The following is a 243930-nucleotide window of genomic DNA, read 5'->3' on the forward strand; positions in this document are numbered from 1 at the left end:
AAGGCAGCAAAATAAAAGATCCTTCCATTTGTTATCCGGACCCATCCTCCCTACAAAGTGACTACGAAAGGATCATATCGCATTTTTCTCCTGTATATTTAACACTTTTCAAATGCTCTTCATGCGCAGACTCCGTGGGAAGTGCTAGCACGATGGAAGGAAGCGATCTGCAATCGCTAAGAAATCGCTCTCCGCCCATGAAGAAACTTGCAAATAAACACACAATCAGGTGAACAGGACGCCGGAGGACACAATATGCTCAGATGGTACAAACGGGTTATTGGGAGTTTAAAAAATGGGAGAGGAGGGAGGTCAAGCAAGACACCAGGTACAGAGCTCCAAAGAGAAAATCTGGTCGGCCACGGTGCTCCGCTTCCGGGCGGGAATGACTCTCGAAGTCCTAAGCTCAGAAATCAGGCCCAGTGAAAGGAGATGATGCTGTTCTGCACCATCGAGCTAACGACAACGGCGCCAAGGTGCTCCTGCGTTCCGCCAGTGCCCAGCAGGTGGCGCCTGGCTCCTTCCCTGCGCTCTGCATCCCGCACTGCGGCCAGGCCCCGGCCAGGCCCCGCCTGTCATCAGCACATCCGTGCGACTTCCTCCATTTTTATCCTGTTATCACGCCCGTTCCTAATGTTTTCCATAAAAATGTTTTAAATATCTCCCTTCCCTGGCCATTGAATTGTTATGTTGAAGAGGTCTTGATAAAATGAATAATGTCTTGATTAAATATCTAGAATGCAGTTTATCCTCGGAAAAGGTTCTATCTTCTGATATATTAAGCCATGGCCCAAAAAGGAAAATTCTATTCCTCAAGCTAAGATGTGTAGCCCGTCTTTCCCTGCGGTCTACTTTTTTTTCCTAGCTTCATGACTTATGAAAAAGAATAGACAAGAATCCTTTCCCTTTTTTTCCTAAGGTAGCAGATATGACATAGATGTTACTGTCTCCTGGTCCCCTGCTCTTGTCTACCTCCTATCTGTGTCTTTCGAGAACCTCCGTGAGCCCAAGCCGAGTGGGAAGGACCATGCAGCACGATGACCAGCATGGACAACGGGATCTTCAGGGCACTGTCAAAACGCAGAGAAGCTGCTTCTTAACTCTGTGGCGAACGCTGTGTGGAGGCAGCAGGCACTGTAAAGCCCTTTGAGAGTCAATAACACTCGAGCTGTCAATACAGTTCAATAGCCAAGAAATCAGCCACTCGGACTTATGCCCCCAAGTGTTTCCTTCAACAAGTCCCATCGATGCTCCCTCTGGTCTCCTTAACGGCACTTAAAGTTTCTAACTTCCTCCATCCCTCTGCCACCACTGTCTTTCTCTAGAACACAAAACCAGTCTCCAAGACGGTCTTCCTCATTGCATGATCATTCCCCTCAAATCTTTGACTTACTCTTGTTTTTTTTTACTTTGCTAAAATTCAGGACCTACCTAAAATTTCCCAATGGCTGCCGAATGTTCTGCCAATCAAGTGTAAACCCTTCAACATGGCTCAACTTATTCCTTCGAAGCCATGTGTCCTGGACTCTAGGTTTGAATTCTGCCATCTACCAGCTGGGGCTTTGGGGCAACTAAATTTCTCCAAACCTCAGAGTCCTCGTTTTTTAAATAGGGATATCTTTTCATATGATTACAGTGAAGACCAAATGAGATAAATTCTCCAATGTTCTTAGAATACTATCTGGCACATAGTAATCGATAAATATTAGCTATAATTATTATCTCTCAAACTTCATCTTTCCTACTATTTCTGTGCTTGTGTCTGATAAATCTCTTTGTTGTTCCTCTAAGTGACCGTATTTTCTCACCTTTATGTCTTTCACCTGCTTCTTCCTCTACCTGCATCTCCCTTCTACGCTTCCGCCAAACTTCCTTACACTGACTTATCTCTCAGGTCTAATTGTGGATCTCATTTCCTGCCTCAAATTCCCCAGTGCTGAGGCGATGCCTTTATTGGTTTCCATCAGTCTCTTGCACAACTTATCCAAGCACTAATCACTGTGTTCTCCTTCATCGGATTATAAATTCCTCATTGTCTCCCCAAGACCCACCACTGCCACTGGCTAATACGGGCATAGCATGAGCTTTTGAGAACAAATAATCTAATTTTCAAGGGCATATATGATTTAATTTGATCTGACCAAGAGCCATATCATTATTATAAGCTCTCGAATAGTCAAGCTTTATGAACCGTGATTTTTGAAATATGTATTTCTTTAATGTTAAGATCTGTGTCTCATTCACTTTTACCTCTCATAACTAGCAACTAGAGCAGTACCCTCTATGTACAGAATAAATATTCAATATGCATTGTGTAAATAAAACAAAATATCTTTTAATTACACAATTACAAGATGCTTTCTGTGTGAATGAAGCATGGAAAAGTAAGTCTGGGACCAAATTTATTTTTCCATAAATAAATGCCACTGGGTTTTATGTCTTTAATACTGATGGTTTATATTATTTTTAGAGTGAACATTTAAAAAAAAAAAACTATGGACACAGCATTATTCAAAGAGAAATTTTGAAAAGAGGAAAATCTCGAGGATTAATGTCCTTAATATTCATTTCTGACAGCCTATGTTCAAGTTCAGGTTATCTGGTCAACATTTGGGTCTGACTCGTAGTTTCCAAATCATGGTGTGTCGTGTTCTAAATCATCTCTCCAGGAGAGCGTTGGAGATCGCTTTCCACAGGTTTTCTCAATTAAAGATGCATCTAGTTTTTACCCACATCACCCACATCTGCTCATAAAAAAATGAATAATGGAACACACATGTGCTGACTTGCGATTCATTTCAGCCTTTTGCAGGTGCAAATGCAAGTTTTAAGGTGCAAAGTGGAGCCACAAACGTCGTGGGCTTGTCCAGCTGAAATTCTAGCCTCTAATCACATCTAAATAACTCCTCAGGTGATGCAATCACAAGATTTTGCTCACAAAAAGAGTGTAATAAATATTGCAGATCGAACTGGTATTTAGCAACAGATGAGGCCACATTATTTAGAGAAAATGAAATCCAGCTCATTTTCACCAACCTGGTATTTGACAAAGCATTCTTTTCATATATTAACAAAAAATTCACCGTACATTTTGAAGCAACTTTGACCAAATGAAACAGGAAATAAAATACTTCTATTTGTATATATAATTGATTTAGAGATTTACATTGACAGATAACCCAAATCTATTGTAATTATCTCACGTCCCTGCAGCTGGGAGAAACTTCTAGCAGACACTAAGTCAATACTCGGGTACAAGAAGTAAGAGGGGCCCACTGGCATGGCTAAGCCTAAGCGGCAGGAAATCCCCAAATCGTTTCTTTTCAGCTCAGATATGCATTCAGGAGACTTTTTTTTTTTTCCCCCAGCAGACATCCATTCCTAATTTAATTTTCCTTAGGTTAAATTCTGTGAATTACACACCTTACTAATGATTAACTCATCACACAACTTTCATTAGACAATGTACACGAGAGCGTGTCTCTTGCCAGTTAAGGTCATGTAGGTAACAGAGCTGTTTGAAGATGGGGTGTTTTCTGAGGGGACAAATATCCGCACAGTCACCCCACGCGGCCAGATTTCCATGAAGTTTATTAAACACAGTATGCTCTGTGTCTTCCGATGACCACCCGGGCTCCCATCATTATTTTGCTGGAGTAGACAATACTTTCCCCTCCCCATTCTGGGAGGAAAGAAAGGACTGCATTCTCCTTGTTTCTTTAGGAACTAGAGGAACCCAAGTTATAAAGCTCATGCACGCGCACACACACACACACACACACACTCACACACACTTGGTTTCATTGTGACATTGTAAATATAAAATCGTATCATAATTATGGAAATCTATTATTTTCTAAACAGATATGAATATATCATTCTCCAAGGGAGCAAAATAGAAAAGAAAAATTTTCCAAGGAACCTTGTTTTGATGAATCTAGCGTTAGTGAAAGAGATAAAAAGCCAGGGAAAGAGAAAAGGAAATTCCTTTTGACTTCATGCTTAAATATATTCATCTTCTCAACCCCAAGGTGGAAAAAAATGAAAATTAAGTTCTGCCTTTAAACTCTGCTCCTGTCATAGCACCCATCACACCGACCGGCCCTCCTTGCTCTGTTTGTCCGAATCCTGCCATTCTCGCGCAGCAGTCCCTGGCCGCTTCATCTGGAAGCAATCTGTCCTCCTCAACGTCCACAGGACCGCTTCTCCATTCCACTCACTTAGCACTTATTATTTACTGTGACTGGTAGACGTGTCGCGTTTGTAGAAATGTCGCTGCCATGGTGGAGACTATTCTTTTAATCCTTTTGTATAGAAAATAAATTTACATCTTTAGGAGGAAAACAGGTCTATGTGTTTTTACTGTTCTTCATGGATCTGAAACCTGGTTCGTTAGGTCACACACTGCAGCATCATAGCAAAAGGCAGCATGTACGTGATGCTTACGATATGCCAGAGAGCGTTCGGAGAGCCTTAGAAATATTAAAAGTTCTAAATACACATACTAATAGCCCTAAATACACGTAAGTTCTAAATACACATAATAATAGAGGTTTTATGTGTGCGTGTGTATTTTTTGTGTGCATTTTATTTCATATACGCACGTACATGTATGTGTTTGACTATGTATGTGGACGTATATATATGTTTTGCTCTTATAAACACATATTGGAGAATTAAAGTAAAACAATATTTATTCAGGCATTTATCGCAAATCCAACAATAAATTATTAACAAGTATAAATTTGTCATTGAATTGATGCTCTTTTTTCACTTTATAATAGACAAAGGTTCAAGCTGCTAAACAGTAAGGAAAACAGTATAGCTCAGTATTTTCCATCTTTGAGGAAGAGATGGAAATTTTAGTGGAAAATAATCCATATATTTGAGTAACACAAAATTAGATTTTATGTTACCGAATTTTGGGCCCTCTTCTTTTCATCCAGCAGATAAAATATGTTGGTTTTATTTTTCTTGGGAAAACAAATATGAATAAAAACAAAAATACTCAACAATTATCTAAAAGTCCTAGATTCACCATCGACTTGCTACAAATAATTAACCTTTCTGTCCCTCGATGTCTTCATCTAACAATGAGGGGCGCCGATTTAATAGAATTATTTCCGTTTCAAATTTCAAAATCCACACATGATTTTGTCCTTATAGAAGACAGTCTATTTAAATGAATTTTAAGAACCATGTCTGCTGCCAGTGTCTACCATTATGTAATTTGATTTTAATGTAATCCAGGCAATACTTTCCATTTTCAGAAGCTGATAAAGATGAAAGTGATTAAAATAAAATTATAGGAACGTTATATCTATACCTACAGTATCCTTTTACAGGTTTGAATTCTTCCTGAATTGGCATGATTATAAGCATGCTGGAGATGATGGAAATCATTTCAAGCAGACGAGCAGAAAAAGGTCATTCGAAGTTCTCGCGTCTGTGCTGGGTGCATTCTGGAAAAAAACCACGATCATCTGCATCGCGGATACAACTACCTTTTCCCAGGTGTCTTTTCAACATCTAACACTCAGTGTACTGCTTGCTACGCGATCCAGTCAAATACAATCGCATTTATATCACTGATAATCCATGCTTCTGAATTACATCTAACATTTCTTAGAAGACTGAATTTAAAAGACATTTGTTTAAAAAAAAAAAAACATGTTATGAAACAAATATATGAAAAGAAAATATCTCCCCGCCTATATAAAAGTCAGGGAGTTTTCAAACTCCTTTTTTACATTTCTTGTTAAAATAACAGTGACCTATGAAAAAGAAACTTTTTTAATGTGTCAGATTTTCTATGTTGTGTTACTTTACTAATAATCTGACATTATAGATCATTTCCAATGAAACAGACAACCCGGAGTGAGGGTCTAAGCTAGATGAACGCTAAGAATAATATGTAAGCTTTATTAGTAATATATATACAGATATAATATATAAACACACATATATTCTCAGTGTTCATGTACCCAGTTGTCTGGCAGGCTGGTCCTACCAAGGATTTATTTTAAAGAGACCGTTAATAATCCTCAGAAATACGGTGATTTGGACACTAAGAGCTAACCCGCACAAACCTCCGAAATGAATGCATCCAGGCTAACGAGGGACAAAGCCCATCTCTTAGCTACCCAGGCACTGTACTCAATAGAGAAGGAACTTTCCTTAAAAGGGAAAGCTAGCTAAGGGACAAAACTGATCCAAGACAGAGACTCAAAGTACAGTTCGCAGATTGCCCAACCTCAAGAGTCTCAGGGATCTTAGAGGAGAGAAAATGTGGAAATTTTCAAATGCAAGTTCTGATAAGAAAGTAGGAGTAGAGAACTATTTTTTTTCCACGAATGTCAGTAACAGATGTTGTGTTTACTGTGACTACAGGAATTGAAAAAGGAAGAATGACAGTTATTATGTAAAGCGGAGAACACTATGTAGGCAGCTAATGCAGGGGTCTTTGGGAGAGCAGAGAAGTACTTCTCACCAAAGCTGGTTGTTGGGAGAAGAGAGATACTACAAACGAGAGGTAGAAGGTACCAGGTCACAGGGCCCCAAAGCCCAAAGAAACGAGCAGGAATGTTGGGTGCTGTACTAGAAACTATTTCTGTGATGCTTTGAACCCGCCCAAAAGATTATGACAACTGAAGAAACAGAAAAACGTGTAAAAATCTCTATATTCCATAGGTTGAGGAAGTCACTTGCTCATATAATTTACTCATCTTGAAACTGTGTTTTTGTTTTACATTCAGGAAGGGTGGGAATCCATTATATAGCATTTTCAGTTTTTCCTAATCAAAAGCCATTTTGTATTATTTCTAGTTCCTAATATTCGAGCCCTCCCAGTTGTTATCGACTGTTATTGTTAGTTATGTTTAAGTACACTCATGTTTTCTCGCTTGAGCTGGGTTACAGGTATCCTTGGAGAGAAAAGGAACACATCTTCACGAATTTCCCCCCGTCCTCGTGTGTAACAGAAATGCAGGTTGCAGGTGTGGAGGAGCACGCAAGGCGGGGCATCCACCTGAACGCACACATTTCCTGTGTCCTGTGTCCCCGGGAGAGATACAACCGCTGAGATGGCCGCCATTAATCTTGAGTTAAGATATATTATGGTGTCAAATTAGATTCTGAATTTTGATTCTCTAAAAAATTAGAAAATGTTAGAGTTATCACCTCAACAGGTATGTATATATATATATATATGTACACACACACACACACACACACACACACACACACACACACACACACACATATATATTATGAGGCATATTTCCTTCTCTTAGTTTTCTTATTGGCCATCTGCTGATTATGTGTCTTGCAAAGTTATTCAGATACAAGTTTATTGCTATGATCAGATCAAACAAATCTTTTTTTTTTTAATCGGCATTATTTTTTTCTTGCCGCGACAGAGGAGATGAATTGTGAGCAGGAGAGAGTCTTACATAGAGAAAACTAGGAAGGAATTGAAACTGTTGATACCTAAGGAGGCAGAACCAAAACTGTACCAACCCCTCAAGCTTCTCTGTAGGAAAGGTTGAACAAACTTGGCCGTCCTTTGCTCGTATTATTTATTTTTTATTGCAATTCAGTAAGTAAACTGGAATGCAAGTAACAATTTCCTACCCTTTGGTGCCATCAAGAGGCCAGAATGATAAAGCACTGACAAAAGTAGATCCCCAGGGTCACCCACGGTTTTGATATTTTCTTTTCGTCCAAAATGCAATTATCCAGAGAATGAAAGTTTATTTCAGAATGAAATACAATTACCTTTACTATAATTGAAACCCTCCAACCAACAAATCATAGCTCCTATATCTACGTAGGTAGTTTATTGAGTGGAATAACATGTACCTTAAGTTTTTAAGCGACTGTGAAATTACAGTATGGTGAATTTGGAGTCAATAAAATATTCATGTCTTGAGGTCACATAGCCAGGACCTGAAGCTTTTAGAGTATTTTAAACCAATCACAGCAATATCCTAGCTTTATTTATTCATTTTTTCACTCTATGGTGTCATAGCGGAGCAGCATGTCAGATAGTATAACGAAGTACCTGGGAGGTGTCAACACACGTTATATCTCAAGAAGAGAATACGCTATTTTAGGAATGGGAGATATAACAATAGAAAGAATATGACAAAGCAATGCACCAGCAAGAAGAGCTAATGAATATATAAGGACTTCATAGTGAGACGAAATCAAAGTACAAATCGCTATCAGGTTATTCAGTACTTGAAATCGTCGTCACAAAGCACATCTAAAAAAGTTACGAAAATGTTCTATTAAAAGTCTCAACCACACATATCTTGTTCTGCTATTTATGCTGTGTCTGTATTATTATCCCTGGGCTCATATGACACCCATTCTCAGCCTGTTTTACAAGTCCTTTCATCTGCTTTCCCAGTCCATTTAAGTTTTTTGTCTGAATTCTTAAAGTTTTCTCATGTGATGAAAATACGGTGTCGAAATATGGTTTCGAATGATGCTGCCTCAATCTGATTTCTTCTCATAGCTCCGCAGACTTCCGCCCACTCCCCTCTCATTTCGCCTTCGCGGCGGGTATAAACCTCGAAGAGCCCCAAACATTCCATCCGTAAGGTGTGGGATGACAAGTCTCACCATCCTCGGGTCGTGGGTACTTCGGCTTTTCTTATTTACTGGAAAAGCCACAGACGGGGCTAAAACAAAACTGCCGAACTGGTTCGAACAGCCTTTGCCCTTCGCGTGCTCTTTTCCCTCCCTGCTTAGACCCAGCAGTATCTTCACGGTTTCAGAGTGACGGAAACTAGAAGTACCATCACTGACTTCGGTTGCAATAAAGGCGGCTGAATTGCTTTCTTTTCTCTCTCTCGTCTTCAAGACAGATTATTTTTTTAATGTTGAATTTAACATGAGAACTTTCCATTCCTTAGCACCTTTCGAACATGCAACACAGCAGTCACCCGTCGTCACCACGCTGTGTGCAACATGCCATGACTTACTTCGTAGCCGGAAGCGTGTACCTTTTGGGCCTCTAACCCCTTCGCTCACCCCACAGCCCACCCTGCATGTCTGGCAACCACCGATCTGGTCTGCGTGTCTGTGACTCCGGGCACACAGATGTAGAGACAGGCCTTACACGCGTGGGAACACTCATGACTCAGCCTCGTGCAAAGTCAGTGGCATCTCCCTTTGCGACCTGGCCGCTGAATCTTTCAGTAGAATCACAGTACAAAACCGAACTTGGCTTTGGGCGTGTGGCCCTATTTGATCCCAGGGACGAAGTGTAGTTAAACCTCTCTCCATTGCAATAGCCACAAAGGACCCCCTCCCTGGCGGGAGTCATCAGCAAAGACATGGTTTTGGTCTTAATGAAATTCTCCAAAGCCCCAGTCTGAGGGTCATTGTCATCAGAGTGAAAATGGAGCACTCGGATCACCTAGAACCTCCTTCAGGCAGGACGAGACGACTCTATGTCACGTGCTGTACAATGTCCAAATATTTAAATGCCACCTCATGATAATTCTACTCATCTCACAGGCGGAGATGGTTTCTTTCCATCCCAACATCATCGTCTCTTACTTTTACCTCATTTTGTAGTTTTGGGGAAGAGAAACAAATTTAGGAGAGAACCGAGCGTATGCGTATTCGATTCAACTGGGATCTAAGACAAAGGTTCAGTTACATACACAGAAAGTGTTGAACTCATGAAATGAGTTCCATGGCTTATGGAACGAAACGGTAAAGGAACTCAGAGACCGTCAACAGCAGGGGCCAGTACGAATCCCCAGGTGAAGACAAAAGTGGAGACAGTGTCAGGGAACCCCAGGGAAGGGGGAACCACATCGCTCTATCTGGGAGGAGCTAGAGCCAGGTAGGCCCCAGACAGAAAAGCACACCTGAGGCCAACGACTCTCCCTGCGTCAACCTACCAGGACCCCTGCATACGGGAGCCTGAGTCACGTGGCCTGCCGGAATCAGCCTCCCGGACACGTGGACAAGACAGTGAAACTGGGAAGAATGGGTCTGGGTCAAACGCCCGGGACTGGCACAGAACACTGGGTGGGTAGAAAAAAGGGTTGCTGGGTATTTGTTGGAAGGAAAAGAGGAAAATCTAAAAGGCTATAAATGCCTAGTTTATACCTCCTTAGTTCACATATTTCTCTTTTGTGTTCGGTATTATTGTTTTAAAACAATCCATAATTGTTTTTTTTTCAAAACCAAATATCTTCTTTATCAGGAAAAATGGCACACAAATATTTTTATTTCTTTGACACCTTGCAATTAAGAATCGTGTATAATTTAACATTAATTTCTCTTTTTAAAAGATAAACTATTCTTTCTCTCTGCTTAAAATGGAGTTACTGCAAAAATAATTTTCAATTGAATTAGTTTTCCATTTTATTCCCTGCTGCTAGTAATAAAAACACATCTCCCAGCTGTGATGAAAGCATAATTTCTAGTGGTTCACAGCAAAGAGAGTTCATTTTTTGATAAAGTGGAGACAGTCAAATGCAAAATCACGACTCATGTGAATGCCACTTGAAACCAAATTACTGAAGGACTTTTTGTTCCACTAAGAATCATACTAAAATTGTAAAGATTTTTTAAATTACCAAATTCAGCAAATTTTTAGCCTAAGAAAACAGATTCATATTATTACTTTGCATAATGCATGTAAAGCATGTATAACAGACACACAAAAAACATGTAACCTAAAGATAGCCCATTCCAATTTCCTATTCTCCTTTTTTTTTTCCCCACGGCATTTTGCGTAATACCTATAAAGTTTAATCTAAGGACTTAATGATTTTGGTAGTAATCTGTCACAAAATACAAGTTAAAAAAATAGTAAGCCGACCCACCGTAGTGTAAATTCATTAAATGAAAAGCATAACCAATGCGTGTGCTGTCATTTTCACAGTGATGAGTGAAGTACTGGTTTCCCATACACGTGAACAATCTGTAACGTGGCGCTCTGCAGTAGTCGTGCTCCAGTGTGCTGCTCGTGTGACATGCTTCCCCTTTCTACGCCCGTATGGTACCTAACCCCACCTGTGGATAACTGAGGGAGTGCATCATGCTCTATTCTGACACTGCATGGTAGGGAACATTTTACACTAAAATAGGCAGCTTACATGCTCCGACCTCAGTCGGTGGCAGTTAGGGGTCTTTCCGCCTCCCTTCTTTAAGCCACCATCTTCTCCTTGTTCAGGATGTCCCAGTCCTTCACTGTTACCTGACTTCCCAACCGCCTCTATCTCCACTGTTATGAGCTTGGCAGAAATGTCATCTCGAATAACCCATTGACTCCCTGTTGCCTTAGCAAACAAAGCTTCATCGCATTCATATGGCATAAGAAGCCTGTCATGAGGTGGCCCCGTCAGCCTCCCCGCCCACTGCTCTCCTTCCGCATTCCAACTGCGACATCATCAACTTGCTTACAACCCTCAGAACGTGCCATGTCAACACTGTGAATGTGTTTTTTCCTACCTAGGATGCCCTTCTCCCTACTAATCCTTCTAGATAACTTATCATTCTTTGGCACCCATTCAAACTTCCTTTACCCCTGAAAAGTCTTCCCTGCACAGTGCCGGCGTCGCTCCTCAGACTCCTAGACAGTGTGATGGTCGCTCGTGTCCATCCAAGACTTTCCAGCGGGCAGCGCGAAGGCACCGCCCATCACCTGTCATTGGGTCTTCACTCGACAGGTGCTCACGAATTAACTACGATATGTTACCGTAAATACATTTTAATTGAAGCAGATTTAACATCTACTAAATGCATTTAAAACGGTTTTTGATAAGTCCGATTGTGAAAAATTTACAAAAATAAAAAAATCATCTTATCAGTAATTTAGAAAGGAAATGGAATCATACATTTTCAGGAGTAAATACCTATGCCAAATACAAACTGACACCTTTGATGTTATGGATTTGTATGCTGCTCTTCTGGATAAAACATGAAGCAAGCCCTTTTTAAAAGACCAGTAAATAGGTGAAGAAACCCTACCCGACCTTTATTTGAAACCCTGTTAATACTGAGCTGGTAAGACTCGGAGACACATGATTCCCTCCAGATCAAGGAATCCTCATTGCTGTGATGGATCCTCATCTGCTGTCGTGGAACATTTCCTGTAGTAGCCGGCTCAAGCCTTTGCAGGTCAGTTCCAATTGTAAAGGACATTTCCTCCTTATACACACCCAAATTCTTCCCCAGAAAGTCTCCCACGTGTTTTGCTCCAGTTGCCACATGGAAGTCAATAATTTTCATCCGATTCTTATTTCCAGAAAAGGGTCCTTATCCCCTTAATTGTTTGCTAGGCTCATTTGGGGGCTGATCCTTTTCTAGACAGAGGCAGTTTACACATCACTGTTATTTGGAAATGATTAGTTCATAACTTTTGGACACTTCATAATCTGAGCCCTGGTGGCACTCTCTCCCACACCCCAAATCCCACTGAGATAAGCCACAGAGTATATGGTGAGCGAACGATCATCAAAGGACATGTGATGATAGATTACATCGACATGCTAGAAAACTACACGGAGGAAATTCTGCTAGACACAATGTCCAAGGGACACAAAGTGAATGTTGGTTTTGATTCATTTTGCTTTGTGCTTTGTCGAGGAATTGCAATGCATCCATCATCTCGACTTCATGTAAATCTCAGAACGTCGTCACTCACAGGAACTCACTCACATGACCCAAGTTAGGCCAATGAGACTGACTCTCCCAAGAAAATAAACTATAAGTGATTATATGCTTTTAGGGGGAGGTGACTAATGGCAAGACTTTAAAAAGAGAACTAAATGTCCTTCAATTGATGAATCAATAAACAAAATATGGTATATCCAGAAAATGGAATATTATTCAGCCATAAAAATAAGGTAAGAAATACTGCTAAATGCTATAACATGGGTGAGTCTTGAAAACATTATCGTAAATGAAAGAAGCCAGACATAGAGGGCCACATATTGTATGATTCCATTTATATTAGGTATACAGAAGAGGCAAAACTATAAGGCTAGAGGGCGGGTTAGGGGTTGGTGGAAGCAGGTAGAAAGAGGCAATATGGGTCCGGGCTTCCTTTCAGGACGAGGTTCTGAAACTGAGCAGTGCTGATGGTTGCAAAACATTGTGAACGCCACAGGGTATGTTCTCTAAAATGGTTAAAATGACAGATTTTGTGTTACATATATTTTACCACAATGAAACAATTATCCAGAAAATAAGATAACAATTTATTGCTGGTTCTGACATCCCAAACTTTGGTTTCTATCCTTCCTAAGACTTGGTTATTTGACTTTCCTTCATTTTTATGAGTTACTTAGTAATTTTTTATTACCTTTCTGCCTATGTTTTACTTTCAATCATTTTTTCTACTTTTAAACAGAAAACCACCTGATTCTCAAGTATGTTCTTAAAAGTATGAATGGTATTTCTTCATGCATATTTAATTTAAAAAATTTTTAAATACATGGAAATCTAAATATCAAATTCGATGAGCAACACCATGGCATATTAAATATCTTATTAAGGAACATAATAATATCTCCCTTCCCACATGTTCATCCTAAAATGTGACCTTGTCATTTCTCTCCTTGAGCGCTGTGTCCACGTCCCCTAACCATGAGTCCCGGTGGCTCTTTGTGACTATCTCCATGACAGAGAACAGTAGAAGTGACTCTATACGGCTTCTGAGGTTAGATCGTAAAAGTGTCATGCATTTCTACCTGTGCTTTGAGAACACTTGCTCTTGCGACTCAGTCACCATCTTACCAAGGAGCCCAAGTAGTTACTTGCAGAGACTCACAGAGCCCCAGCTGGGGTCTCAGCTGGCAGCCAGCACCAACCCCCAGGCACAGGAGTGAATGAGCCTTACAAAGAGTCCAGCCTCCAGCCATCGAGTCGCTCTCGAGCTTGGAGCCGTCCCAGCTGAGGCTCCAGTCACCATGAGACAGAGATAAGGCATCTCCACCCAGCCCTTTCCCAATTTCTGAAGCACGATTCCATAAACAATATAAAATGGATGCTGCCCACTAGCTGCACTAGGAGAAGAAATTGAAGAAAAAAATAAGGAATGAGACCTGAAGGAGTCCTAGTAAGCTAAGATTTAACAAAGGTGGGTAATAGACACTCAAATATTCTTCGAACTATTTTTTACAGTTGAGTCTCTGATCTTTAAAAATTTATAATTAACTATATATAACTATTTATAATTAACTATAATCAACTATACTTTTTTATAATAATATAAATTTATAATAAATATAGGAAAAAAGCATGCATATCCTAGAAGCTGCTGTCAATATATACAAATATTTAAATTATGACAAAGTAGTCATCGTGAATTAATAAGTAAAAACATAATTATAAACAAAATGATTGGGCAAAAGCAGGGGACTAGTTACATGGGGAAATCAACTTAATCCTCCCTTTATTCCATGTGCTAAATTAAACTAGAGATGAAACTATACCGTCAAATGCAAAATCTAATGAACATTTTTAAAAGGAATAGGAAAGTAGGCAATGATAAACTAGGCTCAGGAGAGAAGTTTTCCTAATACTAAAATCACTAAAAATCACATAATATGTCGGTAATTATTTTTCTTCATGGTCAAAAATGTCAAAAAATTAAGAAATACAAAACGATTGTTTTTCCTTCAGAACTTACAGAGAAAATTAAAACCATCAAGTGCGATGAACCTTAGACATGGCCCTCCACCTTCTATGTGCCCACATAGCTACATGATCTCACTTTTCCTCATCCTATTATCCACTTTAAAACTCTACGTATGACTTTACATCCGTACCCTTTCATCCAGAGTTTGCTCTATCAATTCTCAATTATTTGTATCAAATTCACTGTCTAATAATTTCATTCTTGCTGTGCTCCCACTTTCACTAACATGCATATTAAACTCTATTTTCCTTTAAAATAATTGTCATTGTGTCTATTAGTAGCAATCATCCCATCATTCCTTTTCTCTTTCCATTGAAATATTTTGATAGCATTCCACAAATTCCATGTCTACCTCACTTCCCACTCGCCATTTCTATCTCTGAAAGTTTTGTTTAGAGACAATGTAAGGTAGTGGTCAGAAAAGAGTGCCCTCTAGCCAAATCCTGAATTAGTCTCTTAGTTGCTATATAACCTTAAACTTCCTATGCATCAGAATCTGTATTTATAAAATTGGGAGACAATAATATTTCTATTATCGGACTGCTATTATCACAATAATTGCCAAATAGCAATTGTATCTTTTAACGACATTCATAACTGAGTTCGACCCATCGTCGTTTCTTAAAATTCTACTCCCACACTATTTTAGCTAACTCTAATTTATTCATTCATTTATTCATCTCTTCAACTTTATCCACACCCTATGATGAGTCCTTGCTAGATGCTAAAAAACATCAGTGATTCAAGTAGCATTGCCTCGTCTCGTAAAGACTTCAAGACGATTGAAGAGACATAGATTAACTCATTAATCGAAGAAAAAAAAAAAACTGTAAACTTAGAAATGTTTTCCCTAAATTTAGATACAGAGTCCAGACCTTCCTTCGAAGTCACTGCCCACTGAAACCCTCCATTCAACTGTCTACTGATGGAATATGTCCAAAGCTAAGTTCCTGACCTTGACCCTCGCAGCCTGTTCTTCCTGTAGCTTTTCCCATCTCATATGATGGCGGTTCCAACCTTCGTGGCTCTAACCCCCCAACCCCCCACTTTGAAGCCATCTGGTCTTTATTTTATAGTCCACACCCAATCCTTCAAAATATTCTGAATCCAATCACTTCTCACCATTACTAAGACCCTCCTCCTTCAAGTCACCAGTATTCTTGTTTGGGTTACTGGAAAAGGCTTTGAATTAGTCTCCCTGTTTGTGCTCTCCTCCCCCAAACCCACCTGCTGTTTTTTTTTTTTTTTCAGCACAGCAGTCAGAGAGATCGTCTTGAAACATAAACCAAATAATGTGACTCTATTGTTCCAAACAGTCCAATGGCTCCCATCTTATTTACAATAAAAAGGTCGGTCTTTAAATGGCCTGTGAAACCCAGTGTGACCTGGCTCCTGATTAATTCTCTACCATTCTATTCTCCTCTATATTTCTAGGCATCCTCCTCCCACTCTGGCCACTCATAACATATACGCCCACTAGAGGACAGTAAGACACTTGGGCTAAGCGTGATTTTTCTTATCTTTCCCTGTCCTCCATGAAAAGAAGTCTGCTCTACTTAATTTATAAATCTAAACTACCAGCGTTTTATTGAAATATTCTATGGAAAAGAAATTATCCACAATTCTCAATCTTGGCTTCATCTAACCCTTTCCGGCTATAATATAATCCTATGCTTTTTTGGCCATTTTAAAGAAGCAGGCAGTTATAACCATCCACACACAGACACACATACCGCACTACCTGTTTTCAATATTTTTGAGATAAATATTTAGTACATAAGATGGAGATGATTACATAAAACACAATTTGTTTATATTTAAGAGGATATCAGCATCGATCTACCTATTTTAGGAAAGTAAATCTCACAAGAATGAAAAGATGAATCAGAAAAAGGAGAGACTGAAAATAACAATAATTAATGTTTACTGAAGATTTACTATATCTTGAAAACTCTTCTAATATTTTCATATATCGTATTCTTCAATGCTCATAGGATTCTATGGGGAAGGAGATATAGTGATCACTCCATTTCACAGACAGGGAAACTTAGAGACTCAGTCATACAGCTAAAAAAAAAAAAAAAAAAAAGAAAAGCAACTAGAATTCAAAGCCAAAGCCTCTGAGTGCATCCCTGTTTTCGCCCACGACATCATGCTGAAGCGGGAAGAACACCCTAAAGGCTTCCGACGTTGCATGAAGTGGGAAGAAAACACTACACTGTGACAGTGGCCATGGATGTAGAAGAGCGTAATGTGAATTAGAAGGACGTTGAAGAAAGCAAGTGGAGAGCACTCTCTCAGGGGTCACAAACGAGACCTGAGATTCAAGCCGCGTTAACTCTGAGAACTTCAGCCCAAACTGCTGAATGGACATGTCTGTCATTCATCGAGATAATGAATTCAGTAAGAGCAGGTTTGGAAAGTGGAGGTCAACAGGTTCTGATTTGGGCCTGTAATATGTGGATTCCTGCAAAAGCATACTGATTTAGCAAGTATTTCCTGAGTGCCTACTACACACCTTACATCGTTCTAGGCTCCTGAGGTATATCGACCAGCAAAAACAAAGTCCCCTGTCCCCCTGTGGCTTCTATTTTCATGGAGAGAGGTTGACAATAAAAAGCATTCACGGTAAATAATATTTTAGTTGTTACAAGGTGACGAAGTTCTCTAAAGATAAAAAAACAAAGAGTAAGTTGAGAATGATGGGAGTTGGCAGGTATTAAATAGCATTATCAATTTAAAAAGTTAGATGACACATATCCAGACAACGCTTTATGCCAATGCCATCTATAAAAATATAATGTTACATACGTAACTTTAAATTATCTAGCAGCCACGTTCAAAAAATAAAATTAAGCAAGCGATACTGATTTTAATAAATTTTTATTCAACTCTGTATATTTAAAATATCATTTCAACATGTACTCAATATTTAAAAAGAGATATTTAACTTCTTTTTTCATATTAAGTCTTCGAAATCCAATATGTATTTGACTTTTTAAAGGTTTCTCAACTCTTAAACAATAAACACATTCAGTATTCCCAACTTCTGTATATATTCTGTCCACTTCTATAATAATTTTCCAAGGGATTTCTAACATCTCTATTAATATGGGCCATTAATCCCAACAGTCAAGGAGCCATCTCAGCAAACAATTAAAACCAACTCTCAACATTCTTAACCAAAATACTGAATCTCGAGTGAGTGGTGAGTAGCTCCGTATCAGTGGACTCTCCCCAACCAGACTTGTGTTGTACATTCACGCAGTAAGACCCGTTCCTCTACGTGTCCCCTGTCCTCTGCTCAGAGATCCTCGAATTCCATTGTCGTGTTACCATTTTCCTCAAACGGAATTTCTCAGCTCTCATGTTCTTGGTCCTAACGAAGGGCGGAGGTGGGTTTTGAGAAGAACAGTGTCATCTTGTGAGGCACTTGCCTCTGGTAACATTTTTGTGTGTGTCTTCATGTGCTGGGAGACCATTGTCCTCAGGCAAGGACAAAGGGGCTGTTTCTGGTGGATGAGAGTCCCAACTGGCTGTCAGAGTAACAGTCTTTCCTTACAGGGGCCCTGGCGTTGACGTAGAAGCCTGTAGCGCTATCCATTTAATCTTCTTTGTGGCTTTTCTAGTCTCACACAAGACTCTGGGACTGATTTTCAGTGTGACAAGGGACTCCAGTTGAAGGAAATGAGAGCCATTTTTAGTGCTGTCAGAGGGCCCCTCTGGCTTTTACAGTATGCTTTAAATGGGCAATTAATTGGTCATATTGACCATTTGAGGGGAGGAAGAGGCTGGGTCTTCAACGCCATGTAAAAGAACCAACCCATTTCACAATCTTAACATCATCATTCCCCCACATCTATTGCATACAGTAGTTACCTTTCTTCTAGTATATTATCTTCCACCTCTACCTTATCACGGTTAGATATAAGTAATTAGTAATTGCGATGGTAATTTATCTTTCATCTCCTAATGCTGTCTTAGCCAAGTTACTCAAAAATAGAACCTGAGCTTTTATAATACAATAGAAAAAACAAAAAAACAAAAACCTCAGTTAAGAAATGGGCGAAGGACCTAATACCCGATAGGCATTTTTACAAAGAAATCATACAGATAGCCAAGAGCTATGGGAAAAGGTGCTCAACGCCAGTAATCATCGGGAAAAAAAAGCAAGTCAAAAATGAGATATTACCTCACACATGTTAGAACGGCCATTACAAAAAAGATAAAGAGATAACAAGCGTTGGTGGGGCTGCGGAGGAAAGGGAGCCTTCGTCAGTGGTGGGAATGTCAATTGGTATCGCTGCTACGGGAAAGGGTGTGGAAGTTTCTCAAAAAACTAAAAATAGAAATACAGTTGACCCTTGAACAACAGGGTTCGAACTGCGCTGGTCCCCTATATGTGGATTTTTTTTTTCAGTAAATACTTGTACTCTCTTTGGTGGCCACTAGAAGTCTGTGAAAATGGATGGACCCAATCCCCTGCAGATACCGAGGGACAACTTAAGTTTTGGGAGAATCAAAAGTTATATGCAGTTCCAACAAGGGCAGCACCCGAATACCGCATTAAGTAAGGGTCAAGTGTACCGTAAGATCCAGCAATCGCTCTGCTGCGTATAAATTAAAAGGAAATAAAATCAATACCTCAAAGAAATATCTGCATTCCCATGTTCCTTGCAGCATTATGCATGACAGCCAAGATATGGAAGCAATCTAAGTGTCTGTCAACAGATGAATGGATCAAGAAATTGTGCTGTATACATACGATGGAATGTAATTCAGTCTTAAGAAAAGAGAGCCTGCCATTTACAACAAGACAGACCTGAAGGACATTATGCTAAGTGAAATACGCCTGACACAGAAAAACCAAAAGCTGCATGAACTCTGTTACATGTGGAACCGAAACATGTCACATATAGAAGTAGAGAGCTGAGCAATGGTTCCCAGGGGCTGGAGGGGAGAGCAATGGGCAGATACTGGTCAATGGGGACAAAGTGGGATGCGTTAAGTCCAGGGGGCTAAGTACGGCATAATGAATATAGTTAATAATGCTATTTTGCATACCAGAAATTTGCTAAGAGTAAGTTTCATGTGCTTCCACCATAAAAAAAAGGCGGGGGGTGGGGGAAGTAACCATTTGAGGAGAGGGACATATTAATTAGTTTGATTGTAGTAATTATTTAAGTACGCATATGTATACCAGCCCATCATGTTGTAGAACTTAAATGTATACAATTTTTATTACAAACAAACAGCGGAGCCTGAGGACAAGCGTGAGTGCTAAGCCTGTGGCCCCAGCAGTCCACAGGTGGTCTGCTCAGCCGCCGCCTCTGCATCCCCTTAGACCCTGGTAGGCTCTGGTACCCTAACATGATGCACCGGATGTCTGGCGGGGAAAGGATGTGGGTGTTTTAAAAAGCTCTTCGGACGACTGCTCGTTTTCACTAAAGTTTGAGGGATAGTGATGTATTGGGTGATGTGCTTTCAGAGCAGTGAGCGTGAGCGAAAAATGAGGCCAGGAGGGAGGTGAGGCCGCAGGAGCCCCCAGACGAAGATCGGCCAGTTGGTTGCTTAGTCTGATGTACCCCAGATGAGAAGTACCCCCAGATGAGAAATACCCCCAGATCAGCTTCACAGAAATCACGGTCCACCGAAGGGAGGAAAACCTCTGTCCTATCTCCTCTGTTCCTGGGTCAGTGCTGGCCCTATGGCTTATTGTGTCACCCGCACATCAGACACCTTTCTGTGACCCCGGGAAAAGAGGACCCCGTGCCCAGCGCTGTGGCGTTTCATCCCAGTGAGAAAGTGGACAGAAGGGAACAATGTGTGACCTGCAATGTTTCAGAAGATATCCAAACGCATTTCCTCACTGATTGTGGGTGTTTTTTGTTTGTTTGTTTGTTTGTTTTTTGAAGGATTTAAGAATTTTATAAAATGAAATAAAAAGGCGCTATTTGGTAAATCACGAACCCGAACGAGCGTGTCGGCCACTGGCTCCTGTCCCTGCCCCGCGTCCACGCACATACGCCAGCGAGTCCTGCCCTCCGCTCCCACCTGCACGTTTTTATCTGGAGTTGGAAAGAAAACGACTCCTCTTTAAGTTTTCAGCTTTCATTGTTAACGGTTGTCTACACTGCCATCGAAACGCCGGCCAGAGCTCGTGGAGAAGAGAGTCCGCAAATCCACTTCGAGCTCTCTGTTTTTGACGGGGAGCGTGAAAAACAAAGGAGCCGAGACGGCAGCACAGCGCCCTCATCACCCATATCGTACCTGTCATCGGTTCTTACTTCAAAGGCGCTCTTACTGGCCCCTCCCCCCGCTCGGCCACCTGCCACACAGTCGCCCTAACCATCTCCCACCTGGCTCAGTGCAAATCCATCTCCGCCTCCCCTCTCAGCTCTCGCTCCCACTTTCCTGCAGACAAATTTTACATTGCTATTTCCTACATTTAAAAAAAAAAAAAAAATCCAGTTTCCTTACCTTAGTTTCAAAAACTTGCCATCGGTTGTCCCCGTTTTACCTCCTCCTATCCATTTAATAAATCGTCCTCCCTGGTCAATAAGCCAGCCAACTCTTCACGTTTTTCTCTAAAACACAGGTTCTTAATACATTCATAGCCTCATTCCTGAGGTCAAAGTGTGCTATCTGGGCCTGCTGTAGCATTGTAGTTGAGAAACCAGACGTTTAAAAGAGTTAAAAATAAACAGAGGAATCTAAAGAGAGGCTAAGAGAGAAATTCGGCCATACACAGCTACAGCAGAGTCGTTAGCAGCTGCCAGTCCTACGGAACCAGCTTCGCAGGCACTAACGTTCAGCGGTTGTTTGTAAACCTGGAGAGGGCAGTCATCGTCTGGAATCTGCTCGTTCCCGCTGGAACAAATACAGTTTTCCTTTGAAAGTGACAAATACTACCTTGGGCCATCTGGTATCTGGACAGCATCAATTTCAAATGCTAATCAAGCTCCATTCGGCCTGGGCCATTAATATATATGGGCTTGTTGCCCAAAAGTTATAGTTTCAGGAATCAAATGAAAATGAGACTCTTCCAGTATTACGAGTGGGCCACGTTTTGAAAATATGCTACTAAAAGTTATTCAAATAAAATGCTTTAATGGCAAGCATATGGTTTTATTTACTATTACTCTTTCATCCCTAAGTAATTATATTCAATATTCATTTTGAAATTGGTCTGGAGCCATTACAAAGAGGTCTAAGTATTTGGCAGCACAAAGCTGCACAATTTATCAATATTTGGTGAAGCAGAAACAGCATTTATAAAGATGAGATGGTCTCTGCATATGAAATTTTAAGTAACGGGTATCACTTACACATGAAGTATAAGGTGAAAATAGGGATCTGAAGGGTACTTTAGGAATACAGCAGGAGCGTGGTCTTCCATGCAACCCTCTGTCCCTTACTTACAAGGTCCTAAATAACTTCAGTTGTTCCTATGTAAGAATACAACAAGAATAGATCATGAGGATTACTACAAAAGTTTAGATGACGGACCTGCAAGAAATATTACAGATTATCTGGCCTCCCAGTTTTGTAGATTATGAAACTGAGGTTCAGAAAATTTAAGTGGCTGAATTGCCCGGTTGCGGGTATGGGGACCCCGAGTGGGTGGCTTGCCCTTCCCACCAACCGTGCCACCTCGAGGTTCCTCTTCAGATAAAATGTCACTGGTTAGCATACTGCTAATATTCACTAAGTAGCGACAATTGACTAGGTACGAGACCAAAGACATATACCAAGAAAAACATACACAAAGCTTGGTACACCCAGTAAACAGGAAATAAAAGCATGAGATAGAAGAGAGACCATCATTTTAGCATTTATCAAGAAGCAGCTTGAGTGGCGGCAAAAGGTGCCGTTGCTGCTTGCAGCTTAAGTCAGCTATGCTCCAGGCATACGCTCGGAAAGTCAGACACGGCTTTCCAAACCAGTATCGTAATCTGTTTATAATTGGCAGGGCTGAGTTTAATATTGGCAATACTCTAAAATTTTCACACACAAACATGAACAAATTACGTGTTTTGCTTGTTAGAATATCAATAATTATATAAACCTTTATCTGAAATTAAAATATAATTCTGTTTCGGATTTGAAACATCAGAGCCCACTGGCACTATTTTCTGAAGAATAAATGTGAGCATAATTCGTCCAAAGAGAATTCACAGTCTGATTCCTGACTTAACTACAAAACGCAGGCTACAACGAATAAAATAACTTTGCTTCAAATTGCTAGAGAAGGAATTTAAACTTGATGGAATATGTTTGAAACCACGTTTCAATAAAAGAAAAGTAAAATCCTCTCATTTACGTCACTGATATCAATACGTTACACTGATGCCTATTTGCTTCCCAATCCAAAATCTAATAAAGTTAGTTCTCAGGCTGAAACATTCCATCCACTACAAGGAAAGGAAAATTATAGGTTAGTGATGTAAAACAAACAATCAATGTCAATATGAGGACAATACATTCCTCTCTATTTAGAATAAATACGTAAAATATATATCAAACGTCTATTTTCACTAATAAAATGATCATTGAAATCTTGGTGATTTCCACAGTAAGATGTCTAAAAAAAGATGTCTATAGTCTTTTAATTCGTGCCAGTTAAAATTGCTTAAAGTGAAAAATAAAAGAAACACTTCTTTTTCTTAAGAAAACTAAAAGACAGCATTGACCCTGTAGCATAATCTATGAATGACTGGTGCCGAATACAGTATAACGAATGCCAAACTGAGATCAGATGGCAAGAACGTTTGCGAATCCGCAGAATTCACTCAGAGGGCACACTTATCTGAAACTTGAAGGCACAGACCTTGACAGCGCTACCTGTAATTACTTTAACCACCATTTGAGCAGAAAAGCCCATAAGAGATGGGAAATACAGAGGTGCCTCTGCTTGCTTACTGTTTAAGCCTGCTATACAGAGCTGAAAACCTCTGGATATTACTTGGAACTCGGGTGTAAATAACGCGGATAGACTTGAAACAGTGAGCTCGAGTAAGGTGGGAGGCCATACAAAAAGGAAGACGAAACTTCGAGATATGCTAGCGTTGCCAAAAGAATGAAAACTAGAAATCTAGAAGAAAGAATTGTTCAGGAACTCAGCTTGGCAGTAGTTTATTCATATCTATTGAATATAAATAAATTGCAAATCATCTCATAAAAAAATTATAAAGGAGACCTCCTGCTTGTCTCAACTCAAAAGTGAACGTAGAACAAAAAGCATAGACATGTCCGCTTCAGGCAAAAGACGACAAGGCACCTTAGCCGCCTCTGCCACGGCCAAAGCATACTCCTTCATTCTCCCCAGTGTTCTATTCTCGCATCAAATGAATTAAATATAAGAACCACAAATGATATTGTAATTGTAGTAAAAGCGAAGTAAACAGACTCTCGTAAATTTGGCTTCTTAGAACTCTGAGATTTACATGGAGTATATCGTCGGGGATGTCTCTCTGAAACACTAAGAATGGGACAAAATGGCATAATGTGTCTTCTTATAAATTCTCAATGGCTGCACTGAAGAAAGAAACATAAGATCATCTATGGAGAATTATTGCCAAACACATATAACATGAATCCAATAATGAAGGAAATAACAGAAAAATAGATATCGAGGGACATTTTGCAAAACAACTGACCTATACTCTATAAAAATGTAAGTGTCTTAAAGATTAACTAAAACAACAACAAAAATTTGAGAAAACTTCTAGAATATCAGAGACTAAATTGACAAAACTCCTTGATTAGTTTTCAGCATAAAATTCTGGTATATTTTTTGTTACATGTATCCTTAAGAATTTCTTAATTATCGTGCCATTTCAAATGAGGCTGCATTTTTAATATCCAGTCTCACATTGTTTATACGTTGATCTTATATGCTGGAACTGTGCCAAAAACACTTTTCAATTTTCAGCGTAAGTACTCTACACAATAATATGCAGAAACGCAGAATGATTACGGCGTGTGCATCGTGGCAGCATGAAAGCGGTGTCTTGACAATACACTCATTGTCAGAAAATGAGAAAAAAGTTTCCGAAACCATTTGTTAACAAAACAGAAACAGAACAGACTTTCATACGATCACTGAATAAACGACAGACTAGATCATGTGCAGGTAGAACGCAAAAGCTTGGTTTCTAACTCGTGATAGTTCATTAACAGTTAAGAAACTTAAACCAGTCAGTTTCTATATTGATTAGATATTATTAAGCACTCTTATCCAAATCAAAATCAATAAGGGGGGGCCCTCCTCAATAATATCCAGCCTTCTGTCAATCAAAGTCCAACTCTTGCAAGCTTAGAGAGAGAGGAAGCTCAGAAGCTCAGACAGTAAAATCTCAGATAACAAATCTCAGGAGGTTTTAAGTAGTAATATCGAGAAACAAAATCAGGGAGAAAGGAGGAGTTGGAGGTGGACAGAAAGACAGAGAGACAGGCAGAGCTCTATACTGACTAATTGATTTTGGGGGGTCTTGGGGCAAGGGCAGGCTCAGAGGTCCGAATATATTGAGCCCGAAGTAATAATGGCCTGAATAATATACACAACATTTTCCCTGATCATCTCTTACCACATAATTTCACAAGATCATCATCCATAAGAAGGGAAGAATCTATTTTCCAATCACTTCTGTGGAAGAAAAATACATACCCCTCCACCCCCTGCCAATCCTCAGTCCTTAACTGTGGCTTTGCTAAATGAAATAGCATTCAGCATGGTTTCCACTTGGGCATTTGACAGTGTACAGACAAGAGGAGAATATAGTTCTAGAATTTTCCCAGGCAAACTGGATAGCAGTCAACTAACTAGTCATTTTTTGAGTTAATTAAAATAAATAACACTTACTAAAAAATCATTTGGAGTTGGTTAGGACTACAGAACAATAAGAAGGGATGAATAATTTTCTGTTTTTAGGGACATCGCAAATTCTTCATAGACTGATGTATTTTATGGTTCTTCCCATTTATAATAAAGTCAATGTTTTGTGTTCTATGTGAATTTTGAAGTGGTTTGCAAGCTTCCGTATTTTTTTGGAATAGAACTCCAATCAAGTCTATTCGAAAGTTGAAAATGGAGGAAACAAAAATGAAATAACAAAATATGCAATATGGGTTTCCAGACTAAAATTCACATACTCTTTTTAAAATTATAAATCGCACACAATGTACCTGGAAAAAATATCTGTTTAGCAAGGTACATACTATCGTTATTATATATTAGAAAACTAAATGATTATAAATATGATGATGATCAATTTTAAACTGAATGATTTGCATCAGACATCCTAACAGCAAGAAGACATACTTAATTAAAAATCTATATAATTTTTCAAAAAAGGGCAATGCTTTCATCTTTAAAGTCAATGAAAAAACAGAACATAAATGCTCATTGAGTTTAGCGCTTGCGCGTACTTGTAGCAGTAGAGTGGATCTCAATAAGTAATTTCACCAAATCCCTCCCTTCCAGACTCATCAAACATCCCTGTAATGAGGCTAGGGTTGCCTTCCAAATCGAAATATTATCCCTTGACACCACTAGGTTGGATGGCTCTACCTGCTGTCCCCACTTTAAGCACGGGTAGTCCTAGAATCCAAAGGTCTTACCAGATAGGTACTCTCGACATCCTCCTCAAACAACGGTAAGTCAGCTACATTGCTATTTAAAATCATTTCTTCTAATTCCATGCTTTTGGGGGATAGATTAACAGGAGTCTATTTCATTTAACATATAACTTCTTAAAGGCAGCTTTTCAGGAACGTTGGCCCTTTCTTCCTGAGAAAATACCATTGTCTGTACCTATTTTGAATCCAAAAAAGCATGTGTCTCTATTTAATCGTTAAGTCATATTTTCTTCCTTCAGGACTCACCTTGAGTATCACTTTCTACATTAAATTTTATCTTCCCCTTTTAACCTTTATGCATAATTCTGTTTTATGAACTCATAATACTTATTTTTCCTCATATTGCTACATAATCATACAAATTTCTTTAGAGAAAAAAATATTCAACTTTTCTATATTCACTAGAGCTAATAGAGGTATAGTAAGCATATAGCAGGGATTAAGTATTTATTGAATTAAATTAAGAGAAATCATTTCTTAAAAAAAAAAATGCTATTGGAAGTCCTCCATACATGCTGGAATAATCACAACTCCGATTTTGTGATACATCGTGACACATTTCCTCCGCCCTTATTGTCGCCCTGCCCTGCACCCACGAATCAACCCCATCTATTTTGTAAAGCTTTTCTCATCTTTCCAGGCTCCCCTGGAATACTTAATAACCAGCTCAAGAAGTGAAACGGAAAGGCTGTCTGGAGTATTGGAATAAGCAAAGACTTTGAGTTAGCTAGGCTGGGGTTCAAGTTTCGGTTGTACTATTTCAGAAATAAGTGATTTTGGATAATTCACACTCAGACTCGGTTACTTGTGAAAGGAGGGTATAAATAATAACTGCATCGCCATCTCTATCTCAGCATGACTTTGTTTTGAGTGTTTACTACACACTAATACTTCTGGTACGTTTACATATATAATCTCATCTAATTCTCAGAATAACCATATTACATAGATGCTGGTATTATCCTAATTTTATATATTAGAAATCTGAAGACAAAGAGAATAAATTATTTTGTAGATTTGACATAAGTATTAAGTAAATATGTAAAATACTCAATAAACAGTAAAATTCCATCCCCCTCATATTTGCAATAGGTTATCAAGGAAATCCATCCAGAAAAGTATCTTTATAACTAAGGAAGAAAGAGCTGTCGTGACTGTCATCCTTTGCCTGCGAAATCAAAATATTATCCCCAGAAATACTCATTTGTCTTTTCTTAAAGATTTCATTAATGAACTTCTCACATCGTATTGTTAGTTTTAAGCCAACGGATAAAACGACAGTAAGAGGGATGTGAGTTTTTCTTCCATTTTCCCACTTTAAAGCCGAATAGTGTCATTCCTTAGCAGTTTAACTTGCTGTCTACTGTAGCTCTTCCTAATGGCAATCGCCTTTAGAAACAATCGATATCAACATGGCAATATCTCTGCTTTATGTGAAGTCTTAAATGTCTCCACACCGATTCGAAAGCAAAATGCCCTTAGGACCGCCAATATGAAAAGAAGAGATAGGAAGAGACGTTTGCTCTTAAAAATGGTTTTTTTCTAAAACATTCTTAAATTCAGGGCAATCCTTACATGGCTACGTAGTCGATCACCTCAGTTTCTTCCCTTCAAATTTACAATCGGTCCTTAAATATTCAGATAAGCATCTTCAGCATGGTAGTTAGGACATAGGCTTCATAAACTAAATTAGAACTTCTTAATCCTGGTCGCACACAGAACCTCTAAGTACCTTGCAAAAAACAATCATGTACACGCCTTACTCTTGATCGACTGAATGAAAATATCTGGGTAGGAATTATAATTATTATTTTTTAATTAAAATATCTGAATGGGAGTCTGGACATAAGCATTTTATAAAAACTTTCTAAGTTGAGCTTTCTGTGTAATGATGAACGTAAATAAATGTTCAGTCAGTGGCACCCACTTGCATAGACATCCGTGACAAAGCACTTGTTGGCTCATGCACACCCGAAACCCTGGCTTAAATATCAGACAATCTGAGGCATGTATATATGCAAAAACGGTTACCAAGGTTAGTTAACACCTTTGTCCCCTCACATTACTGCCATTGTGTGTGTGTAGGGGGGGGTAACATTTAGGATCCACTGTCTTGACAACTTTCAAGTATGTCATACATATTCAAGTATGTAATGGTACTGTTAATTATAGTCACCATGCTGTAATTAGAGTCCCCAAGTCTACTCATCTAACAGCTGAAATTGTGCGCCCTTTAAGCAACACCTCCCCATTTCCCTCACCCTCAGCCCCTGGCAACCACTATTCTACTCTCTATTTCTGATTTTGGCTTTTTCAGATTCTGCATATAAGTGAGATCATACAGTATTTATACTTCTCTGTCTAACTTATTTCATTTTGCATAATACTCTCAAGCTTGCCCATGTTGCTTGCAAAAGACGGGATTTCTTTTTTACGGCTGAGTAATATTCCTGTGTGTGCGTGCACGTGTGTGCTGCATGTGCGTGTGTCACATTCTCTTTATCCATTCACCACTGACGGACACAGGTAGTTTCCACGTCTTGGCCCCAGTGAACAACGCTGCAGTGAACTCGGGGTGCAGACATCTCTTCCAGATGGTGTTTTGAGTACCTTCAGATACACCGCCAGAAGCGGGACTGATGGATTGTAGGGCGGGAATCGGCAGGGTGCCAGCACAGCCGGCCTTGGGGTCCCCAGCAAAGCGTGTCCTCACTTCAGCCCCCTTCCACAGGGGTCGGGGTCCTTCCTCTAGCTGCTGGGGTCTGGGAGGTGGGTCACGGCCCCAGCGTGTGAATCGACCTCGGAGCATCCTTCCCCATCTCTGTGCTTCGCCCGGGGCTGGAACCCTCGGCACTGCGAGGGTTTGTTCCCGCGCAGATGGTGACTCAGGTCCTTGGGGCGGTGAGCAGGAGAAGCTCCTGCGCGGCCAGTCTTCAGCCCACACTTTCTCAACAGTCCTGGTCTGCAAGCTGGGAACCGTGGGGGCAGCTGGGTGACAAACTGCTCGCCACCACCCGACCAAACTGGCTCCAGCCCTCCCCCCGGAAACGCAGATGGTCCAGAGAGAGGTCTGCTGCGCCGGGTCCAGTGCGCTTGCGGGTTCTTACAGGACACCAAGGGCACCGCCGGTCACTCTGCGATCCTCGCCTTCTTCTTCCTTTTCCTCCACGCTTACACCACTACTTTCTCTCTGGCCCCCATTGTTCCTTTAATGCATTCCTTTAATTCCTGTTCCTTTCATGCGGTCCAGACACGCCTTTTCTGTGTTCTCAGAATATGCAGTAACAGCTCAAATTCCAGCCACCAAGACAACAGCAAACCTTCAAGGGACAAAGAGAAAATGCCGCTGGCGTCTTGTTTACTGAGTGGCGGCTGTAAATCCACTCCGCAGGGGGTTCGCTCTACACACCTATTGTGTATAACATTGAGTTTTGAGGTCACTAAACACTGTGATTCACCACAGATAATCTGGACAGGGCGTAAACTTTTTGTTTTTTTGGTGGTTTTTTTGTTTGTTTGTTTTTGTTTTTTTGCCTGTTCAGTCGATTTTCTTTACTTACATTATATTTTCAGCACCATTGCTAACCAACCACTGCTTCAGAGGACACTCACTATAGCACGTCGTTGAGCCTTGGCCTCGGAATTTCGTGTAACTGCCAAAACCAGCGGCAGGGCTGTGACATAAGATTTGGTGGTATGCATGGAACTTATCGAAAATTACTGGTGGTGCCTCATTTCATCCCTACGACCTGAATAGAACAAGTCAAATACATTAGGCCCATTAAATCAAGGGCAGTGACAGGTTATTGTGGTATCTTCCTAGATTATCTTCTAGTTTTAAGAGTAGGTCCTTAGGAAATAACTCAGCCACCTATCTAGAAATTTAACGTGCCTTATTGTGGTCATTAAGGGTTATATGAGGTGGAGGAGACAGGATGGACTTTGCTATGGAGAGCTAGAAGCAGAGGCTAGAAATGTGCCTTATTCTTATTGATTCGAAAATTATGGAACCACCACTGTGCGTTAGATATGAGTGGAGAACATGATAGTGAAATTTGTGCAAACCACACGGCATGATTATGTGGATCAGGAACTAATAAAACACAAACTCAGTAGGGTAAACCTGGGAAGGAGATCCACACTGCAGGCAATGGGAAGTTGTGTTGGGACTTGCTAAGTCTGCCGTTATTTTTAGAAAAATGAATAATTTAAAGCTCTGTTAATGGAGGCAACTTGATCTTCAGTCTGGATGCATTGTCGAAGACGTGAATTACCCTTTAGAAGAAAGTGTTTATAAGTGGAAAAAAAAACAACCAAAGTTTCTAGGGTCCTGATAATATTCTGTGACGTTTTGCTGAGCTGTGCTTTATAACTGCTGTGCATATGTATGACACATGGGGTGTGTTTGTACATATATGCATACATTAATTCAATTTTAAATGTTTTTTTAGAACGTGACAAGAATTTTGAAACGATATCTTGTTTTTTTTTTAAATCAAGCTTGTCTCTTTCCCGTTAAGTTTTGGCGTATTCATTCCAACTCCGTACTACTTTTAGTCCCTTTTCAATTTGTGGTTTTTTGTTGTTGTTGTTGTTGTTTAGTTTACACAATTCTAAGTGGACAATAACTTGGTTTAGCGGGTTTACTGACTTGAAAAATCAATTAAATGTGCAGTAGTAAATCTGTCCAGACAGAATAAGTTCATAAACCTTCACAGCCTCTCTGCCCCATGAGGCAGCCTCAACGCGGATCAGAGATAAGAACCACTTATATCTGAAAGCTGTAAAAACGTTTTTACTGGCCCTGAATAGCTCAAGGTCCTCTACTCCTTCCAACATAAGTGAGGGTAAAAACCCAAGAGTCAGACAAATTCACGGGAATCGAACATTCCAACACATTTTAGAAATTCCAGACCTTTCATTTCATAAGTAAACAGTAACCAAGAAATTAAGTGACTTATTTAGTTCTACTAAATAGTGACGGAAATAGAATCAGATCTCAAATCTCTCGATTTCCAAGCCAGCACATTTTACTCCTCTGGGCTTCCTCTCCACAAAATCTTCTTCTACAATCAGTTAATCAATCGATCAATCAGTGTGTGTGTGTGTGTTTCTTAATCCGTATTTCTATTTTCCATGCATTCGCAACAGATTCCTCTTCGATAATAAAAAGCTTCACTGGCCATGGAATTATCTTATTTATCGCCCTTCAAATAACTCCTCTAAACTTGCTTCAGAGCCATTTCTGCTTTAGAATGTGTGTATCTCTGACTACTAAATAGTTGTCTTATTCATTTATTTGACATTATCGAGAACCTACTTACACAGCATTCTACAACCTGTGCTTGGTATTCAGACATGGAGGAGATATTTGCCCTTGCAGTACTTTATGTCAAGTGAGGGATACAGATAGATACTAAAATAATTAACATAAAAATAAAGAGATGTGATCAAGAGTCTGACTCCATTTTTGATGTTTGATTGCTAACAGCTTTCAAGGCTTACCACTTCCTCTTTCTTTATGCCCCACATCTGGACAAACAGATAAGAAAGCCCTGGCGGTTCCTCCTTTCTTTGGTGCCAGTGGGAAGTGTGTGTGTGTGTGTGTGTGTGTGTGTGTGTGTGTGAGAGAGAGAGACTGTATAGAGGCTTTATATTAGATATATATGAAAAAATATCAACAAGAAAAATGGATTTTATTTTTAACCACCACTCAGTTATTCCAGAATATTAATGAGCACTTTCTATGTGCTGGGACAGCACTAGGTGTGGACAATTACACAGTAAACAAGACAGGCGTGGCCCAACCAACCTCCATTCCCCCCCCCAACGCCCACAGGTTCCTGCGTGTAGAAATGAGAAAACGCGTAGTTTTCTTAGAGGGTGGCTCGCTCCCTTGGGAGTCACACTTTATACCCTGCCTGAGGGCCCTGAGGAAACAAGCCTAGTTACAGGTCTGGAAGCAAATAAGGTGGCAGGAGTGGGTCCCGAGAAAGCCCTCCTGGTCTTGCGTGGGGACCGCCTCAGGGGAGGCCACCACTGTTTTTCATGCGTGCACACCTGAGCGCCTCAGACCGAGATGGAGCGCCCCTGCCACTGGGGCAGGGAGACCCCTGCCACCGGCAAAGAAGACTTATAATTTAGGGCTCAGTGTCCCCGGCTGCGGCAGGGCCTTCCCGCACATCCCCGAGGCAACGTAAAGAATCCCATTTCTTCTCCTGATCAGTGTCCTCACTTGGACACTGACACCCTAGGAGGCCGAGAGTTCAAGTGCGTCGCAATTCTGCAATGGCCGGCTGAAGGCCTGCACTTGACTTTCAGCGATCTCAGGCCTGGCTTTCAGAGATCTCAGGGTCTCCTTCAGGGCAAGCTCTTAGGTCAATGCCTGTGCCACGAGCTGGGCAGCAACACCTGAGCTCACGCTTTCATTTCACCGCTTTGTCCAGGGGCACCAGGAGCAGCCACCAACCTCGTCACATTTCTCTGTTGTCCAAAATGTTCGAAGTTACCATGAGTCGCTTGGCGCCCGGCCAAGCGCTGATGAAGGGACACCAAGGCAGACGTTCTGCACATCTCTGCCAACAGCCGGAGCCGCGGCCGGTCAGCGCGCTCTTTCCTCCCGAGGTGGAATCGCCCGCATCGCTAAACGCAATCGATTAGAGCTGGAAAACTCCAGAAACTCCAGGACCGATTCGGGTTATCCGTCCTTGAAATGACTGTGTTCCTCCAGAAGCGCTGCTGTTACCAAAATCTGTGTTAGTCGGGGTTCTCTGGGGAACAGAACCAAAAAGACACCGATCGATATAAAGTCGGTTTGTACTGGATGGCTGCGTTTTCAGCCCCGCGCCTGGTCGTTCAGGCTCCTGGGTTGTCGCTGTGGCACCAGCACCGCCTGGGCTGCCAAGGGCAGGGTCAAGGGCTTCGGCCGGGTGGGAGCAGCATTCTGATCCTCCCCTGACTCTCGCAGCCCTGCTCCATCCTTCTCTGCTATGCCAGCCCTTCCGGTGACTTTGTCATTGACCTCCCGCATCAAATCCTCCTCTGCGTGAGCACCTGGAGCTGCTTCCAGTTTCCCCACTGGACTCCGATATAGCCGACTCCAATGGTGACTTCGCCCTTAGCTGGAGCGAGGTGACAATGGCAGTTCCAGGCATCAATCCAGATATGTCGATGTTCACAGGAAGAAAAAAAAAATGTCTCTTCCCCCAGGACCCTCTTAGCAGCCCCAGCTGGGAAGCTGACACGCGGGGCATGACGGGAAGGGCTTAAGCCCTGTTGGTAAGTTAGGCCGCATGTCACAGACCCAAAATAATATTGTCTCTAAAGATAGACCTTTTTTTTTTTTTCTTTAATCTCTAACAAGCGTTTAGATGTAGACATCTCGAGACTAGTACCGTGGTTCTGCTGTTGTAGCTGTAGCAGACACCGTTTTTACCCCACCATGCCTGGGAGACGCATGGGGCCTCTGGGTGAAGAGAAGAGGCCTGTGTCTAAAGAAGTGGGGTGTCTAGCACAGTGATTGGCAGTTTGGAGAAAATCTAGACAAGGGTGCTGACATGGAAGCCACAGTTAGTAAGTGATTCGAGGAGGGAGAGATTGACCGTGTCAGATGCTCCTAACCAGGTGGAAAATGCGTTCTGAGAACTGACCGTTGGGTTTTATGACGAGGTGACCAGGAGTGACAGCGATGGGACATGCTTCTCATAAAAGTAGGTCCCTAGGCTCCCTGTTTTTCAGAGAATGTCAATCGATCCCATGGAAACTTTCTACACTCCTTAAAAATAGAAAAGAGAGTCCATGCTTTTTAGCATAACGGGGATGATATGGAACCAGCAGAACTAACAAGATTAATGAAAAATAGGTCGGTCCTCAAACCTAACGACATTTACGCAAAATAGAATTTCAAAAGTTCCACATGTTTAAAATAAAATCATTGTTTCTAGGATTTTTTTTTAATAAACATTTGCCAATAATGGGAAAGAGCATCGATTTCTAATTCTTAGAATTATAAAATTATTGCTATAATCTAGTTAAATGTCACAGGACCCCAATCGATACTTAGAAAACAGGAATTTTAGTAATAAGCAATGTTAACGACTTTATGAAGAAAGTCAATGAGGAATCATAGCCCCAAATCTAATATTTCTCGAAGTATCTCAACAGTATTGTGATATTCACAATCAATTTTTTCACTTCAATTAAAAATAGCTATCATCACTCAGTATTTGGCAAAGCAGAGGAAATATGTTACTACAGGTGACCTAATCAAAGAACTGTACATAGGATTTCTTATTGACACTATATACATATATCACTTTGCATGACAGTTATATAATTCCATGTATTATAAAAAATTACAGCAGATTTTGATCAGGACTTTTAAACGAGCATGACTTAGGCAGTTAGTAGAGCTGCCCGACTCCATGGAAATAACTCACTTGGATTCTCTACTATCTTTTTTTTTATAAAGGACAGACCAGATTTCCCAAGCGGAATTCTTAAAGTCGTCAGATACGTGAGTGTCATTATAATTAGCTTCATTTACCACCACAAAACGGGCTTCTTCACAGGCTATCTCACTCTCCCTGCTAGATCGTTAGCTAGGTTCTAAATGGAAGACATACTCTAGATATTTCGATGTAGGGCATCTCTTCTTTCAAACCTCAGAAAGAGGTGTGTCTCGGCTTCTCTATGGGAAGCTCCGGCGCCTTCCCCTCTTTTGAAAGATCAAGGATCCAGCATCCCCTATTCTTTGTCCATCAGCGCTGAGTCTTCTTAACCCCTTTGCAGCCCAAAGGATAAACTGCCTCATTCGAGACCATTCAAAAATTGTACATTATGAAGTAAATACGAACAGTTATTCTTTGATGATAAAAAGGAACAGCCGTGGCTGTCAGTTTCTAAATAGTATGCAGTTTTGATCCCTTTCTGCATCAAAATGCCTTCTTAAGATTTAGGGTTCGGCGAAAGGCAATAAACAAAAATGTTTTGGTGACTCATCTGACATCTTTCCTAAAAGGTCAATATTCATGGTAGTGAGTAGAAGGTATATATCTGTGCTAGGCAATCAAAATTAAAAATATTCAGACGTATTTTAAATTGCCTTATTAATATTAAACAATTAATCTTAAAACTCATCTTTAAGTTAAAGTGTACTTTATCACTTTAGAATGCGGAAAATTAAGGAAATGTGCCTATTCGCAGAGACGATGTATTATAATACAAATTAATGCTAACTTGTCCCTTTCATAAGTGCCCAATGAAGTACTTACGTGCATTTTTTTTTTCCAATAACTCTGAATATCAATACTTTTAACACCCTTTATAAATAAAGCCACTGAGGCCTAGAGAGATGAATGACTTGCCTAAGGTACAAAACTCGTAAGAAATAGATTTGGACTCAACCCAGATCTCTGATTCTGATTTCTTGCATCAGGCACACTGCAAAAGATCAGAGGCAGAATTTGACTCGAGAAGCCCTGATTCCAGTTTTAGTGAGACTTCTTCATCATGGCTTCAAGTCCAAGGAAAAAAAACCTGATCTGTACTGCCACTGATAGTAATACGACTTAAGAAGAATGTTCTGGAAGGAAAGGATACTAGTCAAATTTACTTTTAAAGCCTAATTCTTTTTTGGGTGGGGACGGGGCTTTGTTTCCTAATTTTCCTATGCTAGGATAGGAGGGAAAACAAAGTCTAATCTAACAATACCAACCACGTGTGTGTGTGTGTGTGTGTGTGCGTGTGTGCACGCGCACGCATGTGTCTGAATGCATTTGTATTTGTGAATATAAAAATACAACGTATGAGAGAGGCAAGGTCGGTTCTATACAGCAAGTAGTAAATACAGAGGAGGCCAACGGTCTTCATTACAATTAACTGTCACTTTCCTTTTGCTATGAACGAAGCTGAGTATATTTAAAATTCGCAGCATTTTAATCGAGCCGCCACCTCGCTCCTGCCTAGTCGTGTCCTGTCTCGTCTCATCTATTTCCAGTTCCTTCGGTTACTTATTTTTCCTTTATTTACATTTTAGATTTCAGACACTTTACCACACTGATCGTTTTCTTCAACGTAACAACTCATTTGTCGAATGTGGTATATTAAACCTGAAAGGAGTCGTTTACTGTTATCCGTAAAAAATTTAAACATAAAATTTCCAATCAACCCATAATTCTTCACCAGACTAATATAACTCACGTACACCATTTGATAAGTAAAATGAAAAATCCCCAACTATTTCATTCTGAAAGAGGGATCGCAGCGTGTGCTTCTCTATAATATGCAGGCAAAGTGGATTTTCTTTCTGTTCATCTGTAATATTGCCTTATTACATGGCACAGGGGATGGTCCATTGACGCTGCCTAACAATGATTAATGAACGTGTCATCCCGCTATGGACTAAGAAGCCAGACATTTGAAAGGATTCTTTGTTCCCAATAGACATACGTAATACACATTTTTATTCTCTATTCTCTGAGTACCTCTTCACTTTTATTATCCATCATGGATACTTAACTGCATTCACCAAACTGCATCATAAATATAAAAGTAGACTACTTCACTCTACGTTTTATGAAAATATTATACCAATATTTGAACACTTAGTGTGGGCAAATCATCTCAGCCAGTAAAAGTGTAGAGGTTCAGAGCATGGAGTTGAGAGTGTGTGCACCTAGATTTTAGCACATCACTTAATCTCTCTGAGGCTTCATGTTTGTACATGTAATATCAGAATAATTACAATACTGAACTCACATGGCATATGGTAGAAAGCATTTAGGTATTACACACAAAGAGCTTATTTTACTGCCTGGCAGTAAGTATTCATTCATTCATTGTTAACATGATAATGATGACGATGATAACGAACTTGCCAGATGGTACCCCTATTAGACCTGCAAGAACAGGCGAATAGGCCACAAGGTCTTGTCTGTGCATGTTTGCTCTCTAAGGCCGGCTGCCTTTGCCTTCTCGCCCCCAGCGCCCACTTCCTGTCTGTTGAGACGCCCAAGACGACTCGGGTCTTGTCTTCTATGAAGCTTTTCTGAACTACTCCTTTAGAACGATCTTCAACTATATAGCTTGCATTTGTATCGTGGACAAATTTCTGCAGTGAAGTTTATAGCGCTTCATTGCAATTTTTGTCTCTACATCAGATAGCAACCATTTTGAGGAAAGAAACTGGGTCTTATTCCCACAGCCTAAAACAGTGCCGAGCACATAGTAAGTGCTCCGTAGTCGCCGTTGCGGGGTTGTTTGATGAATGAAGTCGTGAATAAAAGAGGGAATGACTGTTATAAGATACCCTGCTTTCTAGAAGCCAAGTCATAAACGCTTAGTTAAGCACGCCGAAGCTGTATTTTCTAGAACGTTACAGAAAACGCTTAAAGAAAGGTCAGCCTCACTGATGTGTACGCGGTCTTAAGCACAGACTGTCTCGTAACTTGTATAACTCCATACATAGCAAGTAAAGATTAACCAATGACAGGCTTTCCTTTTTTATATATTTATATAATCTTAAACTAATTTAAGAAGAGCCATCTCTTTCTTCTTGGCTAACTCATAAGTATTCAGGGTTTCGATACTAAAATAAAACTGAGACTAGCTTTCTTTCATAATTCTGTCTTCTCATATTTAAAAAGAACGTCACATTGTTAGCTTCTTTGACCATCATCCTCTTCCAGGTTTAAAGTGTGGTTCTTACCGTAACCCCAAGTTTTGAAACTAATGGAAAACAGTTCAACATCTAACGATTTCAACCTCTGGTCAGTCTCAACATTTCTCTGAAAAGAATTCCCGTTGACCACAATGCCAATGCCTCTACTTTCAGTCTTTTTTTCCTACTGAAAATAAGAAAAAATTCATGGTGACAGTTCCAAAATTATCCATGAGGGGGCAACCATGCTTCGTACGCACAATGAGGGGGAAATGAGCAGTAATCAGTTACACTGGAGGTTAAAAATGGCAATGCAGTCGATAGCGAGATTTGGCCCATAGTAGATAGAAAAGAGTACTGCAGATGAGATTTTTTTTTTTATTTTTGCCTTTTATTCTTATTTTCAATGCTGAGGAAGTACCTCTGAAAGATGGAGACAGGTGTAACAGTCAGACAAATGTCTCTTTAGAGATCAGCAGAGGACTTGAAATCATACTGCAAGCTCTGTTACTATTAGTCTAACAAACTTAAAAAGTAGTTCTGTAAAATGCACTTCTGAAAGACTCTCAAATAATGCCTACCTCAGCTCAGACGATGTCGCTGACTCAAGGGCCATGAAATTGCAGACGGAAGGTCAACTGACAGCACCATGGAGAAGCCCCGTGTAACAGGGTGTCCTCCGAGGGTTCTAGTGGGGTTCGCTCCCAACATATCATGATGAGTCGGGATTTCTAGCTCTTGGGATCCAACCCACTGTCCAAACCCAGGGTGGACTTGGGGAAGTCCCCACTCCCAGTCATGCTGGCCGTGCCAAGTGCCGACCCTAGTGAAAAAGAGCCGTGGGCCAGCTGGGCGGTGGTGCTGCACGGCTGGCGAAAACCTTGCTCAGAGGTCTCATTTGAATTCAATTCTCTTTCCCTTCATTCCAGCCAACAATGTCATGACTTCACCTTCACATCTCCAGCTCCTCTTCCTCTCTCTGAATTCTCAGCTGCTTCTTAGTTCACTGAGAAGCCAGGTGGGATCAAAAGAGAATCTGCACAGGTTCCAAAACCCAAGTCTGACCACCTAGGCGGGTCGTCTGAAACCACGAGCTCTGCCTTCCTCCTCCGGTGGAAGAATCTCGTGTCCTCTGATCTAAGGCCAAACCCCTCCCCGGCCAACCACACCACCTCTCCCCTCTCCCCGCATCTCCAGTCATTTGTCCTCTACTACACAGTCCCATCGGCATACAGAGATGTCACGACTCCCATCGGAAAGGACGGAAAATCCTTTCTTCGTTCCCATATCCCATTCCAATGACCGTCCCATTGGTCCGACCCTCTTTATTTGACCGAAACTACTCAGAACAGAGCTCTACGTAATGTTCTCACTCTTTTTCTCCCACGTACCTACTTTCGTCCTCTCCGCTACGCAGACAACATCCTTCTCAAACGTATTAGTTATCTCTGTGTTGCCAAACCCTACGCTAAATTATCGGTTCTCATCCTACTCAGTTGATAGTAGCGTGGGGCTCATAATCACTCCCTTTCCTTTTTAACTGTTTTCCGCCTGGCTTCTAGGACGAGGCTTCTTACCTCCCCACTCACTTCTTTCCATGTTCGGATCCTCTAGATAGTGGCGTGTCCCACAGCTCACCCCTCCAGCGTCATCTGCTCTCCGCCTACGCTTACTTCCAACGTGACTTCATCTCATCTAAAGACCATAAATACCATGATGACCCATAAGTTGTCTTCTGCCGCCATGACACCTCTCTCTCCCGAATTTTGTGTATCTAGTTGTCTACTTCACATCTCCACCAAGACTGAAAAGCACCACAAACGGGATCCTAAAACCAACTCTTAATCACCTGAAGCTCTCTCTTGCCCACTGCCTGAAAGGCCCTAAATGATTTTTCACTCACCTACCTTTCCAATCTCACCTTCTGAGAATTTCTGCCTTTGATCATTTCACTACAAACGAAGCCCCCTGGAACACATCAAGTAGAAGCCCAGCTACCCAAATATGCCAGAGCTCCTTCTCAACGTAGTCACATGGCTCGCTCCCACGTGTCTTCCACATATCTACTCAGACGCCCCTCAGCCACCCCATGTGACTGCCCCGCCGTGCATGCTTACGTGGCGCCTTCAAGGCCCTCTCCACCAACTGCGTGCTGAATTTGTGTCATCTCCTTCCGTGAAACAAGAGCCAGGAAGAAGAGATTTATTTGTTCGCTCTGTATCTCCAGTGCCTAGAACGGTCAGTCCACACACATCTACTGACTGAATATCAACCAAGCACAGATCATTGAAACCTACTTTTTAATCAAATTTTAATGTCTTTTTTTATTAGCCTAAATTCGATTTGAAGAACTGAATATTCCTTTTTAATTAAAAAATGAAGAATTATAAAGACATAATTCTTTATAAATACTATTCGATAATCTATTCATGGCAACGGAAGTTTTCGCCCAAGTGGACTTTTCCACAGAAAGGATTTATTGGTATCGTCAGATTCTTTAAAAGACTTGAGGTTAAGAGGATAAAGAGCATTGCCTAAGCGGATCGTTTTACTTTATGACTTCATGACGATGATTATTTAAAAAGGGTCGGCCTGAGAATTACTTATACCGTACTATTAAATGTATCACATGCCATTTACTAAGCATTTCACTGAAGCAAATATACATTTCACGAGTCAGTATGGCGTTCCAATTACAGACTAGCACCTGTGTTACATAGACCCGGTTCTATACGTCAGCTCCTTCCAGGAAAAGCAAGGTGAGCTCTGAGCGATGCTGACGGAAAGTTTCTATTCTGCGTAATCACTTCCTCCTCTTTTATTCTCCTGTTTCTGTTATATCTGCTGATACTATTCACTGTCTCATACCAGTCTTCATATGAATGAGTGTTTTCTTGTACTATTGCATCAGTAATCTCATATTAATGCAGAAAATTCATAGTCGATCTCTAATTACTCGAATGCAACTCTATTTCTATTACTATTCTAGAGCTTTGCTCTCCCTGAATTACATCTGTACATGTTCTACATGATATGCTTTCTGACCTCGCCGAAGAGAGTAGATGTTTGTCATAAAACCGTAAGATCTCCAGAGAACATAATTCATCAACCCAAGCCCAGCACCTACTACACACACACGCACACGCACACGCACACGCACACACACACACCCCACGTGTACTATGATTACAGAAATTCTCCTCCCATCCTTCCACATAAGTCAAATTATATAAAACAATATTGATCATTGATCGTTGTGCACTACGTGCTCGAGCCCTTCCTGGTAAAATAAGTTCCCAGCTTCAGGCAGCCGAGGTGGAGGGCTGAGAGCAGGAGACCTGGCAGTCAGTGGGTGACAGATGCTGGGGCCAAATCACCCTGACAACTCCTCTCCAGAATAAATCCGAGAAGCTAATCTCTGCTAAATTGTTAATGGCTGCTAATGAGATACCCGATACTTGGTCACCCCTCCTGAGGCGGTATTTGCATTTAAATGGGCCCTTCTGGAAGGCCTCCCTGGCCCAAGGAGAGCTTCTAAGGCAGACAGCGTGGGGCAAGCAGAGCCTCTGGCTCTGGTTTCCAGTTGTCCCTTGCTGAGACTCACGACATCATTCAGCCACTTGATCTCTAATTCCAGAATATCAGAGAGGAAGCTTGCGGACCTCAAAGTCACAGTCCAAAGATTAGTTACAAAAAAAAAAAAAGGATTGTGTAATGAAAAGTTATAAAGTAAAAATATCAATCAATCACCTTCACCTCACTTCAGCTTCCCATCATTAAATTAAATCGTCTGACGTATTGGTGGATGACAAGTCACAAGAAGTTAGATTCAGACCCTGTGTGTTGACATAGGACATCTCTCGCTTTTTATCCTTCTCTTTTTGGTTCCCGTTTGCCTCCTGTCACGATATAGCAGCAGATACCACGTCTGCTAGAGACACCGAGATGGCAATTCCCGTCATTTAACAGCTTTACTTTTTGTCGTTTCCCTGGCGCCATCAACACGCCTTCTCTCCCATGAACAAAAAGCAACTGGCGAGTGTGGTCTGATGGATGAAGGAGCCTAAATTATTCCGCGAAACTGTCTGTACCTCCAGTGAGTGTGGCTTCACGGCATGGAGACTACACCAGGAAGGACACGAAGACGTGCCCTGGGACTGTCCCAAGTCACCACGCTCAACCCCCACTGCCTGGGACAAATTGAAGGAAAGCCACCTTCACTCTTAAGGACAAGCCTACGTGACAGCCACTGTTCTCATCTCAAAAGTGAGACAAAGTCGGGCTGGGAACGGAAGGGTCCAAGCCCAGGTCTGCTCAACAGCCAAAGCCCTGACCTTCTGAGCTGTCTCGGTCCTCCGATGCTCTCACCTTCCTCCTCCCTCCCCTTAGCCTTCTGCGAACCGTGACCTCTGATACCTGACACCTAGCCAATCCTTCAACTAAGTTATAAATGATGAATTATTGACCAAAAGGTTTACGTGTTCTCCCTTCCAAGGCATTTAGAACTTTAAAAGGAGATGGCAGCCTGCACAAGTGGACAAGGGGATCCTTATCAAGCATCAGCGTCCCCTCACGCCTGTGCCAGGCAATTTCCCATCATGTCATTATAACCTCCAAACGGTTGGGGACCTCGCCTCTTAACCGAGGATCTCTTCCATAATCTGGAGCAGCCTATGTAACTCTTCTTAAAATAACACTTTTAAATTCATAAACTATAATATATAGAATTTCAAAGGAAACTACCAACTTAAAAAATGCAGTTTTAGTTTTTTTAAATATTTCTAAAACCAAATTTGTGATATAGAAACATATGGAATGAAATGAACGATTGAAATGAAATGTTTAAACTCATTAAATAACAAGCCGTAAGTGTTTCTATTAACTACTATCATTAAAATAGTGATGCTGGCACAACGGGTTAAGGATTCTGATACTGCTATCCATGAGTACTGGAACTGAATGACTAAGCAGACGGTCGGTGGGCGTTAGGAGGCGCATTTCACACTGCTGGAGTAGGAATTTACAGACAAGCAAGGGGAGGAAGCCAAAGGCCCAAGTATTAATGGATTAGAGTTGGAGACATCAGTTTGCACTCGTTTATCTCAATACAGATACAGGTGGTTCATACAGAGATATTTACAGACACGTGTCTGTACGTGGGCCAGTATACATATGGATTTCTTTGCTCTCTCAGTTAAGAGAGCCTATGCGGATGAGGCCCCATCAGAATCAGCCCATCTAGAGCTCAGGTCTAGCTTCTATTAACATTTTCCAATAAAAGGGAACAGGGCTCCTTGGAGAAATGGCTGATTCTAGGACTGTGGCAAGGAATATATAATGTAGGCCTGGAGCATTTTGTAGTGCCAGAAAGTAAGGAAATGCTAACATACATACATACGTACACACACATATACACACACGCGCACACACACAAAAGGGAGCATGTCAATGGAACACAGGAGCCCACAGGAAGCGCTCCCAATGGCCAAAGCTGGAACAATTAGAAAAACAAAACAAAGTAGTATTGGATTAAAACCCAAAATATAAAATAAATGTGCACAAGTCTATGCAGATGTAAATAAATAACTGAATAGATTAATATTTAGTGAGAATAAACACATCTGTGCAGAATTCCAAGTCCGTCACCTCTGTACTCTGCCCTCAAGGAGGCAGGTAACCCCACCCCTGGGCGAGGGCTTCGCATAGTGACTTCCGTCCAAAGAGCACATAGCCAAGGGTGGAGTGGTAGCTTTCCAGTGGACAAGTCTGAGACGCTCCTTCAACCAGGTGGTCAAGATCAACATTAACAGCCATGAGTCCCACTGATAGTATGTACCTTTGATACGTTATAAAAATGAAAATGGCACTTTATCAACGTGGTCATTCTCCCAATAAACCACAACCCCAGTCTCACCATGAGAAAAGCATCAGACAGATTATAACGATGAGGACGAGAGACCTGACTAGTACCCCTCAAAACTGAGAAGCTCATCAAAAGCAAGACAAGCCTGAGGAACGATCGCAGCCCAGAGGAGCCTAAGGGGAGATGACAAGCGTAATGTGACGCGGTGTCCTAAATGGGAGCCTGGAATAGAATTAAGGACACTTGGTAAAACCCAAGAAAATCCACAAAAGCACAGACTTTGGTTAACATTAATAAATCAAAACTGGTTCATTAATTGTAACAAAGTCACCACACTAACGTAAGACGTTAGTAACAGAGAAAAGTAGGAATGGGGTACACGGGGGCTCTTATACCGCCTTAACGCTTCTGTATAAATTCTAAAACCATTCCAAAAATATAGTTTATTAAATGAAACAAAAAAGATAGTGGTGATTTCATCGGAGTAATATTTTGAAATACCTATAAAAAACCGCAGTAGAAAATTGTCTGTGACTTCTATTGGTGGCAAAGTCACAAGACTTCGACTATTGCTGTTTGTTGTCTGCATGTATACTTAAAGGAAATGCTAAAGGCTACATTTCAGTGAGAGGTTAGTGAGGCTAAAGACGAAATATTTCCACCCAGATCCCACACACCCCTTAGATACAAATTAAGACCCCGCTGAGCTATGGTGACATCAATGACCTAGTTACGAAAGTGAGGCTCAGAGAGATGAATTAGCTTGTTCTAGCTTTCAAAAAGCATACATTTAAAAAATAAAAGATAATATTTTAAAAGCATACATTTTAGGGCCAAGGATTCGTGCTGAGTTTTGTGACTCTGTTTCACTGCTCCCCCCACCCCAATTTGGGGGTAAGCAAAGGGATGGGAAGCTCATTGAGCAAAGGTGCTCCCCAGCCGGCTTGTGCAGCGATGTTCAGGTCGCTGGACAAAAATCCACACTGTGAAGCTGGCGGGGACCTGGTGACGGGCAATCCCAAAGCGACGCAAGTTGAATGAGGGAACTGCACTCACTCAGAGCCCCTGGTGTCAAGGGGCCTCTCTCTGTGGGACTGGTTCAGCCACACGAGAACACAGGCTGGCTGGAAAGAGAGCAAAGCCTTGGCTTCTCCCTCCCCCCTTTAAATCCCAAACTGATCTGGTCAGCAGAGGAGGGGGTGGAGGGAAAGGGGAGGGAGGGAGAGCGAGCAGGCCTGTTAGGAGCTGGTGCCAGCTCAAAGAGAAGAAAGAGGCTTAGATGCTTAGATGCTCGCACTGTTGCTAAGGCCCATCCTGATCAATCCTTTGGGAAAGACGGAGATAAAGCCATCAGCTAGTGTGGATTCTGCCTCCTGGTTGCCAACTGTCACAGCTGTCACCAGGGCAGCCCGCGCAAGGGCAGGGGGATTACGACAGGAAACCTCGGCGCACTGAGCGCCCCTCTAAAAGGCAACAGAGCCTCAGTTTCCCCGAGCGCCGGCTCGGGCCCCTGCGTCTCCCCTCCTTCGGGGGTTCCCCGCTCCGTGACGTAGGCGAGAGGGCGCGAGGTCCCGGCTCCCCGCCCGTGTCGGCGTGCGCGCGGGGGCGCGCTTGTGAGTGTGCCGGGGGCGCGCAGCGTGCCACGGGGGGCTCCGGATAAACGGATTCGGGCCTAAACCATTCCGGATCGGCGGAATGTTCGCCCCAAAAAACAGCCCGGTCTCAAATCCAGCGAAAGGAACAGTGCAGAGGAGGAAGCCGCCGAGGGTGGGGAACCCCGCGGGGACTGGAGCGGTCCATGCCGCCGGGGAGACGGGGGCGCACGGCCGGCACGGCGCGCTGCGGGGACTGTCGCGCTGGCTCTTCCCTCGCGGTCCGGGGCCCGGCGACGCTCCCGCCGTGAAAACGCCCGCGGGAAATGCACCTAACGCCCGGGGTCCGGGGCAGGGTCGTCGGCCGCGCGGGGCGGGCGCGCGTCCCCGCGGCCGGAGAGGCGCTGGTCCCCCCGCGCCGGCGCGGAATGCGGCGGCCCGGCCCGGCCCGGGATGACTTCATGCGCTCGCGCGCCGGAGCGGGAGGCGGCAGCTGCGGCAGCCAGGCCGGGCGGGGCGCAGGCGGCGCCACGACGCGCGGAGGCTCTGCGGCCGGCGGCCCGCGCGCGGACCCGATCCGAAGCAGGTAAGCGCCCGGCCGGCCCCGGCGCCGGCCCTGGCCCCGGCCCCGACCCCCGCGCGGTTCACAGCGGGCAGGGCGCGCGGGGAAGGCGGCCGCCCCGCTGCCCTCTGCGGCGGGAAGGGAAGGAGCGACCACCGGGTCGGGGACCCTAACCAGCCGAGTGCCCGGATCGGAGGTGCGGGGTCCCCGGTGAACAAAGGGCGCTCAGCCCCCGCAGCGACACGGCCAGGCGCCGCCGCTCGGGGCGCCGAGACGCTGCGGGGTTCCAAACGCACAATTCCATTTGAGCTGGGCCACCTCCACCTTCGGCCTCCCGTGCTCGTCCCCCGTGGGAGCTGCAGGTCCTCGGCGACAGCCCGGGGAGCCACCAGAGTCTCGTCTCCCTCAGCCTTCCCCGGCCTCTGCGCTCGGTGTCAGAATGGGTCTGGGCGCGTCTCGGTGTCACACACCTGCTCCGGGGCCGAACCTTTAGAAAGTGTCACAGCACAGAAGGGACTTCCCTTGTCCCCCGGAGTTCAGCTTGGGGCCAGCCGCACTTGTCTCTGTTTCTCCCTTCTTGACCATCTCCTCTGTCAGTCATCTCATTGATTTGGGGGGCAGGGGGGCGGGGGTGTGGGAAGATGCTGTGCCCATCCACAGGCCAACTCTTGTCAGCTCCCATCCACCACCCCTGATCCGTGACTGATTTTGTCAAGGACCCAGAGAGGGCATTGCCCTACACCGCTTTGGGTATTCTCTCTACATCCTGTCACCTGTGCCCCTCCTCCAAATACATGGCACAAAAAGTCTGCCTTTAGCCCAGTACCAACATGGTACCCGAAACTCCCTTCGCCGCCGTCCGCGCTGCCAGCAAGGTGTGTGCAGGACAGCAGCCTCTGTCCCGGTCCGGGCGAGAAGGCCGTACCTGTACACCCTGCGCCCCGTGCGCGGGCACCGTGAACGTCGGTCTCTCCAGTTGTTCTTAAAGCTCGGTTGCGAGGCCCCTAGCCCGGCAGGATCCGGGGCCAGTCCTCCCCAGAAAGCAAGCAGTGCGTCTGTCTCAGGATTCCCGAGGACCTCAAAAGAGCTCCCAGAGAGGCTTTCCCCACGGGCGCTCAGAAAGCCAGCGGGGCGGCGGGTCTAAGCCTCCAGTTCCTCGAGCATCGTCCAGTAGGTAGGTCTCTCCCCGTTTAGGAGTTCGGAGCTTGTCCTAAGGTTTCCCCGACAAAGCCCTGCTGCGGAGCCCAAGTGCCTGTTCCTGTTGCCACCTACCTAGGCATGCACATCTGAATAATCTGCTGTGCAGTGGTTAAGATGGCTGTGATGGGGACTGCAAATGTGCCACTTCGCCAACAGGGAACACTTGCAATAAGCCAGACAGTGGAGTGTCAGTGTGCCAGGATTGTATGTAAAAGATCTGTTATCTTTCAACTTGAAATTGGAGAGACAGTCTGACTCAACAGCCATGTAATTTTATTGTAGCAAATTAAAATAGGAGATCAATGAGAAAAAGACAGGGTTTACAGCTAAAACACTGACCTCTGCTTACCTTCCTTTTAAAACATTGCTTACAGACAAAAATACTGGGTCTGAAAGATCATGTTAATTCTATGTTATTATTGCTTTTCTGGTTACAAATCCTTTTTATAAAATACACTTTCGAAAGATTTGAGCTGGTTTCTTTGTTTCCATCTTCAGTGTAAGACGGGGGTGGGGGGGGCCAAATCCCACACCAAATGGCCCCCTCCAGAACGGCCCCCTGGGATCATGAACACCTCAAGGTGATTTCATTTTGAGCTCGTAGTTATTATTATGTGTTGAATGTGATTTGGGTTTGAAATATAAAATTTTCAAAATTCTAGAATTTTGACTCAGGCTCACCAACCAGAAGAGGGAACAAAGAACAAGGGAAAAAAAAAATCCCTTAATTCTATCACCTTTTCTTCTCTAATCTTAAAATATTTAACTATACAAATGATTCATCCGAATATTAAGCGATAACAAATATGAATCATTCATTAAGAAATCAGCCCAAGGCATATGAAATACAGGTTAGTGCAATCGATCTTAAGTACAATACAAATTTCTGTAATTTTAAAAGGCATCTTTATGGTGAAGGGTAGTGCATGAAAATATCCTAATGATGGCTAGAAATTGAAAGTGTCTGTTACTTGGTTTCTGAAGAAACTTAAATCTTTGGCAAGAAATGAGTCAAGATTAGGGGACCGTCAAGATTAGCTGCCTAACCTGGTATCATACCTGCTGGTAATTTCACAGGTGAGACGAATCTACTAAGTTATGGACTAGAGAAGTTATGGATTAGAGGAGCCTTTTCAGGAAGAAAGAAAACAAGTCAGAAATTTTAATTTTCCATTTCAGAGCAACTGAGGAAGATAATGAAATTTAAGGGATTTCTGAATTTGGACTTTGTTATGTTTAAACAATTTCTCTGAGGATAGTTTCTAAATTGAGGACCCTAAAAAGAAATCTGTGGATGATTCCACGACCGAAACTGCTTCATGACTTTATTTCCTTTCCTTTAAATATCTACCGGGGAAAGGAAAAATTAATTGCCTGGGGTTCAGACCCTATGGCGAAGGAATGAAGTGTAGAATGATACGAAATATTAGACGCTAAGTGAACTGCAGTTGTAGGGTTGATGTGGTAGAATCTACTGCTTTCCAGTCACGTCACATACAGAGTCTGGAGGCAGTCGGGGTTGTCAGGAACTCAGAGGGTACGAATCAAGGAGTTGATGTTCCCTCTTGTCACAAAAGGCGTTTTCTGGCGCTGCATTGCTGCCATTAGCCCCAGGCAAAATAGCCTCGTCTGGAGATTTTGAAAAATGGGAAAGAAAAAAAAAGTAGGAATAATAAGACTGAAGAAGAAATGTCGTTTTTGTTCCACCAGTGCCTCCACTGAGAATGGGCAGAAAAGTGCTGTTTTGAAAGCTGTCAGTAGCCTCTTAATTGCCAGACTTCTGTAACGTTTCTTCCTGTTCATATGCTCGTATTTTTAAGTTCTCTTTGATGTTATTTTTTGTAAGATACTTATATTTAAAGTTATTAATAAGTGGTATGTGTCAGGCACTGGGATACCTCTTTATCTGGTGTCTTACTAATCCCCTGGATCAGACTAAACCAAGTGGTCTTTATTTTTGTGCCCCATGATGTCACATCTGTGTGTCTTCAGTTGTTCCTTTCGCTCACCCTGCTGCACATGGAACCTTGCTCACGGTAGTCATGGCCTCATCCTACACCCGCCGTCCCTCCCATATCAGATTTGCTTTCTCCCTTGCTTCACATCCTCTGGCACTTTCTATCTTCATCTGTCCTTTTGTGTGAACACGCTTTGCTCTTCTAAAACAGCCTTGGAGAGCAGAGTCTGTAACTGACAATTTTTTATTGCCTGCAAATCATAGTACAGTGCCTCGCTTTGTACACACATAGTAGATATTCAGCAATTTGATCTTAGTAAAGATATTGGTTATTATTTCCCAGGGTGCATAGCTACCTACTTTCTCCACTAGCCAAGTTAGGGTCTGAATATGTGCACAAGTCCCGAGTTGTTTAAATTTCTTATATAATAATAAATGCAGTGAAAGTACATTCAAATAGTCATAGCGACAAAAGTTATTGTACGCTTGCATGCCATTAAATGGAAATTAGCTCATACATATTAAAAAAGCATCATAAGCATACCAAAAGAAAAAACTTTACAGAAGACGCTATTCCTGCCTTCAGTATGTTTGCATTCCGTTCGTAAAGAGCAGGCGGGGGAAGGCACCTTGCGTACGTGAGCACTTATCTAGTGTCAAGGGCACTCTGCCAGGGCCTTGCATCAGTGGTATCTCCTTTCAGCCTTCTGCTGTATGACAGTTAAAACATCGAGGAAACTGAGACTCAGAGTTGTCACCTAAGTGGCAGAGCTTCCTCATCCCCATGCTGTTCTTTGAAGTATAACAGTGAAGGAAAGCATTATGGAAACATAAGGTCATAGCCGTCAGAACAGTTTAAAATTGTTCTGTGATTCATCCTTCCCTGCTTCTTAACCATCTGAGTCTTAACATCCCCTTTCGTGATTCAATAAAGGTAATGCGCTCACGCCCCAAACGCACACACACAGAATTCCGCATAAAATCACAGGTGGATAAGGACCCAATAAAGCCTCCCTTGGAAAATGGTTTGAGGACATCCCCTCTGGGGTCACCTGGACAAGACGCATGTCCCTTATGAGCCCAGAGATTTCTGGCACTTGCCATGAGGCGGCCCTTCCATTGTCCTCCCTGCTTCAGGATCTAAACAGATAGCCCTTCGTGGGCACAACGTCTCCCCAGAGGACTAGGAAGCACGTGCCAGTGAAAAGAGTGAGTCAAAGAACCTCGACTCCTGGAGAAGGAATCCCAGAAGGAGCTCTCTGTTTCACATTCCAAATGATTTATTTAGGGTTTTCCAATCAAAACAATTTTTACGAAAAAGAAATAGTTCTCAGACTCAGAGTACCACCCTGCCAAATACGCAGGAGAGCAATGCCAGCAGCTGAGTGGTTTTTCTACTTTGAAACCCATTTGGTTTTCTTAGGATGGATGTGTGTCCGCCTCAAAGTTACTATTTATTTCCGGTAATATCATCTGCAGGACTATATCTGCTTTTGCCAAGTGACGGAAGGAATGGCAAGGTATGTCCACGCCTCCTAGGTTCTAAAACAAGTAGCGCATGAAAATGCATGAAAATTCAGAGCTCGTACTTGAGACCGGTCCTAGCGAGCGTGGTTCCTTCTGAGGCTAGTATTCGAAGAGGTGTGACAAGAACAACGATAAACTAGACAAAACAGAGATGGAGAGATGGAACCCTCGAGAGGACGATCTAAGCTGTCGCTTTCTTTACCTTTCCCAAAATATGACCATAACTGTACGTGTAAGGTCTGAGAATGAGTGCAGTTTTAACGTCATAATATGCCTAATATGAGGCAAATCTGTGCTCTCCTGTATAGATTTTTGTTTTCTATTGTGGTAAAATATACATAACGTAAAACCTTACCATTTTTAAGAGTACAAGTCACTGGATTAACTGACACAGCCACAAAGTGGAGCAGCTATCGCCACTATCCATTTTCTGAACCTTTTAAGCATCGCATAAATAGAAACTCTGGACCCATGAAACCCCCGCCTTCCCTCCCCTCGGCCTCTGGGAGACGCGACTCTACTTTCCGTGTCTGTGAATTTGTCTATTTTACATACCTCATATAAGTGGAATCGTACAATATTTGTCCTTCCGTGTCTGGCTTCTTTCATTTAGAATAATGTCCTCAAGGTTCATCTGTATTGTAGCATGTGACGGGATTTCATTCCTTTTTAAGGCTGAATGATATCTCATCATATATATGCCATATATAGCAATTTTTAGTTGCAAACCACTGAGGACACTGCCTTTCTGTTACATTAACGATATCTAACATAAAGCGCTACCATATCACCTCTAGTAGGTGCCTGATGTGTACTGCGAGGGAGCCAGAATTTTATTCAATCAAAACCCCTTGGTAGTCATTTATTATGTTCCAAATCGTTTTATGATTTCGAGCTACGTGGTAATGGACGTAGAGGTACATGTCTATTCTGGCGCTTCTACTTTTGATGGAAAAAGTCTTGGAGTGGTATGGAATGGTACTGTTGAGTCAGATTATACTCAAAGATTTATAATCTGAATACATACATTGACTATAAAAATGATACACTTCTTAAACGGATAGTATTTTTCTAATTTCTGTAACCATTTCTAACAATCTTAATAGTGAATGCGTGTACTCTCAGGGAATCCATGTAACATGATTTGAGCGAGGAAATATTCTCACTTTTTTCATGTTTAGTTCATGGAGGGAAAATACTACATACAAGTATTGAAAGTCTCTCAATCACCCATTGCATTATTTCAAATATATTACAGAGTACACCACAGATGTCAGTGGAGACTTCTAACTACGTAGAAAATGAGAAACATGTATAGTTTTTTTTATTTATTTATTTAAATCTCCAGCAATGAGCCATTTGTATCCAGCTTAATCTGATATTGGTCTATGTTGCTGGTTTGTTTGTTTGTTTTCTATAGTAGTTTCTCTTCTATGTATTCTTTCTAATTTATCCTGAAACAGAATAATTAAAGTCCAATGATGGAGGAGTCTTATTTAAGCTAAACTACAGAATACTGGACTATCTGAAGTGTACACAGAATGGGCAAGACTTTTAACCACGCTTCTCAGACGGAGACTGTCTCGATTTGTATTGCCCACCAGGAGAGCAGCAGAGAGCTTGTTGGGGATTGCATCATGCTTTACAGGAATCAGACATTAATATGCTAACAGGGTGAGCCACTTAAAACTGCAGGGTTGCAGGAACATAAACACACCCTGGACATTCACAACAGCATTTTAAGGTATGCTTTTTCTTTGGCCGATTGACCTATTAATAAATATTTCTCCTATTACCTACTCTGGTCTTCATTGCTGTCTGATCAAAAAGATAGACATAGAACAAATAAGTATTCTGATTTTTGCCTGAATGAGCAACAAGAAGCCCACATTTTAACAGTGCACTACAGCGGCCGTGAGCCTTAGGTTTTTGGTCATTGCAATCATAGCAGAAACACAACCCGCTTCGTCCCTTCTGTTGTACACTGCAGAATGGGACTGAGTAAACGCAGAAAAGTCAGGAATAAACCCCTAACGCCATTTTTTACACTCCCCTCCACGACCTCTCACACCCAGGTTCTCTGATCATTGAAATGCAGTGAAAAGCAACCAGGATGTGAATACCCTCGATCCATTCACAGATTCAGCCCTGCCAGAAACAGTGTTGAATCAGAGTTGAATCGGAGTTGCTGGTGACCCACTGGGGTCACTCAGAATAACTGGTCAGACTCCCCAAATCCAAATTCACATTTGTTATATATGAACAAATTCACATTTGTTATATATATAACAAATTCACATTTGTTATATATATAACAAATGTCAGAAAAGTAAAATGATATGTATGGCTTTCTAATTCTAACGTATGCTCACTTAGATAAGAATGCATTTCAGAAGGATTTACCCTGAAAAGATGGCATTAGTACTTTTTTAAACCACTGCTTACAAAAATAAGCGACAAATCATTTTTCATCCAAGTTATTCTCTCATCTCAAGGAAGTGAATTGTTTTGAGGGAAACTGACTTCATCCAGTGCGTGCTTTCCTACAGTGGACAAAGCTAAAATGAAATGGGGCAGACACCCCCAATTGCTGCGGCACACGCACATTTACTGAACTTGCCTAAGGGTCGTACAGAATGGTTTTATAACAAAGACGTAGGTACCGACTGAGAATCTCCACTGATAAAAGTGAGTTGAGACATGGGGTGACCTTGCAGAAGAGAAATGTAAGTTGCACTTCCTACTTCATCTTCACGTGAGAGACGACCCAGGACTGCAAAGATGCTCGGTACGCTTTATAAAAGTCCACATTTCTAGGGACCTTATTGGTGTCACATACTATGCTGAGCACTCGATAAATGAAAACTGTTATTTTAAAACAGTCAAATATCAAGAGCATCAAAATTTCTGCAACTCAAACGGTCAGTTTGGTATTTGCCTTTATTATAGGCATTTACAAAATATTTGTTGAACTACAAAGTGAATCAATACCATTTCGTTTTGAAAGCTGCCCTCTAATACAAAAGAACCAGTATTCTACACAAGTTCAATGTGATTATTTTTGTAGGTGTGGTGGGGATGGATGAATTAAAGACAGGCCCACCCTTTTTTTTTTTTTTTTTTTTTTTGCAGAATTGTACTCTCCTCTCTCTGAGGTTTTGGTAAAGTAGGAATTAGAAGTGATGCATATTAAAGTTTAAGAAAACAGCTAGTAAGTAGTTTAAGCCACATAGCCAAGCACAGTCCACTCACCCCGGACAGGAGAACGTATGACGGTACCCTTCCTTCTCCAACTATGACGGATTTGGACTTTTAGAAAATTCAAAATGCAAGCTACAGATTTCGATAATAAAATATTAGTCAGTGATTATCTTATCTCCACGCCTTTTTCAATCTCATTTATTGCGAAGAACACGATCACCGATTGAAAATTTTTTCTACCTGCATGCAGGTTGGAGATAATGGACCCATAACATAGGGCTTCATGACGCCACCTTTTCACCATAAAATGATGTGACACTAAACAGTCCATTGAGTAAGTGGAGGAAGGCTGACACCTTTGTCATCGTTTGCAAAAAAAAAAAAAAATCATTACCCCGTTTAGTCAAAATGAAATGTTTAAATCTCTCCTTAATAAATAAAATGGACAATGAAATAAAATGGCAGCAGAATTTTATGAAAGCAAAGGAATTGGGGTGCTCTCAAAATGTCTGGCTCTAAAATCAATGTATTTCGTTCAAATTGAAAATAATTTTATTCTTAGAGCTCTCAGGCAGCTTTTGCTCATTTTCAAGATCAGTCAAAAAGCTCTAAGCATAATCTTCAAACTGTGTCGATCACCAGACCCCCACCCTTCCCTTTCGCTCTTTAGTTTTTACTTATTTTGGGGAGTTTAGGCTACCACTTCTGTCCAAATCATTTCTCTCAGGAAGTGAATTGGCGATTTAGTTCCCACCTAAGTATGAACCCCTCCTCCACCACTGTCCAGCTCTGCGGCTTAGGGAACACCGCATAGGCTCTGCCAGTTGTTTCTTGATATTTAAAACAGGAAAATCACAGAGGTGTTGTGAAGATTAAAGATAAGCCAGAAGAGAACTTAGTGTAACGTCTGAAGCATAGTAAGGGTTAATAAATGATTTCAATTTTTATTGTTTTAATTCTCATGGGCAGTTGACAACGAGACCTCATTACCAAAATGTGTATGAACATGTTTTCCTACCTCTGTCCATGTTAGTTAAAATGAGCCTTGAGGTGACTCCAGACCTCGCGGGGTGATGTCTCAATGCTCGCAATGGCAGCAAGGCGAGAGGCCGAGGCCACCACAATGCAGAGTTGTCAGCTCTGACCTGACAGTCGCTGTGGGAATTAGACTTTGCTTCTATTTTTAACTCTGCAAGTAGTTGATTGGATGACCTGGGAAAAGTCAACAGACTATTAATTCTGCATCCTATTTTCTTTCTGAATTGTACCCTATGGCCAATCACCCTTTTCACTGACTCATGATCTGAACTGATATTAAGGTTGTGGAATAAAGGAGTTGATTTCAGAAGCAAGTGTCATATGAAATGGGAATGCTCCCTTTCTCAAAATCAACATTTGACTCCTCCCCCCCTCCCCATCTCCAATACAGGGTTGAATTTTCTGGGGAGGACAGCTTCCATTTATAAAGAGTTAGTTGTTAACATACACTCCCTCTAACAAAAGTGTTTGAAGATCCTGCTAATTATCTGCCTTATATCCAAATATGTTTTTTAATGTGTAACTATTGAAGAAGTTTCTTATGGTTAATCGATATCGCTAAGTTGTCCAAAGAGAAAATTAATCTGGAACTCCATTGTACCTCACATACAAAGAACTCCTTTGGCATATGATACCTTTCTATTTACTGAGGCTCAAAGAATATAAGGGAACATGCAAGCATTTTAATATTCAGGGTCTTGTCCATTACTAAGTGCTACTGAATAGATTTGACCAGTAGCAACATCTTTAAATAAACTGAAATAAAAAATAGATCCTCAATTCATGTGAAAACTGTAGTACCAGAAATACCTGCATTGTTAGTATCCACGTGCTTTAGCATAATTACATTTTTTATTGATCTTGAAAAGCACGCAACTTTACATTTTTTCTCATTGCATTCTGATTATCGATATGAGCCATTTGGATTTAAGGAAACAAATACAGAAGCCACCTAGAGCCCTAGTTTTAATTCACGGCTGAGAACTCTGTGGTGACCAACAACGCCAGCCAAATTTGCAGTAATTTATCTCGATCGGTAGAGTCTGTTTCTGTGGACCTAACTTTATTCCTTCAAGAAACAAGTGCAAATCATTAGTAGGAGTAAGTCTGTCCTAAATTTCCAAGCCAGTGTTGATCATTTCTGTTTCAATACTGGATTCATTGGCTGTTCTCTAAAGGCTACAGTTTTAGGGCAGAGTCTGATGCTAAGATGAGATGCCGCAAACAGCGAAAAGACCTGTTTTAAATATACAGGTATATACATGTATTATAAATACATTTTATATATTTATGTGTATTATATATTTATATTCAACCAATTATCTGTGTGAAGCTACCTACATATATGCACATATGTCTATTTTCATGAACATTTTCCTTCCATTTCAAATATTTGATTATGTAATAGTTGGATTTCATTTCAAATAAAGAGACAAATTCTTGGAGAAGCATTTGAAGAAGCTTTGTTTTCAGAGTCAAGTTTTGCAAAAAAAAAAAAACTTATTTTTTTACTTCCTGTTTATTTTTCATAAGTTCAAAATACATCTAAAATTTCAAAGTGATTATTTAATGTATGAATATGTGCTTACCTACTTCAGATTGCTACGTTATATTATATATAAATATACATAACTATATGTAAATGTAAACATATATATTGTTTCACTTTGATTTCACTGGGTGATATTTACCACGTGAGAATAGGATGTGTTTGCCTTTCAGCCTGGAACAATCTCATACCATGTGATTATATTCTATCCGTTAAGTTCTTAGGCCTTCCGTCAGCTTTCTGCTTTGAGGAATACATTTTACATTGCATAAGAATATTCTTCTATATCTGTGCTTCACGCCATAATTTTCCAGTGTCTCTCAAAATCCTAATTTAAAATGTTCTCATTTGCATAGTGTTTCAGAATAGAGACTTGTCCTTTTGTGAATCATCGGATCAATGTGTTAGGTATTTCTCGCTTTTTCTGTTTGAGAGGGAGTAGGGAAAGAAGGAAGGAAACTGTTTGCACTGTGGAACATTCCAGTCCTTTTTTTACACTTATACTTAAAAAATGCACTCTCATGGAACACTAGAAACGTGACTGGCCGTTACATAGCTCCAAATTAGGGCGTAGGCACAAACTACTATAACTTTTTCAAGAGAACCAAACTCGATCTGGCATTTATTTCAGTCTTCCTCACCACCCTGACCCAGGGAGTACACTATTAATGAGACATTTTTAAGTAGCCATTTATTAATGATGTCTATTTTTGGTTCTGATTTGCTTTAACTTAGTTTCATAAAACTTTTATATGGAGGCTGATGTTAGCACATGCCATGAGTGGGTCGTTGGGTTTCCTCTTGCTCAGTGTCTGATTAGCTCTACAATTATAAATGCTTAAATGCCAGACACTCGTTGAGAAAATATATGCACAATAGAAGCAGTGCTTTTAAAATTAATTATAGAATACATTTCTTTTAATTTTAAAGACATATCTTATAGAGGGAAGTTCAGATGCTTTATAAGTAATATAATTAAGCATGTATTAACTTATACTACCAGAAATTCCCTCTAAAACCTTCCCAGGATACAAATATTTATGACATTTCTTTACTGTTTTCATTTTATCTATGTGATATTTTATATAAACACATCCATTGTAATACTAGTGTAAGAATTTTAATTTGGTATGTAAATCTACTAACTTCTGTTGAAATTGCTACAATTAATTTGATGGTATTGGTGTTATTATTCTGGTTCCTAATAATTGCTACCTCAAATAAATGCGTTACAAAGATAAAAACATCCCTGGCTTAGGGTTTCTGCCCCGGGAATAACATACTATGATGTCTCTTGGATATCAGTAAAATGACATATTTTAGAGCATAGCCTATGAAATGACTTGCCAGTTGACAGGCAACCTCTAACAATAAAAAAGGGATTGTCCCCCATACTGAAAAAACAATGATAAATAATATTTTTAAAGCATTAATATAATTTTACGTCCATCTTCTCATTGGACCATCCTAGCCCTCTGAAGGTGGGTCCTCCTTTTGCAGAGGGTCAGGCAAGCGAAGGTCATGAAGTTGAGTCGTTTGCCTACTTCGGCAGTGCACGAAGGTATTAAGTGACAGGGCCAGAATTCAAACCCGTTTCTTATCACGGCCGACCGAATCCTTCCGCTGTGCGTGGGAACGGGACAGGTCTGAGAGGAAGGCACAGTGATGGAAACGGGCCTGGATCCCCCTCTAGTTACAAATTTGCCTGTAGATCTCACTAGAGCTTGAACCAGGAAAACCTATATTAGTTACTTTCTTCAATCCGAAAGAAACGGACGTGTTAAACAAGTTCCTAGGTTTAAAAAAAATCTATGTTGTCTGTTGTTTGGTTTTTTTTTTTCCCCCGGCCATATTCCAGTGTGTATATCGTGTGTCTATCAATCTCTTCTCCAGGGAAGCATGCACACCTTCTACCTGAAGGACTGCATTGCTTAATAAAGACACTGGCATTGCTGACAGCTTCCCTGAGTTAAATACTGTACCAGTCTACTTTGCACTGACATAATGTTGACAGGCATGGGATTATATCATTTCATTTACACACACACACACACACACACACACATACACACACACACTTTACCGAGTCTAAATTAAGAAGTAATTTTTGCTCCAAACTAGAACATTATTTGTATAATTTGCAACCTAATTGGGACACTTGGCCATATAATCTATCATTTTAAAAGGTAATAACCAAAATTCACAGAAAATTGTCTCCTATAGTTACATTGACCAATTTTAATGCATTTCTGCTAATTTTCTGTTAAGCATAAAATTATTTTAAAAAGGTCATTTGCGAGAGCTGCCTCAGTATTCATATGCTTCTGATATATCACCACTATAACCTGCTTTTTAAAATAGTCTGACACCCACTGAGTACTCTTTCACCTCCTACAAGAAAGCAAGAAAAAGAAAGCATTGATGTTTTTAATTTTAGTGAAGGTTCTTGATTTAAGAATTAGTCATTTGCTGCCATTTGAATTTCAAGTATGCTCTAAGTACTTGAGTTTCTTTCTATGTGACTTTTCTGCAGAGTTTTCACATACATCACCATTAATTTCCTCTTTCACTTGGGATTAGTAAAATCAAACCGTTGATTTTCTATTTTTAGTTCCTTTCATTTTAAATGTTCACTACCTTCTCAAAAAATATTATTGTGGTTTTGGACTGTTTGATAACAGATAATGCCAGGAAGTGATGATTCTGGTTTTCAGTTTAAAAAAGAAAGAAACTAAAGGAACAATTACTACAGCAATTTTTTCTCCAGTTAGCTAATCAGCTATTCATGGCGGTGAATGTTCGATTTTGAGACTCTGGATCCAAATACTAAACATTTTACATGTTCAGAGAAGCGAAAAATAATACATCCTGAGCTTATTCTGTGCTAAATGCTGTTTAAAACCAATGGGTCCCAGTCCCCCCAACGACCCAAAGAAGCAGGTATTACTGTTACCTATTTGACAGACGGACGAACGGAGACACAGACTGAGCACATCACCCACGGTCACATGGCCACCAAGGCACAGAGAGAGGACTTAACGTCAGGTTGTCTGTTACTCTGAGAGTCCATAATCCCAGCCCCTGTAATGAACGTGAGGGTTTTGATCCCTACTATTTGTCACATGTCCATTTACGTGCTTTGTCAAAAGAAAAGGAAGTAAGGAGAAAGAGAGGCAGGGAGGGAGAGAGGGACCACAGGAAGCGAGGTGATGGGAGAAATGTCAAATCCCGCCAGCGTGTCGGCACTGTGTACTGCAACGTACGAGGAAATTCAACTACGGGACTGTTAGAGATTTCAGTAGAATAAATACTTTTAAGTGTCCCCAAGTGAAGTCCCAGGAAATATTATCAGATGGAGACAGCGAGTAAATTTCTATTGAATTATAACTGCAATGCTACCGCAGTCTCATATTTGGAACAATAATAATTCTGGTAATTTTCACAGCAATAATTCGATCTTTTCTTAAAATTATTATCAGATATTTTTCACCCACAACACTCTCAGCTTGTTTAATTCTAGCACCTACCTTTTTTTCAAAAATGTGCACATTTTAATAAAGTTTTAAGTTGGACTTAAACCACTGAAAAATGGAAGTTTAGAGTCTGCACGGAGGAAAGCACCTCTCCCCCTCCCCCAACACACCCCACCTCAGTCCATTTCCATCTTAAGCTACTCTGCTAGAAAAGAGGAAGGACTCTGATTGGTTAGATTTCACTGATCATTCACCGAGCCACATTTTACTGTTACCTAGGGTCACTGTAGAGTTAAAGGGACACAGCAGTAGTTTCCACATTTTTTCTCGCCCTTCGCCTGATCCTATGAAAAGCAAGGAAGAGGAATGGCATCCTGCCAACCTAGATGGCAGGCTCCTCTCTCCTCCTTATCAGGCACCAGGTGGGCTTACTGCATCAAAACAGAACAGTGGCCCCTCCGTCCCATGCGGATGAGTCAAGCTCCATTTGAAGCCCGGAAAATCTTGCCTGTTCTCCCGTCAACTTCTTCCTTCGATATATTCTCAGAAAGTGGTACCATGCCTCAAATATCTCAGCTCTGAACTCAGCGTTATCAGGATGTAATTCCAAATCTCAGATGTGTTCTGTATCTTCACAGATAAATCGTACTTAGAGTTCACATTTATTCTGGATTATTCACATATGCTCATGCAGTTAGAACCTATTTCCACCTTAGGTGCTTAAAACTAAACTAAGTACAGATCATAATTAAGGTAATTTGGGAATTGTATTACGTGTTTATTATGTGCCAGCCATGTCCTGGATCCTGACTGTCAAGCGTTAACAGAATGGTTACAAACTACACTCTAATTTTCAACAAGATTGTTAAGAAAGAGTACTTGACATTCAAATTCAAACAGGAAAGGGAAGCATAGAAATCATGCACCAAAAAAAAAATCTCAGTTTCATATGCATGACTGGCATTTAGGTGAGAGAAAAAAATCTAACAGGAAGTTTTACGAGATTTGATGATGTATAGGCATTTCAGTTGAACTTTATTTTATTAAAAACAAGCAACTTTTTTTCCAACTAAGGTCAAAAAATCATTAATAGTAATCATGCAACTTTATAGTTTTTTATTTTAAAAAGATAAGGTGTTTTGACTTATGACGTGGTAATTTTAATATTTCTAGAAACTAACCTTAAGCATTTGGAAATTAAGGTTTTTCTATGATGAAAATTCTCATATTTATCCATCAGTATACGCCTCCAAAACTGCATTAAAAATTTCCAGTTTAAACTGGCATCTTGTCTGTTAATTCTAGGGTTCCCAGTTTTAGCATAAGAAACAGCAGGTGAGAGGAAACCATCATACTGAAAGCATACTCAAATCTGAACTCTGAAACTCTGATTGGTTAGTAGATATTATCACAATATAATATGCGATGGAAGAGGGTGTAGTCAAGTTATTATCAGCATCCAGTCCAGCACGAGGTTTGAGAACTTAGTAGTTTTTAAACTACCTGATCACAGATCCTATTCCAGGTACCATGCTGGTCACTGGGTAGTCAAGGATAACCAAGGCACAGTCTTGGCTCTTAAGGATTCCCCAATGCCGTTAGCCTTGGCTTTTTTACCCTTCAAGTGCTGCCCATCCCATGCAATCGAAAGTAACAGAGACTGAAGTGGCCTTTATACCACAATTAAATGTAGATTGGGCCAGACGATTTTTCAAAAGTCAAGTTTAATCATAGAAAGTGCAAGGACGTCCTTTGGAATGTTCCTTGATGAGCATCATTATCTATCCCTGAGATGTAATCATGGAAGTCAGTGAGTCATCATCGACAACAGTCCTATGGAAACCAAAATGACAGACACAGCCGAGGCGCTTCAACTTTCCCTGCCAAGAAATCACCAGTAAACACCAGTGATAGTAGGTGCAGGCCACTTACTGCCATGGGGTTGAGAAAGCAGTGAGCTGCATGTTGACCTGTCAAGCATTTTGGCATCTTGGAACAGAAAGTGGTGTTTAAATGTAAAGAGCGTTTTCTATTGAATTGCTGTTCGTCACCCTATGAGGAAATGACCTATTAAGTAATAGGACAGAGTATAGGAGAGCTGCCATGACACGAGATTCATTTCTGCTAAAGAGACCTCAAAGTAACTACGCGTTTCAATTTGTGGTTGTTTCCAATCGTTTGTAAAATACCACGGTAAAAACCCAATATAAAAATAGCTATTTGAATTTGCTTTCCAGCATAATTTCCTGGGCAGTCATATTTCATTCTCTTCTCTTTTCTCTCTCTCTCGCTCTCTCTCTCTCTCTCTCTCTCTCTCTCTCTCTCAGAGTAGTGGGTCTCAAGCTTTAGTGAGAATCAGAAGGCTCATCAAAACAATAATTTTGGGAGCCCCACCTGGGCATTCTAACAAGTTCCTAGGAAATTATTTGCTGCTGGTACACATTCGATGAACCTGCTCAAGTAAAAGGATTTGGGATGAGAGAGGTATGGAAACTCGAGGCTAGCCTGGATCTTGCTCCCTGAGCTGTCCAAGCCATTGGGGACATAACCACCGCTGCCCCAGGGAGCCCAATGAAAGTCACTGGTCCTCCTCCAAGTGGGCGGTAGCCTAGGGCAGCAGGTAGAATATGCCTACACCGCCACCCCCCCTCACTGGCAAGCCCAGGTTTACAGTTAATGAGCCATTTAAACTCTCTGCTTCAGTTTTTCTCAGATTCAAAATAGTAATGGTAATTTCTCTTCTCTGTTATTAAACACACACACACACACACACACACACATCTTGATGGTGCTTTCCCTACATGAAAAATTCTTTGGATTCATTTGTTATTCTGATGCAGTAAAGAAGAGCTATAAAAACTCAACAAAATCTCTCCCCGAACATTTCAGGCTTTTAGGCTTAACTGTTTAGCTAAATATACCAAATAACCGTGCTCTACTGCCTGGCGTGGGACACCTCCCTGGCTCTAAGAGCTGGGAAGCCGCACGGGACCAATTACTTAGAGAGACCCCGCAGGGCGCTGTCTGGTCTGCACCCTCCGCCAGCCCCCGCTCCCCACTCATCCACTGTTCTCGCTCCTTCCACAAACAGGATGCCAGTCTCCCAGCTGTGCTTTCAACACACAGCATTGTCCCATCCCAAGGCTCATGCATGTACAATTTCATCTGCTGGAATTGTTCTAGAAAAGTATTCCACATGCATACAGATGCAATGCTATAATAGAGGGCATGATTATAGGGAGGCTAAGGCTACCTTCAAGTCTGTGGTCAAACATCAGCTCATGAATGACGCCTTGCTCATCCTATACCTTTGCTCACATTATAATTTACCCATTCTCTACCCCATCTCGGATATATTTCCCTCCCTTGGTGTTCACCTGACAAACACTGTATTTTTGTATTGGTTTATTTTCTGTCCCCTTCCGAGCTAGAAGGCAAATTCCGTGAGGCCGGAGTCTTGACTTCTCATTGCAGAGCCTACAGCAATCAACTGGCACATCTGTGCCACTAAGTAAATATCTTTAGAATGAAAGGAAGAGAGGTGTTATAGCCTGACAGTTGATTGTCCTCTGAAAACGCTGGCATCTTTTGTGCTACCTGCTCAAATGGATCTTACACTGTAGTCATTCTCAGCTGTTGGTGGCTCCTTAGTCCACCGCTCGTCTTGCCTCCTCCGTTACATCATGCGATGGCCTCTGCCTCCGTCATTCATTTCTAAAACTTTTCTGTCTTTTACACTCCTCTGTTTTCTTCTATGTCTGTGAGTGAATCGTGCATGGTATTAGAAGAGGACTTTTAAATATGAGAAATCTAAGTTTTAAAGTTGAGCTTTTAATAATGCTATCGTTTGTCCAGTGCCAAACTCTGGAGAAAACTTTGGGAATATCTCCCAGAATCGTATAAGATGACACCTAGCAAGCAGAACCAGGTTACTTTGGGTAACAGCTGAAGAATATGAATTATGGGCTGAACTACAAATACTGCAGTCACAGCCACCTGCACAGATTTCATAGAAAAGGCATGGCTTGCATTTTTTTTAATGGAGGTGACTAACAAGATGCCTTTTGATATAGTTCTGATATAGTGAGGAATAAGATATAATAAGTTTGCTAAAAAGTTCTGCTAAAAAGTTGGGATAAACTAACATAACCTTAATATCGGAAATGAGACTGCCTCGTATAGGCCCAGCACGTGTTATGATACCAATCTGTCTTCACTGTCTATAATTATTATTTAATAATAAAATAATAATAATTAATATAATAATTCTATGATAATAATGGTTATTATCAATAAAAGAGCTCAGTTCACCTTGTCAAGAGAAATTTAACATATTTGTCTGATTCTTTACGAAGACTCAGTTGCGTGTTCTCCGTGTTCTAGAAACGGAAGCCTGTGGACATACTGACAGCATCAATAGAAGGAACTAACTTCTCCTTAGAAATGGCATATGGCATCTGTCTCACTGCCTCATTTATGAAGCCAAATTTCCACCCTAAGTGACAAATCTTTTCAGTGTCCAAATGTCCCATAAGGATTTATGTACCTAATCCCATTCTGTTTGAGTTGAGATCAAGAATGCCTCTAGGCTCGGTTTTCGAACCCGGGCTTGCTATAGTGCATAAGGGCCAGCTCAGCCCGCTGGCCACGCTGTGCTTCTTCCCATGTAGTGAAGGTTTCCACACAGCCAATGACACCCGGGCTCCATCTCTTTAGCAGCGAATGCAACAAAACAGATAATTTTACAATCATGCTGAAAACACGAGCAGTTTCTTGACTTCACTTGGAAAATCTGTCTCTTTGGTGGCATCATCTGGCATCACAACTCTGCTCTCTTGCACAAACAAGCAGCTTATATAGAGGGCCACATGGTTAAGGAGAAAGAGATTGTCAGTAATTCCATTTATGAAGAAAATTCTAACTAGCGTTTTTTTTTTCAGTTTGAGGTTAATTTATTTACATCTCGTTCAATATAAATAGCAATACATCCAAAGTATCATATTTCTCCTCCCAAAGACTTTTGACTTTGGTTTCCTATGTAACATTCACACACACAGACACACACACACACACACACACACACACACACACACACACACACACACACGAGTCAAGTCATCTATTACCTCAAAATAAAGGCTAAGGCTGTGTGGCAGCATCGAGAAGCACTGTAAAATAGGCCGGAATTAACAAGGTTTGGGCCAAGTTCGAAACCCAAGCATTTCAGTCCTTATCATTGAAACTGGCACCTGATTGTCCTTAGAAATAACACCTGTTCAGTTCTCAAACCAACTCCATATATACCATAAATATCTTAATTCTTCTTACTGTAAAGTAGGTGAAACTAACCTTTTAACTATCTTCTGAGGACAGTGGTCATGCTACAAATCAAATGGAAGTATCAAATTCTATTTCTGTTTTTAAGTGCGTAACCATAACATTCATCCTCGGATTCTTAAAAAAGAATTTAGTTGTTAACGACAGTGTGTGAATGGAATCTGTCTGCTTATTCATTCAGCACTTACTGAGCTGGTGCTTCATGGAAAAGGCTGTACTAGTGGATGAAAACATGTTTGAGGAGCTTACCACCTACTTAGTCATGCACCCCATCATCACTCCCACCGCCGTTTCGAATCAGAAAAAAAAGCATAGTCGAACCAATATTTGTTAGGTTTTGCACACAAATAGCCACCAGGGAGCACAGAAGACTTTTTCCATCGAAAAAGATATGCCTTCTCTATAATAAATTCATATATATCTTAATAATCTATATTTCAATTGAGGAAAAAACTAATCTAACAAAATCATTCTGTAAAATCCTTACTGTTTTGAGTTATATGAAAACTCATTGCTAATTTGAGGCTTTCTAAATTTAAACACAAGTAAGCTGAGTAATTAATAACTTTGAAATTTAAGAGAGTGACTAAGGACTAGCCAGGATGTTGCCTGCACTAATTTCAAATGAACAACCCTGCCTAGTCACTGTTTTAAAAATCACACAGACACTACAAAATTTTCCACTTATAAATATTAGTAACCCTCCTGAAAAATTTCCAGATTGACCTGAATGGACTTAAAATGTAAGAAAGGATGAGGGTCATCTAAATTTCATTTCTTTAACTTCCTAAACATATTTCATTCGATTTACTTAACTTCAGAATTTTCATTCGCATAATTTGAACCAAGAGAGAAGTCCTTTATTGGTCCGTTTTTTTCCTAAAATCCTAAACTGTTATTAAAACACCTTCATAAAATTATGGATAAATGCTTTCATAATTATCTCGTGAATATCAAGATAAAAAGTTGAAATTTCTCAAACTATTATACTAACAAAGTATGATTTCTAAAGATATATCTCAAGTTAAGAAGGAATAAACTGCACGGATATAACGTTTATTGCTCTTTATCAAAGGATAAGAACATACTATCAGAAACATGTAGTATATTAATAACTTCACGATAGAGTTGAGATGCTCCCTTCAGCAGAAAACAATCAGGGCATATGTGACTTTTTTTTTTTTTTTTTTTTACTTTGCCAATATCCCTATTGCATTTCCTATCATGATTTCGTAGTGTAACTATATTTAAAGAATGCTCTTAAGCATTTGTCAGTTAAGGAAACTCGACATAAAGGCCCAGTCTGAGCTTGCTAAGTGATGTAAAGTTAATAAAAACTTCAGCTCATTGGCATCTAGTGTGTCACATTAGAAGAAAAATTCTGGTTTTATAAATTTTATGGTGAAATAAAAGGCATCAAAATGGAGTAAATATCCTTCTCGACGTTAGAATTAAATTTTTAAATTGAGCTTAATTTCTACAGTAATCTTTAGAATATTTTATGCAAACTTTTTTGAAGATAATTTACAATTTATTACAATGACTTAGAAACTTCAGTATATTTTTAAAATTCAAGAATTTAGCTAAAACGATCAAGTTTAATGACTTTCTGAGTTAGGACCATAAAGCTGAGGGTTTAAATCTTAGTTCACTGTTTGACTACTATAAACTTTAATTATAATAGTTTAAGGTTTAAAGGAAAGGAAAAATGATAAACTCTTAACTTTGCATATTAAATGATACCTCTGAGGACGGCACCCTCGAAATATATAGAATCACTACAATATTAGATGTATCTTTACAGCTAGAAGCAAGGAAGGTTATAAAGAAAACAGGTGATGTCTTAGAGTGCCTTCCAAAACTTGTAAAGGTGAGATCACCACGAAGAGACTGTCTCTTGGCAGCGCCATCCGCTGTGCATTACTGGGTTAGATGGACACTGAGATGACATCAGTGAGTCCTTCTCTTGAACTTAGGACATTTATTTGTGATTCTTTAGTAGTGAAATAATAACTTTGTTTCTTTGATTCCATTAGCACTGAATAAGACTGCTTGAAGGAACAACCCTAATGTTTGTTTTAGATACAGTTTGGGAATGCTATTTATTAACACTTACTATACGCTAGAGATATATCCCTATATATCAGGACAGGAAATAGTAAGAGCACTGGTGCCAGTCACCCCCAATTCAATAAACTGTTTAAAGGAAGATATTCCTGAGCTGGGGAGGGGTGTCTGAAATAAGAGCAAGCGGGGTGGGGAGAAGCAAACTAACAATTCACGTTCATCTGAAATCCTGATACGATTCAAATACTCATGTCAGGCTTTTTGACCATCTTCAAAATAACATGGCTTGATACTTTTTCTTGAGAATTTGGGGTGAGAAGAAAAAAATAATCTAGTCCACAAAAGGAATGTATACATTCCTTACATTTCTATGAAATCCTTCGATGAATTCCTTTACCCCTTTTCCAGAAAAAGCAAACAGGGAAGAAGTAAGACCTGTGCTTTTCCAATGCACTGTTGGCATTCTTCCAGTTCTTCTGGAAAACACCGTTCCATCACTTATACTGCTATAGAACTGTAAGATGAAATAAAAGAACCTTCTTACACAGCCTCTTTGACAAAAGCCTATTAGACAAACGTATCCGGCTATCCTTCAAGGAGCCATATCGAAACAGGCATATTTAAAATGATTACTAGTTCAGCATCATGCCCAAACAAGACTGTGGGGTTGCTTAGCAACAGAATCTGGCATCCTTAACAGGAACATGCATGGGAACAATAGTAAAAAGTGATCGAAACCTTAGAAAAGCAAATCCTTTGAATTATATCTTTATGAAAAGACAATATGTCATGGGAGAATGAGTTTTTAATCCAAGAATCATGTCTGAGAATGGTGCACCATTATTTCATAGCTAAACATGAACCACACAGAATAGGTAAAATGATGGTATTTTTGGTCTACACAATTTAGAGCACTTAGATCATTTATAAGGTCTGGTTTGAAAATGCGTGATATTTCTATGCCTATTAATTGTCTTTAAAACTCTAGAGATGTATAAAAGAAGGCACTTACAAAAATAAATCAATATTATAAATATGTTTGATTATGTGTTCTGCTTTTATGCTATCATATAAAATTAGACAAAAATTGTATTCTTATCTTTTGAATTTGAAATATATACATATGCATTATATATCTGTGTGTATATGTATATGTGTGTGTGTATATATATATGTGTGTGTATGTGTGTGTATATATATATATATGCATTTTCTATCTAATTCCCATTTCCAGTAAAATAAAAAAAGCCTTCAAAGTTCCGTCACTGTGGGAATACTAGACTGACTAGTTTTTGACTCGTCTAACTGAACAGGTTGGTTGTTCCCTACCATACCTGGCAAGGCACTGACTCGTTTCTGTCGGTAAGCGTGGGGACCAGTCCGGTACGTGCGGGCTCTCTCGGTAAATGCGGGATCACCCTGGACGGCGAGGCAGAAAACCTCTGCTTCATCCTCACCCCTCGTCCCGTCTCTGGCTCTGTCAGTTGCTTAACCACACATTCCTCCTCTATGAAAGGAGACGTCCAGGTTTCTGTCCAGGTCTGATACTCCACGTCCACGTCCTTGGCTCTCAGAAGCATCACTCTGTTTCCTCATGGAAGAACTGGCCGTTTTAGTGAACTGGTTATTTGGCTACCATCTCTATGTTGCTGTTAGAAGTAGCGGATCTGTATACTAATACTGTTCAAGTAGACGGCAAAAAAATTTCATTACTGGCTTCTTTTTGGTTTTCTTTGAGTCTGATCATAGGTTGCAGAGCTGCCTTTAGTTCTGGAAACTGAAAACATGCAGATATAGTATGTAGCAGCACTGTATATCAAGCCGTTTTGTTTGAAAACAACTGGCTTTTTGCAGTCTTCAGAAGAGGGTTAGATGAGCACATCTGTTTTCCTCTTCTTGGGAAGTTTTAAAATATCACCGAAAGGTCATCCTTCTATAGTCAGACGAGATCAACAACAAAATCTTGAAAAACGGCCAGTCCACCAACAAAACAAACCCGAGGGACTCTGTGCAGATGTGAGGTTTAAACAGGCAGCAGAACACAAGAGTGGGGTGAAGGGAGGGGAGCAAAATACGTTGGAGACGCAGCAAAGAAAGAGTTTCAAGAGATGCCTCAACACTGAACTGCTGGGAACCAACAGCAACAACCAAACCCGGCACCACTGACTCGTAAAAGGTGCATCTGTAAAGGGGCTGGAAGCAAATCTAAAGTTATGAGTCGGAGAAGCAGAATCATGGGCCAAACCCACACTGGGTCCTATATGCCATTTTTTTAAACCAAAGGGGAATTGATGTAAATACTTTAATTACAAGGAAGTGAAAAAGTTGTTTTTAATCCGACTAGTTGATGTCAGGGCAGGTTTTTCAATATGCAGCTGAGGATGCGGTCCTACTCCTGACAGCTAAGTAGAAGAGAAGATGCTCTTTTCTTCCTCCCCAAAAAAACACCACTTCTCCTGCTAATAATTTGAAAGGAAGAGAAACCCTCTAATGGAGAACGCTTTGAGGAGAATCATCGATATTTAAATCTGAACTCTTAACATTGACATAAGAAGCAAGTTGTTTTAGAAAGAGAGCAAGCTGCAGAAATCATCAATGAGGACTTTGTACTTTTAGTTGAAATTTTTTGAAATTATCAGCAGAAATGGAGAGTTCTCTGCAATCTGCATTTTATCCATGATTCGAGGAAGTGGCCTACTGGAAGATTACCAGGATGAAAAGCCACCTGCAGGGGAATGTGGATACCACTGAGTGGAAACACGGATATAAAGCAGAGACATATTTTTGTAGCAAAGAATTTCACCAGATTCATAAGAGAGGATCTTATGATCAACACCAGAATCATATTGTAGTTATACTTAATATAAATTTTAGATCACAGAATAAATACATAAATATTTACTTAGGAGAAACAACCAATAAATGGCACATGATATATTACAGTAGTAAATGACAGGCTCTTTTCAATGACTAATTTAAAAATCTTTTTGTGGTCTTTTCAAGGAGCCTAGTTTTTGAATAAAAATTGCTTCAAATTTGAGAAACGAGGGTTTAAAATAAGACAAACCAGATTTCTACGATCCAGTTTCTGAGGCTCATAAGGTGAGCAGGCTTCGAAACGGTGCATGGCTGAGTCCCTGTGGGAGCCACATGGTCCCTGAACTGTCCGAATCATATTCTACATTCTGTAACATGCGGAGGCACAAAGCATTCGTGAGTTATGCTTTTCAAGCAAATTATTGCGCAGAAAGAGCTGTCGTCTTCAGAACTCCCCTTTCTAAATGATTAGAACAGGCCTTAGGCAAACCGTGACATTCGCTTGTTTCATCCATCTCCCCTTTCTGAGAGTCATTCCCATGAGAGTCTATTCATCACTCTCTCCTCTCTGTACCTAATGCCCTCTGCAGAAGCCTCATGTCCTCAAGTTCACGTCCCTCTTCCCCATCAGCAAAACTTGCTCTTGGATCACTCAGGCTGAGGGAAAATGACTAAGATCCCAAAGTACGAGGGGTGTCTTGGTGTCAAGGAGAAAGAAGGATTTTAGCTGAAGGGATGAGTCTTGGAGATAACGGGATAACAGTTGACTGTCGCATGTCGGGGAGTGGCAGGGAAGACGATTTCAGGAGTCAGAAGTTCTTCACATCTCCCATCACGAGACCAGCCCTGCACGCCACGTGGTTGGAGAGAGTCGTATGAAAGGCTCAAGACACCAGAAAACAAACAAAACCACTTCTTAGTTCCTAAATAGGATGTAGGTTTACTAAAGAGGACAGGAGAATTGTTTCCTGTTTCCTGAACCTGAGCCAGCTGACAAGGCAAAGGAGTTGGATGAAGTGGCTTGGTGTCGGTGACTGGCAGGGAAAGCTCAGTGTGGAACTACAGTGGGTACCAGGATGGGGTGTGTGTGCACGCGTGTGTGTGCATGCATGTGTGTGTAAACACAAGCGTGTGTGTAGAAGCCATTTCTGTCGCCTAGGAAAAGACACTTAAACCCTCCAAAGTTATTGTTGCACTAAGAAGAAACTATAAACTTCAACATCATTTTATCACTAAATCGGGTCATATCTGAGGGGCGAGTCACCTCTGAGAGAGGAGCCAGTACCAGTGAACTCCTGGGAAGGTCACCTAAGGCTACTGATTCTCTTTATGGCACTGATAGGCAAGGGGTTTGTTTTAACAGACATGAACAGGAAATAGGAGCTGTCAAGAATTCTGGCAGCAGGAACTGAAAAAAAAAAAACTAGAATATGGTAGAAATCAGAGTTTCTTTGTCTCATATACAGAGTTAAAATGAAAAAGTGAAAAAATCTAAGTATTATCTTATATTTAGCAGTTATATAAATTAAAACAAACTGACCTTACTTTCAATTACTAAAAAAAATCTGCTTTGAAATGATTCCTGAATATGAACGCATGTCATATTAAAGATCAGAAAACAGAAGAAGACTCCGTTTAATTTCCACAGGCCAGTATTAGTATTATTGATCATGATTCATGGAGAGAAAAAATTTAATTTTTTAGCATTCCATAATTTTAAATTATTTTTAACAAAAGTGGGCCTTTATTTTTCTTATCAGATGTTCTTTGCTAAGAGATGAAGAAAAAAACCAGTTACTAATTCTAAGCGAGTCAGCTCCTTGATCTCTGCCTGATGCTTACGACTATGAAAGAGGCTTTCTCTAGAGTACAGTAGCTCCTTAATCACAAGGAGGCTGGCTCTAACACATTCTACAAAGAAAAGTGTGCCAAGCCATATTCAGCAATCTTTTTTTTTTTAATTTTTAGAAGTTTGAAACAATTATTATACTTTTCATGAATTTTATATTTCTCATAAATCCTTTTTACTGTGGAATTTATGATACCATAATAGCACATTTATGAAGAAAGTATAGTAGGCTTCATATAACTTACACCGGTGACATTTAAATTCTACCACTAAATTGTTATCGTTTCATAAACTAGGAGAAAATTGCCCTGAGAAGCAGAAGAAGCTGGCAGGAACAGCTTTTCCACTCTTTGCTTTTTATTGTTTGTGATGAGCCTAATTACTCTAGTTGGCCAATTAATGGCAACACATGACAAAACTTTCCTGACTACTAATTAACTCTCAGGTCACTAGTTTTATTACTACTTAACTAAAGTTTCCACTAATTCTCTTACCCTACTCATTCTTATTTTTCTCCTCGACCTTCCTCATACTCAGAAAACACATTTTATCAACTTGAGAGGAAGCGATACTTATAATAATCAGAGGGAAAGAAAAAAGAATGAATGTCACGCCATCAGCATAACTGTTCATCAGAAGCTGTTTTGAGAGTATTAAAACAGACAAGGGATAGAAATAATAATAGTTTAGTTTTAGGAAAACTATCGTCTATGAATAAAACTCAAAACGGCACTAGAGATGATTTTCCAGGGATTTCGTATATCTGATACACACCCAGTGTGGGCTCATGGATACGAGCAACTAGTAGTAAAGGAGAATCACAGAGTTACATCTCTGGACAAATCGGGTTATTGAAATGAAGTAATAATGGCATAGTTTACCTCAATAATTCTTAGGCTTTCTTTGTTGATCATGCTAGAAGTTATATAAGATTATCTGAGTAAAAAGCATTGTGACTAAAGTTATGTGACACTTTTTTAAATTAATCATAGAATGTAAATTAGACTATGAGCTGTTTTTATAACTACCAGAGCAAATGAAAATAGCGTTTTGTACAAAAAGAAAAAGTTTTCCCGTCTACATCCCAAATCCTTGCTCTCTTCTTATCTGAAACTTACTTTTGCTTAAGATGTATTGCATACATCTTAAACCTTTGACAAATCCAGCAGAGCTATCCCTTTGAGTAAAGATCTTTGTCACTGAAATATCTTAAACTATGAACAGTAATAGCTTATGTGGTAAATATTACTAATATTGACGCTTGATTCATCAAAGAGAATATAATAGAAATGCAGATGGACAGTGGAAAAACAAGAACAATTTTTAAGTAAAAATCGCCTGGATATTTAGACCATTGGCTCAGATAGAGTATGAAGGACATGAGAACAGCTTTCATCCATTTCATGGAAGCATAGAATTTGCAGATCACTTAACATTTACTGGGCGTGTCCTCACAGTCTGGAAGTATATATGGCTCTTACATGTGTCACTTAATTTAACCACGTCCTTCTGTAATAGTGTTATCCCTGTTTGCAGATAGGAAACAAGCTCAGAACGATTAAGAATGTGACTTAATCCTAGTAAGTAGCAAAACCTAAACTGATCTAATTCCAGAGAAAGCTCTTTCTGCCACATCAGTGTGGGTCTTTAGCTTTTTGAGAATTGATAAACTCTGTGAGCTTTCTTCTAGAAAAATGCATTAAAAAGGGGCGGGGGGCGGTGATATAGAATACAAATCTCACTAAATGATTGGTGTAATTGGACATGGTTCTGCCAGTAGATCTTTATGAAATTGCTTTCCTCTGAGACGATGTGCTTTAACTTTCCTAAATTGTGCAAATCATAAAACTGCTTAGCTTTAAGTCTAAAGAAAAAGGAAAGCTTATTTAACTACACCTAGGTGCCAGTGTTGTCCTATATTCTTGACATCTGCCAGGGTTCAAGCTAAGATGTGCCCACAAACTGGCTGAAATAACGATACATCATTTCGATAGCATAAAATGAATTAACGAAAGTTCTTACAGCATCTTACATTAAAATCCCAGTGTACTTTAGACATTGCCCACAGTGAATGTGTATGATCATCTCTGCCCTCTGAAGTGGAAACACGCCCATGCTAGACATTAGTCCTATAAAAGATTAAATGCTGAAAAGAAATTCTGCATTTAAAGACAATTTGCTTTGATTTATTCAAAAAAGGCGATAACAAGAATTACTGCTTATTGAATTAAAGTTAAATCATTTCAGAGTTACTCAGTTTTTTCTTCAACATCGATATCAATAAAGGTACAGAAAAGTTACATATTGATTGAGAAATACAAGCACATAATCTCAAACAATTTACAGCCACCTAACAACCCACTGCTCCTCACAGAGCCATCACCGTACAAGGACCGAGACGCACACACATCATGTGTCACCCCTCCTCATTCGTAATGTTTTTAAACATAGGGCATGACCTTGAAGAGAAAAATAACTTATATAAGACTGCCCAATGGGTAAAGGGAAAGAGAGATAGTGTCGTTTGTTTTCCATTAATGACGCTGTGGAATTTACAGGCAGATGGTCTGGAACAGGTGTCACTATAATTTGAGGAGACTGCTCCCTTAGTAACTCAGAAAACTATTATTATTTTGGAAACGCAGCCACAGAACTTTATGGCTTCACTTGCTGTGGCCCTTCATTTTACCCTAATAGCTATCTTTGTAAATCACTGATTGGCAGTCAACAGATTTATTCTCTCTCTGCCATCCCATCACAAAAAGAGACACGCGGACACACACACACACACACGAGTTTTATGTGTGACAGTGCTTGAAAAGATAAGCTCATAGTACATATACACATTGGACAATTTCCTGAAATTCTAGGTGAAGACGGAAGGAAGTAAATTTTAAAGTAAAAGACTCAGAAAACTTGCCTCTTTTGCCCTCACTTTGTTTCTTAATGAACAAAGAACCACATTTTCTGAAGTCCTTGCTCAAATGCGAGGCCCAAGACACAACCTGTACTCTTCCCCACAATGTGTTCGCTTTGTGAGTATTCGAACGTAGGAACTGTGAATTTCCTGAAAGTCGTTACACTGTTTAGAAGACATTTGCTTGAACATTTGCTTAAGACTTTAAAAAGTTAAGATCTATACAGAGAGAGATAATTTCTCTTTCTCTTGCTGTCTCCATTTCAGTTGGCTGAGTTTCTGAAAAGGCCGCATTGCCCCAAAGGAGAGATTTCTGGTAGAAGCCTGAAGGTCTGATCCAGGAAAAACAGTCGGGTATAGCCAATGAATTAAGAACGAAGGTTTCCACTCAGGTAGGACCACTTAATCCCTTACGTTCAACCACCTTAAGTAAAGTATGCTCCTAGCTGGATATGATGTGTCTGCTTACAAAAAGACGGGCATAGAACCTGCCCTCCGAGGAAGCTGCTTGCGGTTCCCTTGGAGGCCGTGGTGTTTATCAGAGCGTACCTTGGAGGAAAATGAATACAATAACAGCATGATGCTTTTTTCCATTTTTAGCTCATTGTTGCCAAGTTCACTTAGGGAACTTGGTGCCTGTGGTTTAACCCCAGGGGGTTAGGCACGTGGAGCAGCAGATTAACCCTCCTGGTTTTTTCTTCTGAGACAAATCATTTTCATAGGGTGTCTCCATGGCCTTCTAGTCAATTATCAAAATTAAGGGCCAGGATGGCAGCTTCTAAGTGAGGAACGGCCCAGTAACGGTATGAGGGAGCTAGCTCGGTTCTGGCTGGGGCACAGCTGTCCTAGTCTTGGCACAAAGTGACTGCACATAAGAAGTTCGAAGGGAAGAGAACAGGGCTTGGGGAAGAGGAGAAGTGTTTTTATTTACCTATTATGTCAATACCCCGCTAACAATTTCACTTTGGTTAGCGATTTGAGATTAAGACTTAGGGCAAAGGGAATCACGAAGACGCCCCATTATATGGCAAGACAAAAGACACTAGTGACGTCGAGATCGGGGCCCGCCCATCTCATTGGCAGTTATATCTTCGGGGGCTAACACAGCACTTGATCCCTAATCGGTATTCAATATGAAGTCACCCGTTGGATGATTGATGGATGAACGAGTGAAAAAAGTTAATACGGTAGCAAAGGGATTTGTCCTTGCATTTCCTTGTGTGTGTCCTTCTGTATTCCGAGGACCCAGCACTGTAACTGACAAGTGGAATGTAAGCGATAAAATTTGCTATAAGAATAGATGAGTCCTATGATCCTAAGGATAATTCTAAAACACACACCCCATATTTGCCAGGGTCTATGGCAGAAGTATCCGGGAGATGAAAGCCTGGATCTCAGACTACTGATATAACTGACAGAATGTGTCTAGTTGTGATCATTTACATAGCATCCCATTACATCCGGCCATAGCACCAACATTAGATATATTATTAAATGACTAGAATACGGATATTAAATCCCTTCGATAAGCTTCTGTGTCATATTACTCACAGACAAGATTTTAGAGCATTTTTATAATTACAAAGTTAAGGGCGATTTCAGGATCACTGGCTGCTAAAGTTGTTATTTATACAGCCATAGTGCTATAGCACTATTTCTCTGTAATCTGCTGTTCTGTCCTCTGCATTCCCAAAGGGAACAAGATCTAATATTTTATTAAAGAAAGAATGTAAAATTTAGCATGATGCAGCTTCCACAAACCCCCGCTCTCTACCCGTCTCTCATTTTCTAAGTGAGGTTTTCTTCCAACGATGATTTTGTTTTGTTTTTTACTCTCTCGAACGTCTATGAATTTGATGAAGCCCTCTGTATAAAAATAAAATCAAGAGTCTTAGGGATGAAAATAAGTTCTTAGATAAATTTATAAATTTTTACCTGAATTGAAATCGGAATAAGTTGGCATGAAATTCTTAAGGGAAAACCATAAAGAATTCTCACAGTAGTAAGTCAAAAACAGCTGCCCATGTTTATGTGTAAATAGACTATGATCAAACAGGAGGGTGAAGACTACGTGTGTCCAAACAGAAACTCGTCCTTTTAAATCACATTCCACGGCAGGCCACGTAACAACAGGGCAATTCAATAAGCAAATTAAAGTAATTCTCGTTTTCCACAATTTCTTAAATCAACACTTAGAAAAATGAAAAACTTATCTTCAACTCCAAGAAACCTGGGCAGTTATTAGTTAAAGCAAATATGTTGTTCTGCTGGCCTACGCCTGCTATAAATAGCAGCAAGACTCAAGACTGCCCCTGGGCACTGAATGGGCTTTCTATATATAGCTTTTCCTTTCTCTAAAGGCTTTGAGAAGAATGCTATCTTTTGTGAAAACTTGGCCTTTATAAAGGGCACATCGAAATTAAGGTCAGCGACTTTTAGACCTTAAAAAGATTTGAAATGTCTTCCTTAATCCCGGCAGCACGAAAACTGACGGCCAATGAAATGAAATATCTTGCCCAGCATCAAATGGCAAACAAGTAATAACGACGGTGCTCAAAGCTGTCTTCTTAGTTAGTCCCTTGAACATGGCATGTAATAGACTGCGGTCACTGCTTGTTTTTATTTTCTTCAACGCCACGTTCCCTCTCTGCTCCACCCCTCCCGCTTTTTGAAAAGAGATGGATGATAAAATTATCTACGAACTTTATCTATAACTAAGTTTTTAAGTTGCGCCTTCTGTACTCATTTCGAAATACTATTTCTATGTTAAAAACATGGAAGGGCATTTCCTTCCTTGAAACTCCCCTCCCTGCTTTTATGATCTTTTACCCTTGAACCGTTGCTTTGACAGTAAGTACAGAAACACGTTCTAGCAGGGGAGACGATGCTGTAGCAACAGGGTCGGGGGCTCAGTTGACATAAAGGGAGAGGGGAAGAGAAGGAAGAGAACATAAATTTAGTTTGAAGAAACTTAATGGCAAGTTTTTTTTTTTTAATTTTAATATTAGTTTCAAACATACAGTACATTGGTTCGACATTTATGTAGTTTATAAAACGATCCCCCTAATTGCTCTTTCTCTCCCCTGCTCTCCACCCAGCCATTAAATCAATGCTGACTGCATTCCCTATGCCACGCTCCCCATCGTCATGACCGTCTCTTAATTTATATTCCAGGTTCACTTTTGTTATTTATTTTGCCACAGACTATGGAATAAACAAAGCGACAGGATTTTTCTGTTCCACCATCTTATATTAATCTCCTAAGGGTTTCTTCAAGACATTTTTAATAAATAAAAAAAAAAACAAGATTGTCCATATATTATTTTTCCTGCTCATTTGTGCTTTAATAAATTGATAAATGGCATTTAAACTCAACAGTTATGATTAATCCTGTCCCACAATTTTTCAAAGCAGAGACTGTGTGTGTGTTTGTGTGTGTGTGTGCGCGCGCACATGTACACACACATACACGCATTTGCTATCAACTAGTGTGCTGCCTTTGCAACTAATGAAATAAAGTTCTTAATAAAAAATTATTATCATCTAGACAAAAATCAGATACGATAGTGGGGCCATTGATAAATGTAAAAGTCACCCTAGGTGATTTATACACGTAGCAAGGTTGAAGGTCCCTCTTTGAATGAAGCACTTAGATGGAAGCATAGACAAGTGGCTCTAATTTCATATCCGAAACCTGTTTTATTTAGAGTTCTTTGGCAAGTGCTTGTTCTATGTGTTTTTATAGTCTTTGGTGGTGTTATGAAAATGTCAGTCTATGTGAATTCATGAAGTAATATGCACAAATGAAAGCCTAGAAGATAGGATGGCATGAGTTCTTCTGTTACTACTCAAGTAAGTATGGCTGACACAAACATTATGAGAATTAGACAAAGACATTCGTAATTCATAGCGCTGAAATAGAAAGCTTCTGGTTTCATCAGTACAGAAGCAATCCTAATTGATACAAGGCAGTGAGTTAAAAACTTTTTATTTGTTAAATATTTACGTAATACCCTGCAACATGCATATAACCCTTTTCAAAAATTTGGAGTGCGAACTAGAAAAACAGAAACTCTTCACATTCAAGTACTTTATACTGCAGTCAGTGAAAAGTCTCTATTCTGAGATCTTTTAATTTCTCAGTTCGGTATAACTTCTTCATCAGATAGGTTGTTTTTTATTTGTTAAAACCAGTATTTAGCATTTAAATAGCCTCTTGAAAGTTCCCAATAATGAAATACACTTATAATGATAATTTCCAATACTGATGATTGATATTGATAGTAAAGCGATTTTGATAACCTACGAAATGTCATAATGTTTTCCTGGTCACTTGTTTCCTGGACAAAAATGCACTTAATATTGATCTCACTTTATAAAAGTTTCTTTTATTAATACAATGATTTCACTACATTTTTAAATCCATATTTTAAGATGTTCAGTGCACTATCTCATTTTGAAACTATTTATTAATCTATCCATTATATGTTCTGTAAATCTTAATATATATTCCTTAATGGCTAGATTAATACTTTCTTAATTACTTAAATTTGTTTAATTCATACTGTTCTTCATCATTCCCTTTTTCTCTTGATTTATCCTACTGACTTCAAAAAGGTTTCAAAGTCTAAAAGTCTCATTTAAAGTGAATGTGTGGAAGATGCTTTCAATCTCATACGGTGAGGGTAGAGAAGAGTCAAACTTTGTGCTGTAACTCATTCCATCAATAAAGAGCTTCACCAGGAATTCTAACATTCAGATGTATAAGGATGAACAACCTTAATTATAATACTGAGCAAGGACATTTTCAATAGAGAAAGATATTAAATACTATATAGAAAACTAGTATTTGTAAAGCAGATAAATTGGCAATGATTATACATATATTTAAAGTGTGTTCGAACACAGTTATAGCAACTGTTTTTCTTTTTGACTGAAAAGAGGCATATTGGAGTGTTTAAGCACTATTCCTATTGGAATAGATATTTAGACACTACGTAGAAAACATTTGATTGCAAAAGAGCAGATGTGAGCATGTGTGTGAACGTGTGTGTTTTCCATTAATGCCTTTCCATTCAGACAGGAAGGCAGGCCAAATTTACTTTAAATGTGGCATTGTGAGATGTTCAATTGCATCTCCTTAGGCTTTGCTGATGTCGCTGTGCCTTTAGCTAATTCACCAGAGGACCATCTTATTGTTCATCCAAATTAGAAATCAAGAGGCGACACCTGGATTCTCTCCGTAGAGTCCCCCACCTTCATGCTCCCCACTCAGTAAGTCACCTGTCACTGGCTCTCCCACACCAGATACTCCTTTCAACGCAACCTACTCTCTTGCTCTCGGGCCTCACCCTCCGAATGAAGTCGCTTCTAGTTCCCCATTCTTAAACCTTCCTCAGTCCCAGGCCGTTATCCTTCCGGAAGCTTTGCACTTATCAAATATATTAAAATGTACCCAAATCACATATGCAATATAATTTATAGATAACTCATGATATGAGAGCTGAGTAACACTGCAGTTGATGACGTGCGCTAATAAAAGTGATGAAAACATTAAACGAGTTTTTATCTCAGTTTTGCAGATTTGCTTTCATATTTTAGAATTACTTTTTCAGGTATCAGACGATTTCGTTAAGTCCTTCTCAAACTCATAGCCCCTAGCGAGTGTGCTTCTGCTGTCACAAGGCTGAACAGCCGGGACAGTGAGATGTCTGAAGATGAGGACTGTCACCTGGATGAGTAGACCAGATATGCCATAGTTGGAATGCGAAGCATTTATACAACAAATACAGAAATCGAGGAAGAGATGGTGGTGGCGACTAATATGTGCATCAGATGGTAATATTACAAAGCCAGGTTCGGGAGAGATGGCAACTAAATATCACCCCACGAAGTAATGTCTCAGAACAGAATGCAAGCTGCGTACATATTTTAAAAGAAATATTCATGGCAAACCATTAACGGAAAATAACGTTTAGTATTCTCCAAAACATACCAAATGTTGGAAAATGCTGATAAATGGCAACTGGTTTTGTAAGTGGTTAAATCAGCTCTCAGTTTCATGACTTAATGTTTCAAAACTTTTGTTATGTCATCTTTAAAACTGAGATGAGAATACCTATTTGACAGAGTTGTTGAGAGATTTAAATTACGTAATTCACCTACTTCTTAGTGTATCTGGCAAATATGTGATATTTTTTATTCTTATTATTTATAATCCACAAGTAAACAAAAGCTGTCTTGTTATTCTTAATGGTCATCATTACTAGTTGGAACAGACCAAAAAAATATTACTGGGCTCGATTTCACCTTTCATTATAATTTTAAAAATGGCAAAGTCAATAATGAGTTATTTTGAGAAGAAATTGTCGATGCTCTAACATGCTTTCTCTAAAGCTAAATATTTATTTGAAGTAGAAAAAATAGTCTTAGTTTCATGAGAAGGAATAGATTGTAAATGTCTTTCCTCCTTGAACTCATTCAGACTCAGGAAAGGAAGCCAGAAGGCAAAGGGCTTAGAAAGCACCGTATTACATGACAATTATATGACAAAGAACAGCACAGGCCCCCGGCTCTCAACGCTTTTGTGATTTCGATGTGAATAACCCCAGGTCCCATTCTGACCTCAGTACCACCACTGACTCTGTAAGACATGGTCAAGTCCATTAACCTCTCTCTGCTTTAGTTTCTTCATCTGTAATGTGCAGGTAATATTACTTGTCTCTTGCCAACCAGTAGTACTTCTTCAGCTAATTGTCTCAGCAGGGATGTTGCAAAGTTTAGCTGATAAATGATTTGTAATCCCTGTGAAAGATTAAATAAATGATGTAAAGAGCCCTAACAAGTGAAGAACAGAACAAATCATTCCATACATTGATTTGCTACTTTTGTCACTTATATTTAATTAAAAACTTAAAAAGAGGTAGCCATCGAAAAAGTGAAAATAGGATAGATTATTAGGAATTCTAGAATGCTTTCTGTTGTTTGTTTGTTTTTTTAAATTCTCCGTTATAATTATGAATATACAGAAGAAAACGTGTATCAAAAGAAATGATTAAGTTCATCTCCTTCAATTGATTAAAAGTCTTACAAGACAGGAAAATGAACTGAGTAGAAATAAGAAAACATGCTTTCTCAGCCTACTTTAATTATTGGTAATGGTATGTATAACCTCGACAAATTTACTTAACCAGTGTGGATATTGAGTAAGATAATTAAAAACAGATCCACGAAATACTTTTTGTAGATGTAAGAACAACATACAAAATCCTGTGCCAAGCATTATGAGGGACTCAAAAAGCAAAGACCCAGATCTTAAGAAAATAGAACACAGGGAGAAATCAATATGAAATTAATTCCTGCATAGTACTGAATTAAATAAACATTGTAATAAAATTATTCATTATACTCGGATATCTGGAAGGGGTCCGTACTGCTTATGAACAGATGAAAAGATGAGGATTTCATCGTTTGGAATGAAACAGCATGTGGAAAGAAGGAGCCCACCAGAGATGCTGCAAGTGTGGGCTATGATCGAACCTTCCATGCACAGGACAGGTAGTATGGGGAAAGAGCAGTGAAGTAGCTTGGCTCAGATTCTAGAGGGATATGCAAAAAACTGAACTGTTTTGTGAGTTCCCTGCAGCCGCTGAAAATTTCTTAGCCCTTTATGTTTTATAAAGTTAATTCTGGTGATCGTGTAAAAAAGGGTAAGCTGGAGAAGGATAGGTTTAGTTAGATAAGTGAGTAGTTAGCCCACAACTGCAACAGTCAAGAAGGAGATGATGAAGGTAATGACCAGAAAAAGAACGAAAACGAAAAATATTCAAGTGACATGGAATGGGCAGAATTGAAACAATGAGGTCTATGAAATGATTGGATGTGAAGAATTAGTGAAACAGAGCGACCGAAGACAATTCTAAGATCTCCATCATAGGTGCCTGAGAAAGCAGTGGTAACGTACCCTAAAATAATGGGGAGAATGGATCGTTTTGAGGGCGAAGGTGGAGATGCAGCAAGAGATTCCATTTCGAACTTACTGAATTTGAGATTTCAAGGAAGTCAGTGGTGAAATATCCAACAGACAGTAAAAATGCTCAAGCTACTCTTCAGAAAAATATCAGTCCCCAAATTTATGGATTCGATCGTCACATACATACAGGTGGCTGTTAAGCTATTGGGGTAAATGTGATTACCGAACAGAACATAAAGAACAAAAATGAGAATAAAGAATCTTCAAGAGGTAAGTCGGAGAAAGAGCAAGAAAAAATTTAAGAAGATTATGGGGCAATCGAGGGAGAAAACTATTTCAAGAAGAGAGGAATAACAATGTGAAATGAGGTAGATAATTTGATATGATTATTGTGGAAAGCCTATTGAATTTTGTGATTCATGTATAATAGTTTTTCTTGGAGGAAACAATTCTAGTAAATTGATAAACGTGTGAGTCAAATTTCAAAGGAATTAAAAATAAAGCAATGTAGAGGAAACAGGAACAATTTTTTGTTTCCTGTTTTATAAATTTGAAAGTAAACGAAAACAAAACAGGCAAGTATATTAAAGAACATACAGCATTAAAAGATGGAATATATTTTATAACAGGGAAAATGTAAGCAATTTTATAGACATTGGAGAAGTAGAGGAAACAAGAGACTCCGGAAGCCCAAGGCAGGACTGAAGAACAGGAGTGGGAGAGAGGATGGACTCAAGAGCACCAATCAGGTGTTCGCGTCGGGCGAAAAGACTCGTGAATAAAGACATGGACAATTTTTGATGTGATGATAAAGGGGGAATCAAAGAAATTTCAGTAGGATGACCTTGCTCTTCTCCATAAAGTCAGCAGGCAAGATTTTCTGGGAAGACTAAGAAAATGAAATATAAATAAAGAAAATTCTGTCGTTAGCGATCATAAAGACATCGGCTGAAATGAGCAAAGGCATTCATGAGTAGCTTTAAGGTCACTTTTTGTTTCTTAATTAGACTGAAAATATTTCCCAAAGGAAGATACCCTGTGCTTCTGGCTTAACACTTATAGGCTTAGATTTCTCAGCGTAAAGTTTTCATTTGTTAAGCATTGTGGACAGGAAAAAACAGGATTTGAATCTTTGCTAAAGTTTCAGAGAAGAAATTGAGTAATGATGCAATTGACTAGATTATGAATGGATACAACAACATGAAAATGTGCCCGGGTCATAAAGAAGAATATATTTACACACACCTTGAATGAAGGAATAAGGGTCACACTGTCAAATCAGTGGGGGTCAGAAATAAGTTGAATATGAAGATTAAAAGGAATAATCATTTGTATGAAATATTGGAACGTTTTTGAATGAGAATTTTTATTACACAGTGAAAATCAGGGAAGAGGCGAAGAGCTACCTCCAACCAAGGTAAATTAGATATTATCTCTAATACTATTATTTAAAATCTTGTTGTGAAAACCATTAAAATAGTCTTTTTTTCTCATATTTGGCAAAATTTAGTCTAGCACTGTTTTGTGATAAAAGGTCAATGCCTTGGGTTTAGAATAAAAGGGATTTGGTTCGACCTAGTTAATATACATTGGCATATGTCTATGATACAATTCAGTATGTGAGATCGCTTTTGTAAGGTGTGCTTTTGATCGGACATTGGCCAAACTCTTGTGGAGTGCAGTGTGGGTCACTGTTCCACCAAGATGTCCTGGAGAGCATGCAGTGTCATGATCTGGTGCAGGAGTTACACTTATACCTTGACAGAGAAGTTCACGGTAACCTGTTGCTATTAACGGAGTTGTGGTTCTTGATTTCTTCTTTGCTGTCATTCACTCCCAAGTGTGGCTAGAGATACACCAATTCGAGTGAAAAGCAAACCGAAGCAGCATCAAGTTCTGGAACCCTGTCCTGAGCTCATGAGACTTAGTTTGAAGCCCTCTGATTTGTGAGATTAACAGGTTGTTTTTGAAAATAGGCTACAAGATCATCAAGAAAGGAAAGAGGAAAAGATGGTGAGAACTTAGCATGGAAACAGGTCAGCTGATACTTCCAGAGTAGTTTAGGAATTAAATATTACTTAGTTATTTTTTTTTTACAAAAGGTTTTCCTTCCATAATGTATAGTATTTATTAAATTGCTTTCTTTTATTATTTTCAAAATTTGGTCCCCAGACTCCTGCATTACTCCCAAACCATTTCAATCCATCCCTGAGACACTTACAAAAGGTTCACGAGTTCAAGATAATTTTCTTAATAACACTAATGCCGTCTGCCCTTTTCACTTATCTGACATTTGCACTCAGGGTGCACAAGCGTGGTGGGCAAACGCTGGCACCTTAAGCAATTCAGTGGCACCAAACTCTACTAGTAACCCCCATATTCTCCACCACACACTCGCAGTTCATAGTTCTTAAATGCAAGATTTACCGAAGATTGTATTTGATGAAACAGTAAAAAAAAATAATAGTTTTGTCAGATATTGACCTTTATGTACAGGTCTTTTTTATTATTATTATTATTAAAATTATTGGGTCGACATTGGTTAATAAAGTCAAATAAGTTTCAGGTGTACAGTTCAACAGTATGTCATACACGTATTGCATTGTGTGTTCGCCACCCAAAGTTACGTTTCCTTCCGTCATCAAATATTTGACTCCTCTTCCCTCTGTCTGCCTCCCCTTCCCCGCTGGTAACCACTAGGCCACTGTCTGTGTCCATGAGTCTCTGTTTGTTTGTCATGTTCATTTGTTGCTTTCAGTTTTATATCCCCCATATGAGTGAAATCATTTGGTTTTCAACTTTTTCTGTCCGACTTATTTTGCTTAGTGTGATATCTCAAGATCTATCCATGTTGTCACAAATGGCAGTATTTCATCTTTTTTCGTGGCTGAGTAATTAATATTCCATTGTAGCCAGTCATCTACCATAGGACACTTTGGTTGCTTCCATGTCCTAGCCACTGTGAATAATGCTACTATGTACATCGGGGTGCATATATCTTTGCTGATAAATGTTTTCAGGTTTTTTGGGTAAACATCCAGAAGAGAGATTGCTGGGTCATATGGTAATTCTATTCTTAGTTCTCTGAGGAACCTCCATAGTGTTTTTCATAGTGGTTGAAGTATAAGTCTTTTTAATACTCTATGTGATGAAATGGGAAGTCTCTGGAGGTGCTTCTGCCATGTACCGACTGCTTGGATCGCGAGCAGAATTAGCCACTTTTTTTTTTTCATGAATCACCAATTTTACTTGAAAGAACAACTGACAGGCAAACTGTGCATTTTCAAACTTGGCTGTTCGGCGGAGATTTTCTCGAAAGTGAACAAAGTGAGCTTGCCACTTCAAAGGAAGCAATATCTAACTGTATCTGTTGCCAATGATAAAATCTGAGCTTTCAAACAAAAATCACAGTTTTTGAAAAGTTATTATCTGCTCCTGTGAACTTGTCAATTTCCTGATTCTTAAAGGCTTTTCTGATGAGATAGGTGGCTTTACTACCAACTGTAATATTGTATAATGAAATATGATAGAATTTGGAAGTTTTGCATAACCCAGTAAACCAATATTTACCAAATGGCCAAAGCTTGATATTAAAAAATAAAAAATGTGCATGGGCAAAAGAGCCATGTAAAGTGGCAGGTATACAATAGATTTTAAAAAAACAGAGTTTGAAAAGCATACTCTTATGGTTTTAGGTTAGACGTTAAAAAATTTTTTAAATCCGCAATTCTCTCAAAGGGCTATAAAAATCCTCCTCGCTTTTCCAACTAAAGAAATCTGTGTGAGGCCAGATTTTCTTCATATACTTCAACTAAAACAACATATTGAGACAGATTGATTGCAGAAGCAGATATGAGAAACCACATGTCTTTTATTAAGCCAGACATTTGCAGAATTAAGCCAGAGAACTGCAAAATGTAAAACAATGCCATTCTTGTCACTATTGTTTTTTTTGCTTTGAAAAATATATTTCATGTCATTAAAAATATTTATGGAAACATGTAATGGTTTATCATTTATATTTTTAAGCCATTAATAAATAAATGTTTGCAGTTTTAATTTCTCATATGTAAATATTGGCAGCTATAACAGAAACAAAAGCTCACTGGCATTCTCAATAATTTTTGAGATTGTAATGAAAATCTGAGACCGAAACACTTCAGAAAAAATAATGTGTAATTTACTGAAGGGTTTTTAACACTTCTCATGGTTTAATAAACTAATGGTTGAGAAGTTATATAATCGGCACTTGTAATAATGGGACAGGAAGAATTTTCCTTCTGTTTTCAACTTAAAATAAATCATAGCATTTATATTAGAGAGAAAGAAGCCTTCCGTGCCTACTGATGGCATTCTCTCCATTCTTTCTTCCAAGTCTGTGAGTCTCATTTCATGTGTCCCCATTTACCGAAGTAAAATTAGCATGCTATCCTGTCACCATTTGGCTCATGACTCAGTGTCACTATAAAAATCATTTTAGCAGCTTCATAGGCCCGACTTCCAGGATACATCTATGTGGAACGCTTCAATTTGTTCAATCTAGGAGACGTAAGTACACACTTTTCCTAGCCTCTTGGAATCTATCTAAATTTGTAAATTCTACTAGAGTAAAACCTGCTGGTGTATTCTCTCAAATAATTTGTGTATGTGATATTTTAAAAGGTAAAGGGAGTGAAAAGGAAAAGACCAACAGGAATCCTGAATCTCAGTTTAGAAAGCCAATGTACAAATGAAGAATTTTGATGATGCCAATATACTCCTTCTCTTGTTAAAAAGTGAGAAAGTGAGACTTTTTCAAGAAGAGGGGAAAGAAAGAGCAAGCTTTTTTCTTAGTCATGGATTTTGATTGGACTTTTAGACACCAATATTTAGAGATTTATGCTTTAAAATTTAATCTACCTTTATATAATACTGTACTTAAGTAATAAAGTCTCTTTTTTTGCTCTCGAATCAGGCTTTAACTATTAGTACAACTGGCTCTTGTATAACCGGATACAAAAAAAAATAACACCATATTATCTTGTTTACATCCAGTATGACCATTTTGCCATACCTAGAAAATTCTTATTATAGCAGCATAAACAGGGAAAGTCTGATGGAAGAATCAAAGCCCACTTTGGTAACATGGTCAGGTTTTATTCTGATTAGTTTATTTTTATAAGGCCAGAGTGTGTGCTAATCTCTACTCGATTAGGCCTCTGCCTGCTGTTAATACCGGAAAGTTTTTTGTTTTGCTTTTTTCTTTTTTTTTTTACTTTTGTCATTGATTAGTGAACATCTATTAGAAATGATCATTTGGCAATAGTTTCCCTAGAATGTTTACACAAAGCTCCCAGTCATTGTACAATGGTATATTTGGTGTGGAAGATACTTTCTGTCTCTGGCAGTCGAAGCACGAAACTGAAGATCTGTATCTACATGTTTCACTGAAAGTAACATAGCCATCATGTGTGTGAAATATCTATTTTTGAGCATCTAATGGGAATTCACTAAAAGAACTATAATCATGGAGGGAGAAAAAAAAACAGTGTTCACAGCATCTATATATTTTGTTTAAAAATGTAATTGTATTCTTCGTTCATGTAGTTTTCTATGTGCCATTTGTCTACTATTGTTCCTTTTTATAGAAAAATAAGTCTATTGCCTGGAGAAAGAAAATGTAATAAAAATGAAATTCTACTTCGACATTAATAACTATTACTATAATAATTATAATGGCTAACATATCTGCATTATCTTAAAGATTTAAGATTGGTGCACATCAATCTAACAAATACACTTCATAAATGCTTAAGCAGAGGAGAAGTTTACAGCAATTCACTCGTCTCATAATCAGCGTTATCTTTCACTCAATCCAGCAGGAAGATATATATACACACGCATTTTAAAGGTGAACACAATGTGCGTTTACATCTTCCGTAACCCCGTTTCTTCTCCCATGTGCTCGTTACTTAGGAATACACTAAGTGAAAATTCAAATTAAGTTGCTGGCTTCCCTCTTATAAGTAGAATTACCACCAGTGTCTTTTAACGTTCCTAGATATACATATCATAACGGAGTGTACCTTCTTTTAATTCATACCCTCTCATGGAAAATATCACCACTTTTTTCTATAGCATTCCTGATATTTCAAATCTCCTTAAAACTATTACCAGAACAGTGAAGTAGATGGAAACCCCACATGCACATGCATTACTATGACAGTCTACATAAAAAATGATAATGGCAGAAAGCAAGGACCTTTATTGAAAAATATAATGCTTGGTACACAAAACCTACAGACCTGGGTTGGAGTCATAGTTCTGTGTATTATTTAGCATCCCTGAGACTTATTTTCTTTACCTGAAAATGAGCATATTTTTGCCTACTTCACAGCATTGCTATTAGATGAGAAATATTATCAGTTGTGCTTTTTTTTAAAGCCTATTTTTAAAAAGCCATAAAGAGACTAAGAGTGAAAGACAATCACAGTGATTGTGAAAGGAGCTTATTCTGGTAATTCCACATCCCCTTAAACTTTTGAGACACATATTTGCTAGATTGATGTTCATATCTAATTCTAAATTGTTAAAGTAACCTAGATATTAAATACCGTGTTGGTTAATGTTGGCGAAGTAGGTAAGAAAATATATTTATAACTACTAGCACTGAATTATTCTAAGGTCAAATGCTTATTCAGACTTGTAAATTACTCATAGACAGGCAACAGTAAATTTATATCTTGTAGAACACAGGATTATTGCTGAGTTTTTCCATGATTTGGAAGGAACACACTTCTGCTGCTTTAGCTTTAACTCGCTCTCAAACCTGGTATGCTGCAGAGTAATGCAGTGTCTTCCATAGCTTCGCTGCTGGCACATCTGTTCAAATCTGTTATTCCGCCAGGAACGCGTCCCCTAACGGACTCGCTCGTTGACATGGATTTAGCCCTCAGCATTCTGTTAGCTGCCATCTCCTCTCTGTCTTCTTTTCCCTCTGTCTTCAGCTGGCACTTTCAAGAGCTTTGATTTGTGCCTATAGAGGGCACTTACATTCTAAATGGCATATGGCTACCTCTCCTTCTAGACAGATGACAGCTCTTACAAGACAGGAACTGCATTTTGTTAACGCTTTAATGACATACAGTTCCTGGTAGAGTCCTTCACTCCTAGTTGGTGCTAAATAAAAATATGGTGAAGAGAACTGAACAATGATGAAGAAATATATTAATCACCCTTCATCAGTAGCCCCAGAGAACTTCTATATTTCCTAATTATACCAAATTACCAAGTCCTAAAAATCCAGAAGATTTTACAGGTGAAGAATCTGAGGACCAGAGAGTTCAAGTGATTTGTCCATCTTCATGTAATTTATTAATTGCCTGGAACAAAGGTTTACACAGTTCTAGGCTGCTTTTTTTGCTTATGAGTGACATCAAATAAAAATCAACAGGATGTAGGCAAGTGATTAGACACAGAGAGAGAAATGAGTAAAAATGCTCCAACATGGTGTTCTCTATTCGTGTGTTTTGCTGTGGTCTCATTTTGCCTTATTGAATTTGAAATGCATGTGCAAAACTGAAAGAAGAGAAATCTGAAAAATACAAAGATCAGATAGGATGCAACCAGGTTAGTAAGGTGTCATGCACGCTAAGAAAGAAACAGCTATTGTTTTGTTTTGTTTTGTTTTGTTTTGTTTTGCTTTGTTTTATCAGCACCGACGCGCCATGTGCCAAACATTGTGTTAGACTCTTTAGATACATAATCCAAATAAATTCTCATAGCTATCTTGAGAACTAAGCAGATTTATCACAATTTATAATTGAAGAACTGAGTACAGAGCAATTGGATACAGCACAGCAAGCAAATGAAAGTCTAGTTTCAAGTACAGATGAGTCTGACTCGTATAATAATAAGCTTGCTCTAGAACTTGCTGAGTGTGCTAGGAGAGAGTTTCAAGGAGAAAGCAGCTGGCTGGGTCATGCACTGTAGAGAGCTCAAACGAGGTGGACACTCACGAGAACCTTCCACATCAAGCTGTTACTTAATGTTAATACAGATCATTGTGGTGATCGGTAAGAAAGTAAACTCCATAAAACATACGATATAAAAGACAAGGAAATATAAAAATTCTAAAGGTTTGTTCAAAGAAATTGAAAATTAACATAGCCAAACCCTTCTGAGAAGTTTAATGAAGAGATCAGTCACTGCGAAGGTGAATGAAGGTTGAAGAAAGGATATTTGTTCAAATTGTTCATTTATTCTTTTTTAGTAAAAGAAGACTTGAATGTGCTTTTAAACTTAAGGGGGAAATCCAGAGGAGAAAGAAGACTCATTTATTGGGGGAAAAAATGGATGGACCAAGGTCTTGTAGGGGGAGGTGACAAAGACTCGCCAGCATACCTCTGAAAAAAAAAAAAAAAAAAGGCGTTGTATCAGAAAAGAAAGAATAGTGATTCACAGACAAATGTGTTGGAGAGAGAAAGAACTTTAAGAAAACTCGCAGCAGATGTCTTATATCTTCTCAGAAAAGGAAGATGCAAAGTCATCTCTTAAGGCTGGTAGTGTCTGGTTCTGGGGCCGGAAAGGGTTTGGATCCCTCCCACAGAGAAAAGCACAAGGAAGAGTCAGCTGGAGGTGAACAAAAGAATTTCCCAATGACGTGGAGTGTATACTAATAATAGTGTCAAAACTTTCCAGTTGAGCCAATTGGCACAATTTTGTGGCTTTTTCTGGAAACACTTGGTCACCCAGTAATGAGATCAGAGAAAGTACGCCACGGTTTCTTCCCAGGTGAGGCTTAAGAAGGTCGAGGTGACAGGAGATCACAGAGACTTCTTAATTTTAATTAGAAGCTACGTGAAATAGTGGGCAATCGATCCAGACCAGAACCAGAGAACACTAAAATGAAAAAGGTTAAGAGAATTAAAGATAGGACCAGTATGAAGAACAGACCCATTCAGAGTAGGAGGAAAGGAAGAAGAATAGGTGGTTATGGCCATAGAAAGGAATTTCCAAGTTCAAGATTTTAGAAATGAGGTAGTTTTGAACGACCGTCGTTTCTACACCTTCACGAGACGCGCCCGTGTCATCTAGCTGTCCCACTTTACTACCAGAAAACAGGAGACCGGGAGGTCAGTATTTTCCGAAAGACAATCCGTGGCAGATGCAGTGGCAGAGCCAGGACTAAACCCAGCATCTTTCGAGGAGCACTTTGAAATTTTAAATAAAATGATAATGACCATTCAATCCTATTCCCGTAAAAAGGAATGATAGACCCAGTCGAGTGAATGGAAACCAGCGTCATCCACGATATGGCCACAAGAAAGCATGCAGCATATCTACGCTTCCTACTTCAAAACTTGTATTATGCCTTTTCCTCCCTCTTCCCTGTTTCAGCTTCCTCTTAAAGAAGAGAGGACATGAAAAGTTTCTCCATATTGCATGAACAGCTCCCTGGCCAAGAGGCATTGGGAGAAGTATGAAGCCTAAAGGAATGGGCTACTGGCTGCCATGCTAAATTACACTGTAAATGGCATCACGTTATTTCAGAGTGTCCGTGATGATGTATGGATTCCACCAGTTTACCTCCCTCTCTAGTTCTTATATTTGGCAACGGTCCTTTGTTTTGATAATTGGAATGAGTTTTTAATCTTAAACCATAGCAAAATGTAATTGGAATGTTTAGGAATAGGAGGGAAATTATGTTATTTTAAAGTTCTGTTTAAACGAATTAATGCAACAGAAATTCATCGTTTCATACCTTAGTGTTCATCTCTCTTTTGACCTTTGGGGAAGGATATAAATTTAAACATAGAAAAAGAAATTAAAGATGTGCATTTGGTAAAAAATTTTAAAAATAAAATAAAATAAAGAAAAAATAAATAAAATAATTTTAAAAGTTAAAATTTTTTTTTAATTTTAGAAAATAAAAAATAATTTTAAAAAGATTTGCATTTGGCATTCTTTTGTTAATATACATGTCTCACATTTTACCCTGAAAATATTTTTCTTCATTATGTCTTTAATTAAGTATGTGTGTCGCCAAGTTTTAGGAAACGCACTTTCATTGACTCCTTTGTACATTGAAATTTTATTGCAAGGATTGAGTCCAAAAAGATTGTTATCCTTCTCAAGCATGGCTTAGCAAAGGGGCCACAAGGGAGCTTCTCTCCCAGACTGGGAGCAGCATCTGATCATTGACACTGTTTAGATGGTGTATGGTGACGATAAAAAGCACACTGGATTTTGGTCAACTTCGTTATTGCTCTTGGACTTTTGGCACACGGGGCACTGGCTTACTTCTTCCCCTAGGCTGGCCACTTCCGCCCCACCCCCCACACCTTGGTGTGCTACTGATCTCCAAGTCCTCCTCTCTGGAGTGAAGAATGACTAAAATGGTATAAAAGAAGAATTTTATAATCCAAACCAAGTGCTCACAGACTATCGCACGCAGGTCACATATGCCTATTTTTGGGCATATAGTCCGTTTGCTGTTTGTTTAACAAATTGGCTTCGACAGCTTTTGCACACCAAAACCACAGAGATGAGTAGTTGGGACACAGGCCATATGTCCCTCAAAGCCAAAAATATTTACTATCAGGCCCTTAACAAAAAAAGGTCTCTGACCCTTGATCAAGAGTCAAAGTGTGCTTGCTTTGTGGACATGTAAGCAAGACAATCATTTCACATTCATACTGTAGGCCAGGAATTTAACAAGCATCTTTGATACGTGTTTACCACTGACCAACCTATATTTACCTATTAATTTTTCTCTGTTTTTTAGTCCCTGCTATGTGGATATTTGTTAGCAATGACTGATGTGGAAACTACATATGCAGATTTTATTGCATCGGGAAGAACGGGTAGAAGAAATGCAATACATGACATCCTGGTTTCCTCTGCGAGTGGCAACAGCAATGAATTAGCCCTGAAATTAGCAGGTCTTGATATCAACAAGACAGGTGAGCTGGCACACATCTCTCTATGAACACGGGATGATCTGTACCATTTCATCGAGCAGGATTAAGGCATGAAAAAAGCACTTTCAAAAGTAATGTAACAGAATTATCAACAGTCCAAGGCAAGATAGAAGGAAGGAACTAATCTCTTAATCAATCACTCCCACTCATTTTCAATAACTTCTTCTTACAGGGTTTCCCACTCAAATGCCATACAGTATTGACAGCTGTAAAAATGACAAACAAAATATCACTAGCTGAGAATTGTGAGGGGCGTCCTTTTTAATCTCCATGTTTCAGCTTCTTTTTGGTTTACACTCAATGATGTTCCTGCCCTGTGTTTACCTTGACTTATCAACGATCATCCGTTTAGCTATGGCTCTGTGTTTGCTATATTATGCTAAGGCCTGGGAAGTGTCCCCAGAAAGTCCCTAGAAAAGTCACTGACAAAGTCTCAAGCCCCATGGGAGTCGAATTCTTCATCTTGTATGTACGCAATTACTTTCATCCTTAAATACTCGACTCTCTTGCATCTTCCCTAATCTGACTTCATGCCTCTGGTTATCAAGATCGTCTCCTAGTCATCAAGTTCTTGTTGTATCTGCACATCTTAGGCAGAGCCACCTGCACATCTTGGGAGCCTCTCCATTGTTCTAATGATGAAAGCGGCGTATGGAAACGATACATAACGCCTGGCCGTACCCTCGGAACCCCTTTAGAACAGACTCTTTTTTTTTTTATCATAGAACTACTTTCAATTTCCGTAAAGTATGGCGAGTTGTTTTGTGTACAGTTGTTAAGAGTAAAGGAGAAATCGCCTTTCAACATTTCCATCTGAAGAAGGGACCGGCCCATTTACCGCTAACCATTTGAATCACGGTAACAAGCTCTTAGCAAAGACTGTCATAATTTCATTACTGCAACACCTTCAGATATTTTGTCCACTAAGCAGTACTGGCTGCTTCGTAATGAACCAACACATGCAAACATATGAATCTTTGAATCAAGGACTGCCCACAGCTTGCACTCAGGTAGAATGACCGAATATGGAGAGAAAGCACTGTTTAATCTCAGTGTTTGCCAGGTCACTGGCTGAGATTGCTGAAGAGGACACAGTTGTGAGCGTGGTTTAGCTGGAGTCGTGCTTACATTCGCTAGGCTGTCACTGTCGTGTACCAGCGGACTGACCAGCTGCCATGTGCCCTTTCATCTTCCACTGTTGCTTTTCATCTAAACGAATTAAACCTCTGAGAAAGCAGATGAATTATCACAAAATCCTTAAAATGAGACAGTTAGGAATGAAGAGGCAAACTTGCTCTCCACTTCCAATTTCGGCCTAAAGACACTCGTGATTTCTGCAACCTGTGAAACTATATATAAGTGCCGTGGCCTGGGCATGAGATTTCCTACTTATTTATCAAAAGCACAGATGATCAGTAACCCCTGTGAAAATGCAGTTATTATTTTGTTTTTGAGTCATGCTGGCCCAAGTTCACAGAACAAGAATTAAGCAGCCCTTGAAACATTTAAACTATTTTCTTGATGGGTAATTAATTACCGAGAAAATACACTTGTTTCTATGAAGAGTTCAGATTTCTGGATTATTTCTTAAATTTCCAATGCAATATCCTGAGAGCGGGTAAATATAAGTAATGGTTTTTATTTCGCCTTTATCCTTGTTTCGTCGTCTCTTACAGAGGGTGAAGAAGATGCACAGCGAAATTCGACGGAACAAAGCGGAGAAGCTCAGGGGGAAGCAGCGAAATCCGACAGCTAACACCCCGTTCTGATCTTCATCAGCACCTGACGATGTCTCACACCTCCAGGCCTGGCTGGAACGCACTGGTCTCCAGGAGCGAGAAGGGGAAAAAGAAAATGGCTGTGTCGCATCGCAGGAGCCTGCTCACTGTCGTGTTAAAAGAGGGGGCAGAGGCTGTGGCTGCAGGCAGACTTTTCTCTACCTCTGTCATTAGCAATGGCTGAAATCATGTGGCCTGTGTTCGGATGTCATTTTTGTATGGATCTTTTCACTTGACCATATGATGAAATGCTTGTAGAGTGTAGCACTGACCTAGGTGATGATTCTTCCTGTAGCATCTGGCCCCTCACGATGTCAGAGGATTTAATTGTGTCTAATTGCAAAGGGTTGGTTGAACCCCGGAGTTTAAAGAACTCTGGCCCAAGTATTCACCCAGTAAGAGAACCATCCAGAAAGCACTGTTTTTAGCATTATGTATCTGTGTGTTCCCGCTGTGTGATTTACACTGTTTTGTATTGTACAGTATAGGCGCTCAGCACTGCCCCTTCTGATTGCTCATGAAAAACAAAATTAATGTACATTACTGTGAATTTTTATACCACTCATTTTTAAAAGGGCTGCCTTTTTTTCTTCTCCATAGTGTGGTGGTGTACACAGGATAGAACACCTTTTTTTTTTTTTTTTAACTTAATCTTTCCCCTCCATTCACTGCTGATGAATCGATTAAGCCTGAGAGATTCGTCGAGTCTCCTTTGCTTTTATTATACAGGCCTTTGAAAATATCCGTCAATGTGAATATTACCCGAATTCAGTGTGTCTGCCGTCTGCACAGACCAGAATTCAACCTACAAATTTTACTTTATTCCCAACGGGAGAACTTTTCCCAACTAATATTTTTCTTTTTAATTGTGAGCATTTGAGAGAATGGGAAAGGTGGGAAAGAGAAGCCGAGATGACACTAACAACCAGAAACGTTTTGTTCTTTCGGAATCAAATTTCCCACAATGCCGTATGCTACTATTTACATGTTGAGGGCAGCTGGTCTCCAGGGCGCTGAGAAAGATGGAGAAATGGATCTCCTTGCCATCATGTGGACACCAATCACAAAAGTGAAGCCCTCGTGTTGTGTTTTTCATGTCTTTTTTCAGCCCGATCAGATTCAAATGTTATGATACACTTTTTAATGTTTGTAAACTTTTACTAATAATTAGTGTGAACTGCATTCGGATACAGTAATGATCATCATTAGAAGCTAACAAAACCCGCAGTAATGCTGCGGGCGGCCTCAGCTGTGTTTTGGCATCGTGGTTCTTATCTGGAAAGTTTCTGTGAGCTGTGTGATAACCTTGGGTCGGTATTATGAACGCAGTTATCAGTGGTAATAAATCAGGAACCAGTACCAGGCCGACGGCTCATGAATTACTGGACAAATAGCAGACAGTGGGAAGACCTGTTACCATAAAGAGCCCACTTAACTCCTCCAGGGCTCAGGTACAGACCCATGTGAACTAGGTTAATCAGCATCTCAGCAGGTGACCGATCTGGACCTACCAGCAACCCAGGCCTCCTTGGTACTTGCATACAGGGTGAAGGTAAGTCTACCCTCATCTCCCTTCACACTACTTTTTGGATGAGCGGGATGAGGGCATGGACACTGTCTGGTCCTCAGTCACTTATAACTAGGAAAAAATGTGAATAGTGTGAGTCTCTCAAAAAATAGAAAGAGGAAAAATTAAGTCCTAGAGCGCTTCCTTCTAGCTAAACCGTTAGGGTCCAAAACATCCAGTTAAAATTCAATAGACTTACGAGTGGGGAAAGCGGTTCCCAAGGCTGTTGTAGACAATCTCTGCTAGTCCACTTAAAACGTCTCACCCATAAAATCGCCTTTTCAATCCTCGTTTACTATGCTCATAGCTTTCTTGTGAATCTAGCTTAAGTCCCCTTCGTCCTTAGAATTGTGGAATTCCAAACTGATCTCACGTGGTTTTGTGAAGTTTAGGACTAGTGCTGAGTATATGTGGAGGGTTTATATTCCTATGTGATATACTGTGATTAATGCATGTGACGTCATGCTTGTCTCCGAATATATAAATAGTGCTAAACTGCGAAGTCATAAGGAGCTTTTGAATTATTTTGACCTCTTACTGCTACTTCGTCTGCTATATTCAAACCCAGAGGCATTCCCGAGCTCAAAGATAAAAATCTACTTCCCAAAACATCTACTTTACAGATGTTGCTCAGTGCAAGTTCACAGTATCTTCCAAATTTTATTGTAGGCTCTTTTACTTGCAAGTCAATGATATACATAGAATCGAATGATTAACGAGAGAAGGAAAGCGTAGAAAACGAAGGCATCGTTTTGGTGATACCTGCTGAATGTCTATGAACTAACGGACCTTATACAAATCACTGCCCAGCACATATGTCCCCATTTAATCCTCAAACAACTCAATTAAAGTAATGTTATCCCATTTCACAGATTAGGAAATTGAGGCTCAGTGAGGTATAACTTCTCTGAGCTTAAAAAGATAATGAACGATGAAAGAAAGATTCGAACCTGTCTATCTCCAAGGAGATTTCTACAGCACATGCCATGTAACTAAAGTCAATCACAGGACGTGTACCTGGAAGGGAGCATTTAGAGATGGACAGGTTCAGCCTCCATATTTTAGAGAGAGAAGCTGAGTCCCAGCAGGAGAACTGTGCTCTGCAAGGCTACCTGCACGAGCAAGGACACAGACGCGTCTAGGTCACCGAAGGTGCACTTTCAAAAAACACAGAAGTTCAATTCGGATTTACTTTTCGTGTGATACTTCCCAAACGGTATTTTTCTGGCATGTAGTCTACAAAGTTAGCATGGTGCAGTTTTTGATGCCCCAAGCTACCCCGTTTTATTTAACAAGAAATATGACGATTTCACTTTTTCCACTCGTTTGCAAACAAGTGTGAACTTATCAAATTTACCTTTTATCAGTTGTAAGCATCCTATGCTAATGTGTTGTTAAAATAAATTCACAGAATCTTTTTTCCCCAGTAGATAACAGGCCGCCTTCAATTTCACGCACTGCCCCCAGAGCTGCACACTGTAAATGCCCTGAACGTGACCTTACCCAGACCCGGTGGAAATGCAGCTTTTTAGAAGGTGGATGATATTGCTGTTTCTCTTCAGAGAAGCAATGATGGGTAATGAAACATAACTGCCTGAGGGCAGCAGAGCTTCTGAGTGAAGCCCATAGTAAGAGGGAGGAAATGTATAGCCATCAAGCGAAATCAAGAAAGGATCTATGATCTATGATGTCTTAATGGGCCCTAAATTGTTCTCTGATTAAGAGTGGCAGTCTCTGAAGTCATTTGTGAGCTTGTATGACTTTTGTATTTAGCAATGTTGCATGCTCACATAATTGATATTAAAAGAAATACATTTTTCTGAAATGTACACAGTCTACTAAGAGTATTTATTGAACACATACTACGTACTTGGTACTCCGGACAGTTCTACGGGTAACGATGGAGAAACCCCAAGCCTCAGGCGTCCTGGGCGACATACCCAGCGTCTGGCCTCACCCTTTCCCAGCCTTTACTCCCATTACATTCCCCTCCGTTGCACCCTGGGCTTCATGTCTACCACAGCCAACTCTCGCGTCTCACACCAAAGCCCCAGTATCACTCCCATGGTTTCTAGTTGCTCGTCGTGCAGGACAGTGATCTAATACCAGAAGAAAGACAGGTGTTTATCAGGATCTCCCGAAAGTTTTTTACAACACTCCCTCCGCCACCCGTGCACACACAGATACGTTCCCACACCAACACTTGCCCTTGAAAGTACTCCCATGAGACTTCCATGTCTCTTTTTCCTTGCCCCCTCATCCCCAGAGACTTGAGAACCAGAGATCTAGAAGTACGAGGCTTCCAGACGCACCTGCCCTGTTCACTCCACCAAAAAGTTTTAAAATGACTCAAAAAAAAAAAAAAAAGTGCTCGCAGACACCCAGGGTTTTACCACATTAGGGTAACATCTTGGAGTAGAGGAGCAAAGAGAGTTGAACTTCTCTTATCTTGGGGCGGCTCTCTTTGCATCGTATTATTTTTATCAGACGCAGGCAGTGAAGTTCAAGCAGAGACTAAGGTGGGAGTCTGAGACAGTGAGCATCACACAGCACTCAGCCTGAGTCCAGGGAAGGTCTTAGGCCACAGCGGCAGAAGAGGATTGTGGATCTTTAAGTTCATCTTACTCGAGTGACCGGATAAAGCACGAGGGCTGCGGGACGACCCGCGAGCCAGCGCGACAAGCTTGCGTTACCTCTAGTGCCTCTCTCCCTCTAGCTTTTGCATCTTTCTAGTCCAGGATAAGGGGATTTGGCATCTCTCATCGTTAAGTCAAAATTAACAAAACGATTTGACTATAACCCGCCAGCTTTCTAATCGGCACCAGTCTACCTTCTGATCATTTCAAGATGGGTATTTCCTCAGCCACCCACCTCCCCGTCTGGAATTCATTGTTAATCTCTCTCCTCATTGCTCTCACGTTCCTTCCTTTCTTGTCTTCCTGCCATCTCTGCCCAGTGAAAATCAGTCAGCCCATCTCCCTTCTCGGTAACTGTCTCGGATGGGTTTATAAAGTTTACAACGATGCTTATTCATCGTTCGCAACCTCATTTCAGACTTAAGAGCTGCACAGCTCTCTTTTTTCATGTCTCTGGGGACGGAGGAAGCTTCCTGCTTCCTGTCGAACATTTATTCCTTCATCTGAGGTTTTAAAACCATTTTATTTCTGACTTTAACAGAAGGCCTGTTAACTAACCTTTCTCTCTACCAATTTTACCCTTCTCCACCAATGTGCTCAAGTTCTCAAGTTCCCCTCTTTCCTTCGCTACTGATGCTTCTCGAAATAGTAATCTATGCTCCCTGGTTTCATGCTTCTCCGCTTTATTCCTTATCCTTCTGCATTCTGACTTCCAATTAAATTTCTCATTGCAAACAACATCTTCAGTAGCTCCCAGACCATCAGTAATTGTCACTGAGGCCCCGGCCAACACGGGAATTAAACAGTGATGATGTTACAGAGGACTCAAGCTTCACCTAAAATCAAAGTCAATGGTTTTACCATTTTAATTGATATGAGAGTGACAAGTACGACTGAATAATAAAGACTTTTTAAGGAAGGAATCTACATATCCCAAGAAAAAGGTCAGTTTCGTCCTTCAAGTTCACATCTTCCATCACGTAGAGATGCGTCACATTCTCTCCATATCTGTTTGATACGTGCTCAGATCCTACAGTGCTCATGGGGGTGCCTGTCATGTATACAGGCTCTTACCTGGAGCCTGGACATCTACAGACGGGCATGGTTATCTTGAGGTGCTTTAGAGTCCTGCATTCCATTTTACCCTGGGATGACTTCCGGTGATAGCCCTAGTTCCTCTCAACAATAGCCATGTACTAGCAAAAACATTCAACTTTTTCGTACCTAGTCCCACTCCAGCTCTCTGAATTAGACCTAAACAGATATATCAATCCCAATGCCAAATATAAGGGATATTTACGTGTGTCTTATTAGCCTACCCAATGTATGACATTTAATCCTGTTCACCATGGAATATTTTTTGATGCTATTTGCCTTCCTTTTTCCCCCAGATTTTTAAAAAACTAATTAGTTCTTTTCTCTCTAGCAATTTCTCGCATTCTTTAACTAGTTCTTCCTTTTACACCTCCCCAGTAAATGCTGCGATTCCCTGGGATTCCATCCTCTCTACTCCCTCTAGTCCCGCCTGTAAGATGACCTCTCCCGCTCCGACGTCATAAACCCATGTCCACAGCCCAGAGATCGTTCCTGATCACCCGACCTGCTGGATAGACCAACATGAGTTCCCCAAAAGCATCTTAAAAGTTAACATTCCAACGCTGACTCTAGTTCATGACACATTCTTGAACCTGCTTTTCTTCATGTGCTATAGATCTCATATAACGATAGTGCTGGCTTCTCAGCAACCTTCAATCGAAATTCTTAGAGTTGTCTTAACTCTTCTCTCTCTAATTGGTTTTTCGGTCCATCGGTGCTAATTCTTAACTACTTCTGAAAATGGCCCGCTTCTTTTTGTCTGCACTTCAGCCCTTTAAAGCATCACGTATCTAATGTAATACAATGGCCCGCTCACCAGGACCCACCTCGGCTGGTCCTGAAATGTACACAGATTCTCCCGATTCTGGGGGAGAAATGTCATTCAACAAGAAAGATCATGGAAAGGGATACACTGGAACAATTTCTTCAAGTATTATTTCATTGAAGAAAGAGAAATCAGTTACCATCCACCTTGCAACCAGATGTGTCCTTCTAATGCATACGTCTGATGGTTTCACTCTAATTTAAAACATCCTACAATTTAGCCAGGCAAAATTTTTTGATGTAAGTGCTACATTTCATTTTTACATAACTTCTTGCTCTGTGTTAGCTATTTTCCTGTTCCTAAGATGTTCTTGGTCACGGCTGTTCGCAAATTCTCTCGATTCTTTCAGACTGTTCTCTCTTACCCTTTTCTTTACAGCTTTTTGAGCTGCACCCCCATTTGCAAGCCCCTCCCTAGGAAACCGGCTGCTTGATACTCCTTGCTCCCCTCACACTTGATCTTCAAACTTATCTCACTAGATCACAGTGATTTGTTGACAGGTGTGTCTTTCCAGCTAGAATATGAGCTCTTCGAGAGATGCAGCCTCCTGTATTCATTTTTGTATCTTCCTTGTCTATTAATACTCAATAAGCATTTGTAAATGAATGTCTGCCCTCCTGACGTTCACAATAGCTAAGAGACAGAGTTTACACACAAGTTGATTAGGGGAAAATGTAATTCAGAGGTAAAGTTGATGGTTGAAAACAGTAAAGGCTGCATAGTATTGCACGACAGACAATAACTTGATTTCTATCCCTTTTTTTCTAGTTTATGCAATACAGTCACTATTTTTAAATGATTCTCAAACTATATGCTGCACACACACACACAGAGACACACAAAGATCTGATAAGGCCTAACAGGGATGAGATGTCAGATAAAATCATGTAAAAATAAATAAACAAATCAAAGTAAGCAGTCTGGCTAAAAAGTGACTCTACTAAAGGTATTTCTTAGCATCCTGTCGTACAAATTCCATTCAGCCTGCTGGAATTGAGAGTGGCCATAGAAGGAAGTTGTAGTCATAGAAAAAAATGGGAACATAATACAAAGGGACCAAGAAACACAATCTTATAGACTTAAGAAAGAAAAGAGACTGATACATATGTATAAAACTTTCAAGTCTTTTTTTCCTCAATATTGTATCTTCGAAAAAAAAACACACAGAAAAATAGCAGTAATCTAAATAACACAGGAACTCTGACAGGACTAAAGAAGTATTATGTACATTTTGAGTCTCAAACTAAGAAATAATAATGGCCAAGCTAATGATGTAAGGTTACTCCTAATAGAGCACGTTCGCAAGTGGCCGCTGTGATTCATCGTACACACTCCACCTGCGTAGGACGGTGTGACTGATGACTATCCTGTTGAATTTTTAAGCTTTCTTTCATCCCACGCATTCTTTGGAATCTATAAAACAATACGCAACCATAAATTTTAAGGGCAAAAAGTTATGTAAAAATAGCTATAGCGATGGAAGGACAACTTAAACAGAACCGGCCTTCCCAGATAGCCTTAAATAAAATCCAGGAAATCGTCACATCGATTTAGGAAATATTTATTGAGTATTCAGTAAGCTTAAGTCTCTGTATTAGGTGCAGTAAAAGGTGAAATTTAAAAAAAAAAAAAAGGACCACAGAAATCTTTGACCAATAAAAACTAAAATATGCGACAGTGAACACCGTTTTTTTTTCTATCAGTATTCCCAGACTTTCTGTGTCACCACACCATCCTTTATTATGAGGAATTTTTCTTTAATTTTAGAGTTAATGAGAATTTACTTTTGACTCAGCTGCTTCTCAGGCCTTTGTAACACAAAATTGGGAGAAGAGATGTAGACACGGGTTGGAGTGATGAGAGCATTTCCTTTTCCATGAAGAATCAGTACCAGAGTTCATCTTCGTGAGGGATAAATCAGGTAAGGGTTCAAGCAGACAAAAAAAAAAAAATTTTTTTCAGGCTAACATGTTTAAGTAAATTTGCATAATAAAGTGCCAATAATTAGAGGGAGGTTTAGAAAACTTCTAAGAAAGTTTGGGAAGGATGACAACTAGGAGGTTTCAGTAGAAAAATCAAAGAAAACTGGGAAAGTGAGAAAAGAGTATTTTTACAGGTCATGAAGTTGACCTTTCATATTCTTAAAGAGAAATACATCTATATAGCAAATATTTTTCAATTATTTATGGTTTTTAGATGAGACTTTTTTGAATGTGCTCTCCACGAAGACAAGGTCACAAGAGACCATAGGGTTTACTGAAGTATACTCACTTAAATAGCGATGGTAAGTCAAGTGCATACGTACACATAATAAATATACGAAGATGACGAGCAACACTAGAAGGACATGGACCATCCCCTGCCAATTCTGGGGGAGAGATGTCATTCAACAAGAAAGATCATGGAAAAGGAGACACTGGAACCATTTCTTCAAGTATTATTTCATTGAAGAAAGAGCATTCTGCATAGAAAAAAAGGACACAAACAGAGGTAGACAGGTAGAAAAACATGGGGTTGTATATTTTTTGAACAATCCATGTTGGGTAGAGCACAGCGTGTAAGCGTTAAGTCCAAGGAGATCTGCTGGGCCAGGTGGAAGAGAGAAATCCGAGACCCTAAGCAGGAGGACCCGGAAGTAACGGAAGCTGACACAAGTCACCGAGGACGCCAGGGTGTGCCTGACAGCCCAGCAGCAGCTGGCAGAGCAGCTCCAAGGGATCAGTCACAGGGAAGAGTGCGGGATGGGTCCCAGGCACGAAGTCACAGGTGGGCACACAGGTGGGGCCCCTGCCGAGGGGCCTAACGTAAAAACGGAGGCACTCTGAAAGTGAGGGTTAAGTGTTTGAAGGCAGGCTCAGGGCTTCTAGATGAAAGGAGACACGAGGACTTACTCCAAGGTTAAGAAACCAGCAGCTGAAAAAGCCACATGTCACAGGGAAAGTGAGAAGCAGCGGACAGGAGCCCAACGAGGTGCAGAAAGGACCCGCCTGGCAGAGCAGCTGCCGCTGTCCTTTACCAGTGCCTTCTGCTCAGGCCTCGATGTCCTCGCAGTTTTTAAAGGCACCAGATGTCTCTGCTGACAACATGTGATGCAAGGATAAAAAAAGATCTTTTTATATAGCATCACAGAAAGGGGTAGAAGACTCCTTGATCTTTGCTCAGGGTGATAAAACCAGGGTCTGAGCACATATCGGATGCTTGATGAAATTATCTCCGTTTCCTACAATCGTTATGAAATGAGTATACTTATCTCCTAATAAATGACCAAGTGAAGGCTCAGTGAGCTCAAGTCACTTGTCCAAGACCATGCAATTTGCAGTTGCAAAGCCAGAACCGAAAACGACGTCCATCTTCTCTGATGACAATTCCCAAGCTCTTTCAACGACACCAGAACTGTCCAACAGGACAATAATACGAGCCAGTCATCTACTTGTATGTTTTCTAGTAGCCGCATTAAAAGAAAAATACAGTAGTAAAATAACCCTATGTATAATATTGCCATTTAATATCCAATCAATATAAAAATGTAAACATTTGGGGGGCTATCAATTCTTCAAAATCCATTATCTATTTTATATATGCTTCTCAATTCAGACTAGCTACATTTCAAGTGCTCTGGTTACTCATATTGCCCATCACGAAACTATACGTCCTGTTCTTCTTTCCAAGGATAAAGCAGAGAAACGACACACTTCTGGGGGAGGGCGACGTGTACAGAGTGTACACCCGGGTATATACTTCTTTCTCAGTGGCTCTCAACTCTGGCCGCCTGTCAGACACACCTGGAAAAGTTTTAAACGTACTATTAATGACTGGGCCCCATCTCTACAGATTTGGGTTTTATTGTAGAATGAGGGCCAGCCATCAGTATTTTTTTAACTCCACTGAAGAATAATAAATATTTAAAAGTACACATAAGTGTGGAGTTCTTTGGATTTTCATGAAATGAATATACTCAGGCAGCCAGCACGCAGATGAGGGGTCAGAACGTCCCGACACCCTAGAAGCCCCCGTCAAGTTCTCTGCCAGTCCCCAGCCCTGCGAAGGGCTGGCTGGTCAGATAGTGACTCCCCACCTGCTCATCCAAAGCAGGCCCTGGTGCTCAGCCCGGAGCGGACACCTGACACAGTAACGCTCACTGCAGCTCGCTCTCCTGCAGAGTTCTATTCTCGAATTCTTAGGACAACTTGTAGCCCCAGAAATAATAAGCCACCTGCCGATCCATCCATCTTCCAGCGAAATTCAATTCTAGCGAAACAGCGCTTGTTCTTCCTGTTGCTCATTTATCTTCCTCCGATTCAGGCGATTTAAAACACGTTTCTAAGAAAATTCAAAATTGATGTCTTCAATCGATATTCCGTCATAGATATACAGGAAAAAAATTCATCAGTTAAGACATTTCCTAACTCCAGCCAAGCTGACCAGCTTAAAACTGCATTGAATCCTTGAGCCTCAGGTTACAGGGAGCGCAGATGAGTAAACAACTTCTCTGTGTACTAAATACCCAACGACGTTTGGCCCGTCTTTGCTGGAATTATAGTTGCTTCCCAGGTTTTTCGCCCGCTCTCAGAACACTGCCTTGTACTTCCAGGCCATACGAGAACATTTTAAACGAGCATTTTCCCACAAAGACAACCCTTGCAGTTAAAAAAAGGAAAACGTGGCCATGTGTTCTCTCCCTGCATGGTTCAATCCGACGCTATCCTAGCACGCAGTCTTCCCCCTCGGCCCCGTCCTGCTCAGCCCACCTGCCTCCTTCCCCCAGCTGCCCACCTGAGCTTCTTCACCTACACTGTGTCTCTCACACTTCTCTCCTCCTACTCTGTACATATCGCTACCCTGTTCCACTTTGTCATTTTGTGATTCTGACAGCCCTCAGGAAAATCCAACCGATGGCTTTCTATCCTCCACCCTCCCGTCTCCAGCTTTCCCCATCGACCCCTCCGCCTAGGACTTTCTGCACTCTGCCTGGCTACGACCAACTTTATGTGCAAGAAAGAAAGAAGAAAAAGAGCTCCATACCACAGCTTCTAGATCAATCCAAAGTTTGCCGGAAGTGTGGAAATAACCCCTAGGTACCAAGGAGTAAGAGGGACGGGCATAAGAGGAAGTAAAGGGGAATAATGCGTAGATCACACTGGTGGCGAGATCAACCTTCGCCTCTGTCACTACAGATTTCCACTAAGTCATTTATCAGCTGTGGGGACAGCAGGTAGCGGATACCCAGTGACACCAACTGTCACCCTCACCACAAGTCAGAACTCCCACGAATGCCCCAAATGTCAGACGGACTCCTTGATTTTTCATCTGTCCATTTAGTAAAAGTCCAGGTGATTGATAGTTTTAGGAAATACTTAGGAAATGAATTTAGGACAGACTGATTTTAATAGCATGGGCTCAGAACCCAGTAGCCTTACTAACTAAATGTATGATTGTTTCCAAATTTATTTAATCACAGTTTCTTACTTAGGAATGGTGAATGGTTCTGGGTGAGAAGAATATTATGAAACGCCAAGCACTGAGAATAGTGCCTGGCACTCAGGATAAATATTTGCCAGTAATGATGCTGTGGTGGCTGTGTTCTTATATGAAATATGTATTTATAGTCTTAGATAGCTCAGAAAGCATAGTCACATGGCTCTCGCCTCTTAATCAGTAGTGCCACCCAAATGGCACAGAAGTTTCATTTATTCACTTATTGAACAAATATGAATAAGTTTCTTGTAGGTACCAGGTGCTTTGAGGATGCTAACTATAGAAAGGTTTAACCACAGGGATCATCTATGATCGTGTGAAGCCCACAAACCAATAAAACAGTTTAGTTGGCTCCTAGCAAACAAAAGTTAGAGCGTTTCCTTTAGTCCATAGTAGAAAAGCCAAATTTTGAGGAGCGAAATTCAAATGAGGAGGAGGACAGGAAGAAGGAGAGGAAGAGGAAGAAAAGGAGGGAAGGAGAGAAGGACACTACTTCAGGACTGTCTTAGAGTCAATTCAACTTCATCTAACTTTTCCTTGCAACTGTCACCTTTGCGGATTCACAATGTCAACAGACAGCAGAAAGGAACATAAGTTCTCACAAGGAACACAAAGCCATCCAGACTGGCTCTAGAGGAACCAGGAAGGCTGGTGAATGGGCTAGGGGACAGGCTCAGTCAGTCAACGACACCGACTTCTTCTGTCATGTCTTATTGGAGCTTCTGGGAGCTGTTTCTTTTCAGTCTTCTGATTCAGTGCAGACAAAATCCCATTCTCTTGATCCCCTTAGTAAAACTGAGACCAGGCAGAGTCTGGTAAACACCAAGGAGACCAAAAGGAAGAAAACCAGAATACAGGTCATTAGGTTTACTAAAGGAAGGTTTCTGCTTTTTAATCTAGTTAACTTCGGTCCAGGATCTCAAGGCCCATGAGATCTTTTACATGGAGATGAAACACCACCCAGAAATTCCCTCTTTTATCTATAGACTCTTTCTCCTACCCCAGTTTCTAGACTAAGAGGCTCCTCTTCCACCCGTTAGACACATCTGGAAAGCTGTATTTAAATAACTATCTACTCCCAGAATACAGTATTGATATTATGATTAATATAACACTCACATATTATTCCCACATACTAAAGAAGTGTTTTCTTGTTGATATATATATAAAAAAAATAATGGTCCTGAAGCCCTCATAATCTCAACCAACACATACAGGGATTATAATGCTTATCGGTCTGTTTACTTAATCAGAAAGTTGACTTTTAAAATTAGTTATACAATTTTAAAATCAAAAGCATTTTCTCCTTGTAGTTGATGGATGGTCATGGGGATGAGGAGCACGGCTCAGGGAATGCAGTCAGCAGTAATATCATGGCTGCGTAGAGAGCCAGAGGGAAGACGGAATAATCATGAGGATCATTTCATAAACCGTAGAAGTGTCTAACCAATGTACTGGATACTTGAAACTAATAAAATAAAATAAAATACCAAAAAATACCAAGCATTTTCTTCTTAACATTATGCAAATACTATATAATAGATATTCTGGTTAATCAAATACTCTAATTTTCTTTGAGTAAATATTTGTGTTAAATAAAGCACCTCTCTTGATCTGATAAGAAAACCTCGTTTAACGATAATGAAACCCATCTTTCATATATCTCCAATGAAAAACAAAAATATGCCTTCATACTTGTCTATGTTTTGATTTTTTCTATGTCTCTTTTCTCTAATCCGCATTTCTGTAAATATTGATAAATAATAAGTAATGGCTATCTGCCTCCTGGTGGCCATATGCAGTTCTAAAATAAAAAATACTCGGTGTCTCTTAAAACACTCAACAAAGAGGTTTTCACTTAGAATCTTGTTTAGAAAGCTGCTCACTCTGACAAGCAATGGTAGGTCAGCCTGGAACCAGGAAGGACAAAAGTCAGCAGTGGCAGCCAACACGAGTGCCTGCAAGGACACCACAGGACACAGCGCTTCCCCTCTCCACTCAGCTGGACTCTGAGGAGGAGAACCAGCTTGATGAAACTAAAATGTCTGCCTGGGAATTCTCACACATTTATTAAAATATCTTCCCTTAAGCCCTAAAGCCCTAAGGTACAGTGCAGTCTGCCTTTATAACCTTCGGCCAAATGGCTTATTCTTCCTATTTATTCTCCTGACCTAAAGTCTCTGTGTTGATCAGATACGGCCAAAGAAATATGTGCTTCTTTGTTCAGATCAGCACCTTTACTTAGCAACGGAATAAAACCTCTTCAAAGTATCAAACATGTCTTGACAGGAATATAGCTTACTGAAACTGTGTTAGAAATACGGGAAGCTTTGTCAAAATAATAATTTACTGAGACCATTTTTAAAACTATGATTTATCAAAATCTAGTCAGTTTTGAAGTGTTGCTTCAGTAGAAATAATAGTAAAACATGTTGTATGTCATGTCACTAATAAATATTTAACTTAAATACTTAAAAACCTTATGGAACGGAATAACTTTTAAATAGAAAGAACATGTTTCAATATACAAATTTAGCAACTAAAATTAATTTGTAAAGATCTGTAATTTTGAAATTTTTAGATGAATCAACTTGACTAATTAAGTGTTTAAATCACTTTTGATCGCAAAATATGATTTAGTTGGAAAAGCTATATGGAAAATATTTATGATTTACTCCATGTCTCACAACATTCCTTCCATTAGAGCTGGTCTGAAGAAGGAAAAGAACCGAATGGCTATTATTTAAACATAAAGAATAAGTTAAATGAACCCAAATCACCGAACATACCTGTATGTAAAAATTTTTGTTAAACTGCATCAGGATTTTCTTACTATTGTTTTGAGAATATAAAAGGATTGTATTAACATGGAAGAATGCTGTCTTAAACAATTGTAGGAACAATGAGTACATGAGAAGAAATAACACATTTGACTAGCAAAGACAAACATTCATTTACTCATGATATGAATAAACGACAGGTCATGACAGCTCCCTAACGTAAATTTAAACTTTAAACATTTACTAATAGAAAACTTTTAAACAAACCAAGTAAAAAATGGTATAGTGAACTCCCTTCTAGTCATTATCCAGATTCGACACTATCAGCTTCTGCAGAATTGGTCTCGTCTACACTTCCACAGCCCCCAACAACAACTGGATTATTTCTAGGAAGCCCTAGACATCATGTCATTTTAACTTTAAAGACTTCAGTTTGTACCTGTGAAAGACAAAGACTGTTTTATATATCATCACGGTCGCACCATCACAAGTCAAGAAAAAGAATGCTGTCCTCCCATGAAACGGGTAGTCGCCATTCCAGCCTACGACAGTGTCACAAAAGTCGCCGTCTCAGCCTATGACAGTCTCACAGAAGCCTCCGCAGCTGGGTTCATAAGCTACGCCACACGCTGTAGTCACCGATGGGTGTGGGAAATCCCTCTTCTACGCGACAGTCTTCATTATTTAAGACAGTGTTAGCTGTGCAGGGTAACTGAGCAGGTAACACAGAGTTCCCATGTGTAGCTATTATTTACACCTTATATTATCATGGTACATTCACTGGAATTTGGTTTTTAATATTGAATCTCCCTCACTTCCTTGTAATAAATCCCAGTTGGTCATGGCTTATTATTTATTAATGTGATGATAGACTCTATCTGCTAATAATATATTTCTTAAAATTTTTTGCATTGATATATATGTATCAACACACACATACATATATATAATTGAGATTGGTCTATTATTAAATCTTATTTTGGCAATGGTTTTGTTGAATTTCACGAAAGCCACGCTTATCCATGAGTTAGCGCAAACGAGTTATCTGAGGAATATACTGGGCCTCCTTCAGCCAGACCTAGGACGTGTCTCAAGTAAGAAGTAAAAAGCTTCCTCCTCGATTTCCAGAAAGAGTCCAGTGTCCAGACTTCAGTTCCAGGGTCCTGCTTGTGAAAAACTAAAAATCCTACTTCAAACTCCAAAGTATATTGGTGTTTCGCATTTCCCAAAATATAAACAAGAATTAACGGTGAGTCGACATTTGATCAAGGCCTCCTTGAAAATAAGATTTATAAGAGAGGCCGCTTCATGTCGTCATTGAAGTCCCTCCTTGTGACCTAAAAGCTTTGGCTGCGTATGAAATTAATATTCACCATGTAACACATTTGAACCACGTTACTCAACTTCCACTAAAAAATAAATATGTCTTCCCAGAGTCTGGGTTGTCTTCAAACTCTCAGCATTGCGAGGAGGTCGGTATAAGTAACCACCCACAAAGCAAGCGTTTCTGCATTTTTTGCTGAAAATGTAGTTGAAAACATTGGGCAGCTTCCCTTCCATACATCAGCCTGTTGAGCAAACTGCTCTAAACGTCGATGTGAGCTCGAGAAGAAGGCATTTTCTCAGGACATTAACTATAGTGTCTGCTCCCTGGGCAACCCCAGCCTGAGCGACAGATCAGACAAACACAAAACAACGACAAGAGCCACACAGCAAAACGGCGGGGGATACAGAACCAAACAGACCTGTTCGGAACTCCAGGGACCACGGTGACACCAAGACCCCCAACTCCAATCGCCACGCCCCTTCGTCCCTAACAGGCTTCTGGCTTCGTGGCCGTGACCAATGCTGACCGAACGCCAAGCCGACTGAATGCGAAGGCTTATGCCCCTCCTCCGTGCTCAGTGCGTTTTCATTGTGATCTGAACTACCCATCGTACCTTCATTTTCTCCATTTTTTTTCGTTGGGCCACATTTCTGCCGCGTCAGCCAACACCCATAGAACTCGTAGGTACTAGAGAGACCAAAACGCACGCATAGTCACAGACATGGACAGGTTCAAATTTGTGTAGCACTAGTGACACATATGAGGAATTTTAATCTAAGATTCATTCTATAAATTTAATCCAAGGGACAGTATTCCTTAGTCTACGTTCTGTAAGTTCAATACAAGAAATAGCATTTCCCGATCGCTCTCATCTACCACTTCTGCAAAGTTTGAGAAATTAACAGCTAACCATGAGTCCTCTTCACCTGACATACTGCACTTGGCACGCCGAGAGCAACCAAAGCAGAAGTCTCACATTGCTGGATATTATCATACACCTTCTGCCAACGTGAAATTGGACGCTGCTGTACCACTGAAATAGCCTCTGCTCCTACGTGCCAGGGTGAACTCTGGCTGATTCACATACAATGCTCTGGATTTTCAAGCCCCACACGTGTTAGCATTCCAGTGAAGAACAAGAACAGAAAGAAGTGGTTTCTCTTCAGTCGGAAGATCCACAGGCCTGAGCTGACTTGTCTTGTGTTTTGAACAAACCACTAGTGGTGCTATGTTGCCGAGGACCGAAATACTTCCTGCTATTCTTAACAGCATTTAAATTTGTCTCCTGGCTGTCCTGCAGTTGGCTTTGTCAGTTAAGCAACACACCAAATGGCTCCTTTAAGTCCCAGTTTGCCTGTTATGAGAGGCTATTTGCTTTGGGGATAGAAAGTAGCTTAATTTCAAGAATAACAGATTATTCTTTCCTAACTTTGGTTGAGAATGACCACATTTATTTCATAAAAAATAACAAAAAAAAAAATCCGATGATTGAGAATAATACAGGGTTTAGGAATGAAGTTTCTGTTACAAATCCACAGAGAACATTCCTCCTAGGAAATAAATTCTTATCTACAGTTGCTTCAAAAGATTTACTATCCTGAGAATATGGGTTAAAATAATATTAAAGGTCTGAAGTAATTATTTTGGTTTCAACTGTGGTTGAATGTACCCTGTCACATGATTCTGAAACTGTCACAGATTAAATATTTCGCAAGTTTCGTGGGCTATAAAATTTGACTATAAAGACAGTCATCCACTGAGTGCTGCTGGACAAATTATGGAGTATATTCTCCTTCTTAGCCCCTAAAATTATGCAGATAAAATTAGGCTAAAATGAAATACCAAGGACAATGTTAAGAAAATAAGTGTGGTGCAAATAGATAACTTTAAATCAGAAAGAGGGGAAAGGTCGAAATTTGGTAAAAGTCTCTGAACCTGGTCTACATGGCCACCTGGAGTGTTGAATCCAGACCACTAAAATGTATAACAAATAGCTTTTTCCCAAAGCTATCAACAACGAATGGCCTACTGAACATTCAAGTTCAATTCCTTTTGTTTGAAATACTCTCGTACATGCTCTACGGAAAGGAAGTACGTGGCGACGCCTCGCCCTGGTGTAACGGTGGCCTCAGCATCAGGCTTATATTTAGCAGCAACTGCTACCATCCTTTCTTCACTTCGGTCCCCTCGCCATGTCCCTACCACAGACTCAGGCTCTAGAACAAGGCCATCCGCAGAGGACACTTAAACACGCCACGAGAGACCGATAGTTTTGGCAACAGGAAACTAACATGATACCCAATTTATGATCTATTGCTATTCATGAAGAATTCCTATTTCGTAGTAGGTGTATCTTGCTTTGACAATCTAAAGCGTATTAGGAAAAAGACGGCCCCCACCAAAACCTTCACCCCTTCCTCCACTTTGCGCCGTTAGCACGTGCTCCTTCCTCTGTACACTGTGTACACATCCGGCTTCCAAACCTAAGTTCGTTTGACGGCAGCGATGGTAGTATCTAAGTTTATATTATTTCTGCTAGAAAAAAACCTCTTATCAACATGCTTGGCATAAATACGTGTTTTTATGTGTACTTGTATACACATAGATGACTCAATATTTACCGATCTAATTTTATCAGTAAGAGAACACCGACATTGAGAGAGATAGTTCTGTTATTTGCCTCAAATCATATTGGTAAGCAACCAAAACGATCCAAAAATCAAATCTTTCTCTTAACTGCCAAACGTAAATGCTTACCAGAAGTTATAAAGTGCCATAAATGCAACCATGGCAACTTAGAAGATACAATAGTAATAATAATTATAAGTAGACTCGTGTTCCAAACTAGTTTTTACTTCATTTTCATAACCTAAAAACTTAGTTTAGCCGTGTTTTATATCTTGATCAGAAACATGAAATTAAAGATGTGTAAAATTCAAATTTTATACATTTATAAAATAACACTAAGAAATACTTATTCATAAAAAAAACCCAGCATGAAACATCAGAAGATCCAGTCAATAATGACACGATCAACTCTGAATACATTATTAAAATAAAAATAGATAATTCTTGAATATTTTAATTATTAATAAGAAAAGTAAAATAAATATCTTCTAGTAATTATAAGTTTAGAGCAATATTATGCAGCTGTGATATACGTTTTATCTTCCAAAAGGATAATTTAAATTATTTTTTGAGAAACTCTTTTTAAGTTCTTATCTATTTCTACACTGATTTACGGACATCTTAAAATAGGATGCAGATTTAATGTAATTAACTAGCTCTGATAACTGTATCCATTTTACATATATATAATTTACATACATACTTACATCTATGCGTAGCTACACACATACTTTCTTTTTGTGTGCTTCTCTTTTTAACGCAGTTTCTCCTAGCTAATTCCTAATGAAAAACCACTAGGGGGTGACCAAGCATCATTTCTTTTTCTTACCTTGCTCTGGTTACTAATATTATTCAGCTAATATTAAAATTGTATAAATGTTTTATTATAAATTAATTCATTAATATTCCTGAAGATTTTCCAAGTTACTAGAAATGTCTGAATAAAATTGAATCCAATACAAATTAGTCTCAAAAAGTTTAAATATTTCTAAATCCTACATTTTGTTTAGTCTTAAACAAAGCATTTGATTAAGCAATGACAATCCTCTTAAAATTGGAATAAAGGTCAAATGTGAACTATCAATTGTTTACTCAAGCAAAAGCGAATTTTTTATTTCCTCTGAGATAATGTATTACATAAATTAACCACAAGTTTGAAAATAAAATATGTAATCTGAAAACAATGGGTCTTAGAAATATTTCTTAGCATTTGAAAAATTATATGTTAACATGAAGATAATAAACTATAATAAATGGTAAGTCTATTTTTAGAAAGTAATCAATTGGTTGACTACAGACAAATTATTGTTTTATTCTATTTTTCCTGCTTTATCTTGAAAAACATGAATAAAAATATATATTAATAATCACAAAGAGAAATTATAATAGTGTTCATGTAAAAAGAAATGTTTTAATAGTTTTAACTCTTAAAGGTCTGAGGCTTGGTAAGAAATTTGGAGAAAATGCAAATTAAATTATCTATTAACATTACTGAAACAATGAGCAACTATACTATAAATGTCTTTTATTTACAAAAATGGAATGAATATTTAAATCAATGACAACAGAAAGAGAAGTGGTGTAAAAAAAAAAAAAAATTAGTTGCCTATCAATTCTCCCAGCCTTTGGACCATGAAGCAGGCTATTATAAGTAAGCAAGTCAATGCCATTCTCTTAATTTCCAGACAGAATGTGCCTCTGGAGTCAAACTACTGAGCTTTGCTCTCAGGCTCTGTCATTTGCTAATTGTGTGACCTTGAGAAAACTAGCCAACCTCACTAAGCCACAGTAGGGAGAGGAAGTAGTTTCTCTCTCACGATACTGCGAAGCGAGTTAGCTGAGATACTGAGTATGGTGCACTAAGCAGTAGGCTCAGTAAATGTGGGAACATTACTACACGAGAAGCTCTGCGTCTTGTCAGTGGGTTGGACAAAACGCATCGTCATCACAGGACTCCTGGCATTGTCTCGCAGACAGATCAGTTATGTACCCTCCCCTCCTTTCTATGCACCATTCCCTCCTCTCATAGCTTTCAAAGTCTCCCTCACAGATGCCTCAGAATATCCCGTTTCAAGGATTTTAAATGTTTAATTTAATTCAACAGAAGCTTTTGGAATCATAAATAGAATTACAATGATTACACACCCATGCTTAGGGCCTGGCATTACGCTGGATCCAATAAGAGACTGAAATAAAATCTAAAAACATGGTCTCTATCCTCTAAGATAAGAATGAGCTAGAGCAGATGACGGGAGGGGAAGAGAGGGGAGGAAATTAAATTTGTGTCGTTTTAAACCACGCAGTCTGTGGTCGTTTTTTTACAGCAGCCCTAGGAAATTAATACAGAGGGACTTCCTCTGAAACCCTCACAGACCCGGAGAAGGAATACCTGGAAGACACAGCTGGCAAACGAAAAGATTTACCGAGCCCCGGGTGTACTGAGTCATGCAAAATTCTGCAGTTGGTTAGAGAAGGCCTAATCGAAGTATCGGTGACAACTGAGTTATCCGAAGTGCTTCTAGACCGTCTTTGGTTTTATTCTGATGTCCGCAGTGCTATGGAACAGACGCAACTCTGACGTAAGGGTCAAAGTGAAGGGGTTGGTCTCTTCACCTGGTCTTTCTCACGGTGCCATCACCCTCTAACAGATCCATCTGTCCTGGTCCCCACCTCTCACCTGAGCTTCCTGATGAGCCTCTCACACAATGCTCATCACACCTGTGTACTGAAAATGCAGAGTGCTGTTCCCAGTTCTCAACTACTTAATCTTAAGAAAAAATAGAAATTGGAATTTATATGAATCTAATAACAGTAAATTATCATGTGCCAGGAATCCTGTCAGGTATATTCATGTATTATTTGATTAATCTTTTTTTTTTTTTGCTTAAATGACTACTTTTTTCTTTCATTTATTGTTTTCAAGGCTGTCCACTATTGACATTGTTGTTCAATATAAAATTGGAAGTCCTAGCGCGTGCAATCAGGCAAAAGAAAGATATAAGAGGCATCCAAATAGGAAACGAAGAAGTCAAACTGTCACTATGTGCGGATGACATGATTCTCTCTGTAGAAAACGCTAAAGACTCCACGAGAACACTACTAGAAACAATAAGCAAGTACAGTAAAGTTTCTAGATACAAAATCAATGTTCGAAAATCCATAGAGTTCCTATACTCTAATATTTGATTAATCTTAACAACAACCCTCTGAAGAGCTATGACTGCCTCTACTTAGAGATGGAGAAACTGAAACCAACGGAGTTGTCAAAAGTCACCAGAGAGAGCAGACAGGATTGTGATTCTAACATGGGTATGTCCTTGTCCAGAGACTTAGCATTTAATCAAAACAGCCTTTTAAAGCAGATAATCTGCCCTACCTGAGCAGTTGGCTCAGAGTCAGGGGATTACTAATAATACTCGAGATTGCCTGTATCCTGCCCAGGGCAGCTATAAATCAGGTAATGGATAGGTAAGCCTTTAACAAGACGTTTTGGGTTGGAGCAAACCCTACCCAGAGCTATTCCTTCCATAAATGGCTACAGAATACGACTAGAGTATCAAAAAAATGTGGAAAGGGTTCTACAGTCAGTATAAAATAGTTGTTTTATGAAAGAAGAAAGTGAAGGCGGAGATGATCAATGATCTGCTTGAGGATTACATAGCCAGCTAGTGATAGAACCTGGGCTAGTATTACTGAAATTCTAAAAGAAAAAAATTGCTTTGCTGAACCTCTTGGAAAAACATTTTAAAAGGTCAAGTCTGAGCTACTTTGGAAGGAACTTTGCATTTATAAAGAAACTTAATGAAATTTTTATCAAATAATATTTAAATTACAGCGAAAAGGCATATGTACCAAGAGATCCCCAAATGTAATCACTAAGGAGAAAAATATTGAGTAGAAGTTATTCACACAGTTCTATTTCTTCTTCAGATCTAATATAACCATTTTTTAAAACGCGTTCTTAATTCCAACATTTTGTCAAATGGTCAACCAGCTAGGTCTGTTACACTGCTTGCAGAAAAAAGTTCACCTTTGACCTAATCTCTGTCTACTTCTTAGTTACTGCTATTCTAATTAATGAAGTAAATAAATCACAAACTAGCATTTTGGTTACTTTTTAAAGATTTAGGCAGTCAAACTGGTGGGAGGGGTTTTATTTGTTTGTTTGTTCAGTTGGTTTTTAGCATACAGTCCTTTAGGTTTTACCATGTGTATAGATTCATGTTGGCAGCATGACTATCATCATACGCATTCCCATTACCACAAAATTCTCCCTTGTGCCATCCCTTTAAAGTCATTTGCTTTCTCCCTCCCACCCTCACTCCCTAGAAACCACTAATCTATTCTGTCCCTGTAGGCTTGCCTTTTCTACGTCATATAAATGAAATAAAATAGAATGCAATTTTTTGAGACTAGCTTCTTCCACCCCGTATCATGCCTTTGAGACTCATACATGTTGCTAAGTGGATCAGTATTTGTCCTTTTATATTGAGTAGCATTTCAACATACTGATATATCAACGGTTTAGGCAACTGTTGAAGGGCTTTTTAGTTATTCCTAGTTTTGGGCAATTATGAATAAAACCATTATAAAATTCACATGCAGAATTTCGTGTGAACAAAAATTTTCATTTATTCAGGATAAACACTTAGGGGTGAAATTGCTAGGTCAAATCACTAAATCTATATTTAACATTAGAAGAGACTATCAAGCTGTTTTTCAGAGCAGCTGTATCCACAAAATGTGAGACCTCCAGTGGCTTGGCATCCATGCCACCCCTTGGTATTATCTGTCAGTTTGTTTTTGTTTTAGCCATTCTAAGAAATGTATAATATTGTATAATGGCATGTCATTGTGGTTTTATTTTGCATTTGCCCCATGGGCCATTCGGAAGTGCTTTTTTTTAATTTCCAACTATGGGTGTATTTTTCATGTATTTTTATTAATTTCTAATTTAGTCTCATTACGGTAAGAGAGACACTTCGATGATTTCAATTCTCTAAAATTTCTTAACATTACCCATCTTACTGAATGTTCCATCTGCCTTGAAAAGAATTTATATTTCTGCTGTTGTTGAGTGGAGAGTGTACACGTGTCAGTTAGCCCCAGCTGACTAATTCAACCGATTGTTCAATTTTTTAAACATTTTTTATACTTGTTTTGTCTACTTGTTCTATTAACTAACAAGAGCAGAAAGTTAAAATCTCCAACTCTAATTCTGAATTTCTCTATTTCTTCCTTTTTACCACGAGGTCTCTTTTGCAAATACTCAATTTTGACATGGAAGTGAAAAAGCAACCTTTTGTACATAAATGTGGAATTTCGCGTTCCAATAAAACGTTATTTACAAAACAAGCAGCTAGTCCATGCGCTGTAATTTGCCAACTCCTGCTCCAGACACCAAAGATTTAACCACTGACTAGCACTACCTCTCCCCTACACAAATCCCCTTTTTCCCCACCCAGCTTTTATAACAAATGACTAGAATCGGTAATATCTGAATTGGTACATTATTAGAAATAAGTGTACTTTTTATAGTTAGGTTTACTTTTTTTTTAATTCGAGATTTATATCAGTCTAACTGTTATTATTTTTCACTGCTTATTTTGTTACATCAACTCCTATAATTTACTGAACAAGGTAAATTTCAACCAATCAAAGACCTCTGTAAAAAATACAGCCCGCCAGAAAGAGTTACCCAGAAATGGTCACTGATTCTACGGCCTTCTAAAGTTTCCGGCAATGCTTCTTAACATCAGTACAAAGTTACATTGGAAGATAATGTCAAGCAAGCGGCCAAATAGAACGGCCGCCTTCAGAAAATGAGACACGATAAAGGGAATTGAGGGATTGAGGAATGGTAAAGATGATTTGAAGAAGAGAAATAAAAGTGAATTCATTTCTTTCCCCAGGAAAAAAAAATAGCATGAAACTATTTGACTGAATTCTTTCTTCGGTTTTTCTAACTCCTATTATTTTCATAATATGGTGTTCATATCTAATGTTATCCACCTATAGATTTGTTTATTTAGTGTCCTAGGTTTCATAAAATATATTAAACTTTACCATATCAGTCTGTCGTCCTGTGTCACCTCCTAACCTGGAAAACATGATATTAAATTTCACTCAGTTTTACATCCCACATTCCCACAAGTCCTAGATAGAAGGCACTGCTGTTTAAGAGTGAACCATTACTTTGAGACATGAAAAGTCCTGTAACGTCCTGTAAATCATTTCCTTCTTTTGAAAGTTCTACCAGGAAATATATCTGAAACAATAAATACTTATCTTTTCATTTCATAACTCTGGTAACGTGATGAATTTAAAATAGAAACGCCGATGATTAAAAAAAGTTACTGATTTATGACCTGACTCTAACATTTGTTTTTAATTTCACCTGTGTAGCACGTTTGCTAAAAAATTGTTATTTAAAACCAAGATTTAATATCTGCTTTACATCCAAATTAGAGAGGCTCATAGAAGACCCTTCACATATATCTTTAATATTTTAGTTTCTAAGCATCATGATCGAAATTTGTGATTTCGGTGTATTATTTTTAAGATTAACTTTTCACAAATCTACTATACATACATGCAGATGTCAACGGGACTGTCACTTACGGGATCAAAGAAAAGAGTTTCACTTCCACGGCAGGGTTGTTGAGACCAAGCAGCATGGGTAAAGTTGACCACTCAGCAGGACTGTGTCCTTAGAGTCAGATATGACCAAGAGAATATAAAATCTGTAAGTTGGCAAAAGTCTCCGACTTCCTACAGAAAAGTGAGTTCAATTTAAATAAACTCCCAAAGGGCAGATTGACCTTAGATATGTCAATTCTATTCTAGAGTTGTGTGAAAACTGTGACGATGCTGTGATTTTTAGCCAGACTTTACCAAAGAACTGGGCAAAGTGCTCATTATTTAGTTGGAGCATTAGAAGTAATTTTGTAATTTCTTTCTGTCGTTGTCTCTAAGGAAGAACTATAAAGTGTTTGTTATGAAGATGCTACACTGTGTGTAAACAAATAAAATTCCCACAAAATCAAAAAATGTCCCTTTCTATTTTTGCATTTCGAAGGTCTACTTGTAAAGGATAAATCATTTAAACCTCAGTTTTAATTTTGAAAGAAATTTTACTTTAAATTTATTGGCTTTATTGGTACTATTAGAATATCTTTGGAAATAAAAATAGGAAAAAGAATACATGAAACCCCTAATATTTCGCCTTCATATATGTATGTCAAATACCCCAATATACACCCAATCACGTTTACCTTTTTGCTATGTCAAAATAAAAAGTATAAACCCTATATTAATTATTTCAGCTCTGGATACAAAAATTCATCTGAAGCCAAAATCTACAAACCTCAGTGAGCAATTTAATGACAAATCTTGAAAGAAAAAGAAGCTATTGCCATATATGTTTTTGAACAGAGCCTTGAGCTAACCATTATATGGTACCAGATAGATTAATAAAAAAAAAAGTTTATCGGATATTTATAATCCCCAACCAAAAAATTTAGGTCATATCTATTTTAGTCTGTATCTTTTTTCCATACAAATTTTATCTGTTTATTTGCTAAGAAAGTCAGAGTGCTTTCATACAACAGTGAAAATACTATTTACAGTTCCAAGGGAGTCTCACAACTTTGAGGCAATGACTCTTTGTTATAGTAAACGATATTTGTTTTGGAAATGTGTATTTCTTCAGTTAATGTTGAATCCTATGTTCTGAAAATGACATTTACCCGCCAATCCTGTGATGATTAACCCTATAAGACCTCATTATCATTATTCTGTCACTTCTCGTCCGACTTATTAGTAGACATCGAAACTTTTAGTTCCTCACATCTTGCTACAGACGTTATCAGTTAAAAACAGGACGTTAACGTTTCTGAAAAGCAACACAGTCCAAGGTTTTCTTTGACAAATACATATCATGCGTTATTGAATACCTATTTAGCTTTATTTGTCATTTTGTAAAATGTATCATTATAAATTACCGAATGTATATTTTTGTTTTAGATGAACGTCTTTGCCAATTTCCCTATCTCTCCGATTAGAATTTCCATTCTTTCAATCATCCAAGCAAGTTATCATAATTTTCTTATTTGCCTTCAGTTCTCATGTTCCACTATAAAGTGATTTATAATTCAGTTTTAGAAGAAAGTTTCCTGAAGAATCAGAATACTTCCTAATATGTGATAAGGAGACCTTGTAACTCAGTTTATTTATTCTCAGTTGGGATAACTGTATCAGAAAAAAGCCATAGAGTAGTGGTTAACCCTTAATTATTACAGCCATTGTATCCTACTTTGCATAAAATTGGCAGGTAAGTATTCAACAAATATTTATTGAGTATATATTATACGTGGTTGATTTTTAATGGTAAAATTCTATTTTAATATTATATTAGATGTTGCCTCAAATATTTCTGGAAGTAGATACTTGTATAAACACAAAATGGAAAAAAAGGCATCTGACACATTGGCAAGTCCTGCGAATTCCTTCTTTCAAATATTTTTTGTAACCCTTTTGATTTCTGTAGTTATCTTAAGGGAGGACTCACTCCACCTCGGTATGTCATCTTTTGCACACAAACTTTTTGAGATGACATTTAATAGTAAGAGAAGTCACTGTAAATTACAGTGCCATACACATTGTATGACACTCTTTAATTCTCCAGTAGTATGTCTAAATATATGCCACTGTGCACTGAATTGGGCCCTCCAATTCATATGCTGAAGCTCTAACCGCCATAATGACTATATTTGTAGGTGGGGCCTTTAGGAGGTAGCAGAGGTCAAATGAGGTCATGAGGGTGGGGCTCTACTCCGATAGGCCTGGTGGCCTCCTAAGAAGAGGAAGAAAAAGAGATCCTTCTTTTTCCGCCTTGTAAGAACATGGCGAGAAGCTGGCTGTCTGCAAACCTGAGTGTCTTCACCAGACCCCAACCCTGCTGCCACCCAGGGTGATCTCAGACTTTCAGCCTCCAGGACTGTGAGAAAATTAATTTCTGTTGTGTAATCCACTCAATTTGTGTTATTTTGTTATAGCAGCTGAGCTGACCAACACAGAACTTATGTCACGGAGTAAGCTTTATGGTCATTCTACGATGGAGGTATTGAACATTAGCCCAAACAATAATAACGTGGCACTTTGTTTCACATTTTGCTACTATTTTTCATGGATAATCTATTTAAGGTACCCATTGGTGACCAGAGTAATTGGCAAGGGAAGATGTATATACAGCTGACCCTTGAACAACAGGGTTTAAACTGTGGGTTCACTTACATGCAAATTTTTTAAAATAAATATGCAGTCGGCCCTCCATGTCCATGGGTTTCACATCTGCAGAGTCAGCAAACCACGGGATCTGCATGTGGAGGGCCAACTTAAGTGACAGGAGGATTTTTGTCTGCCCAGGGTCAGCATCCCTAACTCTCACTTTGTACAAGGGTCAACTGTACTCACGTCCTGGAGAAAGATAATATCAAATAAGTAAGTCCTCACTTAAAATCGTCGGTAGGTTCTGGAAAACTGGGACTTTTAGCAAAACAATATATAATGAAACTGATTTCACCATAGGCTAATTGATATAAACAAGAGTTAATCTCCTACAGCATATCTCTGGTCACAAAATCATCACCAAACTTCTAAATAAAGACCCAAAACCCTTCTAATATTAAATGTTAAAATAAATGTGAGTGGCACATACATTTAAGAAAGAAGAATAAAAACAAGATAATTCTTTTCCAAACCTCTTATTCTAATTTAGGGGTGCAGGTGGCCTCAGCCCATCCTGGTAGCTCAGGTCACATGGCAGGAACCCACCCTGAATAGGACACGCTCATTCAGACTGGGACAACGCAGACACACCAAGGCACGAGATGACACCAGAGATCACAGAAAAAGCCCACGCAGACATGAAAACAACATGCAAACTCCACACAGGCAGGGTCCCAACTGGGAACAGATTTTTTTTTTCTCATCAACATTATATGGAAACACCCTTGAATCTACCAATTCTCTTGCCAACAGCAGCCAGACCACCATAGTGTCATTGGGTCATTTCAGTGCCTTCTGAAAGATCGCCCTGCTCACTGTCCCTACCAGTTACAAACATCTTAAATTACACTTTTTAAAAGTGTTTCAAGGCTGAAGATCTTCGCTGTCTATGAAACAAATTTTAATATCAAAGCCCAGGGCTAATGATCCTCGGTAAATACTTGTATAATTAATTTTTCATCTTCAACATGTTCTCACCATCCCCAGAACTCACCATTATCATTCCTGCCTTTTTGGCCTTAGTTCATCCCAAGACCGACCCCCTACCCAAAATACATGTCATAATCCTACACATTCTAAAAAACAAATACAAAATCCGTTTCCTACAAGAAACTTTGCCAACTCCAAACCATGTGGACATGTTTTACCTTATGTCTTTTGACCTGAAGTTGACATTCTAGCATTGTGTGCATGCGTGTGTGGCATGTACTCCAAGCATTTTTGGTATCTTAGCACCCCATCTAGACCATGAACTTCTGTAGGGCTTCCATTTTTAGTACCTAGTCTTCTCCAGTAAGCCTTCCCTGGAAACTTGGTCTCATATAAGCTCTCTATTGTGAATATTTGGTACTTATATTCTATGGCTTTCATTTGCCCCTTAATTATGCTCTCTATTTGCTACTTGTCCTGTGTTATTATTAAATTCTTCAGATATTCTCACTCAATTCACTAGATTTAAAGTTCCTTGAGGTCACCAGCTTTCATGTTTTCAATGTCGAGAGCTGAACTATGTAAAAATTTGCGTATATATAAAGAGACATAAAATTACAGCCTGAAGGGCAAAAGGTCAGAATTCAGAAGACCTGGGTTCTAGTCCTTGCATTAGCCAAGTGACCACATTAGACTATATGGGAAATGGCATGCATAGTAACACACTCATAACCGTTACGTGTTAAATTATACCTCTCCAGCTACCTAAAAGAACAGTTTGAAGACCACACCGTTCACTCATATCTGTTCAGTCATTTAGTACAGATTTATTGAACACCATTAACTAAAGTATTAAACTAAGTTTCTCAAAACCGACAATGTCCAATGAAAATGTAGAGAATTATCAAAAGCACCAAATAAAGTTGACATTCTGTAAAGTTGTTATCAACTCAAGTTCAGCTAGGCATAGGCTGGAATAACTTTTAATAATAGCACTAAGTTATGAAATTGGCACTCCTATCCATCTATAAAGTGGTCTTAGGTCAGGTTCACCAGGAACAGAGATTGAGAGGGAGATTCTCGTGGAAATGATTTGTTAGAAATGGCTCCTGAGTAAGGGAAGCAGGTTAGGACAGTAGAGAAGAAAAAGATAAGCAAGGATATAGTCTTTTATGAAGACCGGATTCAGCCCACCTTGACTCAAAGGCGAGCCCGTTGTACCCAATGACCATGGCCCTCTGCCCTGATGATGAGGGCCACAGCCTTGCAGGTAAGGCAACACTCTTCATAAGAAGGGCAATTCTTTAGAGAAGGAAGTAGCTATGGGTTACAGGCCAACATTCTCGTTAGCTAGGGCTGGATGTACCTTCCAGTAGAGGTAATTGGAGAACAGCCTCTACTCCAAGGGGTCCCTGGAATTTATAATGACGACAGCGGCACTGCAAAGCTGTGAACTGCTCTCTAAATTTTCAAAGAACGACTGACTGACATCCACTATAGTCTTTTATGGTATTAAAATTCTTTGAAAAGTGATGTTCCTTGAATTATATGTAAGTTAAGTTCTTATGAATACTAACATTTAGTATCTGGAATTGCTCTTTCTTATGAAAACAGAAACCTAATTATGTTTTGAAAACAGAGCTAAGAGACTCTGTTTTGTTGATTCTGTTAGCTGCTAAGAGAATTATTTAAATGTACATAGGCTTAAGCAACTCTGTGTTTACTGGAAACAGCAAGCAAACAGTTGTTGGATACATATGATAAGATTAGGTAGACAATATGCCAAATTTATACTTTGGGTATAAATCTATACGAAGTAAGTAAATAAAATGATATACTTTCGATGCAAAACTGAAAATAAGCAACTTTTCTACAATGATAGATTTGCAAAAATGGACATTTGTATAAACAGTTAATGGCAGATAATACTAAATACATGTTTATCCACAATGAAAATCGGAGCGTTGGTTTTTCACTCTTACCTGTTTGTTCTTAAGGCAAAACCAAGTAATTGATTATATTACTAATTAGCATGTGTTTATAGGGTGAATTCTCATGTAGCTTTTTCCATTAAAAGGTAGCTGCAGAAACGATAGCATCTAATAATTAACTATTTTAAGAAACAGAACCATAAAGCCTTTAAAATTATAAATAAGTACCAAGATATTCATTTAAATGACTTATAATAGGAGAATTTTCCTTCTTTGTCCTTAGTAGAAATACCCAGACATCGTGATCAACATTATATAATATTTTTTTGCAACACTTTACGACATTAAAAAACAAAACAAAACAAACAAACAAAAAAAACCCTCTTAAAGGTCTGGAAGGTTCTGTGATTAATAATAAGGAGAAAGGGGGAAAAGGATTCTTTATATTTTCTTTTTTTGTTTCTCTTCCCGCAGGTGGGAAAGGAACACTTGAAAACACTTGGCCTTCCTGGATGAACCTGAGGTTTACAACTTCTCAAACAGTTTTGGGTATCGGTTCCTATTTGAATTTTTAGAGTTACCCAATAACATAAAAGACACCAAGAAAGAAAGGTTTTCTTATCTTTTCCACTCTGTATGTAAATTGACTCTGTTTTCATAGGATTAGATTTGGCTACATTAATAGAAAATGTGTAAGCAAATAACCTCATAATCTAAGGTGAAGAAAACTTAATAAAAACTTAAATGCACAATTCATAAGGAAGTATATTGATAGAGTTGACAGGATTAACGCTAAGAATTTCTGTTCAATGAAAGGCATCGTGAACAAAGTTTTCAGATATTTGACAAACTGGAAATAGATTTTTAAAATAATCAAAATTAGCAAGAAGTTAACATCTAAAATATACAAGGAATTTACACATCCAAAAGAAAAAGATAAGAATCCCAATGTAAAACGTGGATAAAACTAGGCAATCCACTGACAGCCAAATCTGAATTAGTACGTGTATGAAGAGCTGCTCGACTCTTAACTCGATAGATTGTCAAAAATTAGAGTTAGCCAGCTATTCGCAGGATATCAGCACGCTCGCATACTGCTGATGGGCGTATAATACACTAGCACAGCCATCGTGGAGAGCAATCTGGGCATACTTACTGGAAATGAAAATGATCCAGTAATCCATTCTAGGGATGCATCCCAGAGAAACTTGAGTCCAGGTTCATAAGGGGACAGGAACAAAGATGTTCATTGTAGCAGCAGGTTAGACGCAGCTGGGTGCCCATCACTGTAGAAACAGGTAAATAAAATGCGGGGTATGCAAACGGTAAAATATTACTCAGTACGCAAAAGCAATAAACTAGTGTTACATACAGCAGCATGAGTGAATCTCTACATGGATATTTAAAAATTACAAACTCAATGAAGCCTATAGTACAAAGTCATGTATGTAAATTAAAGACAGATGCATATATAAAACAGTACCATATATGTTTCAAGGAACCACATATATCCAGAGATATCTACTATCTTAGAGCTTAAATGCAATACAGTGGTGCTTACTGTTAGGAGGCTGGTAAATAGAGTTAAAATGAAAGGTGAAAGGAAAGTTGAGTTAAAATGAAAGGTGAAAGGAAAAACAAAATGGAAAAAAAACAAGATGCCTTCGCATGGACAGCTAATATACGTGCTGAAGTATTAACTCAACACCCTGCACCTGAGATTAAAAATATATAAATTATATAACTGTGATGCCTGTACTTTGTAATTTAAACAGGAAAAAAATGACAACATGAACTAAAAAAATATATAAATATTCTCCTTGTTCCTTTACTCACTGTCCCAGAACATGCTCAGCTCGCATTATCTTCTTGAGGAGACTTACACCACCAGCCCCTCATCCTGGGTGCACTCTACCTACCCAACGACATCCTTCAAGGCACAATTTCAGTTTTACTTCTCTATAAAACCTTTCGAATTGTTCCCCTCACATAAAAACGTCTTCCCGAAACCAACGACTTTTGCAGTCGATCCCATAACATCTAAGTCTTAATACCAAATGGAATACATTGTTCTCTCTTGCTCTATATTGTTTTGTCCTGGGCTTTCTCTTCTAGTTGTTAACTTCCTAGGTAGCAGGGAAAACTCTTGGGAGCTTCCTGCAGTGCCTAGAACAATTCTGCAAACATAGGTAGGAGCATCTCAATAATTATTTGGATTCATAAATTTTCAGTTGAGATTTGGAAGTGTGGTGGCAAAGGATGGATAGATGGGGTCATAACCAAAGGCTGGAAAACACTTATCTTTTTGTAGCTGGGAATAAGTTTTGAAAATGGAGAATAGAGATTCCTTTTGGAATTGGAGTTCCTTTTGGAACTAGATGAGAAAGAGGTAGAATAATTTCTTTCATCTGTGAATAGAGTAGCCCTCCGATCAATGAAAGGAGATGTCGTTTGCTTTCGGTTCCTCTATTTCCCTTTCCTTGGTGTTTTCTTAGCCAAGACTATTACTAAATTTTCCCTGAACACTTTAAGAAATTTGTTTTAACTTCAATCTACAAAATAAAGCTAATAAGAACCAAATCAGAATGTGTTTCCTCAATCTAAGACACTGTTCAACAGCCCCTTCCCCCCACTTTTAAAACAAATGTGCTTCTTTTGCTTTTGACGAAAATTATCATTTTATTGATTGTTAAATATATGGATTCATCTGTATAAACTAAATTGTGGTGGGTTATTCCCCTGTGGGCTGTGTAAAAAAGAGATGCCCTACATAGCGAAGTTGATAAACTGAGTTGAATTCTCACTGAGATTCAAAATTGCGTTGAGCTGTGTTCTGCTAACAATTTGAATGAGAGCCAAAGGTTGTCTCTGAAAGGGAAATTGATCTGTAAGAACAGGAGGTTGGAGCTTTGAAAGGAGACGATATATGTAGCTTGCTCAGCCCTTTGGAAGGTGCGGAGTGTGGACTGGCTCCAGGGAATGGTGATTAAATGGAAAGTAATACAAAGTGGAAAGAATCAGGGTTATGATATAATGAGAAAAGGGTATATCTATTTCAGCTAATTGCTGGTCTTGGGATCTCGATCGAGTCAGTAAACATCTCTGAACCTTTGCTTTCTTTTTTAAGGAGGTGGGAAGATCTCTAATTCATATTCATCTATGAATATTATCATCAGCTGAAAAGATAATTTGGCAGCTAAAAATGAGGAACTGCCATAGTTTTCCAATTGGTTGTACCAGTTTAACTTCTCAGGAGCATTGAATGAGTGTTCCAGTTTTTTTACATCGTAAACAAACAAGAGCTTAAGAACACAAGAGAAGAAACTGAGTTTCATTCATTTTTGTAACTGGCTAATAATGAAAGGGGCCTGAAACATTGGAAGTGCTCAACAAATATTTGTTGAATGAATACATCGGAAAAATGGAATAGATCAGAAAGGAAGTAAAGTTGCAGGAGACCGCCAAGACCAAGAGACTCTCAGACCAGGCAGAGGAAGGAACTTAGGAAGACAGAGAAGAAAATGTCCTCTTTACCCAGCGGTCAGAACCAGGGAACAGCTGCAGGGAACAGCTAGGGTAGCTGTAGCACAAAAGTGCTGAGTGTCCAATACATGTAGAGGAGATTAGCAGGCATGGTTTAGAGAATTAAGATTCACAGTTCTAATGCCTACCCAAATACACCCTAAACAACATGCCCGAACATTTGGGTTTACATTTGAAGCAGCTAGAAAGCAAGGTAAGGAAAGGAGGTAAGAAATGCCGTGCAATCATCATGGGTAGCATCAGACAGACCAGAGTTTAAAACCAAGCTACCATTCGGTAGTAGTATAAATATTGCCCCCCACCACCCCCCCCCAAAAAATGTAGTCTCTCTGAGACAGCTAGAAAATGAAGTCTCTAATTAAATGAAAATTATAGTATTTATTTGTAGAATTGATTTTAAGATTAAATAAGTGAATATATGAAAAGGACCTAAAGCACATCTGTGTTTTTTAAAGTCGTTATCATTATTATTGTTTTGTTGTTTCTGTAGCTTTATTATCCAGCCATCTCAAACTTTGTCTTGATTTCAGTTCAGGAACCTGTAATTTGTAAATTGCCTCTCTATTTTTCGGTTTTCTTCTATGTGTGCATTTTTCCTCCTTAGTGCTGCTTAAAGTTCCCGACTCCCTTCACTTCTAACTTTGTCTTAGTAACACTGAAGAAAAAGGACCTTTCACCTATAGTCAGCGTGGCTCAATGACAGGCATGACTGTGGTCTGGCCAACTAGGGCCAGAGGAGCAGAAGAGCCAGAGCAAAAGCAGGGGAGAGGCAGGAGTCCAGACAGACATGCCTGAAGTTTCCATTCATATGACGTCATATAAAGGATGCACCACACCACATTCAAACTCAGCAGGAGAGGTGATGTTCCCCTCGAGTGGTTGGTCACTTGTTTACAATACCTTCATTAAAATGGAGACTAGGACTCTTGCTTTCTACAGGATACTGTAAGATACATACTTTTAAAATTAAGCAAAGTTAGATAAAATGTGAAAACCCGGCAACTGAACAGATTAATGAGAAAATTAGTGTAAGATTTGTTATAGAAATTATATTAATACTGATAACTTGGCGGTAGTTATACTAGAGTTAACAAACAGTATGGCTTGCGTATCATTGCTACATCAAGTTTTCAAAGCTATTTAGTCCTGGTGACACGAATTAGGCTGCTAAGCAAAGGCTTTTTCCTAGTTTTGAAGTTACCTTAGTCAACAAAAGGTCACGGCCACCAATCCAACGCCACAGGTGCCCCCAATTTGGGGTGCTGGGAGAAATTTTATTCAGACGAACTTTTGCAAATGGGGAAAAGGAAGGCTCCACGGGAAAACGCGGATTTCGCGGGAAAAACATTTCGCGGGAACCGGAAAGTGCCCTCCTGGAAATAAACCAAACAGGTAGCAACTTATGTAGAAAAAGTGCCCGCGCTAGCCCTTGATTGGTCCATTTTTATGCAAATGCGGAGTCCAAATTTGCAGTTTGATTGGTCCAAAAGCACTGATTGGCTAGACTCGCACGTCCTGATTGGTCGCTATGGAGCCATTTGGGGGAGTGAAGATGCAAAAGACCGTGTAGCTGAACAACTAGAATTGAAGACGCGGCTTTTCCCTGATGGGAAGTTTGCGAGACCTCTGTCAACGGCGCTGCTAGCTTCTGGTGACGAATCTGGGCCTAGCTAACCCAAGGAGTCCTTTTTTTGGCAGATTCTGCGACTCTGACCGAAGCAGGCCGCATTCTGTCACGTGCATGCCTCCCTTCAATTACCCTGATCAACCCTAGTTTTAACGTCACCTAACACGTGGGGAGGCCAGCAGGCTCTCTGCGTTCAAGGCTGATGGAGCAGACGGCCAGGGAAAGAGGGCAGGTGTAGACAAGCGAGGGCTGGGCTTCACTTTGGGGGACTGTTCTCAAGTGTTTGGGGCAATCTCGATTCCACAGTCCCAGGCAGGTGTGATTCCTCTGGGGGAAACGGTGGCTTAACTCGGACAGCTGCGTGACAGTAATGCCTAGGGACCAGTCTCAGGTCATGTCATGTGACCGAAGGGCGGAAAACCGGGAACGTGCTGCAGGCCTAGCGTGGGACCCGCAGCTGGCTTCGCCCTCAGAGCCGGACGGCCGAGGAGACAGGGCTGCACGGGCTGCTGCGGGACCGGCGACGGGGAGCCCGCGCGGCGCAGAGCCAGTGTGAGGGAGGCGAAGGTGTGAAGGCAGCGGGGTGGGGCGGAACAAAGGCGCGGTCAGGCCGCGGAAGGCCGCGGAGGCGGTTGGGTTTCCCCGGACGACCGCCTGAACGCCGGCGGCGGGAGGCAGGCGGGGGCGGGGGCGGGGGCGGGGCGCCAGGAGGGCCCGCCCCACCAGAGCCACGCCCCCAGCGCCGGCCAATGGGCGCCCGGGATATTAGCGGGTGGGAGGCGCGGCCGGGCCGCCGCAGCAGGCGCTGGGTGGCGGCGGGCGCTGCCCCTGGAGTCCGGCCGAGCGGGAGGCGGTGGCGCGATGGAGGGACTGGAAGGTGAGGAGGCGAATGGATGCGGGCCGGGCGGCTGGAGCGGGCCGGAGTAGTCGCGGGGCTCCGGACTCCGGCACCGCGGAGGCGAGGGAGGGTCCGGAGCCGCGGATCCCACTGTGCCTCTGGGAGTCGGGCCGGCTGGAGCCCGACGGCCCCCGACGCGGTGGGGCTGCCGATCCCCAGGTTCCCCGCCTCGCACGGTCCGCAGCAGGGGCTCGCCACCCCGCCCCTGATCCTGCCTGGCGCACGCCTGGTCTTGCCTGACTCCTCGGTGTCCTGTTAGTAATCACAGCCGCTGGCCAGCTTTTATTTTCCCTGCAAAGTGGACTCTCCGTTGATGTCCACGGCCTCCCCACCTCCACTGTTTGCTGCTGCCCTGGGGTGTGTCTCCAGCCTCGAGCCTCTGACACTTTCCTTGGCCAGTTTCCCTAGGTAACCGTTTTTGCCATTCCTACAGCATCTTGTGTCGGAAGGATGCCAAGAGCATCTTCCAAGGAAGTGTCACTGACCAGCTTTAGAGCCGGGACAATAGATTAACAGGAGGATTTAAGGGCTTATTTACGACGCCCGTGTCAGGAAGCGCCAGCATTGACTCCTTATCTTTGGGTTTATCCTTGTGCTGTTACCATGACTCCAGATTTTGCTTTGTTCCCCGTTCTTTCCCTTTTTCTCTATTCGCTTTACCCATTTCATCCTGTGTAATATAGCGGTCACCTAAAAACAACAAAGGAAAAATATATACCCCAACTAGCATCGGCAACAACAGTTTAGGATTCTTTTTCAAATTGTGGTTAATCCTTCTATGAAGAATAAGCCTGCGGAATTGAAAGATCCTCTTTTCTTGATTTAGCTCTTTTTTTCCTCCTGATTTACATAGATTCGGATGGAATTAAGAATAAGTGGAGGCACTGAGCCTCCTGGCATGACTGCATGCTAGAGAATAAATGATCTGAGGTTGTGTTATGAAGTGAAAAGCAATAGCTAGTAACTTGCAGTTACCGAAGCTCATCAAAAAGCAAAGGTAGTAATGAGCATGATAGAATTTCATGCTTTTGCTTTGAGGTGAAGTTCTCATAGCAAACACCTCGAGGATGATAATCAAGAATTATGATGATTTTCTGTTTGTAGGCAGCTGCAGTATATTATGATAAATGGAGGTCTTGTTCTTTGCTTATTTAGGCAGACCATTCAAGTTTCTATGAAATAGGAATTGTAGTGATAGTACTCCTTACTTTCGAGATACTTTTGTTTAGAAGACTCCCTGAAGCGGCTTATTTTTTTAATGAAATTTAAAACACGTGGTATTATAGCATAGTAGGTGGGACCATGGGTTCTGGAATCCTCATAAGGTAATACACGTAAAGTGCTTTAGAACATTTTCTCTGCAGATTCTTAGTTAACATTTGTAATTAAGGCAAAGAGCTTCATTTGATTTTTCACTTATGTATGCTAAGCACCTAAAACAGTGTCTGGCAAAGAACAGGTACTCAGTATTTCTCGTGAGATAAATGACTTTATCTGTAATGGGTGCCATTCTTGGCCCTGGGGACACAGCGAAAAATAAAAAAATCAAAGCCCTGCTCTCATTGAGCCTGCGTTTTAGCGAACTTTATATTTTAGCAGTGCTAAGAGGTCACTATTGAAATATTAAATGAAATATTACTAAGAATGCTTTTAAAGTATAATGAAAACCTATTATAATACTCGATTACTTTATTTCAAAACCAAATATAAATGACTGCTCATGATTTTGCATAATCTATCTGAGCACCTTTGCATTGTGTGGGTGATTAGAGCAAAGCCTTTCGTTGCTTTTTGCGTAAAGTTGCTGGCCTCTATGTATATCTAAGGGCAATAGAAGGAGTTCTGGGTTTGGGAGAGTTCTAATCTCCCATAAGACTTTCATCTGGAAAATGGAGAGATGGTAAATGCTAAGCTTACGTTACTTACATATGTACATAGCGTTGTCATTGCTTTCGTAACACCTTGGTAAATGGTTATTAACAACTGTGATGGATCATCAGGCTGCCCATTCCTCTTTGAGACCGCTACAGGTAGCAGTGCTTGGTGGTCTGTCCTCTGAGATTTGATGAGAAGTCGGCTTGCTCTTCTCCGATGTAGCCCTTGGTCTAATCGAAGACAGCCATCCTGTCCCATGAAGGTTTCTTTTTGTTTCATTTTTTCCCTAGTCTAAACACTGGAAGTTGACTGAATAATTCTTCATCTTTATCATTGTATCTAGCATTCTTTGTTTTTTGGTACCGAGTCGGATGCTAGGTGTCTTAATAACCAGTGTGTTTGGGACACCTTTGTTCGGATCCTTGCTTTGTTTCCTTTTAGCTCTGTGATTCAGGCAGTTAATCTGAACCTCAGTTTCCTCACCTTTAAAAAACAGAACTTTAAATATCAATCCGCCTGATTTATATTAAGTATTAAATGTAAGTGCCTGGTACGTAGGATGGATAAAGTCACAAGAAGTGTGTGAAGGGCTTACGAGTACTTCAGTGTAGGTGAAACAGCATTCTTGAAAGGGACTGTGGATAATCTCACTAGATAACCGTGGCAGCAGAAAGAGGAGGCTGGAAATAACATACATGTGATGAGAATTTGGACAAAGACAAAAGAGCAGGAATTAAAACGGGAGGATAGATTCAGAAGACATTTCTGAGACAGAAAGATGAGGTATGGCTGCTGGATGCCATGGGGAAAAGGAATCAAAGATAAAGCAGCTTTCCAGCTTGGACGAAGAGATAATATTAATAACTTTATCCAAGAGGAAGGCCAAGTTTGGGAGATGAGGTAATGAGTTTGGCTTTCGAGATGTTGTGTTTGTTCAGTACTTGGGGGATTTCTGGAGGAAAAGTCTCATCGGTACTTGGAAATACCTATCTGGAGTTTTTAGTTCAGTAGTCATCAGCCTACGAATGACAGCAAATGGACGCATCCACCCATGAAAGCCATATTTAACAAAATGAGGAAAGAAACTTGAGTGGAACCGACGCTGTAGGGTTAATTAAACAGCAAATTGGGAGCTTTATTAAATAGGTTTAAAAGTTGTCAAGGAAGGGCAGTGAGGGGAGAAAATAAGTATTTAGTAGTGACTTCGTGCCCCCAGAGAGCCTGTGGTGTCTGGTGTTCCTGGACGTTAAGTACTAACCAGGTCAAACCCTGCTCGGCTTGTGAGGTCTGAAAACTGGGCTCCAGAGAGGCAAAAACAGCACCGAAGTCAAGAGAGGACTTTGCGGGTGGGAGGGATCCAGGAGCAGAGCCTGATTCTGCAGAAAGGCCCAGCAGAATGGGGCTTCAAAAGAGGGCTCTGCATTTGACAATTAGTAAATTCATGGTGTTTCTTAAGGTCTCTAATGTCTGCTTTGCAAAGAAGCTTTCCCCGACCCTACCGGCTTCTCAGACGTACGAACAGCATTAAGACCATCCTGGCTCTCATTACTGTGCTGTTTTTCTAACATTGTGCTTTCTACCACCTGCCATTTTGAATACTTGTTTTTATGTATGTTTTTTCCTGTCATATGAGTAGATATTTCATAAGATTACGGTCTTTGATTTTTTTCATCACTGTTTGCCTACCTCCTAGAACAGTTCCTGTCTCCTGCTAGGTGCTCAATAAGGACGCATTTGTTGAATTAACAAATGGATCTACTTTAATTTAGTGGCTAGACCTAATAAAGTTTGCCTAAGGTTTAGCTGGGAGTGAATGCGAGGCAGAGAGGAGCCAGGCAGTGAACTCAGGTCCGTGTTTCCAAAATGCGCTGCCGAGGATGTTGGTCCCAGATACCTATGAGAGGCAGAAAGGATTCTGTTGGGGGTAATAACGGCATTCGAAATCTCTCAAGACTGAAAAAGTTCTGTTGTAAGAAAACCCATTTGTTTCATCTAGGGTTTTCCAAACATTTGACTGTGGAGCGAGGGACATGAGGGTGATTGGTGAAAGTAGAGAAAATGACTAGTCAGGTTCAGACTAGGTGGAAAAGGAAATACAGCCAGGAACGGGTTATCATGAAAATAGCGGTCACTCCAAGGTGAAGGACGTGACAGAGAGAGAGGTAGAAGGTAGAAGACTGTAGTTAGGGAGAGAGTTTGAGTATTTTCGGATCCAGAGTTGGACCCTTTCTGAGTTAACAGTGGTGGTTTTTGCCGAATTGGAGAGCAGGTGACTGACGTGGGCTGGAGGGTGAAGGTTATGTGTCGAATAGGTTAAGTGAGTGTTGAAAATGTAGGATGAGCTGAAAAAGGAAAATCTTGTAAGATATTAAAGATTATTGACATGGAAGTAATTGGCTTTTTAAAAGGATCGTAAGAAGAAAGTTGATATGACAGCTGCTGTGTGCTTCAAAAGAGATTTGATGACTTTTAAAGGTTGGATTCAGATGCGGAAATAAACATACTACACAGAGACAAGACTGTTCTTCCAAGATTTTCTTTTAAAAATGTTCTCTCCTATTTTTAAAATGTATAGATTTTAGAATGTCATAGCTATTTTAGATAATAGCATATTGTTTCACGTCACCTATATAGCAGTAGTATATAAAGATACCATTTCAACCCTCATTATTATGCAGGTTTTGGAGTTGCTAAATACAGCAACTCATAACAGAATCAATAATGTGTGCAGGATAAATTTCGAAAGAAGAGATTGGCTTCCTGAGAGATTTAGAATATTAAACTACTTTTTATACTTGGTTCTGTCCATCAGTTTGAGTGCTGCTTTCCACGGTGTTTGCTCTCTGCTATAATAATCACCCCGAGTATCATCGCTCTACTGTATTTATATAAGCCACACAATTCACTAGCTTTTGCTACTCAGAAGAGATTATCGGAGTTTGCCTGCATGCCCTGGAGGGTAATATATTTTTTTATTTCATCGGTTATGAAGCATTTTATATATAACTTCTCAATCGATCCTCTTAAATTTCAAAGTAGATGGAGCAGATATTATATCCTCATTTAACAGATGTTAAACTGAACCTACCTACATGATTAGTCATGTGTTTTCTTCTAGTTCATATAGCGAAGACTTTTCCAGCAAGGAGAGAGTCAGCATACTTTTTCCCGAAGGCCCCCACAGATTCTGAGTTTTGTATTTAGACAAGTGGAAGTAATTTCATCAACATATTATACGCACTACCTGAAAGATTCATCCCACGCTCTGCAGTTGGTCAGTTGGTTTAATCATTCTTACCCATGACCAGCTATTTTTTTTTTTTTTAATATAAGACCAGTAAGAGAGGTATCTTATCATCCATGTACGTTTTGTGCTAAGGTGGTTCTAAGGTAAATTTTATTAAATAAATATGGTATATCTATCATGGTAGTTTAGAGGTAGAAGGGGGTCGTGTAGGTCATTTAACGTCCTTATTTTATACAAGAGGACTCTGAACCTTAAAGAAGTTAAATACCTTTTCCAGGGATTCGTAGTTCTAAATAACAGAGCTGAGACTTGAACTTAGATAATATGAGACAAATTCCAGTGCCTTTTCTACTGCACTCATGTCTTTTAATGAATACCTTCAAACAAAATGCGCCTTCGTGGCTGTACAGCCTAAGCGGCTTGTCACGACCTGTTGTTGGTAGTTCCTTCCAGGGGGGTGTTGACACCAACACACATGTGTATGCCATATTTTGTAAATTATAACACGGTGCCATAAGACCAGCCAGTATAAGAGGAAATTGTAAATTTATATATCTTTTTAAATTTATTTTGGATGGAATAATTATTTCAACATTTCTTTTCTGAGATAATTGTTTTTAAGTGCTATTTCTTTAATGCTGTTACCTCTCTTTTATACTTTTTGGTGATACCGATTTTCTTTTCTTTTATAGATAATTTGAACATGTTTGATAATATGTAGGAATTAATCCCAGGAGTTGGATTTTATTATATGATAGTTTTTCTAGTTGTTCTTAGTTTTAAGTTTTTGCATTTTAAAAAATGGGAGATGCTTTGGTTCTTAGGCAAATGAAGACATAACTCATGTAGACTGTTCGCTTTATGAGAGCAGCGGATGAGTCTTTTCGCCCTCACGTCACGGTTATTTGATACATGCCTGGCAAGTAGTAGGTGCTCAGGTAGGCACTCACATTGCTCCCAGGAGTTGAACTGGTTTTCCTCAATAGTTCATTTTTATAAGATTCTGTTTTGTCATCTGTTTTACAAGGTGATACTGAAATGTACTTTTAAGCAAGTAAAATATGTGACACTTTAACATTTTGTGTTGATGAATGTTTAAATCTTCGCTTCGAATTTAAAGAAATAGATGAGAACTATAAACAAGCAAGCTTCAAAGATCATGCAGCACGTAGTTCGCTTCGACAAGATTATGAAGACATTTTTTGTCTTAACATACCTGATGGATTTCATCCAGCGACCGCCTTAGCACTCCGGGTGGTGGCATTTAGTGACCCAGGGAGATGAAGCTCCTCTCCTTAAGTCAGGCAAACCTTAGCTTTGCTTTTGTAGTGTCCACTGCTAAACTGCCACCGTAGACATTGCTTCCGTTTGAGATGACAAATAGTCACGATCTACCACTAAAATAGGGCAGTGGAAGATTAAGAGAATGAGAGAACAGAGCAGTTCCTCTGTTACTGTTTGATTGTGTTCCTACCGACGTCTGTTTTGATTCCCCTGATTAGTGTTCTGTGAACTCGCTAAATGCTTTGGGAACAAATGATATGAAGTCGTAATTATACTTTTTTCATGAGTTTATGTTACGCTTAAAAGGAAATGGTTTTCTAGTTGTCTTTCATGTGTTAAAAGAATTGTAACAATCAGTAAAATATTCAGAGAATATGGTAAAGATTTAGGTTTAAGAATCATTATTAGAAAATTATAGGTATGGGAATAAATTTAGCTTTGATATTTGGCTAGATAATAAAATGACACATTTACTCAGTTATGTAGAATCCCAAACAATGTAGTTTTTTTTTAATCGTTTCTGTAACAAAATTTGTTGCATGCAAGTACATGATAGATGTATTAATTTTTAATTGAGTAGAAGTTGCAGCTAGTTCTTACTTATTTAATGACTTGTATGGTCAGAATATATCAACTTGCCAGTCCAGTGATCTTAACATAATATATATAAAATAATGAACAATTTACATAACACAGATAGTTTGCATAGTAATTGGGTGATCTTTTCCTTCAAGCAGTATACTTCCTGTTGTCTGGTGTCAAAGAAAACAAGATTTTTTTTCTTTCCTGGTTCACCTTAGGAAGCCACCTCACTGATCACTAATGTTATTTCTTAATGCTTTGAAGATTAATAATATGCGCTATTAACCTTAAGATTTGGTTTTTAAAGTTTAGTAATTTGCAATAGTGATAGCCTGTAAGTGAAGAGAATATGACAAATCGATTTGGTTAAAATAAGAGTTAAACAGAGATTTCAAAAATATCATTTTGGTTATCCTTAAATCATGACTTCTGTATTTGGTGTGGACTTTCTCACCACTTATAATTCTAAGACTTGTGACCATTTTAATTGATAATGTTGCTTATTTCAAAATGAAACAGGACATTTTTTCATAAGAACTGACAACTAATATGTGAAACTAAGGGAAGACATAAAACTTGGAAGTATTACAATTTGAGCTATGGAATTTGTTGACTAAATTCTTTTCCGTTTTAGAAAATGGAAGTGTCCAAGTTGGAGAATTATTACCTTGCAAGATATGTGGAAGAACATTTTTTCCAGTGGCGTTAGTGAGTACCTTTTTCCTTTGCCGTTTGATGGATCAGTGATTGTTAAATACTTCTGCACAGGTCTCCTCTGTGGAATGATTTGGAGAGAGACTGGCTGATGTTCTTCGGTCAGGAGTACCCTTTCCATCCACGTCATCTTCCAGAATGGTCTTGCCCGCAGAGTTGCATCGCTCTGCCAAACCTCTCTATTAAAATGTCCTTCCCTTTGTGAGAATAATAACAGAAACAACATAAAACTCAGAAATGCATAATAACATATTTAAAGATACAGAATATGATGTCTGGGATTTACTTTAAAGTACTTCAGGAAAGTAAGCTGTGATATATGAAATATGATTTCTAAAACATTTGCAATTATTGAAGCAAGGTAATGAATAAATGAGTAAACTATTCTCAATTCCTACAAAGATCTGAAATAGTCCAAAGAAAAAATGTTTCAATTAAAAGTGCCCCTAAAATATATTATGCATTCTTAATATACTTTTAGATACTTAGTATATACACATAAAAGCACTTTTAACTGATTTTAATATCAAATAGCTAGCTATGTAGAGACTACGAAGAAAATGCCTACACACCTTAAATATTTTGTTTTACCTTCAAATATGAATATAGATTTATTACTATTGAGATGTAGAATAAAGACTATTTTCTTTTAATATGGATTTGCTGACTAGAATTCTGCCACATTGCATTTTGCATCTTACCATTTCCAGTTTGTTCTTTTAAAGTGAGGAATTAATGATCCAAAAATGTCCAGCAACTACAGATGCCTAAATAATGACAACTTTTTTCTTAATCCTTTAAAAATGTCTTGCCCACACTTAATTTAGTGATTATTTTTGGTTATCAATTCACTATTTTTTCAAGCCAATTTCAAAGCATTCAGCTGAGTTCTCACAGAAGAAAAAGGTCCTTTTTTGGTCCTCATTTATTGAGCTAATATTTAGTAAATGATGTAATCATGGTATTGCCTGCAACTATATAAACATCCATTGGGTCCAAGCACTGCATACTTTTGACCTATACAACTCAATATGAGAAGAGATGTCTACTAGAAAGTCGCCTGCTAGCCACACTCTTATTTTTTTAATACTTAACAGGTTTTATTCTAACAGCTATAATTACAGTGCTTATTTGTTGAAATGAAAACTGAAATCAGGTATGTAAAACAATTAGTTACTAATTGTTTATAGAAAATATGAGAGGCTCCATGATACAGAACCAACCAGTGTAGAGATTTCTTCTTTTCCCAGGTAAAGTTTGACAGTTCCTGCTTGTTCAGTCAGTGTTTATCAAAATATAAAAGAAACAAGTACATTTTGTGCACCGATGTCATCAGTCAACAGATTTTATTTAGCAGAGGGAGAATGATTATTTATCTGATAGGTTAACTGGAGGTCACTTAGAGCTTCCATTGTAATGTTTTTAAAACAAATACATGAATGATTGAGTTGGCAGCCATGTTAAAAAAAAAATCAAACTATAGGAGTAGATTACTAGATACCTCAAGAAAAATCCTTGGTAAAGAAAGAGAGAAAACTTAAGTTCCAGAAGAGAGAAAAGGGATGATTGTGAAGGAAGGGTACCAATCTAATCACTTTGTCCTATTTTATATTAACTTTATCTTAACTTACTCCTATTATGTTAAATTTAGTAATCCAAACTACTGCGAATATATTTTTTGTAATCCTAGCACTAATGTATCCTCCATTCACGTTCTTTTTTTAGCATCTATTTTCAGGTATTTAGTAATGAAAATACTTTTTCCCACTTAGATAGCTTTGACTTGGTTATATTATTATCCTATTCTTAGCAGTGTGAAAACTAGGAGAATATTAACTCAAAATTGAAATCTTATTTAGGTATTATTATTTATTGTTTGTTTCATCTTAAGGTTTTTAAACTGGTCTCAAATGACAATTTAAAGTTTTTAGTCTTTCCTTCTGTAGAGAAGAAAATGATACATTGCATTTCTTCATCTGAACAGAAAAAACATGGACCCATTTGCCAGAAAACTGCCACTAAAAAACGGAAGACTTTTGATTCAAGCAGACAAAGAGCTGAAGGAACTGATATTCCGACAGTAAAACCTCTTAAACCTAGGGTAATTATATAACTTTTCAACAGTATGAACCTTGTTGCTATATGTATTGAAAAGAATTACAATTCTCTGTTATACTAAGATTGAAGAACAAACAGAATTTTGTGTCATGTTTAGAAATGATCAGAAACTTATTTTAAACTTTGCAAAAGAGAGACCATACTACTGTCTCAGGCTCTAGCTATTACAAGGAGGTTTTTGTAGCATTGGAGAACCACTTACTTTGCTACAGGCTGGAAATAATTAAAAAGTCTTCACAAGTTCTTTTATGTCATTATAAATTACCTCAGATATAGTTAAGTATAAGTTAAAATCTCTTTTACCAGTAGCGTAATCCCTGTATACGTAAGTAGAGCTATTACTTATAGACATCTTGGCATAATAGATAGTGATTATCTTGACTGATCGTCAGTGTTTGTGATCTTATTATACTTTCTGGGGAAAAGTTTTATCAGTTACTCAATTGTCTACATATAGGAATTATCAGTTTATTTTGTCTTGTGACCAAAGCAATGAATCTCCTGTAATAATATCTCCTTAATACCACCTCGGATATATACTTAAATATACTTAAATTAATCTTAAGATTAATTTATATGCTTAAATTAATCTTAAGAAAAAGCAAAGTAAAAACCATTGTTTTACATTAAGTAATTTATATTCTCGCTACTTAAAGTGTGGTCCATAGAGCAGTAATATCAGCACTACTTGGGAACTTGTTAGAAACGCAGAATCTCAGGTCCCACCCAGACACATTCCATTAGAATCTGTGTTTTAGCATAGACCTTGGGTGAGTCACATGCACATTAAAGTTTGAGAAGCAGTGAGTGTATTAGATTTTGAACATGGCAGTGTAGTTCTCAGTATCTTTACCTGTATCAAGGAAATCCTACAAAATCAGCAGAGTGAGCAAGCAAACACAAACACTATTTTTGGAGAAAAGAAAAGCAGGCAGGATCCGCTGACTGCGCCATGCATGTAAGGACTGCCCAGAGCAACTGAGATCCAGGAGAAGCTACCCATAGAGGAAGTGCAGGAATTTACCGGGGGCGTGGGTGGGGGGGCACCCTGGCCCAGAATCTGGGAACTTGCCACCTTCAGGGTATGGGGTCTCCTCACCTTAATGGCGACGGGTCTTATCAGGAAGTATATGGCCGTTGTTTACTGCAGCCAAGGCAGAGACCCGGATGAGTTTCAGAGACTCAGACAGAAACGGGAATGAGCCTGGCTGGGATGGACAAACGCCAGGAGGAAGTGAGGAATAGAGAGCTGAAGAGGTCCAGCCAATGGCAGTGACAGAGGCGCTCAGAAAGCGTTAGCTGGGGGTGGAAGGGACCCCCTTTCTGAAGATGGGGGGCCACTCTAAAGGGCTGTGTCTTTTTTCAAGCAGTGAGTGTGGGAACTGAGGGCAGTGGCTGGCGGCAGCAGCCCTCCTGGACCCATATTGTAGAGAAGCAGAAGAGGCACTCCAGATCACACACACAGACCTCGTTTGCATGTGTATCTGATCAGCAGAGGACAGAGCTGCCCTGGGCCTCTCCTCCCTAAAACCCCTTGCGAATGGCTGTGCCAGGAAAACCTTAACTCACTCAGTGACAGGTGATGAAAACCGTGGGCTCAGTGGTGATACAGGGGTGCTACAAGGAAAAAGCAGAAGGGAGCAGCGAAACTAACCAGCACATGGCTAGCACGCATCATGAAGCAGATAAATGTTGCCATCACACATTTCACCATAAAACAAAAGAACGAAAGAATCGGTCATCTCGAACATGTAAATGTGTGTAATTATACTGAGTCGAGGTTTTTGCATCTATACTCATGAGAGAGGTGGAGCTATCTTTTTTTTTTTTTATGAGAGTTCTGTTATTGTCATAAGGCTAGTTGGAAAGTTGTCTTGTTTTCTGTTTTGTTTTTTTTTTAAGAGTTTTTTAAAAGATTGATGCTGTTTTTTTCCTTAAATGTCTCTAAGAATTCAACAGAAGAGGCGTCTGGTTCAGGAGTTTTCTTTGTGTATTTTTTAATAGTAGATTCATTTTTAGAAATGTGTAAGACGTGATTTTCTGTTCTGGTGTCTATTTGGTTGTGTTTGTCAAGGATATTGTTTATTTCATTTTAATTGTCAAATTAGCATTAAGTTTCTTTATAATATCTTCTTTCTCATGTTTGTAAGAACTGGATCATGTACTATTTTACGTTCTTGGTAATTTGTATTTTTTTGTGTGTGTTGCCTTCTTAGTGTTTTTAAAGAACCACCTTTTGACTTTGTTGACTCAACATATATTGTTGATTTAAAAATTAAAACAAAATAGAAATAGTCGGCTATTTCAATAATATGACAAAATAAATCTTTCATAGCCCATAAGCCAGCATCAAGTTTAGTGAAAAGGTCCTTAGAGGTAGTTCTGTTAGAGTCGAGAGCAGGATTCAGCTCCAACCCATGAAGTGAGTGTTGGCCGATAGCTGTGTAGGGATTGGAAAAATGAGGATAATACTGCTGTTGTTAGAGATGAAAACTCAAGAGAATCAACTAATATAATACTACAATTAATAAGAGAAGTCAGTGAAGTAATGACGTCTGATGTTAATACACAGAAATTACTAGGTTTCATATTTCAACAACTTGTAACAGAAAAATGAAGAAAAGACCCTTTATAAAAGAGCACCAAATATAAAATATTTAGGAATAAACCTTATAATCATAAAGGTACAGGACTTCCACAAAGAATATTTTTAAAAAGTACTGAAAGACAAACGCTTCTTCAAATGGAAATATATCTCATATTCTTGAATGAGTATACTTAGCATAATAAAGATTTAAGTTCCTTAAGTCATTTGTGACTATAATGTTTAGTTTTTCCTGTTAAAATATGGTTTCCAGTTAAAAAAAAATTAGACTAGCCGATTCTAAAGTTTCTATGGTAAAATATACATACAAGAATAACCAGAAAAGTTTGTAAAAGAAGCAGAATGAAGGAGGTTACCCTACCAGATATTAAATATTTTTATAAAGTGTCAATATTTAAAACACTGGTACAGTCACAATAATGGAACAGAAAGGAAGTTCAAAAATAAGTTCAAATACAAAAGAGAATATAATAACTTGATATCCCAGCTTAGTGGGGAAAAGCTCATAAAGAATGGGATGGCGAGGCAGCTGCAGAGCCGTGTTAAACAGAAAACGAAGTTGAATCCGTATGTGACACCGAACATCGCGATGAATTCCAAATGAGCGAGATTCACATTTTTTTTTTAATGAAGCCACTAAAGTAATAGGTGGAAACATGGAAGATTTTCATTTACTCTGGTGTGAGATTGGACTTTGCTGACTGTGACTGCAGATCTAGAGAACAATAAAGATTTATAAATTAAACTACATTTAAAAAGTAATTCTTTATATCAGAAGACCCTTACATAAGGTCAAAAGACAGACATAGTTTTTGTGGAGTATTGGGGCTAATCTCCTCTAAAGAGTGACTGGAAATTGTTTAAAGAAAAAAAAAGACCAGTATCCCAACAGATAAGTTGACCAGACATATAAGCAGTTCACAGAAAAGGCAATACGAATGATTCTTAATGTTATGAAAAGATGCTCACTTTCTTTCATTGTAAGAGAAAAGCCAGTTAAAACCATAGAGAACTGTTTTTCACCTTTCTCTTCAATTAAAAACCCAAAAGTCTGATAATATGCTTCGTTGAAGAAACTATGGGAAAACTGGGAAATATACTCTTAGTGGGAGCTTAAATGTGTGTAATACCTACAGAACTCGGTTTAGCAGTGTCTATCACAATTGCGATTGCATTTTAAAAACATATAATATAGTTGCATAAAGTTTTTTTTTGTTTTTTTTTTTTTTGTAATTGTAAATTTTGGAAGGAGACCATTTAAGGACACCTGATAAGAGAACATTTAAAGTCATATATATGGCATTTCCTCAAGTTTTATCTCAATTTATTTCAAAAAGAAGTTCTGAAACTATTTTTCTTTATTTATAGCCTGAACCACCAAAGAAACCATCTAACTGGAGAAGAAAACATGAAGAATTCATTGCCACCATAAGAGCAGCTAAAGGCCTTGATCAGGCGCTTAAAGAGGGGGGCCGGCTTCCTCCTCCTCCCCCACCTTCTTATGACCCCGGTATGTGGAGGGTTGTTGACGGAAATTTTAAGTTGTTACTAAACTTAATTCATAATAATGGAATCTGATGAAGTATAATCTTCAAAAGCTTTGCTGCAAAATAATGGTGATATTCCAGGCATTTAGACTGATTAAGACACATCAGTGTGGAACGTAGAAATGCATTATCTTTTTAGCTCAATACTTTTATTTAAACAGAAAGCATTATAATACCGTTTTTTACATCATTAGAGTAACTTTTAAGTGTTAGTATTTCAGGACTTATTTTAATCATGCTCATTGTGGGTTGAAATGTACTCAGTCGGTAAAATTCAGAGTTACGATGCCCAGATCTTTGGAATCTTCTCATCCAGAAAGGAAAAAAATAATATTGCTTCTAAAATGTACAGTTCACGTAGGCAGCTACCATATGGACTGATATACCTAAATTATGCCCTAAGCTCATGTATTATATTTTCTTTCTCAGGTAGATAAAAGTTGCTTGTCACTGTTAACAAGAGCAAGGCAGGATGCTGGCAACACCATACTTGATATTAAGACACTGAAAGATTTAAAGTAGCACAGTCGACACTTTGTCACTGGTTATTAGAGTGGCCTAAAGAGACAGTTATTTTAATGTAAAAAGTTAGCCACATTAAAATTGTGGTAGTATTCTACCTTGAGACTTATTTCTTAGTAAAGAGAAATTCCTTTAGGAAATCCAGGTATGATAATGTTTGACATTTTATTGTAGAGAAGTTGACAAACTATTTCTATAAAGAGTCAGGGAGTAAATAGCTTACGCTTTGCAAGCCAGAGTCTTTCTCTTTTGTAACTATGCAACTCTGCCTCTGCTGGAAGATATCAGCCATAGACAGTTATGTAAATGAACGGGCATTGCTGTATTCCAATAAAACTTTATTTGTGAAAACAGGCCACAGGCAGTCTGGATTTGGCCCAGGGGCCCTAGTTTGCCAACCCCTGTACTAGATTAATTAAATGGAATGCTGTGAATGTCTTGGGGATGTCCCGACTGGGTTTGGGATTCTTCTAACTCTCCCTTACTTTTCCCTATGAAGTTGAATTTTCTCTCTGTTTCGGAGGTATTTATATGTTACGTCTTATCTAACATAACTATATTTTTCATGTTTACATAAGTCAGTGAGAGTGCCAGTTCTTCAAGATAATTTGGGCTTTAGAAATTTTTTAATCTCTCAGAGTAAAACAACTTTCTTATTAGAAATTTTAGACTTAACCACTAATTAATTAGCATGACAAATATTTGAGCTTCAGATGAATATAAATTCTAAAGGACAGACTCCCTCTCTAAAAATAAACACGTTGAAATAAATTGAGATTTTTTTTTGATACTGATAAATTTTTATATTCATGTCTTCTCAGTGTCTCAGTTGAGATCTTTTACAGGGCTACAAAATGCTACAAAATTTGGTAATTTAGAGATTTAATTTAAAAAAAAATTTTAAGCACTATAACTTGAATTTTAGAATATTTTATCGAGGAAACATTTGCTCTTAAATTTGAATTAATTATGTTAATGAGGTATGTTCTTATCACTTCTTTCATCTGATAGAACCTCTACAGGAAAATAAAACTGCGTAAAGTTGATTAAACTCTTTCTGGACAGTTTTCCTCTAATTGAAGTAAAGATTTTAACATATTCTAAATTTTAAAATACATTTTTAATGTATTGAGTTAATACTGCTTAACTAGTTAACCATATAAAAATATATATATATGATGAAAACATGGCATTATAGAGGCAAAAAAGAAATAACATTTTTCCTCTACTTAATCATTTTTTGTACTTAGGATTTATCTGTTGGTCTTCTTCCCTCTCAAATTTGATTCTAAGTGGGAAGAAAATCGGAGTTTATATACTAGCAGACTTTTTTCTGAAATGTCTTTACTAAGTTTAGATCAGTCAGGTCGGGTGATTATAAGGAAATGAGGGTTTTTGCTTATCAAATGTTGTTACTTATCCTTACATGGTGAATTAACGTTCATAAAAATTTAGAATTCCTTATGTCTCATTTCAAGTATTATGTTATTAATCTGTTTCTTTTTTCTATTTTAGATTATATTCAGTGTCCGTATTGCCAGAGGAGATTTAATGAAAATGCAGCTGATAGACATATAAATTTCTGTAAAGAACAGGCAGCACGTATTAGTAATAAAGGCAAATTTTCTACTGATACCAAAGGAAAAGTGACCTCTCGGCCACAGGTGAAATGCTCAACTTACTCATTTCTACAAATAAACGAGAAAATGACTTTTCAAGTTCACTGTTTCGGTTTTATGCTTTACAGAATATTTAAGTACAGTTTTCTCACCTGCAAAAATTTATATCTTACTGTTCAGGGATTTAGTAAGCAATTTGAATGTCTAACTGAAAACTTTAATATGAAATGGACTTGAGTTAGTAGAGACTTGAAATTATACAGATTTAAAGAGGTGTTCGAGAAAAAAGTAAGAAAATAAGTTAAAAATAGGTTAAGCAGATTCAGAGGAAACCAGAGGAATTAGAAGAGTGAGAAAATGGTGATAAAATCCATGTTTGAAAGTCACATAAGTCCTGAATGTTTTCATGTCGTAGAAGAGACGAGATGCAGCTCAGTAAGGAAGGGGTCAGATTATCTAGGTCAGGGGGACAGCCGGTTACTGAGAGGCAAGTGAACATGTTTTAAACAAGAGGCATTCAGAGTGGTGTGTGGATTCAGTAGGGAAACTAACCTGGCTGGTTCCTGCTGAAGGTAACAAGCGATAGATAAGGTGGGTTCTGGACAGCTAGGAAACCTGACGATAAAATTGAGTAAAATGATAGGAGGCCTAATATATAGAGCGGGGAAATATTCCTTTTTGAAAGGAATGTTCTGCTTCTTTCTATTTGTAAGCCACAAAGTTAGTAATAATACGTTTTGTTACGTACATAAAAATCTTAGTCCCCGGTACGAAATGCTACCAGGTCCCTGCTGAGACTTGGCGTCTCGGTGGGTTACGTGCTATGGCAGCGCCCTTTGTCCATGCTGGTAATTTTGCTCGTCTTTGGCACGTAGCACAGATGTGTGCATCATCAATTCTGTTTCTTAACACAGTTTTATGGACCCTGTTTTTAGTAGACGTGTCTGATATTTTGACGAGTCTCTGTTGGGTCTTGTTTTCCATATTGTTTTTAGTTTTAATACCTTTCCTAATGTCTTTGTCGATATTTTAATGGGGGAGACTGATGCTAACAGATGTTCTTTTAAACCAGAAACACCTCTTAGGTGTTCAAAGCAGCTGTTTTTATGTGGCTCATCTCCTAAGTCTTCTAGTCATTTGTTCATGTGACAGTTATTGATGGTTTTCCCTTCGCCGAGTGCTTTTAAATTTGAGTTCTGGAATAATAGTTCCAAATTCCAAACATGCATGCTGTTTGAGTGCGTGTGTCAAGATTTTTTTTTTTTAAGGTCGCATACTGAATTTCAAAAGGTTATGATGTTTGACTTTAACGTTTGTGTTTAGCCAGCAGCTTTTTAGTAGTAGTGCATCTTAAATTTTATTATGATTATTGGTATAAAATATGATTTGATTTTTGAATATTAGGTTTAAAACCAATTTTCACATAAAATCCTAAGCAGTTTAAATAATGCAGTAAGCCAAATCTCAAGTTCACGTGTAAGTACAGGAACCACCCTACAGTTGGAACATGGACTGGACCCAAGGCGCATGAGTCTTACTTAATAGCTGTCTCTCTTCACATTGGGGAAATCTAAAAAGGCAGCTGTCGTAAAACTTGTCCAGACTGATATATACTCTTAAGAATTTTTATCAGGAAATATGGCTGGATTATGTACATGAAATATAAAAACACATGTGAGAACATGTAAAAATCATGACCTTTAGTGCTATCCCACCAAGTAAGCATCATTGGGCGTTTCTAAGTCTTTCTGTTAATCCTTGCTTGGCGTTTAAAATCTAACACTGAGGAAATACTTTCCATGAAACCGTTTCTCCCACTGTGAGCTGGGAAAAGGTGCTCCTAGTTTATTTGAGCAGTGGAACCTCTGAGCCAAATTTTAGCACACCAGTTTTGAAAGGGAGCACGTTTTGGGAAACCTCTCTAAGGTGACACATTTTAATCCACGCTTTCTCGACGTGGCTGACTCAGTAGCTAGTAAAAAGATTGCTCATTTCAGGGAATGTGAGCTTTTGAAATACTAGTTTATAACCCCTAATCAAAAACGAAGTTGATAAAATATTTTCTTTTCTTTATTTTAGTATAAGCCGCCTGCACTTAAAAAGTCAAATTCTCCTGGAACGGCGTCAGGATCATCACGGTTACCACAACCAAGTGCCATTAGCAAGACCATTGTAGGTAATGAGATCCATAAAATCACTATTCTTTCTTTTTTTCTTTCTTTCTTCCTTTTTTTTTTGTCATAGCGTTGATAAAGAAGGAAATGAAGATAGTGTTTTATTCTGTATCATTAAAATAGATTTATAATTAGCAAGGGATGGAGAGCATAAGTAATTATTTGGGGGTAAAAATAAAGTAACTTTAAGTAGCTTCTACTTTAGGTATTTTCTAGTCCTTTGTTTATTTATTTATTTATTTTTTTTGGCTTAAAGGTTTGTCCTTGGTGTGATTATTGATATAGCATCTGTTCAGAGTAGTTGACCATGTTCTTTTCTTGATTCTTTGACCAGAGTATTTTTCTCTCATTTCTGCCTATGTCTGAACTTGATAGTTGTCCTTAATAGACAAATGACTAATGGCTTGAAGAAGATGTCGACCAGCGAAGTATACCTTTATTTGTATGTAAATTGTAAGAAAGAAATATAGAAATTAGAAATGAAGGACGCTATATGTTATTCTCTGGAAATTTCATTTTTTAAAAAAATAGCTTGTTTTGATTTATTGCCACTAAGATTTATTGCCGTTAAAGCTTCATTTTCCTTGTCGGAGGCTCTGTTTTATGCGATATTCTTTTCAGAGCGTATTAACACTGATACTGTTTTTATCGCAAGGTGCGCCTTCAGGTAAAGCGTCTTCCGTTAGCGGCCCTCTGGGAAGCAAACTTCAGACCTCATCGCCCTCTCATAAGGGGGTAGCAGCCCCCCACGCAGGGTAAGTCTACGCCGAACTTAATTTATTAGCTATCTATCCATCTATATGACACTAAGGTTTTATTTTGCTTAGATAATTGGCTTTTTCATTAACCTTAATTTTTTTTCTAAGTTCATTTGCCTCTTTAACATATTGCTGATCAGAACCACAATCACTGCTATCAAGGATCTAAATTAGTTGACCATATTGAAAGACAATCTGGTGGCATTTATCAGGAGTCTTAAAAAAATCTAGATTTTTGATCGAATAATTTTACTCTAGGAATCTAGTCTAAGGAAATTATTTGAAATACGGAAGAGTTTTGCAGTAACCGTAATTTATTAAGTATTATGTATCAGGCACTGTGCTAGACATTTTACATGTATTTTTATTTAAGTCATCCCATTACCATATGATGAGAGATTCAAAAGCAAAGTAATTTGCTCAAAGCAACACAGCTGTTCAGAGTTGGAAACAGGATACAAATTGGGCTATCAGTAGCTCTAAACATTGGTCACTTTTCATGTGTTTTTATTATAATGTAAAAAATATAAAATCACCTAAATATGTCTAGCTTTGTTTGAAGAGCAGATTTTGAAAATCTACAGAAGGTTATTATGCAAGCATAAAATATTTATAAATTTTAATAGGATGATTCTGCTATACCAAGAGGAATATAGGATACAAACTCTATGTTTACTCAGATAGAAACTGGAAAAATATGTGTAAGCAAAACTGTGCTGAAATAGTAACAGTGGGTGACTTTTTTCCTTGTATTTAATACTAACTACCTTTTATCTTTCTATAGTTTTATATACATGGCTTTCAGTAAAGTAACATAATTAAGCTTTCAACAATGACTTTCCTATAGGAAAATTGTTGATGACATTAGAGACTTTAGTAGAAGGCCTCCTATTCCAGTAGAAACCCACTTTCTCTGCCATTTTGATTTCAGAAAATTAAGAATTACTACATAACCTTTAGAATGAGGGATTATGTCTATATCTTTAGAAATACTGATAAAGTTGATTTAAAAATATAGCACACATTATTTTCAGATATAGGTTATTACTTTAACTTTTATTTATGTAGGAAAGATATACGAGGGTTTATATCAAATAAATGTAATTGCTTTTTGCTTTCTAATTTGGACTATGTAGAAAATGCAGAAGCTAAAAGGAATTTAAGTATTCTAGAAAAAGAAAAAAAAATCGGCTAACAAGATCTGATTAGTTAAGTGTTTTTTCTTTTTGGTGTGCTTCCAAAAAGAAGAGACAGGCTATCCTTAAGAAAGAGAGGTTATCAGGAGAACAGGTGGTTGAAAAGTAAAAGGTTCTCATCTTCCCGAGGTAAAACCTGACTTGATTGTTTTTTTCTTCTCTACTCGGTTGACTTAAATATAGACATAACCACGTGTATTTTAACGTTACAAAGCCTTTTTACCCATATCACAGAGAATTGCCTTCCATTTTGGTTTATAGTATTTGTTTGTAGTGTTATTTATAGTTTCATTTACAGTCGATTATGAATTAAAAGCTGATATTTTCGGTATCTTTCTTATCATACTGGGAATTTTATCAGTTGGCAATATTAGGTTGTACTGACTCCCAGCATTCTTAAACAGGGCGTGTGAAGCTGGCTGGTATCATCAAAAAGAGTTTGCATCAGAGAGCTAGGCTTCTAGGACCTACTGTGCCACTGAAGAGCTGTATCACTTTGTGCATGCCTCTTTCCTGCGTCTCACTCTGACAGCATTCTGTGACTCTGCTTAGACCTTGACAACTGATCTAAGAAAATCTGATTAACATTTACATGGTCCCTAGGAGAAAATCTGTTTGTACTAACAACAAAGATTTTCTAGCACGAAATCTTACAGATTCTCCCACATCATGTTAAATCGTCAAGCATAACTGTTCAAATCCCGATTGTCCATTTGTACGTGATCCTCGCATGTTAGAGGAATGTTTCCAGCCAGTAGGAAGAGAGTGATGGCGTTTGTTTCTGGCTAACTTATGACCCTACTAGCTGGAACATTACTATATCACTGTGTTCAATAGAACCATTCACGACGGTCTGTCTAGTGGCAGACTCCATTCGTTTTTTTAGTTATCGAGGCAGCGATCTGTTTGTGTTTCCCGTGCCATAATGAAAGCCCTGTGTCTGCCTGGCTTGCAGATGTAACCAGAGAATGTGATATAAAGCCTAGCAGCAGAGACACACAGTGCATTTTTAAAAATAATTTGTTTTTTTTTTTAGTAATAATCGACGTACAATATTATATTAGTTTCTGGAGTACAAAACAGTGATTAGACATTTACGTAACTTGGGAAGTCATCACCCAGATAAATCTAGTATCCATGTTCTTACAGTATATAGTTGTTACAATATTATTGACTATATTCCCTGTGCTGTACTTTACATCCCCACGACTGCTTTGTAACTAACAGTTTGTACTTCTTACTCCCTTCGCCTTTCTCCCCCGTTCCCCAACCCCACCTCCTATCCGGCAACCATCAGTTTGTCCCCTGTATCTATGTGTTTGCTTTGCACGTTCATATATTTTGTTTTTTTAGATTCCACATATAAGTGAAATCATGTGCTTGTGTCTTTCCCTGTCTGACGAATTTTACTGAGCATGATACCCTCTAAGTCCATCCATGTCATTGCAGACGTCGGGATTTCCTTCTTTTTTTAGCTGAGTAGTATTTCATTGTATATGTGTACCATTTCTTCTTTATCCAGTCATCTATTGATGGACACTTAGATTGCTTCCATGTCTTGGCTATTGTAGATTATGCAAGGAACATATGGAAGCATATGTCTTTTTCAATTAGTGTTTTGGGTTTCTTCTGATAAATACCGAGAAGTGGGCATACCGGGTCCTTCTTTGTGTCTTGTTATAGCCTTTGTTTTAAAATCTTTTTTTTTCCTGGTGTAAGTATTGCTTCCCCTGCTTTTCTTTGTTCGCTTTCATTTTCATGAACGGTCTTCCATTCCTTTGCTTTCAGACTCTGTGTGTCTTGGGTCTGAAGTGAGTCCCTTGTATGCAGTATATGGAATGGTCTTATTTTCTTAGCCATTCCGTCTTTTGATTGGAACATTTAATCGATTTACAGTTAAAGTAATTGTTGATAAATATGTAGTCATTGCCATTTTGTTAGTCATACTTTTTATCTTTTTTTTCTTCTTAAAGAAGTCCCTTAAAATTTCTTGTAGTACTGATGTGTTGGTGGTGAACTTCTTTAGCTTTTTCTTCTCTGAGAAGTTCTTATCCTTCATTTCTGAATGATAGCTTTACTGGACGGATTAATCTTGGTTGTAGGTCCTTGCTTTTCATCATTTTGCATATTTTGTGCCAATCCCTTCTGGCCTGCAAAATTTCTATTGAGAAATCAGCTGACAGTCTTATGAGAGCTCCCTTGTAGGTAATTAATTGCTTTTCTCTTGCTGCTTATAAGATTCTCTCTGTCTTTAACCTTTGGCATTTTCATTATTATGTATCTTGGTGTGGGTCTCTTTGGATTCATCTTGATCAGGACTCTCTGCACTTCCCTGGGTTTGTATGTCTTATTTCCTTCACCAGGTTAGGGAGGTTTTCTGTCATTATTTCTTCAAAAAGGTGTTTCATTCCTTGCTCTCACTCTTTTCCTTCTGGTGTCCCTTTATGATGTGATGTCGGTTTGCTTGATGTTGTCCCAGAGGCCCCTTACACTATCTTCATTTTTTAGGGTTTTTTTTTTCTCATTGCTGTTCTGATTGGGTGTTTTCTGCTACCTTATCTTCCAAACCGCTGATTCGGCCCTCTGCTTCTCTAATCCGCTGTTGAGTCCTGCTAATGCAGTCTTTATTTCAGTGATTGTGTTCTTTTCTGCCTGGTTCTTTGTTATGTTCTCCATCTCCATTTTTATGTTTCCTGTCTCTTTGTTGAAATTCTCGCTGATATCCTTGAACATCCTTATAAGCAGTGTTTTGAACTCCGCATCTGCGTATCTCCATTTCGTTTAGTTCTTTTTCTGAAGTGTTGTTCTCTTCTTTCATTTGAGACGTTTTTCCTTGTAGCCGCATTTTGGCTGCCTCCCTGGGTTTCTGTGTATTAGGCAGGGCTGCCGTGTCTCCCGGTCTTAGCAGAGTGGCCTCATGTAGTGGGTGTCCTCTGGGGCCCAGTGGCGCAATCTCTCTGGTCACCTGAGCCACGTGCTCCAGGTGTGTCCCTTGTGTGGGTTGTGAGCACACAATAAATTTTTGACAAATAATGAGAAAAGTAATGAATTAATAAATTCAATCCCTTGTTTGTCAACCTGTTGACACATGATGGAATCATGGTTCTGGGCTGATGGAATAAATATGTGAAGTTTGTATGGAAGCTATTATTTCCATTGACACAGATGATTCAGGATAGATTAAAGGGTATAAGACATCTGGTTAGCTGAAATGTTCAAGAAATTGAGCATCCGCTGAGATTAGTAAAATGGAGTAATTTTAAAATGTGACTTGGGATTGTTTAAAGGTTACGTATACATAACCTTTGTTGTGGTCAGCTTTAATCATGCATACTAGTGGCATGTAATCTTTAGCATATTTTGGAGTCATACCGCAGAAAAATTCATCTTTGCACTTGGGAAAATTCTCATGTTTGAAAACTAACCTTTAGACATCCTGTGGTCCGACCGATTTTAACAGATTTTTTTTTTTAAGCAGAACAGAAGCTCATAAGATTCTCTCTGTCTTTAACCTTTGGCATTTTCATTACTATGTATCTTGGTGTGGCTCAGGTGACCAGAGAGATTACACCACTTAGCCCCAGAGGACACCTACTACATGAGGCCACTCTGCTAAGACCGTGAGACACAGCAGCCCTGCCTAATACACAGAAACCCAGTGGAATTTTTCCCCATATTCTAAAAGATGATTATCTTTAATCCTAGGAGATTTTAGAATTATGATGCAACACAGAGCTTTTAAATAAATATTGCCACATTTGAATTGTGTCACAAAGTTTACATAGTCATGCCTTGAAAATTGTGTTTTCTTAATGGTTAATTACCAGCTTAAGTGGATATTTCAGCTGCTAATTTTGAATAGCTGAATTATCAAATTTCAAAGCTTTTCTTCTGTTCAGTTACTAGGAAAACAGAAGTTTACTTTGGAGCAACAGAATGCATATAAGGAGCATTTCTTAATACAAAAATTGAATTTGGTTTCTCATACTTTGTATTAACAACAGTAAGAAATAAATACCTAGTTTTTAAGTACATGTCATATGAGTAGAAACAGGCTTTCATCATTAGCCAATCTTTTGGTGGATGTGAATTATGTTTCTGTGGAACATTAGATTTTTATGAACTTCTCTGTCTTTTATTATTGATCTAGAAATACCTAACACAACCTGGAAACACAGAGTTTGGCTTCTTATGTGGATAATGATGATTGACCGTTGGATTAGGGCAGATGACTTTTCCATGGAATTGTAGACTAAATTATCTGCATAAGATTGATAAGTTTAGAATCAAAAGTGGAAGTAGGAGACATTAAAGTGCCTCAGAACATGGTGATGATGGAGGTCTAGAAGGATACAGAATATCACCTGGTAAACTTTTTCCCAGCATTACTTCAGAAGTCATCTTTTAATTATATCTCTATCTACTGGGCTTGCTACAGTTTTACAAGACTGAGTGGCTTTTTTCCTAAGAGAATTCGCTCTCATGGTATCAGCAAGGACCTTCGATAAATAAATTTCACATTAGAAATAGGTTGATATTATTGCCAAATATTTCTAAAAATGTGCATTCAGCTATAAATATTTTGAAAATCCACCAAAATATTATCTCTCTAGATACACTACTCGTATCATGGAAGTCACATGCAACTGCAGATATCATTTTAAATTAAAAAATCTTGGTCAAAGTAGAAGTGTTCATCATCTGTAGAAATGTGTTACCTTGACAAAAAGTAATATGTTTTCATTAAGGAACACAAGATAATGTAGTGATATTTATCATAATCTTTTAATATATGGTAAAATAAATCATCGTTGAAATCTGCTTTTCATTTAGATTTTTCAAAATCTTAAAATACTAACATCCTCTCATAGAAGAAATTTTGATGTTTTAGAGCAGGTGATGTTTTTGAATCATGGGCTGAGGGCCAAATCCTGCTCAACACCCGTTTTTTATTGGAATGTGGCCACGCCCCGTTGCTTTGCATTGTCCTTAGCTGCCTTCGTGCTGCAATGACACAGTTGAGTATTTGTGACAGAGACACTCTATAGCCCGCAGAGCCTGAAATACTTACTGTCTGGCCCTTTACGGAGAAAGTTGGCCACTCCTTCTTTGGGAATAAGTTAATTATTGTAGGAATTAGTTATTTATAATTTGAAGATAAGGGTTTTAAGGATTCTTCATTTACTCCCAAAGATGGAACTGTTATTTTTTAAGCCATGTGGGCTCCCTAGGAACTTTGACCACAGATTAACGTTCCCTGGAACCAATGCGGTTTTTTAACTTTTATTCTTCCGACACATTTCTGTGGCTGAATGGAAAGAACAGTGAGGGCTTGAAAAAACACTTTCGTGTTGACTCCAGCCAAATCTTTCCTAGAAGGACATGCTCTTGAATGTTACATCGGTTTGAAACTCTGTCTGCTCCAAATGCCTGCTATGAGGGCGTGCTTGGTCAGCTTCAAAACATCCTCCTTCCTTTCCATTAGCAGCAGCAGGACTTTTCCTGATGAACGGATCTGTTTATTCCTGCCTTAATTTCTTTCAGACCTTGAGTGTATAACAATTGTCATTACTGAATTGGAGCCTTTAAGAGATACTGGCATTAAAGCACTCTAAAAGCGTAGATATCGATAGTTCCATAATGGGGTACTACCACAGTGAAATTATATTCCTCCAACTTTGTAAATAATTAAAAAACATGTAATGCAGTCGACTTGTCATTCTACTTCCCCAACATTTATTGATTCTCAAAGTAACCCCAGGTGTAGATGATGGATGAATTCAATATGAAAATCAGCAGACGTGCATTTTTTTCATAACTTGAAACATCTAAGGGCACTTGAGATCAAAGCAAAACACATAGTAGACGCAGGCTTCCTGGTTTCTGTATTCATTTTATTCACTTCCTTAACTGACAGTTTGCAAGACCAAGACAGAGAAGAAACGTCAACCAAAGAGCAGTCAGTTGGGTCGAAGCCTTAAATTCTTTTTGGTAAAATCACCACTTTTGCAAAGATTTCAGTTTTTTCCAAATTTCCCTTGATCTTTTTGCTGTTTTAACTTATCTTTAGTGCTACTAGAGGTTGAGGCACAGAAATAAAGTTTAATAAAAAGGAGACGTGGGAAGGTAGCATTTATGTTCACTAAAATAAATGTGAAGATGGTACATGAGAAACGATCTGCCACATCCGTGATCTAGGTTGTTTAGGAAAAGATTTAAGTATTTGAAAGTTCTTCTTTCATAAGCTAATATTTTTAAAATTTATTTAATTACCCCAAAACTGACTTTTATTACATGCTATTTAAAAATATATGTGTAGTCAAGATTTATAAATATATCAATATATACATGTAAAATCTTGACTGTATTATTGAGATTTATAAATTTAGTTTTGGTTATACTTTGATATTGGCATAGTATAAAGTAGCAAATTATAGAAGAACATAAATTTAAGTGATTTTTAGTTTACGAATGACATTTATTTCTGTTTAGCCTAAGTAACATTTGAATGCTTGTATATTTATACATAGATATCTACATATATAGATGTATAGATATAGATATACTTATACATATATGCACACATACATACATACACACACACATAGGTAGCTAGGTAGATCAATTGAGTTCAATTTATAACAGGTATATGGCACTATATATTGTCATGGGAACCTGCCTTTCAATTGGATTTTCAAAATCTGAAAATACTGGTCATCCTCTCATAGAATATATGGAATATTCTCATTAGATAATTACCTTTAGATTTTTATTAGGTTTTACATATCTCCTTTTCAAACATGAACTTTGTTGTATCATATGTAAGATTCGAGTAGTTCTTATCATATTAGAGGAATCTTTCTTAAAAATGTAGCTTAAAATTTTCAAAATTATAATTTTAGTAACTTTCTGAGGAAGAAAATAAAATATTTTATTCCTTTTTTCAAATTCACAGATTTGTTTTGTTCAAATAACAATTTGAATAATAATGTTTTGATAATGGTTAAACAATTCAAAGAAAAATCTGACTTGTTTAAATTCCAAAAAGTTGACTTTTCCAGTTATCTTTCAGAAATAAAATGAACCATAAGATTTAATCTCAAACATTTTAGAAATTGTTTAATATATATATTTAATGAAGGCATTTTTTAAACTTTAAAATGTTTTAAATAATGTGAACATCACCACCTGCAAAACATTAGTATCAACGTTTACAAAAAAATGCCTGCTCTCTACAGGATACTAAAAGAACATAAAAATGGATAAAATGTGCCCCTCCTTAAAGACCCTTATAACCTAGAGAAATGAACGGATTCTTTTTAGATTCTAAACTCCATAAGAACAAGCATCAAGCCTCTCTTATTTACCAGTATATCGCCAGAAAGTAGCACAGTGCCTGACACATAGAGATGCTCAGGATTGATACAGTCAGTGAATAAGTGGAACAAGCAAATAAGCATCCCTTAAAAAGAGTGTAGTTTTAGAGTTAACGAGCAGTGATATGTTATTCAGTAGTCATTTAAAATAGTTCTCCTAATTTCATAATTTTCCCTGCTCCCTACCATGAGTGTATATGGGTTGGTGATAGTATATATGATTCAATTATTTGCTTGATGTAAAACAAGGAAATATCTACAGACCAGCAATTCTTGTATCAACCTCTGGATGGATATCCTTTACACTTTTGGCATGGCCAGTAGCATTTTTACACGTTATTTTTCACGATGACCGTGTTTTTTTTACATAGGATCTTGTTTTACTTTTCCCTGGATAGATTTCAGAAATAGTTATTCTTTGTTAGAAAGTCAAATGGAGTAAAGATATAAATATTCATTTGATTTCTTATTTTATATTTGGAATTTTAAAGAACAGGGGAAATGATAAAATAATAAGAAAAAGGGAAAGGGTCTGTGAATTCAGGGACTGGAAACAGTGAGATTACTCGAGAACACCATAAGGACAGGCCTCCCATCTGCCTTATTTACTAGAACAATGACTTTCAGTTCACTACTAGCTTCACAAATTTTACTTGAAACAATAGTTTTAAGTGTCTTCGTTGATTCCACTGCCCTGTTCTGTATAAATGGGGCATTTGTTTGGATGTTCATCAGAACGGATAAGGCGGCCTGCATAGTGAGAATGTTCATATCTAATAGTGGACATCGCATGAACTATCTGAGGGTTCTTTTAGGCATTGCTCCTAACCCTGACAGTCAGATAATTAAGAGCTTGGGTACTTTTCTGATGAACCAGAATAATGTCTTTAAAAACATTTTATATATATATATATATATAAAGAAACAAATGGTAGCAATCTCCTTATGGGTGCCCCTTTATATATTTTAATAGTAAGATGGACAATTTAGGCCCTCCACTTCGAACTGGAAGACATATGCAAAGGTTGTATGACAGTGATACAAAATCAGACAGTGCCATCAAAAGACATGAGTTATTACCCATTTACAAGTAAGTATTTACAACTCAGTTTGGTTCATCTTTTTCAGATATTTCCTTAAAAGCTTTATGTAATAGAGCACTATAAACTTGTATATTCCTATACTTAAAAAAAAATCTTATTTTAATCATTTTTAAGCTAGGAAGTGTTAAATAATCTTCTGGGACTTAAAACACTTTGATTTTTGGTGAATGTTTCTATCGTCCTAAAGCTATTTTAGAGCATACATTCTATTCCATTAAATTTTAATTTTTAGAAGGTGGAAATATCAGTCACCTTTAATAAGTATTATTTTTGTGAAGTTTTTTTTAGAAGTAATATTTTTTAAAAGAGTAGAGGGAATATTATGCTATATTATACCAATATTGCTAGATTATCTTTTAGTTAAGTAGACGATGAATTATTTTAAACAGGCAGGAAAAAAAAATCTTAGAAGACATTTCATACAGGAATCCTCAGTCTTTCGTTAGATAGTGATACAATTCCACATAGAACAGAGAAAGCACGTGGCAGTCATTCCGGAACGCTTCCACGTGAGTCTTGAAGCTTTACTAATTTGAGCTCCAATACAAATCTAACCTCATTATAAAGTGACGAAATTTAGGGCTTAATAAGTTAAATTACTTATTAAAGTTGAAAACATGTTATTAAACGGATCACTTAGTTAACTTTTAAACCGAGGCCTACTACAACATTCTTTTACCAGGTATGAAAACTAATAATAAATTTAGCTAGATACACACTAAAATGGGAGAAGTCTCGAAGATATGACCAGCAGCATGCGTTATTGTCAAGTAGCAAATAAGAAATCCTAGAAGGAAGAATCTGAGCCCCAAGCTGGTTTTCTCTGTAGAACTGCTGCGGTCCATATGTGCCGAAGCAGGTCTCAAAGAAACACTGACCAGCCGTGAGCTAGATGAAGTGCAGTTTCAAAATCAACCTTCTGTAGCTGCTGGCACCATAGCAGGCAGGTTGCACTTCTCAGACTGGCCAGAGGCTGGGGCAGCATCCTGCAGGTACCAATAAGGGCCGTTTCCGAGCCTCTGAGAATGGTTCTTGACATTCAGATTCTGCCTCTTAGAGGATGTTACTGGAAGTGCACGGTTGCCATTTAATAATGGCAGCTATTCTTTATAATATTATTTTTTAATTTTCTAATTATTAGAATGACTTTTAATTATTGATAGGGTGAGATTGTGCATGTAGGTGCATGGGTATGTTTGTTTTATCTGTATATCTCATGTACATATTATATGAATGCGATAGGATTTCTAACAAGATTCTGTTCTAGAGCCAAAAAATGAAAAAATGCATCCTTCCTAGTCTTTTTAGGAATGTCACTGGAGGAGCTGCCATTCTTTGGCAATGATTTTTTTTTTTAGAGCTTGAATCTCTAGGAAGGCACCATAGCAGTTCTGCGCTGTCCCTGAAGGGGGCTCCATAAAAGCAGAGTGAAGTGTCCCTCACGGGTGGACTCGCAGTGACCGTTTGAGGCCGGAGTCACCCATTCCTGCCTACACCGAGGTGCTCTTTGTCGAAGTTTAGAAATAATTGAAAGGAATTATTTGATGCAGTCTCTCTTTGAGTGACAGCATTGCATACTAAATATAAGATTCGTAGTACAGGTTTTCTAAATTCAAGTTGAAGTGCTCTGGCCATGTAATAGCTTTGCAAATTACTTAACCTCTCTGAATATGCGTTTCTTCAACTTTAAAATGGGAATATCTTCTGAGATTTTTGTGAAGATTAAACAAAGCGCAGTATACATAGCATTAGACACTGTTTTTGGCAGGTAGTGGGCATTTAAAAATAGTAGGTGTTATATTACCTACACGTACTTTCAGGGTAGCTGTTTAAAATATTGAAAAACTCCAAACTTTTCTGTACAAGTAGAGAAGAAAGAATCTCAACCAAAGTTTAAGAACTTCGATCTAAAGGAATTTTCCGAAGCATTCTGCTCATTCATGTGACACAACCTTGCTTATCTCCGAAATGAGAAGAACTGAGTAAATCTGTAAAGGAGGGAACCACCACTTCACTGAGCATCCGACCCCTGGTCCAGCAGCGTGCTGGCCGTGTCACCTTCGATATCATAACCGCTCTTTGCCTCACTTGCCTCATTCGTACGGTGTAGTCGTTCTGCCTACTGCACCGGGCTAATAGGAGGGTCAAAGGAGTCTATGCGGAGGCAGTTAGAGGCAGGGCCGTACCAAATGCAGAGAGCGCCATGACGGAACGTTAACAGGCGGCAGTACAGTGTTATCAGTAGCCCTGTGTAGTAGTGATAGCATTATCGTCAGCAGCTCTGCTCAATGCTCAGAGAAATTGCGGTTCATATCTCGTAACTTCCGGTAAGATAAATGACATTTCATACATGAGAGAACCTGGGCTCGGAGAGGTCGACCGCCATCACAAAGTCGATCCGTAGCAGTTGGGATTTAATACAGATTCATGAGAATCCCAAAGCCTCCGCTTTCACCGTTATGCCTTCACACACCCTTCTAAGTTGTCTTTGATTCCAGAAGTTTCCAAAAGAGAATTTACTGATGAGCCAGCCATACCCTTCCACTACTGACAGCAGAGAGCCCCAGCTGTGTAGTTGGGGAAATTAAATCTTTATTCTACTTGCTGTTTCTTAGAACAGACTCTCATAAATTGAATATTATCCTCTAAAGTGGCTAGCTAATTTTTTTTTACTACATCTCATATGTTTATAACAGATTATTTAAGTCATAGAGGTTTAATAAACTAAAAAACTTGAAGGTTTTCGGAATGATTAACTTACAGATTTCGTGTAAAGCATACATACTTATTTTAGTTGATTTTTTTATACCATCGGGATAATGTTAGTAAATGCAAATGCTTTGGTTTACTTTAGTATTAACTGCTGTTGTTTTCAGATTCAAAATTATTTGGATTTTAATCTTTTGACTTTACCTATCTACAGCTTCTAATTCTCTTTCTAATCATGCAAATAAGCAGTTGGGAAATAAATGATTAACATTCAGTACTTTTTCATTATCACCCCTTCTCTCTTCTAGAGCTAACATCAGACCTCGAAACTCCACACCACCTAGTTTGGCACGAAATCCCGTCTCAGCTGTTCTTACAAGCAAGAGAAAAACACACGCTGAGAGCTACATGGCCAAGTACGTTTCGTTCTGATATTTTAATAAGCAATAACGAATGTATGTAGTTTTCCAAGAACTCTATACATGACTATATACCAGGCTTCTATACAAAATCTGATTTTTCTTTTGCCATCTGATTTAATCTGGTTTTAAGTTGTATGCTAAAGAAATAGTTGGTACATGAATAATATTTTTTCTATACCTTGTAGTTGTAGTTATTGTTATAAATTCTGCAGGATAGTTTGTTTAGTTCTAGCATTTGTGTCTTTTGTGTCTTCGCTTTTAACTGCAACATGGTTATTTTTACCTCGACAAGTTGAACTGTCAACCCTAATCCACTGTTCTTATAATTTTCAGCAGCATTTTAATACGTTTAAACTCCTTTAAATTCCTCCGCTGAGGTTGTGATTATCCATGTGCTTCCCTGTCTAATCTGTCACAATATTCGTCTAACTTTGACATTCACTCTGTTTTTAAGCATATAATGAAATCGTCCCAGTTACAGATATTTATTTTTTATATCTATCCCGACTTATTCTGGGAAGTTTTAAGGCAAGGTATGTAAATTCATGATGTGCAGTGAGATACAGTATTTTTTTTTTTTAATGAAAAAATAGAAGAGGAAAAATGAGAATTAAAAGATAATAGCGAAAAAAGAGTGAAGTTAGTCCACAGAGTGTTCCAGACAGTTTTAAGGCGAGGTACGTAAAGGTACTTGGCTCTCAGAAAAGTGAGGGGAGCTGCCAAGGACGGAAGTACGTCCCGGCTGTGACTCATCGCCACCGCTGGGAGGCTTGGGTGCCCATGTCTTATAGGAGAGGAGTTGACTTCTTGGACTGATGCAGAGTGGAGCGTTAGAAACCCAGCCGTCCCTCCCCTCCCCCACGACTCCTGCCCTAAGCCGAGGCTCTTGTAAAGCCCGCCGAGGGGCCATTCTGCACTACTCAGGTGACATCGTTACATTTGGCCTTGGAGTTATTTACAGGAAATACAGAGTGACAGCTGGGCAGCCTCGGCTGTTTCTCTTTCGTGGGGGCTCGCGGCAGCCCTGGCACTCGTCCTCTCTGGATGACCAGGTGACACATTGGGTGGCAGAGAACAAGCTCTCGTAGGTGGGTGTAGGGACAGTTTGATTAGAAATTCTGTGTCTCCGAGGGAGCCAGGATCTCTTATAACAGTCCCATGCCCATAGCGTCCAGGCTGTCCTGGGGGCCATGGTCAGGTCCAGTGGATTCTGTGTGCACACTGTCACCTGGAAAAACAGCTGGCGTTCCACCTTTTTATAAGATTGTCCTTAAACAGCCAGGAAGTTGTTTCAAGGTCAAAAGAGTTTTGTCAACAAATGGGTCTCAGTGAAGAGATGGATTAGGAAAAAAACCATCCCGTCAGCTAGGAAGTGGCGACCCCGTGGGAAGTCGTGTCTCAGCTGTGGCTGAGAGTGTGAGCGTGCCAGGTCATGCACAGCCATGAGCCTGCCTTCGCATGGGTGGAAGGGTCAAAGGTGCCATATCTGCGTATTCTAAGAAATTCTTCGCCGGAAAAATCACTGCGGCCGCCTCAGCGCAGTGGTTCCCTGGGAGCCACGCTGTCCGGCGTGAACCGCTCTTAACCCGCCTCCCTCGTTCTCACCGCTGATGAGCAGACACGAGCTCGCGATTCTGACCTCCGAGGCAGACGTGGAGGTTCCAAACTGCACGGAGAATCCTGAGTGAGGCAGCAGAAAACCAACGCAAGCGCCCCCCACTCCGAAGTCATCGACACTGTAGATCAGACACAGACGGGAACCGGAGGATCGATTTAAAGACATTGCCTAGGGATAAATAGAATGCCAAATAAGACGTTCGGAATTTCAGTATTTACTAAAAGAGATTCTTTTTCTTTATCTGAACTAGAAGAATATTCAGAGCGAGATCGAGCAAGCTTTTCTACTTGCTATGATGCCGTTTTCCCCAGTTCTGGGCCGAAAACAACTGATGTGACCTTCGCTCTTCCCCTCTCTTACCTCTGCAGGCCAGATGGCGACTTCGTGTCGGCACTCAATGGCGGAAACGTGAAAGGCCTTGAAGGGAGCTCTTCGGGACACTTACCAAAGTTCTGCCACGAGTGCGGGACCAAGTTCCCCGTGGACTGGGCCAAGTTCTGCTGTGAGTGCGGCGTCCGGAGAATGGTCCTGTGACGGAACCCGGGAGGGACAGCTAAGTCCACGGCGCGGTGGCCTTTGCTGCTTCTAGCTCCCGCGCCGCCGCTAGCTATTTTGTGCTAAAATTGTTCAAAACACTTTTTTCAGCCGTTTTTGGAGCATAATCCTTTGGCCATGTAACGTGCGTGTGTGTATATGTACATAGACTGTATATAGTAAACACCGACACCCACACAGTGCCGCTGCGGGGCGCGTCACTCACCTGTCAGAAGATGATCGCAAGGACATCGTTCACGTAGGTGTTTCTTCTGTGCCGTTGTTGTTAAAGCACATTAAGTAAACATCTCCAAACTCTCAAACCCCAGTGCTCAGCCCTTCATGCTTTAGGGTCAATGTTACTTTGAGCAAAAAATCAGAATAAACATTTTTGTTATTTGTGCCTGTTTTCAGACAGTGTGTATCTTAGTACATGGGATGCTCAGAATTTTGGAATGGAAGAGAATATTTTTAGTTACAATTAGTTATGTGAGGTCATTTTCATGTCTAGCTCTTCAACAACTAATTTTTTAAATATTAAAAAAAAAAAAAAACCCTAAGGTCTGTGTTACCCTTTACTTAGTGTATGATTAATTATATAATTTAAATATCTTTACTCATTATCTGAAGATGTAATTATGCAATTTCCTTTTCAGAGGCGCAGGCTGATAATACAAATGTATCCCATTCTAGTTATAATTGAATGATTTTTTTTACCTCTGTATTATTTGAAAGGATATTCTTTTTACTTCCAACTGCATCTTCGAATTTCAGTTTTTTCCTTCTTTTCTATAACCTCATGTGTAGAATAATTTTAATTTACTAGTTCATTTTTTGCAAAGCTTGAAAATATAATTATTTAATATAAGATATGAAAATTTCCTTCAAAACCTTCCATGTTTATTTCTATGTATCTGAATGTAGAATATAAAGTATTTTATTGGATTTTAAAACAAACCACCTTAGCTAATAATAATTTTGATAAATAATCATTACTGCAGGACACGGAGGTAAAAGGATTCGAATTTTAGTCCTTTGAAGTATAGTCAGATGTAGTTAAGAGTACATTAAGAGAATATCTGATTTCTCCTACTCGTATTTTCTTTTTAGTTTTTAATGTTGAAACACCATTTACGTCACAATAAAAAGCCACTGAAAATGCCTTGCTTTAATGTATACCTGACTTATTATGTACTTAAACATTCACAACAGTTTAATTATACTCTCTCTTTAGCTTTGGCTAAAACAGTTTTTAATCATTGTCACACTCAGTATAACCTAATATTTAGTATTAAATCTTGTTGCTTGTGTAGCCATTTCAGTGATTCAGTAGTGGTTTCTGTTGAATCATACCTAACAGCTTCGATCACATTATAAAGGTACGAGCAGATCTGTCATAGGCAATTTCTAGCTTCTCGTTTGTGATTCTGATCAACTGCAAGGATCAACGTAGAAATTTGTGGCTTATATTTTCTTTGAAATTCATTTATGCTTATACTTTATAATTTTATTCATTTGTTTTATTTTTTCATTTAGGCAGGGGATAGAAACTTAATGGTAATGGGAATTGTTCTTTTATTTACATTGCAGTTTCTATCCTGGCTTTTTATTAATCTTTTTTTCTGGTGGTTTTTATTCAGTCATATTGGTCAAAAGAAAAAATAGGAGTCTATCAACTAGAATAAGCTATAATAAATTTAGGAGGATAATGTACAATTAGTATTCCATTTCAATAATTTATGTTCTGTCCTAATTGTTATAAATCACATGAAGAACTTTTGTTTTACTGTTTTCTTTCACGTGTTTTTTAAGATCACGTAACTTTTTGTCTGCCCGAGGAAAGGGTGGATAAATGAGCTTAAAGAAATTGGCACGTGTTTGATTCTCACTGAATTTTATAGTAGCAAGCAAATGTTATAATGTACTACATGGAAAATGAATTCATAAAAAAATCATCCAATTCGAGAACACAGAGATTATTATAAATAGTAAGTAGGTAAAATATATTCACGAATTATGAAACATGTTATGACAATGTATTTAAATGCATTTTTTATATTACTTGCATATATTCTCACATTGATTTGTTGTGCAATAGTTCAAATTTTAAGATATTTTCCAAAATCTATGCATCATTTATTTTTATTTATTTTCACGAGTATTTGCCAGTGTGGTAGAATTTTAAAAAGATTGTAAGCATAAATTAAAATCTAAAAACTGCTTATATATTATTCTGAAAGTTAAGCTTGGAAAAAGTAAGGTTATTATGACTGCTGTTGTCTTGTTCACTCTGTTTTTTTTATTACAAATAATGTCTTCCTTTTTGAACCTATTCAATAAAGACATGAAACAAAAAAGTGCTAGTTGGTTTTCATTGATGTCTTTTAGCCAGACATAGTAGAAAAATAGGAATACACAGAAATATAAAGAAAATATTTGAAGTCAAAATACAGATTTTTTTAAATAAGAGAGATCTTTTTGACTTTTCGTGCCATCAGCTGTTCAAGAAACGATTACTTTTTTATTTGTTTTTGACCTCAAAGTATTATAAATGTTTTTTCACTAGATTCTTAAGACATAGAAACATTCTCTTCATAGCCAATAAAATGTAGCAATTGAAAACATTAGTGAATTCCAGGTTTATAAGAAACATGGATATTTCTAATTAGATAATAGACAGTTTAATGACAAAAAGTATTTTTGCTGAACAATTAATGATTTAGACCATCATGTATAAAATTTTCAACAGGAGTTATCTCGTGAGAATATGGTAAGATTAGACATGTTTAACTTTTGCTCCATGTTCCTTAGGCTAAAGGTGAATACTACCACGAGACACAGAGTCAGCAGAGCTCTCGTGTCTGTCTGCACTGCACGTACATGTATTTTATACAATAAGTGTGTTTTGAGTTCACAGCTACACAGAGTCAGCAGAGCTCTTGAGTCTATTTACACTGCAGGTACATGTATTTTATACAATAAGTGTATTTTGAGTACACAGCTACACAGTCAGCAGAGGTCTTGTGTCTATTTACCCTGCAGGTACATGTATTTTATACAATAAGTGTATTTTGAGTACACAGCTACACAGTCAGCAGAGGTCTTGTGTCTATTTACCCTGCAGGTACATGTATTTTATACAGTAAGTATATTTTGAGTACTAATAGGATGATTTTTCCAACTGACTATATTAGCTAATAGAGCAGTAGAGGATCATTAGAACAAAGTTTATGATAGCCACACTCATTTTTAGTCTCATTTAAAATTTTTCAGTTAAATATTATTGTCAGAATACTCAATTATATACCATCCAGCTTGGCTTATATGTGAATTTCTTTCTTACCACTAGGGGGTGTTTTTGGATAATATTCTCACCATCTTATTTTAAAGCCCTCTCGGAAATATAGGCATGATTTTTTTTTTTTTTTTTTTTTTTTTGGAAAACGTAATTTCAAAGATTTATAAGAGGTAGTTTTTTGTTGCTGTGATTTTAATAACCCATATGCTGATTTCTTAGGAACCTAGTCTAGCTCATTTTGGGCACCGGTGTGCTCAGAATTGATAGAAATATTGAATATTTACCTCAATAATTTGTTAGCAAAATTATATATCTCACATATTACTCATGCATATTACCAAATACTCCTGTACTATGGCTTTAGTATTTCACCTTAGTCGTACAACAGATAATCTTTAAGATAAGGATTTTTGTTTTCGATCATCCAGACTAGCTTAATATATGAGAGTGACATCTATTTAAACAGAAGTTAAGTGGTTAGATCAACTAATGTAAGATGCACAAAGCTAAAGCTTTATACTTAGCATTTAAAATATGCTTTATATGGCCTCCGTTCCGTGAAGTGCTAAGAATCCAGAGAAATAAGAGGTGATTCAGATTCTGCCCTAAAGTGGATATAATTTATTTGGAGAAGCTGATATGTAAACAGATGATTACAACATAGGACAGAAAGAAGGATTTCTTTTAATAGAACTTTATTATAAAGGAACCCACAAAATGCCGTAGAAGTGTCGAAAATGGCGCTTCTTTCTTATCACGAGCTCTACGGCTGACCGTTTTCTATTTCCTATTTGTCTTCTCCGTCTCGGTGCTTAGGAGGGAGTCTGGAAGGAGGTGAATGACGACTGCACTACCGTCCATGGGGGAACGGCAAGGGAGTCTGCGCGGTGTGGCCTGTCGGAGCTGTGAAATGTGGCCGCTTCGACTGTCTCGATGACCCAGCGACAGCGGCATCGGGTAAATTACTGTTAATCCCATTGCTCCATCTTCTCTTACAGTGCTCTCTGCACCTTCTCTGTCCTCTCTCTCTGCCCAAGAGCCTCAGTTTCTGTGCCTCTGTTGACTTTCTCGGGATGCACTGGGACTAGCGCGTTGCCAGTCGTGCTGAGCGGTGGTGAGTGTGCTCAAGGAAATGCTGATTTCATTCATCAAATCAGCAATCTTAAATTATAATAAAACTGAAAACGGCTACGGGGCGTTAAGATGAATGACCTTATCCGCTGACGGTAGAAATAGAAATGGATAATACCTTTTTCAAAAGTTGGCTATGTTTATTTTTAAAGCCTTTAAAATATTCACGCCTAATAACCCAGTGATTTTATTTATAAGATGTACTTCTTGAGGGACTGATCACAAATATGGAAAAATATCTATGCGAGCACATGTAGTAGCACTATCATGGGTCTCGTGTACCTTCTTGATTTTATGTTCAGTGAAGGATCGGATTGTGGCACAGTATTAAAAATCGTGTCTTAAAAAATCCTGTTGGATCACTAGTCATTAGGGAAATACAAATTAAAACGACAGTGAGGTATTTCTTCATGCCTGTTAATGGCCATCATCGAAAAGATGCCATAACAAGTGCTGGTGAGGATGTGGAGAGAAGGGAACCCTCGTGTACTGTTGGCGGGATTGTAAACTGGGACAGCCACTGTAGAAAACACTGCGGAGGATCCTTAAAAAATTAAAAACAGAACTCCCTTACGATCCAGCAATACCACTTCTAGGAATATATTCAAAGGAAAAAATAAAAAGCACTAATTCAAAAAGATGTTTTCACCTTCATGCTCATAGCAGCATTATTTACATCGGCCAAGACATGGAAGCAATCTAAGTGTCCACTGAAGGATAAATGGATAAAGTTGTGGTAGACATAAACAACGGAATATTACTCAGCCATGAAAAATGAGGATACATTTGTGACAACACAGATGGACCCTGAAGGCATTATGCTAAGTGAAATAAGATGGAGAAAGAGAAATACTGTATGATCTCATATGTGGAATCTAAAAAAAAAAAATCGGACCAGTCACTAGACACGAGGGTAGGAGGGGTGGGGGGTTGGGGGAAGGTGTTCTAAGGGTATAAACTTCAGTCATAAGATAAGTAAGTCCTGGGTACGTGACGTGCAACATGGCTACCGCTGACTCTGCTGTGTGATACACAGGGAAGTTGTTGTTCAGAGCAAATCCATCAAGTTCTCATCGCAAGGAGAAACTTTTTTGCCTTTTTCTTTTTATTATATGAGAAGGTGGATGTGAGCTGAACCTAATGTGGTAATCATTTCATAATATATGTAAATCAAACCATCATGTTGTATGCCTTAAACTATACAGTGACGTATGTCGATTATGTTCCAATAAATCTGGAAAAAAACCCTGTTGAGATGTGTGAAGTGAATCTGACAATGTTAATACATAGGTCGTTTATTATCAAAGGAGAAACATTATCCAAAGTAAGCAATTTGTCTGTAATACTGTATGAAAATATTTTTATATACAGATATAGTGTCAGAATTAAATATACACATTCCATTCATTAAAAGGCCAACATATATTATTCTCTTAAAAATATACTTCCCAAATTGCAAACTCATTTAGACTAGTTTTATTATACAGACATGACAGAAGAAAATCAGTACTGCGGTTTAGCATCCTTAGAACAGGTGACTTTTGTGAAATGATTCTTTATTTTCATTTTAAAATATCTGCTATGCCATTTATTGGAGGCACCACGCTATGCATTCATGGTTAATTACATCTCCTGATACCTCTCTATGGACTCCTTTATGCTGCAGCTTTAAGACGTATGATTCTTGTTCGCCTGGGTATTACCCACATCTCACTGTTAACTGTGAAACATTTCCAGCACAGAAGACAATTTCCACTCTCAATGCAGTATACTCTTGCAGAGTGAGTCATAAAATTATTTTGATAATAAAGCAATGTTAATTTTTAATCCTCGGAACCTTTATATACTTCACAGATTTTATGTCTCCTTCCGGAATTCCTTAACAGGTTTAAAAGGTGTTATTGCAACTAATACCTTACATTGTCTTATAAAACTGACACCAGCTGATACATATCCACATCCACGTGAAATAGTCCGCTGATAGTCCGGTTTCCACCGTTCATGCCCATCTTCTAGTACCACAGTATTTATTTCTCAATTGCTCTCATCCGTTTTTACCGGGATACATTCAGAAACTTCTAGGAGGCATTCCACTCCCAAAAATTGCGTGAGCACGAAGATTCTTGAAGGATACACCTAGAGTTCGCATGTTCTTATACTGTCCCTCCATAGCTTTCAATGCTCTTTAGTGCCACTCAGAATTTTATTCCAACAGGTTTTTATCTTTTCTAGTAGTATCTTTAGGAAACACATTTCATCCAGTTTTTTCTGTTCTTTTAAAGATTTTTTCTCTTCCTACAGAAATATATAAAAAAAAGTTTTAAGCTCACATTTTTATAAAAGTACACATTTTAAAATAATCAACCTTTCATTACCATCCTGTGAGTTTATACTGAAAATTGGATGTAATGGAAAAGAGAATTTTGCATGATATTTTCAAACTAGGACTTCTAACGATAGTTGATAATTGATGTATAGGAACTTGAAGGTTGTTGTGGTTTAAGATTTAAAATTCATTATAGAGCTATGTCAGGTGGCTGCCATTTTCACCACTGCAGTAGTGGACATAAAAACGCTGTTTAAACTTTTGTGAGAAAGATATTTCTAGATTACTCGATTAAGTTTTTTAACATGGAAAAAAATGTATCTTTTGTAGAAGGACTAGTTAACACTGAAAATATCCAGAGTATTTTGGCAAAGAAGGTTAATAAGGATCCACCTGACTTCACTGTGCCCCAAGGGCCACCCCAACAGTCTGGTCATCACTAGAGTGTGGAGGACACCTGCCCTAGAAGCTAGTTTTCAGTTCCTGACAAGAATCTTAAAAAGTGATACCTGTACAGCCTACAGAGTGGAAAAGATTCCGAACATGGGACAGACATATGGGGGTACAGCTCTGCATAGACTCAGTTATAGTCCTGTGAGCCCCTGGGAAGTGGGGCGAGTATGGGGTGGGGTCATTCTTCGTTCAGATAAGCAGTTATTGGCCAGGTATGGTGCTCAGTGCTTTCCATACATTGTTTCATTTTATCTGCTGAACCTTATGAAATGGATGGCTTTGCCTCTTTTCACAGACGAGGAAACGGAGCCGCAAAATGGACGAGCTGCCACGGTCACGTGTCAGGTAAGTGCAGTGACTGCGTCGTGAGCCCGTCTGTCCTATTTTTAGTTTAGTCACACATTTGGATCTCTGTTAGTTATACATTCAGTAACACTAACACATAGCTTTTACGTAATCCATTTAAAAGATCAGACAACAAATTTCAAAGGTAAATATAAAGGAGAATTTCTCTTTTTTGTTTTTCATGAGCGTCCCAGGACATATTTAAAAAAAGTGCACATTGAGGTTCATGTCACTAAGCAGATTTTAAATATATAAATGTGAAAATTTAATGACTTTTCTCTGAGACCAAGATCGAACATTCATTAAAAAGACAATTTCACCTCTGGGAGCAAAAGAATTACCTGCTTTTTTAAAACTTTCCAAATTTTCTTAGCCAGAAGCTCTCAATGTATTTATATGACTCATGTATTCATTTTAACTTCTCCGTTTCAGGCGGAATTCTTAGGTTTCCTGAGTCTCACTCGCCCTGCTTCTTGCTCTAAGAGGAGTAAGGAATTTCCACGGTCCCATGTATCTCCTGGTCAGATGACATTGTGACAGTAATGGAAACGTGAAAGAAGACCCCAGCACTCCTGTGGACCAGGTGTGTTCATTTTTACATGTCCCATCCTAATTAATATTTATATCGTTTTAACGTTTAATCAAATTTAGATAGTCTGTTTTACATTCATAAATATATTCTGTGTTGCTGTATAATTGTATACAATGATACCTAATAGTATGTGTAAACATAAATATAGAATATTCATGTACTGTTATACACGAGACATGATATATAGTATATATGGTATATATATGGATTCCCGTTTTTAATTTGCATTTCTTTACTACCTAACAAGGATGGCTTTTTTCCTCCATATGCTTCCTTTCTAGTTTATTTTCTTCTATATAGTTTATTTATGTCTTTTGCCTATTACCTAGCGATGTTTCAATTCAGTTGCTTTTTTAAAAAAATCAGTGCTCTGATATATCCCCCAGCTTCTTTTATTTAAAAACAGTGGATTTTTTTGAAAAAGCAGTTTAAAGGGATCTAATTTCTAAGGAATACCGCCTTACTCTTTTTATTAACATTATAATGAGTATTTTCAAAACCAACCATAAGAAAGAAAATTCCAAGAGAAACATTAAGGAATTAAGTTGAGTAAAAAGCTGATAAAGAAAGAATATTATACAGTTATTCTCACCAAATTCTTAGTGGGTTGGGCTTCACCCAAGGAAGGTTGTTTTTTTTCTTTTTCCTTAAAAACAAAGTTACATTTACAACATTGATTATTAATTTTTATCACTCCTTTCATTAATATAACTGTTAATTTGCATATTACTCTCAGCTCATCTGATCTGTTTAAGAATCTACTTTAGATTATTGATTGTTAGTATGGCAGAATACTAATTCCATTTAGAAATGGAATACAGGCATACCTCGTTTTATTGTGCTTCGCTTTATAAAACGCTTCAAAGATCCTGCGGGTTTTTTACAAATAAAGGTTCGTGGCGACGCTGCATTGAGCACATCTGTCAGCGCCCACAGTTCTCCAGGGTTTATTCACGTCGTATCTCCGTGTCACATTTTGGTAACTCTCTCAATATTTCAAATTTTCCATTACTGTTCTATCTTTATGGTGATATGTGACCAATGATCTTTGATGTTACTATCGTAGTTGTTTTGGGGTGCCACAACTGCACACGTACAAGACAGTGCGTGTAATTGATAAGCATGGCGCATGTCGACTGCCCCCCAGACCAGCATCCCCAGCCCTCTTCCCTTCCTCGGTCTCCCCAGTTAACTGCCCTGCAGCTGCCTCTGTGTGTTCAGTGAGGCAGAGTTGCATCTCACTTTAAGTCAAAAGCTGGAAACGACTAAGCTTGGTGATGGGACGTGTCGAAAGCCGAGACAGGCCGAAAGCTAGGCCTCTTGCGCCAAACAGGCAAATTGTGAAAGCAAAGGACAAGTTCTCGAAGGGAATTGAAAGTGCCACTCCAGTGAACACATAGTGACAAGAAAGTAAAATGGCCTCGTAGCTGACGTGGAAAGCGTTTTAGTGGTCTCAGTAGGTCAGACCAGCCCGACACTCCCTTAGCCAAAGCCTAACCCGGAGCAAGGCCCTGGCTGTCTCCCGCTCTGTGAAGGCTGAGAGGCGAGGAGGCCACAGGAGAGAAGCCAGAAGCCAACCTCCTGCTAGGGGCTGATGCGACGGGTGACTTTAAGTTGAAGCCGGTGCTCTGTTACCATTGAGAAAATCCTAGGGCCCTTAAGAATTATGCTAGATCTTCTCTGCCCATGCTCCCTAAATGGAACAGCAACACCTAGGCAATGGCGCATCTGTTAACACCGTGGTTTTCTGAGTATTTTAAGCCCACTGTTGAGACCCACTGCTCAGGAAAAAAAAGATCCCTTTTAAATTATTGCTGCTGATTTGGCAAGGCACCTGGTCACCCAGGAGCCTTGACGGAGATGGACAGTGGGATGGATGAAAGTTGTTCTCATGCCTGCGAACACAGTGTCCATTCTGCAGCCCATGGGTCAAAGAGTAACTTCAACTCGCAAGTCTTATTATTTAAGAAATTCACTTCAGAAGGCTATAGCCGCTTAGACAGTGCTTTTTCTGGACATGCTATTGCATACTCAATGGACTACAGTATAGTGTAAACATAACTTATTTGCACTAGGAAACCAAAATAGTCACGAGTCTCGCCTTATTGTGACATGCACTCTATATTTTGGTGGTCTGGAGCCCAACCCGCAGTATCTTTGAGGTATGCCTGTATCAGGGAAAATGAAGAAGCCAGAGAGTCAGTCTTCTGAATACCCCAGATCTGTAAGTCTGCACGGCGTTAATGCCCAGCACGGCGTTAATGTCTGTGAAGTATGAGAAACTAGTAGAGAAACGTACTGAAGCAGGGACAAAACTAGAATTTTAATCAATATGAAAATTAAGCCATCGTTAAATTGTTAAATCCTGACCATAAATTTTATCATGCTTTACCCATCAGAAGCCAAATGAAATAAACAACGGTAAAAGCCTGTGACACGCTTGACACATGAAGAAAATTCAGTGTGCTTCACTATCTTTAGCATCTTACCCAGTCATTTCAAGAAAAAGGTGGACCGCATCAAGTTAGTTAATTTTATAACATAATTTTATTTAATTTCGAGAATAAATTACCTGTGTTTTCGCTCTCTACAGTTAGTCGATTTTGGAACATGGTGATCCATGGGAAGCCCAACACATGAGAGGAGAAAGTGCAAATATAGAGCATGCCTATAACCCTTTCCCCGTCCTGGGCCAAGAGGTGACATCGCTAGTCTGTCCTGCAGACTTTTCACGTGAGCCCTGACTTGAGGCTTCCACTCAACACTGTGTTTCCAACGGTCACTACTAAGCAACTGCAGGTATAAGCAACATAAAACCCAGCTGCCGTTCCTGCCGGACAGGATTTCAAAACCACTGTAAATGAGGATTAAGAGCCACTCGGCTAGACTTTGAAATCTTCATGAATCTTGAGCTTGGCCTTGTAGGATGCAGAGAACAGGACAGATCATATTTATAGAAAGAGAGCAGTAAGCGAGGGGACAAACGGGGAATGCGCTTGGCAGATCCAGGACACCAAGCGGAGGCTGGCTGGCTTCGAGGAGACGGCGTGACAATTGGGGGGTGGGCACTTCTGCCCCCTTCCTTGCTGGCGCGGTCAGCGGGGCTCAGACATAGTCTGATCACTTGGCCTTCGGTGGGCAACTACTGGGATTGCAAAATGAACACACACACTGCCCTTTCTCTGTCGTAAAAATTTCTATCACTAAAAATTTCTTTAAAAAAACAAGAAACCTTTTGGCTTTGTGTGGCAGTTGGTAAAATTCATGGACAGGGTGTAATAGTAATAATAACAATATAGCATTTATCGAAACCTTTTGATACTAAGCACTTTCCATGAATTATGCCATAGATACTATATTTTTCCTCCAGTTTGTAGATGAAGAAGCTATTGTCTAGTCTCAAGATAATGCCTTCCAAACTCTGCTTTGTTATTTAATAAACACTAGCAGAGAAGCAGGGGAAAATTAGCCCTATACTTATCAAAATTATTAGAGCAAAAGAACAGAAAATTGTCAGACATAGATATGTCCAGTTTTAACATATAAAGATATTTTTTGAATACATTTGATTACCTGTTTCATTGGCTATGAGTTCTTATAAATGTAAGCATATATGGATGTATAAATTACTAATGAGTTTCAGAGATAAAGATTTACCATTCCCTACCCAACTTATCAACTTATCACACTTCTCTCTTTGAAAGTTATTATGGCAATAAAGTAGGCATTCATTTATTATCTTTCCCCTTTTATAAACTATTAATTTGCCCTAGCCAAGAGATGACTAGGTCCTTTCCAAGATGAGATTTTCCTCTCCCAGAGTTGAATAAATGTATTTCAACTTTAAATTCTCATCACATAGAATTCTATGACAATGGACATGACCGTCAAGGAATGGTAGTACCCTATCACGGGAGTAGTTTATATTTTCGTTCAAAGTAAACAGTCTTCAGCTTACCTTCCTGGTGCAGTTCAGCAGTTTCAATGTGCCCTGTGAAAGTACTGTTAAGTGGTGCTTGAATTCCTCCTGGATATTCATTTTAAGAAATTGCTTCAACTTGCGAGCAGCACTTTTTAAAAACGTAGCTTCCTATTACAGAAAAATCAGAAGGCTATGGTTTAAATAAAATATTACACGATAAGCAATCTTAAGGATCCTAAAGCGAGAACTGTGTTGCTAAAGAACACCCCACCCCCACCCCAACTTTCTGTTCCAGTTAATCACGTGACTGACAAGTAACTGGACTAAAACCGTTTAGCTCCTAGGTGACAGCCTGAAGTGCCTAGAACTTGGTTTAATGATTATCTGACTTTTTAAATTCTCTTTCTTTGTTATATATGTGTGATCTCATCACTTACGGGTCAACATGTAACAAGTTTATTTAATTTTAGACAACATAACCAAAGGAGAGGTCTCCTGGGAAGCAACAATAATAGAAGGTATGTGTGATTTTTTTCTTACTGTTATTTCGTTGGCACCTTTTGAGTTATGGGTGACTAGCTGGCAATAAGAAAGGGTCGTCTGCACCTAAAACAAGTTTTTCAGATATTTAAGAAGTTAAAAAAAATGTATGGGTATACTCTTAGATGCCATGAGGTTAATTCAGCTCTAATGAGTTTTTAAAAAGATATCGAATGCCACATAGGTTTTTCTAGAAAGAAATGACACAGAATTTTGCTGGATGTTTTGTAAATTGTATTATTACACCAACTAGAAGTGGTAGTGGTGTGAAGATTAGCAAATATTGAAAGAAAAAAATTTGAAATGCTCACAACTAAATTATGCCCATAACTCGTTTGTGTGTGTATGCAAGCGGTCGCTCTAACAAGCATTTTATAGCATAAAAAAGTCAGAAGTGAGAGATATGTGTGTCTTTGAATTCAGCAGTTCTTCTAATATTTTCTAAGTAAAAAATGAAATGCTAAAATAAAATCATAATACTTATCAAATAAGCACAGGGCTATTCGTAAAATAAAAGTATAAAAGAAGACCATAGTATAGCTTAATATATCAGCGGTCGTTGTCTAGTTAGAACTAAAAAATAATGTTAATATAATCAAATATAATATCTAACAGATAAGAAAAATATAGGCTTCTATGAAACTAAGCTCAAATGATATATAAATTCCAAATAATGGTCATTACCTTATTATCATCACATGAATGCTTTTTAAAAAAGTTAGGTTCATTATCCAGGCAATTGCTCTCATTTTCTCTCCTGTCCTATAATAAATAATAAAATTACATGATTAAACTGGGGACTTCACTAATATGTAATTATAAAAAGACAGCGTTTAATATTTAGTATTTATATGTACATTTTAAGGAAATAACCTTAGCCTGGCTGGGCTGACTAGGCATGAAGAATACTTTTCTATAGTTGAAGAATAAACAAGTATATACAAAAACCCCCACATATTTAGAGCTTCCCCCAGATTCCATAGTTTAATCTCAGAAATAATTGAGAGAATCTGGCCCGCTGGGGGAAACAAAAGTACCTATTTTATACAGATAAGATACTATACATTTTGAAATCATGAAGTTGAGATGCATTTAAGAGGTTATTTGGTCCAATTTCCTGCCACTATCAAACAGAAACAAAGGGAATTTACATTAGAATGAAGGGAAAACCTCTCTCGATAATGAGAGTAAAGCTGAAAGTCATTCTACAACATTTTTAACAAGCCAAGTTGTCTGGGGTGATTGAGGTAGAATTTTGCTAAGGACCCATGGAACTGAATGTGTGTGTATTGTAATGTAGGAGTGCAAAGGCGGATGGGTACGTTCTCATATTTCATTTCTGAGGAATGTAGTAGTAGATGGTGGGGATCACCCGAGTCGAGAATTCAGTTGACATATTAGGAAGAATTTCCTAAGGATTCTTATGCACAGGGTTGGACAAGCTCTGTCCAGCAAACTAGCATTTAATTCCATGCTATCAGAGCTTCTAGAAGGACTTCAAGCAATCTTAGTCACCAAAGAAACAGGATAAAAAGTGGAGTAATGGCAGGATTTGGTTATGGACTTCGGATCATCTTCTGCCTCTTAAAAAAGTGTGCATTACTCTTGTCGTTTGTGAAAGGGAACTGCCCAGCTCAGCCCTGACTAGCTAGTTGTCTCCCCTTGGGAGGTGTGAGAAACACTGGTAAAGTTTACAGTCCGGGGGAACAGACTTTTACCAAAAGACCGAGATCTCATCACAGGGCTGTAAAATGCTTCCTTCCTCCCCACCCCTCACCACTACATTACTAAAAGCCTCTTTACCACAGATCCTTAAACCCAAGACATCCTGTCCACATTTCAACAAAAAAATGACAAAGCCTACTAAAAGGCACAAAAGCACAATTTGAAGAGACAGCAAGTATCAGAACCAGAGTCAGATATGACAGAGATGTTGGAACTTTCAGACCAGGGATTTTTCAAAACTATGATTACTATGCTAAGGGCTTTAATGAGAAAAGTACACACCATGAAAGAAAAACGGATAATGTAAGCAGACAGGTGGGAATGCTAAGAAGAAAAAAAAAAAATCATGAAGAATTGTTACAGATAAAAAACACTGTAACAGAATGATAGGCTCTTTATCAGACTAGACATAGCTGAAGAAAGAATCTCTGAACTTGAGGGTATGACAATGCAATCTCCCGAAACTGAAAAGCCAAAAGAAAATAATACTGGGGGTGGAGGGGAAGGAATTTCTGAGAACGGTGGACACCTATGGTGTGTGTAACACGTGCATAGCGGAGTACCAGAAGGAGAAGAGAGAGAACAGAAGCAATATTCGAAGCAGTAATGACTGAGAATTTTCTCCATATTCATGCCACATACCAAACTACAGAACCAGGAAGCTCATAGAACACCAAGCAAGATAAATGCCCCAAATCCTATACTAAGCCACAACATATTAAAACTTTAGAAAATCCAAAATAAAGAAAAATTCCTGAGAAAAGCTTTGTGTGTGGGTGAGGAAATCTTATAAAAAAGCGAACAATTATATCCAACTGCTCCTGGAAACACATGCAAGCAAGAAGAAAGTGTAGTGGAACGTTTAAAGTGTTGAGAATGGAAAAACCACCAAACTAGGATTCTGTACCCTGAGAAATTATCCTTCAAAGCTTTCCTGAGATCAGGAACAAGGCAAAGACGACCCTGTCACCAATGCTTTTCAATACCATATTGGAACTAGAAGGTACGCAAATTAGAAAGGATGCAATAAAACTGTCTTTTCTATTATGAGACATGATTAACTATGTAAATAATCTAAAAGAATTGAAAAAGAAAACACTTCCTGGAACAAATAAATGATTACAGCAAAGTTGCAGTATAGAGGTTATAGACAAAAGTTAATCATTTCCCTATATACCAGCAATGAACATGTGGAATTTGAAATTAAAAACACCATTTACAGTAGCACCTCCCAAAATGAAATACTTAGGTATAAACCTAGCAAAACATGTACAAGATCTTTATGAGGAAAACTATAATACTCTGGTAAGGAAACCTAAAGAAATGAAGAGCTATCCCATGTTCATGTGTAGGAAAACTCAATATTGCCAAGATGGTAGTTCTCCCCAGTTGATCTAGAGATTTATTGCAATCTCAGTAAAAATCCCCACAAGTTATTTTGTGGATATGAACAAACCGATTTATATGGAAAGGCGAAAGATCCAGAATCACCAACTCAGTATCAAAAGACAAGGTCAAGTCAGAGGACCGACACCACTCAACTCAAGACTTACTACGGAACTGCAGAGATGCAGACTGTGATAGTGGCGAATGGAACGGAGCAGAAGCCCAGAAAGAGACCCGCATAAGTGCGGCCTGCTGATCTCTGACACAGGAACAAAGGCAACAGAATGGAGCGACGAGTCCATTCCACTGGTGATGGAACCACCGGACGTCCACATGGGAGACGTGAGTCTAGACACAGATCTTATACCCTTCCCAAAAGAAAAGAAATGACTTAGGATGGATCACAGTCGTGAATCTAAAGCAAAACAATAAAGCTCCTAGAAGGGAACACAGAAGGAAACCTAGATGACCTTGGGTATGGCAGTGACTTTTTAAATAAAATTCCAAAGGCATGATTCATGAAAGAAATAATTGATCATTTGACTTCATTAAATCAAAATCAAAACTTATATATATATATATATATATATATATATATATATATATATATTTCCCCTGATTATAGTAGCACTATCCATAGCCACATATATGGATGGGATGTATGTGTGTGTGTAATATATAACATATAATATACTGTATTATATAATATATGTGTAATTTATATTACATTAATTACAGTAGCTCTACCCATATTCATACTATATGTCATATTATTTAGCTTAAGTGCATTATATATTACACGCACATACACTCACACACCCCTACCTATCTCTTTGAAAACAAAGCTTGCAAATTAAAAATTGGTGAAAGATTGGAGGAGGCCCAGTTTTATTTCCCTTGACTGGGAATCCTGCCCCACCCTCCTTTCTTCCAGGAAGAAGCTTGCTTGAAAATTCTCCTTGGTGTGGCCCAGCGTTTGTCTGTTGTTGTTGTTGACTCAATCGACAGACTTCATTTTGTTAAATACAAAAATAGATCTCTCTTCAAGTCTAGATTTTTGCTTCAGTTTCATTTATTATTTTTTCTTCAGAATCATTTATTTTTCATAGATTAGCTCTCTGGACTTTGTTTATAGTATCGATTAGCTTCTCTTCATTGTCCATATACTCATATACACAGACTAATAGGCTTGTGTGTATGTGGGATGTGTGTGTGTGTGTGTGAGAGAGAGAGAGAGAGAGAAGTAAAAAGATAATGTGTATAGTTGTATAGTTATATGAATTCTTTGCCTCTTCTTTTTTGGAGATTTGACATGTCTGTCCGTGCAGTGATTACAACAGTAAAGCCCTCTTCTTTTTTGTACGCACATTGTTAGAATATAAGCCTTTAACTTCCTGCCTGATGGAGATGAGCTTCTGTCAAAATACCGTGTGATTTCTGAAATTCCCTAGTGACAACCACTAAGGTCGCCCCGCCTGTTCTGGAGAGGGGTCACGTCACTGAGACCAGAGCATTGTCCTGGGTGTCGGAACGTCAGGCGCTCCTCCATAAAGAACACTGTGCTTTCCTTTCCACGTCTCCCCTGTTCCTCCCCTCTTCATCATTTAACAGTCAGGTGTTTTTTGTTTTGTTTTTGTTTTTGTTTTTTTTATGGAATTTAATTCCACTCCCACCTCTGGGCTGGGCTTTGATTGGTCGAACACTTAGATGCTAAGTCAATAACAGTTATCCCATTTCCCCTGCCAGAGCAAGTGGTCAAATAACCAAAGTCTAATGCAGTCAGGGCCTTGGTGTTCCACTGGCACAAGGGTCGTGGCCCAGGTGATCCAGTCGCAGTTTAGCTAGGACCTTAGTTAATTAGTTATAGGCAAGAGGACGCTCATTTTCCTGGATTCGAAAGAAGCAAGAAACCGATCGCTACCGATAAGCCACGGCACGAATCCCAACGGCACATGGAGAATTGCAGAGTGCAAAGAATCGTAAAGAGGTGGAGCCGAAGTTCTGATGAAGCCACAGCTGCTGGGCTTTCCACCTCGGTAAGCCGACGGGCACTCCTTCGTGTGTAAGGTCACTCGATGTCCAGCTTTCCCCTGCGTTAGGAAGCACACTAACTGATTCACCTTCTTCAGCCTGGAGCATCTTCTGACCGATGCCCTGGATTCCAATTGCTCTAAAAACAAGCCCCTCTTCCGATGCAGCTACTTTTACCAGTGAGAGTCTGTGGTTGCTCCTGCCCTAACGTCTTCGCATGGTCAGGCGACGTTCACCTCAAGCATTAAAATGGCTCTGCTCCTCTCCTGACTTGAGATGTTTAGAGTAACTTATTTTTCTGGAGTTTGTCCTCCTGTTAAAGGGAGGAGTTTCTCCTCCTGATAAAAAAAAAAAAAAAAAAAAAAAAAACTCATAGGTCCCATTTAAGGAAATGTGCTCTTCCTACAATGATTGACAGTGCAAGCAGCACCTAACACAGCAATCACAGCCACCATCACACCCTATAATCCCAGATAAAGCAGATTCACGAATAGGCTGAGTAGGGAGGCCGACACTGGGCAGAGCTGGCACACAAACAGGTTTGCCCAGTTACAAAGTCCATGCTTTTTCTGCTGCGCCAAGTTTGCCATCTAAGTCATGTGAACTTGATTAAAATTTTTCAACAAAATTTAATAGAACAGTCGAGAATATAAATTCTAGTCAAAACAACAAGAACATACATTATTTTCTAAATCCTAAACCCTGTCCACATGCCACAGCTTACATTCCTTTCTGTTTGCTTATTCATTATGCGTCTACTTAACTGATCGGACGTACATACATATTCATATTTTGTGCATAAAATAGAGCAATAACTGCCTTAATAGTAGTCAAGATAAAATGTTCTAAAAGAAAGATTACTTCTGGCTGATCTTATGAGTGAAGTATAACCTGAGCTCAGTCTTAAAGGTGCTGAAATCTGAACATGGAATATTTGGGGAGAAGGGGGAGGAAGGACATTCCAAACGAGAGAGCACAGCAGAGGCCTGGCAGTGCACACGTGCGGGGCTCGTCTGGGACACGGAAGGCAGTCCAGTTTGGTCGTGGTGTGGGGAGGCCGAGGGGCAGTGCAGAGTGCTACTTAGGCTAGAAATGCAGACTGGCAGCAGACTCTGCTTGCCAAATGCCCAGATGATGTGTGAATCCTGCAGTCCAGTGGACAGTGGGTAACAACCTATGGAAAGTTGTTGGGTGGGCATACGGCATGATGTCAGCTCTGCTTCTGACAACGGTACATGCTGCGGAAGAGTTCTGCCACATTGCTGACTGCGATGCTTATCTACTTTGCCTGGACAATCAGATTAGGTGGTGGGTAGAGGTAAATTATGGAGAAATAGTGCGAGGAGGTAGATATAAATCACATGAGAAACCGAAGAATCAGAAGAAAGGCTGTCGGTAATGCACAACCAAGCCAGGTCCAGCTGCATGAAGGAACTGACTCCCATTTGGGGATATCTTATTAGGTAGACAGGCGTTCTTTAGTTTGGAATAGGCACTGTGAAAGAAATGATAAATTAATCAACTACAGACATAACCATGTTCTAAATTTTCTACCAGAAAGGAGAAAGAAAACACATACAAAACTAATGCGAGTATCTGTGCACTTAACCAGGCTGGCCCTCTTTAGTGTTTCGTATTTCTCTATTTCTGAGAATGCGTCCTCAACGGACAGGTTTTGAGAAGACAGCACGTGTTTGCGAAGACTAAGACAGCACATCCTTATCAAACCCGGTTTTCCTTCCCTTCATCACCGCCCAACTTCGCTAAGTTAACGAGGCAGGAGAGAAGAGTAGCTAAAATTTTTTGGCGTTAGCATTTATTCTTTTTTATGGCAATACGTATTTATATATGTTAATTATGCTCTGACAATCAAGAAACAGGAGACACTGAACACAGTAATTTCATAGCCAGAACATGTTTCCTGCTCAATTTTATGCTAAAATTCTAAGGCGACTATAGAGTACTATTAATTCACAACTCAGTTAGTCGAAGCTCCGAGGCTATGAACTGTGATTACGGTAGTTGCCATGCCTCCCCGTGCCCAAAGCAGCCCAGGGAAAGCAGTTCTAGTGAAATTTATCGTCGCTTTGCTTCTCTAACATACACTCATAAAATAACACGCTTTATATCACATGGCTCCCTAGTATGTAAACAGTAGCAGAAACAGCGAGTTACATTCCCGAACAATTAAGATCGCAGGTCATCCACCATAGAGAAGACTCTAGGAATAAAGCGAAGAACACCAGCCTAAAAATAACATTGAAAGTGACTATATTCTCAAACGTGGTGTTTCAAAACAATATCATGAAAGTGCCCCCCCACACACACTCTTTATGCAAAACAGACAAGAAACCCTGTGAGTGCGAGTTTCCACTTGTGAAAACACCTCTCTAGAAGTTCTTTGATGAGGCTCAATTGAAGAAGAATCAATCAACAAAAAGCATGAGAAACACTTAAACAGTGTTATGAATATGGAACAAAGGGGGATACCACCAAGGGGAAAATGAACAAATCTTGGTTGTTAAACCTACCCTTGATCTTGCGCAAAGTTCCATATTCATGGGAGGGCTTTTTCTGGAGGCGAGTATATATTTTCTATTTATGGGAGGCCTTTCCAGCTTTGCCAGCACACCCTAGATACGTTGCTTGTTTTTTTATTCATTTGTATTAATCGACGTGTGGTTATGTACACTTGGGGATAAGAAATGGTGTTCTAAAACTCTATGATTCTGCAATTAGCAGATTTCCCTAAATAACAATATTCATGTCAAATACGGACACTAAAAATTTATTCAAACCTAGCAGCATACCCAGCTGTAGCTGGAACAGTACCGCAGATGAGAGTGGCACATATATTACTCGGTGTGTGTAGGGATGTTGTTGCGAGAGTTATATAAATGTTTCAGGCATGTTCTCTGTCTATTCTAAATAGACTGTAATTCATGTAATGGAAAGAACATTGAAACAGGGATGTGGATAACTGCATCCTAATATTTCCACTAATAAATGTGAAACCGGAAATTTAGAAGGTATCGTTGCAGACATTATTTCTAACATGAAAAAATATTGTAGGAGCCGTCACTTTTTGAATGCGTACTAAGTTCCAGGCATTGCTTCATGAGCTTTACATATGTTAATTCATTTCGTCCTTAAAATAACCCCATGAAATTAGAAATAAGGAAACTAAATAAGGAAATAAGGGAACTAAAGCATGAAAAAAGTTAAGTAACTTATCCAGTGTCTCATAGCTAGCAAGTGGGAGATTCAGGCTGAATATATACACAGGGTCCATTAGGTCATGAAAAAAAGATTCATTATAGATTATTTACAGTCAGATTAGAACCATATCTGTGGTCTTCATGGGGAACAGAAACCTTTATTTCTGTGAAGTACATTTCTAACCTCAGTCTTCAACGCCAGTGATGGTCATAGAATTGATAACCTGCGTAAATAATCACCATTCATTGAGAACAACTGAAGCACACGTATTATTATTATGTGATCTACAAGGCTGACGTCTTGGTTGGTTATTGACCTTCATATGCACATGGTAACGATGCCAAATCCCGTAAAACTTAAAATATTGCCAAATCTGATTGTGACATAAAGCCGGGTCCAAAACTAATTTAAAAATCACCAACATAGTAATTCTCGCAAAATAGCTATTAAAGAGTGGGAGTATCAGAACTCCACTGTCCTGAAAGATCCAGGCACAGACTCGACACAGCCCGGCGGGCGTGAGGAAGCCAGGCCTTTAACAACGGGCACCTAGCGGAGGGGACTCCGAAGGGGCCTTCCTGCTTCACGAGGACAGGCCTTGTCATCACGCTGGGACCCTGGCCACCATCTCGTCGCCCCTGCTTTTCATAAACGCATCTGCATTTCAGAAATGCACGCGAAACGGTGCTTGCTGAGAACCCTGGACGCCGAACTCGACGGTCGTCCTGCATTGCCCTTGATTTTTGCCGCCTGCACACCCACCCGTGTTCCAGAGTCCTCTCAAAACTGTGATTCTCCCCTCGGTCACTCGAGTTCTTTGACAGAGCATTTTATTCATCTCTCCATTGGCAGATTCCAACTGGCGGACGCTTCATAAACATTTAACCGAACCATTAAGAATCAGAAGTGGAGATTTTACAGAGATCTGGAAAAACTGATTACGAACCTGCCAGCGTATGCACACTGATCATTTTGGGAGATTTTAATCACTCATCAGTCTTACGATTACTATGCGGTAATGGTACACACTACCTTACAATAATGGCAGTCGGCAATTAACAAGCGTGCCCAACGTGAATTTGTTATCAGCGGTGCTTCTATATACTCTACTTTCTAATACTGCACTATTCACCTGAACTTCTATCACTTTCAACTACAGGACCCCTAAGATTTTATTAATGAGGGAATACGAGGGACCAGGTACTAGACTGAATATATTGAAAGATTCTAGTGAGCCGAGGTGGGCTGGTCACAGGTCAAAGATAAAAATCTTCTGAAGAAAAATATCAAGGAAAGCAATGTAATCACTATAGCAGACGAAACTGTCCTGCAGAATCAGAGGGAGTGTTTATTCTGAGAGCAAGACCGTAAACACCAACATTCAAGACTTTAGATAGGTGACATCTACCTGTTTTGGAGTGGCGAGAAGTCACTATTGCCAATATGGCAAAAACATATAAGTCCTATAAGAAATTGTACAATGTGGCTCATGTATATCAACTTCTTTATGCTGTAAATTAAAAATAACGTTTAATTTTTTCATGTAAATATGGTACAGTATTTTCATCCATTCAGTCAGTCGGTGTTTCTGAGGGATCTGTTCTGCCAGGTAGTGTTCTAGATGCCGGGGATACAATGACTGATAAGAAAGTCTCTGTCCTCACAAATAAGAAAATTTCAGATAGAATAAAAGCCATAAGGAAAATATAATATTATATCACGGGTAAGGGAGAAGCCACTCTGATTCTGGAAGGAAGGGAATTTTATGCTCATCAATTGAACTTTCCTTACGGTGTCTGCATTTTTCTCTTTGTTGGTCGGATTTAGTGGCTAGAAGTTGTATCTTAAAAAAAAAAAAAAAAAAAGAAAAGGCTGATGAGTGCTGCTCTGCCCCTGCATTTTGACCCAAATGCATAATTTTCTGCCTGTGCACTTTATATCTAAACAATCACTTAGCTGGGTAAAATTCTCAGGTCACATTTTATTCCCCTCAGAATTGTGTCGCTATTATCTTTTATATTTGTGTGGAAAATCTGAAGCCACTGAGATTCCCCACCCCCAAATTGACTTGCCATTTCCACCCAAATGCTTGCATTATTCTTCCTTTATGTTACTGACCGTTGTTTTCTGTCAGTTTTTTATAATACATGAGATGCCCTGTGGTCTTCTTGCATACGTTTTTTTTAGTAATTTAGGGATGGGGGGAGTTTTCTCTCTCCTAGGTTATTTTACTCTTCCATTAGATCAGTTCTCTTTTGGAGAAATTGTTTTCCACAAATTGGCTTATTATTTTCTGTGTCATTTATGCCTGGTTGCCGTACGGTCTTCATCTTACGTCTCCTGTGGCCCACTTGGTGCTGATACTTCTTCAACTCCGTACCCATAGTGCCCTCTCGCCTAGCAGAGAACATTACCGTTCCTCACCACTTCTCAGTGAGGCCATGGTACTGGCTGCTCTACCTGCTTTTGTGAAGCCTGGGGACACGGGGCGGATGGACAGGGCTGTCTGGACATGGGCCTGCAGTGGGGGAGGGGAAGTGGGCACAGCTACGGTCAGGTACGCTGGTGAACGAGGACTGTGCTCTTTTTTAACTATCTCGGTGAACTGCCCTCTTTGAAAAGAGAGTGGCCGCCGGCCTTCAAGGTTCCTTCCAACTAGGAGTGAAGCTTTCTGGCTTTGGACAGAGACCGTGACATTCAGGGGCCGTCTGCCCGCTTCGCCTGCATGGCGCTGCAGGTGAAGAATTTTGTCTACGTTTCTCAACATCTTATGAGTTTGCTAGCACTGCCATAACAGGAAGCCAAGTCTGAAATCGGGGTGCTGGCGGGGTCCCGTGCCTCCCTCCTAGCTTTTGGAGGCTGCCACAGTCCCGGCCTTCCTTAGCTCGACACGGCCTAACTCATCTCTGCCTGTCTCCACGTGTCTCTTCTGCTCAGCTCTTTACTTCTAAGGATGCCTGTTATAGGATTTAGGACCCGCTTAATCCAGGATGTTCTGGAAGATTCTTCAAAGACCCTTCTTTCAAATAAGGATGCATACATCGGTTCCAGGTGCACATATCATCTGGGGTGCCACCCTTCAGCCCACCATACCACCTACAGTATTGTCTTTGGAGGGGCGTTGATTTAAGAGTTGCTGTCAGTCTTGCGGGTTCTTGAAAGGTTTTTCTCGTTCCCAGGCTGCCAGTTTTCAATGCCTTTTCTTTTGCACAAAGAAGTGTCTTCTCCTTAGTTCGATCTTCTATTTTGTATTTTTGCAAGGTCTGAGGTGCCCAATTTCGGTTCACTTTAATGTCTGTCATCGCCCTCCAGCAGGACAATTTCGGTCACGGACAACGGCAATACGTATACCTGTAGACTCTGCGGGATCACCTAAACGGTGGGTTCAAGCCCGTTGGGAAGGCCACGATCTATGTGACAGCATGTCTTTGTTCTGATGAGATCAGAGTAGTTTTCAAAACAGGTATGACATGCCTCAGCAGACTGCGTTACTCAGAACGTCATAGCTATTCAGTATTTCTCTGATTAAACCATTTCTATCCACATTTGCTAGGTTTGCAGAAATTTCTCTTTTCAGTGTTCTGAGTTGTCTGAGAACGTAGAGTTTATTCCATACAAACAGACTGTTACCTTCCACTTGCCAGGTATGGAAAACAGGCCTATGTGACCCATCCACAGCTTTTGGCTTATGCTTTTTCTTTTTTTTTTTTTTTTTGATTTCTGTTGCAGCTACGAGGTTTCAACACAGAAAATCCGTGCAACATAGTCCTATGTTCTTTTTCGTCCAGATATTTGTACCAGCTCCAAGCAGGCAAAGGCCTCAAAAGTACCAAAAGGCCTCAAAGGTACCAAAAATTATAATTATTTAATTCATACTTATATGCCCAAAATTGTCTCCAGAGAGATCTGCAATGGCAGGGTACTCAGAACTGAAAGTTACACCGATCCTTACGCGTTTTTCCTAGAGTAAATTTTCCCCCCAACAAATATCTGGAACCCAGTGTTGAGTCCAAGTTACCAGTCAGGATTCCTTTCTCTCTTGATGAATTCCCCCTGTCAGTGGGTATCAGCCAGCAGCAATTCTGTCTTTCATAAAGAATCTAATATCATAAGACTTTAAAATTAAAAGGTAGGGTTCTTACCTTCATTCTGCCCAGGAAAGTATCTATGGGAATGTAATTATTTCCTCCCTAGCAACTAGCTGTGCATATCAAGGGATGCTGGATTTGGAGAATTTATATAATTATAACTGCTAGTCTTTTATTTTTTAATTATTCGATTTTACTTTTTTAAGTAGACTATTTTTAAACAGTTTAGGTTTACAGAAAGACTAGAAAAAAGAGCAGGGAGTTCACATATATCCCCTTCACCCCATCCATACTTTCCCCTGTTATTAATGTCTCGCACCTGCGTGGAACCTTTGATAATTCATGAATCGATATCGTTACGTTGCTAACAGCTTATGTCCATAGTGGACATTAAGGCTCACTCTTCGTGCGGTAAAGTTCTGTGGGCTTTGACGAATGCATGTCAGACAGTCTCGCTCTAAAATCACACTGTGCACCACCTGCTCGTTCCTTTCCGCTTCCCTCCCTCCCCATCCCCTGGCAAACACTGGTCTGCTTGATGTCACCGTAGTTTTGCCATTTCTAGAATGTCATATAGTTGAAATCGTACAGTACGCAGTCTTTCAAGACTGGACTCTTCCACACAACATGCATTTAGGAAACCTTGTGTCCTTTAGTTTCTTGGGAGCTCGTTTGTTTTCTATCACTGATTATATTCCACCGAACAGAATAATAAGGTGTCTGTCCAGCTACTTTGCCTATTTTTTTATTGGATTGTTTTTTTTGTTATTGTTGAGTTTTAACAATTCTTTGGATGTTTTGAAAGAAAGCCCTTATTTGCAAATATTTTCTCCCATTCTGTGGCCTGTCTTTTCATTCTTGTAACAGAGTTTTAATTTTAATGAAGTTCAACTTGATCCTTTTCTCTCACGGGTAGTTGTATCTAAAAAGTTATCCCCATATCCAAGGTTACCTAGATTTTTTTTACTGTTATTTTCTGTGAGTTTTATAGTTTTGTGTTTTACATTTGGGTCCATGATCCATTTGGAGTCAATTTTTATAAAAGGTGAAAGGTCTGTTTTTGTGTGTGTGAATGTTAAGTGGCTCCAGCACTATTTGTTGAAAAGACTATCCTTTCTCCATTGAATCGGCTTTGATCCTTCGTCAAAGATCAGCTGACTATTCATCCACCAATTCAGTGGATTTGTCTATTCATTCACCAATATCACTGTTTTGATTTCTCTAGCTTTATAACAAGTCTTAAGTTTGGATAGTGTCAGTACGCTTTGTTTTCCTTTTCAATATTGTGTTGGCTATTGTGAGTCTTTTAACATTCCATATAAACTTGAGAATCAGGTTGTTGATATCCACAGTGACTTGCTGGATTTTGACTGGAATTGCATTGACCGGGAATTGCATTGATCAAGTTGGAAAGAATTGATTTCTTAACAATATTGAGCTTTCCTATCCATGAACATGGAATATGTTTCCATCTACTTAGTTCATCGATTTCTTTCATCAGAGTTTTATAGGTTTTCTCATATAGATAGTGTACATATTTTGTTATGTTTATACCTGAGTATTTTTTATGCTAATGTAAATGGTGTTGTGTTTTTCATTTCAAATGCTGATTGTTCATTGCTGGTATAGAGAAAAGCAATTGTCTTTTGTGTATTAACCTTGTATACTGCAACCTTGCTGGAATTGCTTATTAGGTCCAGGAGTTCCTTTGTTGATTCTTTTGGATATTCTATGAAGACAATAATGCCATCTGTAAACAAAAACTATCTTATTGCAACTGTACATATTTTATTTCCTTTTCTTGTACTGCTGGATTAGCTAGGACTACCCAAAGGACGTTGACTAGGAATAGTGAGAGGGCACGTCATTAACTTGTTCTTAAGCTTAAGATAAAGAGGCTTTAAAGTATTAAAGAGTTTTTAAGAAGGAGAGAGAACGTATCAGATTTGGATTTTGGAATGGTAGCTCAAGTGCCGGGAGAAAGGACAGGTGTACGCTGGAGGGAGTGAGACCAGCGAGGGCCCCCTGAAGGCTGTGGAAGCGGTCCCCGCGATCGTTGCTGATGACCGGAACGAAGACGGCAGTAGCAGAAGCCAGCAGAGCGAATGAGTTATGCAAGCGTCACGGGGACGTACTGATCCCTAGGATTTGGTGGTGAGTGAGGCGGAGGAGCAAGGGCGTCAAGGGTAAGTTCAGGCTCTCAGGACTGAATGACTGGACAAGTGCAAATGCTTTCACCTAAGACAGAGAACGCGGAAGCAGGAACAGGCTAAAAAGTGATGAGCGTTAGTTCTCTACCGTGCATGATGGCCACAGTACACCTGGGTAGAGGCTTGTCACTGATATTTGAATTAAATGGCTGTAAAAGTCATGGAAGAGGTGCACACCTGAGGGTACTGGAGAGCTCTCTATGCAAAGACAGAACTTGAATCTGCGAAGACCCTAGAACAGAGGTAGAGTTAAAAGTAGTGAAAATTGTAAAAGCCAATTATAACTTATTGGTCATTAGATATTAAATTTCACAACTTATAATAAAGGACAGCCCTTCATGTACATGTATTAGACTGAGTCATTCCTAGAAAGTATTTGGCCTTCTCCAGCAGCCTTTATGTTTTTAACCAGCCTCTATTCTGGTAACTAAGAGTTACATAATCATATGAGTCATGTTTAGGCAAAATAATTTTTATGGATAAAATAATGTATAACATCTAAAACTAGTTTATATTGGATATCAGAACAGTACCTGACATTTGATTCATAACGAATCTCCAAAGATACAAATGTTCGAGAAAAAGACTTCCTAGCTTATTTGAAACAAGTTCTGGGTTCTCATTAACTTATGTCGTTGATTTACAATTCATATATTATTTCTCATACGTTATTGCAATTCCTATTATTATTTGTATGGAAAACTACTAGGTGGAAGGTACCATGCTAAGCATTCTGTAGAATGCAAAGATGAATCAAACATAAACTTAAGATACTTAAAGACTAGTATGGGGAAATAAGATACAAACTCGGGTAAGCGTACAGGAGTACAGAGTTAAGAATCAAAGACAATTTAAAAATGAAATTAAGACAACAAGCCCATTTACAGTAGCATCAAAGACACATAAAATACTTAGGAATAAATATAACCAAAGAAGTTGCAAGCTTACAGTCTGAAAACTACAAAACGTCGTTGAAAGAAATGACAGAAGGTCTAAATACATGGAGAAACATCGTGTTCGCTGATCAGAAGCACGGTTATGCGTCGTTAAAGGGACAGCGCTCCCAAATTGATCGACGGGCACAACAAAATCACTTTCAGGATCCCAGCTGACTTCTTCCTAGAAACTGACAAGCTGATTCTAAAATCCACATGGAATGAATTGCAAGGGACGTGAACTAGCCAAAACAATCTCAAAGAACAAACGAGCACTCACACTTTCCGATTTCAAAACTTACTCCAAAGCCATGGCAATAAAGACAGAGGGAGGTCCTGGCACAGGATAAGTGCACGCATGTGAATGGAATAGAACTGGACAGTCCAATAAACCCACACATCTGTGGTCAAAGCCAGGACTGCTCACTGGGGTAAACAAGGGTCTTCTCCAAATATGGCTTATTCGTTGCTTGAGAAGGTAATTATCTCTGAATAAATTTCACTTCAGCCCTTGATTATATGTCCACCGAAGACAGCAGCTTGCCTTTCCTCTCCCTCCCTCCAACTCCCCCTTCCCCGCTCCGCCCAACCTCCCCTTCCCCCTCCCCCTCCTCCTCCTCCTCCTCATTATTATTGTCATTATCATCATTGTTATTATTTGGAAGAATTTGACACAGCATTGCACATAGTAGGTAGGGGATTGATAAATATTTATGAAAAAAAAATAATCAAGACAGGTCAGCGATAAAGGAAGAGAGGAAGGGGAAGGAGGAGAAACAAGAAAACACGATGTTTTCCACGTCTCAGAAAATATGAGCACTGTGGGGTCCCCGGAGATCATTCAATTTCCACATTTTATAAGGAACTTAAAAGCTCTAAAGAGGTGAAATGAGGTATTCAAGTTCACCGCGCTTGCTGAGAACAAGGCTAGTAACAAATTAGATCTGATTCTTCACTCAGCGTCCCTCACACTACACTACTATGCTGGTTCACTGAAAAGCAATCTCATCAAGAGTATCAGTGAAAACATATTTATCCTTAAAACAGATTTTAATCATAGATTCTAAAATAAAATGTGTAAGTTCAAAATAATTGCTAATTGATTTAAGATTCAGTTTTTTTTTCTTCTACATTATTTCTATTTTGTCACTGTAGAGCTAAATGCTGAAAAACAAACAAGCAAACAAATAAGCAAACCCGTATCGGCTAATACCCACGGACTGTGACATATGGCTTTGCAGACCTGATGCCACAGAATTTAGGTGTCAGACTAAACTCAGGACACTATTCTAATTTTTCCTCTTAGGTTCATAAAATCTTTCTAAATGAGGGCGGGACATACATACAGATCACCGAAATTCCTCAAAAATAGGAATCACTGGGCCTGCGGCCTAGCATTCTGTGTCTTTACAAGTCCGTGAGGCTCACTCTGAAGTACCCTGAGGTTATGTATGATGCACCAGCGTGGCACATCAACAATTGTCGCCTAAATGACTCTCGTTGTTTCCCATTGTCTCCTTGCTTTCTATCCCACCCCCAAATCATCTACGTGGTTGACAGAAAACAAGTTATAAGGTAAAAACCTTACGGTGTTACCATCAAATATTGACTGAGCGTTCTAGTCTTTCAGGGCACAGCAGTGAACACAAAGGACAAAGATTTCTGTTCTTGTGACACTTTCATTGAGTGTCTTCTTTCTCCCCCCTCTAGACTCCTCAGTGATTCCCTGGTGCTCAGGCAAAGGTCCGAACTCCTTAGCATGGGGGGCACAGCACTCCGTGGTCCAGGCTTCCTCTGAGGGTTCGGGTCTCATCTTGCATCCTCCAAGCCAGTCACACCATGCCAGCTGGTTCCCTAACTACATCCCTTTGCAAGGTGATCCTTCCTCTCCCAGGAGGGGCCCCCAACCCGTTCGTTTGGTAACATCTACATGTGTTTTAAGATTCAGAATTACGTATGACCAAAAGTCATGCAAGAAATATTGGATCTGAATAGGCCTATTAAAGAAATATAATCAATAATTAATAACCTTCCAAAACAGAAAGCCCCAGATAGGTTCACTGGTGAATTCTACCAAACACTTAATTAAGAAAGAAATCAGACCAAATTTCTAGAATTTCTTTCAGCATATGGAATACTTTCTAATTCTGCCTATGAGGCCAGCATTACCTTAATACTCAAACCCGATAAACACATTACAGGAAAAGAAAACCACAGGCCGATATCTCCTATGAACACAAATGTAAAAACCCTCAACAAAACATTAGCAAATCAAATCTAAAAAATATATAGAAAGAAATGTGTATTAAAAACAAGATAAAAAAGTCAACGATACACTGGAAAATGTTTTCAACAAATATGACAGCCATACAGTTCTTATACTTAATATATAACAGGAATATCAGCAAAATGGAGAATGACAAAGGATCTTGAGGGCTTTCAGGGAGAAGACGTCCTTCGGCTCATCACACCTTCCCCCATCATACTTCTGTCCACACTGTCAACGTGGCCATGCTTACAAGTACCGAGTTATGTGGCTCAATGATTGCACAGAAGCACAGCATCACCAGAGAGTTTTGCACTGCATTTAAATTCTAAAGCTTTTCCATAAAAGAATCCCTAAAAAAGTGTAGACAACCCATAGAATAAAGGTCGATGACTGACTTAATGGAAATGATGAGGACCCACGAGAACCAAAGCAATCTCAAAAACGAACGTAGTCGGAGAACGTACTCTTCCGATTTCGAAACTAACTCCTGAGCTACTGTGGTAATGACAAGAGGACAGACATAGAGACGATGGAATGGAATTGAAAGTGTGGAAAGAAACACGTACGTTCAGATTCAACTGATTTTCAGTAAAGATGCCAAGACAATTCAGTGGGGGAAATACAGGCACAAAAGGCGCGGGACAACGGAAGAGAATAGAATTGGACCCCCCACCTCATACCATACACAAAAATTAACTAAAAATGGATCGAAGGCCTAAATGTGACCTTAAAGGATAAAACTCTTAAAAATATATAGGCGTACATCTTCGTGACCTGGGATTATCAGGCAAGACTCTTAGATGAGATACCGAAAGCATGATCAACAGCAACGGAATAAATAAATTGGACTTCATCAAAATGCAAAAACTTGCGTGCTTCAAAGGACACTATAAAGAAAGTGAAAAGATGCCCCACAGGATGAGAGAGAATATTTACAAACTGCATATCTGATAAGGGTCTAGTATCCAGAATATATAAAAAATTCTCACAATCGAACAATAAAAAGATAACCCAATTTAAAAGCGAGCAAAGGATTTGAAGAGACGATTCTTCACAGAAGATATGCAAATAGCCAATCATAACGATCAATCATGAAAAGATGCTTGACATCGATAATCATCGGGGAAATGTAAGTCAACAGAACAATGAGATACCGCCTCACGTGCACTAGGATGACTGAATTTGAAAGTCAGATTTTTATGAAGATGTACAGAAACTGCAACCCTCTGCCACCGCCAGTGGGAATGTAAGATGCTGCCCGAGAATTGCACAAAAACGTGTACACCGGCGTTCTCGGCAGCATTGCTCACAATAGCCAAAGAGCAGAAGGACCTCAAACGTCCATCGTGACACATGGGGAAACAAAATGTAGTCTATCCATCCAGTAGAATATTACTGATCGATAAGGAGAAATGAAGTACCGATTCATGCTATAATATGGATTAACTTGGAAACAGTATGCAAAGCTGCACGTGATATGATTCCACATATATCGAAATGCCTGGAAAAGACAGACGTGCAGACACAGAACGTAGGTTAGTGGCTGCCAGCATCTGGTGAGGGGGAATGGCGAGTTACCGCTAATGGTCTCCCTCACGGTGGAAGTGTTGGGATGTTCTGGAAGGAGATAGTGGTGATGACTGTACAACTTGTGAATATACTAAAAGCTAGTAAATCATGCCCTTTAAAAAGTGCACTGTATTTTATCTCAATGCAAAATAAACAAAGAAAAACATAAGTGATGAATAAACGTAAAAAACAGTGTCACTGGCAAGCAAAGAAATGTGAGTGAAAACAAAAGGTTATTTCCTCCCATTGCCTTCACAGATATTTTCAAAAATAAAAATACACACTGGTGACGAGAGTGATGCCATCATATACGGCTGTGAGCAGTGTAAATGGTTCGGTTCTTTCTGGAAAATAATTTGGTATTGTGCATCAAGAAACTTAAAATGCCGATTCTCTTGAACTTAGCCAGTTCTAGGAATCTGAATTCCATATCTGGCAGACCGTAAGAAATGAGGGCCTTTGCCACATATTACGAACCTCCTTCCCTCTGAGGAAGGCAGAAGGGATGAGTCTCATTCTCGCCCTGGGCCCCGTATGGACTCCACGTAACAGTTCTCAGCATGTCCGTTTCCTTCCCTGCAGCTCCATTCCACCGTCCGACGCGGTCTGGACGGCTCACACTCGGCGGCACACGTGTTCAGCATCCCACCTCCTTTCCCCACGACTCAACCAGTCCGGTCACCATCGTAATGAGGTGAGGTCCTTCTGTCATGTTATCGTCCAAGTCCCCACCACATGTTCTCCCTCCAAGAAAAAGGGCTAGCAGCTGCCTTGCCTCACCAAAATAAGGGCATTTCATGGAGTCAGATTGCTGGGGTTCGAATTCCAGCTTTGTCACTTGCCACCTGTGTGATCTGGGTCTCAGCAACCTCACTGCGTAGAGTTATTATAAGAATCGATACATGGAAAGTGCTCAGAACAGCACTGGCACATAGTAAACCCTGAATTTGTATTATTATTATTATTATTATTATTATTATTAATTTCATTGTTATCATCTCATAAAGAAATCGTGAGATAGCTCTATGAGATCATAATAGTAAAATAAGATAATGCGCGTGAAACTGTTTTGTAATGTACCACTGGCATCATTTCGCATTACAGTGACATGTATGTCCCTCATCCTCGTAGATTATAGAAGAACAAGGATTATCACTTAGTTTTAATGGCCCCATTGCACATAGTAAATCCTCGAAACTCTGTACTTTAATTAAGTGTTCCTTTTATCAAATCGCCATTGACTTGTAGTTACGTTTAGAATCGAGTTTAAACACCATCGTGTCAGGAGTGCTCATATCCTGCTATGACACTAAGTCCCCTCGTGTCTTCCACTGCGTCATCGTCTTCAAGGCAGAATCCACAATGGACCACCCACTGCAGCATGGGACGGAGATTTTAGAAATCCTTCGTATATTCAGTTTTCATGTCATCCTTGTAAATTTTCATTTTTTTTGCATATATCATTATTAATGTCTGCGAAAACACTACGAACATGCTACAATATGCAAATAAATGTTAAAAGCGTATTGGCAGTCCAGGCTGGAAAACGTTTTACTACCAGGGCGTGCCATCTGCAGAGCCTGGAGGTGAGGGCACGTGCTGTTTCCGCTGGCACCACGCCGGGCCCGTCACCTCCTCCCAGAGCACAGGCCATCTCCTTGTTTCCAGACCTGGCTCACAACCAGTCTGCTTGTTCACAGTGACAAGGAAGGCAGCCAATCCTTTACAAGGTGCAACATGCATCCCTCACACCAAGACTTCACCACCACCAGATGCAAGCTTTTCAGAAGTGTCTGCGCCTGGTCCCTCATCGTGTTGTCCCCAATCTTCTACCACCACCCCCCAACCCCCCAGCACACACACACACACAAAAGCGTTTTCGTAGCAGGCTCCCAGTGAACGCTTGCTGAACGAACCAACTAACACATTGCTACCGGGAGGCAGGAGAGGGTGCTGGTGAGCAGAGGCTCGAATGCTTCTCACACTTACAAACTGGGCAGCCCCAGCTTCACCTTCTGGGGTGAAATGAAGGTCGTAAGAGTAGTTCTCGGGCAGGGACGTTGTGAGGGTTAAATCAGCTAACACCAGCAACGTAACACACTTCCTAAGTGTTAGCGCTGTTACGATGTCCCAGAGATTTAAACGTAGTTAATGTCTGCAGAGCATCTAGAACACACTCAGTGAATAAGTGGCTAGATCTTCTCCACCAGGTGTGTCAGTCAGAATAGTTCTTTGTGACTCTCTCCTTCTCTCAAATTTCTCACCTCAGATTTACAGCTTTCTTGAGATTATCACAGCCCTTTCACTTGGATTGTCTAATTCATGGACTCTTCCCTGTCTTGTGAATTAATCTCATTAAGAAGAGCAGCCATGTTTTGCTTTGTCTTAATAGTATCGTTGTGGCTGCTATGTGATCAGCTCCTCTATATTTCCAGAAAAAGAATGTGCTATGAATCTGGTGGATAAAATTCTCCTTTGGAATTGCCAATAGCATCTTTTTTCTTTTTTTTTTTGCAGAGTTTCACACAAACACAGTTATTCGTGAATGCTGCAGAACTAATGGTAGTTGATTCCCTACCCAGATAATAAAATTAAATAAAAAATGTCTTGACTCAGAAAGATTAGTAGCATCATTTCATGCAGAAAATGTCAAAAAATCTTCAAATATAAAATGGGGTGATTACTATTTAGTGTGCATTTTTTTTCTTATCGATGTGCAAAATAGGGGACCTCTGTGGTACAATGTTCAATATCATCTTGAATTTTCCATATCCCTCCCAGAAGTATAACACTGAATTTCCCAAGGTGTCATGCCACTTCAGCATGAGGCTGTGGGGAAGATTGGAGTGGAAGGAGGGGACCGACTGGACACTTTCTCCCATCTGATGAACATTTGAGGGAGTTTTTCCTTTGCCATTTGGTGCTTCAAGGACTGAGTATCTGTTAAATCAACACATCCCATTTTATTGATAACGACTCTTAAACGGTGAAAAATTAATTTTTATAGATGACATAATTGCCTATGTAGAACATCCCAAAGAATCAACAACAACAAAACCTCCCAGAACTAATGAGCAATTGTAGCAAGATTTCAGGATACAAGGTTAATAGAGAAAGCCACTTGCTTTCCTACATACCTGCCATGAACAATTGGAATTTGAAGTGTAAAATATAATACCATTTACAATAGTACTAAAAATACGAAACACTTAGGTATAGACCTAACAAAATATGAATGGGACCTCTATGAGGAAAAGTTCAGAGCTCTGATGAAAGAAATCAAAGAAAGATCTAAACAAATGAAAGATATTCCATGATCGTGGAAAGGAAGACTCAGTGTTGTTAAGATGTTAGTTAAGCTGCGAGTTCACATACCCCACCAAAGAAGATAGATGGAAGGCAAAAGTATACAAAAGATCCTCAGCATCATATGACATTAGAGAATCGCTCATCAAAACAACAATAAGATAGCACTACACACCTATGAGAATGACTAAAACTTAGATCTCTGACAGCATGAAATGCTGGCGAGGATATGGAACATCAAAAGCTCTCATTCACTGCTGGCGAGGATACAAAATGGTACCATCGCTCCGAAAGACAGTGTGGCAGCTTTATGCAAAGCTGAATATAGTCTAACCACCTAATCCAGCAGTCACTCCAGATATTTATCCAGACTAGGTGAAAGCTCACCTTGCACACAGACGCTTACAGAAGCTTTATTCCTAAGTGCCAAAAACTGGAAGCAACAAAGACATGCCCTTCAATCGATAAATGCAGAAATAAACAGTGGTACATCCATTCAATGGAATTTTATTCAGCAATAAAAAGAGATGAGATATCGAGCCACAATAAGTCATGGAGGAACCTTAGATACACACTGCTAAGTGAAAAAATCCAGTCTAAAAAAGCTACCTACTGTACGACTCCAACTACATGACATTCTAGAACGGCAAAACTACACAGACCATAAGCAGATCGACGGTTGCCATGGGTTGTAGGAGAAAGCAGGGGGCATGAGTCGGTGGAGCAGAGGGGATTTGCAGGGCTGTGAGACTATTCTGTACGGTTCTGTCATGGTGGGCACGAGGCATTACGCATTTGTCAAAACCCTTAGAATGTACAACACAAAGCGTGAACCCTGATGTGAACTGTGGACTTTAATGAATAATAACGTGTCAGTATTGGTTCGTCAGTTGTGACAAATGTCCCACACAAACGCAGGATGTTGATAACAGGAAATGGCACAGAAGGAGACTATATGGGGATCTCTACTCTGCTCAACTTTACTGTAAACCTAAAGCTGCTCTAAAAAATAAAATCTGTCATCAAAAAATTTGTCCACAGTAAACAAAAAAAGTAACTGACAGCAAATTATATATACATATACATATAAAATACATAATATATATATGCTCGTACACACGTTCAGATAAAATGGATATCTCTTTTCATGATATTTTTTAAATGTTATAATCTATTATTTTCCCTTTCCTAATGCAGTGCTTCTACAGGGACTGTCAATGAGAAGTGAGGAAAGGCAGCATTATGCTAAATGATGTTTACAAAACATTTGATGGTGAAGGGAAGCAGGGCTGAGGTGGATAGAAGGTCAAGGAATTAATTTTATATATATATACATATATATATATATATATATTTTTTAGTAGCTCATTCGATTTTGTTCTTTAGTTATTTCACTTTCAAGAAATACAAATGGATACTTGAGGATAAAACTGCATGGCAACAGTATCTACCGGATTTTCCCAGTGAGCTCAGACGTGGGAAAAACAAAGCGAGCACATACCAGAGCACATACCAGCTCACGGAGGCTGACCATCAGAACGTGCTGATACTCTTCACCGTTTTTACCTTCAATCTCACAGTCAGATGACGCTACTGGCAGCAGAACAAGGATCAGGGGAGGAATTCCAAAGATATACCTAAAAGAAACTAAAATCGACAGTACGTGAGAATAAGCCAAATGTCATAAAGTCATATCGTCTGATTTGATTTGTGGTGTTTCCGTTGGCCTGCCCACTTAGTTCTAATCATCATAAGCATGCATCTCAGTTTGGGGATAGAAAGGGAAGAACCCTATAATTCAATATTATGTAACAACCTTGCTATATTATTAAATCAATAAATGCTGTTGATTTAATTCTTGGCTTACATTAAACATCTCTACAAGAAAAGGCATCTCCAGGTAAACAGGTAAACTCAGATGACGCGGCGGGCAGCAGAATAGTAGGCCAGGTCCTACGCTGTGATCAAGCTCTTTCTTTTCAGCGATGGACCTTAAGGGGTCTACCCTTCCCAAAACTGTGACACAGTTGACATTCATATTTTTGAGACTCCTCATCTTGCCTTTCGGTATCTTCTGTTTCTAGGTGCCCAGAGACCCGTATTCTCCTCAGACACAGCTCTATCTTCTTAACGTGTTAGACAATAAATTCACACCCTGTTAACTAATGCTTTGTATCTGGTTTTGATAAGGCTTCACAAGCAGGGGCAATTGTCTAATCAAAAGGAATGAAATTATGAATGGTATCGTTTCAGGCAGTAATAATGCACTGGAGAGAAAGCCTTGAGATAGTAAAATCTGGTTGTACAGGGACATTCCTGCATAAGCCTGCCAGAGTATCACGTTTGCATCTTTCTCTAAATTTTACCTGTACTGTTGACTGCAAGACATCTCACGTGTGCGTCTTCCCTGATTAAAACTTCAAACAACATTCCTCAGAAACCGAGGGAGTAATTGCGACAATGACCTAAGGACTGTTGAATATATCACAAAGTTCCCAATAACAATGTCCTCTACTGTATCGTTATCTGTCATGTAAAAGTCAGTAGCACTGCCCAATAAATGACATGCTATTAGTGACCCACGTTTTTGCAAATAGAGGACGTAGGCTGGGTAGCAGATAGGGAAACAAACATGAATCCCACATGAATCTCATCTCCACACGTCACTGACACTTGACAAGGTAAGAGAAACAAAATGAGACGTGGAATCTATTCATTGCTCAGTCACTAAGTGGCTATGCACATGACAAGGAATAATTCGGTCATCTTTAATGGAGCACCTAGCATGTGCTAAGCACTGCTCTGAGCTGTGTACATTGCTTGGCACATGCTAGGTGTTCCATGAAGGGTGACTACCATCAGCATCGTTAATCTCTTTTGAATTATTCCTTGTCACGCATATAGACACATATTATTGTACATTTGAAACCTATATAACTTTATTAACCAGTGTCATCCCAATCAATTTAATTTTTAAGAGTCCTGAAAGTTAATCTTTTTCTAAAACACAGATAGTAGGTTCCAGGTACTGATTTAAACCTGAGCTTGCTGTCTCACCAGGATTTGATCAGAAATGACCATAATCTTTTGATAACATGTAATCACATCGTTCCTCTAAAAGAAAACCACTCCCATGTTATATGACACAGCTCTGCCTCTCTCTCCTTCTGTCCCTTCACCCCAAAGAGTCTCCACCGTGAACAATCGCTAATTATTCACTAGGTCGCGACTTTGTTATCGGCTCTGCATGCGTCATATAAAGTCAGGCTCCTCTCTGTAACCTTACAGGTGTCCAGAAGGTATACATACTTTGAGAGAAATAGATGACAAAGGAAAAGTTATACAGCACATAACATGAAATGAGCTTTAAGAAAAATATAACAATAATTAAATACTAGAGTGAAAGAAACATTTTTCCTATTATACATAAATCTTATTTCAAAGGTTCACCTGTCATATTTTAATAAAAGAGGTTTTATTTTCTATATAGAGCACTAGCTTGTGTGTCCTCTTAATTCCAATTTTTAGTAATCAGCCCTCCCAAATTCACATCAACCTATTTATTCATTGAATGTCATTTTACAGATGCTTCCAAATGACATTGGTAGAAAATTCACAGTATTTGTTTTTGTGCATTGCGATTAGTTTCTCAAGTCTAAAACGTAATTTGACTCATCTGTAAAGAGTGTCTTTTGTTGCCATTGTGTTGGATAAGTTAGTCCCAGACACTCTAGGGCAACGCAAAGCACAGAGGGTTTGCGGAGTGGAGACTCGGGCCTTCTGTCTTGATGTGACAGTGGGTCATGTGACTGAATGAATGACGGAGCATCCTTTAAGCTTCACTTCCCTGACTCGTAAACTGAAAACTTTAAACGATCTCTTCACGTCCCTCCGACTGTCAGCACCTGAATTCTAAGAATCGACCTGGCCGTCCAAATGCAGTAACTCTCCAGATACGAGACCACCTCATGGACAATGCCGCAGACTCATCTCGTAAGTTCCTAGCTCTCATTAATGACTGGCACTTTGGTCTGCGATCGAAGTAGCTTCTCCACACCACATAGAAAGGAACAGTAATATTGCTTAGTATGAGCTGGCTTTTGACCTTGTTGTCACGACGGGAAAGGGACTCGTTTTGTTTCGAGTTACATGTAGACACCAACACCTTCCCTCAACCTTGACCTTTTCATTAGGTTACAGAAAAGATAAACCATAAGGAATAATGCGAGGCGAGCTGGGGCTTGTGGGATTTTCTTCAGATCTCCTGAAGGGACTGAAACTGGAGAATTTGTTTTCAGTAGGGAATTCGGTTAAACCAAAATGATGGCTGTCTAAAAAATTCTTGTTGGTTTTTAATGTAAGCCAAATAATACATTCAATCCTCAGCTACTTAAGTTATGGGGTCAAAGTGAACATAAATAAATTAGTTTGTATATTGCCTCAAATCCAATCTTTCCTCAGCCTTTAAAACCAGTAAGTGTCAATCGACTGTCCATTGCAAACATTACATAGACCCGTTTTCACTGGGAATTTTTAAAAAAATGGTTGAAAGTCATTCGGGATGGAATGGAAGACAATACCTGAATGTATAAGACTTGACTTTACTGTGATCAATTGGCACAAGCAAACGGGTAAATAAAGAAAAAATGAAGAGTGGAAAACAGCCATATTTTGTATGGAAATCAGCTTTTTAAGGTTACAAAAATGAATTTGATGATGCTCACATAAAGAAATCTAATATCTGCCACAAGCATATTAAGATTGGACTATAAATTCTATCCACAAATCCCATGATCAACACTTAAAGACATTTCTGAAGCCATCCTATGATATCGCATGTATTATTTCATTCAATTCCATAACCATTTCATGAGGTAAAGACTGTGAATTAGTAACATTTTTGCAGATGGAGAATCTGGAGCCCAAAGGAACTTTTCCCCTATGTATATATAATGTGTCTGGTAAGAGACAAGACTCAAATCCAGGTTTGTCAGGTTGGAAATAAGACTCGGCTTTTAGCCACAGAGCTACACCGCTTCCTACAAAAATACCTGTGCAGTCAAGGGAGACACACACACAGCTGTCTTCTAGCATGTGAACCCCACCAAGGTACTTGCTCACTCTGAAGCACTTCATCATCATACACCCCCATCTCAGGAAAAAAAAAGACACTAATGATTTGTCGTTATGACGCTGGGTTATGCATCAGAGGTGAGACCAGGAAAGAAATCCCACATGCGAAAAAGACACGTAAGTTAGTCCTATGAAATAACCTTTTACTTTTTGGTTGGTGTAAGATGTGTGGACACTGATCTGGTGCTAGGTGTAATTCTCCTTTACCTTTGTTCAGGCTTTCTGAGCTTTCCCAGTGATCCATTTTCTAAACCCTCAAATATTAAGTTATCCAAACTAGACAGCACAGTTGAGAAGCACATAGTGGGTCCTCAACTTCTTCAACTCCCAAAAGAAATGGCAAAGAAAAAGGAGAAAGGGTAACCATCTCCTTAAGCTCTAGTGAAATCTACTGAAACAAAATGCCGAAAGCCACTTATACATAATCACTGTTAGAAATTTAGAATGCTGTCTGCTGATGACAACATGGTACCTTAAGTAATACAGATATACTTCAGGAAATTAAGACTGCGTGTCGACAACGCAGCCCCTAGCTTCCTAGTCCTTTTACCCCTCTCTCCACTTTAGATCAGAGACGATGCAAGGATCAGACAGAACCGGGAGCGACCCACAAAGAGGGAATGGCAGGGGATCCGTGGGCATCGTAAGGAAAACTGGGATGCGGCTAATATCTAATTATAAACTTCTGCGGGACGCCCACGACACGTCTTCTTCCGTAATCGTCTTTCATGCTCTACCCCCAGCCCGACTCTTATTTTGTTGCTGATCTGAGACTTTGGGGGCTCTCTCGATTCTTGATTCCTCCAACCTACGCGCGGGAAGGGGGCTCTTCTGACGCCCAGACCCGGCGCGGAGCGGGTGAGCGAGCTGCGCCCCATTCCCGCTCCCTCCTCCGCCGGCGTCTTTCGCTGGACGAAGTATTCGCTCTAAGTGCCCATGTCCCTCGGCAGATGCTGTCCCCTCACTTCTCGTCTCCCCTTTTTTTTGCGGCACACTTCTCGGCCCTTACGTCGGCTGCATGGCCGCCGGCGGAAGCCCGCTCGCCCCCGCGCCGCCCGGCCGCACTGGGAGTCCGGATCGCGCGCACATAAAATCTCGGCAGGGATCTAGGGCGCAGCCGGGATCGGGAATTTCGAGTTCTGCCGATTTAATCCTGCCAACCCCCCCTCCCCCCAAGGAAGCAGCACCCAAATAGGAAGAAACAGAAACCCAAAACTGGCCCTGCGCAGTCCCAGCCCCGAAGACTTGGTTCCCAGCAGCAAGCACAAGGTACAGCCCCTTCGGAAACTCCCAGGCTCGCTGGGGGAGGGAAACGGGGTTTCCCAGAGACCTGTCCCCTCGGGCTGTAGGAGCGCGTCCCGCGGGAGCCGCGCTTTCACTTCTGCAGGGCGCCGGGAGCTGCAGGAGCCCGCCGTGCCCGCCGGTCCCCGGGCGCCCGTGAGTAGGAGCTGGGCGCGGGCAGGGTGGGCTGGGCGCCGTGGGGACAGCGGCGACCCGGGCAGCGCTGGCGGCGGACGAGCCCCGCCGAGCCCCGCCGAGCCCCAGCTGCGGGCTGCCGGCGCGGAGGGAGGCTCGGTCCCGGGACGGAAAGCGGGCGTCGGGGCCGGCTTCTCGCAGCCCTGCCAGGCGCAGCTGCCCCAGGTGCCCGTGGCTTTGGGCCAGGGGACTCCGGCGCGGCTGCCGACCGCTCTCGCCAGGTCCAAAGTGCAAGGCCGGGCTGTTCCCGGACGCGCCTGGGCGCGGGGCCCGGCCGCGCGCCCGGGAGTCCCCGGCGTGCCGGGCGCGCGGACCTCTGCGTCCGCGAGCGCAGCGCTTACCATGGACCATGGTCTGCGGGAGGCGGGCGTGGTCATGACCGCAGCTGCAGCAGGAGCAGGCTCTCACTGCCCATGGCCACTCCCTGGGCTTCGCGGAGGGGCCGGGAGTCCGTGCCGCGCGGGCCGCCTGCGCCGCTGGCTCCTGTCACCCGCGCCGCGCCCGCGGCTTCATCCATCGCGAGGGGGGGCGGCACACGCCAGGCCGGCTCGGCGCTGCGCCTTTCCCATAACTTCCGTAGGATCGGCCGGCAGCGCACTTTCAGTTTCTACTTTGCGCTCGGTGTGCAGGTTCGATCTTTGGGTTCATCACCGGGCGCCTTCGCCGCCCCCCCTCCCCGGCGCACCTGCGTCCTCCCCGGCGCCTCCTGTGCACCTGGACCGGGAACAGAGGACCGCGCGACTCGCCGAGGCGCCCCGGGTGGGCCGAGCCTCCTGCGTTGGAGCGATCGGAGGCAAAAGACTTTCGCAGCTGACCTCTCACCACCTTGGCACGGCTAGGCCACTGGGGTCCCAAAGCATCGGTTGCTAGTGCGTCCAGCGGAAGCGACAAATGCGCAGGGCGAGAGCTGGGCCATTGCGAGCGGACGCCTCGAAGGAGGCGTCGCAGTTTTTGCCGCGGATGTGGCGGACGGTGCCAAGTCGTCCTGAAAAAAAAGGAAGTAAGAATGATTAAGAGGGCCACGCCCTCAGCCCCTGCAGCCCCTCGAATCAGTCATTTTCCGCTCGCTCTGTCTCTCGGACATGCACCTGCTCAGGTGAGACCTCGCGGGAAGATAGTCCTGTGGGTCCTCCCGGTCTGGGAAAGCGGTGTCTTTGGGCGCAGATATCAAAGCCCAGATTCCGCGGAGGGGTCAGAGACTGACCGGACCCGTTGACAGCGACTTACGTGCGCATTCACCTGAACTGGCTAATAAATCACACCGTCCGTCTAGACTGTGCGTTACCGAGGAATTAATATTTGGCCAGGCCCGAATCGTTTAGGTATTTCACGTCTTAGTCTGGTGTCAGATATTCTGCCGAAACCCCGCTTACATGAAAGTTGGTAACGTGAAGTAATAACGGTGATATAATGATGGCTGCCATGCCCTTAGCGTTTGCTCTGCACTGGTCTTGTGCTAAGCGTTGCACATACGTCCTCTCACGCAGAATTTTCTATGAGGCGGACAGCGTTCTTATCTGCACTTGGCAGATGTGGGGGCTCAGACTTCCTTTAGTAACTTGGCAGAGTGCTCTCAGCTAGTTGGTGACAGACCCGACACAAACGTGCTCGGCGGGGGCTCCAGAGTCCACGGTGGAATAACATGGAAATGGATGCCAGCGGGGAGAAGGGGTCGCGTATCACCTGGATGTGTCTTTGCCCCGACGTGGGGCCCTCAGGAAAGCTTTCTGGAGGCTGCGAATTCTAAACGGAGATCCTCGCAGGAGTGAAGCTGGGGAAGGGACGTGCCGGATTCTATTATCCTGTGAACCAAGAGAAGAGGGAGAGAGGGGAGAGGGAAGGAGAGGGAGAGAAACAGCCGAACGGAGGACGAGGCAGAGTGGCGCGAGCCAGACGCTAGGATCCCGATTCCTCTTTTAGTGTCGCTTCCCACACCCAAGCCACAGGCCAGCCCTGTCAGCTCTCCCCGTAAAATAAACCCCGAATCCAGTCTGTGCATTCCCTGCATCTCCACGGCCAAGCCGTGAACACCCCGCAAGCCAGGGACTCCCCAGCTTTCACTCTCGCATGTGACACCTTCTTCTCCTCGTGGCCAGCAGGATATCCGATGTACACTCACCCCACCCTGGGGACCACCTTCTGAACATTTGCCACTGCCCCCCAAGCCTTTAAGGGCGGCGGGGAGGGGGGGGGAGCTCTCACTGAACGCACTTCAATTGCTGTAGTACTTAAAATTCCTGACAGCAGCATCGACGTATACAAACTGCACATCACCAGCATTGTCTTTTTTTTTTTTTTTAACTTTTCAGGGACAGATAAAAGAGCCATCCGTAATGTCCTCAAGGGAAAATCTGTCTTCCGTTTTTATGCAGTCACCTTAAAACCTGGCAGAATAAGGGCTGGTGTCTGAGTAAACTTTTGGAAAGCACGAGGGGACATTATTCAGAGCCCCAGCAGAGACATAAATTCCTCACTGAACTCTGACCCCAAATGTGAAAAATCACTCTTAAGAAAATATTCGTAAAGGATTTGGAATTTGCATTGCTGTATGAAAATGGGCGCATTCTCACTACGTCAAGTGATTATATTTCTATCTGTGAGAGAATTAATACCATTTGGAAAAGAATTCCAAAATGAACTCTTCAATTAGTAGTTGAACATTTTTTTTTATAAGATAGATGGACAAGGATAAAATGTTTTATGGATTTTTAGATGCTGATGTTTTATAATTAGAGAAATGGAGTGGTTACTGTCATGTTTACTCATGAATTGTGCAGAAAAGTCGACATGGAAACAATAGTATTTAAAGTTGACCAATTATAACCAATAAATATTAAGAGGGAAGACAACACTCCAAGAATGAGTAATACAATGTAATAGAAAAAATTGAAATAAGACGATATCAAAGTCAACTTAAAGAGTGAATTGTTAAAGGTTAACCAATGTCTTTTTTAATATTCTACGGTCTTCAATCAAAATAGTCAGTTATAGATACCTGAACTATTTTTGCCCAATTTAATATCACTATTCTTTATAGCGAATCCTAGTTATTATTCTGTCTCTGGATATTTTCTGAAGTTCCTATGATTTAATTTTCCAGGCATAATATTCAACATATTTCAAACACACACACACACACACACACACACACACACGACACACGTTGTTTAATGGGCATGTGTCTGTGTGGTCCACGGGGGCCTGCGCGCGGGAGGGCTCCATGCTCGGTTAGTGCTCTGTCACTATCTTGAAACTTAATTATTTTTGGACAAGAGGACTGTCATTTTCACTTTTCACTGGGTGCCACACGTTCTGTACCTGGTCACGTACGCACACATATTAAACTGCGCATTGTGGACACCAATGCGTGTCTTCGAGGTGCTTTTAGTCTAGTGGGGAAAACAGATGTTAAATGTGTAATTTCAAGGATAAATAATATAACGAAAAGGAAAGAACGAGATGTATTTCAAACCAAAGATTTAAGACAATCTGGACAGACAACATTTTAAAAATTAATGGAACCCGGGTTCAAAAGGTTAACTTATTCGGTGAGAAAATAACTCTGAATGGATAACTTATCGTTTACATCAGCTCTGTTTGATTTTCAAGCCTGAGCCTGAGAGTGAATTTTAAATTTTATTAAATGACTACTGACCTGTCTATTTAAATGATCATGTTCTTTCTTGTCGCATTCCTAAATAAACCGCAAATTTATCATAATGCCAAATTCAAGTTGCGAATATTAAACTCGGGATTTTGCAATCATATTCATAATTGGTATATGTATCATCTCCATATTATGTTCATCTGAGCTTGGGCTATTTTTGTTGGATTTTCTTAGCTTCATAAAAGAATTTTGGAATTCTGCTGTGTTTTAGAAACTCTAAGTGTTTCAGCGTTATATGAACTGTGTTGTTTCCAGATTGTTGATTAGAATTCAACAATAAAACATGCTTAATTTCACAGAAAGAAGCCCAGGTACAAAATGAGACTGCCACTTTTGAGCATCATAAGAGCGAAAATAAAAAAGTTCCTTTTGAAGACTGAATCAAAATGGCCACATCAAAATATCAGGACCCTGGTTGGAAATGTGTGTATCTTCATAGTGATGATTGCTTGAGCCATGGAAATGAATGAGATTACCCAGCCTGCAACTTAGGTGAGGGGAGAGAGAGAGAGCTAATGCCAGCAACAACCTGGCATGGACGCTAAGGGCAGACAGAGAAACGGGCACCTGCCAGCAAGGTAACAAGCAGTGGGCAGCAAAGGGGGAGCCAGACGTCAGTGTCTCAGAAAGCAGAGGAAGATGGAATCTCAAATTAGATTACATAGTCCGTATTTCCAAGTGTCACAAAGAGATCAAGCAAGACTAAGACTGTAAAGGGTGTCCACTGAATCTGGTCCTTGTGACAACAGTTTGAGAATAGTATGGACAGAAGCGATACCCCAGTTTGTGGGGTGCAAGGGACGATGCAAATAAGGCGAGAGGAGACAACTTTTTAACGATGTCTGGTGAAGATGAAAAGACTTGGGTAATGGTTTGAAAGGCATGCAAAGCATAGTAAAAGTCTCTATTTTCATGTATGAGGGGCACTGGAGCACATTTATATATTAACTGTTAAAATTAGGTTCTTCTGAAGAAGTAGGAAGGGATGGACCAAGAAACCCAAGACATCCAATTACACTTTTTCCTCATGCTCCCTCATTTCTCTATCCTCTTTCATTTCAGTCCTCAAATTCTACGATTCTAAATAATCAGAATCCACTATACATCTGGTGCCTAAATTTATATTCCTTATTTAAGTGTTCCCTCGGATACTCTCTTATCTACTTCTGGATTGAGTATAGGCTAGTCCAAGAGAGAAATATTTCTCAAATCGCCTTTCGAACTGTAGCTTATGCAGTTTGCATTATCTGATCCTTTTGTACATTCAGAGGTATCTTTTATATACTAACTTGTGAAAGGATTATGCTTTTAACCACTGCATTTAAAGATGACCAATGAGAAAATTACACCTATGATAGTTTTATTCATACAAATTATTTGAAGAAAATGAAAAAATATTTTCCTTTTTCACTTTAAAGTCACTGGACAGATTCCCTTAACATCCCGGTACTGTGTGATGACGTCGAGGTGTTCTTATGAGCTCTTGGGTGACAGTGACAATTTTCTTATTCAACCTGGAATTCTCTGAGGTCAACAGAATTGCTTTTGAGATACAGATGTTACTCAAGTGTGACTCGTGGGAAGGGAGCGATCGGAACGCGCAGGTCTTGACTTGTTCTCACAGAGAACTCAGCAGTGTAGAATTCCAGGTGCCGACTGACCTTCATAAGCCTCGGTGTCCGATCAGCTTGTCAAAATTCTCTTACTTAGTAAATTTAGACTTCCTTTTCTAAGACAGTGGGGCTGTGTGACCTATTTAACGGTTTTTATTGTCAAATGAGAAAATTAGTCCAATCTGCTTGTCCTTCAGGCAAGGCAGCTTTGTTCCAGCTCATTGACTGGACTCAGAACACCCATTAACTCACGTATGACGTGGAACGATTAAGTGTATTGTAACAGTAATGAAGTCAGTAAACAGTTATCTAAAAAGATCTCGCACCTCCTGGAGCTCCCAAGGTGTCAGTCATCGCTCTGTGCCAATCTCGTGCAAATTACCTGGCATCCCAGAGCTACCATTAATGCACCTGCCTAATGTTTTACTATATTAGCTGGCAGCGACGGATACGCCTCAATGAGGAGAGGATAGAATCGGAAGTTTTCAAGGGGCTGAAGCAGTAGGCTACCGAGTTTGGCGTATCAGACCACGAATTCTTCAAACACAGCACAGACCCTCATACGTTTCTTGAGTAAGGTGCCCCGTGACGTGGTGGCTGTATGCTTGGATTCACCTGTTTCATTTGCTGTGCTGGCATTTCTTCCCAGTGTTTAACTAACAAATCTTCTGATCGTGTCTTCCTCATTAGATTGTTTTTTTTCTGACGAACTTTTTCCCGATCTGTCTCAGGTGAGACACTGTTTTAACCAGTGAAGTGTAATGTTTTCTATTTCTTGTTCTTTCTCTCTTTTCAAAATGACGTTGCGTGTCATTTCCGTTCCCTGAGAACTGTAAATTTTTATTCGGATGAGAAGAGTTAGACTCCTTTGATTCTAATTTCAAAATAACCCAGTTTATACTTTTTTTAATTCTAAAGTAAACTTTGTGTTGTTTACCAGATTCAAATATGTCCCTATTTATTAAACTAGTTGAATTTATTTTTTAAGCTTTTCGGCACATATGTTTTCTCTTTGCATCTATGGTCTAAATGGCATACAAAAAAAAAAACACAAGACAGAATGAATACTGTGCATAGTACTGGCACACGGATCATTTATGAGTGATCCCCTCAGACTAGAGATTTGGGCCGTATTTAACTAAATGACTTAATTCAAAGTAAAATCAAAAGTAATCCAAACAAAACAGGAAAATCGAAAACTTTTCAGAGCCGCAAGGATCACTATCACAAGGCAAGAAAGATTGGAGGCCCAAAGAAGTATCAAGATGTTGAATCTGGAAAAACACCAGGAGGTACGGAATAGATCAAGTTCATATTGTCGTCTTCGTCACGGTCGCTGCGTGTCGACTGAGACCGCTGTCTTCTTTATGGCTTTAGTTTTGTCTAGGTCTTTCGATGCCCTTAATAAAGATTTGTCTTGTTGGATTGAATTCGACTTTAATGCAATGCCTTCTTTTCTTCCTCCGCCTAAATCCATATCGAATATTAAACTGTCAAAGGATATAAATAAGCCTTGTGGCAAACCTGTCTTTGCAAGCAGGCTTCTCTGGCAGTTCTCGTTGGTAGTTCTTCCTGCGTTGTAGGCGAGGCTAGTTCAATGTGCCGTATCGGTAAATGGAATTAATTGGACCTTGGCTTTTTCATGCTAGTCAGCACCCACACAGAGAGTGTGTGTCTCTGAAGTGTACGCTTGCCAAGATAATGAGTTTTTTCCCCTTGAAAAATCACCGACAAAATTTCATGTACCTGTTTGTTCTGGCAGTGTCCGTTACGGTACGAGAAATAAAGCCCGAATGGCAAGGACACACGTGCTAATCGGTCCCACTCTTTCGCTGGCCTGGAAGACGTTCTGAACAGCTTTTTTCTGCTAACTCCGACGTGTGTCCTATATACGCTCTAGGAAGATACAGCCGAAATCTCGTGAGGATTGCTTCTGCCGTCCTGAAGTTCACTAATCAGATTTACCTTTCTTCCTGCAAATAGTCACGGTCAGCAGAGAAATGCTCAAGTCTCCCAAACCTAAAAATCCCTTCTTTTTAATTCAGTACATGGCTATCAAGTAATACCACGTGCCATTCACTGTTCTAGGTACGGGGGGATATATTAGTGTACAAAGCAGACAAAAATGATTTCTGTTGAATCGAGTTTACAGCTTCGTGGAGGAGACAGACAGTGAACAATAAAAAAGTAAAAATTATATAAAATGTTAGAAATCAACTGCGCAACGCGGACAAAACGTAGGGTCAGGGAAGGGGCAGGAAAGAACGCTGTGATTTTGAAATAGGCTTCAATGGGAAGGTGGCATTTGAGCACAGACTGAAACGAGGTGACCGAGTGAGGCACGCCCATGTCTGTAAGAAAGCATCTTCTGGGGAGGGAAAAGCCAGCGCCAGAACACTGTGGCAGAGGATGCCTGCCTGCCTGCCTGCCTGCCTGGCTGGAGAGCACGCTGTCTGCTTTCAATTACCCTCCTTCCTCCCTCCTTTCTTGTGCGCCTGACTCATGCTGAGTAGTTTACACTCACAGTGTCCACTCCTGCTCACCCTTCACTCCACCACACCCTGGCTCTGTCTCCTGCGTCCCAGGTCATCAGTGAAAGGGCTGGCTACTTGTTGTTGACGGTACTTCTTAAATTGCCTTCCTAAAATTATAAAAGCAGATCATGTAAAGTGTAAATGTTTAATGAATGGAGCCAACTTTTTAAAAATTAAAACTCCACCTAACCATCACACGTGTGACAATCATTCTGTTAATATATATATTCTGTTAATATATATATATATTCTGTTAACATATATATATTTTTAACCCAGATGAGATTAAATATTGTTCTGCAACATGCTTTGTTATCACTTTCGTCTTTCACTGAATTCATTATATTTTAACAATAGATATAGGTAAATGAGTTGCAAAATATCGATACTCATATTGCATAAGCAGCATAACGTCTAAGGGAATTTTAAACCGTCTTCACAGTTCTTTCTGTTCCTCAAACGCCCCCTCTAAGGATGTAAGATCAAAAATTGCTTAAAATCAATCTCTTCTACTTATGATTGTTTTACCACTTTAGTGCATGATGGCTCATTGTTTCAAAAGTTTTTTTTTTAATGTAGCTATTCAGAAAAGCCATGTCCTACCGCTCTTCCATCTCGTAGCCCTTCACTTCTTCCTCCAATAAGCAAATCTTTTCCCCAAACCAGAACATAGAGACCCTTTCTGATTTTTGAAATTGCTGCATGATACATAAATGGCCCACGATTCTTCCAGCCAGGACCCTCCTGCTGGTCACCTGGTTTGGAAGCAGCCTCGTGAAAACGCTTTGGGGACGTATCACCACAGGTCACATGGTGTCTCAGGAGCACCGAACACTTACTCTCCCTTGGCTTTTTTCCCTCCTGTGTTTCCACTGACATCATTTTCCCAGTCTTCATCTCACAGACTTAAAGTCACTGCTTCTCCCTGATTGTCTACCACTGTAATATCTCTTCCTCAGGCCTCTGCCATCACCCTTCCCCCCACGCTGCACTCACTTCCTGAGTCCCTTCAGCCACTTGGGTGGTGTTAGCCACCGATTTGTGCTCATTGCCCATGCTTTGTATTCCCGGCCAAGTCACGCCTGGCCTTTCCTTCCAGCCCCGCTATCCAGCAAGCTATGGTGCAAGTCTACAGGAATCTCTTGGAGATGACTCACACTGGACACGTCCAAACACAGACGTATTTTCTGGCTTACTCTTCTTACCCGAGACCTTTCAGAATATATATTTAATTGTACACTTTATCCCTCAGGCTAGAAACCTAAGAATGATACAGTAAATACTAAATTCTATTTGGTGCCATTTGCTTGCTAGTAACTGTTCTCGCTCATCCATTCCTGCTGGCTCGCTCTCTCTCGACTACATAATTTCCCTAAAAGATGTTTTTGAAAAAAAATTGACTGTCTCACGCACTGTTTTAAAGTTCTTCAATGGTTTCCTGTTTCCTAAGGTCGTTGTCCCTACACATTTTGCCCGGAATACGTGGTTTCTCGTGATTTAGCGCCATCCGCTCACGCAGATGCCCCGCCCAGCATTCCGGACCCTCGAGGCACTGAGACCCGCAGGCGTCCTCCCTACGTGTGCACAGGCTGTCCTTGCACCCTGGGGGGCCTTGTCCGCTCCTTCCTTCGTGTTAAGCTCAGGTTTCATATCTCGAGAGATGTTCTGTCTCGTGTCCCTTGTGTGGTCCAGGTTCTTATTCTATCGCGTGCTTATCGGCCATGTTGTAAGTTTCATGGCTCCCCCTGCCCCGCCCCTGCAGATCCTTGAAGGCACAGACTTCCCTCTTATTTATGGCATTTTTGAGTCCAGCACAGTGGCTGTCTTGCCTTGGTGTTCGAGGTACGTTTGTTGAATGAATGGATGGCCGTCCCTGCTGCTGCGTGCGTGGCACTTTAGATTTCCAGTTTTCTGAGGACAGACACCTGTCTTGTCTGTGGTTCTGTTCTCGGTGTTTCGCACAGCCCCTGACATCGTAGGCACTCAGCAAATGTTCAGCCAATATCCTCTTAGAGATAAAGGCATGTGTTCATGCTGGCGTATTTGCTCATTAGCCGATAACTGAGATTTAGATTAAATGGAATCTCTCCTCAGATATTACAGATACAGACAGACTTCACCTTTTAAACATATTCAATTTAGTAATATACTGTTTAGTATCGTGGGGAAAAAAATTAGTAATATATTTGAGTGACAAATCCACCATTATGATTTCATCATGCAAATCTGATATCAACAGTGATATCTAGAGTATCTAGCGATGTTAAATATGTAGTTAAAAAGGTCCTCAGATCCCATATAATCTGTATAGAAAACACTATAAAAATGAAATGAGACTTTTTTTTTAAAAAATGGCCTCCGGATGGATTTAATACATGTATTTGTATGTTCTATAACTGAGAAATAGATAGAAGGACAGAGCAAAGCAAAAGGGAAGAGAACTGAGTGAAATATAACAAAGCTTCTATGGAAAACATTTCTTACTTAACCGTTTCCATTTATATAGACTATTAATTGAAAATAAAATTCTAGTTGTAAGATCTGCTTTAGTTATTTTATCCTCTTCCTAATCTTCAAAAAAACAAACCATTTGAAATTAATGAAACTGGCTCTAGAAATTATTCCAGAATCACTTGTTTTTATTTGCAACATTTGGTTTATGAGATTGATTTGGTTATGGCAATATTTATGATGACTAATAGTGGTTTCTAGGCAGCGTTATAAATAGAATCTTGTAAGTATGTGTCTTGGCAGACGGAAGTGATGTTGCATAAACTGGGTCTACAAAATATGTTTTGTAAACCAGCGTAGGTGTTGGTTTTGCTGTTGGCTTTGACGTTTATTTGTATTTTGGAATTGTTAATTTACAAAATATTTTATCTGAATGGCATGGGCAATAATTTGATAGCCTCCATATTACATTCATCGATGAAAAGATGTTTGCCTGGATTTGTGATTAATTCGTTCAAACTCCTCTATATTGTTTTACACATATTAAGTACTTTCAAAGTACAAGATGCCACTTATATTTCATTATATGTGAGTAATGCTGACAGGGCCGAGGCAATCACGGGAAGAAACTGTTCTTCGGCGCTAATCATTTATGTTGAAATAGACACACATCGAACAATATGAGTATGTTTATTAAAATATTATATATCTTGATTACCAATACAAAATTTTATGAATATTGTTAACGCTCTGGAGATTTTATTCCCCGATGTTTTTTTTTCCCCCTTCAGAATGGCTACCTTGTGAATTTACACACCTATTTCATATTCATGCTACCATTTTTCAAAATGTGTTTTGGAAACTCATAGAGTAGGTTGCAGAGCATCTCGTATATTATTTTCAAAGTTTTTGTGTTTTGATTGTGGGTTTGATTTTCAAAAACAGTGACAAAGCAATTTAGAAACAAATAGAATTATGAAATTCTTTTAAAAATTGATTATTAATCAATTCTGGCAGGGTCTGAATTCAAATGGCCACAGGGGCGAGGGAGGGACTGTGAGGTGAGTGCGGACCGCCCACTGGGACCTGCGGGGGTCGGGGTGGGGGACAGACGGGAGAGCTCAGGCCTCTTCTAAAGGATTCTAGAACGAAGGGACCACATCGCCCGGTTTTGCAGTCTCGCAGGCAAGGCTGAAAATTTGCATATTTCCTGGGCCCTCCCAATTTCTGAATGTTGACTCAGTTCTTTGGAACACTTGATTTGCAATCTCTGCTTTACTATAATACCTCTTCACAGTGCTTTTAATCTATATAAGCTCTTCTAAAAGTTTCCATAAATTCAGCTTTCTTTTCATAGGTTCAGCTGTTTTCCTCTCTAATTTATCAAGAGCGTTATGACAAAGAATGAGAGCAGAAAGGAAGTATATGGTCTTATATGAGTGAGGCCTTCCCCATAAAAAATAACATTTTCCCCCTACATTATCTCCATATATTTTTCTCCCTATTATTTATCAATATTTGATAGATTGTATTATTTACTTGTTTGTTCGTGGCCTTTTTCTCTCCACTATGACATAAGTTCCATGGAGGCACGTTTGTCCCCTGATACATACTTCATTTTTAGAACATGTATTGGCAAATAACAGGCCCTTAATAAATATCCATAGAATGAATGAATATCCCACGGGTAATCAACTACGTGGGGGAAACAACTAAAGAATTAGGGACATTTAAACTTGACAAGAAAAGACATGATCAGGAATACAACCAACGGCGTGAGGATGCTGGCTCATACTGACCGCACGTGTCACTTCTCAGCTCTGCATTCGGTTACATCCCATTAGTCGCTTGAAGCCAGCCATGGTCACTATGTCCTCCGCAGAAGCCAGCAAATGATACAAACGTGATATCATTTACCAGCACACCATGAGACTCAGTAACTGTGAGATATTGACTTAGCAAAAGAAAATTGTTGGGTTTTTTTTAACATGTAGAACTATCGAACATTGAAATGGCCTAACTCACAAGCAGTATTTAGGTCTATGTTAGAGATTTACTTATTCATGCCATACGTTGTACATCTTATTCAGGCATGTAGAATGGTTGGGTCATAGGACATACTGCTTTTAAAAAAATAATGTGTCCTTTTTCTTTTGGTTCTTTTAAGACTTTTCCTCTTGTCATTAATTTTTCTAAAGTTTTACTATGGTGCATCTAGGTATGGATTTCTTTTTATTTGTCCTGCTTAAGATTCATGAAACTTCTTGAATCTGTGCTTTGGTGTCTTTTATCAGTTCTAGAAAAACGCAGCTATTATTTCTTCGATTTTTTTTTTTTTTGCCGCATTCTATGTCTTCTACTTCTGAGATGTTATACGGTTTCCTTGTACCCTCAAAATCTCTTACCTTCTCCATATTTTTCATCAATATGTCTTTCAGTGCTTTACATTGTTTAGTTTCCTCTAATATTTCTTCTAGTTTATGAATTCTTTCTTTAAATGATAAATTCCATAAAAATCTTTTTCCCCCAGTTCTTGATTTTTTAGTTGGTTCTTTTTTAATGTGCTATGTCATTATATCTACATGTGTGTGTGTATATATATATGTATATATATATATATACATATATATATACACACACATATATATGTATGTATGTGTGTGTATATATATATATATTTATTTATATATATATATATATAATTTATGGCGCCCTGAGAAAATATTTAAGCTTGGACTTTTATTTTTTATTGAGTAAAGTAAGCCTGTATATTTTATAATCTTATACTTCCGCTTATTTGTGGTAAGGGTGGTATATCAAGTATTTGTGGGTATGTTTTTGTCTCCTGTTGGTAATGCTTATTTTCACTCGTGACGCTTGTTTCTTTGTGTGCCTGGTTACGGTCATATTACGTTGTATGTTAGACATTGTTTTAGAATCTAAATCTCATTTGTAAGAATAATTATAAGTCTAAAATGGTAGACATCCTCCTCCAGAGAGGACTTTTGTTTGCTTTTGCCAGGTAACTGGAAGCACTTGCAGTCTGGGACCATCTTAACTTGAGTTCAAGGTCTGAGGTTTCTTGGACCACCGAGACGATGAAAAACCAGGCTCCAAGTCTCTGCGGGAGTTGTGTTACTTACGGGCCCTGCTCATGGTGAGGATGTAACCGCTTGGTGTCTCACTTTAAAGCAGTGAGGGGTCTATTAGAGCCCTCGTTTTTGAGCTCTTATTCTTAGCTTCTTTTTTTTTTCTTTTTTCTTTTGTATAGAAGCCTATTCTTGATTTGTGACTATAGTATTTTCTTCTGTGTTGAGGGAGAGAAAGAGAAACGTGTATTTAAATGTCCATTTTTTAACCTGTATTTTTCTCCATTTGTTTGAGGGTTTTTTTTTTCTTTTTCTTTGTTTTGTCCTCCATATCGCTTGTTAAAAGAAAGAGGAGTCTTCCTGTCTCTTCAGAGGGATGGTTGTTACAAACCGAGCTGCTGCTGCCAGGTGGAGTGAGGTCCGGAGGTCTAGCATCAGCACGCAGGCTGCTTCTTAACCCCTTCATCTCCTCTCTCCAGCATAGTGTTTTCTGCCATTTGCTTTACTGTTCCATAGACAAAGTGCTGTGTGGATGGATCCAGTAAAGAACTGAAACCATTTTTGCAACTTTCTTCCACAGATAGGTGTTAAAATTATCCTCATTTTAGAAGAAGCTGAGATACAAAAGGCTCATGACCGAGCTCAGGGGTAATTAGATGGTGGCACTAGTGTTTGAATCGGGCTGTCGGGCTTCAGTCTATGCTCGTCGCTCCTGCCGTCCACTCTGTCCCTCTCATGTGGGATGTTAAATCAGCTGGAGGAACGGTAGAGAAGGAAAGGCAAATAATATCAAAAGGGCTTTGAAGTAACTCTGTAGAGATAAAGAATGAACAAGCCACAGAGAAGAAGAATTTAAAAAGAAGGTGTTGGCAAGCAGACGGCACCCAAGAACCTCCTTCCTCTGTGAGCGAGACAAGGTTTGCACGGAGTGCGTGGGTTTGGGAAGCAGAGAAGGCCGACCGTGGCAGGTGACCGGCTTAGTAGAGGCCACAGCTTACCGGAACCCATCTCATTATAGAAACTGGAAGGAGGGCACAGCGCCCGATAAATGTCACTCGTGAGGATAAGATGTGGCACTATACACAGCTAGGGAAGGGGGTTTGCAGTTTCTGGTACCTGCTGCAGCATTAACTTAGAGTCTTGACATTCGGTTAAGTTGGCTTTCGATGCCTAGTTTTTGTATGAAACGGACGTGAGATTAGATCTCCGCCTGGTGAGTTACCATGCCAGGCGTCCCCAGATGTGTTCTGGAGAAGGCGTTCTTCGTTTTAAATCATACTTCCTTTTCTCTCAGGCCCCAGTTTTCCCACCTCCACTTCATTCATTCATTCATTCATTCATTCATTCATTTTTACAGCAGCCGAGCAAGTTTCGAAACGCACATCTGACCATAGCACTCTTCTGCTTAAAAATCATCAGGAATCCCCACTATTTTCGGAATTAAAATCTCTTCAAGGACTTTTATCAGGGAGCCAGCCTCTCCTTACCCCGCGAGCTGTTTCTTACCTTCCTTTCTCTCCCAGCCAAGCAGAATTCCAAACACGTCAAGCGGTGTCATGTCTCTTTGCCTTTGCTCGCACTGGTCTTTTAACAAGAAAGATCTTGATCAACCCAGGTTTTCTTTCTTTCTTTTCTTAATCTTTGCCAATCCGAGAGGCTGGCAGGGGGAGCCGCGCTGGAGCGGGAAAGGCACATGACTAGTACCAGCCAAGGAAATTCTGAGAAGTGACATGTGTTGCTTCGGGCCAAGGCAAGGAAGAGATGATGTGTGATTCTCTTCCAGCTTCTCACACTTCACTGGCTAAGAAGGGCGAATGCTTCGGCCGGGTCAGCCTTACATCACCGGGCCCTTCCTCAGTCTAGACCCCTACACGACTGTGTGAAACAGGACACCCCCCTGATCTGTGATAAACTGATAAGAGATTGATAAGAGATCAATTTTCTGGTGCTACATCACTGAGATATAGGGATTCATGTGAAGCCACATCATAACCTAGGCCATCGTAAAAAATACTGTTGCACCATTGGTTTTCATTTTTATTTTTATTGTTACTAGTATATCCGAACTTTCATATGTTTATTGAACATTTTATACGTTACTTATGATCTTTAATTCTTCTTTGGTAAAATTCTTTTTCATGTCCTTTTCCTCCCAGACTATTCATATTGATTTATAGAATATCATTATGTTAGGCTACATTAACCCTTTTGTGCTAAAATGTTTTTTCTAGTTTATTAATTGCCTTTTAGTTTTATGATGTATTTTAATGTTTAAGAGTTTCAAAATAATGTATAGAGCAATCTACAAATCTTTGAAAATTGTTATTTCTCCATTTCAAGATTGGAGGGGCATTCCGAAATTTGACTGATTTTTCTTCTAATTTTATTTATTTTTAATTCAGCTATCTGACACATAGCATTATTAGTTTTATTTGATATATACATATTGTAAAATGATCACCACAATAAGTTAACATCCCTCACCCCAGAATTACAAATATTTCTCTTGTGATGAGAACTTTTAAGAACTACTTTTTTAGCAACTTTTAAATATACAATACAGTATCGTTAACCATAGTCTCCGTGCTGCATATTACATTCCCAGGACTTAGTTATCTTATAACTGTTAATTTATACCTTTTGACCACTTTCACCTATTTCTCCAGTTTTACTGGTTTCTATTTTTTAAAACACGGACACCTGTAATGTACTGTGATTTGTGTTGGTGTGTGCTGTTAGGTAGAGATATAGCTTTGTAATGATTCTTAAAACTTACCCGACTCTTCTAAATTAAAAAGACGGTTTTGGTGGTGTGCTTATAAGTTGTTCCTTAAATAACATCCTCAGGACATGAAATATCCACTCAGCGCATCCGGGAAAATTTGGCCAGTTAGCGCTTCACGGAAGGTCTGTCCGGTCCAGGGATGCAGAGCACACGAGGGGGACAGGCAGGAAGCAGAGATGCCTCCGGTCACTGGGAGCGCCCAGCTCCGTGATGCAAACAGCCTGGAACGAAATGGGAAGCAGCTCCCTTCCCCAGCAGCTCTTTATTTAGCGCTTCATTTCTTCGCTTCGTCATTCAGTCTTTTACACGGTACTAAGATGCCAGTTGAGGACTGGGAAGCATTTTGCCAGGCTGATGGGAAACATCTTTGATTGTTCTGTTGTTGTGTTTGTGTAAATGAAGCGACCTAGTAATTTATAATCGCTGAGACTTTCACTGCGCTCGGAGAGGAACGCAGTGTAGATAGTGAAACATCTCAGTATTTTTTTTTTCAGTTACGTGTTATGTAGATCTATACGAGGATGAAGTAGAATAATACTCAGGTATCTAGCCGAATACAGGCGGATGCGCCTCTGCTAACACAAAGGTCTGATGAGGAGCTAAAACTGAGATTCTGCAAATTGCAATTAGAAATGTATCTGAGTGATGATGGCGGGATGAGAGAGGAATGGAGGGGGAGAGAGAGAGAAAGACAGACAGACAGACAGACAGACCCTAAACAAATGCAGCCCGGCCAGAGGCAGATGTGTGAGCCAGGTCTAGGCTTCTGCTTTAGCAGCTGAGTCTCTACCGTTCATGAATTGGGCCTCCAACCTGTCATGGCCTGACTCACCTTGCAGAGAATTTGGGGTAACTCTGGGCTTCCATCGTTCCTGGCACCATCGACACAGAGAGCAGGTCGTAGTGGCCCCGGTCCCTGCTTTCTGTGTTTGTAGCAACATCAGGTCCCACAGTGTCAGCTTAAAATGCTACTGTCCATTATGATTCCTCAAAACATTGCAGTTGGAATGCTGCAGAGAATCGAGCTGTTGCTTCAATTTTAGAACTAAACAATATTGGTTTTTGTTTTACCAGTTCCTGTTTTTTGAAATCCTTTGTATTTTAACATCTGGAAGGGGAGAAAGAAAAAAACTTTCCATGCAATAATATTTTTAAAACCTGTTCTTTAAAAACAGGTCTTCCAAACATCCACAGAGTCACATTTTTAAGCTTCTCAAGACAGACCTATTTTTAAAATAATCTTGGCTCATTTCTCCAATTTGATATCTTTGAAGGCAAGTTTGTACGCTCCACAAATCAGCAAGAATTGTCACAAATTGATACTTTTTGACACAAAAATTTAATTGCGATTTTCGGCCTACACTCAGCAGATGGTCTAAATACTTCCAGTGTCATGTGGGCAACCACCTCGGTGCAATTTACATTTGTAGCCTCCAAGTGCAGCACCGGAGAACCTACCCGGAGCAGAGGTTACAGGACAGAGTGACAAGCTAGATCATTATACCCTGAGGTACGTGTTGTAGGTGATCGATTTAAACTATACTGTGATAAGCAAAGGGAAAGAATAGGATCAGTTAACAGATTGTCTGAGGACAGGAAGCAGGGTGAAATGACAGCACCTGATTTCCGGGGAATCGCACACCAAGCATGGGGTTCGACGAGCATTCAGCTATCAGGAAAGACCTTGTTGATCATCTCAGCTTTAAACGAGGTATTCGTTTCTCTAGAAAACCTTTTTGCTAACTGTACCCGTAAAAAGACCTATAGGAAAAGAAAAAACACTTTATGTAAACAATAGGAAAGATGCTGTGCCGTGTAAGATGTTATTTATTGATGTTAAGACCAGGGTCCTCGGGAAGTACACGATTCCTATTGTAAATCCCATTATGCTAATGAGCTACTCAACTAGATTCATTCATTCACTCACTCAATTATGTACTGATTTACTGTGTGCCGGGTATAGTTCTGAATACTGGGCTAAAGCAGTGAACAAAACAGCGAATGTTCCTGCCCTTACAGAGTTTCCGTTCCGGTAAGAGGAGCGAGGCATAAAACATAATAAATAATTAAGTCGTGTGGTATGTAAGAAGGTTATACGTGCTACGAAGAAAAATAAAGCCACGCCAGGGAGTCGAGGCACACCCAGAGGGTCGGGGGTCGCGCTGAGTTTAGGCCTCGTTGGTTGAGTGAGGTCTGAGCAGAGTGAACTGTATAGATATTTGGGGGAGGAAACGTGAGGACATTTTTGTGTAGAGAAGAGATCAGAATCTAGAACTGATTTGAAGATACAGCCATCGGGATCTGCTAACAGATTGGATGCAGGCTGTGAGAACAGCAGGTGCGAAGGCCCCGAGGTGAAAGGTCTGTCCCGTCTTCCGGGAGCGGAAGCATCAAGGTGGAAAAGCATGGTGGGGGCAGGTGCACAGGGCTTAGTGGGCACATTTAAGAATCTGTCTCGTGCTCTAACGTGGGCAGTTATTTATTTCATGTGCAGGGCTTTGCATATGCATGTTTATTTTATGTTCAGGGTTTCAAGCAGAAAAGCGATGCCACGCGACTTCCATTTTTAAATGATCACCCTGGCTGCCTTGTTAACACAGACTAGAGCGGGTCGAGAGTGAAGGCAGGAAAACCAGTTTGAAAGACGGTGCACTAATCCAGGTGCGAGAAGTCAGTGACAGTCTAGGGTGGTCACAGTGAGGGTGTTAGGAGGGGTTACATCCTACAGGTAACCTGAGCACTGAGTCATCAGAATCTGTTAACGGATTGGATTGAACGTAGGGTGTACAGAAGATAAGTCCAAGGGTTTTCATCTGAGCACCTGAATGGATGGAAATTCAATTAACCAAGATGAGGGAGGGAGCAGCCTTTGGGAGAGGAGAAGAGCTCTGTTTGGGGAATGTCCATCTCAACTGTGAGTGTCACATTAGAAGCCTAGGTATGTGAATATGCGGGTCAGGGGAGAATCGTGAGCTGCAGATATGAATTTGAATGTTGTCCATGACAGGGCGCTATTGAAAGGCATGGATCAGGATAAAGTCGCCAATGCCATGGAGGTAGGTTGATGCGAGGTCACGCGACCGAGCGTGAGGCACGTGCGCATTGAAAGTCTGAGAAACCAGAGCAGGAACAGCCGGTGAGGGGAAGAAGGTCAGGTGCGTGTCTTAAGAACCAAGTGAAGAGTCCTTTTTGATGCTTCTAGCTGATGAATAAATTGAAAATGGAGCATTGATCAGTGGGTTTGGCAATGGGGAGGTCATCGGAGCCGGCTCACACCGCTTACTGTCCTAGGTGCTAATTGTTGGCACTTCGTAACTTATTTCGCTATTATATTAATGATGTTGGCATGGTGGCTACGTTTGGCTAAAGTAGGAATCAAGACGAGGTTTAAAAGAAGGACCTGTATGTTTCTCAGCCAAGTCTGTGGATTGGGATCATGGAAACGTGATTATAAATTGGTATCACCAATAAACACTATCCAGCATCTCGCCACAAAGCCTCTCACTCTGCTTAAAGAGTTTCGCGAGTGGCAAGGAGGGCATGCGCTTTTGAGAAAGGACACGTCGCTTTTGTGTGTTTCTGTTCGTAGGTGGACACGAAGGAGAGCCGCTGGAAGGGGCTCATTTCCTCGTTTTCAGCTTTATCAACTTGGCAGAAAGTAAGTGTCTCCTGGCTGTGGCAGAGTAGTCAGTATCAGACGAGCAAAGACACACGCGAGAACTTTCGGTGCCAGGCTAGCCCGAGTCCCTCGCTCTCCATCAATAAAACGGGACTCCAAGCTCAAAGTATTAATGGGAGTTAAAGGAAATATTTTATCCATACTGCTGTATCTACATTAAACTACACAAACACCGTTAGTAGCTAAGACATTATTATTAGTGAAGTGGGTGAGAGAAATTAGGTAAAAGTATAGGAAATGTGGATTCAAAATTGGAAGTCCTGAATTTTCATTCCAAGTTTGGCATTGACTAGAAACCTTAAACAAACCCCGTAAACTGGCAGGCGCTGAATTTTCTATTTGAACCTGAAGGCTTGAGTTAGACATTTTCTAAAGAGTCTTCCAGTACTAAAAAAATAGTAAATAAGTTAAAAGAAATAATAATAAGCAATAAATAAAATAAAAACAACTAAGTGAGCCTTTATTGATTGATCGTTTATTGAAATATGATGGTAACATTTGTTGATGTATTTTATTTTTCAATTTAGAAAATATCTTCAGTTATTGATAATAAAATTAATACATTTTTTTTCAAGGCAGTACAGGAATTTTAAAAAGAAGGAAAAAGAAAAAAAGGCACAAGTAATCCCATCTGTCGCTACGGACATTCTGATGTCTGTAAGGCTACTGAATAACAATTGCTATTGTCAATGGAGTATGTTTCTTTTCTTCTAAGTAGTTATTTACTGATATTGGGCAGTTACATTTTAAAATATAAATTTTGTAATTGTTGCCTTTGCAACACTTAAGTGATTTTTAGTCAATATTTTTTCTTCATGTAGAAGACTTTCACCTGCAAGTTGAAATTATTTAACAATTTCTAAAGGGAACCCTCGTGCACTGCTGGTGGGACTGCAAATTGGTGCGGCCACTTTGGAAAACAGTATGGAGGGTCCTCAAAAAATTAAAAATAGTACTAGCACATGACCCAGCAATTCCACTTCCGGATATTTATCCAAAGAAAACCCAAACACTGATTTGTAAAGATTCACGCACCCTATCTTCACTGCAGCGCTATTCGCATTAGCCAGGGTACGGAGGCAACCTCAGTGCCCATCAATAGACAGTTGGATAAAGTAGTTATGGCTCAAATATACAGTGGAATATTACTCGGCCATAAAAAATGAAATCTCAACAGATTTTTTTCAGTGCACAACACAGTATTATTACTGTATCGTACAGCACAATGCTGTCCAGTAGATCTCTAGAATAAGCCAGTACCAGAAGGACAAATACTGTAGGATTCTGCTATATTTAAAAAAAAAAAAAATTTGTTTTGCTTTCGTTCATCTTCAAATAAAGCGAAGCCTGCAGGACCGCTGTTGCTTCCCAAATAGTGTAGATTACCCGTCGTTCTCGCTTCTGCTCACCTGACGTCCGTTTAATTCATCTTTCACACTTAGACCTACATTCAGTCCTGCTGCACCTGAGGCAGACGGGGAACGAGCTGTGCCTAAGGGAGGCTTTCTTTCTGTATGTTTCGCTCTCTATCCGTGCTGGGAAAAATGCCCCAGATTTTGCCGCGGCGTGCTGTGTGAGTTCCCGTGCGTGGATTGGGGGTGACAGGGGAGGGGCGGGGGAGCAGATTTGCACGCGTCCTCACCGGGAGTACGAAGAAGCCCCTCCTTTTTTCTGGACTGCTCACCCGCTTTCGCTAGCAAGCTGCTAGGAACTGAACGTCTGTGTCCCCACGATTGCACGTGTTCGGCTCCCACTGGGGGGATATTTGGAGCTGGGCCTTTGGGAGGCGGTTCGGTTCAGAGGCAGTCACGAGGTGGGACTCCCTCCCCCCCCCCATGAAATGAATGGCCTTCCGAAAAGAGGAAGAGAAAGCATCCGTTCAGGGAAAAGCCACGTGAGCGTGAGCGTGCGGTGAGCAGGTGGCCGCCCGAAGGTCACGAAGGTCAGGAAGAGAGCATCCGTGACCCCCAGTCTGCCTCATCTGGGACTTCCAGCTTCCAGACGGTGAGAAAGGAAACCGCTCAGGCTGAGCGATTTTCTCGTAGCAGCCCAAGAAGATCGCGACAGGGGCGAGAAGTCAGGTCGGAGAAGAGCGACAGGGCCGGTCTGCGGCCTTGGGCTTCTCGTTGGCTGAGGCCACCGGTTCTGGTTTCCTGGTTCTCACATAACCACATTCGCATCTGTGGAAATTGCTCGCCCTTGCTCCCAGCGGCTCTCGATTATAAAAAACCCCTTCCCCACTGCCTTGCTGGAGAAATAGGTGGCTTTTAAGAAGATCGGCACCGTTAAACCAACAAGAGCAGCGTGCTGGAAAATGGTTGCTTGTTTTCTTCACTCGCTCCGGCTGGGGAAAGGGACGTCCCAGGCCGAGTCTGTGTCCCCCACGGCCTCCTGAGCTTCCAGCCCTGTTCACTGTTAGTGAGAATCGGCAGAATTTGCTGTAGCTGCTTCTCTGAAAACTGCACATTTTCAGGAAGGGAAGTTGCATATCAGCCATTGATGTTTTTTCTTCACAGTGATTCAAATTTACTGTATTTGGTAGTAATTCCTGGCCGAGATCTGAGCTATATCGTCGGCAGTATTTACTGCTTCCATGCCTGCCGAACGGTTCCTTTCTCATTTTTATTTCTTCTTCATTAGACCTGTCAGTCTCCAGGAAGAGGCCTTTATCAGAGATTTTCATAAGATATTGCTTATTTTCTCCTTTCAAATAAAAACGAGTGAGTAAAATAGCTATGGGGAGTTCGGTTATTTGAACCACGAGACAGCTGACAGCTCATGTAACAGTTTTACAAGTGTGTTTCTCAAGACCCAGATCCACACCCCGATAATAGGTGTAACAAGAAAAAAGGTTCTTACGGTCAAATAAAAATAACACAAGCGAAACAAGATTAAACACGATTCTTCACCGAAGGGCTTTTCGGCACCGCGAATGCAGGAAAGGGCATCGTGAGTCCATGAGACGGACATGATATGCAGTGTTTCCAGAATTTATGTAAATTCGGTGTCTTCGTCTTTCCTATAAAGCACCACAAAGGAAATATAAATTTATAGAACAGACTGTAAAATACCGGTGTAACAACACCATTTCCTAATTGTGGGTGAAAAAGTCAACAGTAAAGGAAAAGTCTTTAAATGGGAGCCTTGCAAACTCAATCATAGAAACGTCCCTCCACCCCCGCTCCCTGCTCCTTCCTCCTTCCCTCCATTCGTGCGGCAGATGCTTAAACGTCCTGTGTCACCCAGAACGCGTACTTGACTCACAGTATCATATACAGTGGAAAGGAACTTTCCACGTGAGGGAAATAGTATGTCCATCTCCCACGTTCCGGGAACATTCTGGGAACTGAATGAAACGATGTGTGTAAAATGCTAGAAAAATCCCATGGCTGGACCATGAAGCCTACGAACCAACATTTTTCAAAAACGTCGGTTAACACACTGGTGCGTTGAGATTCATTGTGAAATATGTTGCAAGTGACTAATGTTTGAAGTTCATAATATTACGTAGTTTTCTTTTTAAAGGCAAAGCATACTGTGCCCCAGGTGACCCTTCTCTTTGTCACTTGTTTGATTTCTGACATGATTTCTTAAGTGGGGGGAGGCGGGGAGCTCCAGCTACCCTTTTGGAAATCGCCCTGGGGATGGGTGGCCTCTGTCATTTGCTGTGTGACATGTGAGAGTAGCCCAGAGGCTGGGGACTGAAGCCGCAGACCCGTGCCCTGGGACAGTGGACATTCATCGTTTGGGGAGAGTAAGGACAGCCCCACAGTGCACGCTGGCTTGGCTCGAAGCCGTGGAGACATGCAGTTAACCACACGTGCTGCGAGGCTGCATTGCAGGGAATGAATCACTTGGCAGTGACTGAGCTTAGTGGCTCTTGGCAGACACATAATTTGGGAGAAAGTCTGACGCTTATGCAAATCTTCCTGTGACCAACTCAGGATGGAGGCACTGGTTTCGCTGTCAGTGAAGCCTGACTATTGTAAAGAGAATTTTTGTTTGCAAAAGAGAACGTTAACGGAAGCCATCAAGTCACTTTGCCTGTTAGATTTTTCTTTAGGAGGCGAAAGAACTTTATACAGGGGAAGAGTTACATGCTGCCCGGAACTAACGGTCAGTGCGGATGACATCAAACGTTTCTGGAAAATGGATGCGAACTCGCGTAGCCAGTGAGGAGAAGCCAAGGTTGGCATTTAAAAGGACTTTCCTGCCTAGTGGCCATGCAGCAGACGTTCTGATTAAAAGCAGACTCACTCTGCCCTTCTACCGACCTGAGGGCACCTAGCGGCAGGAGCCTGTGGTGCCTGTGCTGTGCACCCACATGGCACTAGTCCTTGGGGACAGAGTTCAGAAGGCTGTTTCGCAGAGAGCACCAGGAGCACAAAGCCGCAGACACTGGTGTGTGCCGGTTCTCCACGCTGAATTACCCCTGGTTTATCTTGATGGGCATATATTATATAGACACAGGGGAAATATCTAGAAGATGATAGGATCTCATTATCCGAGCTTCCTCTCGGGAGGCGTGGTGCCACGCCTGTCGCCTGCGTCCACCAAGCGCAAGTGATGGTGTGTTCAACGAGCTATTTGTTGAGCCAGCGTGCCAGTGGATGCTTTACAGTGCAGTGGCGCACTGGGAGCTGGTCGAACCTCGGGAGGACCCGCAGATCTTCCTTAGTGCATATCTGACATTGCTACTGCATGAACGGAGATGCGAAGCTGCTGCCGCTCCCCCACCATAGGCACGCGGTGTTACCGTTTGCGGACTGTGTCCCTCACCCACGCTCTAGGCGTTTTTATGGTAGATTGCTTAGAGCTACACGCTTGGATGCGGGTCCCCTAACAGGCCTCGGGCCTGCTGACGTCTTGCCGGAGGCTGTAGAGCGAGCCCCAGAGGGTGGGCAGGGGCGGTTTGGGGGTCCTGACCTCGCTGCCGAGGCTGGCGCGGGGAGGCAGGCAGGTGGCAGAGGAGCGGTCTCGTTCCTGACTCCGGCGCGTGGGTACCAGGCCGGCTGGGCGGGGCGCGGCCGCTGTGACTCATCTGTGCTGGAGCCGGTTGTTGGCAGATGTCTTCCCTAGAAAGCCAAGCCTCGGAGGCAGGTCCCTGATGGCAGCGACGGGCACACACGGGCAGGGCCTGACAGGAGCTGCGTGTAGTCTCTTGACTCCAACGCACGCCCGGGTCGTGGAGGGAAAGCGGGAGAACCAGGCAGAGGAGCAGGCGGAGCAGGAGCGGCAGGGGCTGGTCCTGGGCTCAGGGGGGTCACGCGCTAGGGCGAGGCCCCGGCCGGCGCCTCCCGGCCTGGCTGAGCCCGCAGCCCCCGAAGCCGGCGGTCGGGGAGGGCGCAGGAAGAGCGTCCTGCAGGTGAGGCCGGGCGCGGCCCCCGGAGACTTCAGGGGGCGTCTGAGGGCGCGCGCGTGGGGGTCGCGGGAGGTGTCCCCCGAGGGCCTGGAGCCGCGCAGCCCGGGCGACAGCCCCTCTCGCTTCTCTTGCCGCCACCCCCTTTCTCCAGCTCGGAGCAAAGGATGGAGACGGTGACATGGTGACGCGTCCCCACAACAGCATTGGGCGAAGGGGACAGAGGACGACGGGAAGAAAACCAAGAGGTGGGGAGGTGTCTTTTGACTATCGTGCGTGTGCAGCTCGATGACCTGGGTGCTTCTGAATCCGCCAACGTGTGGGCCTCGGCCCGGAGCGTCGCTGCAGAGCCCGGCACGTGAGCCCCAGGCCGCGCCGCTGGTTACAGCGCGCGGCCCGGTCACCATCTGGGGCCTCCCCGCGCGGGCCGTTACTCAGGCCTGTGATCGCTGAGAGCTGGACACGGGCATGTGGACACCAGCACTTGTTTCTATATACTTAAGCGTTGGGGAAGCCCTCGTATAGCTCCGTGTGCGTGTGCACGCGCCTGTGTGTGCGTGTGCATGCGTGTGCGTGCGTGTGTGCACAGTGATCCTCTTATTAGTCGTTTACTTACTAGACTTACAGAGTCCGCTGCTGATTACAGTGGTTTCCTGTAATGTGTGCAGGCGGGTGTGGACAGTGGGGGACACGCCCGTCCCCCCTCCGGCCTGTGATGGCTTCCAGGGCCCCCCCGTGTCTGTCTACCCACTTTGGCCATGTTCACAGGCAGCAAGTGGAATGCTGAGGAAGGCCCCCCGCCCAGGCTTCTGGGACTCCTCTCTCTCCCTCTCTCTCTCTCTCTCTCTCTCTCTTCCCTCCCCCTCTCTCCCCTCCCCATGCCCCTTAGATTCAATAGAAAAAGATATTAACACCAGAGCCATGCCTCCCCTCCCCTTCCTACTTCTTTTCCATTCACAATAATATCGTGTGAAACGCTCCCCAAACCCGGTTGCTCTTAGGATGCTGTTTCCTCCCCAGAAACACTGCTCTGCACGCATCCTGTCGCGACCCCTCAGGGAAGGACAGGCCGCAGGGGACTGACGCAGGGGACTGACCGAGGGACGGAGGAGAAACAACCGTTTGGAGGGCGGGTTCTGGCCCCTGTGGCCGCCTCCTTCCATCTGCCAACTCTCCGTCCCGGGGTGATGTTCAATCTCAGTCTTGCTCTTCAATGTGCAAATAGCTCCGAGGGTTTTTCTTGGATGGTTCAGTTCATAGCCCACCGGAGCTCTCCAGGGAAGGGGACGTCGCGGCGAGGGACCTGGTGAGGCTGATGTCCCCTCCTCCTCTTTGCTGTGATTGTCCTGGGAATGGGTCGCGTACAGATGAAGGTGTAAATTTACATAACTGCACGCGGCCTCGAGGTGGGGCGAATGTGTCCTCGCGCGAGGTGGTTGGATGATTTCCGAGAAGGCTCCAGCTCTTAAAGCTGATCTTCCATACCCGAAAAATGGTTTTATTTTCCTATACGCAGAAGCCTTCTTCCCCACTAGATTGTTTTTTTTTTTCCTTCTTAAAGTATTGATCATAAAATTCCATTCCTCTCGGGTCCAGAGGAGGAGAAGAATGTGACATTTTCCTTATGGCGTCCCTTAGGCCTCCGTTTAGAAAAAGCAGCAAAGAGAATTGAGTGGAGGTGGGAGTGACGGACAGGAGGTTCCTGGAAGGTTTGCCTCTCCGCTTCCAGAACACCCTGCGTGCCACCATGTCTCCCGCCATACTATGTCATCAGCTAATAAAATGCACTTGATGAGGGACCTTGACAATGGCGGGGGTTTCTCATGCTCCCCGTAAGAGAATTTTTAGCTGCACAGCCCACGATCCAGCAAGCGGCGACGGCCTTGGGTGCTTTCTCTAAAGAAAACCGACGGCAGCCTCATTCCCCCACTGAGCGGTAAAACAAACTCTGTTCTCTTAAGAGAACTGGAAGGAATGAGGGGAAAATAAATCCTTCCACCAAGCAGATTTCAGATGGTGACTCCTCCGGTAAGGCGGTCATAGTTCCGCTCGGGGCGAATACAAGCTCGCCAAAAAATTAGACGGAGTGAAGCTGTTGAGACGACGTAGCGATAAAGGCAAGAGTTTCTAGTGTCTTTTTTGTTGTGGATGCTGCATTTGTTGAGATTTAAGCGCTTAGGAATTGGGGGTACTGTTTGTGAACCCCGGAATGGTTTTTTTCAGTTTTCATAGTGCTTTCTGGGATCTCGTTTGTCTTTGAATTTTGTGCCCTTTAAAAAAAATGCGTAATTTGCTTTGCCTTCTCTGCCTGTGTTTGACGAGCTGTTTTCATCTGTGATTGAGCCGATATACCCAGGCCAGAATGTTCTAGAACCTCTCTGCTTCTCCTCCTCCTGCCCTTTCTCCTCCCTCTTCTTCATCACCATCAATACCCCGATAGGTGTCATATTCTTAAAAATCAAAACCTTTTCAGGTTCTCCGAAAAGTTATTCTATATAGATGCCAGCTTTTTATTCTTTTGTTGGTTAGGCATGACTCAGATAAAAATGATATTTTATTCAACCACCAGAGGGAGTCCTCTAATCTATGGATTCTGAAAGGAAACGAGAGTAAACTAAATAAGGAGGAAATTTTGTGTTATGGTTGAAAATCGGAAATTTAATCAGCTGTGTGTCATGGTATGTGGGCTCACATGTCAGGCGTTTTGTACATAAAGTAGACTAAAATCTCGTTCAGCTACAGATGCCGCCTCATTTTAATTAACTTATTAAATAATAGCCTCTGGAGTTTTTCCCCCACCCCCACCCCCAGGAAAATTGGACGTTCCAAATATTTTTCCCACAAATATTGTGTGGGTGCGGAGTGGGGAGAAAAATCACCCACCTCTTCCCTGCCGGCTAAGCAGACCCCGCCCCAGCAGGCCATTCTCTCCAGGAAGAAGCCCCATCGAAAAATCCCCTTGCAAACATCCGGCATCTTCAAAAGCAAGCTTCTCCCGCGATCACATGTCCCTGTCACTTTTAGAAGGACCAGTTGTTGAGAGAGGAGGGTGCATTTCTCCGCCATAACTAGACTGTTGTCTCAACGGTGAAATAAACTATAAACGATGAATAGTGGAGTATATTCTTTCGGAATCAGCATTGATGGACTCCTTTTTTTACCTCCTCTGACCTCTTATTGTCTCCAGGCTGCTGACGAATACATTCAAAGTACCAACAACGTCACCTGAATATTAGCATTTTGAACCTTCCCCCCAAAAAAGTCTATTTGATGATAGCATAACTCTGCATTTTGACTAGGTGTATATCTCTCTGTGGATAACCTAAAAACTATTTGTTAATAAAGTAAAATATTAAATACATAGTCTCCATTTTGACTTACAGTTTCCCACAAAGCACAGACACTCGTATTTCACAGGCGGGTCAGGTGTGGTCATCCACGAGCCAGCCAAGGTCGCTTCTCTTTAGAGGTAAGAGGCCTGAACCACAGTCCCGTCTCCCAGACAGCCAGGGGACAAGCCCTGTGCCCCGCTGCGGTTACTTCCTGGGCCAGCGTTTTTGCACCTGCTGTCACAGGTGCACGGGAAATAACACCACAGCTGCGCCTTGCAATAGTCTCGCTCCCTTAGAAGCATGCGGCATCTTGGGTATTTTTCCCCCTCCCCTGGCCCTGCCACACCTCCTTAAAAAGCCACAAGGCTGATTTTGTGCCTGAGGACAAGGGTCCTCATCAAACACGGTCTGTGACTTGCGCTAATATATACATCTGACCACAGCCCCCTTGGCCTGCCACAGGGGCAGATGCCGACTGACAGGGTGGTCAATGACACAAACCCCAAGGACAAGCAGGGAGCTACAAAACAGTTAAAAAAACAAAATGAAAAGGATAAATGTTAAATGCATTTTCTGGCGCCACCTCTAATAACGCATCCCGTGTGATGGAGTTTATTTCACTTATTCAAAAATAAACTGCTGAACATGTAGAAATGTAAGGTTTGAAGCTAAGATAATGTAAGATTTTTCTGCAGAAAACTGCTTCTGGATAGTTTTCTCTTCTTTGCCCTTTCATTTCAAATTTAATAATTCCATGAATATCTTCCATTCAAATGTGATAATCCCCCAGGTGAATAATCCGTTCTTAGAAAATGTCCTTTCTGAAGGAGGAAGCCATGAACATTCCTTTTACCTTGGTCTGCCAGTCTTTGATTTTCATCCTTTACTATATTTTCTAAAAACCTGAGCAAAGGTGCATGAAGCATTGTCTTTCTCAATGAGATACGCTGCATGCAAAATTCAAAACTCTCAAATCCGTAGAAAGCACTGTGAAGAAGGACACGACCAGTCACCGCTCGGCGTAGACTTGCCTGTGCCAACTTAACTTCACACTTCAATGGGCTGGATACGGAAACCTGTCTTCCAGGATTTGGACTCGCTTCGGCACCTACCGAGTTATCTTGGACCTATTATCATTTTTCTGTGCCTCGGTTTTCTCATCTGTAAAATGGAGATAATAATAGTACTTATCTCATCCCGTTGTTATGAAGATTAAGTGTTACTATTTGTCAATTATAAATATTTATTAAAAAGTAAAAACAGTGCATGACAGAGGTATTTGTCTATTTAATAAAACACGCATACATGTTTTCACAGCATTATTATGCTTGAGGTTAGCATCGTGCAATTAAGGATTGGGTCTCTTTTTTCCCGTCTACCCAGAATGCTCATATTAGGAGTTTATTTAACAGTGAGAGCGGTGAGATGCATTGGATCCCAGTTTTCTCGTCTATAAAAAGGTGATGCTGATCCTGTCCTGGAAATCCGATGTGAAATGGAGTGAGGTAGCATGCATGAAATGCGTAGGGAAGGATCTGACTGATGATAAGCACTCAGTAAACATCCACTGATAAGTACAAATAACTGTGCAAAGTCATAGAAACTCAACCAAACTATGTAAAGATTCAAGAATATAAATTGACTATCACAGAAACACAATAATTGTCTATTAAAAGGTTCAGATTGTTTGGGTCTCAATTCATACTTTAGAAACTTAAATAGGATAAAAATTGCCAATACAGTGATAATGAATTTTGACTTACTGGAAAAGCCTTACGGAAATACTCTTAAAGTTTACTGAGATGCATACAAAACAAATGTAGACACGTGTGTGTTTCTCTCTTTTTCATGTCACTCGGTGGTGAAGGAATGACCATCGTGGCTTCCTGCGTGAGGGCGATTGGAGGAAAAACGAAACACACACCTAAGTCACGTGCGAAAAGGTGATCAAATGGCGTGGTGTGGAGTCCGCACCATCTCAACACGAGTGAACCGGATGTCAGTATCGGACGGCCGATACGGAAGGTCACAAAGCCAAGCACGTCCATCATCACTCCACAGAGTCTATGTGAGAGGCATTTCATGGATACATGTGGTCTGCTTTTATGCCCACGAGTTTTTGTTTCATGCCCTAAACCAGCCCCCGCTGTGCATGTTGTCATATTCAGTAAGTCACTGAGGTATGGCAGAGTAATTAGAAGGAAAAGTAGGCAATTGGAAGGAAATGAGCAGGCTTGATTGCAATGTGCAGCCAGTAACGAAGAGGCGCGTGGAGAATAGGAGGATGAAAACCAGAGGGTGGGAAGATTACATAGGGGCTGTCCACCCCACACCAGACAGAGGATGTCACTCCCTCACAGGACGGGGGACAGCACTCTGATACCTAGGAGGGCTGGTAGGGACAGTTGACAGCATTACTATGCAATGTGATTATCACTATCGTGCCAGTCTACAGCGACCACATTTGTGAGTTACATAAGATGATTCTCTTTACATAAGATGATTCACAAGGGCAGATAGCATGGAAAACCAAAGTGCAATTCAGTAGAAGTCAAAGCAGGGCCATTATTATTCCATGCATTATATGGGAGAGACATTCTGTGGATTTATAGGATCTGCTTTTATGCCAAGGAGTTTTTATTTTGTGCTGGGGTTGCCAAGACTTAAGAGGCTGGTCGTACATCTCTTTTTATGAAGAGTGAACGTCAGATTCGGAGGTATATGTGAATGTAGGAGGGCGGGGATGGGAAATAAAATAGTTTCTGTTACCTGAATCAGGAGCTGAATAAAAAGACAAAGTGAACTTGTAGCCCGATAGAGTCGTAGCACTCAAATCGCTTTGCTCTTTTTCAAACATACGTTTCAGGCTCCAGCAGTAGAATGACAGGGCTGCAAAGCTTGCTCCTGGCGCGGGCAGTTCAAACCAAGCCGAGAGCTGACTGCGGGGAGGATGGCTCCTGACAGAGGTGGACCCCAGCGTTGCCGTGCCTTGTGTCCAGTGAGGGCAGCTGCAAATGTACACCATATCCATCAGGGCTGGCTTCTCCTGTGAGGGAAGACACAGGGAAGAATAGCGAGAGAAGCTAGGGCCCTAACTGAGTTCTGCAGGGTTCTGAGAACCCCACTATTTCTCCAAGGATATCTGGATCCCTAACCTGAGATATTTTCTTCAGTGATCAAAGTAAAAGACCATCAGGGCCAAACAAAACAAAACAAAACAAAACCTGTCCTTCCATTGCGAAATGCCTGGGGTGGGAGGGGGAAGGGAGGAATAATTTTTTTTTAGAGAAATGTCCCAACGAGAAACCCTACACTCAGCTGGATCATTGGTCATGTGCTTTGAGAACAGAAAGTTTTCTTTTCATATGCAAAGTCTTAGAAAATACACGGCCCACATTCACTTCTGAGAAAAAGAATTTCTCCAGTCGCACAAGTGATGAATTAAGATAGAGATCACAAAAATGAGGAAGTTAGCACTGAAATTATTAGAACATTGTTTAATTTAATCGACAGCTGTAAAAATTCATGTAAATATTTTGTTAAAAAAACAATTTTTCAAAGAGACAATCTATAGTATGTATTCATATCAATTTGACTTAAAAGTACAAATTATCTTTTATTAAAACTAGGCCCATGGGGTGAGGTTGGTGGCAAGAGAGGAAGTAAATCATGCTACGTTTCTCATCTTTCATAAGAGAGAGTCAAAGGTTAACACTTCTGCACTGATGTGGAAAATTTAAGTACACGTATTGCAGTGTGTTTTTAAAATGTGACTTTTTAAGCAATCAGTAGAAACATAAAAACAGGGTGACTTCTAAATCACTACAGAAACTAAGCAAACAAAATATCTATATAGAGAAAGACAAGTAAAAGGAAACTAAAAGCACAAAATAAACAGAGCTTGAAAGAAAAAGTCCACAGGACTAAATATTACGCATATAAACATATATTTTTAAAAAGGCTAAACTCACTGTTAAAGCACAAAGATTAAAATTTGGCCACTCCAGAATATCTAAATGTCCACCATACACAAAAGATAACCCAAAATAATACAGCAAAATATGAGTAATAGAAGGGTGGGCAAACAGGAACGAAATAAAGGAGTGAGACTATAAATATCCATTGAAACATAATTTCAAAACAAAACAAGTAAATGTGAGAAAGGTAAAATTTGCTATTCACGTTGAATTTATAAGAGGACAACAATCTAAATAGCAAATAATATGGTATTGACATACACAGTGCAGAAAGGGCCAGAGAAAACAGAAGAAAGTAAACAGTACAACAGTTTGGGACACGTTCTTACCACTTTCGATTTTTGACAAGTGATTAGATATAAAATAAGTCAGGACATAGGAAATTCTGGTTAACCGATTTAATTATTAGAATGATAATCGACATTTAAAAATATTTCATCCTTTTCATTTCCCTTTAAACATTGATCAAATTAATGATATGCTACTAGACCACAGAAGAAATCCCAATAAATCCCCCAACTGGGGAAACTGAAGGACCCTTCAATAAATCCCCAAATTAAACAACACTTATAACTATTTTGAGATTTAAAAATATCCTTTTGAGAACTCAAAGATGAAGTTAAAATGAAAAACTTAAGACTTGTATTTCTAGTAATAATGCAGAATGCATACCCTGAAAAGCTTCACTCCAATGTACATTCCTCTGTGGATAAAATAAAACAAATCATTTTTAATGTGTTTGCTATAATGTAAAGGAATCCCTTGGGGTAAAAAAAAATAAAATAAAATAAAGAGTTAGAAAACTGATTGGGAAATAGAGTTGAAGTCTCTAACTCCCATGCAGAATAAGTTCCAGAAAACCAGGAAAATTCCCCAGGAGACCAGGCCTTGGACCCAGGAGAGGGGATAGAGGTTGAAAGTGAAGCTTCTGAACAAAGCTAAGACTCAAAAGGGCTAAAATATTCGTTAAAGAGATGATATAAAACAAAACAAACAGATAGCAGCAACCAAGGAAAGTCGCTTGTGGACAAAGGTAGAAGACAAAGAAGCTTGTTTGTTTTGGCTGGTACACTCCGTGGGCAAGCAGGCAGTGGACAATAGGCTTTCCGCTGAGAAATATGTATTGGTGTGGAGCCCAAATTTCTACTACTTTTGTGGTTTAGGGAACCACAAGCTGAGAAATGAACTTAAGCTGATCGAAAAGCAAACAAAATATAGCATGCATAGCAAATGACAAGTAAAATGAAACAAGTAAGAAGAAAGGACAGAATAAACAGCATGAAGAGGGATGCGCTCTCATTTCAGGCCAGGTAAAAAATTCCACAGAAAAATCCCACTGACCATAAATTTACGATTAAAATTAAAAGGCACAAAGAAATTAGCCACAGCGAATGAGAACAACTGTAACATAGAAAATACGAGAAAGAGGCATATATAATAAAAAGAACAAATACATTTTATGACAAGAAAAACATAATGAAAAATATAATCGAATACATTTATCATGAAATTTTTAATCAAACCAAGAAGACTTTAAAAGAGAATTGAGACAACGAAGGAAAGAATCTATTTAAAGAGATAAAACCTAAGATTTTTCGTAAGTGATTAAAGACATAAATCCTTGTTTCTTGAAATCCTTATATTCAAGAAACATAAAAGAGTGCTAAGCAGAAAAAAAGATGAAATCAATACCTAGATTCACCATAGTTTCTTAACAGATCTCCAAAGGTAAAGAGATCCTTAAAAAGCAACAGAAAAATAAATCTACACATGAATAAAACTGACAGCACATTTCTTAACGATGACATTCAGAAAAGAGTGAAAGGAAATTTTCAAAGGGTTGAGAAAAAATAATGGGACGTTTTTATTCTCTTTCCAGGGCGAAGGCGAAAAAACTTAGGACAAATACATACGGAGTTTATTCCCAACAGATATTCACTCAAGGAACATCAAAAAGAAGGAAAACTATCTTGGAGAGAGTGTGAAATACAACATTAAATGAGTAAAAAAGAAATTCACCTGCTAAACCTTTGTGTCAACACAAAGACTGAACGCGTAAAATAATTTTGTCTATGTTTTCAAGTAAATTAAGCCAGACAGATATGAAAGCGAGCACGACGATAGCATGAATGATCGGGTGGAGTTGATGAGAGTCTTCTGACATCTTTTGTTGTTTGAAAACAATATAGAGAGAAATTTTTTTTTACTGTTGTTTAATTTTTAACTTTCAAGTTCGGTATTAAAATTTTCAGGTAACTGTTGGGAAAAAAATAGAGGTCTAATTTCTGAAAGCATAGAGAAAAGAAAAAAAACAAACCTTAAATCAGATCAAATGGCAAAACACAAAATAAGATGGTAGAAAGAGTTCCAAAGACAGTAATGGCAACAGCAAACGTAAGTGAATTGTTCTCACCAGTGAAAATAGTCAGGTTATATTTTTAAAAATCAGCTCTATACAACTTAGACCCAATAACTCGATGATTCAGAGACATAGCAGAAGGAAAAGGTACCCAGAAGATATTAACCAAAAGAAACTATTACTATATTAATATCAACAAATTATATTTGAAGACAAAAGAAGTTAGTTATAAAGACCACTGCCTAAAGATCAAGTACTCGATTAATCAGATTACCGGATCCAAAAAGGCCATGGCATTCGGTGACATCACCCACAGTTGGTGGCGATGACGCGTCCTGTGAAGCAAGCGTCCGCACACCGGGAGGGGCTGCTGTACTGCAGGGTCGTAACCACGCACACCACGGGCTGAGATGGCTCCTCTGTGTGGTGACACCCTTTCAGGAGGAAAATGGTGTCTCAGATCTTAATAAATTACTTGGATATGAACCCTTGTCTCAGCGTCTGCCTTTGAAAAAACCAACCTAAGGCATCAGCGATAACCTGATAGAAATATGCCGAAAAAAAATAAGTCCATTCAAATAAATCACAGAAAACTGTAAAATACTATAAATAGCAATAAGAATTAAACCATAAAACATGAGTGAAGAACATTAGAAAAGGGCTTGAAAATTGAGACAGGCTATTTACTTATGTAAAAAGATGACATGCCATATAAATATTATTTTCTCCTAAATTTATATAAAAATGTAAAGCCATTTCAATGTTATTCTAAAAACATGGAAGAATTAACATGTAATAGTTACTATTCACCGTGCTGAGATTATCGTGTCAAAATTTTTATTGAAATTATCACATGAATTTTATTTCTACTAAATTTTGAAAATTTCAAAAATATACTTAACATGGTTAAAGGTATAATTGACAAAGGGAAAAATCAAAGAGGA

General features: G+C 39.9%; 3 protein-coding genes and 1 long non-coding RNA gene across 14 annotated transcripts; 3 read left to right on the top strand and 1 right to left on the bottom strand.

Annotated features, from left to right (window-relative positions):
- Positions 1-45944: 45944 nt before the first annotated feature.
- On the top strand, positions 45945-97706 carry PKIA (cAMP-dependent protein kinase inhibitor alpha). 2 transcript variants are annotated; one of them, XM_039841913.1, is made up of 4 exons: positions 45945-46014; positions 75190-75314; positions 93660-93837; positions 95532-97706. In XM_039841913.1, exons 3-4 carry the CDS (start codon positions 93687-93689, stop codon positions 95609-95611), a joined length of 231 nt encoding a protein of 76 aa, XP_039697847.1. In that variant the 5' UTR covers positions 45945-46014; positions 75190-75314; positions 93660-93686; the 3' UTR covers positions 95612-97706. The 2 variants fall into 2 exon arrangements, with proteins under 2 accessions (XP_039697847.1, XP_039697848.1); XM_039841914.1 differs by lacking the exon at positions 75190-75314 and having other exon boundaries at positions 45966-46014.
- A 34322-nt stretch (positions 97707-132028) lies between these two features.
- ZC2HC1A (zinc finger C2HC-type containing 1A) lies at positions 132029-168544 on the top strand. Of its 5 annotated transcripts, none has more exons than XM_039841915.1 (10): positions 132029-132163; positions 139807-139880; positions 141833-141987; positions 145978-146119; positions 148194-148342; positions 150377-150473; positions 151127-151226; positions 160775-160891; positions 163922-164029; positions 166022-168544. In XM_039841915.1, exons 1-10 carry the CDS (start codon positions 132036-132038, stop codon positions 166185-166187), a joined length of 1236 nt encoding a protein of 411 aa, XP_039697849.1. In that variant the 5' UTR covers positions 132029-132035; the 3' UTR covers positions 166188-168544. The 5 variants fall into 5 exon arrangements, with proteins under 5 accessions (XP_039697849.1, XP_039697851.1, XP_039697852.1 ...); XM_039841918.1 differs by having other exon boundaries at positions 132045-132163; positions 141871-141987; XM_039841916.1 differs by lacking the exon at positions 132029-132163 and adding an exon at positions 132470-132592.
- Positions 168545-169874: 1330 nt separating this feature from the next.
- LOC120585529 (uncharacterized) lies at positions 169875-243472 on the top strand. Of its 3 annotated transcripts, XR_005648398.1 has the most exons (11): positions 169875-170442; positions 173691-173740; positions 174173-174323; positions 176732-176855; positions 176926-178772; positions 190417-190618; positions 190885-191000; positions 198809-198920; positions 202919-207934; positions 238518-238817; positions 242507-243472. It is a non-coding gene; the product is annotated as an uncharacterized LOC120585529 (long non-coding RNA). The 3 variants fall into 3 exon arrangements; XR_005648395.1 differs by lacking the exons at positions 190417-190618; positions 190885-191000; positions 202919-207934; positions 238518-238817; positions 242507-243472 and adding an exon at positions 200744-202907; XR_005648396.1 differs by lacking the exons at positions 173691-173740; positions 190417-190618; positions 190885-191000; ... (1 more) ...; positions 238518-238817; positions 242507-243472 and adding an exon at positions 200744-202907.
- On the bottom strand, positions 171896-208772 carry IL7 (interleukin 7). Of its 4 annotated transcripts, XR_005648394.1 has the most exons (7): positions 208483-208772; positions 203034-203179; positions 179479-179556; positions 178291-178422; positions 174925-174978; positions 174082-174257; positions 172789-172911 (listed from the first exon to the last, which is right to left on the bottom strand). XR_005648394.1 is itself a non-coding variant. In XM_039841921.1 (6 exons), exons 1-6 carry the CDS (start codon positions 208490-208492, stop codon positions 172792-172794), a joined length of 528 nt encoding a protein of 175 aa, XP_039697855.1. In that variant the 5' UTR covers positions 208493-208772; the 3' UTR covers positions 171896-172791. The 4 variants fall into 4 exon arrangements, 3 of the variants coding, with proteins under 3 accessions (XP_039697855.1, XP_039697854.1, XP_039697856.1); XM_039841921.1 differs by lacking the exon at positions 174082-174257 and having other exon boundaries at positions 171896-172911; positions 203046-203179; XM_039841920.1 differs by lacking the exon at positions 174082-174257 and having other exon boundaries at positions 171896-172911.
- Positions 243473-243930: the final 458 nt, after the last annotated feature.

Source organism: Pteropus medius, unplaced genomic scaffold (genome assembly GCF_902729225.1).
Source record: "Pteropus medius unplaced genomic scaffold, Ma_sr-lr_union100, whole genome shotgun sequence".
Classification (NCBI taxonomy): domain Eukaryota; kingdom Metazoa; phylum Chordata; class Mammalia; order Chiroptera; family Pteropodidae; genus Pteropus; species Pteropus medius.

What these genes read in the sequence shown, in the direction of transcription:
- PKIA (XM_039841913.1), top strand. Translation starts at nt 93,687, where the DNA reads ATGACTGATGTGGAAACTACATATGCAGATTTTATTGCATCGGGAAGA. An exon ending in TCTTGATATCAACAAGACAG is followed by an intron (nt 93,838 to 95,531) that starts GTGAGCTGGCAC and finishes CGTCTCTTACAG; the next exon opens with AGGGTGAAGAAGATGCACAG.
- ZC2HC1A (XM_039841915.1), top strand. Translation starts at nt 132,036, where the DNA reads ATGGGCGCCCGGGATATTAGCGGGTGGGAGGCGCGGCCGGGCCGCCGC. An exon ending in AAGTGACCTCTCGGCCACAG is followed by an intron (nt 148,343 to 150,376) that starts GTGAAATGCTCA and finishes TCTTTATTTTAG; the next exon opens with TATAAGCCGCCTGCACTTAA. An exon ending in GTAGCAGCCCCCCACGCAGG is followed by an intron (nt 151,227 to 160,774) that starts GTAAGTCTACGC and finishes ATATTTTAATAG; the next exon opens with TAAGATGGACAATTTAGGCC.
- IL7 (XM_039841920.1), bottom strand. An exon ending in GTGAGCTGGTATGTGCTCTG is followed by an intron (nt 179,557 to 203,033) that starts GTATGTGCTCGC and finishes TATTTATTATAG; the next exon opens with GACAGGAGAGAAAATGAGAG. An exon ending in CCCAACCCACTAAGAATTTG is followed by an intron (nt 172,912 to 174,924) that starts GTGAGAATAACT and finishes ATATTTCTGTAG; the next exon opens with GAAGAGAAAAAATCTTTAAA.